The following is a 288,358-nucleotide window of genomic DNA, read 5'->3' on the forward strand; positions in this document are numbered from 1 at the left end:
AAGCAATCCTTCGCAGGAAAAATGAAGCAGGGGGTATTGCAAAACCAGAACTTCAACTACACTACAAAGCAATAGTAACAAAAACGGCATGGTATTGGTACCAAAATGGACAGGTAGATCAATGGTACAGAATAGAGGACACAGACACAAACCCAAATAAATATAATTTTCTCATACTAGACAAAGGTGCCAAAAATATGCAATGGAGAAAAGATAGCCTCTTCAACAAATGGTGCTGGGAAAATTGGAAATCCATATGCAACAGAATGAAACTAAACCCATATCTCTCACCATGCACGAAACTAAACTCAAAATGGATTAAGGACCTCGGAATCAGACCAGAGACCTTGCATCTTATAGAAGAAAAAGTAGGTCCAGAGCTTCAACATGTCGGCTTAGGACCAGACTTCCTCAACAGGACTCCCATAGCATGAGAAATAAAAGCAAGAATCAACAACTGGGATAGATTCAAACTAAAAAGCTTTCTCTCAGCAAAGGAAACTATCAGCAATGTGAAGAGAGAGCCTATAGAGTGGGAGAAAATCTTTGCCAATCATACTTCAGATAGAGCACTAATCTCCAGAATCTATAAAGAACTCAAAAAACTCAACACCAAAACTACAAATAACCCAATCGACAAATAGTCTAAGGAAATGAACAGACACTTCACAGAAGAAGACCTACAAGCAATCAACAAACATATGGAAAAATGTTCAACATCTCTAGTAATAAGAGAAATGCAAATCAAAACCACCCTAAGATTCCATCTCACCCCAATTAGAATGGCGATTATCAAGAATACAAGCAACAACAGGTGTTGGCGAGGATGTGGGGAAATGGTACACTCAAACATTGCTGGTGCAGTTGCAAATTAGTGCAGCCACTCTGGAAGGCAGTATGGAGATTCCTTAGAAAACTTGGAATGGAAGTACCATTTGACCCAGCTATCCCACTCCTTGGCCTATACCCAAAGGACTTAAAATTAGCATACTCCAGAGATACAGCCACATCAATGTTCATTGCTGCTCAATTCACCATAGCCAGATTGTGGAACCAACCTAGATGCCCTTCAGTTGATGAATGGATAAAGAAACTGTGGCATATATATACAATGGAATATTACTCAGCCATAAAGAATGATAAAATCATGGCATTTGCAAGGAAATGGATGAAATTGGAGAATATCATGCTAAGTGAGATAAGCCAATCTCAAAAAACCAAAGGAAGAATGATCTCGATGATAAGTCATGATGATACATAATGGGGCGTGGGAGGGGTTAGTTTTAGGGTTAGGGAGGGGGGCAAGAATGGAGTAAGGAAGGACTGTATATAGGGAAAAGAGGGATGGAAGGGGTGGGGGGAAGGGAAAAATAACAGAATGAATCAACCAACATTACCCTATGTAAATTTATGATTACCCAAATGGTAAGCCTTTACGCCATGTACAAATAGAGAAACAACATGTATCCCATTTGTTTACAATAAAAAAAAAACAAGACCACAGGGTATGTAACCACTGATTTTGTAAATGCATTCTTTTCCATTCTAATTAAAAAGACAGAAATGTAAAAAAAAAAAAAAAAGAAAAAAACAAAAAAAAAACATACCTGAAGACCAGTGCAATAGAACAGAAGACTAAGACAAACCCATATACACTCAATCATCTGATATTTGACAAAAGTAGCAAAAATATACGTTGGAGAAAAGATAGACTTTTAGCAAACGGTGATATATATTCATGTGTAAAAGAAAATGTGTCCCCTATCCTTAACCTGTAAAAAAGTGAGCTAAAAGTTCATGAAAGAGTTAGGATTTAGAGAATAAAATTTGGAAATGCTAGAAGAATATGTAGGGCCAACACTCTGAAACATTGTCACAGGCACCAACTTCTTAATTAGACCCCTAAAACTCAAGAAGTAAAACCAAAAAATCAATACATAGGGTGACATCAAATTAAAAATTCTGCAAAGGAAAGAAAACAATTAATAAAATGTAGATATGACAGAATGGAAGAAGACCTTTTCCAGTTACTCTTCCAAGAGGGTATTAATATCCAGAATATAAAAAGGACTCAAAAAATTTGATGATGAAATAAATAAACCAATCTATAAGTGAGTAAAAGAACTGAACAAACATTTCTCAAAAGAACAGATATAAATAACCACTAAATATATGAAAAATGTTCATTATCCATAGCAATCAACAAAATGCAAGTGAAAACAACATTGAGGGCTGGGGTTGTAGCTCAGTGGCAGAGCCCTTGCCTAGCATGTGTGAGGCACTGGGTTTGATCCTTAGCACCACATAAAAATAAACAAATAAAATAAAGACATACTGTCCACCTACAACAACACAACAACAAAAAGCATTGGTCTCACTTCAGTTAGAATGGCAATCAAGTATACAAATAAAAATAAATGCTGGTGAAGATGTGAAGAAAAATGAGCACTTGCACATTGTGTTGGTGGCTGCATATTAGTACAACTGGTTTGGAAAAGTGCATGGAGATTTCTTAAAAGAGTAGGAATGGAAGTACCACATGATCCAGTTATCCCATTCTTTGTCATTTATCCAAAGGAATTAAATCAGTGTTCTATAATGATACAGGCATACCAATATTTATAGCAGCCCAGGTCACAACAGTCAACTTATGGAACCAGGTGATTGTGAACATATGAATTGAAAATTTGGTGTGTATACACAATGGAGTTTTACTCAGCCATAAAGAAATTATCCATTTGCTGGCAAATGGATGGAAGTGGAGATAACCATGCAAAGGGAGATAAGTCAGACTCAGTAAGTCAAAGGTCAAATGTACTCTCTCATATGTGGAAGCTATAGAGAAATAAAGAAATAAAAAGGGGAATCCCATTAAAATAGGAGAGAGATTGATGGAGTAAAGGAAGGGGATTGAGGAGGAAGAAGGAGGGATGGGTAAAGGCAGGAACTGCTAATAAAATTGACCAAAATATGCTATGTACATATATGAATATACCACAGTGAATTACACATTTATGTATATCTATAAAGCACAAATTTAAAACAAAAATCATACTGCAAATTAGTACAACCACTTTGGAAATCAGTATGGAGATTCCTCAAAAAACTAGGAATGGAATGATCATTTGACCTGGTTATACTACTCCTCATTATATAACCAAAGGACTTAAAATCAGCATACTTCAGTGACACACAGCCACATCAATATTTATAGCAGTTCAACTCACTAGGTGCCCTTCATCAGACAAATGGACAAAGTTAATATGGTATATACACACAATGGAATATTACTCAGTCATATAAAAGAATGACTATGACATATGCCAGTAAATGGATGGATCTGGAGACTATCATGCTAAGTGAAATAAGCCAATCCCAAAAAAACAAAGGTTGAATATTCTCTCTGATATATGGATGATAACAGACAATAAGGTGGTTGGGGAATAGAAATTAAGTGGATTAGCCAAAGGGGAATGAAGGGAATGGAGAGGGATAGGAATAGGAATAGGAAAGACAGTAAATTGAATCAGACATAATGTTTCTATGTTCATATATAAACACACCACCAGTGAAACTGTACATCATACATGACCACAAGAATGGGATCCTAATTAGAATAAGTTATAATCCATGTATGTCAAATATACTTGATTATCATATATATCTAAAAAGACCAAAAATAAATTAATTAATTAATTTAAAAAAAAACTAATGTGACAGTAATCTAGGCAGTGTGATATTGGAAGATATACATTTAGAACAATGGAATATTATTAATAATCTAGAAATAAATCCATATATCTATGGTGAGTTCACTTTTAAGAAGTGTCAGGATCATTTGCTAGGGAAAGAATAAACTTTTCAAAGAATCGTACTCCTAAATATAAGAGCTAAAACTTAAACATTCTTAGAATAAAACATAGTAATATATCTTCAGGACCTTAAGTTAGGCAAGGTTTCTTACGCAGGGAAATAAAAGCACAATTGACAAAAGAAAAATATAGATAAATTGGTCTTGATAAAAATTAAATTTCTTGCTGAAAATGCTGTTATTAAGAAAACAAAATGCATCCCACAGAATGGGAAAGAATATTTGCTAGTCATATGTATGATAAAGGCTTTGTATCTGGAATATATAAAGAACTCTTCCAATTCAATAATAAAATGATAAATAGCCCAATTTTAAAAAGGCAATTATTTTAAAAGACATTGCTCCAAAGAAGATACACAGCTAGATAATAAGCAACATCACTAGTCACTAGGGAAATGCAAAGCCAACTCACAATGAGATACCACTTCACACCAACTAGGCTAGCTATAATCAAAGAAAGACCAAAATTTTGGAGAGAATTTGGGCAAATTGTAGCCCAAAAAGAATGGTGATGAGAATGTAAAATTGTGCAGTTACTTTCAAAATATAGTTTAGTAGTTCCTCAAACTGTAAAACTTAGATTTCCCATACAACCCAGAAATTCCACTCATAGGTATGTACCCAGGAGAAGTGGGAGAAATATTAATTGTAGCATTTTTTTCTTATTCATTTATTTTAAATGGAGTATAACTTCTCATTCTTCTAGTTGTACATGATGTACAGTTACACCTGTCATGTAATCATATACATATATAGAGTAATAATATCTGATTTATTCTACTCTCATTCCTACCCTCATACCCACTTCCCTCCCTTCACTCCCCTTCTGTGTAGTCCAAAATACCTCTATCCACCCCCCTTATTGTGAATTAGCATCTGCATATCAGAGAAAACATTTGGCCTTTAGTTCTTTGGTATTGGCTTATTTTGCTTAGCATGATATTCTCCAGTTCCATGCATTTACCTGCAAATGCCATAATTTCATTCTTCTTTAAGGCTGAGTAATAGTCCATTGTATGTATATATATATATACCACAATTTCTTTATCCATTCATCTGTTGAAGGGCACCTAGGTTGGTTCCATAGTTTAGCTATTGTGAATTAAGCTGCTATAAGCACTGATGTGGCTGCATCACTGTAGTAGGCTGATTTTAAGTCCTTTGGGAGTAAATCAAGGACTTAGGTACTAGAACAGAGACCCTATGCCTAACAGAAGAAAAAATAGACACAAATCTCCACCATGTTATGTTAGCTTAGGAACTGACTTCCTTAACAAGACTCCTAAAGCACAAGAAGTGAAATCTCTGGTCTAGTGCCTAAGTCCTAGATCCATGTTGAGTTGAATTTTGTGACAAGTGAGAAATAGGGGTTTAATTTCATTTTGCTACATGTGGATTTCCAGTTTCCCCAGAATCATTTGTTGAAGAGGCTGTCTTTTCTCTAATGTATGTTTTTGAGGTCTTTGTCTAGTATGTATTTATGTGGGTTTATCTCTGTGTCTTCTATTCTGTACCATTGGTCTATGTATCTGTTTTGGTGCCAATACCATGCTGTTTTTGTTGCTATGACCTATAGTATAATTTAAGGTCTAGTGTTGTTATGCTTCCTAATTGCAGCATCTTTTATAACAGGCAAAATGTGAATGCAAACTAAATGCCCATCAACTAATGAATGGGTACAAATTTAGCAATAAAAGGAGTAAACATACTGATAAATGCTACAATGTGGATGGGAATTTAAAACATCATGCTAAATTATAGAAACCAGTCACAAAAGGTCACATATTATAAGATATTATCCTTTTAAATGTCTAGAACAGGCAGATCTACAGACTGTAATGGTTTTCTAAGGTTTGGGGAGGAAATAAGGAATGAATGAAGACTATTGGTTTGGGGGGATATGATGAAATTTGTAAAGTTAGGTTGTGATGCTAGTTACCCAACATTGAAAATACAATAAAATAGCCAAATTGTGTATATGGATGTATTTATGGTATATGATTATATCTCTATGAAGCTGATGAAAAAATAAACAAATTATTTAAAAATATATCTAAAAATATGCCTTCCTAATTTACTTGTTTCATGCCTACTATGTGTGAAAGAACATAAGCCATTTTTAAAAAAATAATATTCAGAACAGTTTTATATTTACCAAATATTTGCAAATATAGCATAGAGAGTTCTCATACCACACACCTAAACTGGACTGTGATATTCACCCTTTCATGGAAGTCCTCTATTCCTCAAGAAATTAAGTGCAAAATTCCAACAAATATTTCTTCTTTGTTTGCAGCTCATTTTAACAGTTCTGTAATATTTTGCATTAAATTTGTACAGCAAACACATTTTTCAGTTCAAGAATTTCTGAATTTGTTAAGTAGAGGTCATCTTAATGCACTGGATAAAATATGTACACATTACAAAAATACACAGTTTCAGCTTTTATAAATGGTAGTCACAGGCTGGGGTTGTGGCTCAGTGGCAGAGTGTTCACCTAGCATGTGTGAAGCACTGGGTTTGATCCTCAGCACCACATAGAAATAAATTAATCAAATAAAGGTATTATGTCCATCTACAACTAAAAAAATATTAAAAAACATAAGTGGAGTCACTTTTGAAAGAATGGTGTTTATATGTTTCTTGTTAATTTGAGAAATCAGATTGGATTTCTCATTGTAAAACCTACCAACAATAATTTATGATGGAATGTTTTTGATTAATTTGAAATATTTATTACTTCATTTCATTAGGTTTTATAATTTAAGAATCTAAAAATGAATTCTTTTCTTTTGTTAAATATGTTTGTAATGTAGGTGTATTGCTACCATTAGATAAAGACCACGAAAGTTAAAGCTGTAAAGCACAGTAAGCTTTAAACTCCTTGGACTGAGAGACATTTCTTATTCACTCTCATTGTTTTTCATAGAAAGGTTATCTCTATTTAAACAATCAACCATTTATACATTTTTTTCAAAAAATATTTGGTACAAGTTTTAAAATATCAACAAAGCCTAATGTCCTTCATCTTTCATCAACTATAGTTGAACCTGATATTGATATAATACACATCTATCATAATCTAAGAAACATTGATTCATACTGATTTTTTACCCCAATAAATCTCTTGTATACCCAATCCTAACTTGGTGCCAGCTTTTCAGTATATCAGAACTCCACATGAGGCAAATTGTGGTGCCAAGATACTTGATCACACCTTGAAGGAACTAGCAAGTGAATTATTTGGAGGAGAAAGAGAATTTTAAGACAAAGAATTACTAGCATGATTTAAAACATGTATAAATCATATAGCCAAATAGCTGAACTATAAACACATACACATAAATACACACTTACTTCCCAACTTGAATTGCTTTGAAAAGATTTGTGAAATGTTTAATAACAGTATTTCTTTTCTACTTTTTTATTTGTTTAGCATTTCTTTAAGATAGTCAAAGAATAGGGCTCTAATTAGAATAAGTTATACTAGATGCTAGATGTATGTATAATATGTCAAAATACACTCTAGTGTCATGTATATCTAAAAAGAACAAAGAGGGCTGGGGTTGTGTCTCAGTGGTAGAGCACTTGCCTAGCATGAGTGAGGTACTGGGTTCAATTCTCAGCACTGCACATAAATAAATAAAATAAAGGTTCATTGAAATATTAAAAAAAAATAAAAAGAACAAATAAAAATATGCTACAGAAGAAAGATTCCATTTCTTATCTGGTATTAATATATGAGTGGTCATATTGAGTTATGTATTTGTGTGTGTGTTTTCACACTTAAAATATTTGTGTTTTACTTTGTAGTTTTTAAAATGTGTTCTAAAAAAAGACAATCTTATTACTGAAGAATATGAATATCTACATAGTCAAATGGTGAGCAGGTTCTGGTTTGGGTCCTTTCTCTTTCTCTACACACTTACTAAACTATTCAGTTCATCCCAATGTTTTAAATGATCACCTACCATGCTGCCAAATCTAACTTAAAACTTTTTCCTGAATGTCAGATCTGTAGATCAATCTATCTATCTATCATCTTCCATATAGTCAATCTCCAAAACACTGATCTCATCTTTTCCTCTAAGTTGCTTCTGCTTCACTGTTTATTGTCTTAAAACATGACACCACCAATGACCTTGTCATCAAAATCAGAAACTGGGTTTTATGATTGGCATATGCATGTAGTTTACTCTCTTTATTCATAATAGGCTTTGCTTCCTAAATATTTCTTAAAGCCATTCCCCTTCCTTTATGCTCTGTCTCCCGCTGCAGTCATAGGTAACAGTGTTTCTCACTGGACTACCTCAACAATCTTCTGAATGGTCTTTCTGCCTTTAATTTTCCATGGATTTACTTGGTTGTTTCTTTCTCATCCATTATTCAGAGCTCATCTTCAAATATAATGCTTTAGTAAGTGTTTTCTTGATTTGATAGATCTTAGTCATCAATTCCAGTTTTAGTTCATAACACCTAATATTTTGTCATTTATTTGTATAAGTGTTTATTTTTAATGTAAGTTCCACAAGAGTACCGAATTTTTCTATTTTCTCAAGACTTTTTCTCTTGCATACCAGTGTCTGGCATGTATAACATATACAAGTTTTTTTGTTGGTAAAATGCTGATTGACTAACTCTAAGGACATATATGAACTTTATACACCAAATATTGTTTTTGCTGACTGAGTAATTGTACCTCTACACCCACAAGATTTCCTGAGCCACATATCTTTGACTGTGCTTCAATACTTGGGCAAATATACATTTATGTATTAATAGGGATATTCCAGAAGAGATTCGTGTGTTTGATTTGTTTTGTGCATGTTGGGGTTTGGTGGGAAAGCACAGAAAAAAATAACACTTCTCTTTTCCACAGGAGTTCTGAATCAAAAAGACGTAAGAGTCAGTAGATGGTTTCTAAAACACTATCTGTACTATTGATAAAGCTGATATTGTAGCATGTTGAATATCAGTGGATAAGAGAGATTCCTAATTCTCACCCTAGAAATAAAATTAGCAACCCAGTCACCAACGATAATAAAGTAAGGCATATAACCTCCATCATAGGTAGAGTTGCCACCTGTTAATTTTGGAGTGTGAAATCACATGGCAGGGCACTCTTAGGCATTTGCTCTTAAGACATTGGTTTGCAAAATATACCTCTCCACCAGTGAACACAATCATCATCGGCATCACCAGGGAACTTGTTAGAATAATAATTCTCAGGCCCCACTCCAGAACTACTCAATCATAAATTCTGCAACTAGTGTTCAGCAACCTGTTTTAACAGGACCTCCACTAATTCTGATGCACACATAAGTGGAGAATCACTGCTATAGGACTTAGGGAAAGGAATAATTCCTGACAGTCTTTAGAGTTAAGCTTAATTTATGCCAAGACCAGGGCTGGGACTATGTTGAAGTGTGGTGTCTTATCTACAAAATTAAAGAAGTAGTCATTCTGATGTTTGCTCAAATACTCCAGTATTTCTACTTGTTGAATGAGTACATACAATTATCTAACTTACCAAAGTGTAAGTTCATTTTAACTTAATTATTGTCAAATTCTTAAAGGTGATCTTATTGAAATATGATTAAACTGGCACAGAAATGGCAAAAGTCAAACAACTAAAATTGTGATTGGCTTAATCTTTTATATTAAAATCTCATTTACATATGTGGTTTCTCTATAATGAAGTTGGGACTCAAACAGAATTGGATAGTACTTTAGAGATCATCTAATCCAGAGCCAGCATTTAAGACCAAGGGTTGCCAATAAACTGAATAAAATATTGCTTAAGGGGATTTAAGAGATTCTGAGAAGGCTATCCTCAGGAAACTTTATCTATCTTACATTGTCTGATTTTTCATGTTAATTTACAATAGATTCTTGGAGATTCATCTCTGATTTTTCAAAAAAAATTTTTTTAATTCAAATACATCTAGCAGGCTTACAAGAAAATGAACTATTTTTCATTAGTGTGATTTGGTTGATCAGATTATTTTCCTTTTGGCACATAGTTACTACTATAACCACTCTGAGGAAATAAATTCAATATTTACAGTGCACTTTATGACAGATGCTGTGCTGTGAATGGTAATTGCAAAATTAGGCAAGGAAGGACACTCCTACAGAAGATGAGCTAATTTGTAGCAGGAAATGCAGAATTTCAAATACCCAGAGAATAGCAAGCAGACACTGAATGCCTTTTGAGTCAGCAAGAAAAATCAGAAAAGAAGTCCCCAATGATACATTATGAGTGCTCTGAATGAAGTTTAATATCCACATTTGGAGAAAATGGTTAAATGAACTGTGATATATTTATATAATGGAATATCATGCAGCCATGAAAAGCGATGTTGCTCCCAACTGAGATTCAACAATTCCCATGATAGTTTTAAGAAGCAAGTCATTACATTATCTTAGTATTTTTATGAAAATAATTTAAATATGCCCAGAATATGTCAGGAAATATGTTCAAGAAACTTAATTTTGCTGGATATAAAATTCTTGGTTGGCATATTACTCAGCTTTAAAGAATGAAATTATGGCATTTGCTGGTAAATGGATGGAGTTAGAGAATATCATGCTAAAAGAAATAAGCCAAACCCAAAAAACCAAAGGTCGAATGTTTTCTCTGATATGTGGATACTTATTCACAATATATGGGAGGATAGGAAAGGTTAGAGTTACTTTATATTAGGTAGAGGGGAGTGAAGCGAGGGGAGGTGGTATGGGGAAAGGAATAATAGTAGAGTGAAACAGACATTATTACCTCATGTGCATGTATGACTGCATGACGGATGTGATCCTGCAATATGCATAATCAGTAAATGAGAAGTTGCACTCCATTGATGTATGATCTATCAAAATGTATAAATGAATTCTACTGTCATGTACAACTAAGTAGAACAAATAAAAATTTTAAAAAATAAAAAATAAAAAATGTATTCAAGAAATTATTAACAGTTTTCTCTGGAGAGTGAAAGTGGGTGTCTAGATAATAATGTCTTAATTTCACAATATGTTCATTGGTTCATTTTGGATTTTTCCATAATGTACACATTACCTATTTCAAAAATAAATAGAATTTAATTTTTAAAATACACAAATGGTATGCCTTTACTCCATGTACAAACAGAGAAACAACATGTATCCCACTTCTTTACAATAAAAATAAATTTTAAAAAATGTATTTCTGGATGGGCTGTGGCATTTTGAGTGGGAAGAATATATTATTGATTCTCCGTGAGTAGGGTCTGCATTTCAACCATTTTTTTCCATTAGTGACATTGTACTTGAATATGATGAATTTGTCACATTTTTCATCCAATTTATGAGCATGATCAATTTAGAAAACCCATCTCCCTCTGCCCTCTCTTCCCTCAAAGCTGCTTTCCATCAAAGAGGATGACTTTTCCAAAGAGAAGAAATATCAAAGGTATCAATACAGTTGTACTTTTGCGGTAGTACTTTCAAACAAGCCCAAATACTCCATATGAAGTTAGTGTTTATCTTTATTTTAATATAAAGGCAGATAATGTGCAGTCAAAAAGGAGTCAAAATAAAATGCAAGGGAGGACAGAATATAGGATGCAGAGTATATGAATTACAAGGGTGTCATACAAAAGTCACCAAAGTCATCATGTACTGTATGAAAAATAGGAATTTCCCTAGTGATCTGGGGCAATATTGGAGCTCAATAGAAAGCACTTCTTGTTTTTATCTGAGCTACTCCCAGCCTCTCAAATACTATGAAATACCATCCCTAGGATACAGCGGTCCTTCTAAAGATTCTGAAATTACAGGTCTTACAAGAAAGCGCTATTACTATAGAACTAGAGGGAAAAGACAGTTGTGTTTTACGTTTCAATGTAGACTTTTAAATCTCATGGCAGATTCAGATAGTTTAAGAAAAAATAGAATTTGGAGTTTTGGAAGCCTAGAACTCAGGGCATATATTTTATGCCATATATAATAATTTAGAAGTACAACTATTTTAATAGTTGATAGTTCTCATCTCTGAGAAAATCATCCTCTGGCTGAATGCAGCTTTGGGAGCAGCGAGAGCAGAGGGAGATGGGTTTGCTGAATTGATCTTGATTTGCAGGGTCAGACATTGCCTCCAAGATAACCAGGTTTTGGGGAAATAGATCTTGCTCACTATAATACTTGGCTGCCCGGTGGGCGGACGCAGCACCGAAAGTCCGCAGCAGCAGGCACAGCGCTCTGTCTGCTTGAACCCGCAGGGTGTCACTGGCGGAGGCAGGCAACAGGCGGGCGCTAGGTTTGCCCTGCAGTTCAGCCCTCACCTCAGGCCTCAGACTGCCTACAACCAGTGCACCACCATACAATCTCACAAGGCTCCCTCCTGGGTGGGCGCAGGACAGCCTGCGGGGGGGAAAGCAAGGGGGATGACAGCACCCTCATCTGTCAGTCTGCGATCCTAGCCAGTCATTGGTCCACTTGTCAGCCTGTGCTCTGCAGCTATTGGCCTAATCCCTAGCCTGGAATTTTAACTACTCCGTAATTGGCCCGATCATCTTTAGCCAGCGAAATTCAATTACTTATGAGAAGCTCTCCACCATGTGCGCTCTCTCTCTCTCTCTCTCTCTCTCTCTCTCTCTCTCTCTCTCTCTCTCTCTCTCTCTCTCTCTCTCTCTCTCTAATCTCTTGCATGAGTTCCCACATCTGGAGTGGTTTGTCTGGGTGCTTTTCACTTTTCACTCTATTCACAAAAACAGAGATACAAAACAGAATATTGGGTTAGTAATTCACCCTTAAATGAACATGGGCTGTAATACTTCATTTAGTCAGTACATACTATTCTCTATAAGAAACTTTACATGAGAAACCGCATTATAATTAGAAAGTGATCAAATAAATATGGGAATAGAGTAAGGGAGTGCACTGGACTGTTATCATGACTATTGTCATTCAGCTAGAATACTAATCCACCTCTCTCCACTACAGTCATAGAACTATTAAGCAAACATTCTTGCCAGGTCACTGGCACTTTTGTCTTAGATCATACTACTGCAACAACCTTCTCACATTTAGTTTCAAAATTAACCAATCTGTAAAGGTTAAAGTGTTCAACTGTAAAGGTTAAGGGGTGAGCAAATAAAAAGGCAAGCACACAGAATGGCATACAGCAAGAAGTGGCTTCCATGGGAAAATCATTTCAGTTTTATTATCTACTCCAGGGTTATATAAGGTTACATTAGTTCAGTTAGCTTGTGCATGGGCAGATCATATAACTTGCTTGCTTCTCAGAGTCCACTAGCACCAAATGTTTTCATAAGAATAAAATGTCTCCATGGCTCAAGGACAGAGGAGTCACAGAAGTTTCTAAGCCATCAAAACAGAAGGCCTTATTTTCCTGAGGAGTGTGCTCACTCAAGGACTTATGCTCCTCTGTACTTTGGCCTGAACCTCAACACCAATCCCTTTGTGTTATCAGAATCTCTAGACTTGTAAATACTATTGATTTAGCTGAAGTCTCTTCCACATTTTGACCTGGAACACATGCTTTTTTTTTTTTTTTTGTTATATTTGGGTATGTCTAACTCATTCGTCACGTGTTGCCATTGTGAACATAACTCATAGTAAGAAAGGGACCTCACTGAAACTTCTAAAAGCACTTGCATGCACATATATATATATATATATATATATAATATCGTGGGTTATACCTAAGAATATACACAGTTTAAATATATTAGTGTGTTTCAACGAGCACTTCCTTTAGCCTGGCACTGTACTGAGCAGTTTGAATTTCACATATCAACCTATGTGGCAGGCAGTTATTTATTCCAATTATTATAGATGAGGAAATACAAGCACAAAAAGTCAATAAAATTCCCCAAGGTCTCACTACTGGTAAACGTAGGTGCTGGAATTCTAAATTGTGCCTTCTTTACTTCAAACACCACAGTGACACTTCTCTTTTCATTCCCACATATGTATGCACACCCTAAAGTGTTGCATAATATTGATTTAGTAATCTTTCTCTAATAATTGATCTAAGGAACTGTTAAAGATATATAACAATATTTACTTAGATGTTTACCACAATGTCATTTTAATCTTTAAACTTGAAAATAAACTAAAAGTATAACAATGAGATTAAAAAAAAATACTGCTTTCATTCAACTGAGTACAATATCACTTAAAAGTAATAGTGTAGTCCTGTATTTATTAATATGGGAATAACTTCAAAATATTGTTGTGAGAAAATTCAAATTTAAATCAGCATATGAAGTTGGATTTTATTTTTAGTAAAAGACTTCAAAGAAGCTAAAAGACTGTGCATTACAAGACATATAGTGTTAAATCTAGAGCAAGTCTTCTTTATTTTCTATTTCTTTCTTTTTTTTTTTTTTCAGTGCTAGGGATCAACTCCCAGGTCTCATGCATGCTAGACAAGTGCTCTACCCCTGAGCTACAACACCAACCCATATGTCATTTTTATTTTTTGACTTTATGTTTGTTTCAGTGAAAATTTAGTTCTTATGAAATAAGAAAAAAATATTTTATATTTTATAATGAACTCAGATGCATTGCAACTAATTTTAATAAATAAAATACATTTTAGTTTTATTACCATAATAGAACCTTCAATTGCACAGAGCCACCAGCCTTTATCTTTCATAATTCTTGCCTTAATATTTTCTAAACCTTCTCCAGGACATTCTTGCTATATCAATTACATGAATAGAGCCAATCCAAATGAACAAAGAGAAGTGGGCTTAATTTAGCTTCCAGCAATTTGTTTCTTATGCTCTCCTCTTTCTCCTTCAAGATTCTCAGGCTTTTCACACTATTAAAAAGTTTTACTGAAAAAGAAAAGGATAATGATGATGATGGATGCCAGATAATTATATCAACAATCAAAGCAAATTTAACAATTTTATTAAGTAACAATAATGCATTAAGCACTTAACTAGGTAATTGCTTCAGGCCTACGTAGTTCCTTCACATAGGTCTTATTGAGATTTTAAAGTTGAGAAACTAAGTTTCAAAGGCTTACCCAAGGTATTACACAGCTGCTAAGTAGCATACACATGAGTCAATATAATTTTTATATTGCCTTTATTAAACAATTATTATCTAATAAAAAAAAGCAGATATCTCAAACTTTGCAGTACCTTCTCTGCACAACATCAGACCTCCTAAATCAACTGAAAACTTTGAGCTGTCTACATGTTCATTTACCTCAGGTACCACAGTAAATCTAGGTTCCCAGACCACCTTGCAGCCACTTACCACTGGCCTCCATACTACTCCTAATCTGTGCCAGACTCATATACGTTCCCTATCCCAAATTCATTCATCACATCCTCTGATAATTTGCAATCTATAATTACTACATACTTTTAATTAATTTCTTTCTATCCTGAAGGTTTTTTGGTACATATTAATCATACACAATGGTGAGGTTCTTTGTAGTGTATTGGTACATGCATGTAACATATGATCAGTCACTTCCAAATACCTACCCTACCCCTTCCCTCTTTTCTTCCCTTGCTCCCTTTGTTCTACCTTATTTATTTCCTTTATACTTTTATGAAGTCTTTTTAAAATAAACTAGCTTCCACATATGAGAGAAAACATGACTTTCTTGATTTTCTGAGTCTGGCTTATTCTGCTTAATATAATGTTCTCTAGTTCCATCTATATTCCTACAAGTTACATAACTTCATTCTTTTCTACAGCTAAATAAAACTCCATTGTGGACTTCTCACTCTTAAGACAGCCTGCATTCTCCCTTGAATGTGTATCTACCTTCCTAAATAAACTTCTGTCTATGTCTTTGCCTAGATCATGCTGAAATTCTTGTCTGTTGTGTATGCCAAGAATCCTAGAGTTCCTGAGTTGAGTTCCCCTTCTCTTCTGGGACTCCTTGGACCCGTCTTTTGATGTTGCTGAAAGCTCGGACCTTGTCCACGATGCCAATCCCATAACAAGGACTTGGTTTTGAGAAAAAGGGAAATAAATGGTTTATTGCTTTGCTAGAAAAGGAGAAACACAAGGGACTCCTGTCCCAAAGGCTGTGATTCTGACCATCAGCAGGAACAGGGGGCTTTTAAAGAGGTGACTCAAAGGCTACATTCCACATGTTCTTTGGAGTTGTAATTCACTTGTTAATTTAGGAGATGGTCATTTCTGAGATCCTCTGGTACCATCCCCAAAGTCTGGATTACTTCATTCCTATGGTGGGTGTGTTATCAAGGATAGATAACTCTGCCAAGGATGGAGAGGAAAGGTAGTCCTGTTTCCCTTGAGATTATGGAGGGGGAGAGACTAGGGAGGAGCAGTGAGAGAGGAAGAGAGAGAAACATGTCCATTTTAAAAATAAGTTGCAGTGGCAGAGCAGCAAGGGCAATATTCAAAGCATAAAGTCGACCACTGTTACATGGAGACATCTTTTCACCCATGTCATATTTTGGTATCCAAAGTGGGGCTTCAGAGGCATCAACTTTGGTGTTTTAAAATATTTTCTTTCTGTCTTGACAATGTCTTATTCTATTAGCTCCTGTAGCTATAGCCTCTCTCTCTCCCTCTCTCTTTCTCTCCATCTCTCTCTCTCTCCCTCTCTCTCTTTCTCTTGCTTCCTCCACTTTCAAATAAAAGAGAGCATAATCTCAATCTGCCTCATTTGCTATGGCTCCCCTTCTTGGGTGGTTGGGAAATCCCCAGGCCATGTAGATTCAAGTGGCAAGTAGGTTGTGACTTTCCTAAAGATCTGTGGTCCTTTTTAAAGCTCTTGATTTTTCTTATCCTGCATAATAAGAATCATAGGTTTCTCAGCCTCTGTGGGACTTAAACATGTGACGTATTACTCTTTCTCTTCCTCCTCTCCTTGGCCAAAAGCGCTCTTCCCCTTTAGAAGATGAGTGTTTGTTTATAAAAACACTGAAGATATGAGTGTCCCTTAGGCTGACATACCCTGTTCTTGGGTCAGAGGGAACATAAGATGCTCAACTAAATCATGCACATGAGGGATTGGTCTCCCAACTTCTTAAGAACTCCCTCATATTGCCAAGTTTTGTGCTCACTCAAGACACATTGTTGGAGGGACCTGGCCTTGATGTGATGATCAAGGAAGCTACCTCCATTAAGCTTCACATTCAGACCCAATACATTTAGTGGCCAATCTTTCAACTCTAAACTTCTGCTGATCTCTAAACTCTTAAGTTTTAGCTAAAACTGACCTGTCTTGTTCTTGGCCTGGCTGATTAGGGAAGAGCCAAGAGAGAGGAAGAGAAAGAAACATGTCCATTTAAAATTAAGTTGCAGTGGCAGAGCAGCAAGGGCTATATTCAAAGCATAAAGTGGACCTCTGTTACAATTTGGTTATCTGGGTCTCCCATTTCCCTCATACTGTCTTAAAAAGGAGGGGAGGTGCTAAATTATTCAAAGTTGTTATCTTAAACACCTATTCAAAGGCTAACTCACTGGGGATTGAAGCAAAGAGAAAGAGATCTTCCCTTTTAAAAGATTCTAAGAAAACAGAATTAACAGTGATGATGCCTGATCTACCTATGGTTCTATCTCATAGATGGACAAGTTGTAATATAATACAAAGTTGCTCCCCTGCCCTTTACACAGCAGCCATTTCCCCGCCTCCCAACTTCTTGTCAGTCTTTGAACATCCTAGCTAGCTATTGGTTCATCAGTCAGCTTACAAGTATCCTTCTCCGTTATTGGTCCCGTTAGCCCGGGGAATTCGACTGCTTAAGGATAGCTACCCCGCCATTTTCTCTCTTCTTCTCCTCACATTCATGCTTTCTCTCTCCTCCTCGCTTTTCACACTCTCTCTTGCGGGCGCCCTTTCTCTTTTCTTCTCATTTTCTCTCTTACCCTGCAGCAAGATACTCTGTTTGCTTAATAAACCCTCTTATGTGAGTTCCCGTGTCCAAAGTGGTTTCTGGGTTCTTACACAAGTGATCACCTGAATCATTGATTCAGTGTCCAGAAATGATTGATAGACCTTGTCCCAACCATTTTCAACTGTACAGATCTCTCCCTACCCAAGCATTGGATATGTAGGTCCTGACATGCTTCAGTTTCCTTTCTGTGAGAGAAAGTTGATTCATAGGACAGATGGAAGCTTCAGAAAATTAAAGTAAGTTGACAGGCCACTGCTCAGTGCTGCATGAAGTTCTCATGTCCTGAGTCTGACACTGACAGCCTTCATGGATACCAATTGTTAACCACTGTCTGTCTTTTGTTTCTGATTGTGGCCCAATGGTGGAGGGTACCCTTACCAAGTATATTTAGGAACCTGAGGTGAATTCTTAGTCCAATTTGAGGTTTTGGGGTAAAGGTGACTCATTAATCCCTAGCTTGAGCTGAGCAGTCTATCCCTCTTCAGAAATGCTTCTATCCCAAAGCTGTTCCTGGTGTCTATCTTTTAAACGGGGACTCATTATAAGAGATTCCCATGATAGAGCTTCCCCAGCTTTGAATTAGGCAGCCTTTTAGACTCTTGGAAGACATCTTTTCTTCTGTATTCCCCACATCTGGCAGGAAAAAAGACCAAAAGTTCTGTTTTACTTAGAGTAAACTATCCCTTATCTCTCCTAGTTCAGTGAGCCAATTTACTTTCTCTATTGGGGATATCACCCAGAGCACTAAAATGCTTACCTCCCACTTTAAACTGAGAAATATAATATGAAATCATGGTTCTGAGAGTATGAAGACCCAAAAGTGCAAAAAGAACATGTAAGCCAAATTTTAAAGGCACAGCTAGCTGCCAAATGTCCTCCCTTAAATTAAAATAGTCATCAAGATGCTAGTATACTCTATTCTGACTGATGCCCAATTTTCCCCCAAACACCACCAAAGTTTATGATAGGCTTAGCGTAGACAGACTAGGATTCATTACAAGGAAGACATCTAATCTCTTATAATGAGTCCCTGTTTAAAAGATAGACACCAGGAACAGCTTTGGGATAGAAGCATTTCTGAAGAGGGATAGACTGCTCAGCTCAAGCTAGGGATTAATGAGTCACCTTTACCCCAAAACCTCAAATTGGACTAAGAATTCACCTCAGGATCCTAAATATACTTGGTAAGGGTACCCTCCACCATTGGGCCACAATCACAAGTGACCCAGTAAGGATGGATAGACCAGAGGTTTGCACCTTTTTCATGATCACTCATGAAGGAGGAGAGAAGTTATAACCATGCTGGTAAGGCAACAGTTAAGTTCAGAGGTCGTGGAAGGAGAGGCAGGAACTGCGACAGCTAGAGGATCCAGGATCAGGGAGACATCCCCTAGCCAAAGAGACAGTTTCCTTGATTCTGGCACCTGTGTTTTATTCTCATAAGTGATACCAGGTGACAACATAATCATATTTGTGAAAAAGGAGATGCCTGATAATTTTCTATGAACAAATCTGAACTGATTAGCAGATGATGAAATTTTTAAAAAATGGTCTCCAAAGGAAAACATAAACTAAGACCACACCTTAAAAGACTGGTTTTACAAAAGGGATTAAAAAATGTCCAAAAGTGCACTATTTTTTGGTCTAATAGATATGCTTTGCATGCTCCTTTACTAGAGTAATTATGGCCCTGTCATTTTCCCCCAGAACATGTATATATATATATTTTTTTTTTTTTTTTTTTTTTTTTTTTTTTTGCGGTACTGGAGATCAAACTCAGGGCCTTGTGCTTGCAAGGCAAGCACTCTAACCAGCTGAGCTATCTCCCCAGCCCATTGTATATATTTTTGAGTTCATGGTTTTTATGGTGAATTCATGTTTGATCCTGCAATGCCTAAATTTGTTCTGATCAGTCTTATTTTATCTAACTAGAATTTTTTAGCCTTCTGTTTATCCTGATTTATTTATTTATTTGGAGGTAAATTACTTAATGAGAAATTCAAGTCTTTTTTTATTTATCTTTTAATTTTTTACAGACTGCATTTTGATTCACTGTACACAAATGGGGTACATCATTTCATTCCTATGGTTGTACACAATGTAGATTCATACCATTCGTGTAATCATACATGTACATAGGGTAATGATGTCTGTATCATTCCACCATTTTTCATACCCCCCTCCCTCTCATTTCCTTCTACAAAATCTAAAGTTCTCCCATTCTTCTCTCACTCGCCACCCCCATTATATGTCATTCTCCACTTATCAGGGTAAACATTCGACCTTTGGTTTTTTGGGATTGGCTTATCTCATTTAGCATAATATTCTCCAATTCCATCCATTTATTTGCAAACGTCATAATATTATTCTTCTTTATGGCTGAATAATATTCCATTGTGTATATATACCACAGTTTCTTCATCCATTCATCTTTTGAAGGGCATCTGGGTTGGTTCCACAATCTAGCTATTTGAACTGAGCTGCTATAAACATTGATGTGGCTGTGTTACTGTAGCATGCTGATCTTAAGTCCTTTGGGTATAAACCGAGGAGTGGGATAAGTGGGTCAAAATGGGGGTCCATTCCAAATTTTTTGAGGATCCTCCACACTGCTTTCCAGAGTGGCTGCACCAATTTGCAGCTCCACCAGCAATGTAAAAGTGTGCCTTTTCCCCCACATCCATGCCGACAACTATTATTGTTTGTGTTCTTGATAATAACCATTCTAATTGGATTAAGATGAAAACATAGAGTTGCTTTAATTTGCATTTCTCTAATTACTGGAGATGTTGAACACTTTTTAATATATTTATTAATTGCCCATATGTCTTCTTCTGTAAATTATCTGTCCAGTTCCTTGGCCCATTTATTGCTTGGGTTCTTTGTATTTTTGGTGTAAAGTTTTGTAAGGTCTTTATAAATTGTGGAGACAAGTGCTCTATCTGATGTGCATGTGGAAAAGATTTTCTCCCACTCTGTAGGCTCTCTCTTCACATTCTTGATTGTATCCTTTGCTGAGAAAAAACTTTTTAGTTTGAGTTCAACCCATTTATTGATTCTTGCCTTGATTTCTTGTGCTTTGGGAGTCTTGTTGAGGAAGTCTGGTCCTAAGACAACATGAGAAAGATTCAGGAAATTAAAGGGATACAAATAGGAAAAGAAGAACTAAAGCTGTCACTATTTGCTTATGACATGATCCTATATTTAGAAGATCCAAAAAACTCCACTAGAAAACTTCTAGAAGTAATAAATGAATTCAGCAAAGTGCAGGATATAAAATCAATACCCGTAAATCTAATGCATTTCTATTCATAAGTAATGAATCCTCTGAAATAGAAATTAGGAAAATCACTCCATTCACAATAGCCTCAAAAAAATAAAATACTTGGGAATTAATCTAACAAAAGAGGTGAAAAACCTCTACAATGAAAACTATAGAACATTAAAGAAAGTAATTGAGAAAACCTTCGAAGATGGAAAGATCTCCCATGTTCTTGGATAGGCAGAATTAATATTTTCAAAATGGCCATTCTACCAAAGGTGCTATACAGATCCAATGCAATTCCAATTAAAATCTCAGTGATATTCCTCATAGAAATAGAGAAAGCAATCATGAACTTCATGTGGAAGGACAAGAGACCTCAAATAGACTAAACAAACCTGAGTAGAAAAAGTGAAACAGGAGGTATCACAATACCAGAACGTCAACTATACTACAGAGCAATAGTAACAAAAACAGCTTGGTATTGACACCAAAATAGACAGACAGACCAATGGTACAGAATAGAACACACAGAGACAAAACCACATAAATACAGTCACCTCTTACTAGACAAAGGAGCCAAAAACATACAATGGAGAAAAGATAGTCTGTTCAACAAATGGTGCTGGCAAAACTGGAAATCCATATGCAGTAAAACAAAATTAAACCTCTATCTCTCACCCTGCACAAAACTCAACTCAAAATGCATCAAAGACATAGGAATTAGACCAGAGACCCTGCACCTAATATAAGTCAAAAATCTTTTCTGTCAATTTTTATATATATTTTAGTGTACATCTCTGTATTGTATGCTTTGTATACATGTTTTTGCTTTTATATTGTTTACATGGTACCAAAATTGGCATATAGATAAACACTCAAAAATTAAGAAAAACAGAAATGGATCCAAATACCTTTTAGTTCACATGATTTGAACCTTTAAGAAAAGATTTAATTTAAATTAGTTAAACAGATAAGAGTAAAAATGTATTTAAAATTACTAACCCACACAGGTAGTCAGGCATTCAATAGAGTATTGATTTCTATGAAATGTGTAAAGTGTAATGTCCATTGCTTCAAAATTTTTCTTCAGAGGAAAAAGATGGTTTATACCATTAACTATACTTTTCTGATATCTTGGTTTTCATGGGTACCCTAAAGTTAAGAATTTTTAAAAAGGCATAAATTAGATTTAACATAAATAGAATTAATCTTCATAAATGTGTTTGGAGGAGATATATGATTAATTTCCAAAATTTAAATACTAAATTTAAGTACTCTTGACTTCTTGAATTCCACAAGGTAATATATATTGGAGTCTATTAAATGTGTTTTTATAAGAAAAGAGACTTTAAGCTTACTTTATTTCTCTGTCTATACTGAAAGCAAAGTTACTAAGAGTTAATTCTAACAGGTGTAATTCTATATGTGAAAAGTATGAACAGTTTCAGCTATGTTTCAACTAAGCAATGTAAATAGCATAAAGTATTTCATCTTATTAAGTAGAGTAATTGGGGAAAATTCAGAAATTTCATAAGGATTGTTTCAGAATGTAAATTTAAGAAAGAGTCAGCAACCAGGAAAGAGATGAAAGTTCTATGCTTGGAACTAAATGTTTGTTCACACTTTGTCTAAGTGCTATGTAAAAGCTTGTATTAAAAAAATGAGATTCATTTCTACATCAGGAAAGTCTTTCTGATCATGGACACTTTATTAAGCATACAAGATATTTAAATGTATACTTTGATTTTTGTCAGTGTATAGTTCCCCTACACTATGGATTCTAAATTTTTCTTTGAAAGTTAAACTTGGTAAATGTAAGGATATCAGATCAGTGTAATTGTGATGCCATTACTGTCTTCTTTGTGCATTAGATGTATTCATGCCCCCCATGTGTACAAGTCTTTAAAATATAAAGTTTAGGAGAGCACTTTACCAACCTGGTGATTTCCAAATTAAAGTTGTAGCAATAGTCTCTTTCAGAATTTTATAGAAATAACAAATTTAGTTAGGGACTTATTTATATCATTTAATATTTTGTAAATGGACAAAAATAATATACCATTAATAAATTATATATGAAAATTTGTGTTACTTTTTACATTTGGAATGGAAATTTAAATGTACTTTTTGAAGGTAATAAGGATATCCTGATTTGTTTAAAAGGTAACAATGTGAAACATGTAATTGTTTTGCCACATTTCCACAAAAAGGAGTCAGGAACTTTCTTGGCTTGTTTGATTCATATTTCAGATGTAATGTTGTATGCTGTTAATACTCATGTAAAGTCAGGAAACAATATATGAGAACTCTGTAAAAGGATATTTAAGAAAGAGGCAAAAATCAACTTCAGAAATAAAAACACTTTACCTAAGATTTGTCAAGAGCCCTGCCTCACTTGAGTTAAGACTGCCTCTCACCTTACCCCATGTTAGGATGCTTCCAAAGTTTGCTAGACCTAAGTTTATTTAAAGTTGTGTTCAACAGATAGATTTTTAAAGATTACTATGATCTCAAAATAACCAAGGGATATAATACAACACTAAGTAAAGATTCGAGAAAATTATGAAGGATATGGAAGATTGTAAGAGAGTTTTTGTAAAGGGTCTTATGTGATTGAGTTGATAATTTTATGTGTCTGTGGAGGCAAAATAGATACCAAAGACATGAATTAATGTATTATAGAAATTGGTTTTTGGTTAAAATCAATTATATAAACTGGATATGTTTTTGGTCTTATTAATTTCACTTTGTATTTTCCTCACTGACCTTTATAATTTCTGCATGTTTGTTTTGAAGATGTATTGCTTCCAACAGAATAGCCTGAGTTAATTTGAGATAATTAGACTTGACCTATAGGACAGAATAGGATATAAGGCTAACTTTCAGTTCTAATACTAACTCAAGTTAAGTGGAAGGGACAACTATAAAATTATAGAAGTTAAAGTTAGTAGTGAAACTGACCTGCTGGATGTTTAAAACCAAAACTCAGAAACCAAAGGTAAGGAAGTAAAAGGACCATGGTAAATGTAACTAATATTTTGGTCCTCGACCTCTAAGGTCAGAGAAGGATCCAGGGAACAAAGGGGCTGCCTTAAGTGTCCTGCAACTCTTGGTGTAATCTTGACCTCCCAATCAGGGAAATCAAGAGGACTCTAGAGAACTGGAAGTCAACCAGTGCACATTCTGAAACAAGGAAGATCACTGAAGAGGGAAATGTCCCTGATGCTTCCAAGGGAAGCCACATGTGGTCAGCAAGACCCTGACATATCATGGAAAGCAGTACAACTGATAGAGGAAGACAGAAAGAGCCAAGAGGCTTCTCAAAAGCTCACAAAGGTGACTCCCGAGGGGTCTCAGCTGATCCTAACAGTAGATAGAAACAAGGTCAATTTTTGACCATCATAGTCTTAAAAATCTGGCAGGAGAGTATAACTAAAGAACTATCACAAATATATATTTAAAAAGACTTGTCCTTTTAAATGTAACTTGATGTACATTTGTGTCAACCTTACCAAAAGTAAAGAATATAGAAAAGAAGTTGTATGCATGAATGTCTGATAATAACTATCAGAAGAGACTGCTAAAATGATGTTTGCCCTAAGTAAATTTTTCTGATCTGACAAACATGTTTTTAAAAAATTCACTCCTGAGACATGTACAGGCAAATACTATTAACACTAACTTACATAACTTCACTTGGCTGTCCATTGTTAGGGCCTCTGGTAACTATACTTACGCTCAATCTGGGTCTTTAATAAAGCTTGCATCTTCCAGATTACAACAATTCCATGTTAAGAGGATGGCAACACAAGAATATCAATCCAACCCTGCAACTGAGGCCAGTGTCTATCTCCTTTAGAATATTCAGGATGAGTCTTTTGATCCCTAGTTAGGCAGGGTCATAGCCTCTTGCCAACCTGAGAAAGCCATAGAAGATGGAGTTTCACCCCTCACCAACCCTTAAGATGAAGAGATCAAAGTCTGGGGGTGGGGAATGAGATAGGGAATTATTATAAGGAGAGAGAAATACACCCAATCTTAAGGGAAACACTCTCATGCCATTGAAATGCAGAATCAAGCCAGTGAGATGCAGAAAACACAGTTGCAAACTTTGGCCCACGCCCTTAGCCCATGCCTTTGTAAAATGAGGGAAATACACAATACAGGAAAACTGACCCGAAAACCCTGGATCCACCTTCAGTAAAACCCCTGATACAGCACTTCTCATTCTTGTGAAAGTCTGTATTCTCCCTTGAATATGTACCTACCTTCCTAAATAAACCTCTGTCTATGCCTTAAAAAACTCCGGTTGTGTGTATGTGTGTGTGTGTATATATATATATATATATATCACATTTTCTTTACGTATTCATCTGTTGACAGACACCCAGAGGAATTTATAGCTGAATTTCACCAGATCTTTAAAGAAGATATAATGCCAAGGTTAATGCTCCCCAAATTATTCCATGAAATAGAAAATAAGGGAATGCTTCATTCTATGATGCTCTATCCCTGTAATAGCAAAACTGCAAAAGGACACAAAACTAGAGACCAATACCCTTGGTGAATATAGATGCAGATATCCATAGCTACAAGCTAATATATAAAAGGATTGTCTGCCATAGACTTCCATCATTAAATTGAGAAAAACAGAGCACTGATTTTGAGAAATTCATTGAGAAATGGATCAGCCTGAGCCTGCTTTGGAGCTCTTCTCCCAGTTTAATCAAGTCTTTCTTTTCTACCACTGTTTCTGAGGCAAACTTATCACCTGTGCCTGCTTTTCTTCCTTCCTTCTTTCTTTCCTTCTTTCCTTCCTTCCTTCTTTCTTTGCTTCTTTCCTTCCTTTCTTCTTTCCTTCCTTCCTTCCTTTCTTCTTTCCTTCCTTCCTTCCTTCTTTCCTTCCTTCCTTCCTTTCTTCCTTCCTTCCTTTCTTCTTTCCTTCCTTCCTTCCTTCCTTCCTTCCTTCCTTCCTTCCTTCCTTCCTTCCTTCCTTCCTTCCTTCCTTCCTTCCTCTCTGTCACCCCTCCCCAGAGTCCTGTCCAGACACTACAGTTGCAAGTTCAGGATCGATATATTCTTTGCCACTTTCTGTTTCAGAAAGTAGAATTTCTGAGTCTCTTCAAGTCTCTGAAAGTCTAATTTTGTGCCTCAGAGCATTTCTTCTGTCATCCACCTTGATGAGTAGCTGTTCTCTAATTGTTTTGATTCCAAAGTATGCAGAAACTGGGTTCTAATCTGGAGACAGTTTCTACCCTGCCGTCTTGATCCTCCCCCTAATTTTGTAATTTTGCCTTCAAATTTTTAATTTTTATGGTAAAATACACAGAACCCAAAAGATACCATTTTAACCTTTCTTTCTTCTTTCTTTTCTTTTTTTTGTTTTGAACCCAGTTATGCTTTAAGCTGAGCTACATCCCCAGTCCTTTTCTGTATTTCTTCTTGAGATAGGGTCTAGTTAAGTTGCTGAGGCTGGACTTGAATTTTTGATCCTCCTGCTTCTGCCTCCCAAGTGACTGAACTTATACTCAGGTACCACCATTCCAGCCATTTTAAAACCATTTTTAGATATACAGTTCAGCAGCTTTGTGTATATTTCTAATGGTTGGCAATTATCACTGCTATTCATTCCCAGAACTTTTTACCATCCCTAATTGGAATTACATTCCGAATCAGAAAATAATTCCCCTTACTCCCCTCCACTCTTTCCTTGGAAACAACCATTTTATTTCCCGCTCATTCTGGGTACCTCATACAACCAGAATTATACAATATTTTTCCTTTTGGATGTAGCCGATCTCATTTACATAGCTTTCAGGGTTCACTTATGTTAGAGCATTCATGTTCAAGGCTGATTAACACTTCATTTTATATACATTTATCAAATGTTTTTATACATTCATTAGTGATGAACATTCAGGGTATAACCTACATTTAGACTATTGTGAATAATGCTTATAGGAACATTGGTGTACAACTGTCATTCTAGTCCATGCTTTCAAAAATTTGGAATATATACCTAGAAATGGAATTGCTGGATCATATGGTATTTCTTAGTTTAAGTTTTTAAATTAACTGCCTTACTATTTTCCATAGTTGCTGAACCATTTTACATCCTTACCAGCAATGCAAATGGTTCCATTTTCTACACCCTTGAAAACACTTATTTTCTTTTGTTTTCATTGTTTTTCATATAGCCACTCTAATGCTTGTGAGTTAGCAAAACATTGTGGTTTGATTTGTATTTTCCTAGTGATGTGATGTTAGGATTTTTTCATAATATATTGGCCCCTTTTAATGTCTTTTAAAAAATGTTATTCAAATTATTTATCCATTTGTAATTGACTTATTTTACATTTTAGTTGAGTTTTAGGTGCTATTTATATATCCTGTATGTTGGGACTAATGACATGTTAACTAACTCAGGCTGACTCCTTACTCCCTGGCGAGTGAACAAGATCAAGGCTCAAAGGCAATTTCAATAGTTAATGACGATAAATCAGACCACCATCAAGGATTGGTTAACAACAGTTCCGCGAAAGTGATCAGCTCATGCTTGTCATATAGTCCTATGGGACTCTTGCCTGCATGAACCCCCCTGCCTTGCTGACCTTTAAGCTGATTGGTTCCCGCCTAGCCCCCACCCTACTTAAAAGCTGTGTGACTTCCTCAATAAATGAGTTCCTGCTGTGACTGGTCTCCCTGATGCGTCTGATTGTCCTCCACCCGGAGGGCTGGGTGCAGGCAGTCAGTGGGCCCTACCTATCCTGGTCTGACCTTGTTGGGGAGTGTCCCCTTCCCTTGCCACTGGTTGAGAAGAGCAAGGGGGCTTAAGACCCCGACACCTGTATATGAATTTCTTATTAGGTAAATGATTTGCAGTATTTACTCCCATTTTTTGACTTGCCTTTTCATTCTCTTGACATTTACCTTTGCTGCTCAAGGATTTTGAACTTTGTTAAAGTCTAAGTTAATTATTTTAAAATTTTGTTGTTTGTACCTTTGGTGTCATATACAATAAATAATTACTAAATATAATTTCCCCTTTTGTTTTCTTTTAAGGGTTTATAATTTAACTATTTTGTGTAGGTCTTCTACCAATTTTGAGTTAATATTTTATGTGGTGTAAGGTAAACATCCAAGTTCATTCTCTTGCATATAGATATCCAGTTTCCCAGAAAGCATTGTGTACACTATCTTTTTCCCCATTGAGTGGTCTTGGTTCCATTATTAAAAATCATTTATACATATTACAATACCATATTGTTTTGATTACTGTAGATTTAGAATGACTTTTTAAAGTTAAAAACCATGTGAGTCTTCCAACTTTGTTTTTTATTTTTCAAGATTATTTTAGCAACTTGGAATGGAACCATTATTTGACCCAGTTATCCCACTCCTCAGTATATTCCCAAAGGACTTAAAATCAGCATACTATAGTGGCACAGCCACATCAATATTTATAGCAGCTCAACTCACAAGAGTTAAACTATGGAACCAAAGTAGATGCCCGTCAACAGATGGATGGATAAAGAAAATGTGGTATATATACATAATGGAATATTACTCAGTCATAAAGAAGAAAGAAATTATGGCATTCACTGTTAAATGGATGAAACTGGAGACTATCATGCAGAGTGAAATAAGCCAATCCCATAGAATCAAAGGCTGAATATTTTCTGATATGTGGATGCTAACACACAACAAGGAGAAGGGATGAGGGAAGAATAGAAGCTTGTTGGATTAGACAAAAGGGGGTGAAAGGAAGGAATAGGGGACTGGACAGTAAAAATGATTCCAACATAAATTTCCCATGTGCATATATGAATATACCACAGTGAATCTGCACATCATGTACAACCACAAGAATGGGATCTTAATTAGAATAAGTTATACTTCATGCATGCATGATATATCAAAATATACTCTACTGTCATGTATATCTAAAAAGTACTAATAAAAAGTAAAATCGTTTCAGCTATTTTTATTTCCTTAAAATTTCATATGAATTTTAGAATGGAGTTTTTCATTTCTGGAAAGAATGAGATTTTGATAGGGATTGCAATGAATCTAGGTATTCCTTGGAGTACTGTTATCATTATTAATAGTATTTACTTCTTCCAATCCATGAGCACATGATATCTTTATTTATGACTTCTTTAATTTTTCCCAGTAATGTTTCTGAATTTTCCTTGTATAATTCTTTTTTGAGGTTCTCCAGAGAACAACTAATAGGCAATAATAATTGTAATTATAAAATTATTAAAAAAACTGAATTAGGTGATTACAGAGATTAACGAATCCAAAATGTAGTGTGGAGCACCATGCTGGAGACTCAGGAATTCTCAAGGTGCAGTTCCAGTTTGAAGGTCAGCAAATGGAGACTCAAGACACCTAATGGTGCAGATGAATGCTGAAAGCAGTCTTCTAGAGAATTCCATCCTGTTGGAGAGGCTGGTATTTTTATTTATTGCCTTCAACTGATCAGATGAAGCCCACCAATATTACAGAGGACAATTTGCTGACTCAAAGTTCACCAATTAAATGTTAATCTCATTCAAAAACAAACTTTAGGTTGATACATAAAATTAGCCATCACACCACTCCTTGATAAAGTTTATTTCTAGATATTTTATTCTTTTTATGCTAATGTAAGTGGAATTAGTTTCTAATTTCTAATTGTTCATTGTTAGCATATGGTCATATAACTGATTATTTTTCTTTTTTTATGGAACACTTAAATTTATTTTCTTAAGTCAAGAATGGTGGCACACGCCTGTAATCCCAGTGACTTGGGGAGCTGAGGAAGGAGAATTGCAAGTTTGAGACAGTATCAGCAACTTAATGAGGCCCGACAACTTTGAAAGACCCTGTGTCAAAAAAAAAAAAAAAGGTTCTGGGAATATGGCTCAGTGGTTAAGCACCTATGTGTTCAATCCCCAGTACCAATTACCAAAAATATTCACTGTATATATACTGAGAATGTATATGTGTGGGTGTGCGTGTGTGTATAATAAATATACACTGAGAATACCTATATATAATATGTAACATATATATACACTGAGACTATAATACATATATAATATATAATATATACATTATATATATATATATTCTGAGACTATAACACATTGTTATTACCTATAATAATTGTGAATAATACCTCTGGAAATTACTCCTCCTCTATAATTGAAATGTAGTATCCTTTGACCAACATCTCTGATTTTGGTGTGTTGATTTTGTATTTGCAATTTATTTGAATACTAGTTTTTTTTTTGTGTGTGTGTGTGTATGCATGTGTATGTATGAGATATCTTTATCTTGCCATATTTAAGATCATCTTCTAGACCTAATTCTACTCTACCTTCCCAATGTGGATGCTTTTTATTTCTTTATCTTGCCTAAAGCTCTAGCCAGAATTTCTAAAGGTATGTCAAATATAAGTGGAGAAAATATGCAAACTTGTCTTGTTCATGATTAGTTTTTGACCATGATGATTGTACATGATGTTAGCTGTGAGTTTTTCATACACAGTTTTTGTTATTAAAGAAGTTTCTTCTATTCTTAGTTTGTTGAATGTTTTTATCATGACGTGGTGTGGCATGTTTCAATTTTTTTTTCTGCATTAAATGAGATGATTCTATATTTTTCTCTTGTATTTTTTTCTCCTTGTTTGTTGAATGTTTTTATCATGACAGGGTGTTGAATTTTTCATTTTTTTCTACATCAAATGAGATGATTTTATTTTTTCTTTTTCCATATTATATTAATGTTCATGTGATGGACAATGCTTGCATTCCAGGTTTAAGTCCTACTTGGACATTTAGTGTAATTATTTATATGTACTGCTGAATTAAATTTATTTACATTTTCTTGAGGGTTTTTGCATCAATATTCATAAGGGACTTTATAATTTTCTTTTCTCATATTGTCTTTGTCTGCCTTTGATATCAATTTAATGCTGGCCTCAGAATGAGTTAGGAAGTGACCCTTCTTCCATTTTTGGAAGTGCTCAAAAATGACTGGTGTCAATTCTTTAAATGTTTGGTGGAATTCACCATTGAAGCTATTTGATCCAGGGATTTTTTTCATTATGAGATTAGTGATTACTGTTTGTAATCTCCTTACTATTTATAAATCTATTCATATTTTCTATTTATTCATGATTTAATTTTTATAGATTATGTTTCTATAAGTATATTAATTTTATCATTTAACAAATTTGTTGGTTTATAATTGCTTTTAGTACTCTATTTTCCTTTTGATTTCTATAAAATTGACAGTAATATCTCCACTGAATTTCTAATTTTAGTAACTCAATTTTTCCTTTTCCTTAATCTATCCAAAGTTTTGTCAAATTTTTATCTTTTTATTTGTATGATAATTTTTATGTGTTCTTTTTAGATATACATGACAATAGAGTATATTTTGACATATTATACATACATGGAGTATAACTTATTCCAGTTAGGATCCCATTTCTGTGTTTGTACATGATGTGGAGATTCACTGGTGGTGTATTCACATATGAGCATAGTGAAGTTTGTTGATGTTTTTGAAGAAACAATATTTGATTTTCCTGATTTTATGAATTGATTTTTTTCTTCTCAATTTTACTTATTTATTCTCTAACCTTCGTTATTTCCTTCCTTCTGATACCTTTAAGTTTAGTTTATTCTTCTCTCTTATTTCTTTATTTTGTAAAGTTAGATAGTTAATTTGAGATCCTTCTTTTTTAATGAGTTTGCAGATATAAAATTTCCATCTTAGAACTGTTTGCCTGTGTCCCATAACTTTTGGTACATTGCATTTTCACTTCCATTTATCTCAAGGTGATTTCTAATTTCCTTTGTGACTTTTATGGCCTACTGGTTGTCTGATAGTGTGTTATTTAATTGCTATATATTTGTGATTTTCCCAGATTACTTTCTAATATCAATATCTCATTTCACTTCATAGTGATCAGAAAAGTATTTTGTATGATTTCAATGCTTTCAGATTTATTAAGACATTTTTTGGCCTAATGTAGGATCTGTCATGGAGACAGTACTATGTGCACTTGAGAAAAATATGTATTCTGCTGTTTTTGAATGGAATTGTTCTGTGGATGTCTGTTAGATCTAAATGGCTTAAGTCATCTCCTGAATTGATTCAAGTCCTCTCTTTAATTATTGAGCATTGATATGGTTCTTCTATCCATTATTGAAAGTGGGATATTGAAGTGTCCAACTGTTATCGTAGAGTTGGGTGTTTCTCTCTTCACTTACATCAAATTTTGCCTCATATATTTAGGAGTTCTGGTGATTAGTGCATATGTTTAAAATGTTTATATTTTCTTGATTAATTGACCTTTTCATCAATGTATAATGGCATTCTTTGCCATGTGTAACAGGTTTTGACTCAAAGTCTAATTTGCCTGATCTTCATTTAGTCACCCTAGCTCTCCTTTTATTATTTGGTTGGAATATTTTTCACTTTCATTGCACATTCAATCTATCTGTTTCCTTGAACCTAATGTGCATCTCCTGTAGACAGCTGTTGGTGAAACATGTTTTCTTAATTCTGACAATCTATTATTTGATTGGATTGCTAATACACTAATATTTACAGTAATTAATTGAAAGAAGGACTTTCTTCTTCCTTTCTATATGCCTCTTGGCTTTTTCTTATCCTTTCCTCCATTATTACTTTTATTTTATTACTTGTATCATTTTTATTATTGATTTTATATAGTTCATTTTCTATAGTGATATGCTTTTATACCTTTTTCATTTCTTTTTATGTATGTTCTTAGAGATATTTTTAATTACCATGGGAGTTATATAAAATATTCAAGCTATAACATTTTTATTTTGAATTAATATCAACTCTTCCTCATTCACTCAAAAATCTACATACTAGGAAAGGTCTGCTTCTGCACACTTTATGTTATTAATGTCACAAATTATAACTTAATATATTGTGTACCCTTGATAATAACTTTATAACTATTTTTATGCATTTGTCTTTTAGATGCTGTAGAAAATACATGTTCCTCTTCAGTCAAGGGATGAAATTTAGAATTGGAAGGCATTTTATGCTAAATCAAAATTATGCCATGCCAGGGATAAGGTGGTCAAATGTGTGGGAATATGTCACAAAATCTCTTACTATTTTGAATGTGGTTTTTCTTTCTTTTTTAAAAAAGTTTTTATTTGTTCTGTTTAGATATACATGACCCTAGAATGCATTTATGCATTTTGATAAATCATACATAAATGGATGTGTGTTTTTCTTGATTGGCCACTCACTTGGTTGCTGTAGACCTTTATTTTCCAAAGTTGCTGTAAGTTATTTTAGCAAGTTTCTTTTTTTATGTTTCTTTGGGGAAACAATGACCTATAGTTTCCTGATGTGCCATTTTGCTGACATTACTCTTGCCAATGTTTTAAAATTCCTAACTTTCCTTTCTTCTTCTTACTCTAACTTAAAACTAGATATCCAATGAGGATATTATTTTCTCTGCAGTCCTTTCAAGTGGTGATTATTTGCACTTTCGGATCTATGTAACCAAGAGCCTGGAGGCAAAACAGATATCTTTCTTGCTCCTCATTGTTGCTTCAAAACTATATATCTTCCTTATTCCTTTGACAATCTTATGTATTTCATGCTAAAGTTGTGTCATGTAGTGCACCTCCTTGTTCTTGTTAACTACAAAAATACTTTTTGATTCTCCTCATTCATTTCAGTTGTTAGTTCATGGTTCATTGTCTTCTATCATGAATACTATAAACATGAATCCTACGTCCATTTAGATAATCTATACAAGACCCTTGCTAGTCATTATTAGTGTGTTTTTCCCTTGAAGATTTCCTCTTCTCTTCCACCTCAGTCACTCATTCTCATGGTTATATCTACCCATCAACATTCATTATATTGCCTCACAAATCTTGGATTCCAGCATCCTACTCTGCATCCTAATTTCTCTTTTTCTATTTCAATTACATACATATTCATATACCATTAATTCTTCAAGCTAATTAAGGTATCTAGTCTACGTGCCTTATAATTTTTTCACTCTCCATCACTCCCCATGTGTACTTGTTCCTACTAACCTGGCTTAGATTTGTTGACATCTCTATAGTCTCTGCCTTGCAAATATTCTTAACTTACATGTGGCACTGGGATAAAATAGGAAAAGTTTCATACAGCCCAGTATTACATAAAGCATATACTGAGTTTGATTATACTGTTAGTATCAAAGCAACTGGTTTTGTATAAGACTGTAACATTGTCAGTCTTATAAATTAAGACCACTTATGTTTTCTTTTGTTGTCTTAAGTTTTGATTTATAAAGATCACATATGAACTTATCTAAGATATAGGATAGAAATAATGAATGAAAAAATAAGGGAGAAATTCTTAAATTCTTGGGGAAGAGGGAAATGTGGTAAAGAGTCAATGCAACATAGCAAATGATTTAACAGTATTTGTCCCCAAACAAAACCTACTGATGTAATGTGAGAGCAGAGGAACTTTATTAAAAACCTTGTTCAGTTTTGTCAACACATTTCTGTAGTCTTCAAAAAGTGGGGAAAATTGCCCTCTGCTTTCATTTCCTTGATTTCTTCAGTTATTTTTGCCTCATTATACAGTCATTTGTACAATGTTTTGGCAGACATTTACTGTTGCATAAATTAAAGTCATGGAATCTCGTTTTGCCTACAGTTCTTTATGAAAATACCAGCAACATTTTTATTTGAATGTCAAAGTTTGTCAACCATTAAACTGATTGATTTTTCATTATACAATTCAATAGAAGAGGCAATCTTCAGTTTGTATGCAACATTACTCTGAGAAAAAGACTCATCATTGAAAAATCCTTCCTGCTTATACTTTAAAAATGAACTTCCTTTCACAAGAAAGTCTCATGTTTTAAAGCTATCTTTATACATGAATCACTCCATTCATATGCCTGGCGCAGGTATAGCATGGCAATTCACTCTGCTGCAAAGAATGATTTCTCCATTTTGTAGTAGCAATACCAACTTTGTTTTATTTTATTTTATATTTTGCATTCTGTTAGAAAAAAGAAACCTATTGTTCATTCAATGTACATTATGTCTCAAAAATTATCAAATTGACTGTTTTGGAAAGAGCAGAGCCTTACACAGGACTAACAGGTCTCGGCAGCTGTGTTGTGTTCCCTTCACAAATCCTTTAAAATGATTCTGAACTTCTTTTGTAGGCACACCTGTCATGAAAATAGTCTAGGCTAAATTGTAGTACGTTTACCCTTTGGCTATGCCTCTAAAAATGTCAGCAAGGATGCCAATCCGTGCCAACTACTGCTGGAGCAGCTGTTGGATGGTTAGGAATGAGAGAGCAACCTTTATATTGGCTTATTTATTTGGAGCAAACAAAGAAAGATGTAAATTTCCATATTCACATCCTTGGTTCATTAAGGCAGATGTGTATCTGTTGTTTGTATGTCATATAATCCCAAAGCAGTACAAGGAATGAAAATTGTCCTTTGTTTATAAACCTCATCTCAAATGTCAAAAAAAAAAAAAAAAAAGAGAGTTGTCCAGCAGTAGGAAACTTCTTGAGGCAGGAAAACTGCTTTTCCTAAATATTCAAGATATATAGTGTCTAAGAAGATAAAGACATGGTGAATGAAGAAAAAAATGCCTTTATTGAAAAGGGAATCATAAAAGAAAAGTTAAGAGTTCAGTGTGTAGCATCAATATTACAAAGTGAGAAATCACAAAGGAAAGAAAGTAAGAAATTGATGCTCATTCCCCTGCTAGGTGAGTAGCCTTGAATGTCTAAAACTGGCTGTGAAGAGAGCTCAGAGAAACATTGAAATACTTGTAGATCTTGAAAAATCTATCAACCTAATAGACATGGTATATTTTCAGATATTAAGGTTGAAGTTCAATGACAAACTCTAGAGTTAAAATCATGACACATGCAGTGAAATGAACTGACTGAAATGCCCATCCTTAACAGTGGAGTCTGGGCTGAGAATACTCATGTGTTCTTTCAAAAAACACTGGACTTGCTTACAAATGACAAGACACAACCTTTGGCTCATTAATACAGGACCAACGGTCACATAACTAAGAATATGTAAAGAAAGATTATAATAAAAGTACTATAATTTCAATGATCTGTCATGCAGCACAAGCCATATACCATGTGAAAAAAATATTGGTGGTATTTATTTTGAGTGATGACCACCTCTCTGCTTCTCCAAGTTTGCTGTATGACAGACAGATTCTAAGATCTATGATTAGAAATGAATTAGCATAATTATTTCGTTTAATTTACTTTTTCTTTGAGAGGGGATATCCCTATTGCCTAGGCTGGCCTATGAACTCATAGTCCTCCTGACACAGCCTTCCATGTGCCTGACTTAATATTGTTATTTACAAAAAAGAAAATACAAATTTAAAATGTATTTTAAGGTAAGAAAGAGTATATGTTTATAATGCAATAATTTTTAACCCTATGAAAAATCCAAGTAATTCTCCTAGATAAATCTATAGGATAAACAAGTCCTTGTTGTATTCAAGAAAATAATGAGAGCAAAATAATCAATTATTAAAAAGGAGGTATGACATCTACGTAGTGATGTATCAATCATGGGCATAAATTGTTAAAATGTGTTGGTGAATAAATTTATAAGCTCCTTGGCATGAATCATGACATTCTAAGTCATTTTGTAATTACAAAAGAGGAAACTTCTATTTTTCAGGACAAAAATATTCAATGCTTATCTAGACAATATAAAATATGTTCAAATGAGTATTCCTAAGAATTATATTTAAAATATATACTAAAACAATGATTTATATTTTTTTCAAAATTCAAATTTATTTGAAAAAATAATAGAAAACATATCTTTCATATCTTTAATAAAAAAGTTGTTTAAGACAAAAAGTTAATTGACTTGTTTCTCTCACAACCCTACCTCTCACCCTTCCACACTCATAAATAAGCAGACTGATATATTGGAATTTACACTACATTTTAGGATTAAATATTATTACATTATAAGATCATTATTGTATTTGCCAGAGGACCAACAAAAAAGAATAACATAGAATGTCTTCTTTAAAACATTTCTAATGAAATCCAATAAAATTGCTTCTAAAATTATAGTTGCATAAAGATATATAATACTCAGAAAAGAAGCAAGTTCAATCTAAGATGGAAAATAAAAGTTATCACATTTTTAGCTAAAATGGGACACTGATTTATTTTGCTGCTTAGTTGATTAAGTTTATGCTTTTATGGATTTTGTAAATTGAAGCTAACTGTATTCTGTGATATATAAGGAGTTTTTCTTTTACAGAGGTGGCAAAGTGGAGTCCCATAAGCTACCTTCTGACCATAGGTGTGTTGTGTTTGGCCTAGATGGTGTTTTGTGTATTTTAAAATTTGGATATCTAGCAGTTTCTGCAAAGCCAGAGGATCTAGCAACTATGAACCTGCATTCCTGCATGGTAAAAACCATATTGTCTCAAGTGGCAATAGTGTAATAGATGCTGCTTATTTTAGACTAGGCCTGTACTCTCCAGTCTACCCAAGTTTATGACAGACTCTCTTTTCATTATGCCACCTGCCTAGCCTCTGTAGGTTTTATGACATCTGTTTAAGTGAGTCAGTTCTTGTTCGTCAATAACTATATCTCACTGCCATAAAGATTACAGTTGGTTTTGAGTTAAATATATTGTGGTGTTTGAGTAACTAATTTTCTTTTTCAATATAATAAGTGGAAGAACATTGTCACTCTGTTGAGATTACGGTGGCATAGTGGATAGAAATTATACACCCTAATTATTTCCATGTGCTATTATACAGTGATAATAAATTGACTGTTTTATGTGCCAAGAATTGGGTGAAACTAATTTTTTAAACATCGCAACAACCTTATGAAATAGATTCTCTAAGCTTCATTTTCCAGTTGAGGAAAATGAGGTACAGACCAATTATATAACTTACTAGCCAGTGTTGGATCCAGGATTTTAAGCTACATCTGTCTGACTCCCTGGTCCCTAGTACTTAATCAATACAGTGATATACTGTGGATGATTTGATACTATATAAATAGTAAAATCATTTTCACTTACATCCCATTCTTTAGCAACTTGACTCTTAAAATGGAAAGGCACTCTTACTTGGAACATAGAAACATGAATCTTGTTTTTAGCAAAATTCAAATACATGAAGAAAATTTTTGGAATCTAGTTAAAGAAATATTAGCAGAACTAGGCTAGGCTAAACACAAACAGGAAGCTGCCAACAAGTAAATTTTCCTAGAAAGTTTTCAATGCATTTCTTGATACTTTTTGTCACAACAAAATTATTTAAATTATGATCTTAATATTCCCAACAGGTATAAATATTTATATAATTTTTGTCAAAACATAAAAAGGATAATTCCCATTTCCCTTTTCTCATACATTCAAGACTAAAGACTCCATAACTATTTTGAAGTCTTTAACAAATCAAAGAATTTTAAATTTAGTATCTCTCCAAAACTTAACAATAACTGGTCATCTTAGTGCACACCTGTAATTCTAGCTGTTCAAGAGTTTGAGGCATGAGATCAAGTCTAACCTGGGAAACATAACAAGAGCATGTATCATCAAATTAATTTAAATTAACAATAGTAACATAATTGTATTTGGAAGTTAGATGTTGGAATGGTACAAATGAGCTGTAACTTTATTTAGAATCAGAGAAATTCAATAAACAAAACATAATATAGAAGTGTAAATAAGGGGGGATGTTAAAATGGCAGGAGGCAGGGGAAATTTTATGAAAATGGAAGAGAGATCAGTAGAATAGAGGAAGGGAATTGAGGAGAAGGAAGGATAGGGAAAGGGAAAAACAGTGGAATGATCAGACCCAAATCTCCTATGTACATAGGTGAATATACCAAGTGAATCTCAACATCCTATATATTCACAAGACACTAATTTTAAAAAACTATAAATAAATTAGAAGAAAAATCAATAAACTAGAGTGAAGGGAACAGAAAGAGGGGGGAGGGGAGATAAAAAGGAAGTACTGGGTACTAAATTGCAGAAAATTGCATTCCATTATTTTATAATTATGTCAAAATGAACCTCAATATCATTTATAACTCTAATGAACTAATAAAAAATTGTTCATCAACATATACTATGAAGAGTATGAAAAAATAACTACAAAATGGAAGAAAGTATTTGAAAATTATACATCTGATAAAGGGTTAATATCCAGCATATGTAAGAAACAGTTACAACACAACAGCAACAACAAAAGCAATTCAATTCTGAAATAGACAAAGGATTTGAATAGACATACTTCCAAAAAAGATATGTATATGGTCAACAAGCACATGGAAACATGTTCAACATTAGTAAACATTAAGGAAATACAAATAAAAAACATAATACTTTATCCATTAAGATAGTCAGTATGAAAAGAAAATAACAAATGTTCATGAGAAAGTGGGGAAATTGGAGCCCTTGTGCATTGCTGGTGAGAATGTAAAATTAAAGGGTCACTGTGAAAAATGGTTTGGTGATTCCTCAAAAAGTTAAACACAAAATTACCCACCTAGGTATACATCCCAAGAATTGACAGCTAGGATTTAAACAGATACCTGTACACCCATGTTTATCATTCACTATACATAAAAGGCAGTAACAACCAAACATCTATCAACAAAGGAATGTATAAATAAAATGTGGTATATTAATTTAGTTGAATATTTTTCAGTCTCAAAATGGAATGAAATTCTGGTATATTCCTCAACAGGGATGAACCTTGAAGACAGTGTGCTAAGGGAAGTAAAGCCAGACAGAGAAGGACAAATATTGTATGATCTCACTTACAGGAGGTACTTAGCATAGGCAAATGCATAAAGATAGAAAGTAGAATAGAAGTTACCAAGAGATAGGGGGGCTGGAAAATGGAGACTAATTGTTCAATGGGCATAGAATTTCATTTAGAGATTATGAAAAGTCCTAGAAATGGAGAGAGTGATTATCACACAGCATTATGGATATACTTAATGCCACTAAATTTTATATATACCTAAGATAGTTTGAAAGGTAAATTTTATGATGTGAATAATTTGCCACAACCTTAAAAAGTGCAAAAAAAATCTGAAAAGGGAAATGGAATTAGTTAATAGAATTACATACCTTCTTTTTCTCTTAAAAAAATCTTTGATCTTAAAACTATATAATATAAAAGTTAAGACCATAGAAATTATGATTTGTAAGTGAATATAATTCTTCATACCTTGGAATTTGTGGATTTAGTCCCATCGATGAATTGAAAATTAAAAAGAGAAGTAAATAATAAAATGTAAAACATAACAATTCTGAAACTGCTATACATACACAATGTAATTGAACATGTAACTAAATGGATAATGAATGGTAAGAGCCAGATGAGGATATGTGGGAGATTAGTGATCCATGGGATGCTGTATTAAGGATGAGATCTCACTATGAACTGAGATTTAGCTTAATATGTGTGTATTTTTAGATAGCTATGTATATATAGATTAATATATACACATAGATTTTCTTGCTCTGATAGCTAAGAGCACCTAGAAGTAATGACAGGTCAGCAGCAAGGAGCACATTTAATGCCCAGAAGTGTGTTTCTAATACCTTTCTTCATAAAAGGAATCAGCTCTGCCTGAAGAAATAGTTAATTCTTTGATTGGGTTTGAGTAGGAAATATGTCAGATAAGTGCAGAGTATTTTGTAGTGCAGAAAGTAAGAAAGTGCCTCTTTCTCCCTCCTCTCCTCTCCTCTCCTTCCTCCACTTCCTAACACACACACACACACACACACACACACACACACACACTTATACAATGATAAGTATTGGATTATAACTCAAAGTGTAAAACAAATATCTATGATTCCATAGGGATATGAATAAATTATTGAGTAAATAATAAATGGGTAATAGACAAATCTTCCCTGTATAAGAATTCCAGATTTACATAGACACTGCCTTCAAGGAAATGAAGCACACTTCTTCATTCCTACGTGCTTCCAAGCAGTGTAGAATGATAATGGAAAAGAGAAAAAGTAACTTTATAGTGGAGAAATGACAATACTACCTTGGGCAGATGATGGGGCTTGACATCATCATGATAAGTCATATTAATAGCATGTGCTTTTATGTGATATGATGTGATGTGATGAAAATATGATTGTACCTCTGTGGTCACCCTCTCCCAAATCATAAGATCAATCTAACCATGAGAAAAACAGACATCATGTTGTAAGGATTCCCACAGCACAAGAGGGGATCATATGTGAGTATTTAAGCTGAAAGTCCCAGTTGAAGTGCTGACAGCATTATTCACCAGACAGGAGAGTAAGCCTTGAGATGATTCCAGCTCCAGGCTTCTAGTATTTCATCTGATGCTCTAGACATTATGAAGTAGAAGCAAACTATCACCTCTTTGTGTTATATATCCAAACACACTGAATGAGAATAATGAGCTGCACAACCTGCATTTTGTGGTAATTCGATGTGCAATCATCTTAACTGAAATGACCATAAAATGGAATTTCTTTTAACTACCTTATTGAAATATAATTTATATAACATAAAGTTTGTCCCAGTGTTTTCTTCAAATGTTTTAAAATTTTAGCTATTAAATTTAGGTCTATAACACATTTTATGTTAATTGTACGTATGATATGAATTTAGGACATTATCAAGTACCCTCCTGCCTGATTACCACCAGACTTTCTAAGGTTTCCCTGTGCATGCATGAAGTCTCCTGATCACTCAAAAATAGCTCTTCCATTATTGTCTGATATCCAGAATTTTCCTATCAGCTGATTTAAATATCAGCTGATTTGTTGGTTTGCTCTTGATTCAAACCAAGGCTAGCACTGGGGCTAGCATCCCTCATGTTAGCATTGCTGCTGGTTTCCCCTGTTGTTTTGCAGCTTTTACTGAAAATGCCAGTGGAGTAGGGCTTTAATTCTCTATTTCAAATCAAGTTAACTCCTGCCAGTGAAGCTGCTGATTTACACTCCCAGCTTCACTGTGGTAAAACTGCCTCAACTACTAATAAAGTAATAAGTTTGAAAGAGTACCAGTTGAGAACATTACAAATTTTGTTATTTCCTGAAACTCAATTTTTCATAAGTAATACTTTTCTACTTTTTATTTGCCTCTGTTTATGGCTGGAGCCCTAAAATGGTGATGATGGGGCTTTTTTAAAAAACAATATTGTGCCATTTTATGGTTATTAAGGGACAGAGGATTTTTGCTATCCATTTCACTATGCCATATCTAGCAGTCCACACATTTCTTCTTTTGATTTTTATTTTTTGGCAGTACTGGGGGTTGAACCCATGCTAGGAAACTGCTGTACTGCTAAACTACACTCCCGCCCCCAAATTTTTAGTTTTTATTATTGCTAAGTTGCCTTGGCTAGCCTGGAACTTTTGATCCTATTGCCTCAGCTTCCTAAGTAACTCAGATTACAGGCATGCACTACAGTGCCTAGACCACCTTTGTTTTTCAAAATAACTTGTAGCATTGAATTTTTAATTTTTCCTGGGACTCTTACCTAGTTAGTCTTAAAAGCATTATAAAAAGCTTAAAGGCATCTAGTAAATCATGATTAATCAATATACCAATATTTTTGAGCGCCAACTATAGGCTTCACTGGGCCTACATCCTTAATTACAAAGACAAACACAATCACTTCTCCCAGCATTAAATTCAATGTGTCTAAGTAAAAAATGACTAGGGTTCTGGAACTTTAGTGTGTCTAAGAATCATCCAAGGCACTTAATAATATGTGGATTCCTAGCCAATACATCAGATTCTGATTGAAAATTTCTAGTGCAGAGCCCTGGAAACTACATTTTCTAACAAACATCCCCAGATAATTTTGATGTGCTTGGTCCAAAAAAATGTACTGTGGAGAAACAAATGCAGGTAATTATCTGAAAAAAGTCCAACTATATTCATATATAGAACATCCAGATAATTGGAATTGAAGTTATTTATTTTGTGTTTTTCACACTCATAGGTACACTTCTGACATCATCAGTTTGGAAATATTGCTAATAGTTTATTGTGTTAGTCATGGTTTTGTCTGTTCAACATGCTTCCCTCCTCTGATAATTGGAACTTTATTGTCAGCTTGACTCCTTTGTTTGCCCACAAAAGTGGTAAGATGTATTTGGCCTCTACAATAAATGTATCCATCCCATCGTTTTGGCCAAGATGTTTAGTTCAGGAATGAGCAAGTGACATAGCCAGTTAGCAGGGGAAATTCCCAGGACTCTTGTTGGAACTCCAGTAAGAAATTTTTGTATATCTGCAACTAAGTAATATAAAGACAGTGTAAGCCTAGATCTGCTACTGCCATGATAGGAGATTTTTCTAGAGGTTAAAGAATACACAGATGAAATCAGTCAAGGAGATAAAGTAATGGTTTGAAGATGTTGAACCAACTCTGGTTCAAGCTCTGAAATTTCCAATTACACAAACAAGTATCTCTTATTTAAACTAGTTTGAGTTGGACTATCCTTCACTTTAAACTGCAATTAAAATAAAGTATCTTGACTTTGAACTAGCATATCCCTCTGCTCCACTCACATCTCCTGTACCCTGCTCCTAGAGACACATACAAACACACACACACACAGGAACATGACCCTTTTAGCAGTTCTGGGTAGAGTAGTTTCTACACTAAAAGACATACTGAATCTCTATAACTTAGAGCTTAATACAAATTTGCAAAAATACAAATTTCACAATAATAAGATATCATCTGTAGATGATGATGATGTTTCAAAGACCTAAATTACTCACTTTAGCCCAAACCCTAATTTTTTTAATGCTCATTATTTCACCTTTCATAACCAAAAAGTTAAGGAAGACGTGTTTCAGTTTCCCCACCATCCTATGCTCTTATTTTTCTTATAGTTTCAGTAGTTTTTGTCTCCCTCTACCATTTGAAAACCTGAGGATTTATTCCTGTATTCTAGTACACACTCATCTATATTCATGTAATATATTATTCTACAGTACCCTGTTCAGAATGTCCTGACTATGGAAGAGGAGAAAGAAACAAATTATAATTCTTCTCTTTGTATTACTTCCAATTTTAAAAGGTAAGACTCTACCCAAGTGTCCCTAGTCCCAGTAATCTAGAAAGTCTTCCTTCTTCCATCCTTGGGAGCACCTCTTGGTGGTAACTTGCTTCTTTGCAGTTAAACTTTTACATAATACATGTTTCATTTCATTTTCCTTAATTCCTCCTACCCCCTTATAGACACAATGGTCTATATTAAGGATATTTATGTCTATGAACTTAGATCTTTTGTATGTTTCCATTAATAGAAAAATATATTAGATTCAATTGATTTCATTCCCACAAGAATTTTAGTTCATTTTAAAGTGACATAAAAGAATATTTTGGAAAACCTTAAAATGTGTATTTTGTACAATTTTAATATGAGAATAATATTTTTCATCACCTGTTCATAAATAGGAAAGCTTATAGCCCTATCAAGCAAGAATACAATGACATTAGCATTTGGACCAAATTAAGCAAGGAAGCAATTTTTACTCTGCTAGCAAATCTTGTAAAATCTTGTAAAACGTATTTCAATGAAATGTCATTTTGTGTTACACTTTACCTTTGTTGTTTATTAAACCCCAAACAAAGCAATCTTTCTGTGGCTCAGTGAAAGTGACTTAAAAAAATAAGGAAACCATTAGTGATAGAAGTGGTACTTGGTCTGGGAAACATCTGTTGTTCTATCACATATCATTATAGCTATATTTGGTTTTCCATACAGAAAATTGTTCACACCTGTCCTTAGCATTCTTTTTCCAGCACATATTTACAGCATATCATTAATACTCACTGTTTCCTCAGCTAAACAACATTTCATACTATTGAATCAGTGCTGTTATACATGTCAGAAGAACGTGATTTAGCCATTTATCACTGTTCTGGTAACATTTAGATACCTGGACTCAGGTATTCTCCTTAGAAGACATTAGAATGAACTGTTTGCACTGAGTGTTGTCAACCAGTCTGTATAATGAAATCATGCAGAATAAATAATTCGAGTTATATATTGAGATTATACACTTTCAAGGATACATCATTTACATTCTATTGCCACATTATATCCAATTAAATTTAGGGCCATTTGGAAAATATGCTCTTCATAAACTTGTTTTGATATCATCAGTAAGGCTTGAATAGTGCCACTTAGCTCAAATTTCAGTATTTTGCTCACTTCCTTGTATCCTTCAAGAATTGAATAGGGTCATATCTCTTGCATTAGGTGAAGAAGAAAGTCATCTGGCTCTCACCTCCTGGATATAATCCAGTCTCCTTAGCAAACAACTGATTGATCAGTTTTCTTGTTAGGGCCCAGTTTTCATGGGCAAGATGGCCCACTTAAGATGGGACTCATTTAATTTTCTTGAAATATTACACTAGGCATTCATTTATCTGATAGTGTATTATACTCCTCACTTCTCTGTGCTGGTGAAAACTATGCCTATAAACTTTTATTTTCAGTAGTCTACATTATTAGACTGGAAGCTTCTAAATATGAAATATGTTACTTTCTCTTAATGGAGGTCAAATAAGAAAACTCTGCCACAGTGACATTATAGATGTTTATCATGGCATTTCTACTCTAAAGTTATTGGGTAAAAAATTCTACAGAAATTGAGTCTTAAATTTGTCTAGTATGTTGTACATTAAATAACAGAGTCACATCAAAATCAAACATTTGACTGTTGCTGTTTTTAATTTAAGCTCCTAAACTACCACCAAATGAAGGAGGCAACTCAAGGCTGGTTGGAGAAATGGAGAGATTTCGTTTACTATGCATTTAGATTTTTTAATTACTTTTACAAATTCTAAGCAAAACCCATTTTTAACTGTCCTGATTTTTGAAACCAGATTGCTTTGGTTCAAATCTTGGTTTTGGGACTCATTTTCTGATATTGGAAAAGTTATTTAACTTCTCTGTGACTCAGATTCCCCATCTCTAAATTTGGGGACAATAATGGTGCCTGCACCTTTGGTTTAATTATGTATATAAAGCTCCAAAAATAATGCCTGTTAAAGCATATTTGCTGTGTTAGCTATAAACTAATTATTAGTAAATCATGAAATCGAATTAGTGTGATTTTTGAACAACACACACACACACATACTTTCCATTCTAAAAATGTTGCTTTGCTTGCTGTGCTTTTCCTATTGATTTCACTTATTTAATAGTTATACATGACTTCTACCCTACTCTCAGATTGAGATTGTGCAGAAAACTCCCATTTCAGCATGCATAACTTATCTATTGCTAAACATGCTAAAACAGAATGAGAGTAGCATTTGTAACATACTCCCCTTGACCCATTAACCCAATTTAACTTAGGTTCATGTTGAAAGCTTCAATTGAAATTTGGAAGCACTTTTGCAGAAGATCAATTTTAAGAGGCTATCTTTTCCTAAAAGCCTATCAGTCTAAACTGTTTGTCAGAAACAGGAAGCAGAATAAGGAGATATTTCCTAGCTGGAAAATGTATAGAATTCTTCATTTTCCTAAACTGTAATTGTGCATAATAATCATAATTATACCAATGCTAAAATGGTTCCTGATCTGAAAAGGGGATTTTTTTTAATTAGTCATGTAATTCTATGATGATTTAATCAAATAGTGCTAAGCTAGAAGCTGTTTCAAACCCTGTACTAAATGGCCTAAATAAACATTCTATTTCCATTTTTATCTTTTTATTTAACAAAACATCTTTATCTTATTATAATTACTCAATTTTGAACTAAATTCAGAAAGTATAATATATTTAAATTACTACCAAATGTGTTTTGTAAATCAGAAAACTATAGAGTTTTGACACACTTTGGGCAAAGAAAAAAGACAAACTTGGACTCTCTCTAGAGCTTTTCAAGTAATAATAATTTATTGTCCATGAGAAACATCTTCACTTTGTCACAGGTTCATATATAGAGATATTAATTTGGGCTTGTTCTCAAAGATTCTCAAGAATTAAAAGGTTTTGATAATAGGAAATGATAAGGAATAGTGAAGGAGACAAAGAAAGAGAATGATTCTGGGTTTCTGGATCTGGTCAACAAGTTGTCTTCATATGGGTGCCACTCCTCAAGAAATAAAGAATAACAGGAAGAAAATAAAATCTAGGAGTTGAAAGATGTGAGATAATGATTTTGATTTTGAATGAGTTGAGTGCAAGAGGTACTGAGACTGGTATTTAAGTGGAGTTGTTCAATAGATGATGGTATGCACATACATGCATGCACACATAGACATTTGAGTGATATGAGGATAGGAGCTTACAGCAAACAGAAGACAACTGAAGTCTCAGGAGGTGACAAAATTACCTGGGAAAGTATGCAGATTGAGAGAAGTGCCTAAGAATGAATGTGTCATTGTCATCTCCCCAGTTCCTCCTTTTTTGTGGAAAGGACTGATTTATTTATTTTATAATTTAAAACTCTCTCGTAATATTATGTTTGTAAAATGTGACTTTTCAAATACTTGTTTTGGGGTAGGACTTTAACTTACACAATGACTTCACATGTGGGGATTTTGGAAGACTTTCACACATGGTTTTCTATTTTATATTAATAGAGAATGGTTTATGAAATCTTAAAGATATAACTCCACATCAAAGTCCAAATAAAACCTAATTTTAACACATATATTGACCCATTATAATGAAAAATTAATACATGTATTCATAATGACAAATAAGGTCCATATATGTTAAATAACTAAAATATTAACAAATTATATTCATCAATAGGCAAATGCCTTAACAAAGAAGGAAATCACATCATTTGCAACAACATGTATGTACTTGGGGAACGTTATGCTAAATCAAATAAGTCAGATACAGAAAGACAAATACTGTATGATTTTGCTTACATATGGATGTACAAATATTGAACCCATAGGAGAATAGAATAGAATGGTGGTTACCAGGGGAGGTAGCAGGGGGAATGGGGAGATGTTGGTGAAAGAGTACAAATTTCCAGTTAAACAGGAGTAATAAGTTTTTGAGATCTATTGCACAGCATGGAAATTATAGTTACTAATAATGTAAATAATATTTGAAATTGCTGAGAGTAGATTTTAAATGTTGTCCTCACAAAATAATAAGTATGTGAGGTGATGATATAATTATTAGCTTGATTTAAGCCTTGAATAATGTACACACATATTAAAACATAAATTTGTATCCCATAAATATATGTAATTATTGTTTATCAATAAAATTTTTAAAAAGTTAACAAAATAATTGTTGGGGCTCTAACTCAGTTGTGTGTTTAGCATGTACAAAGCCCTAAATTTAATCCCCAGTACCCAAAACAAAACAAAAATGTTAACAAAAAAATCACTCCAAATCACCACCAAGAGTTCACTAATTTAACTTATTTCCTATAAGCCTCATTTCTTCAAGTCTTTTTTTTCTTTGCTTATGTGTCTCAGTATAAAATTAGAGATATAGAGATATATTTTGATTTTGATTTTTTCCATTTAACATTAAAGTATATCCATTGATATATTTTCGTTGGCTTATTTTGGCCCGTTTCCAAGGACTATTATGGAAAATAATACTTATTGACTATAGATTGTTTCCAGGGAAAAGCAAGACAAGGGCTTTTTGCTAATATATTAAACTGAATCTAAAACGTGTTCACTTATCAGCAAAGGAAGCTGTAACTGATTGCAAAGAGTACTAGCATTGACTACTTACATGTCACATGGCCACTCTTATCTGTATGTGAGATAGTTTCTCTAGTAGGCAAAGGGAAGAAGGATTGCGAATGTTTCCTGAGGGTGAAACTTTAGTATCTGTCAAATTAGGCTTTCACTGAAAAATATGTTTGAGTAAGTTTGAAATCCTAGACCATCACATTATTATCTTTACTTATACACTGTAACACTAACATTGTCATTGTTTAGTTTTATAGGTCTCTGTCTAATAAACTCATGAGCTCTTTGAGAGCAGAGATTGTTTCTTAGTTATGCCAGAGTTTCTAAATTATGCTTTTAATGTTTTTGTTTTTTTTCACTTGGGAGAACTTTCAATCAATATTTCCTTTACCTTCAGAATCAGTTACCTTTCAGTGACCACTTTAGTTTATCACTTCTTTTTGAAATTATTTGAGGATAGACTCATGAAATTTGCCTATGGTGAGTGTACTATGAGATCCTAACATCATTTTATAATCACTACATAATTTGTCTTAGCTCTTCTTGTGTAAAGACTTACCACATGATTTGGGGAATTGGTTGAGCATATTTGTCTTATTCGTAAATTTATTTCAGATGCATGCTTTATATAATTCTGCTCTAAAAATCTTTCAAATATGGAAATAAATATACCATTCACTGTGCAAAAAATAAGGAATATAGATAAGGCATTGGTTATTATTATGCATTCAATCAACCAATTCTTATTGTCTAGTAGGTATTGTGCTAGCAGGTATGCTAGGCACTGGCAATACTTTGGGCTTTCAAAGAACCGAGAGGTGGGAGAATCACCAGAAGACATGTAAGGATGTTTTAACATTAAAAAACGTTAACATGGTTCACCATATCAATAGATGAAATAAATGAAAAATGATGGGTGCCTATTCTATAATAGGTGATCAATAAATAAATGCAAAAAAGGCTTTGGTCACGATTCATACCTATTTAAGATGAGCCCTTTCAAAAACTAGAACTAGAATTTAACATCCCTACCCTAATAAAGGATGTCTACAAAAAACAATAAAAATTAAACACATTGGTCAAATGTTTCCATCTTTCCTTTTTACAGTCAGGAAAAATAGAAGTATATCCTCTATCACTGCTTCTTTTCAGCCCTATTGGAAGTAGGTAGTTCAGTAAGACAATAAGAAGGAATAAAAGGTATAGAATTGAAAAGGAAGAAATTCAAATGTCATCACTCATGGATTATATAATCATCTACAGAGAAAACAAGAATTTATGGATACATTTTTAAAAAGAAAGTTTAGGTTGTTAGCTGCAAGATCAATATATAAAACTAATTTTGTTTCTATACATCAGAAGCAAGTTAGTATGTAATAAATAAGACACCCTGGGATAAATGAAATATGGGCAAGACCTTTGAATTATTCAGTATAATTCAAGGTTTTACTATGGTGACACATAAACCCTGGCATCTCCATGTTGTAAAATAACATATAATTATTTTTTACTCCATTTAATGTGTGTAAAGTGGAGCTCTGGCACAATTTTCCTTCAAGACATGACTCGGAATTCCTGAAAACTTCCAGCTTTTGGCATGGCCTTCTGGAATATATATTCAATTAGGTAGTTATGGAAGGGAATGAAAAGAATAAAGGAGACAAACTGGTTCTTAACTTTGCATCCACCTTACCTTATCCTCAATCTTTTCAATGACATAAGATCAGAAAATTTCCCAAAGCTAAAGAATGAAAGGGAAGATCAGTTACAAGAGGCTTACAAGAATCCCAAATGTACAAAATTACAGCAGACTCACACTAAGGTACAATATAATGAGAATGACTTAACATAAGGATAGAATTTGAAAGGCTGTGAAAGAAAAATTCAAATTACATATAGGGGAAAAACAGTTCGGATTTCAGCTGATTTCTCAACCCAGACCCTCAATGCCAGGAGTTCCTGGAATAAAAAATATCGGCTCTGAAAGAAAATGGATGCCAGTCAAGAATTTTGTTTCCAGCAAAATTAAGCTTCAGATTTTTCTTTTTCCAGTGCTGGGGATTGAATCAAGGACCTTGTGCTTGTGAGGGCAAGCACGCTACCAACTGAGGTATATCCCCAGCCCTAAGCTTCAGATTTGAAGATGAAATTAAAAATTTTCATGATAAACAAAAGTTAAAAGAATTCACAATTAGAAAGCCTGCACTGCAGACATTCTCAGCAAATTATTCCATGAGGAGGAAATTTTAAAAACTGGTGAAAACCAGCAAAGGGAAGAACTACACTAAAGGAAAGCTCAATAAAAAGAGGAAATGAGTCAAGTTAAAAACAAAAAAATAAACCAAAATGGCCAGGAATACAAATCATATCTCAATAATAATGCTGAATGTTAACAGCTTAAATCCATCAATCAAAAGACATAGACTGGCAGATTGGATTAAAAAAAAAAGACCCAGCAATATGCTGTCTTCAAGAGACTCATCTCATAGTAAAAGACATTCACAGACTGAAGGTGAAAGGATGGGAAAAAACATATCATGCAAACAGACTCAGTAAGGAAGCAGGGATTTCCATCCTCATATTCAACAAAGTGGACTTCAAGCCGAATTTAGTCAGATGGGATAATGAAGGACATTTCATACTGTTTAAGAGAACCATAAATCAATAAGACATAACAACTGTAAATATTGATGCCCCAAACAATGGAGCATCTATGTACATCAAACAAACCCTTCTCAATTTTGGGAATCAGATAGACCACAACACAATAACACTAGGCGATTTTAACACACCTCTCTCACCACTGGATAGATCTTCCAAACAAGAACTAAACAAAGAAATTTTAGAACTAAATAATACAATCAATGATTTAGACTTAAAGGACATATATAGAATATTTCATCCATCATCAGGTGAATACACTTTCTTCTCAGCAGCATGTGGATCCTTCTCCAAAATAGACCATATGTTATGCCATAAAGCAACTCTCAGCAAATACAAAAAAAAAAAAAAATAGAAATACTACCCTGCATTCTATCAGATTATAACAGAATGAAACTAGAAATCAATGATAAAATAAAAAATAGATGCTACTCCAACACCTGGAGACTAAATAGCATGTTACTGAATGATGAATGAATTAAAGAAGAAATCAAGGAAGAAATAAAAAAATACTTAAAGGTAAATGAGAACACTGATACAACATATCACAATCTCTGGGACACTGAAGGCAGTGCTAAGAGGAAAGTTCATTGCACTGAGGTAATTCATTAAAAGAATAAAAAATCAACAAATAAATGACCTAACATTATTTCTTAAAGTCCTAGAAAAAGAAGAACAAATCAACACCAAAAGAAGTAGAAGACAGGAAACAATTAAAATCAGAGCCTAAATCAATGAAATTGAAACAAAAGAAAAAATTGAAAAAATTGACAACAAAGGTGTTTCTTTGAAAAAATAAAATTGATAAACTCTTAGCTACACTAATGAAGAGAAAGAGAGACAAAACTCAAATTACTAAAATTTGTGATGAAAAAGGAAATATCATGATGGACACTACCAAAACACAGAAGGTAATTAGGAACTATTTTGAAAATTTATGCTCCAATAAAATAGAAAATCTTGAGGATATCAACAAATTTCTAGAGACATACGATCTACCTAAACTGATGCAGGAGGACATACACAATTTAAACAGATCAATTTCAAGCCATGAAATAGAAGTCTCCATCAAAAACCTACCAACCAAGAAAATCCCAGAACCAGACAGATTCTCAGTCAAGTTCTATAAGACCTTCAAAGAATTAACACCAATACTTCTAAAATTATTCCATGAAATATAAAAGGAGGGAGCCCTTCCAAACTCATTCTCTGAGGCTAATCGCTCCCTGATATCAAAACCAGACAACAACACATCAAGGAAAGAAAACTTCAGACCAATATCCTTGATGAACATAGATGCATAAATTCTCAATAAAATTCTGGCAAATCACATACAAAAACATTAAAAAGATAGTGCACCAGGATCAAGTGGGCTTCACCCCAGGGATGCAAGGTTGGTTCAACATGCAGAAATCAATGAACATAATACATCACATCAATAGACTTAAAGACAAGAATCATATGATTATCTCAATAGATGCAGAAAAAGCACTTGACAAAACACAGCACCTCTTCATGTTCAAAACCCTAGAAAAACTAAGGATAGTAGGAACATACCTCAACATTGTAAAGGCTAGCTATGCTAAGCCCAGGGCCAACATCATTCTAAATGGAGAAAAACTGAAAGCAATCCCTCTAAAAATTGGAAATGGTCAATGTAGCACTGAGCATGGACATTGGGTGGACACTGTCAGTCTCTGAGAAAAAATGTTATTGCAAAGCACTATAAAATTTAAATGAAAGGAATTCAGGGATAGGAAAATGGGATATAATTGTATGAAATTCCAATCAAAATCGCAAGGAATTTTGTGCATGTGTGAGTATGGAATTGGGTAATTTGATTCTAAGTGTAATGTGAAAGAGCATAGAGCCAAAAATAACTAAAACAATTAAAGGGAAAAAAATGAGACAAAGAGATTTGACTTTAGCAAGTATCAAAACTTACTACAAAAGGTATAAACTTAAAATAATATAATATTTATATTGGAATAGGTAAAAATAGCAATGACATTGGATAAAGAACCCAGAAATAGATTGTTGCATATATAGGAATTAAATATTTAATAATGGCATTACTTCAGATTAGTGTGGAAAGATGAATTAGGCTATAAATAATATCAAGAAAATGGGGCATGGTGGCACATGCCTGTAATCCTAGTGGCTTGGAAGTCTGAGGCAGGAGGATCATGAGTTCAAGCCAGCCTTGGCAACTTAGTGAGGCTCTAAGTAACTCAGTGAGACCTGGTCTCTAAATAAAATATAAAAAAGGACTGGGGATGGGCTCAGTACTTGAGCGCCCTGCATTCAATCCCTGGTACCAAAAAAAAAAAAAAAAAAAAAGAAAGAAAAAGAAAATTGGATGTTCATATGCAAAAAGTTATGATAGATTTCCCTCTCACATAATTCCCACAAATAAATTTCAGGTAGAGGTAAGGTTAAAAAAAAAAACATATATGAAACAAATATATATATTGGAACCAGGGAAGGGTTTTCTAACCAAGATGCAAAGTTCAGAAGTTATAAAGATAATAATGATTGAACTGACCATATCAAAATTTTAAATTTCTGGATAACAAACAACACTATAAGTGAGGTTAAAAGTCAGAGGGAGAACAGATATTTATAACACATATAAAAACTTATTAATATGCAGAACAAAAAAAAAGCTCTGACAAATCATAATAGTTGCAAGGGTATAAAATAAGAATCTACTGAAGAGGTAATTCAAAATTTCAATAAACATATGTCCTTCTCCATAGGTATCAAAGGAAATATGAAGTATAACATGATAACATTTTTTGCCCAATCATATAGGTAAACAATAAAAGAATATCTACTGTTAATAAGAGTGAGAAAAGATTTTTAAGTGCTATTTGGCAGTCAATCCAAGTTTAAATTATACATGCCCTTTAACCTAGAAATTAAACCTCTAAGAATCTATCAGACATACACGCACACAAATATATATGTACATATATATATATATATATATACACACACACACACAGAGGTATACATATGAAAAGTTTATTGAATCATTGTCTTCAATAGCAATAAAACTGGAAATAACCCAAATATTCATTAATAATTATTGGTTTAATGGATATCAAACTATGAAATACTATGCAGTAATTAAAAAGAGGAGAGGAAATTTTATGTATGGTGTTTTATGATATCTGAGATGCACAAAATAAGTCAGTTATAGAACTGATATGAGCCAATTTATGTTTTTTATTTTGTATTTGTTCTTTATATGTATACATGACAGTACAGCGTATTTAAATGTATTTACATATGGCATATAACTTATTCTAATTAGCATTCTGTTCTTGAAGTTGTACATGATGTTGAATTTCACTGGTTGTGTATTTATATATGAACACAGGAAAGCCATGTTCAATTCATTCTATTGTCTTTCCTATTCCCTTTCCCTCCCTTTCCTGCATTTCCCTTTCTCTAATCCAATGAACTATTTTTACCCCTCCATTGTGTTAGCATCGATATATCACAGGAAACAGTTGGTCTTTGGATTTGGGGGATTGGCTTATTTCATTTAGCATAATAGTCTCCAGATCCATCCATTTACTGGCAAATGTCAGAATTTCATTCTTCCTCCTGGCTGAGTTATATTCCATTCTGTATATACGCCAAATTTTCATTATCCATTCCTCTACTGAAGGGCACTCAGTTTGTTTCCAAAGCTTAGCTATTGTGAATTGGGTTGCTTTAAACATTGATCCAATTTATGCTTAAAAAACAAACACATTTTTAAAACCCTCTCTACTCTTATACTAAGCATGAGAGTGTATGTGTATGCATACATGCATGTGTGTGTACGTGCAGAAAAATATCTAAAGAATCACACCAAGCAACAGTTTCACATCCTGAGAGGAGTGATACTAGAAGTGATGGTGAAAGAAAAGAATATCAATATAGTATAAAAGGAAAAAGGTTATTCATAAAATCCCACAATTTCAAAGTAGTTATATTTATACTTGGGTATCCACATTCATTCACATATGCAGAAATGTCTATAGCTTCCTTTTTACATAAAATGGGAGCCTCCTGTTGTAGTCAGCTTTGTCATTACTGAGACCACAATATTCATAAGAACAAGTTAGAGGAGGGAAAGTACAAGTAGGCTCATAGTTTCAGATTTCTCATTCCATACACTGCTGACTTCATAACTGTGGGCCCAAGGAGAGGCAGCACATCATGGTGGAAGGGTGTGACTCTATGTCACCTTGACCCATGCTGACCAGTTCTAATTGAATTATCAACCATAAATTCTTATAGATTTTGGTTAGGAAGAATTATCCTTGTCTCCCTGAATTCTGGGATCTGTTCTATGAAAAGGGTCACAAAAGTCTAGCACTTCAGGGTAACTTGCATTCCTCTTATCAACATTAATTTGTATTAATGTTGCATTTCTCCTACAGATAACAGGTAGTTTGCTGAGGAATGTAACACATCCTGTCCGTTTAAGCCAGTAAGGCTTCAGGTAAATTGTTTCTTGGAAAAGAAAGCATGTGGGGGTCAACACAGTGGGCCCATTTTATAGAATTATCCCCTTAACCTTGTGTTCCCACCATTTGCATCTTTCTTTCTGTCCCCTATCAGCACTTCCCATTCAAGTTCAGAAAGACCTCCCATGAAAGCAGCCACCCCCATATACTTGAATCTTCTTTGTCAAGTCTTAAGTTCCAATTGTCACAGAAATTTATACTATTTCCCTGAAGTTTCCATTTATGTCTGAATAGCAGCAATCACTATTAGAATAATCACAAAATATTTCAAGTAAACATAGTGATGGGATATATAACAACTGCTTTTTATGAGAACATGAATTTCATATGTCTCCTGAATTTCCTGTGTTTCATGATGAAATTTTATATATATTGAGTGGGCTGGGGGTATAGCTCAGTTGGTAGAGTGCTTGCCTCACAAGCACAAGGCCCTGGGTTCAAATCCCCAGCACCGCAAAAAAAAAAAAAAAAAAAAAAAAAAAGGGAAATTTTATATATATTGAAACAGTGTCTTTGATTAAGTATAATTTGGTGATTATGCCATTCTACATCTTGGGGATTTGAACTTGAATTTGTAAGTTTAATTGTCTCTTTTAATGGAACTTTATCAATGCCATTTTTCAACATGTAGGTTAAAATAACCAAATTACTAAATAATGAGAATGGCTGTGGTCTGATTAAACTGAAAATTACAGGTTCTACTTTACTAAATATTTTCTAACACATCTCCTGTTTCCAGTCCCTGTTGAGAGAACAGTGGACTGAAAATTAAGAAACTTGGGTCCTAAGTTTGGCTCTGTCAGTCATGCAACACTAATACTAACTTATTGAGTGCTTTTCTATGTCAAGAACTTTGCTGAGTGCTTAATTGGGGATTTTCTCGTATTCACTTTTACAAAAATTCAATGCAGTAGGCTCCATCATTATTCCCATCAAACAAACAAGGAAACTGAGAAGTAGAGTGGCTGAAGTAACTTGCCAAAAATTATAGCTTACAAGTAGAGAGATGTAGATTCAATTCCAAATCTCTATAACTCCATGTTACTAAATACTACACTGTAGTTTTAAGACTTTCAGAAAAATTTCATCACTTTAGTCCTCAGTTTCAGTTTCCCCATACACAAAATCAGAATACTAGACTGGAAGTAAATGGACTTAAAATTTACTCCAGCTCTTTAATTTTCTCCATTTTTCTTCTTTTCAAACAATAGGCTTCATCCCATGTCTTCAGCCTTATATGGTAGAGATGCTCAGAAATCTGTTTTCTGAATATGTTAGCAACTGTTTCTATGACATGTTTTTTTTCTATACAAATAATTAATAGAAAGACTATAAATTCCCCTACTGTGACACTATATGGAGCTAAAATGGGGTTATGAGCAGGCTGTGCAGTTGTCCATCTTGATGCTACATTTCCATACTACCAACTACCCAGAAAGTGAAAGAGATGAAGGTAAGGATGCTGCAGGAGCCATAGAAATCACCCCAATATTCCATCAGGAGAGGTTATTCAGGATCCTATATCTAGAACCCATGCCTGGATCCCATACCTGGTTCTACTTAGCCCGCTCAAGTATGTATTGAACACTCATGTTTATTTCACATTTCAAGAAGATATTATTCCCTTTTATGTTTCTGACTTTGGCCTTACTTGGGCATCTTTCCCAGGTGTTACTTATAAATTTTTTAAATGTATCAGGTCTACGTCACATCTTAAAATCCATAATTTTAAAGCTTACTTTATAAATGTAAGAAAAAAAAGGAACTACTCACTATATAATATTTTGGTCAAAAAGATTGCGATCATATAATATTAATAGAAAATATGAAACAAGTGTACAGAGCTATATTTGAATGAAAATTTCACATAGCATTGTTGGGGAAATCTGATGAATAAATGAGATCTACTACAAGGAAGCCACTGTAGTACCCAAGTAATCTTCACTTTAAGTACAACACATTTTATTCCAAAATGTATTCCTGCAAAGTTGTGTTCAAATTGGACTTGGCAATCCACAGATTCCCCTAAAGGGGAATCAATATTTTCAGAATGGCTTTCTTTTCAATTTGATCTTCATTTGATAGTGTTTGAACTATACCACACCTACCCCTCTCCGTCTGGAAGTTAATAGTGTGATAGTGCTAACATACACCACCTGGGAAATCCTAGGAATTGCTTTTAAAAAGTCTGAATTCCTTAGTAAAGAAGAGAACCACTTTGTAATAGGCACAGTCATCCTCCAAGTTATTGTACTTCGTAAATCTAGATCTACTTACAGAATGTGTTCTCTTAAGATATGGTTATACCTAAAATGTTAGTATCTCAAGTATAACAGGCATAAATTGTATTCAAAAGATCTGAAAGACAAATGTTATCCAAGGGTCAGATGACTTGTCACTATAATTTTCAATTTCAGATTTAGAAACTGAATGACACTTCGTATAGGCAATTTTTCCAGTTTTTTTAAAACCTTTATTTTGTTTTTATTTAGTTTTATTTATGTGGTGCTGGGGAACGAACCCATTGCCTCACGTATGCTAGGCAAGCACTCTACCACTGAGCCACAACCCCAGCCCAATTTTTCCATTTTAATAAAGATTAATAGAGAGCTGTTTTAAATTCTGTATAAATATTTTTTGTTGCTGTTGCACAAGCTTAACCAAAGGAAACCACTTTCTGGTACATTGCCCATTTCTGACTTAAGAAACCTAATTTCTTAGGGTACAGAACTTAGGGGATATTTCTGCTTAATACACTTAACTATCTGCAAAACTATTTTAAATGTTTGCATGTTATGCTAATGGCCTCCATACTAACAAAGATGAATTTCTTCAAAACCTTAAATCATATTTGAATCTAAGTGCAAACATTTCGAGAGTCTTATTTCAATATGACCATTATGGAAAGTAGTATGGAGTTTCCTTGCTTTATTCTAGAAACTATTAAACAGAAGGAAGCAATTATTCTCTCTTTCCTTTTGAGACTATTTCAGAATATCCAAATAGCAATCCGTATGGCTGTTTGATGAGGTTCATTTCCAAGTTTGGACTACCATAATGTACTTTTGATATTCGATTGGTCATGTCTGTGACCAATGGGAGCCTCTTCCAGTTGGTTCCTTTGCCCTTTTGACATGATACCATGTAGGCTTTACTAGTTTCCTAGATAGAAATGTACATTTATTGAAATGAGAAACACATTGAATTTATATTGACTGATAGGGTTGCATCTTTTTTAAAAAACATGAGTGAGGTATAATTGACATAATAACTGCACATACTGTGTACAATTTGATGAGCTTGAGTATATGCATACATTAATATTTCTAAAGACCAGTTTTTAATCTTATTATGAATATTGTTCAATAAACATAGCAACATAAACTATTATTGCACCTATCATAATATATTACTACTATTTCCAAGCACACTGATATTTGTGTTCTGTACTTCATCTCTATCCCCTAGGCTACATACTTCATATGCCCTTTAAAATCCTTAATTCTCTTCCATACAGTTATGCCAATAATCCCACATAATGGCCATACTCAGTGATTTCAGTTTAACGTTTTAAGGATTGCTTTTGGTGTCAAAGTCAAAACAAAGGAGATCAAACTTCCATTGCTGTGACCTGCTTCTTTCCTTTTCCAAGGGGTAACCATTTAAAAAATCTTGAGTACATCTTACCTTCTTACCTAAAGTGTAAATATTATATATATATATATATATATATATATATATATATGTTTGTAAACAGAGTTCTAAGTGTCAATTAATATGTCCTGGAGATCTCACTATAGCATTTTTTCTAATTCTGTTTTGCAGCTACATAGTATTCCATTATAATGGAATGTATTATAGTTATCTAACTAAACTGCTAATTATTTTGTCATGAGTGTATTGTACTTATAAGAATATTAACATAATCCAAAGTACATTATTTCTTGAGGTACCACATATCACCTAGAGATTTGGTGTTGCATTATAAAACAAATTAAATTTAAAAAATACAGGAATATTTGCTACTTATGCAAGTTTCTAAAATTAAGAAATTATGTAAAATTCTAAGTACTCTTTTATTCTCTCCCTATTGAACCTCCTCTCTTTTCCCGACATAACTACATATATATTTGTTATGTATACTTCAAAAATATTTCCTATGATATGCATATATGTATGTGATGTACAAAGTTTGAATTTTTATATAAATCAATATTATTCTGACTCGCTTTGTAAATATATGTTGGAGACACACATGTTTATAGATCTAGATCTATGTGCAGTTCACTTTTAGCAGCTGCACAGTATTCTGTACTATTAAATAACATTTATTAACAATTGAAGTCTGTCTCCTTTTAATGAATTTTTCAAAATTCACAACAAACTATGTTATAGTGTGATATCTTATATTTGTGTATATGTACAAAAATATTATTTTAATCAAAGACAAATTATTCTTTAAAAACAAGAAGAAATGTTGATAACACTTAAAAGACCAATAATTTCTAATACTTATTAGAAGTGGGGATAGAACATTAAGATCTAGTTTTTCATTATTTCAAACTCTACAAATTCTCTGCTGAATTGATACATTCTTGCTATTTGTTCCCCACACATGAAAGTGACAAAATAGAATTCACTGATGCTTCTCTATCAGCTAGTGTCCATCTCTAATTAGTGTTTCTTTTGGGGTCAACTGTTTCACTGACAGCAGGAGGATTTACACATGCAAGTCCTATTAACATTAATAGGAGTAACCAGCATAAATCCTCCTGCAGTGATTGGCAAAAAGACTCCACAGTCTACTAGGATCCAAGTTCTAATGATTACCTGTCAAATGGTCCTAAGAGTCATCATCACCAGAAAGAGCAGACGTGGCGACTTATGGCAAGGGCATCTCAAATGCAGCTAAAACTGTGCATTAACGGAAAGTGGCCTTCAAAATGTGACTTGGGATGCTAAGAGTTAAACCACTTAATTGGTGTTTTAAAAGCTATCATTAAAGGAGAATTCAAACATAGCAAAGTACTTATTTTACAAAAGTGTGGATATTGTATGAGCTCCAAGGTGCTTGAAGGATAATATAGTTACTTGTTTAAAAATTCAATTAACCTTATCTTTCTCAAACATGATTTATTAATAATATCAGATAAATTGCCAGTTTTGAAAGAGTCCTGTTATCCTTAGAACTCATCCTATCTAAAGGGCATTATAAACTTCTTGGAATTGACAGAAAATGACTGCTTAATTATTTGATTCAAAAACAAATCATCAATGAATGCTTAAAAAGATCATCAACATTCTCTTGAATATTCCAAGTAAGCTTTTGGTGACTCAAACACTTCAGAGAAAAACATTTCAGGTTCACATCATCAAATAAATATGAGAAACGTTTCAGATTCTCTTCCTCTGAGATATGAAAACAGTTTGTAGACAATCTATGTACTCTATATGTCATAGCCAATGCCTCACAGCCTCTACAGCACTGATTTCAAATGGATTAAAGTACTATCCACCTTTGTTTGATATAGATTTTAATGCTGGCATCTAGAACAGTTTGCTAAGTGAATCAAATCCATGTACTATCCTAGTCTTTCTCACAAACTTAACATTGTTATAGTTTAGGTATGAAGTATCCCCCAAAGCTCCTGTGTGAGACAAAGTGAGAAAGTTTAGAGGAGAAATGATTGGATTATGAGATTCTTACCCTAATCACTGTACTAATCCCCTAACAGGGATTAACTGGGTGGTGACTGTGGACAGGTAGGGTGTGATGGGAGGAGGTGGGTCATTTGGAGCATGCCTTTGGGGTATATTCGTCCCTGGCAAGTGGAGTCTCTGTGCTTCCTGGTGCCATTTCCTGAGCTGCTTTCCCCTGCCACAAATTTCTGTCATGATGCTCTCTCTGCTTCACCTCAGTCTCCGAGGAATGGAGCTGGCTATCTATTACTAGGAGCTCTGAAACCATGAGCCCTCAAAGAAACTTTCCCTTCTCTAATTGTTCTGGTCAGGTTTTTTGGTTATAACAGCAAAAAAGCTGACTAAAACAACACTGTTGGCAGATGCCTGGAAACAAAACCAAAAATAACTGAATATTCAAATAATTGGCTAATTATAAAAAAAAAATCAGGTTCAAGACAATCTTTAATTCATTGATACATATAAAATTTATATGAAAAATAGAACATCACACCTGAAAGGCATTGAAAAGTCTTTATTTCCTCTGAAACCTGCTACAGTATGCTAATTATAAATTTATATATATATATATATATATATATACATGCTTTTTGGAATTTGAGAAAATTTACTGAGAATAAGACAAATTATTCAATACCAGTAGCAGTAAACAACTCATCCAGGGAAGCATGGCCTTGACAGAATAAATAATTATTATCAATAATCAAGTTTAAAATCATGGCTATTATTTTGGACAAAGGACATGCCAATCTAAGAAACTACCATTGTTCTAGAAGTTACCCATTGATGTGGCCATTTCACTATAGAAAATATATAAATTGACCTTCATTGTATATGTTTTCCTGGGCAGGTACAACAACTAGAAATAAAATATAGAAGCATTATAGGATTAGTTATTAATTCTCTTATGAATCAATAACTGAATATTAACATTTTTGGTTAATAAGCATGCATAACTAAATATTTAAATACATAGTCTTTAATAACATTTTCAGAATTTTTAATTAGCTACTGAAATGTCTGTAATTATGTACATAATTTTATTCTTACATCTTCATGTTTAAAGTTTTGCAACAAAATCAAAGGTTTTTTTCTTACTTTGATTTAAAATCTACAAATACAACTATTTTAATTATTAAGATAACTGAAGAGAAAGCTTTTAGAATTAATATCTTACATTCTGAGGCAACTGGAAGTAGAATTCTGTAACAAGGTTCTTAGCAACTGTGTAGTATTGTAATCATCACAAATCATACTCAGGAGCTTTTACATATTTCAACAGTATTTAATAAATGACATGGAAGAGAATGTCTGATATTGTTGAATGGACAAAATAGGGTGCCATGTAGGCGGGGCCATGAGAGTACAAATTAGCGTCTTGTTCTACATATAGACAGCTGCAGTAAGGCTGTCTGAAAATGTTTAGTTATATTAGGCCTACCCTGATTGTCTGTTTACATTAATGTGCATGCTGCATTCAGGAGGCCTTTAACTCTAAAATTATAAAAAAGTGTAATATCTTGATTGGTACAACTTACTGCATTATGTTCATATTTAATACTCTCATAGTGTTACCTTTTATATTGCTGGTATTGAAGGGCAGGACCAATACCTGCTATACTTATGGGTATGTTTCTAGGCATTCAGTGCACTGCCCTAACTGGGCTTCAGGAAACATGATTTCAGTTAAAAAAAGATCTGAATCCTTATAACAAACTAGGTTATAATGTTATTCTACTGTCCCTGATTTGTGTGTGACATTATAAAAGGGGAAGAGAGGGAAAGAGAGGGCTAGTAAGACAGGGGAGGAGCTGTATAATGAGAGGTTGGAAAGTTTTCCTTTCTTCTGGATTCAGCTCTATCTGTGGGGGTTGGAAAAGTGAAACAAGAGCTACATTCCTTGGTTCTTTCCATTTCCCATGAACGTATGACAGTCACAACTAGCTTCAAGACGTTCTCCAGAACCAGGGAAAGTCAGGACCATTTGCAGTTGAAGTATGTAAGAACTATGTGCTTTCCACTGGAGCCACGGCTCCCTGAGAGGCAATAAAAGCCAAACTATGTGACAAGAGGCTTCAAGTCTATTTACATACACTTCTAACTTCAAACTATTGCTCAAAAGAATTGGGAAAATTTAATACAGGCACTGTTGCTATAAGTAGATTTGATACCTATGTGCATGTGTATGTGTGTATATATACATATACCCACACACACACATACATACATACATACATACACACACACTCTCATAGTTTTATTTAGAGTACGTATTAGGGTTTACCAAATGTTACACTCTATTCAGAGACATTAATGGTTTTAGGCCTACCAGTTAGAAAAGGAATATGAGGGCTTTATAGAGTATTTGCCTTAGTAATATTTCAAACCTAGAAATCCATTTGTTACTATGTTTACTGGTCTATAAAGACTACTAAATACTAATTTCAAAGACAAATATTCATTTAAAAAGCTTAATAAAAACATGATCTATTTTTATGACAAATAATTATTTTCTGCACAAGTTTTATGACATTCATTCCCAAGTCAATGAGAAACTCTGAAACAAAATTTTCCTGAAAAAACATTCTAAGGATGGCATTGCTTTCATCTTCATAATCACTGTCACACAGTAGGCAGATTACTGTTTCTTCTTTACATATAGAGAAACAGGCTCAGAACAAACTATTTGACTAACATTAGTAGCACACATATGACTAAATTAGGTCTGTAGACAATTAGGTTAGTATTCCAGTTACTTGATGACAGAATTTCCAAATATCAGGGATCCTATCTAAACCTTTCCTTTCATTCTTTATTACTTACAGAGCTTTTTCCAGTGTGTAATGATTCACATACAAATATTACTACTACTACTTTAAAACACTACTGAGTAAGGGACTTAAGATTTGTCTGTAAAAGTGCCTAAATATCTTAATTATGGCATTTTCTATTCTTATCAACACAAAAAAAACAAAACAAACTTTTATTCCAAACACATACTTTGGCCTGGATCTTGATGCTTTAGTTTTCTCTATTGAATTTACATATTATTTTATCTTTTGTCATATGATCGTATCTGTAATTTTAATAAATAATCAAAGGAAATAAATATGTGAGCTGATTCTGAAGGTGTAACTTTCAAATAAGGATCCAAAGTGGCAAGAAGAAGTTGTTCTAACACCACAGAATTATTAACAATGCATAGGATTACTTTCATATCCATAGCTATATTATCAGGAATCAGTTCATTTATAATTTTATCTGCTAATTTCATAGGTTTGGTATTTAAAATAGGCAGGTAAGTCAATGTGCTTTGTAAGTGCTATGTGTTACTGGAATGTCCTCTTTAAGGAAAATTCCCTTATGGATTTCTTTGACCTGTGTCTTCTTATAATTCTGCATGTCAACTGGCTGCTGACTTCTAAAATTTTTTACATTAAGAAGATTCTGAGGTCCATGGGAATTTCCAAAGTGGGGTATTGAGTTTGGTATATATCCTTTATTCAGAGGACTCCTCTAGGTTTCCCTGGGTTGTGCTTTCAGCAGGAGTCTCTGAGTTGGCTTCTAGAATGGCACTGGGTTCTGAAGACTCTGGTTGTGAACTGTCTCCATCAAGGACAATATCTTCAGGATTTGGTGGTGGTGGACAGAAGTCTTCATTGGGGCATATATTCTGGAAAATTGTTTCAGCCTGGCCAAGAATGGAAAGACAAAATAGTTTACTCATCAGCTTAAAATACATGTGCATTTCGGCACTATGTAAAAAAATTAAGTGCCACCCTTAAATTTTTCTTTCATCTATTTATAGTACTTTACCTGTATAAATAGTATGACCTTCCAAAAGTGGCTTTCTCACAATTCTATGGCTTTCCCCTCTCTTTTTTGGCATTGCTGGGGATTGATCCCAAGGCTTCACACAGGGCAAGCATGCACTATACCACTGAGCTACATCCCCAGCCACTCTCCCTCTATTTTATATATGCATTCCAGTCCACCTTCTGAAGATGGCATCATTTGACCAAGTTCATTATCAGGTGTTCAAAACGTTGAGAATACAACAACATTCATTCTATATATCAACGGAAATACAATTCATTACCTCACTATCAGATAAGGATGCCTGTCATGCTTGGGAGCTTGTACTCTATTCCATTGGTAAAAGGGAGTCATTAAAGGTTCTTAAGATATATGCTGATTTTTAAAACTTCAAGGTTTTTCTGGACTTCACTTTTATTCCTGATGTACATACAAGATGACTGGTTAGACCAAAGAGTTGACAAAATATGGCCCACAAGTCAAATCCAGACTGCTGTTTGGTTTCATAAGTAAAGTTTTATTGGAACATAGTCACATTCATTCATTTATCTATTGTGTATGTCTGCTTTTGCATTAATAATGGCAGAGCTGGGAAGGTATAATATAGACTGTATGTGCTGCAAAATCTAACTTAATTAACATCTGGAATCCTGTATCACATGATTTTTTTATGGATGAGTGGAGGGATAATAAACAAGAGCATTTGAGTTTTGAAGTGGACCTGAAAGAAGGGACAAGGATAGGAAAATTATCTTTCCCTCTTGGATTTGCTTCAAGGGTATATTTCTAGATAAGACATTTACTCTGGATATTTTAAATATTAGTTAACACTGTATATATTCAAGGTATACAGTGTGATTATATATACTGCATGATGATTACCATAATCAAATCAATTAATATAGCTACCATAGTGTGTGGGTGCATGCAATGAGGTTACTTAACATCTGCTCTCTTATCAAATTTCAAATAAAATATCATGTCACTTGAGGCAACATGGATGAACCTGGAGAATATTATGCTAAGTGAAATAAGCCAGGCACCTGAAATACTGCATGGTCTCACTTACACATGAAATCAAAGAAATTACACTCATAAAAACAACATAAAAGGGCTGTTGTCAGGATCTGGGGGTGGGGGAAATGGGGAGATGGTGGTAAAAGGGTACAGATTTTCAGTTACAAATGAGTAAGTTATGGTATCTAATGTCCAGCATGATGATTTTAATTAGTAATACTATACTGTTTACTGTGGATCTTAAAATTAAATATTAGAGACTTGTGTTTTGTTCTCCACCCCCAGGAACTCACCATATGCCTCTGCTGGAGACATTTAGCCCCTACTGCAGAAGGAAGACCTAGGTCAAATTCCTCCTTCACATTTCAGTAAGAACTGATAGCCTTTTTGTCTCATATCCCTATCTTATCTGTCTGTAGATGTTCTCTCTCTCCTTTACTCCCTACATGCAAACCATCACTAATCTGGGCGATTTCATTTTCTATTTCTTGATTCTATATGCTCTTTCTCCACTGAATAATTTAGACATGCACATCTTGCATAGAGAATACAATTCTAACAGTTTCTGAACTGAGCTAGTCTCCTTGCTGCTAGAGTTTTCCCATGTAATCCTATGCCACCCTCAGAAGGGTCTATGGAAAATGAAATTGTTTTTCCATTTTTGACCTTCAATGACTCCCCATTACTAATGGTAAAATACAAGATCCTTAGTATGGCATATAAAACTCTTCAGGCCTACTTTCTCTGGTCTTATCTAACCACTTCTTCCAACCTCTACCTCTCACATGTTTTGCTTTACTTATAACTTAACCTGTACTTCCTCAAACATCTGGGCTGGTGCAGACACTATTCTTTCCACCCAGACTATTTCATATCTGTTTCGTCTTTGATTGTGAGGCAGAATTGCTACACATTTACTGAATACCTCTTTGTTAGGCTCTCATCACTCCTAATACCCACCCCCTCTTAGTAGTACTAGGGATTGAACCTAGGGCCTTATACAAGCTAAGTTAGTGCTCTACCACTGAGTTGCATGCACAGCCCCCTCCTACATACACTTTTAACTTGTGGGTTTAAAACACAGTTCATTTTATATTATCAGTGTATCTTCAAGTCATATGCTGGTAAATAGGAACACAAGGGAGTCATGTCTACATATTCACCTCTATACATTTACAAACTTTTCAACAGCTAAAATAAGCATTTTATTACAAAGAAAAAGGGATAGAGAAAAAAAAAACTGGCAGGGGTTTGTTTTTACATGGGCAAAAACCTAGGTGATGTTCCGAGAATTTTTAGAAATAACATTCTTCATTCAGAAAATAGAAATCACAATTAGTGACTGAGATAAGCATGGGAGATATACTGGAATCAGAAGGCAGTTTATCAGAATAAACAGGCTCATTATCAATATTAGTGATGTTCTTTAAATTAGGCACTATGATATTTCTCTCCAAACTGACATTTGAGTGCAAAAGCTATGTAACAAATTTAAAACTACTTACATTTAATAGCATATAATGATTAGAACCAAAACTGTGTTACAGTATTTTCTAATTTGATAATACTTACCCCCTGAATATTATCTTCTTGGAAAGCAAATTATCTCATAATAAAATTATCACTTAACTATAATCTTGTAGCATGTAATTTAGATCACATTGACATTTTGTTTTTAAAATTAGTTTATAACTTGGTACAGTTGGAGGCCAGAGGCCAGCCTTAGTAATTTAGCAAGACCCTCAGCAACTTACTGAGAACATGTCCTAAAATTAAAAATAAAGTGGGACTGGAGATGTTTTTCAGTGGTTAACTGCCCCTTGTTTCAGTCCCTAGTTAGAAAACAAAAATAAAACAAAGAAACAAACAAAAAACAATGTATCAGGTTCAAATGCAGAGATGGTACTAAATGAGAGAGATGTTTCTCTAGACTCTTCCCTCTTCTCAGAGGGGAAAACAACTCACTCATAAAAAATTGAGAAATAGCAACATCCTTACCTGCTTGACTGCATTATCATTTCCTAAACCACCATCTGGGCCAGAGCAGACATAAACGTTGGATGGCAAATCATTATAAGAGTTCCTGCTGATGTTGGAAGAATCTCTCATATTGAAATAGAGAGCCCATAGAATTCTTGGCTTTTCAACTTCTTCATTTTCTAAATGTAAAAATGAATCTTACTTATATCCTAAAACACACTGTACCTATCAGTTACTACACTATATAACAATTACCAAGAAAGCCATGACTAGACATGGTAGTAAATCAGACTTTTGCATATGAACAATTAGTAAATGTGTACTAACAACTCTAATGTAAGTTCGTATTTCAAGCAATGATGGTTTTTCAACCTAAGGCAAGTTAGATTTTTAAAATTATTTTGATTAGTAAGTTAATTTGATTTAGTTCTGTGCTCCTGTGGATTTCTATTACACCTCCTCATTAACATTAATGTTTATCCCTATAAAGTGAAAATATGATATAAATTGACTTGCTTGTGTTCTAAATAGACAATCTTACCTATATAAATCTAAATATATAATAAATATGTAAATATACATATAAATATATACAAATATAACCTATATAATCTAACTATAAATTATACAGTAACTCAATAGTAAATACATATGAGATATCCAGAATAATAAATCTATAGAAATAGGATTCAGAAGTTATTTAGGCTGCAGGACGTGGGGTAAATGGAGAGCAAATGCTGATGGGTATGGAGTTTCTTTTGGGGACAATACAAATTGTTCTAAAGTTGAAAGTTGATGTTTCAGCAATTTTGTAAATTATTTTTAAAACTTGAATTTTCAACTTTACATGGGTAAATCATATGGCATATATCACAATAAGCTATTATTAACAATGGTATGCACAGGATTAAAATTTTGATAACTCACATTCTAATACTTGCCATATTGGATCACAAAATTAATAACCACAAGTAACAAAAATGAGGTCATGAAACAATATTATTTTGAGCACACATCCTCCAATTTAATATTGAGTGTCTATTATGCATGTTAGGCATTGACACAGGAGCTGGGTATACATAGATGAGGCAGAATTAGTCCTTACCCTCTTCCCCTAACACAGGGCCAGCCCACAACAGACAATAAATAATTTGAATTGATTTTGACCTTGTTTCAAGTATAATTAAAGTATAATGTCCTATTAAAAGTCCAACCTTGTTAACCTCAATTTCTAAAGCCTATTTGTTACTATTTTGATGATCACTTCTCAGCCTTTCTTCTTTAAAAATGTTATAATTAAATTTTCCATGGTGGAGAAAAAATATTATTGTTAATCTATTTATTGACTATAAAGTTTTCTCTAGCCTGAGTCTGAATAAAATTCAAATTCTGTTATGATAATAATAATGGATGTTTATAAAGATTACTCAAGTTTATGAGGCAACTTGTGAATCATAAAGAAAATGCTAAAGGTATAATTACTGCCATTGTTAAAATGGTAATCAATGCAGAGAAATTTTCAGCTAACTGCAGTATTCAATTAACGAGAATGCCCTATTCCCTAATCCAAGATAAGTAGGATTTGATTATATTTAATATATCTGCACTGTAAAAACATTAAATATGTTGTTTTTCTAGTTCATCCTGAATAATCTACAATTATGAGTGTGACAGAATAAATAAGCTGAGAAGTGATCTTAGGTGTCACTTTTAAATGCAAACATCTATAGTCTAAGGTATGACTAACTTCACGTAGGCACACATTAGATGTCAAAAACCTATTTATTGAAAAAACAAAAGAACATAAAGGACTGGTGTTCAGGAGCTAAAGCAGAGCTTTCATAAACTGGTGAGTTTAGTTTCACTAAACCATATGAGAAGATACTTAAATATACTGCTTATGATTTGTGACACAGACTTGGGGAGCATTAGAGAGAAATGGGCTATGGTATTGAAGCTCTTTAATATTGCCCAGTACATTTCTAAGCATATGCTAGGAGAGCTTATCTTGTATTTCATGAAATTTCCAGCTCAGGTCAGGGTTTTCACTGAGTATAAGTAGGGGGAAATGAATAATCCAATAGATTATAGAAAAGAAATTTAACAGGTTAAGGCTTTGAAAAGAAACCATGTGGAAGGTGAAGAGTTGATACAGACCGAAGAAAAATGCTCTAGATACAAGGGAACTATCAATCTTGACCTGAAACCTTCAAAGATAAATATAATTGCTTCATCTTTCTTTGAGATCAGCTGGAAGGCAGAGAGGAAGCTGGAAAATAACATGCAGCTGTGAAGTATACAATTATCAGAAAATATTAAAATAGCTACACTTTGGCTGAGAAATGCATCACAAATTGCCAGTAGTATAACGTTTTTCCTCCAATAGCTCACTTCATTCATTTAAATAGTGTGAAGGACTAAAGAAGTAATAGGAAAGTGAGAATAAGATCTTGGACAAATTAAACTTGAATGAATACTGAATAAAAGCAGGAAGAACAAAGATGACTTGGTAAACTGAATAAAAACAAGAAATGATCTACAGTTGCATGCCTAGTGTAAGGAGTGAGTCAACCTTTTAAGATAAGCTGTTTTCATCACATGGCAGAGTAGCCTTGATTGAGTCTGAATGGAATACATAGAAAAATGGAATTAGGACATTTGCTTTCACAGTCCAACAAGTATTTAATCCTCTTATCAGTCACCAACTTCAAACTACACCTATAAGGGGAATTCATAGGAAGTGCTGCTCTTTGAGATAGAAATGAATGAAATGAAATGGCTAAGTTCATAAGCCATGTATGGTGGAGAGAAAAAAGAGAAAGAAGATGGTACAGTGATGACACTATATTTCAGACATTTCAAAATTTACTACTTAAAGTCTTGCTTCCATGCGTATTGAAAGTATTAATTTTCCTGGTAAAAAATGAAATCTCTCGTGATAGTTTACCAGTGAGACTGGTACATACTGATCACTATCCAATTCTTTCTTAGTTCTTTGCATGAAATTCTAGTATGGAAGAATTAACATATAAGGAATGGTGAGTAATCACCCCCTTTTCTCACTTGCAGTCAGGTTCATCAAGCAAAAAACATCTGGTGTTTCTTTGGACTAAGAATTAGAGAAGGGTGAGTGCCTTTAGAAATATGTAACAGTGTATCCCACTATTATGTACAACTATAATAAACCAATAAAAATATGGAAAAGAAATAAAAAATAAGCAGAAAAGCATTTAGAGATCTCTGATGTAATTATAGAAGGCTGGCAAGTAGAGCTCTTGAAAGTATTAGTAGACTTATTGAGCTAGAGTTTATCTCAAGGGTCCTGGCTTGCAGGTATAAAGTGAAAGGTAAGAAATAGAGGGAAAACTTCAGTACCCTACTGGAATCTTTCAGAAACATTGTCAAAGAAGTCCTCCAGTTGAAAAGAGAATATCATATTTTCCAAGAAATGAGCCTCCCTGCAAGGTGACCAAGCGGACTTTCACAAAGGCTTATGATGCACAGCACCATAAGAATGTAGAACTCAAAGAAAATTAAATGAAAATAAGGCCAAATAATGGTATTCTTTTGGTAGACATTTTAACATAAATATTTACAATACTCTAAAGCATAAGGTTTCACATGATTGCCAAATAATCAAAATATAATAAAAGCTATCAATTTATGAAAAAATGGACTTTTTCTACAGGGAAGAATGTGCTTTAATGTATTAAAAGTTCATATTGCTCATAAAGTTCATTCTTCCTCATTTAGGCAGGAAAATGAATTGAGTTCTCTTCTGCAGGTGACTTTGCCTCTTTGACCTGCCATGGCCCAGTGCTCACCTTATCTGGTGATTCATTTCAATAACTCCAACAGTATTTGTTCTGACATTTTAATTAAAATATGACCACTACCTCATCCTGATGATAAAAAGGGCCATGTGTCAGTGAAAACTAGCTTTTCAGTGCCTCAGTGCACCTGAGGACCCCTCTGCACACATAGTTCTTACTAAAGAATTTCACTCAGCTTCTAAACAATACATCATTTCAAAATGGGATCATGTTAACCATTGAGATTAATGTTCAAAATCGAAATGGCCAGAGAATGCTACATAATGAACAAGTAATGTTCCCCAGCCTGATTTTTCAAAATAAAAAATAAATACATTTAAAAGGAGAAATGATAGAAAAAGATTAAAATTTACTGTTTTATTTGACACTATCACAGAATGAAATTAAAACAAATGAGAAATTTTAAAAATGACAAAGAAAGTCAGGGTTTTTATAAGCAAGGCACAATGTAATTAAAGTTAAAAGATAAAACTTCGATTCCATATTAGGTTTAGGAATATTATGATGTATCATAACTCTAAAATAAAATATTTAAAAATGAACCAAATATTTATATGATACTCTCAAATGAAACATAAATAAGAAAAAATTAAATTCTAAAGTATTAGATGGGAGGAATTTATTCAAGCAGCACACAAATAATTTAATTGTATTGATGCCAGTTCCTGAAAATGGAAAAGTTTGTCTTCTTATGTAAATAAAACACCCCTTGTGTTTTCTGCATTAAGAAAAGCAACATACAAGGAGATAAGCTAAAAGATAGGCTACTTTTGATCACTTACACATGAAATATGCCACATTTCTTCCATTCACACTACAAAAGTTACCCTATTATGTGGAGGAAAATCTTTAAAAATTCTTGGTGGAAAAACATTTTTTCACAATAAATAAGAAGTATGTATACATTTGAGAGCTAATATTCATCACATCACTGGCATACTATGCAGTAAAAGAAATTATTAATTAGGAAGGAACTCTACATGTGCCAATTAATATTTGACTCTTGTCAGTTGAATCAACACTTTATCCTTAAAGAAGGTGACTTTTCCTATAAGAAAAAGGAATATACGCTGTTTAAAAAAACTAATATAAAGAGTCATAAGAAAAATTGCCCAAAAATGCAACAAAATTACTTGAGAAATTTTCTGATAGTCTTTTTATGCATGTGAGAATATATGCATGTAAAGTATACATTGGCACTTAATTATATAATTATGTTTTTATGTAAATGTGTAATGTATATTTTCCATTACTATTAGAGAATATTCCCCCATGTTTAAGCAGGTACTGTTTTCAAACATCTTAGTAAAGCATGTGAAAGTTGTTGCTGAATACATCATATTTCACTTCAGGTTGTAAAAGCCTTCATGAGATATGTAAGAGGAGTATTACAGTTACTTTACCATGAATCATGGTTTATTTTTCTTCCTATCTCCATTTCTGTATATGGAATAAACAATTTCTTCACAACTGCTTCTAAATCTTCTCTTGCTGTTTTGGAAGATGTACAAGTCAAATGAACCAAATCTGTAAAGAAAAACAATACTTTGACATATGCTTATCACACTCTGTTGCACTCATATTTAAGGCACCAAGCTGGTCTCATGGGTAAGAGGTAGTTGAATAAAAGTTATGGCTCCTACCTTCAAAGAGTTTATAATCTAGTGATAAGGAAACATGTAATGCATATTTATGCTACACATATTAAAATAGGTAAAATAGTATTAACTAATAAAGGAAATCACACTAAGATTTAAAGAGAAGTAGAAGTTGAGGTTAATTATGTAAACAGTACAAAAGCTTATGAAATAACTTATTCACAAAAAGTACCTAAATATCCTTATGAAATTACTTTTTTAAAAAGGATAGATAAGGAAAGAAAATAATTGTAAAAGACCAAAAGTGGAATATTATTTACTTAAGAAAACATACTTTCTATCCTTAAGACAAAGGAACCCTTTATATACAGTTTACTGATAATTAAAAACAAACCATGTTTATTACAGTGTTCTCTAAAAACTTTCAGGGGAACACTACTGGCTTTGAATCATATAGACATATATCACAACACACACACACACACACACACACACACACACACACATATTTGTCATACATGAAATGGCATAGATGAAAACAGCATATATTTCAGGAATCCCAAATTACTTTTCTTTTGCATTTACAAATTCATGGAACCTGGACCTTTGTTCAGGTGAGAGAATATCATGTACAAAAAAGGTCCTTCATAGAAACAAAATATTGTAGTTCAATTCAGTTAGGACTTCTAAAGATATATGCACAAACTTGGATAAAATTCCTATACATTGGAAGAAAGGACTGACTAAAGACATCCCTAAATAAGAGACAATCTTACAGTTTTGGAAAGGTTTTGCTTGGGGGTAGGATTAAAAAATGGCAGAAAGAATATATTATAGAAGACAGAATGCTAAGAAATTCCTCCTCCTATTCACCAGTAGAAAGGTATACCCAACTCTTCTCCAATACTATTTCAGACTATTAGAAAATTTTTATTCCTGATAAAGATAGTTCAAATTTTATCATGGAAGCCTTTGTCAGAATAGGAGTCTCATTATCAAAATTCATTTCAACTTAACTATTCTAAATATCTAATAATAAATAGGGGGATTCTTAATAACTGTATGAGCTAAAATACAATTTTGTAATCCCCCTCCCACCCAGCTCATCAAACAAAGTGATATTCCTGCATAGTTGCTGAATTACTTTATGGTTTAATAAAAGATTTACCTTAATTAAGGAATGTTTTCATATGAATTAATAATGATTCTCATAGGTTCTCGAATATTTTAAGAGGTATGATATTTCAAAACAAAATAAACTTCACAAAATTTATTACAAATTATTGGAGCTGAAGAAATAGCTCGTTTTGGAGAGCGCTCGCCTAGCACGCACAAGGCCATGGTTCTAATCCTCGGACCCTCAGATGGAGGGGATCATTTTAAATTTTTGAATGTGGTTTAATGTTGGTGGGTATGGGGCTTAAATTTCATTGATAATCATGGGATTAACAGAGTATGCAATTACAAATATAAGAAATTCCTGATAATATATGAGAATGACTGTTCTGTCCCTCTCATCATAGTCTCACAAAAGATCAATGCTCATGTCAAAGTTCTCATTTTCCCATTCTTTCCTATTCAATTAATATTAACTAGGGAAAAAGCAGATGCTCATGAATACAAACAAGATAATATATTTTGAAAAATAACTTAGTGGCTCAATTATTGGTTCCATTAAACAAGATACAAATTTTAAAGAAGTACAATAATGTTAAGTATATCCTTTTTCCCAACAATGTATAGTTCAAGTAAATGCTAGCAAAAATTTCTAGAACTCAGATTAATATCTTGTACTTAATTAATTTCATAGCAATTCTTAAAAAACAAAGACATTATAACCTGGATTTTAATGTCTTTACTTTGTTTTCTAATTACAATTTTTACTGGGATAACAACTTGGTATACAACAGGACTCTCACCACATCAGCAATATATATGACTTTCCCAAAGAGTTATCTGTTAACCTACTTACAAAGAAAGAAAACGAAGTGAGTAATTATTTACAGTAGCAGCTTGTGTGAAGAAGTTTATGCTGAGTGGTTTTGCAACTCTTTTTTTTTTTTATGTTTTTGTTGTCAATTGACCTTTGTTTTGACTCTACTTAGATGCTACATTACCAGTTGATCCATAACATTTAAGGTATGAACAACTATATTTTTCTCAATATACTTTCTGCTTTTCCTATTACTTGTGTCATGTCCTTACATAGGTTGCTCTGAATCCATTTTGGTTTTTTCAAATCACATACTGTAGATTGTGTTACTTTTAAAATTCAGATTATTTTCAAAATTGGATTATTAATCTTCGTAAATCCTTTTTGGGGGCAAGCTATAAGGACCAATTTTCTTTTTCTGAAATACAACTTCTATTTATAGTGCGTGTTCAGTAAGTGTTTGGTGCTAATGATAATTTGGTTCCTTCTCATGAAACATTATGTACTCACATGCTTAAACAGACATGCATGCACACATAAATCATCTATGCCTATACACGTATGAGGAAAAATCTGACTACTTTCTTACATGAAATACAGAAAATTATCTACCAGGATAGACACAAAAAGTACCAAGAGATCAATCACAAATTAATATTCCTGAGAAATATTCATAGATTAATAAGAAATATAAAATGCTCAAAAGAATTTAAAAGAATTGACTACATAGCTAACAGATGTGTTTAATTATTCTATACTATTTAAGCATGTTTATAAGTATGATTTCATTTCACCTAAGCACAGCATTATCATTATTCTATAGGTGAGAAAACAGATGGAAAATGAGGTGAAGGAGATTTCCCAAAGACATGAAATTAATAAAAGGAAGAGCTGGGAGTAAGAGATGGATTCCAGCCCAGGTGTCAGTTTGCGGAGTGCCTGTCCTTGAACACTAAAAGACCTTTTGTGATTGTCATAATTGCCTACAGAAGGCAAGAGAGTCATTTAAGTCAATGGTCTTCAAACTGGCCTGTACACAAGAATACACAGAGACTTTTGCAAGGTATAATAACTACATGGGAACCATTTTCCAGATGTTGAACTTTATCTCTTTTCAATTCATTAAGAAGTACATCTGAACAAATTTTACTTTTGGTGTTTAATATTATAAAAATGTAATACCTTAGATATGATTATTTTTGCAAATAATAAGTATTTGATCTAATTTTTAATATTTAAAAGCTTACTGTACCACGAAGATTCTAAAAATCCTACTCTCATTCTTTTTTGAAAATGGATTATGTTGGGTATCAAATCCCGCTACTCAGATTCCATGAATACATTTAAAAGAACATTATTATTACTATAGTTTTACTACTACAATTTATAATGTGAGAATTTATACTCTGCAATTACTTGAGCCTTCTGAAAAAAAACTGTATTCAAGGAAACTGTATATGTGAACTTAGAAGTATTCAAGAGGTACATGAGCAAAAATTCTGAAGACTTTAGGCCCAAGGTAAACTCAAAACTAAACCCACAGAACCTTTTATAAACTATGTTCCTTTTACTTCATTTAGAAACTGCTTAAAGGCTTACTGATTAAAATATAGCACAATACATTCTCTGTCACAATTCCTGCATTGGTAATGCACTCAGATTTGTATAGGCATTCAATTAACATTAGTTCAAAATAAGCATATTCCCCAAACGTAAGGGTAATCCTTGAAAAACTCTAATGAATGGAGTGTCAATTATAATCAGCCTCATAGGGAAAAAAGCATCTGAAATTGAGAAGTCAGAAATCACTTGACACAAGCTAGAAATAATAACCTACTTTCAAGATCTCCAAATCTAGTTTGGAATACTGACCTATCTCTTAGGTTATTGTTTTGTAACATCTGATGAATGAGATTTCTACTCAGAATCATACGATGAGCATATTTTAAAAATTTTGAGGTACACAAGATATAGAGTGCATTTTGACATATTATACATACATGGAAATACATTCTAAATAGGATTCCATTCTTGCAGTTGTACATGATGTGGAGTTACTGGTCATGTATTCAATATGAACTATAAAAGTTATATCCTATTCACTCTACTGTCTTTTCTATTCCCATCCCCCTCCCTTTCCTACATTCCCCTTTGTCTAATATGATTAGTTGAGCATATTTAAAACTAACAAGCCTAATGACAGTAGCAGAGTCACATACTATAGTGGTTATGTGGGTCTGGTTTTACTTCTGCTCTCTATAAACACTTGTTAAGTAAGTTTATCTCTCTCACCTCAGTGTCCTTATGACTAAATAAAAAGTATGGAATCAAAGACCTCTAATAGTCTAAAATTTTATGAAGTCAACTTCTTATTATACCCATGATTCTTTCAGTGATGACAATTTTGACCAAAACTAATGGTGTAACCAATGGCTATAAAACTGAAATAAATGATCACTGAGGAAGGTAAGAAATCTGTTCCTTAAGCTTCTGTATCACAAACAGCAGTCATTCCCTCTTTACAATAGGCAAAATTGTTCCAAATGCTTTTAAAGAATCTTGATGTACAGGTAGTTAACAAGTGTGTTTATATACATAAACATAATTTATGCATATTGGTGTGGCTCATAAGTTACCTTTTATATGCAAAAAGCAAAATATAAGTCATGTAATAAAGCACAAGTAAGAATATGATAGAATCAACAAATAGAAAAGATCAGAAACACATTTTCTTTAAGGTATCAAATGAGAAACTGAATGGCATATGACATATAATTTGTTTTTCTCATCTAGCCATGGAAAAATTCCAGAGACAAGTTGTACTTCAAGCAGAATTTAAGAAAAATTATCTCTAGAATACCAACTTAAGATCATGAGAAAAAATCAGTCTTCTTATAAAAATAAAATCTATAACTCATGATAATACTAAAAAAAATTAAAATACATTTTAAACACCAAGTAAAAGAAAAAAAGGCACAGAAATTACTTGAAATCATTATCTTTAATCAATTTTACAGCAGTAAAAGCTGAAGAGTATATAAATCAGTCCCCCAAGAATTCTATAATATTCACTATTTTACATATAATATTCATATTATATATTAAAATATAATCATACCACATAACTTCCTCTCACATAAGATTGAAATTAAATAAAACAGCTGTTCTTCCTGATTATGTACTAAAATATTCCAAAATGTCTAGAATATGAAGTATAAAGTATACCAACTTGAATGTCAAGTACAAGGACTACAGAGATGTTTTGTTTATGTGCAAATGATTTTAAAAGAAAATAACCCTTAGGCAAACTAACCAAAACAAAGAAAAAAGAAACTCAAATTAACAAACTTTGAGATGAAAAACAGTATCACCAGTGACAATACTGCAATCTGGAGAATCATCAGAAAGTATTTTGAAAATTACAATCTGGTAAGCTAGAAAATATTCAACACATGATATTCACTGGGCATGGTGGTACATGCCTGTAATCCCAGCAGCTTGGAGGCTGAGGCAGGAGGATCTTGAGTTCAGAACCATCCTCAGCATCTTAGCAAGGGCCTAGGCAACTCAAGGAGACCCTGTCTCTAAATAAAAATATCAAAAAGGGCTGGGGATGTGGTTCAGTGGTAAAGTGCCTCTGGGTTCAATCCCTGATTAAAAAACATGGAGAAATTCTTAAAGACATCTGACCTATAAAAATTGAACTATGAAGATACAAAAAACTTAAACAGATCAATATTATATAATGATATTGAAGCATCTATCAACAGTCTTCCAATAAATAAAGCCCAGGACTGCTTGTATTCTCATTTGAGTTCTACCAGACATTTAAAGAAGAACTAATACCAATCCCTTCTCAAATTATTCCATGAAACTGGAAAGGAAGGAACTCTACCAAACTCATTCTATAAAGCCAGTACCATACCAAAGCAAACCAGATAAAGACACATCAAGAAAACTTCAGACCAATACCCCTGATGAACATAGATACAAAAATTCTTAATGAAATACAGGAAAACTACATACAAAATACATTAAAAAGATAGTGTGCCATGATCAAGTGGATTTCATCCCAGGGGCAAGGTTGGTTCAACATATGCAAATTAATAATGTGCTGGGTACAGTGGTACTTGCCTGTAACCCCAGTGGCTCTCGCTTTGTAATCCCAGTAGATCAGGAAGCTGAGACCCTAATCAACTCAGAATGACCCTGTCTCCAAATAAAATATTAAAAAAGGCCTGGGGATGTGGCTCAGTGGTTAAGAACTCCTGGGTTCAATCCCTGGTTTTTTTAAAAAAAGTAGACTTAAGTACAAGAATCACATGATTATCTCAACAGATGCAGAAGGATCATTTGACAAAGTCCAGCATCCATTCATGATTAGAAAAAAATAGAGATAGAAGGAATTCACCTCAAAATTGTAAAGGCATATATGACAAACCCAAGACCAATATTACTGAATGGAAGGAAAACCTGAAAGTATTTTCTCTAAAACAGGACCAAGACAAGGATGCTCACTTTTACAACTCCTATTCAATATAGAACTCTATGAGAGCAATTAGGGAAGAGAAGAAAATTAAAGGGGTATGAATAGGAAAAGGAGAACTCTATTATTTACTTAATGATGACATGATCCTATATTTAGAAGACTCAAAAAACTCCACGAGAAGATTTCTAGAGCTCATAAATGAATTCAGCAAAGTAGTAGGATACAAATCAACACTCATATATCAACCATGTCCCTATACTCTAATGGTGAATCTGCCGAAAAAGAAATTAGGAAAACTATCTCATTCACAATATCCTCAAAAAATTTGGGAATCAATATAAGAAAAGAGGTAAAGGACCTACAGAACACTAAATAATAAATGAAGATGACCTTAGAAGACAGAAAGACCTACCATGTTCTTGGACAGGAAAAATTAGTATTGTCAAAATGGCCATTCTACCAAAAGCACTATATAGATTCAATGCAATTCCCGTCAAAATTCCAATGACATTATTCTCAGAACTAGGAAAAGCAGTTATAAAATTCATTTAGAAAAAATAGGAGACCCAAAATAGTCAGAGCAATCCTTAGCCAGAAAAACAAAGCAGGAGCCATCATACGACCCAAAATTATACCACAGAGCTATGTAACAAAAACAGCATAGTAATGTCACTAAAACAGGCCTAAAGATGAAGGAATAGAAGACAGAGACAAAATCATATAAATACAGTTATTTTAGCCAAAGGTGCCGAAAACATGTTGGAGAAAAGATAGCTCTTTAACAAATGGTGCTGGGAAAACTGGAAATCCATACACAGCAGAATGAAATTTAATCCCTCTCACCCTGCACAGAGGTCAACTCCAAGTAGATCAAAGGCCTACGAATTAGACTAGAAACCTGTAACTGCTAGAAAAAACTGTAGGCCCAACACTCCACATGTCAGCACAGGAACTGACTTCCTTAACAAGACTTATAAAGCACAAGAAATAAAATAAAATCAATAATTGGGATGGAGTCAAATTTCAAAGCTTCTGCACAGTAAAGGAAAAAAAGAATGTGAATAGAGGGCTTTGAGAATGGGAGGCAATCTTTGCCACCTGCTTATAAGACAGAACATTGATATCCAGAATAAACAAAACTCAAGAAACTTAACACCAAAAAAAAAAAAAAAAAATCCAATGAGCAAATGGGCCAATGAATTAAACAGGTACTTCTCAAAGAAGAAATACAAATTGTCAACAATATATGAAAAAATATTCACACTAGCAATTAGAGAAATGTAAATTAAACTACATTGAGCTATCATCTCACTCCAGTCAGAATGGCAATTATCAAGAATACAAATTACAATAAATGTTGGTAAGGATGTGGGGAAAAAGATGCACTCATACATTGTTGGTGGGACTGCAAATTAGTGAAGCCACCCGCGAAAGCAGTATGGATTTCCTCAAAAATCTAGGAAAAGAAACACCATATTACCCAGATGTCCATACTTTTGTATATACCCAAAAGACTTTAAAGTCAGCATACTACAGTATGCAGTCACGTCAATGTTTACAGCTGCACATTCACAATAGCCAAGCTATGGAACAAACCTAAGTGCCCTTCAATTCAATGAATGGATAAAGAAAATGTGGTATATACACAATGGAGTATTATTGAGGCAAAAAGAAAGATGAAATGATGGCATTTGCCAGTAAATGGTTGGAACTGGAGACTATCATGTTAAGTGAAATATGCCAGTACCACAAAGCCGAAGTTCAAATGTTTTCTTGAATATTCCCAATATAAGGGTGGGAAGGGCAAAAAAAAAAAAAAGAAAGAAAGAGAAGGAAAAAGAGCGAGATGGAATTTCATGAATAGAGAAAAGATCAGTAGAGTAAACAAAGGTGATTGAGGGAGAAGAGCTGGAAAAAGGATGAAAAGTGGAATGAATATGACCAACTTTTAAAGGTACATGCATGGATGTTGCATGGTGGGTTCCAGCATCAGGTGTATCCCAAAGATACTAATTAAAAAAGAAAGAAAAGTAAAGTGTACATGGATTGAAAAGGGAACAGCAGAGTGTGTGGGGTGGCATGGGGCAAGTGGCAAGGACTGAATCAGAGAAGGTTGGGGTCCATGTTTTTATGATTATGTTGAGGTGTATCCTGGTGCCATAACTAGAAAGAATTAAACAATAAGCCACATATTAAATTCACTCAGGATGTAAATGAGTATAACAACTTACGTAAAATATGTCCTAAAAGATAAACTATGAAAAACATATGACTTGGTTAGCTTTGGGAAACACAACAAATAATTTTAAATAATTACAGTAACATCTCATTTATTCAGATATTTTTCTGCACACAGCTAAAACCCAGGAAGTGCACCTTCCCTTACATATAGTTTGTTAAATTAAAAGCATTTTAGTAAGTTCAGTTATCTTGTTTTCTAGGCCCTCTGTAGATTATGAGTGGCAAATAAAGGGGAAGGGAGGTCAGCAGAATGTGCTGCTAGAAAGAGCATCCTGCCAGATGGAGGAAATAGTCTGAAAGAGGAAAGGAGGAAAATATATAAATTTTAGATGAAAAAAATGACAAAGACTCAATAAAGGGACATTTAGCATAGTAGAAAATAAGTCTAAACACCTCAATATTCCTTAAGGATATCAGTGGAGTATAATGGACTAAAATAAATAATATTCATGATATCTCTAAATTATAAGAATGTGGGATGCCAAGGAAATGTGTGATATATACCAGATAGGTAATTTTTAAAAATTGTTAAAATAAAATTTTAGTTTTAAAAGTATTCATTTCAGCTATTTGAATAATATCTGGGGAGATTATAGCACATTAAAGTGTGCTAAACAATTGATGTGCAATTGAATGGTGTTTATACCAAATAAGAAATTCTAAACAGCTTTCAAACCTTTCCAAACTTCATTTCCACTATAATGAAAATTGATTTAACAAAATAAACAAACATTTTTATTTTCAACAAAAGGTATCTCTGGTTCCCTTTGGAGGTTTCTCTGTTACAGAATTCTTTTAAAAATAATTTAAATTGCATATATTTATGGGTTACAATGTGATGATTTTATACATGTATACAATGTGTAATGATGCAATCAGGATATTTAACAGTTACATATTATTAAATATTTATTAATGTACAATAATTAAACATATTTATGAGGTACGGTGTGCTATTTCAATACATGTAATATAGTAATGACCAGGTCAGGGTTTCTATTTCTTTATGCTTACTTTATTTTGGTGTTATTTTTTTTATTCTTTCCTCCCCTTTTGCAGTATTTGAATTAAGACCAGGTGCATATTACCACTTGGTATTTTCCCATTCCTTTCTATTTTATTTTGACACAGGTTTTCATTAACTTGCGGGCTGGCCTCAAATTTGTGATTCTTGTAACTCAGTCTCCCAATTAGCTGGGATTATAGGTGTATACCATTGTGTTTGGCTTATGTTTGAGTCTCTGAGCTCCTGTCTTCTTAGTCACTTATAAAATATATAATAATACTGTGAACTATAGTCATCCCACAGTGTAATAGAATACTAGAACTTAATACTTTTAATACCTGTATTTTGGTACTCCCTATCCAAACTCCCTCTATATCCCCTCTTGTTCAATCCTTCCCATCCTCTAGCAATCACTATTCTAGTTTCAGATCAACTTTTTCTTTTAGCTCCACTTATGAAACATGCAGTATTTGTCTTTCTGTGTCTAACTTATTGCACTTAATATATTGTTTTCAAGTTCCATCCATTTTCTGCAAATTATACGATATCATTCTTTTTAAGGCTGAAAATATTCCTTTATGTATGAGTAGTACAATGTCTTTATCCTTCATCCACTGATGGATGTCTAGGTATATCTCATATCTTAGATACTGTGAATAGTGCAGCAATAAATGGAGTTGTATAGGTTATATCTCTGATATATAATTTCATTTTTATATACCTAGAAGTAGAATAGTGAATCATACAGATCTACTGTTAGTTTTCTGAGAAACCTTCATATTTTCTCTATAATGACTAGACTAATTTACAGTTCCAGCAACACTAAATAACAGATCCCATTTTTCTACATGCTCGAAAGCATTTGGTATTTCTTGTCTTTTTGTAACAGTCATTCAAACGGGGAAGATGTATCTTATTGTGGTTTTGATGTGCATTTCCATGATGGCTAATGATGTTGAACAATTTGTCTTAAATTTTTTGATCATGTCAATTTCTTCTTTTGGGAGCTAAGAGGATAGCTCAGTGGTAGAGTGTTAGCCAAGCATGACTGAGCCTCTGGTTTGATCTCTAGCACTACAATCAAAAACAAAAACAAAACCCAAAACCAACCCAAAATGTGAATTTCTTCTTTTGAGAAGTACCTTTTCATATTGATTGCCCATTTTATTTTTTATTTTTATTATTTATTTATTTATTTTGCGGTGCTGGGGATCGAACCTAGGGCCTTGTGCTTACAAGGCAAGCACTCTACTTGAGCTATCTCCCCAGCCCTGATTGCCCATTTTTAAACTGAATTTTTAGTGGGTTTTTAATTCCTTAATATTTTAGATATTAATTTCTGCTAGAGGCACTCATTACAGGTCTGAAGTCTGCTTTTAGAATATTATTTTTTAAATAATGAGGACATTTCACTCAGCGCACTAAGACATGTCTCTAGAGGCTTCCACCCATTTGCTACAACACACTCCTATGACTCTTACAATTCTAACTCCACATTTAGTTTTAATGTAAAAATCAACATTTAATAACTACTTGTAAAGTGCCATAACCTGTTTATATTAATTTGACCCTGATAGCAATCCTGAGGTAAATACTATCATAATCCCTATTATATACATAGGGATGCTGAGGCATAAAGAGAATAAGTAACTTGCATAAGGTCAGTCAAGTAGTAAGTAAAGCTGGAATTTGAAACTGGCCTGTTCACCACTAAAATAGCATATCAATACATATTTCCCTTGTTAACAACTATTTATTTGCCTTTCAAGTTCCTTTCATATACACATTCCCTTATTATATGAGGGTAGGCTTTCCTTGCATACTTAGAGTTTTGAAAATTATAAATCAAGCTAAAGTTAAAACAATGTAACATCAGTGAAAAACTGTCAGAGACCAAACAGTGAAAGTGAATTACAAGGTATTTTTATAACTTAAGTATATTCTTGGTCACACACTTAACACTATGTAGCAGCATTTGCATAGCGTGGAATAAAGAATAAAAAACTATAGAAAGGACCCAATGACTTGGAGGATGAGGCAAGAGGACTGCAAATTCAAAGTTAACCTCAGAAACTTGGCATGGCCTAAGCACCTTAGTGAAACCTCTCTCAAAAAAAAAAAAAAAAAAAAAAAACACAAAAAGTGCCGAGGATGTGGCTTAGTGGGTAAACGTCTCTGGGTTTAATCCCTGGTACCTCCTATTTTGGTTTGGATGTGAGATGTCCCCCAAAACTCACATGTGAGACAATGCAAGAAGGTTCAGAGGAAAAATGATTGGGTTGTGAGTCTTAACCCAATCAGTGAATTAATCCCCTGATGGGATTAACTGAGTGGTTACTGAAGTGGTAGGGTATGGCTAGAAGAGTTGGAACTGGCAAGTAGCTTGGGGTATATGTATTTCTATCTGGCAAATGAAGAAACCCTCTCTCTGCTTCCTGATCTTGATGTGAGCTGCTTCCCTTGGACATACTCTTCCACTGTGATGTTCTGCCTCACCTTGAACCTCAAGGAAAGCAGCCGGCCTTATATAGACTAAGACGTCTGAAACCTTGAGCCCTCTAATAAATCTTTTCTCTTCTACAATTGTTTTGGTCAGACCCTTTACTCACAACATCAAAAAAGTTGATTAAAATGCCCCCAAAAATGTATATAAGGGGTGATTTGTAAAAAGAAAATTACAATTTTTGAAAAGTAGGAAATACCAAGAGAATGACACATTCCATCTTATTGCATGATGCCTAACATATAAGATCCTCTTTCACAAAGACTATAAAATAAATTTATAAAATAAATTTTTTATTTATATTTATAAAATAAATAATGAATGTGATACAGTCAGTGAGTCATTTAATATAAAGTACCACAGTACAGGTGAACCCTGAATTTTACTGTAAAAGGTCTTAAATTTCTACTCTGTTCTCAATGGGAAGACAATAAAAGATTATGCTGATTCAAGAATGTGCTAATTTGATAAACACTGACCAGAGATGAAGTCAAATTGAGTGTCAGAATTAGTCAACATGTGAGTTCTTAGTATGTGCTCATAAATAACACATAAAACTCTTGACTAAGAGCAGAAGACCTGTAAAGTTAAATGTCCTCATCTTTCATATTTAAGTGGAAAAATAAATTTATAAAGGAAATTACATCTTTATAGACAGATTGGTATGTTAATTATGGGAAGCCATCCTTATTTAGAAGAATCAGACTAGGTTGAGACATGTGACACAGAGGCCTGGCTTCTAGGAACTGCCAGGAAGTATGTGGAACCCTTGTGGGAGTGGTTCCCTGTCTCCTTCTAGAATTTTCCTCCTAGGAGGATGGCTTCCCTAACTCCACCCTATCTTGTCCATCACAGAAGAGGCTCCTCCCGGTCCTTGCCCCCTTTACCTGTATATTATAAAGGAGAGTTGGGCAACTCTGTTAGCTGGTGTGGCTGGACCCGACACAGCCCCTCTCGCATAAAAAGGAGTATTGGCTCTCGTGTGTTTACTGAGTAGATATTATTTGGGTAATAGAAAAACCCAACATCCTCCTCCTCCACGAGGGATGTGGCAGAGTGGACCCGGACATTTGGCGCCTGAAACGGGACTATTCAAGAGGATTAAAGAAAGAAGGAAAAAGAGGGTAAGGATTTTGGCCCCTTTCCAGTGAGAAGTGCACGCATGTGAATAAGTTTAATAGTAAGATAGGAAAGGGAATTTAATCATGTGACGTTAAGCCTGGGGAATTTGCTCTGCACAGAGAAATAAAATAAATCCCTTCAGCTATATTCAGTACTTAGCCAGAGTGAAAATTCAGTGGAAAGAATGCAACTCCTACAGTCCTTGAAATGTAAATGGAGACCTGGTCATTTTGAATGCTGCAGACTTGGTCAGGCTGGTCTGCCTGCATCTCTGACTATAGAGACTGAGAACTAACTTGGCTGAGAAAGGCACAAAAGTTTAGAATACTGGGAAGAAAAGATCCTAATCAAGAAATCTGAGAAAATTTCTAACTTGGAAGGGGAAATTCCTCGGCAAGTTTCCTCGTTTAAATATGTGTGTTCCCGCCACAGCTTCTACCCTCCAGAAACAGCATGATTTCTGCTCCCTGAGGGAAGGATGGAAGCCTACAGAACATGGCTGTTCCCTGCTCAGGTAGAGCCTCTTAGGGCCAAGCCTCTTGTTGAGAGGAGAGTTAGCATGGAATTGAAAGCACAATGGCAGACTATGGAAATTTAGTTTGGACTGTATTAGAATTTACTTTTATTTGGACCAAGATATTGATTCGTGGTTTTTGGAAGATTTGAGCACGAGTCTTAGAAATGCTGTTAAGCGCTTCAGATCTAAGAGTCAGAAATGCTAGTCCTCTAGGACTCTTTGTCTTCTGGGAATTGTTGGTTGATAAAAAAGGAAGATTCAGAAACCAGCTCCAAGCCTGTTTCTATGGAAAGAGTCACCTGTTAGTCTGGGTGAAGTTTCAATTCAGAGAACTGGAAGTCATTCAGATGTAGAGGAAGTTGAGTTGACTTGGGACTTGTGTAATTTACATTTAAAAGGTCCTTCTCCAGTGTCTGGTCCTATCCCTGGAGAAGTCAGGAGACTAAGAATTCCAACTGCTGTTAACAAAGCAAAAAAGGAATTAACAACATTCAGGTTATACCCTATTTTTGAGCAAAATGATTTTCAAAGTTCTAAAGGGACAAAAAGAACTCATGTGCCTATTCCTTTTACAACATTTAGGGAGTTAAAAATCTGCATGGTCTACGTATGGAGTGAACAGGTCATTCTTAGTAAGTCTCTTGCAATCGATATGTAATGAGGCTTTGCCACCTAAGGATTGGCTCTTATCAGCTCCCTCCTGCCTTTCTGAAGGCAATTTAACATGGAAATGCAACTGGATAGAGCACTGTTCAGATCAGGCAGAAATTAATAAAATGAATAGAGTTCAAATTACTTTGGAAATGTTTACTGGCTCAGGACAATTTGCTGATTTGGGCAAAAACTAACTTATTACTTGCAAACTTATGTTCAAATCAGGGCATATGTACAAAATGGAGACAATTACCTGCCCAGAGAGAAAACTCTAAAGCCCAGCCAAGTTTGGCAGGGCCAGAGGAAAATTTTTCAGACTTTGTAACGGCTAACCTGGACAGTATTACCTCAAGAATTTGAAGATGGTCCTCACCTATTCAGACAAACCATAGCTAAGGAATTAACAAAATTCAGAAATAAAACGTTTGTAATTATTCTTCAATATGTAAAGGACATCCTTTATGTGTCTCCACCCAGGAGGATATCAAAAGGCCATTACAGAGCTCCTAAACGTTTTAGCTGATAGGGATTATAAGATCTCAAAAAGAATGCTAGCAGCTGTCTCAAGGAAAGGTTTTTAAAATAATAAAAAGGGGCCTTACTACTTCAAGCCCCTGTTATCAACTTACCTAAGGAACAAGATTTAACCTGTTTGTCACTGAGAGAAAAATAACCCTAAAATATTCACCCAAAACTACTGGATAGACAGCCACGGACATATCGGGTCAATCGCCAATGGCATATCTCAGTAAGGAGCTTAGCATAGTAGCTTCATTCTCATAAGTAATGGAAAATAAGGTCTCATAATGTTCTCTGACATCCAAACCTGTCCTAAAAATAAGAAATGGTTAAAATGTCCTCAGCATCAAGTTTTCACTGGGACTACTAATCTTTTGTCCTTACAGGTCTCAATGAAGATAGGTTGAAATGTAAATAGAGAAGTCAGCATGCTGACTAAGCTACTGCTCAGACCCAAGGGAAAGAAAAGATTTTTTTTTTCTGAAGTTGATGGAAAATGTTCTAATTGTGCTTTTTTGCTGGATGAATCTTTTGCTTTTTAGGGATGATTTTAAATGTAAATAACAATCATCAGGACAAAAGCCGGCAACCTGAATTATTCTGAAGTTTTTCTTTTTATATCTTAAATTCTTAGACAAATTAAATCAATATTTAATGCATGTTTGTTCATTGTTGTGGGGCTTCACTTACAATAAGTTAAAAAATTTCCCTTTTTGACTGATCTATAAATGTGTGCACACAATGACTATTGACTAGTGATTTCAAAACTTACAGTTCAAGGAGCATGTTCACATTTTAAAATTAAATAAAGATGGATCCATATAATCTTAATTCATGTGAATTAATGACTTTTAATATATTGGGTAAACAACTAAAAATAAAAAAGGCTTCTTTATACCTATTAACTCATATTTTTCCAGGTAAAAAGGCTTCTTAATTAATTCACATTTTTCTAGGTGGTCAAATAATAATAAATTGCTAAATTCTATAATATTTAAGATCTATCTCTTTGTCTCTAATGATTTTTTAACAGGAAAGAAATTATTAATATATTTACATTTGTTTGATATCTTGATATTTACAATTAAGAATAAATTTAAGTAAGGTAAATAAAATTAATTAAGCTTTATTACAGGAGATACTTAATTGATTTATAAGGATGGGATGCTAAAAGATCATGACTGGAACATCATCTACTAAATATGAAAACATCAGATACTCTTAACTAAAATATATTTAAACATTAAACATATTTGTAGTTTGGTTAATATAATAAACCTTTATTCCTTTATTCCTTATTCTCTGTGTTCTCATTGAGAACCAAGATAATTTATCAGGTGTGATATATAAGTATCTAAAAAAATTTTTTTTCACCTAATAAATGGAAGACTATAACATGTTGAATAGATTAAAACAAAATTTGTACACAATTTTCAAAAGATTTATATAGAATTACATTGTCTATATATAATTGGCTATGTATATTAATTAAATTGGCTATATATAATTACCACAATCAGCTAAGGTTATTAAAAGTTTTTTTATTCTTTAAATTCTATTAAGTTTCTATTATAAAGACTGTTTGCAAATAGAGATGAGATCTTTTCAGAAACCCCTATTAGTTGGACCTTCTAACTAAAGGACAGAAGAAAAAAAATATGTACTTAAAGCATTAATTTCTCATTCTAATAAATAATTTCATATGCCTGTTAAATTTCTATTATTTAAAAAAGGCTAATTTCAAAAACATTATGGTTTCTACAATTTGGTTAAATAAGAGCTGTTATTTTAAAAGGCCACCTTGCATTCCAAATTTTAAATTTCTCTTTAAAAGCCAAATTTGATTAAAAACATCAATGGCTATATTTTAATTAACGATGGTAATTAGTACTTATATGTTAATTATATTCTTGTTTTCCAGATAGAAGTCTTTAAACATTAGATTTACAGATACATGTTATTAAGCTGATGCTCCCCAAACTAAAGCTTTTTCAATAATGGTCTCTTGCAAAATATAATAACAAATTAATTAATAATTAATTATATTATTTAATATTTCAAAATTAAATAATGTAAGTTATACACTTCTAATACTACTTTCTATACTAAGAAGTAAACTTAGCTATATTTTAGAGGATATTCAAGAGATACTGGCTTATTTAAAGTCTAACATATGAGATACAGGAGTATTTTGACATCTTCCCCTAAGAGGGATGAAAGCTCTTGGCTTGTCTGTATCATGTTTCAGATGTGATATTAGATTATGCTGATTAATTTATATTAATCCAAAGAATTATATAATAAAGAGATAAAGAGCTGAAGATGGTTTCAAGATTAAGGTACTTTCCCTAGATTTTGTCAAGAGACCTACTTAAGAAAAATTAAGTATACATAAAAAAATTATTTTTTGAGGATTCTAACAACTATTATTAACATTTACTATATCTTCTAAACTGCTTTTCATACATAAGCTCAGAGATACACATTTTGTACATACAGAATTATTGTTCATTTAAAGCTCATAACATTGTTTTAGATTACACATAATTAGTATTCTTTTACAACATTATTTTTAATGCCAGCTTTTTGTCATATAGTTCATTTATCCAAAACTGATGTTGGACATTTGGATTAGTTTTTTTTAGGTTATTAAAGATATTCATACAAACATATCTTTATACATAGATTGTCTTTCCATAAGAGCCTTAAATACAATTGTTAAATCAATGACATAAATTTTAAGATTTTAAATAGTTTGTTGAATCGTCTATCCTGACAGATAGTACCAATTCTAATATAATAGTTTAAATTAATTTAGAATAATAAGGTCATTACCTATAACACAGGTCATGAGACTAATTTCAATTTCTGTACTGACTGCATTTATAGCTTGTCACTCAGCCCACTATGACAAAATCAAATCCTATATTTGGTAGAAAATGGACCTTTTTTCTTTTATTGTTATGCCCTTTTCAACCTAATAACACTGACTTTAACAACAGGTAACTTTTATTAATCTTCCTGGCCGAATAGAAATATTTATTAAGTCCCTGCTTATGGTTTAAATATATGTACAATTCTAGGCCATTGTCTACAATTCAAGATTAATAATACTCCAGTTTATAGCAATCTTTTTCTTCAAAAAAAAATTAAAAGGGAAAACAGATTCCTATGTAAATCCACTTAATTTCTAAAAATATTAGAATCCACTTAATGTCTAAAAACTATGACATTAGGATTTCACCACTGCAGAGTGACACATGGAGCCATAGAAATGCACCATATTTTACAATAAGGAGATCTTAAATCTCCAATCATAATATTTCTATGCTAGCTCTATTGAGCTCTCAGGTAAGTAAATATATGGGAAATCTGTTGGGCCCATTTCCCATATCCACCTTTAATACATTCAACGCTGTGGACTGGAGAATCAATCCCAATGTTTGCTGATGATATTCATATGATGAGAGGTTTTGCAGATAGTTGCATTACACCCATCCACGTGACTGGATTTGACTATACTGGCTGCAATGGTAACTTATCTGTACGCTGGTCCCTTGATAGACTCTGGCTGTCTAGATGTAACCTGTGAGAAAAGATAACATAAGGAATACCTAGGCCAGTGAATTATTCTGGCCCTTGGAACTTAGTCATGTTCAATTATTAGAATGAGACTTTCTCATATAAAGCTAGTTATTTCTATGAAATATCCACCAATATCTTACTGCCTTAATTGCTTTGTGATAGAATTCGACACTTTCCTAATGGATAAAATATACAAAATGATCTTGCCAATGCTACATATTATCTCTAAAGGTGGTGGATATGTTTTGGATTGACCTAAAAAAATTGATAGAAGACAGTTGTATCAAATATTTTCCTCCAGAAGATTCAAAGTCAGCAAGGCCTAACGTGGCAACATTGCCACTAACGTTTCACTTTTACCTGCTTGAAAAGAATTTACAAGCAACCATGTTTAATCTAAATCTTGAATGTTAAGAAAGATCTAAGGAACTAGGTAAATAATAGAGTTGTTTAAAACTATTTTCAGAATATAACAATCAGATCAGATATAAACAGTTATTTCTTTGATGATAATTTAGTTCATATATATTTTAATGTATTCTTTAGATTTCTATTTGTTCACACGTTCATTATATCTAGGAGCACGATTCCTTCTGTTAAGATGCTAATAGCCCCTGAAAGTTAAGTATTAATAGAATGATTGAGATTAAATTAAATGCTTTAATAAGTACTATTTCAATATCAGTGATGAGCCTTTGCTCTCAGATTTAAACAAAGGCTAAATGACATAATGACTATAAGCATGTATATTGTTAACAACTAAACATCATACTTCCCAATGGGACTAAGAGATAATTAAGTATCGTCTAATGGACATTTGACATGGCAGTAATAATAGCCTGAATTTTGTAAAATCATATCACTACATCCAGGATATTCATAAAATAGAATTGATCTCATGGACTTTGTATTCCTGGTTGATCAGGTATTTCCTAAATTGAATGGTATTGGAATAATATGTTTGCTACTAATTCTTTTTGTGTCATGATAATAGGTTACCACACCTTCAGAACCAACAGCCAGGATCTTGGAGCAAACCTCCCAACCAACCGCTGGGACCTCGGAGCTGCTCTCAGAACCAAGATCCAGAGCCTCAACATAACCGCCCATCATTTGCATCTTAAAATATTAAATGGGGGGAGATGTGAAAAGCCATCCTTATTTAACAGAATCAGACTAGGTTGAGCCATGTGACGCAGAGGCCTGGCTTCTAGGAACTGCCAGGAAGTATGTGGCACCTTTGTGGAGTGGTTCCCTGTCTCCTTCTGGAATTTTCCCCCTCAGGAAGCTGGCTTCCCTAACTCCACCCTATCCTGTCCATCACAGAAGAAGCTACTCCCTGGTCCTTGCCCCCTTTTACCTGCATATTATAAAGGAGAGTTGGGCAACTCTGTTGTAAAGAGGCCAGAGCTGGTATGGCTGACCAGTCACAATCCCTCTCATAAAAGAGTATTGGCTCTTGTGTGTTTACTGAGTAGATACGTTTTTTGGGTAATAGTTAGAAAAATCACCAACATCCTACTCTGGCAGTCAACCCTTTGCTCCACCACACGGGACGTGGCAGAGATGACCCCAACAATTAATAAAAATGGGCAATGCTAAATTTAGACATGAATGAAATCCAGTATGATCAGCAATCCAACTTTTGGATATATATCCAAAATAACTGAAATCACTCTGTGAAAGGGATACCTTTACCCTGTTAACTGTGACACTATTCACAATAGCCAATATATGGAATTAACTTAAGCATTTATCAGTGAATGAATGGATAAAGAAAATATGGTCAGGTTTGGGGTGTAGCTCTTGAGAGAGAATAATTACCTAGATGTTTGAGGCCCTGGGTTCATTTCCTAACACTTCAAAAGAACAACAAAGATTGGTGGTCTAGGAGAACATGTGTACAGATAACACACAAATACAATCCAGCCTTAAAAAGACGGACATTTTGTCATTCACAAAAGTATGGATAGAACTGGAACATATTAGGCTAAATGAAATAGTCCAGGTACAAAAAGACATACTGAATAATCTCACTTATATGTGGAATATAAAACACATTTAATCTAGGCTGTGGTTGTAGCTCAGTGGTAGAGTGCTTGCCTAGCAGTGTGAAGCACTGAGTTTGAGCTTCAGCACCACATAAAAATAAAGTATAAAGAGTACAATAACATTATTTTAAAAATTAAAAGAAATCTTATAGGAACAATAGAAAATTCATTACTAGAGGCTGGTAAGGTAGAGGAGGTAAGGCTAGGAAAATTGGGAAGGCAATAAAGGATATGGAAAATGACAACCCCCCAAAATGGTCTGGCCTGGAGGAAGGCAATCATTACTCCTCTCCCAGTAAATCCTTCCCAGTAACAATGGGCTCCAAGTGAAAAAAAAAAAAAAAAAAGCAAACTTTCATCCCTTCCTGGGTTCGATACCCTGAATCTCCAACAAAAGTAAATATTCATCCCTTCCCAACAACCATGGGTCCTGTAGGGAGGAGGTGGATACTGAATGCTGGGTCCTACACTTTTACCCTTTCCCAGAGGAGTCCTGGAAGGAGAAAAGCAAATAGTGAAACTCTGGGTAACAATGGATCCAAGAGGAAGAAGCCAGTGAACTCTGGCTGACTTCTGAGCTTCCATCCCATCCCAGTAACAGTAAGTTTCAGTCTTTTTACAACTTTTTTCCCGACTGCCCAAACTGACACATTCTACTTCAGTCTCCAATGATTGATTCACTATTATAACCTATAAAACTCAGAGCCCCTCTGTAACTGGTGGCCATTTTCTACCCAGAAAATTAGCCTCTCCAGTACCTGACTGACTGAATCTGTGAATAAATACATGCCATTGCTGAATCTGTTGAGATCTGCTTCCATCTCGGTTATTTGTGATTCCCTAATGGTGCCCAACCCATTTTGGTTGTTTTTGCTTACAGGTCGAAAGATCAAGAAAAAGGATTTGTTGATTAAAAGGAAAATGTCTCAGACAGAAGGGATACTTTTTATAATTATTTTTGTCATTGAAGATGGAGAGTATGCCTTTATTTATTTTTTTATTTTTATTTTTTGTGGTGCTGGGGATTGAACTCAGGGCCTTATGCATATGACGCAAGCACCGTACCAACTGAGCTATATCTGAAGCCCCTATTTGTTTATTTTATGTGGTGCTAAGGATCAAAAACAGTCCCTCATACATGCTAGGCAAGATCTCTGCCACTGAGCTACAGCCCTAGCCCAAGGAATACGTTTTAAACCGCATTGTAGGGTAATAATAACATATACTTTAGAACTGCTAAAAGACTAGTATTTATAATGTCCTTACCCACAAAAAAATTGATAAAGTGATGGAAATGTTAATTAAGTTTGATTGATTGAACTTTTCTATAATGTAGTACTTAGGGTTGGAACATTACAGTGTACCCCGTAAGTATAAATGGGTATTATTTGCCAATTTAAAAAAACAATAACTCAAAGGACTAGGGTTGATTGCTTGCTTTGCGCAATAAGAGGCACTGCGTTCAATCCTCAGCACCACATAAAAATAAATAAATCAAAAAACCAAAGGTCTTGTGTCCATCTACAACTAAAAAAAAATTTTAAAAATAACATTAAGATTATCAAAAAATGTACAAAAAGACATAAGTGTTTACTCAAGGATTCTCTTCTTTTCTCTAAATGCCATACTTTTATAATAAGTACATCTTATACAAAATAGCATTATGGTCATGAATGTACTTTAAAATACATTTCTTTGTTAAATAACTGAAATTTAAATCACTAAGGCTCATACTATTTGCTTTCTATAAATTTAATTTTATTACTTATGTGGAATGGGTACAAGTCACACAGTCTCATGGGTATATATTTTGATTATGTTGATTTACTCAGGTATACCTGCATTATTTACAGTGGTTGACAACATTTGTCAAGTGATTCTTCTAACAAGAAGAATGATGAGTTTAGCTCATGATTTTATCATTATAGCCTCAATTTTAGGACAAGTAAACACGCTTGGTTCCACTTAGCTAAGCAAACTGATTATATCCCTATCATGTGTACAATGGGAACAAAGTCTAAATATATTTGTCTACAAATCTTAATTAGTCACAGAGAAAATAAGCCAGAATAAAACTCATTTAGTTACTAATCTAAAAACATAAACTTGTACAACACTGAGATTATATTCTTCCTAAATACTATTTTATTTTTTGATTTTTACAAATCATGAGCAAATGGATGATCATTCACAGTTTAACATCATAATTATATAAATATGGGAAATTCATAAGGCAGGATTCAAAAGGTGGGATCCTATACCACTAGTAATCATATTCAGAATTTTCAACTTTTGGTGCTTGACCTTAAAGTAATGCAAATGTGTTTCTAATTACTGTAAAGTAACAATTATGTAAATTCTAAAAACATGCTCTCTTAAGTTTAGAATGTGCTTTATTTGAAAAGGTTTTGGAGGAAAACAAAACCCTTACAAGAAATTTAGATGTAGTCTGCAAAAAGGATGATTGAATAACATTCTAAAGTAAGTGATTTGTCTGTAATCGGGGAGTTTCAAAAGAGGAAAAAAAATGAGCTGGGAACAGGTTTGAATATATAAAATAATCACAGTAACTTCTAAATCTTTTTTCTGACTAAAAAAAAAATCAAGAGAAAGGGAAAGGTAGGTTAAAGCCTCTGTGATATTATCAGAATCATTTTGTTTAGAAAACAGACCAAGAACAGAACAACTTGGAACTAGTTGTGACATCAATGATGCTCAATTAGGGCAGCAGTAGGAAAATAAACCATTAAAGACCTTTGATGTCCAAGTTACAAATTGTTCCTGAATGTCTGTGAACAGGCCCAGAACACTAGTAAAAGAGGACAAAAAGAAGCCAAACATTAATTAAGTTATAAAAGCAACTGAATGATAAAAATGTCAGTTTCTATCTCAGTGTCTTTCTTAAATCTTGCTATATATTACAATCAAACACTAACCCTATTATAATTATTAGCTAGTTTAAAATAACACATTATTATAGAATGAATGCATAAAAGACTTAAAATGATTATGAACTTCTCTTTTCTCTGGAACAAGGCAAAATATAACTAATGAGTTCAAATTTATCTCTTCCAGTCAATCTTCTTGGTATAAGCCCAGTGAAATTTAAAAATAACAAAAACAAAAACAAAACAAAACAAACAAAAACAAAGCCAGTCTATTTGTCTATACTACTGGTTTATATTAATAAATTCATTAGGCTATAATAAGATCATGGAAACAATTTAATCACAGAAGAGGCAAGTGAGAAAGTTGTAGTAGAATAAGGCTTTAGAAGAAAAAGTATCGTCGTTATTTTGCTTACAATATTGTCATACACTACCAAACGTGTATGCAAGACTGGTGACTTTCTCCACACATGGAAAATGTGTACCACTGAGGGTTTTCAACCATTATTGGACCTTTCAAAACAATTTAGGCTAATAGCTAATGAAGAATTAGAAATTTCTAATAAGAAACCAAGAGACAATAAATTAAAAACTTATTGAAAGTTAAATACCTAATGAGGTAATTCTGTAGACTTATGTGTAGGTATAATACCCATATTCTTGTTTTTATAATTACTTTATTTTATTATTTATTATTTATTTTTATGTGATGCTAAGGATCGAGATGTAAGTGCCTCACATTTGCTATGCAAGAGCTCTGCCACTGAGCTACAGCCCCAGCCACCCCCCCCATAGTCTCATTAATTTACTACAATGTCAAGCGAGAACTGATTACCAAAAAATTAGGTATGGGAATTAAAAAAAATAATTATTCTTTTCATTTTTATGACATACAAAGAAAGTGTGTTTAAAATTCTTTGTTTTGCATTGATAGTGGACAGGTTTCCCAGAAACTTCAGTCTCTAACATTAAAGTTATAAAATGTTACTTTAAAAACAAGATGTGTGTTTATAGTGGGAATGATTAAATCAAGCTAATTAACAAATCCACTGCCACAGACACTTACCACTGTTTCTTTGTAAAAACTTTTGAAAACTGTTCTTGTAACAGTTTTGAGGTAAACATAAATCAAATATCAATATTTCCTATAAATACATACAACTATTATTTGCCAATTAAAAATAAGTAAAACTTAATCCTCATGAAGGAAAAAAGAAGAAACAAGACTTTGAGTGTGGTTTGTTTTCTTTTACACAATGATGCTAAAAAAGTACTTGCTTAAGTTCTAGGAATAGAAATGGTAAGCCATGTTCTAAATACTTCTGGACTAGAAATGCAAAGATAATCATGTTGTGATTGCTCTGAGAAGCAGTAGAGTATGAGTACAAGTGGAGGTTTTAGGACCTGATTGCCTGCACTCAAATTCTGTGTCTCTCATCCATAACCCCTGGAGAAATTATTTACCTTCTCTGTGCCTCAGTTTCCTAATTTGAATAACAGAAAAGAAAATGGACCTACCTCAGAGTTGTGAAGAAAAAACTGAATTGACCATGTGCATGCTCAGAGTAAGTACTTAATGTCTGGTATATATCATTATTTTTAAGATGGAATAAATGTTAACCTAGAAGAAATTGCAGGGTTCCATCTAAACAAAGAAGCAAAAGTCTAAAAACTGTATGAATGATTCAGGGAGTGGCTTGGAAAGGTGGTAACATGTGAATTAGGATCTAAAGGATAAACAAGCATTTAACTGGTTGGGCAAGATCACTCTTGGGTAAAGGAACAATATGTGCAAAAACCCGAAGGCAAGGAAAAACATGGTAATATTAAAATGAATAATATTTTGCTATATTTAATATCTGTAACCCAGTATGTTAGTAGTACATTTTTACTATTCTTCCTGTTATAAATAGAAGCTGCCATTTATTATACGCTTACTCTTTGCCAGACATTGTAAATTGCTTTATAACACTGAATCTTTGCAATCATTCTAATTCATTTATAAGTACTGGCACAATATTTAGTGGAAGTTCAAAAAATATTTGCTGAATGACTATCATCACAGAATGTCAGAATATTTTCTTTATTGTTAGACAAGAAGAATCTTATAATTCTAGTGTTGGCACAAAGTTTATGATTTATGACTAAAAAAATTTAAAGCTGGGAAACACTATTACTTTTAAAAATTTCAGCACTAGCATAGTGGTGGTCTGTGTGGGCCCTGAATCAGAAGTAATTGTTTGAATCTCAGATATGCCACTTACTAAGGTGTGTGATCATAGACAATGTAATTAAACTCTCTGAGCTTCAGCTTGATAAATCTGTCAATATGGAACTAATAGTGCCTACTTCATAGGATTAAGAATCATATAAAATAATTAGTGGCCACCAGAAAATTCTCAATAATAGCTATTATTATATATATTTCAAAGATACATATCACCCTATGAACTTCAGTAAAGGATCTTGCTACCTCTTTCAGTTTTATTTGAATCTGGCCTAAAGATGACCTAAAGAGTAGTTTTAGGTTCCACTTACCCAGCTGAATGAGTTTGTCTCATCACGAATTGCTTTAACAGATGTGGCCAAGGAATACACTTCAAAGTGGTGATCTCCTATATTTGGACAGGGCAGAAATACTCTTCCACCATTTCTTGTCACAAATTGCACCCTGAAGAATTTAATGATATGATGGAAGTTCTTTGACCACTTTATAGTGATTCCATGAATAAATATAACTCACATGAGAAAGTCACTAAGATAAATACATAAATGTCAATTAGAGACCATATGGAAATTAAACAATTTACAAGGGATGTTTAAAATATTACAATAATGCTTAGAAAATGTGAAGGTAACATATATGCTACATATAACTTTGGAACAGAAGAGGGTACGGTTTGTTCTTTTCAACCAGTAGCAAGACTTTTCTTAAATCTTTCTAAATTCACTGAGTGGAAGAAAATGTTTGGGGTGGGAGAATTTAGAAATACACGTAAGTAAATAAATTAAGCAGGAACAGAATACAAATGACAAACAAGGAAGGGGTCGAGGAAGGACTGACTTAAGATGGTTTATCAGTTAGTATGTTACAGGCAATTCTGAAAATGTTTTAAATTTCAGGAAGTATTTAATAAGGTGGGAAGATTTGATAGAAATTAAGTAAAAAGAGCAAAATGGTTAAATTTAATTACCACTTGAGATATTTATATATTGTAGAAGACAGAAATAAACAAACAAAATGGTCGATTAGATTATACATAATCAATATGAAAATAGTAAGAAATTTAGGGTACATCAAATTTTGATCACACAATAACAAATTTTGCTGATATGACTCCTTATACTTATGGCATAAATGTCTGTTTCATATTCTATTGTAGGAGTTTTATTCAACCATAAAGAAAAACAAATTCTGTCATTTCGAGGGAAATGGATAGGACTTGATTATGCTTAGTGAAATAAGCAAAACACAGAAGGTCAATTTTCTCTCATATGTGAAACATAGAGAGGAAAAAGGAAAAGAAAGGTAGGGGTGATCACATGAAAAGCAAAGGGAGATCAGCAGAATAGAGGAAAGGGACCAGGGGGTGGGAAGATGGAAGGGAGCAGGAAAGATTAGGGGAGGGACAGTGGCCAAATTACATTGTTTAATTTTGCACGTGAACAACAAATCCCAATATTATGTACAATTATAATGCACCAATTAAAAAAGGTGAGGAAAATTCCTATTGTAGAGAAATCAGAATATTAAGGGCAATAAAATAAAATCCTACAATTTGGTTGCATGTATTGCAACTATTTGGATAGAACTACTGCTGTTACTACTCTGGTATAATCTCTTTGGAATTCATTTCCTATGAACTGACGTTCAGTAAATGCACATATTTGTGCATGTGTGTATGTATGTACACGCGCACGCACACACACACACACACACACACACACACGAAAACCAACATATTAATTGCTCACGATACAAAATTAGTTAAAAATTTTTACCCATGAAGGAATTCTTCCAAATGCATTCATTATGGCCAGCATTACTATGATAACAAAACTAGCTAAGGTCAACAAAGAAGGAAAGAAAACCACAGGCCAATATGTTCGATGAACATAGAAGCAAAATTTCTCCAAAAAATATTAGCAAACTGAATCTAAAAGTACATTAAAAATATTTTTATACACCATGATCAAGTGGGATTAATTTCACAGATACAAGGATAGTTTTATACACACATTAACAGAATGAAGGATAAAAATTACATGATCATCTCAATAATGCAGAAAAGGCATCTGATAAAATTTAACATCCCATCCTGATAAATACACAGCACAAGTGAAGTTTAAAAACAACACACCTCAACATAAAAAAGGATATTCATACTAAGCCAATGTCATTATATTAAAAGAGGAAAAGCTGAAAGCTTCCTCCCTAAGATATGGAATAAGGTAAGGATATCAACTTTTGCTACTTTCATTCAACATATTTCTGCAAGGCCTTGCCAGAGAAATCGGGCGGAGAAAAAAGTAAAGGTACCTAAATTGGAAAAGAAGTCAAACTGTCACTTTTTGCAGATGACACAATCATTCATATATATATACATATATGTATATATATGTATATACATATATATGTATATATACGTATATATTTCCCCCAAACTCTATCAACAAACTATCAGAAGTAATACTAAATTCATCAGAGTTGCAGGATACATATCAGTAGTGAAGTTACATGTCAATAGCCAGTTATCAGACATAGAAATCAAGAAAGCAATCCCATTTGCAATAGCTACAAAAGTTAAAATACCTAGGAATGAATTTAACAAAGAGTTGAAATATGTGTACAACAAAAATGATAGAACCTTGATGAAAGAAAATGAAGAGGAAGAGGACACTAAAGAATGGATGATATTTTGTGTTCATGAATTGAAATAATATTGATAAAATGCTCATACAACGCAAAGCAATCTACAGATTCAAAGCAGACTCTATTGAATTATCAAAGTCATTCTTTAGAGACCCAGAAATTGATTAATATGGAACCACGAAAAATCCGAAAGAGACAAAGCCATTTGAGCCAACAAACAAACAAACAACAACAAACAAACAAAGCAGGAGCACCATTTTACCTTACCTGACTTCAAAATATACTACAAAGCTGTAGTCATCAAAGCAACATGGTATTGGCATAAAAGATGGACACATAGACTAATGCAACAGAATAAAGATCCAAGAAGTAAACCAAAATATTTACAGCCAACTGGATTTTAGACAATAGTGCTAAGAACACACACTGCAGAAGGCAGTCTTTCAATAACTGGTGCTGGGAAAATTGAATATAAAGATGCAGAAGAGCCAGGCACAGTGGCACATGAATGTAATCCCAGAAGCTTGGGAGGTTGAGGCAGGAAGGTCACAAATTTCAGGTTAGCCTCAGCAATTTAGTGAGCCTATCTTAAAATAAAAAAATAACAACAACAACAAAGTGCTGGGGATATTGTGGTTAAATGCACCTGGGTTCAATCTGAAGTACAAAAAAAATGTAGAGGAATGGAACTGGAGCTCTCTTAGCAGTTATAAGAAACAACTCAAAAGGGATTAAAAATGTAAAGACCTGAAAGTACAAATTATTGGAATAAAATATATGGGATACACTTCCAGACACTGGAATTCACATGGATTTTTTGGCTAAGACAACAAATGCACAGGCAACAAAAATAAAATGAGACAAATAGGATTATGTCAAACTAAAATGTTTTACACAGCAAAAGAATCAATCAACAGAATGAAGAGACAATCTACAAAAAAAGGAGAAAATCTTTGCAAATTATTCATCTAACAAGGGGTTGAGATCAGAAAATGTCAGGAATTCCAAAAACTCAATTTCAAAACCAACAAACAAAAATACAGATTAAATAGTGGACAAATAACCTGAATAAATTTTTTCTCAAGAGAATACAAATGGACAACAAGTACATGAAAAAAATCACTAGCCATCACAGAAATAACAGTCACAACACATGAAATATCAACTCTGTCCACTCAAAATGGCTATTATCAAAGAAGAATTTACAAAAACAAAAACTCTAGCAAATGCTGGCAATGATGTAGAGAAAGGGTAACTCTTAAACATTGTTGGTGTAAAGGTAAATTAGTACAATCACTATGGAAAACAGTATGAAGATTACTGAAAAAAATTAAAAATAGAACTGTCATATGATCCAGCAATCTCACTACTGGTTACGTAGCCAAAGGAAATGAAATAGTATGCTGAAAAGACATGTGCACTCCCATGCTGATTGCAGCACTAATCACAATAGCCAAGAAATGGAAACAACCTACGTGTATATCAACTGATGAACAGATTTTAAAAAGTGGTACAAATACACACTGGAATACTATTCATCCATAAAGAGAATGAAATTCTGTCATCTGTAACAACATGGAAAGAACCAGAGATTATTATGTTAAGTGAAATAAGCCATGCACAGAAAGATGCATACCATGTGACCTCACTCATGTGCAATCTAAAAATGTTGATCTCATAGAAATTGAGAGTAGAATGGTGGTTACCAGATACTGGGAAAATAGCAGGGAGGAAGGCATGAAGAAAGGTTGATCAATGGGTACCATGTTATAACTAGACAGGAACAAGAAGTTCTTCTATGTGAATACATAATAGGGTGACTATAAAAAACGATACTGTATTATACATTTTAGATCCTAGAAAAAATTATTTTGAAAGTTTTCACCAACAAGGAATGGTAAATGTTTTAAGAAGTAGATATTAACTTGATTTAAAAATCATAGAATATATATTTCATGGGTATGTTCAATAGTTGCATTTATGTATCATATAAAATAAATCTGACAAGTAATAAAACTTTTTAAAAGGGGTCCAAAGGTTCTCCTAGGCCCCTTCTATCATTTGAGAACACACAAAGGTGCCACCTGTGAGAAACAGGCCCTTACCAGACACACTGTTGCTGGTATAAATTACCCTGTCTAAGGTATTTTGTTACAGAAGCCTGAAGAGCTAAAGCAGGAAGTAAAGAAGAAACCAAGCAGCCCAGAAAACAAATTTTGTGAAAGTATTCAACAGGCTTAAGAAAAATTACAGAAGGAATTGTAAAGTCACAGAAATCCCTTCTCTGGAGAACTAGACAATTATGCCTGAGAAGATTTAGTCATTGAAATGTTTTGAGACAAGAGTAAGGTATGAAATGCCTTACTGTATGACTTTATATTATGTGAATAAGTATTGTGAATAAAAAAGGAAGAAAATCTCCAGAAATAAAATCAGGCAACTGCAACAGTGCCTACTGCCCTTACTCCTTAAACAAACATGAAACACAAATAACCCAACTAATATGCTTACAGGTGCCTTTCATGCATGTCATCGTTGAAGAACATAACTCAATGACCCGAACAGCAAAACTTCCTGGTTCCTCTGCTGGAACTATCAAAATGGAAATCTGAAGAGCAAAAAGAAAATATCAGAAACAGCTCTTATACCTCATTTGCATTTTTCTATCATTAGAGTGCTGACTTCCAAACTTCTAAACATCCCTTGATATTTAAAAAAATTTTCTTGTAAGGATTTAATTTTCAAATAGAATTTGAAATGTGTATTATTTGTCTGGATATTTAATTTCTGCATTATTTATACTTTATCGTATGTTGTGTTCATATAATTTTGAACAATTGTTCAAATCTTTAATATTTATTAAATTCTTCAACTGTTATTTTCAAGGATGCAATTGTAACTTTTACTTTTTTTTTTTGGTGCTGGGGATTGAACCCAGGGCCTTGTGCTTTCGAGACAAGCACTCTACCAACTGAGCTATATCCCCAGCCAGTAACTTTTACTTTTGAAATATATGCACTTTGGTGTTTGAAGACAGAACATGTCACTTGATTTTGATTATTAATAATGGCTTCAAATAGGAGTTACAGAGCACTAATAATTAAATATATTACTAGTCCCAAGGACAATGAAATATGGAAACTAAAAATATAAGAAAATGTTTCAAATGAATGATTTCAAATTAATTGTAGGACTTCATTAATAAAACCAGAAATTCAGAATCAAAAATAAAATGTGAAATTATTAAGAACTGGTTACTGATATGTAGTATGCTGTCTAGGCACTAGGGATATGTTATATGGTTTTATATTTAAAAGACTTTAAAGGACCATTGGATCAATGTTTCTTTGTAAAGCTGAAAATTCAATGTTAATTCTCACTCTAAGGAAATTATATCCCCCCATGTAGGAAATGCTTGCCAGAAGGGAAAGCCCCATTTGTACTTTTCCATAAAAGTTTTATGCTCATATTATGACTGGAAATGTCATATTGATAACCCACTGAGAAAACAATTACAATGAATTCTAATTCTAGAAATTATTTCAATAATCATGTCCATTTTACTTGATGTGCATTTGGGGCTCAAGATATCTCTATGTTCCTTTTCACTCCCTTTGCTACTATCCATGATAGAATGAATAGACTGGAGTCAACATACATTTTATGGAAGTGGTATTAAAAAGTTGAGGGAGTTCTCTTAAAATGGCTTTTATAATCTCTATGAGGTTTGAAAGACTCAAGTTCTCAGAGTTCAGTAAGTTTACTGATTGTATCTCAGGAAAACATATGATAGTTACAGGAACTAAAAGTTGTTCTTACATCTTGGTGGAGTCCTAAAGATACTTTTCCAATTATGGTCATGTTTTTGTCATCATTTAGTTATTCCACAGTGTTTGATGTCTCACTGCTTAATGGGAGATACAGTCAAGCAACCAGCAGTGAAAGTCCACTGTGGTAAGTGATATAATAGCTGCTGATACCATTCTTTGTATATACTTTTGCTCACACTTGTCACACCAAACTGTACTTGCTACTTACTTGTCTGTATCTGTATCCGCCAAACTGTATGCTATTTGAGGGGAGAGATGCTATCAGGTGACCACTATCTCCTCAGAACCCAGCACACTGGCTGACAGGTAAAAGGTACTTGTTGTTTGCTGAATGATTAAATAAAAGTAGTATTTATGCTTATATGTATAACATATTTGATGTCTGTTCATATAATGTTCATTTTATTAGCAATAACAACTGGGGCCATTAATTGACTTCTCTACTCAAGCACTGTTTTATATAATAGGATGCTTCCAACTTAAGGAGCTTTAGGAGCCTATTTTTAGCAGTAGCATTAGATCTGACAGTAATACCTTCTGAATAAACTGATTTTATGTCACCATAAAATATGGTTAGAGGGAAAAGGGGATATGCCCCTTGAATTTAAGTAATCAGACTGTCAAAAAATGACAGGCAGAAAGATGTTCCTACAGAGTCAAGGATATGAAGTAAAGAGGTACTGAATTGAACACTAGTGGTGAGGAAATATTGTAACCGAGAATGGGTACTGAAATTAAATCATATGAAATCCAATGATGGGCTTTCCATTATTACTACAGGGTTGTCTACTGTAAAGTCTTTTTTGCTAAGGTTTTTAAATGTATTCTCCAAGGGTTTTCTTTTTCTTCCTCTTAACAATACATTTTCAATTTCATAGAAAGTTGTAAAAATGAAGACCATGTTGAATTTTCCTAGAATAACTCTGTTATACAGGAAGAAATTATTTATTCTGGTAGAATAACTTAAGAAATCAAGGTTATTACATTATTGTTATTATATATTTTAAAAATATATTAAAATATTATACATGGCTTGATATATTTTTACCAATATTGATATATACATATTGCCATGTAGATTAAATTACAAAATGTTATAAAAAAGTACTAGACTGTGAGATAACACCTCAAACTTGTTAGGAAGGCTGTATAGAAGAGACAATAGGTATCAAGTGTTGATGAGAATATGGACTAAAGGGAATGCTTTTACACTGCTGGTGGAAATGTAAGTTAATATAGCCATTATGGAAAATAGTATGGAGGTTCCACAAAAAGTTATGAAACAATTTGTATGATCCAGCAATCCTGCCTCTGGGTATATATGTAAAGAAATGAAATCAGCATCTTAAAGAGATATCTGCACTCCCATGTTCATTCCAGTATTATTCCTAGCAGGCAATATATGGAAATGACCTCAGTGTATGTCAATGAATAACTAAAATACAGAGTACAGAAGTATATATATTATATAAAATATTATATGTTATATAAGTATATGTAATATGCTTATATAATTATAATCTTATATAATATATATTCATATAATCCATTTATTCCATATATTCTCTCTTTAGAACAGAAATCCTGTTGTATACTACAACATGGATGAATCACCAGGACATTAAGGTAAGTGAAATAAACCAGGCACAGATGCTATATTATCTCATATGTGGAATCTAAAAAAGTCAAATTCATAAAAGCAGACAGTAGAATGGTAGTTGCTAGAGGCTGGGGGGTAGGTGGTATGGGAGACTTGGTTGAAGGAGAGAAGACTTTCTATCAAGCAGGAAGAAGTTTGAGAGATCTAATGTACACAATAGGAGCTATAGTTAATAATACTACACTGTACACTTAAAATATGCTAAGAGTAGATCTTAAATGTTCTCACTACAAAAGAGGAAACTTTGTGAAGAAGTGGATATTCATTAGTTTGACTATAGCAAGAATTCACCATGTATATCAAAGAATTATGTTTTCCATATTAACATATACAACTTTTATTTTGAAAATATAGAACTGAATTTACCTGTTGATCTGAATCTGATTTTAGTACAGATCTATCTGTAATCAGAACTGCCCTGGAGATCTGCCTGTAATGCAAAAAGAGTAAGCAGTGATTCAGATTTCATGAAAAAGTAACATTCATAGTTCTATAAACACCAGAAGGTTTGTTTCAAAGATTCAAGTCAGGATAAAAGTGTTGCCTCCCAAAACCAAGTCAAGTTCTGCTTTAATCTTTTCTTGGCTCATGAAATAAAAGTATATGACCTACAGACAAACCCCAGCTGAAATGAAGAGTTGAACTTATGCTGAGATCACCCAAACCAGACTCTATAAGAGAAGAAAGGTAAGATACTGAATATAACTTAGCTTTGCTACACCTTGCATGTTACCTGAAGGATGGAATCCTAGAGAAATGTCAACGTAATTACACAGCATTAAGTTTCACCTTCCCTTTTCTTGTGGGTAGAGGGGTGCCTTACCTGTATTGCACACGTGAACATGTGTTCTCAGAAAAGTAACTGTCCTCCACGAGGAAATGCTTAGAGATTATTCTCTGACCAAACTGATCTATAATTGCTTTACATCTATAAAGAAAATAAGCATACCAAAAATGTTTACATTAATCATTTAGTTATTAAGAAAATGAAAAAAATCATCTACTGGTTTTGAATATAAAACCTTGTGAAGATTACATAATTGCCTATAATTCTACATTTTCTGATACAAAACTGACAATGAATTATAGAATATGTATTTTTGTGGCTATTTTGACATCTTTTATAAGATATACATGGAATACAACTTAAATATATATTTTAATTATCATCAGTAAACAAGTTAGAAAAACCATTAGTGTGTAATTATAAGATTTCTATATGTTAGGAAGCTTTTTCTTTGTTTAGAAAATGGGCCTTTCCCCCCTTTAACAGTTCTAAGAAAAGAAGAAGAGAAATGTTGATTAAATATCTTGTTATATAACTCACAGTCTGTAAAAGCCACTAAAGGCTTTTATTTTTCTGTTAAGTGATGCTTTCTCTTTTGTTCAAGAATAGCTATCTGGTCATGCATTTGATAATGTTTTAAAACAGAAAAAAGGGTGATATAGCTTCTTTTAATACTGTTTCCACTTTACTTCAAAGGATGATCATAGAAAGATTTCTTTCAAGTGCTGTTTCCAAATAAGGAAAACACTTATGCATGGACATTATCAGGTCTCTGTCATCTGGTATGTGTTGGGACAATGAATCATATAGAACCCTCCATTGACCTTCTTTCAATGTGTCTAGATAAAAGGATGAAAATTAGAATCCATCTCCTTGCAGTGCCACAAGTTATAAATGTACTTTATAGGGCTCATTATCCAAACTAATGGACTAAGGGTGACATCCTTGAAATGGACTTACCAGCACTGACAAAGCCAGTATGCAATATTTCAGGAACTATATGCAAATGACTATGTGTTTGCTATATCTTTTTTTATGGAAATATCAATTTACTTTTGTCATAGCTTTTCCTTTTGGGGCCAGAACTATTTTATTTGAAATATATGATATTCCTCATAAAAGGCAAGAAAACAATTTCAAAATCATACCATATTTTAAATATACTGGTGAATATAAAAATATACTCAACTGTTCTAAAATAGGCAAAATGAGTGATATTTACCTGGCATAAAGGCATTAAAATTAAAATGATGAACACTCAAGATTAATAGTGAGAGAAATTTTGTTTGTATTTCCCAAAGGCAGATTACGCTTTGCTGGCATAATGCTTTTGTCAGGATAGGCTATGATGTCTAGTAATGTTTTATTTGCATAATATATATGTTTTAAACAAGTACATATTAAATATCATTTGTTTTATTATATTAATACTTAAAATGATTTTCCCATCTTGTCTCCAATTCCTTTTTCTTTCCCTCTTCTGGCTGCATCCATACTTCCTCACATTTCATTAAACTAGTATTACAAAATAAATAGATACAAGACATTATACTTAGATATTTTCCAAAATAATTGTTTAAAAACTGAAAAGATAAGTTTATCATTTGGTCTCCTGTTCTGAAACATTCATAAGGGATTTGAAAAACAAAGTACTTCAGGCAATGGAGAAGAGAAATCTAATAAGTCATTACATGTAGTGATCTCTATTTGTCCTATAAGCACTGACAAAATTTTTTCTTGCTTTTCACTCAGAGACCACAGAAATTCAAAAGGACATAATGTGAGCAGAAACAAAGAGGGTCTAAATTGTTAAATTTTTATAGGGATTTGGGTTATACAGATTTAATATTTGTTAAAACTCAGGTAATGAACACTTAAGATTTGGACATTTCACTGTAAATGTTACATCAAAAGAAAAACACTAGAAAAAAAATACTACTGTATGATAACCATAGTGAAGTGTTAAGGGAGAATTTTATTGATACCTGCAATTTACTATGAAATGCATAAAGATGATGAATTAACAGATGAATAAAGGGAAGAGTATTTGAGGAGTTGTGTGAACGAGCAAGCATTTCAAAATGTTAATTATAGAAACTGGATGGTAGACATCCAGGTCTTCACTTTAAATTCATCATAAAATGCTGGAATTAAACTGAGAGGGGCGTGATGTTAACATAAATCCTAGGTTTGCTTTTGCAAAGGGCTCCTATTTAAAAAAATAAAAAATACAACTAAACCTCACCCTCAAGCTTGTGTAAACCTCCTTATTTTGTAGATTTCCAAACACTAAGAGGGCTGGTCTGGTGATAGTTACACCACTGGTGACGTGCAGGCATTGGTTTCAGAAGCTATGGTATTCAAAAGAATCAAGGGGACAACTCAAAGGGGAAATATGGGAATTAGGGAGTCCAACTTTGCAAGGAAAAGACACTAATAAATGTGCCAATTAATGCTGAAACTTCTAATGAAACAGTGACTCTCAAGGAGGAGGAGGAAAAGGAAGCAAATCAGAATCACACCTGGGGGACTTTTTTGAATTATAAGTACCCCTGGAGATTCTGATAAGCTCCCAAATCCCTGGAAAGAATCACAGCCAAGCTCGCCTCTGTTACTGTTGCATCTTTATGATGCACTAGGTGGAAAAAAGTAAACAGCTACTGGTACAGAGAAAATATCTATTTCTGTAGAAATTGAAGTGATGGTCATATAAGCCCAGTCTCATTCTGGTAGATGATAATAACATGACTCACCTGTTAGTCTCGTTCTTACTCTGAAGGACTAAGGCTCTAGGCCTAAGCAATGCTGTTCAAACCAAGACATGTTTAAGCAAGTGGTAAGATTTGTTTTCCCCTCAGATACTTTACTTACTGTCATATATTCTGTCCAATCAGGAGAACAATGAAGAAAGGAATATTGATTTGGCACCTATGCTTAATCTTCATGTTATAAAGATTAATACAAAAATTAGATGACATTCAAGTAATGGGAAACTGCAAAGTGAAACAGTGCTGCCAGAGACATTAAAATACCCTCCTGTCCTATCTTCCCACATAAACCTGAGGAAGCCATTAAAGATTAACAGCATTTAGGATTTAGAGGAAGGCTTGCTAAGCCTCATAAATAGTAAATTGAGGAGGAACATGATAGGAGTTCCCAGTTATAGGGACACAATGACCAAGCTGATCATAAGAATCACTGAAGCCAGACAGAACATTTCTAGGGATAAGCTTTCTTAATCAACAAATCACAACAATTATTCTGTTCTTGGTTCAATGATATGAGGACAGAAATAGCAAAATGATAATAAGGAAGAAAACAGTAAGATAAAAACTCAATATCTGGAATCTGGCCCAGAAGAGAAAATATTAAAATAGGTGCCCAATCCCTCTGATCTTCAGGATTAATATTCTGACTAATTATATAATGAATAAAGCAGAAATCACATGTGAAATAATTGAAATTTTAGAGAAAGTAGGAGATTCCCAAGTACTGAAGAGAAAATATAAATCTCCTTACTCAACAGTCACTTGTGAGCTTTCTGAAATGCTTTTGTTTAAAGGCCCCCTCATTCATGAAACCATCCTCTAGGCTTCACACTCGTTTTTCTTGAGGGAAAATTTATTGCAATAGTTTCAAACCATTTAACAGGTAGATAACTCCCAATCTACGGTTTTCTATTCTGACTTCTCACAAGCTCTATATTCATATTTTAACTATTATTTCTTTCTTTCCTCACAGACTTTAGTCCTCCTTTAAAAATATCTAATGGTAAATAAAAATTTCATAGTATTTTTCAAGGAATACAATGTGATGGCATGTAATAGGTATAGACTGTGTAATGATTAACACAAATTAATTAAGACATCCAATCACCACCCAAAATTAGCATTTGTGTGTGTGTGTTTGTGTGTGAGAGAGACAGAGCGAGAGAGAGGACCCTTATAATCTGCTTTTATCAAATTTCACATAAATAATATAGTATTATTAACCATGTCTTTTTTTTTAAAACTAGCACACCCTAACCTGAGTTTATCATGGCTCCTCACCTACTTTCCTTCCTTGGAGTGGTCCCTCTATCAGATAATGGCACAATCAGCAAATACAAATTTCCTCAACTCAAATCTTTCTTACATCTAATCTGCTACTAAATTTGGATTCTACCTCATAAATATTTCTTGCAGTTAGTGTCTTCTCTCCATCCCTACTGATACTGCTTCAGATTCTTATTATATGTAATAAGGCAATGGACTGCTAGCAAGTTGGTACCTCATTTGTTCAACATAAATATATAGTATAACAACCATGTACCAAATATCATTCTAAGTAAGAAAAAAAAAGTGTTGCCCTAAAGGAGTTCCCAATACAATGAAGATTTAGACATAGGCTATTTTAACAAAATAGCAAAGTCCATTGATAAAATGAGGACAGTACATCACAGAGTACTAAGGAGAGCTATCTAACTCAGCTTAGAATGGAGGGATAGAGTAGTAGAGAATACTCTACAGTTAAACAAACAAATTAGGTCAAGAATACCTCAGGCAAAGGGCAACACTTGCAGGGGTACAGAGTCATGTAGTGAAGAACAAGTACAGAGACATATCACTGGTTCAGTATTATTTGACAATAAAATGGGAAGCAAGGAAGGTAGAGAGATGAGCCTAGAGAAGCAGGCAGGGGCCAGAGCTCAGTCTCTGATGTTGTGTAAAAAGATGTTAGACTTTATTTTCAGGTAATATAAAACTATCAAGGCTCTTTAAATAGGGAAGGAAAATCAGATCTGCAGACTGAACAGATCCCAATGTGTAATTACCTTCTTTTATTAATTTTGCATGTCCCCCAGTAAGCTCCATGAGAACAGAGACCCTGATTGTCTTATTGTATGCTAAGTCCCCAGTGCCTGAGACACAGAAAACAACCAATACTTGTTGCATAGATGGTGAAAGGATGGGTGATGGAAATATTCTACACACATGAACAGTATAGACATAAAAAGTCCATACAGAATCTCTTATTTAGGAGGTAAAAAAAATCTTTCCATCACGGTGCTTCTTCTAAATCACTACCAACATTGCTAACTTAATAGCAGCAAACTAAGTCTTGCTTAAAAATAAATAGATTGTACTCCGAACTCCTTAGCATAGCATAGAAGGATCTTCAAAACAGTCTTCCTCTGTAGGATGCCAAGGTCTCCATTAACATTAATAATTGCTACTAATATATGTTGGTTATATGTGTAAAAATGATTTTATAAGCTTCACCGATTCAGTTAATATTCATAGCAACCTTATCAGGTAGGGTATTGCCAATTACTCCTCTTTCTAAATAATAAAACTGGGGTTCAGGGAAGTTAAACACCTTTTGAAGATTACAGAGCCAGAAAGTAGCAAAGTCAGGATCAAATTCTGGTCTGACTTTAAATCCTGCACTCTTGACTGCAGTCTCTGCATACTCACTTGTTTATCCTTTGCTCACATGTTTATCCTTGTAGCAACTACCATGGGGTTTGTTAAGGTTAAATATCTAGAATACAATCACTACCACTTTGCTAATGCAACACACTTGAAATCACAGCTTCAGAGATGATCCACATTATGTTCAGTCTAACATACTATTATTACTAACTTCCAAGCATCCAGGTTAGGCAAAGTTGTTCCTGACATCAGAAAAAGTTATGTTAAAAAAAAAAAAGCCACAGCAGAAAAGCTAGTAAGTGAGAAAGCTGAAGTACACATGGAACACTAGTTGGAAGTCTTAAGATGAGGAACACTGATTATAAACATATCTGGTCCAAGGTCTTACCTAGTCTACCCAAATGTCAAGTATTGTACTCCAAATTGGCAAAATGCAATTTACAGGAGTTTTACCTAGTCAGCATAGCTGTAAAGGGAAGTGGGGGGAGGAAGTTATTCCATGAGAACATTCATTGTTTCCAAAAACAGCCAGCAGAGGGTACAGTATTGGAATTTAGAAAAGAACAACTAATACATACTTATATCCATTCAAATCACAACAGTCACACTAATGGATATTATGGTGTGGATAACACAGTCAATATGCATCTCAGGAAAAGCAAATTAAACACAACTCAAAACAGATCCAGATGAAAATAAGTATGCATTTTATGCATTTGGTTATATATTCCACATACTATTATTTCCTGTGCCTCCTTAATGCCCTATTTCATCTCTCAAAGTTTGTATAGTACTTTGTGTAATTACCTCATTAAACTCAATGCTATTATCATTTATGTTTCTGCCAGGTTTCCTAAATGGAAGGTGAAAAGTACAAAAAAGGCTATAATCAGTCTTTAATCTTCATTCACTCATTTAATTCAAAGTTACTGAGTATAATGGATACTAGGAACCTGCCTAAATTATAGAACTACAATAGTGAGATACTGCCTTTTAGTACAAATAACTTATCAAATAATCATAAGGGCACCTGACTGGTGGGTAACATAGGATTCTGACCTCATCTGTGAGATCAGGAAATGAACTTAGAACTTTGACCTGAAGCACGAGTAGCTCTTACACATTAAAGTGTAAGGGAAATATCAAGTGTTCCACACAGAAAAATAGGGAAAGAGCCAGGTGTGGTGGTGTACACCTATAATCTCAATGACGGGGGTGAGGGATGAGAAAAGAGAATCACAAGTTCAAGGCCACTATCAGCAATACAGCAAGACCCTCAGCAACTTGTCGCAAAATTTAAAAAATGGGCTGGGGATGTAGCTCAATAGTAAAGCACCCCTGGGTTCAATCTCCAGTACCCCCATCCCTATCAAATAAAAAAATAGCAAAGAGCAGCAAACTAAAACTATAAGGGAACAAATGCTAAATTTCGTAATTCCTTACTTACTATTATAATTATACTCAGAAAAACAATTAAGGAATCAACCAAGATTCTGTTAAAAGAAACATATGCTGGATATACTGAACTATAAGATTAAGGGTTTTCCCTTAACTATTAATTCTTCACATTATATTTAATTTCTTACAAAATATCTCCTTTTACTGGTATTTCTCTCAAATATTTGATTTTGTATGAGGAAGTAGTGTTTGGGAAAGATATATTAGCCTGAACCAATTTGAATCAATGCCAACTTTAGGTATTTATAGAGACTATTTGACTTGATAGATATTTTTAAAGAAAAAAATTAATAGAAATTGGTAATTATTACTCGAGGTATAAATTTATAATTTTCAAATATTGTTTCTTAAGCAAAACCTTTACAGATTACTTAAGCAGTTCATATCTTGAGAATATGGCAGATATTAGGAATATTTTAAATGCAAGCCAAATTTAAAACCTCTCCTATTACTATAGAAATAAATAGTTATTGCATGAAGTAAATTTTCCATTAAAAGAGTCACATGCAATATCCAAAATCTTTGTATCATAATAAGCAAGAGAGGTAAGAAAATGATATTCATTGGCAAACTGGGGTTATAGCAATACAATAGTACAATACACAGCACAAAGTTGAAGTTGTATTTCATTTATATGCATAAAAGCAGATACATAAGTTGTTCATTTTTTTTTCTTTTTATGTTGCCACTGGGGCATGTATAAGAATGGCTTGCATTTGGGCATATAAAATATTTTAAGGCCATTATTTCTAAATGTTAAGGAAAACTAAGTTCTTTCTAAGAACTTTAAACGACTCAACTAAAGCACGTCAGATCTGGAAGGAAAATAAGAAAATTACCACAGTTTCTAAGTTATCTTACAGATAAAAGGAATTGGCCCAGAGAAAAGGATTGCCCACAGCCATTCACGACAGAAGAATTCCAAGTCTTCTCTCATTCCAGGGCTGAGAGACCTTTACACATGTCTCAGGAATTATTAAACAACAAATGTTATATTTCAGATTTTTCTATGAAGATATAAAACGTTAAATTACAAACATCTTATCTACTATCTAAAGTTCACATTTGATTGCCAGTATATCTGGCAGGTTTCTCTTGAAAAGGTCTTGGAACAAATTAAGACCTAGAGCCCCCAGGCCATCATAGATCACAGTATGCTTGGCTAAATCTTCAACTTTACCTTATACAGATAATTGTTTCTCAGTGTCATCTAAGGATCAGTTATATTATATTCACTTGGGATATTCCATAAAACTGTAAATTCCCTGCTTCTACCCTAAGTATATCACCCAAATTCATTCTCTGAGGGTGAATCACAAGAAATACTGTCTTCTTTTTTACAAGCATACCTGGTGATTCTTAGGCACATTACACTTTGAAAACTACCATCTGGCGGTTCTTTTGGTCTCCAGACCTTTAGACCTCAGCTACTGGTTTCAAGTGTAATCTCTGCAGATCATAAAAAAAAGAGTTCTTTTGTTCACAGTACATCATAAAAACTAAGTCAAAGGTAAGGTAAATGTAGCCTTTAGTTCAACAAAAAAATGAGCCATGCAAATACTTCATGTCACTGAGAATAACTCATGGGACTGGAGGGGCCCCAAAAGGGTAAAACAATCTAAGCAAATAAGCCCAAAACAAGCAATTCATTATCTGACTTTCTTTCACAGGAATACACTCTTGAGTCAAAATGAACTCATAAGGAGAAATGTCTATGGAAGTCATAAAGACAACCATTCCTTCATGAATTTCTACAGAGCTCTTCAGGAGCTCTTCAGAGCTCTTCTTGGGCCTTTGTGGATAAATTTTTCATTTGAGATTATTTCATTTATGTAATACCTTTGTGTTCAAGTGCTAAAGGTAATTTACAAGCCTTTTAAATCATGCATCAATTTTATCTTACATTACAAACTGCAAATTCACTACGCATTGAACTTTTTAAGAGTTTTTTTTCTTTGACATACATCAAAGTATGTCAAAGTACTAGCTATTACACAATAAGTAACCTATGAGAAGTTAGTAGCCATTTTATGCCACTTAGACTATACAAAATTATTGTAAAATGAATGAAACAGCTTAAAATTTATACTGTGTAAGTTTCCAGATCAAAATATTATGACATTTAGGATACCAACAATACTATTTCTATAAATAAATACTATAAAAATCACCAACACACTAAAGTACTAAAAACAGTCATCCAAAAGTATAGGTGAGTAGATGCTTAAGAACATGTAACAAATAAGAAAAGCATACATCAATTTCAACAGCTTTAAAAACTTGACCCAGTTGACCTATTTTAGGTTCAATGTGAAACACAGAAATTGTAGAATACTATTTCATTTAATGTAATTCAGACAAGTACGTATCTTAGTAACTAAAAATAAATCCTAAGAAACAATTCAAATACACACAGGTATATAGGTGGTATAGGTGGTGCTCAGCTTTTTTTTTAAACACAGATAAATTCTTATTTCAATCCTAAGCTAGCTACTGTTGTAAAAAAAAATTATCCTCAGATAACAGGGCAGCATAGTTTATGACAACAATCTACCTAAAACCTCATTAAAGCCTTTTCTCTTGGAGTGACATGCATTATCAGCAGAGATTAATCTGATGAGTCTTTAGGTGAGCTCCATTTTTAAAAATGCAATAACAGAGGGCTTTGTTGTCATCTGATGAAAATCAATTAGAGGAGGTAAGGCCACAAGGAAAACTAACATCACTCATCACCCACCCCCGGCAGCTGAAATGATTTGTCTTCCAAGCTTGGATGATCAGGTGCTATAGTCATATTGCACGGAAATTAATTTAGTTTCTATATTCTGAACTCACTTTCCTTGTTCTGGAGGACCTAAACACAAATTACTTTTAATCAAGGTTGATATGTTATTAATACCAAGGAGAATCTTTCAAGAATCTTTTTTTTTAAATCGACTTCAGCATTTTTCACCTGTGTTTGGGGTATAAATACATGAAGGTTACTTATATCATCCTTACTTTCTGGATTCTTTGTCCACTACAAGGCACTGTACAGAATGGCGAAGACAATAGATCCCACCAAACACAGCACACATCCTAGAAAGAAAATAGAAAAATAAGAACTAGGATATTTGAGTTGAAAATTAAGGTAAGAATGTTTTATGTATCTTATGTTTAATAACTGATATTACAGAAAAAGACATGATCATTTATAATTTTCTCCATCTTGCTTTTAAATATCTATCAGAAGTAAGATTAGCAATATCTTGATGAAGCAGAGGCGTTACTGCCAATAATACAATATTGACACCTGGAATTGTGACCAAGCCAGAAGGGTCCCCAAGGAGGTTATGATTACCCCCTAAAAATCAGCTCCTGCATACTTAAGGTGCATAAACCATAAATATCCTGATGAGGTGATATATAAGACACCCAGTGGAAATCACCATAGAGAAATGTTAAGGACAGATCAGGAAGGGAAGTCGTTGAGAGATCCCTAGAGACTTTACTTACAACAAAAGTATGGAAAATGACCAAGAGCCAAAATTAAACTGGGAATTAAAAACTAGAATATCAAGTATATGAGTTATTGCAGCAGAAACTCTAAGGAGCTTACCTAGCTCAGTAACCTAAGTTTTTGGCTTTTAATGTCCACATAAGGAGATGCCTTAAGATCAAAACAAGGCAGGGAGTAGAAAAATAATCTCTCATAACATCTGGATAATTAGGGGCCTGCATCTCAATTAAAGGGTGATCTCAGAAAGAAATCCATGTACTAACAGGGAAAATGAATCATTGTTTTGCCTTAAGCCTGGGTAGAGGAAGATTATACCTCTGTATTTACAGCAAGTGATCTACTCTAACATAGGCTGGGGGTTTGTAATTACACCACATATACAATCCAAGACACCAAGTATAACCAAATTAAATATCATGAAAAGTGGCTGTGGAAAGGTGATAACCCTGGAAACCTGGTGGAAGCAATTGCTAAAGTTTTCTGGCAAGATATGACTTCAAACAAGGTCATATGAGAATGTCAAAGATAAGATAACCCTGATGATTAATTTATAGTCTAAAATAACATATGAAGAAATGTGTCAAACCCTAAGTGAGAATCAGCATTCATAGTAAAGAGCAGAACTGAACTTCTTAAAACTTTATTCAGATAGAACCATCAGATTATTAGTGTGACCAAAACATATGAATCAGAAATAAAAGATTCAGGAAATGTCCAGAAGGAAGGCTGCAGTATGCTGAATGTGCCCACCCCCAACATCTGCCCCAAGATATCCACATTGCAGTCCCTGGGAATGTGAATATGTAACCTTACATGGAAAGAAGGACTTTCTAGGTATGATTATATTAAGGAACTTGAGATGGGAATATTATCATGGTGGGTACAATATAACTACCAATTTCCTTAAAAGAAGGGGTAGGAAAATCAGAGAAGATGTGAAGATGGGAGCAGAGATCAGAGTGATGCCATTGCTTGAAGGGGGACACATGCCAAAAAATGCAGAGACAGCCTTTTTAAGCTGATAAAAAGGCAAGGAACAGTCTTCCCTAGTGCCCCAAGAAGGAATGTAGCCCTGCTGATCACTTTTAGACTTCTGACCTCCAGAATGTAAGATAATAAACTTGTGTTGTTTTAAGTTATTAAGCTTGTTGTGGTGGCAATAGGAAATTAATAGAAAGAACTATGCATATTCAGAAATGATTATGACAGAGTAGCATTACAAACAACTGGGGAAAGAATGGACCATTAAAGTGGCTTGGAGACAACAGGCTCTCTATATGAGTAAAATAATTATATCCTTGTTTTATACCATATTAAAAATCAATCCCAGGTAGATGGAAGGCCTACATGTAAAAAGTAATACTTTTAAAATAAAATATAGAAGAACATGTTTTTTAAATCAGGAAGTGATTTCTTCAAAATGACTCAAAAATCATAAAGAAAAAGAATGGAAATGGAATATTTTAAACATTTAAACATCTGAACAAAAGAAGTAAAGACAAACCACAGACTGGCAGAGAGGTATATTTTATATTACTAACTGTTTAAACTAATGGCTTAAAAATTTTGTATAACATTCTGGCAAATCTAGGAAAGTTCAAGCTCTGTAGTTCATAAATCTACAGAGTAGTAATCCTACTGCCAGATATAAGGCTTTTATAAACCCTCATACAATTATAGATATATGTGCACAGTGTAAGGTTAAGAAGAATAATTTTGACTACCTAAGTTCACATGCCAACTATGCCACCTACTAGTTGTGTAACCTTGAATGAGACATTTAGCCTATCTATCCCAGTTTTCTCATGTTTAGAATAACAGCACTTATTTATATAGTGTTCTTTTGGGCAATAAAGGAATTAACATTTGTGAAGAAGTTAGTACATGTCTTACAGAATTATGTGTGTTCATTAATAAATAAAACAGGTAGTATTTTCTATGAATCATAGACAACCCAAATATCCAGCAAGTGGAGAATGAACAAAAGAAAATATATATTCATATGTTGTAGTAAAGAATTTCACCTCATACTTGTCACATATCATACGTAAAGAGTAACACTGCTCGGACTCCACAGTCAGAGGACAACTGAAAACTCCACATTTGGAACCCTTTTGTGCTCTGTCCCATACACCTCTTTACTTGACAGACTTCAATCTACATGTATTCCCTCTAATAAACCAAAACAATAACAGCTTTTAAGGAGCCCTGTCAAATCCATCTATCAAATGATCAAACCTGAGAGTAATTCAGAACCCACAAACGAGCAGCTGGTATTATAAGTGTGAGTGGTCATGTGGAGACTACTTCCTCTAACTGTACGGTTATCTAACCTGCACATCATACAATGGAATACTTTATAATTAAAATGAATTAACTTCAGCCCCATTTACAAACATGGATAAATTTCAAAAACTTACAACTGATGGATAGTAGCAAGTTAGGGAAGAATTCTTTCAGTGATATCTTTTACAAAGATTTTAACAACTTTATATGCAAAATAATGCTATATCCCCCTTAAGGGTATATAGATAGGTGGGTAGGTGGATGGATGGATGGATGGATGGATAGATAGACAGATGACATATGCAAAATTTAAAAGAATTATAAACATCAAATTCAGCACAGTACTTCTTGGAAGGGAAGGAATAAAAGTTAAACTGAAGATTTCAATTGCTCAAATTCTTCAAAAATGAATTAAAGCAAATATGGCCAAATTTTATTTTTTGACAAAACTAGGAATACATGGGTTTTCTTTATGTTATTCTTTGTACTATCTTATGCATTCTGAAAATATTTTATAATCTACAAGGATTTTAAGTATAAAAGGTAGAAATAAGTGACATTCTCTATTGTCTCTATTGTCTTTCTAAATTTAATCACTTTAATGTTCATGACAAAGATAGTTATGGCAGGTTCAAGGTTAGGTAATAATTCCTTATGATATAAATAATAAATGATACAAAGAAATTAGTTTTTTTCCAATAAGAAATTTAGAAAAATATAACAAAGGGCACATTAGAGTCAGAAAGTAAAAATCCCTGTGCTTGAGAAGATCTGTGAAGACTATAAATTTTGCCAAGGACACCAGCTATAAGATGCTTTCCTTCTTTATTAAGTACTATTCACCAATCACATATAAAGTTATACAACAATATTTATCAATAATGCTGGTATATACCTGGTATTATTTGAGACATTACACACTATCAGATTCTAAAGAAGGTTAGAAAAAATAAATCTTTTGGTTGAACTATTTTACCAGGTGATATTCTGTTTTCTGTTGTTGATAGGGGAATATTGGTACAGAGAAAGTTGATGTGAACTGGCCCTGTTTTTAATGTCAATTTCCTGTTTATACTGAAAAAGCCCATATGAATATGAACTATTACTGGCTAATTCCACACCAATAGACTGAATTAGATTAAGGTCCCAAAATGAACAAATTAGAACTATGGACCACACCAATGTTCTCATTTTCCCAGGGATATCTTTAGGTCATATGAGTTGTAAGCACCATGTTTCCAAGTTCCGCATAAGTAGCTTCAGATAAGCTGTTACAAATGCATCTACTGTATTTTTCATTTCAGTCAGATTGGTCCAAGTTTATACATACATGCAAACATAAACAGAGCATTAGAGAACACTTAATCTTGTTGTGTTAATTCCCCATTGAAGAAAAGCTATTTTTAAATGTCTTTGTAGATTCCATGAGAAACAAATCAAATTCAGAACCAATCAGAATTTATATAAGGTAAAAATTATAAAACATTATGGCATAGACTATAATCATATTATTAAAAGACTGAGAAATACATTTAACTAAAATTTATGTAATTTTCTATGAAGACCAATTTTCATTATGTATTACATTATTTATGAAACATATTGTTACTTTAGTTATTTCATCAAGTATCCTGAATTTTTTTTTTGTTTTTTGAGCTAAATGGGACCTCTGAAAATATTAATATAAAATATGTGATATCTGTAACTATTTTTATCATCTATCAAAATTACCTGTTTTTCAACAATATGATCTATTAACAGTTGATATGCACCACATGGAAGAAACACAAGAAGGTAATAAGGCTCCACTTGATATGCTTTCAGTGTCACAAATGGCAGCCTAGCAACCCAAGGGTTAATGAGTTTTACCAATGAAAAATTAAGCTATCCAAAATAGCAAACACCTCAGAGATGGTCATTCCTCCATTTTGGTTCAGTTTATAGCAGTCGTCCTGGGACCTAACAGAATGCCTGACCAGGCAGCTCTGTACACCTATCTTCTCTAGGGTAGTACAAGACCTAGAGGCAAATAAGTATGTATTATGAGACTTATCTTACAAAAAGAAATCTGCAAGTGTTCTAAATCGAGTAGCTAGTACTGCCCCCAAAAAAGTCACTACAAAAATACATCTGAACACTTTGTCAAATGTCATTAAAAACAAACCAAACAAAAAAAGGGTGTTATAGAGGAAAACAAAAAAAAAACGAAACTGAGTGACCAATGATCATCATCACTGTGCTTTAGGGACATCCCAGTTTATACTGTAAACCAATAAAGCAGCAGTTCCATTCAACTGTAAGATACGTCTAAGTGTTCTGAAATACAATAAGGTCTCAGTGATTGCAACTAAAGTTCAACTGTGTTACTTTTAACTACATTCATGCATATATATTCATCATAGCACTATATTTAAAACAACACATTGAGTTTTCTATCACATTCATTCAGTGCCTGCTGGTCTGAAAATGTGCGTTTATGTGTGTTTATTTTATTTAAAAAAAATTTTTTTTAGTTGTACATGGACAACATGCCCTTATTTTATTTATTTATTTTTATGTGGTGCTAAGGATCGAACCCAATGCCTCACACATGCCAGGCAAGAGCTCTGCCACTGAGCTCCAGCTCCAGCCACCTTGTTTGTTTATTTTTATATATAAGTGCACATACGCATGGTGGAGGGGTCTTAGTGCTTTTAACACATACACATGCTATGAATACAGTCTTACTATACATCATATGGCATGTTTATAGGTTATATAATACACTGCATATTTATATAAATATATTATGTTTACTGGTCACATGTTTTTATTACATAGCAGAACGTTTAATTATACTTCCATCCTTAATTCTCCTTCTTTGTATTTGGTATCTTTCTTTGAACAGTAAGTAGAGGGAAGAGGAGTATTTGTATGGTGGGTATCAGAAGTGAATGCTAAAATTTTCGCTGTAATGGGTCTGCCTGCTGGGAAGGCAAAAGTGGACAGAATATAAGTCACAATAGCATCATCTCTCCCCAAGATCCATACTAAGACTTAAGGCATTATTTGATTCAGCTTAGACTTCCTATTAGTTCAGAACTAAACACATTTCCAAGAGATAAATAAGAGACCACAGTTTGTGCAGCTGCAGAAAACAGTGTTGTGATCATAGCAATCCCATGTCAGGTCTCACACCCTGCTATAAGCTCTTGGAATTCATTACCCAGTAAAATGGAGATGAGGCTTGACTCTGTTCAGCAGGACCATCAATCAATCAATCAATCAATCAATCCCTCCACTGAGTGCTCCACTACAACATGGCCTCATTCACAGTGATTGCATACAGTAAAATAGTTAGCCACACCTTATAACAGTCTTGGTGACATAAACTGAGGGGAGCTTGTCTGGTAAGCAGTGATCACTCAAATCAAAACTCCCAGGTCATCAGAAGTCAGACTCACATTCTTGGTTTATGATGTGGAAACTGCAGAGATCAGTTCTTGGAAATGGTTATGACAATAACATGGACATCACAACTCTGGATCAGACCCCTAGATTCCTTTTGTGATTATCCCACTTACTAACTGTATGATTGTTTTTTAGTTCTTAAGACCATAAAATGGAAATAATAATACTACATAGGGCTGCCCATGGATTGAGTTAATGAATGCGAAGTCCTTACAGTGTACCTGGCACACCATTAATATTCAAGGCATTGTAGCTTTGGTTAGAGCTATCACCTTCTACAGCAAAGAGGACAAGGTGTACAGAATATTCAACAACCATGTGTGGTTTGTAGTCTATATTGCTCTGCGCAAGAATCTGCCTCCACAGTATGGAGATTCCTTAGAAAACTTGGAATGGAACTACCATTTGACCCAGCCATCCCACTCCTTGGCCTATACCCAAAGGACTTAAAATCAGCATACTACAGAGATACAGCCACATCAATGTTCATTGCTGCTCAATTCACCATAGCCAGATTGTGGAACCAACCTAGATGCCCTTCAGTTGATGAATGGATAAAGAAACTGTGGCATATATATACAATGGAATATTACTCATCCATAAAGAATGATAAAATTATGGCATTTGCAAGCAAATGGACGAAACTGGAGAATATCATGCTAAGTGAGATAAGCCAATCTCAAAAAACCAAAGGAAGAATGATCTCGCTGATAAGTGGATGATGATACATAATGGGGTGTGGGAGGGGTTAGTTTTAGGGTTAGAGTGAGGGTTAGGGAGGGGGGCAAGAATGGGGGAAGGAAGGACTGTATAGAGGGAAAAGAGGGATGGGAGGGGTGGGGGGAAGGGAAAAAATAACAGAATGAATCAACCAACATCACCCTATGTAAATGTATGATTACACAAATGGTATGCCTTTACTCTATGTACAAACAGAGAAAGAACATGTATCCCATTTGTTCACAATAAAAAAAAAAAAAAGGAAAAAACAAACAAACAAAAAAAAAGAATCTGCCTCCAGATGTTCAAGGTCTATTCTTGCAATAGACTTTAAGAAACTTAAGCAGAGGGTCAATTCAAAGACCTTCCACAGAGAGATCTTGACAGTTCTAGGAGCACTGTTCATACTGATAGCAAAAAACATTGAGATTTACTCTTTCCTTCTTAAACATTTATGGAATTAAGGCTACTGTGAACCAGATGTACGCTGGAGACACAATAGTAAAAAACACAAATGCTGTCCTTGCTGTCATACAACTTATCTTGTGTGAGAGAGACAATAAAGAAGAAATAAGATAAGTGCAGATAGTGGGAAGTTTCTGAAAACAAAAGAAAAGAAAACAGTACAATGGGAGGGTAACATGGGGGATGGAATGTTAGGCAAGCTAATCAGAGACTTCTTTTTTCAGAAACTAATGTTTGAGCTAAGACCTAAGTAATCCAAGAAACTAACCACTTGAAGATTTGAAGGAACAGCATTTTAAGCAGAATGAACAGTGAATTTCCAAACTTGAAGTATAAACTAGCTTAGTATGTTTGAGGAAGAGATTGGAACACAGGGAGTAGGGAGAAATACAGTATAAAATGACATTACAGAGAAAGTCAGGGGCCTGATCAGACAAGGCTTTGAAGGTCATGATGAGGAACTTGAATTTTATTCTAAGTACAATAAGAAACCACCAGAAGGTTTGAGAAGGGCAGTGATATGACAAGATTCATATTTTTAAAAAGATGGGCCTGACTGTTCTGTGAACTGTCAGTGGGTAAGAGTGGAAAAATCTGCCATAGACCAAATGAGAGATGAGGGCAAACTGAATCAAGGTAGTGACAATGCAGACAACAAAATGGAGATTGGATACACATTTAAGACATAAAGTTGATAAGTATTACTGATGGACAGAATGTAGAAGGGAAATATCCTCCTGAAAACAAGTTTAAGGTAATTTCCATAATCACAGGCACAGTCTTCCCGTTGTAATATATAAAAATCAAATGCAACTTCACAAGACTGATTATCTTCCTGTACAGGTGTTGCTTTGAAGGGGTGCCCTGGAAGCATTCATATTTCTCCTGGAAGGTAATTACAGACAGCTAATTGATACCAACCTCAACATCCACTATCTCTTGAACTTTAATCAAGATTAGTACTTAATATTCTGGGTACTAATTTGTACATAGGAGGACACTCTGAACAGATTAGTTTCTGTGCTTCCAAGGTGCTACCATGAACTTGGAAGAACAGCACTATTGACAATTCAACAAATTATTTGGTACAGGTATCTGAGTCCAGTGGAGCTTTTGATGCAGACTTCACACTCAAGGAAAATGTTGTGGGCAGATGGATTGACTTTTAGGCACTGTTGTCACTCTGAGAAGGCACAATCTCCATGCTGAACTCAGAAAAAGCTGTCAAAAAGCAACACATAGCCTTTGGAAAACTTCTCCCAGAAACTGCCTTTATTTTACAGATCTTAGCCATATATCTAGCTTCCTCTGTTCTTGGTGACATTCTGTAGATGATATATTCATTTTCCCCCCAGCATTTCCAGCTGTCCTTAAATTTAACCTTCTATAGGAAAGTCACAATAAAACTTATGTATTGGATGACAGAAACAGATCTGTATTAATAAGTGCACCAGGGGTCCAGAATAAGTTAACATAAATTATAGAATACAAGTCATCATTCAGTCTTTAAAAAATAAGGTCTTTCAAAATACTGGGGGTCAATTTACATGCTTGGGTCAAAACCTAGGCTCCATATCTACAGTCTACAGTTCACATGTACAATGGATGCCTGGTTTGTACAAGGGCCACAAACACCACACAAAATCAATAAATATCTCAGTATGGTTATCACAATGACACTGAGAGGACTTTTGATGTAAAGCACTAACTCATGTCTCCTGCTATTCTTTAAAAATATTTTAATTTCAACTAAGTTCTTAATGCTGAATTTTTCAGTCTGAACATTCAAGATAACAGACCCATCTTTAGTATCTGTCACATATCTGCCTAAGTAAATTCATATAAAAGGAGCTCTTTCAAATTCAAAAGGAATCCCTTGGCTTAAACTTTTGGGATATAGAAAACAAGTCCATAGTAAACCTAATTAAACTCTGAGATTTCCTTAAATCAATCTCCTTATTCAGCCTCTTTCTCTGGCCTTAGTCTGTCCATGATATTCCTGGTTTGAATAATCCTTATTTAAATCCCCATTCAATGTTGATGTGTACTCTTGAAAACCCAAACTGCATAAATAATAAAGAGGTACCAAGATTGAATCCAGATAATATGCTCCTCTCTTTCATTTCTAATGCCCTTCATGGCTATGTCTAATATTATGTGGGTATTTCTCAATGTAGAAACCAGAATAACCAAATAAAACATCATCAGAAAGTCCTAAGTAATGAGTCTTATAACCATTTAATGGTTGAAAAATATGTACAAAGACCATTATCTTAGAGACAGAGCCACTCAAGCTATTTTCCTACTTTTTTTCACCTGGCCCTTATGAAACAATCCATGAGCTAATACTCTTCAGCTTAGAAATTTACTACCTATATAAGCTCTCAGTTGTCAACCACAAACTGGAAAACAGGTTAGTTACAGGGTGGGAAGTTACTATACTGACTCTATAATCATTTATAAATAGGTAAACAAAAAAACAAAAAAACCCTAAAACCTACATATTGATCCTTGGGAGAGTCTACTGTAAAAATCTCATGCAAGTAAGAGTTCATTTAAACACCACCCTCCCTCCTTCCCTCCCTCTCTCTCTTCCTCCCTTCCTTCCAGCTAGATCTCTATGCGTGACTAAACATTATCTCCAATGCCATGGCGAGAGACCATTTATTTTTTAAAGTAGTCTTCAGTATAAAATCTTATCAAAGTCTTTTTAAAAATCCAAATGTCCACTGGTTCCCCCTTGTTCACACCTATTTACCCTTCTCAAAGAACTCTGTTAGATTGCTGAAGTATAATTACCTCACAAAAAACCAGGCTGTTTCCTCCCATGGGTTCTATGTTCGAGAATTTCACCCATTAGCTGTTTAAAATACAGAATTGACTGTCATGTCAAAGTAACAGTTGGCCATACTGCTCTGTGGTCTCCAAGTTGTGTGGTGAAACTATATACCACCTATACTTCTTCAACTCCTCAGATCAACTCATTTCCTTTAACTGACCCTTCCCAAACTGAAACCCTTTTTAAGACCAACTGTTACATTTTAAACTGAGATGGTTTACATGAAAACTGGCCCTGGTTTCTATGATCATAAAGAGGATATGGTATTTTCAATTTTTTTCCTTTGTTGGCATGTGACAACTTACATAATCAAATAAAAACAGGATATTCAGTTGTGTTAGCAAATTCTAGGAAAGACCTGCAAGTCTTCTTAATTCAAAATCATGACCGTCAGTCATGATTCAGCTAGAGTTGTGTATAAGACTGAAATCAAATCAACCAAATCTTCATTTATTAAGGGTGCTCCACTGAATTAGTTTTACAGTAGGTGCAAAAGTGCAAGTTTTGGATTTAGGCCTCTGTTAAACATGAGACAAATGATGTAAGTGTAACAAAGAGAAAACGTAAAGACTAAACTAGGTAGTAGAAGTACAATAGTAGAATTGAGATAGTAAAGATGTCAGCGTGCATTAGAGGAGAAGTTCAGAATTAAAGGAAACCTTTAAAATAATCTTATGAAATATCAGATATTAAACTAATGGTCTAAAAATATACCACTTCTAATAGAAAGAGGAAGTAGATCTCATAACTGTACTAAATCAAGACTTGAAGAGGATTGGGTTAGATTGTTTTGGAGGGAGGACAGGTTTTAGAAAGCATGGAAATATGAGAAAGGGCAGGAAGGTGTGAATATGCATGGATACCTGAATGAATGGTTGGATGGATATACAAATTGGTGAATAACAGGAAGTAGTTGAATGATGGAATAATATGGAAGGGGGTTAAATAGTGGATAGAGTTATTTTTTCCCTTGATAGGGAAGATGAAGGAGGTAGGAGGGCAGCTGAGGGCTAAAGAAGGTATCTGGGAGTATTAAGTCCTAAACAATGAAGAAGAGTGGAAACTGAGGAAAGTCTAACACCAAGACATTAAGAAGAAATGACACAGTAAGTAGGAAAGAGGCAAAGTCAACTCTGTAGATTTTAGGCTATCAACTAGTAAGACAAAAAGCATTACTGGAATGCCTGTGGCTTCCTTAAGGGGTACTCATTTTATATACAGCAAGTCAAAATCCAAAACTAGATTTTTGAGGTAGTTTGCTAATGGTATAAATTTACTACCTACCATAGTTGCTAACTATGAGTTTGATGTGGTAAATATGTATTTTAGAATAGGCATAATAAATTTCTTTTAAAAACTGTGTTTGGCCAGGTGTGGTGGTGCATGCCTATAATCCCAGTGACTAGGGAGGCTGTGGCAGAAGGACTGCAAGTCTGAGACCAGACTCAGCAACTTGGCAAGGCCCTAAGCAACTTACTAGAACCCTGTCTCAAAATTAAAAAAAAATTAAAAGGACTAGGGTTGTCGCTCAGTGGTAAAGTATCTCTTCTTTCAACACCAGTACCAAACAAACAAAAACATAAACAACAACAACAAAAAAACAGTTTGCTGAAAGACCCCATCTTCCTAACTATACAAATAAAAATAGCTATTTACCTGTAACAAGAAATTCCCCATGACATTATAGAGGACAAATTCAGCCCATAAGTATTATTCCACCTCACTGATTTAAAAACAAAACAAAACAAAAAGCTGGATCTCTAGCTTTTTTTTTTTTTATTTTAGGAAAAGGAAAATCTAGCTCTGGGAACACTGGAACTGGAACTATATTCAAGACCTGTAGTTGCATAGTAGCTGCTTCCTGTGATAGGCCACATGCTCTATAAAGTTCACTGTGGCCTTCTCCACTACCTTACTGTTTTCTTCCAGCTTACTTCAACTTCCTTTATATGACCTGCCTTGCTTATGTAGCCATTTGTATATGCCTCCTAAGTCCACTAAGTTTTATTTTGTTATTTTTTATTTACCTTGTCATGAATGTTCCATGTCGGATAATATGTAGGATATTGTGCTTTAAAATTTAAAATATGGCTCTTCCAAAATAAGGAATCAGCCAAAGCCAGCAAAATAGCAGAGTTGATAGAATTCTGAGAATGTACATTCACATACACTAGCTTTAGAAGACAGAGAAAGAGAAAAAGGTGTTTGATGCTGAGATGGGCACAGATTATTTTTCTGAAAACCAGCAGGGTGTTTCCATTTCTAATCTACTATAACAAGTAATAAAGGTATTTTGGGGGCTGGTGATATAGCTCAGTTGGTAGAGTGCTGGCCCTGCAAGCACAAGGCTCTTGGTTCAATCCCCAGCACCACACACATAAAAAGGTATCTTGGGAAAGCCTGTGAATTTAAGCTTATCTCAGCTTCTGTTTAGATTAAAAAATCTAATTAAGAGATAAAAGTTAGAGGTAAATGAAAGTTTAAACCATATTCTAAATTCATCTTAATTAGAATGGTCGTGCATTTTATATTTGTTACACCATTTAATACAGAAATAATCCTCATATTTTTTCAGATGATTTGGAGAATTCTGGAATTAAGATGAAGGAAATACAAATTTTATTAAGAAAAACAATGGTCATCTGACATTAATATCTAGATCTGACTAAGGGTTTAGATAATTTTTTTAAATTTGTGGGCATGTACTTCTTTTGTCAAAATTAAGAGCTGAAAATCAAAATATAACTTTAAAGCATACACAATAAAATAATTATACTTCACATTAACTTTGAAAATGAAAACTTGTTTTCTAACATTATAAAATTTTGGACTTTTTTCAAAACTAAATTCACTTTAATAGACTCTGACAGATGTAATGCTTGATTGCATAAAGCTGTGGCTAGAACTTGTTTTTAAGTACCCTAAACTATATAACAGGAATGGCTAATACCTAACATTCCCATAACATGCAACTGTAAAAAACATAAGGCTCAGCAACAAGGAATTTCCCACTTGTCGTATTTTAATTAAAGTTAAAAAGAACATGGGAATCCATGTAGATAGTTTGTGAGAAATATGAAGTACTGGGTCTAATGAGACATATTTTTCTGTTTGTTTCACTTATTAAACTGCCACTTCAAATATATGTTAATAATAAGCTCAAGGAAAATTCACAAAAACAACATAACATTCACACAATATATTAGTCAAATAGTTGTGTATATCCGCAGTATAACCTAAATCTTTGATGATATTAATGCCAAACAACAGACATTTAAACCCATATAACTCTAATTGAGTACTGCTTCCAACAATGAGGTAGATTTTACTGAAAGAGTGCATACCAACACTGTACTGAATTTCAACTTTGCCCTGGTGACATCAAATTGTATTACAGATAAATTAAGAGTTGTGAAAATTTTTGGCTGGTATCCCCAATCCTACACATCCTTTATAAAAGCAATTTCAGTTCCTATCAAGGTAGGAATCAGTAGTTGTATTTTTTAATACAGCTACAAAACAATAGGACCCATTAAGAGCTGAACTTTTGACAGCAGTATTCAAGATGATTTATGAGTTTGTATATAATTTGATTATTCTATTAATTCTGCTGATTACTGCTCCAGCTAATAAAGTGAAGGTCACTTCCAAAATAAATCTTCATTACATTTCACAGAAAGTAACTGCCTCCAAGTAGTTGTTTTCTTTAATTAAAAACTAATGTAACAAGAAAGAAGATAGGCTTCAGGGTTACAGCATCTGTTGATACAAGAGAAGTGTACTGTGTGGATGTAAAGTATCCAAGACAAATTCAACTGAAAACAAAGTGTCTCTTTATCAAATACTTTCAATTTCAAAATAGAATAACTTCTTTATACATAGTCATTTGCACCAATTTTAACTTTACAAAAATAAAAATTAGATGCTATTAATGGTTTAGAAGTAAAAAGCAAAGAAAAGCATAAATGAAAATATTCTCCAAATGTATGCACATAAAATGTAAAATCAATGTTTTCATTTCTAAAATTATATATGTGGAATTGTGTATATGAAAAAGGAACACTAGGTCTTTGCCTTAACCAGAGTTTTTCATAAAGGTGGCAAGAGACCATCTTTGTCCCATAAGATAAATACTGGGCACAAGGCCCTGAAAGTTTGGAGGGAGATCAGAGAAAAAATGGCAAGCAGTCACATTAACATATTATTCTCATTTAATTTATTTTTACACACAGAACATTTTGTGTCCTGGATTAATGCTTTGTTTTATTACTATTTTAAAGTTTCCCAGCCCTTCAGCTTGAGGTCCTATCATCAAAGCTGATGAATCATACAACTACATCAAACCAATAAAGTAGATTAAATATGATACATATTTTAAATGGAAACAAAAAATAATCCTCAAACTCAGAAAATCATATTTCAAAAGACAAAGTCTGAATATAAGAAATTACAGATTTACAACAATGCTACAAAGCAGCAGGTGGCAATAATTTCTACAGTACCAATGGCCTTAATTGGGGCATTGTCACAAATTACACTCCTGACTACTTCAGGCTGCTTTGGGTTACCTTAACCTTTCTATGTTAAGAGTTCTGACATTCATAGTTCTTGCTGCCTAGAAAGTCCCCCCATTACATCTTTAAAAACTCCTGCCTGGTCATCATATTCTGGCCCTCCACACTCAAATGCCACCCTCCTGAGTGCTTATTTTCCCATTACCCCCTTTAAAAAAGCATCCCCTTCTACCCCTGCCAACAACAACTCCCTGCCCTATCATCCTATTTTCTTCACAGCATATTAACTCTCTTAAAATGTATTTGTCATCTTTCTCTCTGTACAATAACCTTCAACATCTTCCTCAACAAGAGACTTCATGAAACTCTTTTCAACAGTGTATTTTACCATCTACCAAAGAGTTAGAGAAGATTCAGTATGTACTTATTTATTGAATTCTAATTTTTCTTCTAAATTTGCATATGACAAAATGAAAAGCCTGAGTTTATCGTCAGTTGCTCTCCCTTTTGTGTAATAAAACACCAAGTTGAGGTCTTTGTTGGAAAAAAACAAAAAAAAAAAAGCAAAGCTCTGCAACTGTTATCCCTCATGCCTGAAAAGAGTGTGTGCTTGGATAAACAAAAGTCATATGAATACCAAAAAATGTTAGAAATTTGCAAATTTATTGGTTATAACCCAAAATGAACTATCCTCAGTCTTACCAGGCCCTCCTCCTGACCTTAGTACATATTTGCAAGACAGGATTAGGGGCTCAATCTATGACTAGGGAAGAGATATAATTCAAAAGGGATATGATCAATGTGTAGAAGAATGTGAGATCTGAACCAGTACTACTCTCCAAGCTAAGTTCCTTCTTGTATTTCTTTTACAGATTTGTTTTTAAAAACATCAAATGTAGAAAAGATTGATTTTGGCAAAATGTCTAGTTTCTAATGAATAGTCACAATCACTAATATTCTTTACCTTGTAAAAAGCAACACATAAAAATATAAACATTGGTTTTCTATTCTTACATTATAGGGAAAATGTTTCAATTTTGATGGTATGATTTCTGAAATCTACTTTGCTATTCCCCAGTCCTCACTGGAACCTAAGAGGGGGAAGGTGAGGTAAGAAAGGGACAGTGTATAACCATCCTTTCCCATGATTTGAATTTCCCCACAAACAGCCTTTAGTTGATTACCTCTGTATAAGTCTTCCTCTTACACAAAATTCAAATTATTATGAAGTTATCTGTAGAAGGATCAGAGTTTCTGTATCTATGTAAATATTAAAAATGCAAAATATACTTACAACACTGGAAGCCACTGTAAGGGGAAAAAGTTTTAGAATTTCAATCTTATACACTAAAAAAGTTGATTATAAAATGGTACTACCATATTGTCTTTCTTAAGGAATTGTTTGCATTTTCAAGCATTAGATTGGTGTTGCACTATGTATAAATAAGGCTGGAATAGTAAGTAGAGATGATGCAAAGATGAAAGATTCTTATGCAAGCCACATTAAAAACAAAACGAATCAAGGTAATTCTGATAAAAATAATTTTCAATCTTATGCTCCTCATACATGTTGTACTATAAAAATTCCTTATCATAAGCATGTATTATTTTTATAAGGAAAAAATGTTCTTTTTGGAGGAAATGTAAAAGTCAACTTGCTTCAAGTCACAAATGAGAAATTTTGCAGCAGCAAGTTAGGAAAGAAAATAACAAAAGAGTAACTAAAATATTATTCTCACCTAAAATATTCATGGCCAAAACTGTATCTTCTATTTCCCTTTGAGAACTAAAAATAAGTAAAAATACAGAACCACAGAACTATAGTTTATGTATCATAGACAGTATATTTTTCTTCCTAAGAAAGCATCTAAAATTATATTTTTGTCTTTCCTTAGGATGCAAGGAAACATACATACTGGCTGTTAATAAACCAACTTCTATCTAGTAAGATCAATAAAAGCCATCACCCTAGATGACTTACAGATCTATTATAAATTTCATGCTTAACTTAATAATATAGTAGTTCTCAACTTTGATGGTCTGAGAGACAGTGGACCTCAAGCTTACGTAAGGGAAAAAAACAGTGGCATTTCAGTAGGACCTGTGCAGAGCCCACAGCTTCTCTATGCTAAAGCCTATAAAAACCCTGGGTATTTCTCTAGGAATGAGTCAGATACAAATACATCCAACACAAGTGTTAGAATAAAAAGAGGTAGAGAATTACTTGTTTACATATTCGATTTATAGCAAAAACTGGTATTCTGCTAGACAGAGAACCTCAGTAGGTTTTATGCTTTTATCTTCATGTCCTTCTTTTTGCTAGCTTGATTTCTGAAATGTAAGATGCTTTTTGCATGTCATTTCAACACATAAACTATCTGTTCCAAACTGACATTATGTAATTAAACTCACATAAATTTGCAAACTTAATTTTGTACCACTAGAGAAAATATCCCTACTTAGAGAACCCGTGGTACCTTTGATAACTTCCAGGGAGAACAAACTGCATAAAAGTTCAAATATAACCTGTAAGATTGACAGATTAATATATCTTAATCTCACTGATTATGGATATTTAAAAATATTTTCTGACTGCAATGGTCAGATCAATTTTATTAGTACATTTTATCAGTACAATGTTTTAAGACCATCTCCATAAAGAAAGGCTAAATTGAGTTTCAGAAAAACTGGGTGTGTTCAATTGGCTGTAAATATCGATAAGCATCAGTGTGTTTATTGAAGCCTCAAAAATACAGTTCTGAAGTATACATGTTTGAGGAAAATTATTTTCTACCCCAGTAATTATTTAGACATAAATATTTCCTTTCTACATAAGTTCTGACATTTTAAGATCTTTATTTTAAAGAAGATGCTGCATTAGAGATAAGTAATACATTCTCATTTTGGCCAAAATATTAAAAATAAGAAGTCAAGATGAAATGTTTCTGACTAACACTTTGTTTATCTGTAACTAAAGGACTGCCTTTGTTTGCTGGTTTTAAAAAGACTAAAGCATTCATGTTCAAATAGACATTAAATAGTGGTTTTATTTATACTTTTGGTGTACAAAGAAAACTAATACTTGTTTTTATTTGTATCTGCTTGGGAATGAAGCAGATACAATGAAGGAAAATAGTGGGGTCTAACCTCACAATAAAGGATAGGCAAGAAAGTTAATTCCAGGCATGTAGTAGGTGTTGACAGCAGCAGTTCTGATCTTGATACATCCACCTCTGTCATAGGACCACTATAGTCTTAGAGTTAAGTATTGGTTTTGAAAACATCACAGAAGGTGGCCACACTTCAATCAGAAGTTTGGCCCCCAGTTCATTAGGCCTTAGAGATCATCCTATCTTACCTAAGAATCTGAATTCACACTTTCAAAACTTAACATAGTTACCCAATTATTTTAATTAGCAATGGCTCATACAGTGTCTACTAAGTGCCAGGTACTGTTCTAAGAACTTTGCAAATATCAATTCACTTAAACTTCATAACAAACCTATGAACTATGTAGTTAAAATATGAAGTTAGGGTCAAACGTAATAATTCATTAAATAAATGTGATTATTCTACACTATTTAAAGAGGTTATTTGAGAGTTAATTTCCTCTTGAATGCACCAGAAAAATGTGGGTCTATGAATATAGGACCAATATTTAAGATTGAGGATTTAGGAAAGAATATTTTCAGATTTTAATAGTGCATGAGATAAAAATTAAGAAAAAAACAGCTGCACTGAGAGTTAAATTTTTCTTTTAAAAACTACAGCTGGGAATGCAACAAGTTTGAAAGATAAGGCTATTTACAAAGATATATGCACCTGTTTGGCAAAATCTTATTTATATGAAATAACCAAAAAGTATTAGTCTAAGTATGTATCATAAAATGCACATTTATAACTTTCAAGGGTTGCGGCATATACATTCATTAATTTAATATTATAGGAGTCACTTTAAAAACTAGTTGAAACTAGTTTGGTTTCTTGAGTTGGTATAAAAAGATAATATGCCTTCCTGCTCATGCTGTTCATTTGTTTATTAGCAAGCTAATTACATACAGAGCACAATGTCAAAGCATTTAAATTATTAGGAATTCCAAATTAGTAAGACTAAAATCAAATTGTCAACATAGAATAATGTTATTTGGCAAAAGGTTTATTCTATTTCATTATATCAGGCAAATGCAAGTCTACTGCCTAATTTAGGGAGAAGGGAGAGGACATGGCTTAAAGGAATGGATAAATGAGGAAGAGGAATGGTAAAAAGCTACATGAATTATTTTAGTCCCTACAGAACTCCCTTTTATAATTTATTCTGTATTTTAAAACATAATACTATAATTTCTCTCCTAGTATTTAATTATATCCCATGGCTATTCCTAATTCAATTTAAATAATTTCATTATGTATCTACAGTTTGATGGTCAATGTTCTAAGCCATTAACTGTATATGAGTAAACTATATAGAATTTAATAACAAAAAAAACTTATGAGGCAACTATTTTGTAGATGGTTATGCACTAGGTATAACAGAGAGACAAAGGGGACTAAATTTTATACAGCAAGTATATGAATCAATGGACAAATTATTATGTAATTTAATTACATAATTAGATCTTAATGCAAGATCAAGTTAATACAATCTGAATGAATTGTCTATAATGTATACATTAATGTTTCAGAAATCACCAAAACATTCATTCTAAATACCATCACTGTGAAATCATGTAACTTTTATATAATAATACTTGATCCTGGTGTTGGACACTTTCCCTACTTCATCGAATTAAGAGTCCTAAAATATCCCAAGGTGGGAGGCAAGATTAAATGATTATACTTTCCATAATAAAAATAAGATCAGTAAGGCTGTAATGATTTAAATGACATATTCAAGTCCATGAAAATAATAACATAAAATCCAGAATTAGAGCCTAATTCTGAGACTCCTACTTTTTTAATACAAAAACACTTTCTAAAGTTCATAAAACATAGCAGATTTCATAAAGATTTACTTGTCTTTCCTTTCCAAAATAGAATGCAAACTGAGGAAGAATTACAAATAAATAGCTTTGTTACAATTATATGAGTTGAGAACAAAACCAAATGTAAACAGAGGAATACTAAAGAACACATGGAAAACCAACTGTCTAACACAGCCTTAAACTGCTGGAAAGTAAAGCCTTGGATCTTTGTTATCTGCCTGACTTTGTTTTTTGATTTGTTTTTTGTGGTTTTTTTAATGACAATATTCAATTTAGCTCAAAAATAAACACATTTCACATATTATTTCTCTTAAAGCTACACAATAACATATTGTTTCCAAAGATAATGGGCAAAAATTGTTCTGAATGATCAGTAAAAAGTTAGTCTGTGTAATAATATAGTATAACCTTTCAGTCTAATAAAACTTAAATTTCAGACCCAAACAGTGGCAGTATTTCAAATATCAGCCTTGCTCCATAAGGAGCCAGTTATCCTGCATTCTAATACAAATTATTAGAAATATTTTAAGATATGGAGTAGTGTATATACATAACATGGGAGGAAAACTGGACTAGGGGAGTTTTCTTACTTACCTATCAGAATATCCTAATACCTGAATTAGCAATGAAGGCGGCTATTGCTAAAATTGAAACTGCAACTCTATAATTTGTGCAGCCAATGTAATTCTCATATACCCTTAAGAGTCACAATAAATCCTCAACACCATACACTTTAAATGTAAGTTTTAATAAAAGGTTATTCCCAAATTAAAAGTCTTTTCCTGTCAAAACCTGAATAATAATGCAGGCAAGGACACAAAAGCATTCCACTGCTTTATTAACGACAATGCTCACTGATCTGTGAATAACCTGGAAAAAATTGAAGATTATTGAGTTACTTTACCAATCTATCCATCCATCACCACAGAACAGGTTTCAAAATGATGGATTGTCTCACCACCCTGCTGTTTATCCCACACAACACTCTTTCCTCAAGGGAAAACAAACAAATGATCATATAAACATAATCATGCTTACCCTCTATATTTTATGTATCATCTCTAAGCCAATATCAACTATTAGAGAGAAGATTCTTTAAAATCATATACAAATTATTCAGAAAATGAGATATGCTGCAGTCCTTATTTTATATTCCAGAATTCTACAGTTCATACAAATTCTATTCAAATAATAACCCGCAGCTTTTGGGACACAAGCTTTTCATTAATCTACTTCACATTACTCTTCTAACTTAATAAGTACAGTTTTCAATTGAGATAGTACATCTTAGTGCTTCCCCCCTTTTTTTTTTGCTGTGAGTGTGGGCAGTGGGGGTCACTGAGCTATTTGAGATACTGAAACTATGAACCCCAATAAAAATGTAACTCTATATTATTCACACAAAATTTGGCATGCAATTTCAAGGCATTTACCCCCAAATTCCTGAAATCCAAGTGACTGACTATAGACCCTGAATATCAGGTTTAGAAGTTTGAATTTTAAGCACTCCTCTTAACATACACAGCTTTCTACTCCTGTTTTATTTTAAGCTAAGATGTATTTGTTAAATGATGGCTATAAAATGGACCTGGTATCAGACACCTGTAATCCAAGCATCTTGGGAGCCTGAGGAAGATCCCAGTTTAAAGCAAAGCCTGGGCAACATAGTGAGACCCTGTCTCAAAATAAAAAACAAAAAGGGCCAGGGTTGGAGCTCAGTGGTAGACTGCTTCTGGGTTCAATCCCCAGTACCTGAAAAAATGGCTTATAAATCTGCTTATGTTATATTTCATGGTGGTCAAGTATGAAAACAATTAAGAGGATTATAATTATACATATACATACATATGTGCATATATATGGGCATATACATAAGATTTGTATTAAAAAAAGGTAGAAGAAAATATATCAAAATGTTCAATATATTAATAAGTAATGGAATTTAAGCTAATTCTTATAATAACAAAATAACTGTTTTCTAAAAATGCTGCATGTGAACTTATATGTCTTTCATAATAAAGGCAATTTTAATTTTAAATCTTGAACCAATATAGGAAAATGGTTAAATTATGGTATGTACAAGTATATATATCTATATGCTAGACTGGCCATTTACATTTTTAAAGCATGTTCAAGTATATATGTGTATTCATAGATGTCTTCTGTATATACATAGAAAAGAAGTGAAGATATGCCAAAGAAACTTAACAACAGTTAACAACAGTTCACAACAGTGTTGTTAACTTTCACTTAACAACAGTTAAGTGAAATTGAAGGTTGGGGAATGAGGCTTATATTTCATTATAAAACTGGGTGGGAAATATTTTTTCTCAGTATTTTATTTTTTATCCTTAAGTATTAACATAATATGTTACCCAGTAATTTGCTTTTTAATGGCTATTTAGCATCTGCTACATACCAGGGACTTGGCTAAATGACCTTCATGAATTATTCCATGGACTAAAATGCTAAGGTATTTCAGATTGATCAGACCCTTAAACGAATTTTTAGATTGCTCCAGATTCCAGAATCAAAAACAGAGTAGCACTATCCCTAGGCAATATGCTATGCCCATGGTCAATATCATTCTAAATGGTAAAAAACTGAAAGCATTCGCCCTAAAAACTGGAACACGGCAGGGATATCCTCTCTCACCACTTCTATTCAACACTGTCCTTGAAACTCTAGTCAGAGCAATTAGACATACCAAAGAAATTAAAGGGATACGAATAGGAAAATAAGAACTCAAACTATCCCTATTTGCTGATGCCATGATTCTATATTTGGAGGAGTTGAAAAATTCCACCAGAAAACTTCTAGAATTCTAAAATAAATGAATTCAGTAAAGTAACAGGATATAAAATCAAGGCTCATAAATCTAATGCACTTTTATTCATAAGTGATAATCCTCTGAAAGAGAAATTAGGAAAACTACCCCATTCACAATAGCCTCGGAAAAAATAAAATACTTGGGAATCAATCTAACAAAAGAGGTGAAAGACCTCTACAATGAGAACTACAGAACACTAAAGAAAGAAATTCAAGAAAACCTTAGAAGATGGAAAGATCTCCCATGTTCTTGGATAGGCAGAATTAATATTGTCAAAATGGCCGTCCTACCTAAAGTGCTATACAGATTCAATGCAATTCCAATTAAAATTCCAATGATGTACTTACAGAAAAAGAGCAAGCAATCATGAAATTCATCTGGAAGAATAAAAAACCCAGAATAGCTAAAGCAATCCTTAGCAGGAAGAGTGAAGCAAGGGGTAATGCAATACCAGAACTTCAACTATACTACAAAGCAATAGTAACAAAAATGGCATGGTATTGGTACCAAAATAGACAGGTAGATCAATGGTACAGAATAAAGGACATGGACACAAACCCAAATAAATACAATTTTCTCATACTAGACAAAGGTGCCAAAAACATGCAATGGAGAAAAGATAGCCTCTTCAACAAATGGTGCTGGGAGAATTGGAAATCCATATGCAGAATGAAACTAAACCCCTATCTCTCATCCTGCACAAAACTCAACTCAAAATGGATCAAAGACCTCAGAATCAGACCGGAGACCCTGCACCTTAGAAAAGAAAAAGCAGGTCCAAATCTTCAACATGTCGGCTTAGGATCAGACTTCCTTAACAGGACTACCATAGTACAAGAAATAAAAGCAAGAATCAATAATTGGGACAGATTCAAACTTAAAAGCCTTCTCTCAGCAAAGGAAACTATCAGCAATGTGAAGAGAGAGCCTACAGAGTGGGAGAAAAATCTTTGCCACTCATACTTCAGATAGAGCACTAATTTCCAGAATCTATAAAGAACTCAAAAAACTCTACACCAAGAATACAAAGGGCTGGGGATATAGCTCAGTTGGTAGAGTGCTTGCTTTGAAAGCATAAGGCCCTGGGTTCAATCGCCAGCACTGCAAACAAACAAACAAGCAAAAAAAGAATACAAAAAAAGAGTAGCAAAAAAAAAAAAAAAAAGTGAAAATATTGTAAGAAAGGACTGAAAAAAATTTTACTCTCCCTGCCTTTCAACATTTAACTTGTTTGGGAGCTTTAGATAAGGAGAAAAATAACCCATGTTTGTTACACTACTGTAGAGACTATAAGGATCCAATATACTAAGTTGGACTAAATCAATACTTCTTAAGAAGGGATGGTTTTACCTCAACAGGACATCCGACAGCATCTGGAGACATCTTTGTCAAAAGTGGGTGGGTGAAGGTAGTGGTATGTAGTGGGTCAATGATACTGCTAAACATTTTTAAAGCACAAGATAGCCCTTCTCTGAACACAGAAAGAATTATTCTGCCAAAAATGTCAATAACAATGAGATGGAGAATCTCTGGCCTAAACCAAGGTGGTGGTACAGGTCTGTAATCCCAGCAACTAGGACGGCTAAGGCAGAAGGACCACAAGTTCAAGGAAAGCCTGGAAAACTTAGCAAGACCCTGTCTCAAAATAATTAATATTAGTAATAATAATAATGATGATGATGATGATGATAATAGAACTGGGGATGTAGTTCAGTGCATGAAGCCCTTAGTCCAATCCCCAGCATCACCAAAACAAAAAACCACACATACACACACAGACACACAGACACACACACACACACAGGAAAAAAAACCACTAGAACAACTGTGCACCTCACATAAATACGTCATGCTGAATGACATGCAGGGACAAATCACTGATGGCTATCAGCTCAGAGTACAGCCCAAACTGTTGGTTCTTTTCTGAAAAATGGATGTGTTAACACCAATATGGGATTCCTACAACTTCATCAAGATGTAGTTATCTACTTAGGTTGAATTAACTTCATGTTATGTCTGCTTGGGGTCTTACAAATCATTGCTGAGTACTGGTGACATTCATACCATCATTACATTTTTTGAATCTGATGAAGTATTCTTATTCTCTTCATGTTTCTTTCATCAACTAAATTAAACACTTCATGATGATGGCAGCAAACTCTACATTGTTTTTCATATACATAAACTTAGAAGAATTTAGACAGAAAATAGACTTTTTAAAAAATATCTGTTGAATTAAATGAAAAGAAACGAAAAAATCATATTTATACCAACACAGATGCTTATGCATAAGTTTTTGGTCATTTTAACTTAATCTGTTTTTTCTTGTTACTTAGAATTGGGCTTAGCAATTCCCCTGGCTGCTTTATCTATAGCAGTGTTTCCTAGATCAGCAACACATGGGCACTTGTTAGAAATGCAAATTTTCATGCCCCACTCCAGATCTACAAGTGTAAAATTCTGAGGAGAGAGTTCAGCAATTTATGTGTTAATTTCTGACACCCATGAGTGTTTGAGAGACTTTGCTCTACCATTTCTTTAACACGCGATTTTTAGTTACACATAATCAACCTGCTACTCATTGATTTACCCATCAAATACATAGTAAATGATTAATATATACTAGATATTGCATTGAGACATTGCTGTATAATCTCCTAATATTTTATTTTATTTTTTAGTTATACGTTCAGGAAAAAAAAAGTTCAACCAATGGAACCAGGGTCATACAACTTGCCATTTAGTTTTTTAAACAGAGTATTTTGGAATAAAGTCACATATTACATATTATCTATGGATACAAAGAGATTCAAGGGTGACTATACAGCCTATAAAGCCTAAATTACTTATTATCTGGCCCTTTATGGAAAAAAATATTGACTCCTAAATTGGATAATCTAGTTGTCTCTCACTCAGTCTCATATTTGATCTAGTGGCATTCTATAAAAGCAGTAACAGTGACAATTGAAATAAATACAGTAACATAAATAATAATAATAACAGCTGACACTTATGTAGTACTTGTAAGGCAAGCACTATTATAGGCTCTTTTGAAATATAAATTCATTTTAATTCTCACAGCCTTTGAGGTAGGTATTATTATTGTCATCATGAAAAATGGGAAGTGGAGAGCGGTTAAATAATTTGCCAAGGATACAGAGTCAATAAACATCAGATCCACAATTTGACCCCATGGGTCTGGTTCGAAAGTATATCTTCTTATTCACTATAGTATATTTATTAGTATTCTCCCTATGACTTGGGCATAGATGGGCATAGATATCTACTTATATTCTATTTGAAGAGGTGCCTACAAATTATAGTTTCAATGGCAACGGTATTATCCACCCATCCCAGAACTTTAGATCCCAAAAGCACTCTTATATTCATTCTTTTGGAGCTCTCCTTTTTATAACGTCTTAAGAAGCAGTTTTTTTAAATAATAGAAATTCATAATAGTAACTTTAGACTGTTATTCTTAAGTCATGGATGCCTGTGAAAATCTGGACTCTTTTTTATAAAGTCACATATAACATTTTACATATAAATTCCAAGGACCAGTGGACCCTAGATTAAAAACCTTTGGCATATTTCAATGCAACTCTCAACTGCAGTGATACAAAACAACCTTGTTGCGATTTAATAATCAAGCTTTAAAAACACTCAGGTTTGGACTATCTGGATCTACCAATTAGATACGGGGTCAGTTTCTGCATCTACTTCCAGTTATATCATGTGGTTTTATGACACTATGGGAGAAAATCAGTGGACTTGGAGTCAAGAAACAGATCAATATACATTAGTCTTCATCGTCTATAAAATCTAACTGCTCATGAACTCATCAGTACTGATGCTTATTAAATTCAAAAATTCAAGCTATAGTGGTGAGGAGATTGATTTGTTCATGGACTGTTTTTCCTTTCACCCTTATTAACTAAATAAAATGTAGAAAGTTAAAAAAATTTCATTATTTATCTAAACTGATATTTCTTATCAGGTAGAGTTTGAACATGTTGCTAAAACACGGTAGGAATAACCCTTATTCTTTCCAATTTTTTTAGAGTAAATATGTATCAATGTCGAGAAAAGAAATCATAGCAAATTATAAATTCTTAAAAGCTGGCAAATATCATAAATATAATAAAATACAGAACAATAACAATATTTTTGTTAATTATCTCCCTTAATTTTTTCAGATAAAGTTTTTAAAACATTGTTTAGTGAGTTTTGAAGAATGCATATCAGGAAGTCTGATTTCTAGCCTTAGCCTCTTTTTATTTTGACTTCATCTGTAAAATTAGACAAGTCAAAAAACATAAAAGGGTTCTTCCAACTTCTTTTATTTGTATTACTATCAGAATAGTAGGTTGATTTTTGCAAGAAAAGAGATTAAGGAGAAAGCCGTTGGTGGGCAAAAAAAGAAATCTAACTAACTTGTTGATGTAGATGGTCAAGGACATTGGGACAGATACCAAAAATCCATCAATTTTGCTTTCCAACTTCACATACAATTAAACACATAAACTTTAAATTTTTTCAACAAGGTGTTAAACCTCCCTTGATTTTCTAATTGGTTGATTCAGGTTAACAAATGCCTCTTAGGTTTCTGAAAAATCCCTGGAGGAAAAAATACTGGTTATCAAATAATCAGATTACTTTGGTCCAAAAGATGTTTTCTACTATGATTTCTCCAAATGGAATTACAAAACATTCAGTAAAATGTACTGGTTTTCTGAACTGAAGAAGGTGATTTTAAAAAGCAGAGGAAAAGAACACAATATAAAATATCTTAACCTATTTTTAAAATAAAAAGACCCACAAATCCCATCATAACTAATCAGAGTAGCATCTATATATACCAGTTTGGGCATAGCTCTTTCTATCATCACTGACAGAATGCATCAAATGGAAGATTCCTTGTCATTTCATCCTATTTGAGAGCATCCTATTGCTGCTCTTATAATCTTGAGTAAGCTATTTAAATACACATAAACCCATTTATGTATTTTGGACTGTTTGTCTCTTTTCCTTCTTTGGTGAAATGCTTTGAGTTAGAGATCAGCTTGTGTTTCATATCTTCCTGAGGTATTGGGAAATTTTCTTTAGGTACTCTTATTGAAACTATTTAATTTTCCACATATATTAAGCAGGGAAATGTAATTTGAGCCTAAACAACTGGTAAAAGTTGTTTGGTGGTGATTATGTATGAGTGCATGTGTATATAAAATTTATGCTACATGCTAAAATTCCCTTCTTTCATCTTTTAACAACCTTAAACATTAACATAACAGAACAACATTAAAGAAAATAACAGATCAAATTTAGGCTATGAAAGAATGAATTTCACAGTCAATAGTGGAATGACCTCTTTTTCACACAAGTAAAAACCTCTGAGCAGTCCAGGTCTTCTTTTTTTTTTTTTTTTTAAAAAAAGGTACAGTTTGTGTGCTTCCACTGCTACTCCTCCATTTTTCCCATTATAAAACCACAACACAATATATAAAATCTATTCTGAACCAAAAGTTAGCTCTAAAGGGCCCTATGTTACCAACCACACAGATAACAGAAATAAATTAGACAGGTCAGGGCTCAAAAAGGACTTTTCTTTGGAAGAGAGTTTAAAAACCTATATATTACATACATATCCTTTCCAGTGTGCCAGAAAAAATATTAACTAGCTAATGTTGAGTAAGGAAAATTCTAAGACTCCCTAGACTAGAAAAACTCACAGGTTTTGATGACTTTTCTTCCAGTATGGTCCAATTTATATATCCTGACATATTAATGGGTACTAGGTAATGCAATAAATAAGCTTCATTTTCTTTGCTTAAAAAAACTACCTATTTAAAATGATAAAAGCCTCAAAAGGCGTTTATTCATGAAAGTTATCTCTAGTAGTTAAAATGTTATACTGCTTAAGAAGAATTCATTTAGAATGCAAGGATATGACTTACAAATGTCTTTGAATCCTTCACATAAATATGCATGCATGCCATTTATAACAGTAGCCTTGATGAGAACACACTGTAACTGGCTGTGAGAAATGCTTAAGAAGCTTATATTAAAACAGAATATAGAATGGTGGTTAGAAATCACAGAACAGCTGACACCTTATTCTGATAACCTGGTGATAAAAAGTGTAGGCTATGATGTATAGATAGTGGTAGTGTTACCACTTCAGGATATAAACAGAACAATATTCATAAGGAATGATAAAGCATTATGTAGGGATTCCATTATAAAATTAAAAATTAATATGTTAGGTCAAATAAATGCATTTTATTATAATTCACACATAGTCTTATGTACATAACATGTAAGAAGAAATCTGTTACCTTAATTAACAACACTTAAAAGTTTAACATAATACTTCAAACATAGCAGAAAAAGTGTCTTTGTTGTTTTTACTATATACACATTTAATTACATTGTTTTCCTTGAAAATAAAGTTCAAATGGATAGTATGAGGTCTAATTTTTATAACAAACTTTAAATCTGAGCCACATGCACAACACAGACCTAGGTGCTACAAAGCATAGAAAGATATGAAAGTTCTGATAAAATACCAGTTTTAATAATGCTAAAACCATCTTTGGGGAAAAATGTTTTTGTCTAGCATCTAATTCTGAAATTTTATAACAGTATAGGATAAATGAAATATTTAAATGTTTTTTTCTAAGATAAACAAAACCCAAACACATATTTATAAACTGTATTAGTAGGAAAGAAATACATGGATTTAATGGAAAAAGAGGAATGAGTTTAAATACAGATTAAGTATACCTTTTCTGAAATACCTGGGATCAGAAATGTTTCAGATTTCAGATTTTTTCCTACTATAGAATATTTGCAAAGTATAATAAGATATCTTAGGGATTAGGCCCAAATTAAAACACAAAACTCATGAACCTAATATACACAGCCTGAATGTAATTTTATACAGTATTTTTAGTGTAAGTGTACTTTGCAATTTGTAACATGAATTCAGGTGTGGAACTTTCCACTTGTGACATCATGAGATGATCAAAAAGTTTCAGATTTTGGCACATTTAGGATTTCAAATTTTTAGATTAAGGATGCTTAACCTGTATTCCATTTTCATAAAGTACTGAGAAAGCTACTGAACTTCAGGTCAATTCCCAGTGATCTATTCATTCTGTCCCTGTTCCTTACCATTAAGTTCTGTAGGAACTTAATGGCAACATAAAAGAAAACAGTGTAGTTTCTTTGAATCAGGCAATGACAAAGGAAGAGGGAAAGAGTGATTAAGAAAACCATAGAACTCTCTTCTTAGTTTCAATTGATAGAAGGACCTCTGGTCCTGGGGGACATGACACTCTCTTCATCCCTACTTTGACCTGAAATAGGGGGAGGAAGAGTTTGTTTGGAAATACCCAAGTCATATTCTGAAATTAGTTACTTTCAAATTTACAACACTCTCACTTCCATTCATAAAGATCACATATTTAGGAAACATAAATTTGAGAATACCTAATCCCAATGGTATGATAAAATGGGTACTGTGATGAAACTTCCTGTTAATACCAAAAAAACTACCACATGAATGTAATTTTCATTATACTGATGAGATTGAAGGAAAATCGACACCATGGTAAACACCCCATCACTAAATATACCCATATGCCTGTAATACAAACCCTGAACTGAAATCAATGTTTTGAGCAATAAACACTAGAATAAAAATTAAGTTTAAAAAAACCCTGGACAAGGATCACCAGGTGGCAGCTATATTATTAAGGGAGAACCTCCTGAAAAGAGTTAAAATGCTCCCATGTTTATAGTGCCTTGGGAATGAGCAAACACAAATAATTCCAGAAGAAAAGCATTCTTAATTTGAGATTCAAACTAGTATGAATCAGATATAAACTCTCAAGCACTGCAAAAGTAAGTAAACATTAATATGAATCAGCAATAATAAAAAATGGCAATATCAGAACATTATGAATATAAAACGAACATACAAAAGGAAATATCAAAAATTATAAGGAAGGGCTAGGGAGAATAGCTCAGTGATACAGCATTTGGAGAGCATGCACAAGGACCTGGGTTAAATCCTAAGCACTGAAAAAAAAATAGGGAGCAGAATTCCTAAAATGAAAGATAAATATGAAATCAAAGCATGAATGGATCAATATGCAGATTAGTCACAGGTGAAAAGAATTAATAAACTGAAACTTAGATCTTAACAAATAACCCAGAATACAACCACAAGACAAGGAGATAGGAAATATGAAGACAGATTAGAAGATATGGAAAGAAAATGCCAAATTCTATTTATTTGGTTTCCAAAAGGTGAGAGGAAAGACAATATAAAGATACCAGTAAAGACATTGGTTGACAATTTACCAAAATGTTAAATGACATAAATTTACACATAGAGGAAATACAATTGATTTAGTTGACCCACCTGGAAGTTAGGTTAAAAATGTTGAATATTGTTAAATTAATATGGCTATACCTATATTAAGCCAAATAAATAAAAAGAAACCAACACCCAAGGTTCAGTGTAGTAAAAATGCAGAAGATCAAAGACAAACTATCTTAAAAACAGCCTGAAAGAAAAGAAATATAACTAATAAAGAAATGACAAATTAGGCTGACTTCAAATCTTTCAACAAAAAAACAAAAAAGTTAATAATGGAATAAAACTTTAAAATACAGAAAAGCTTTAAAATAGTGAAAAGATCTATCACCTTAGACCTATTTACCTAGTAAAATTTCATTCAAGATAAAATAAAAAAGTTATTTTCTATTTATTATTGTTATTATCACTTTTTTAATGGTGCATTAGTTGTACATAATGATGGGATTTGTTGTTACATATTCATACATGCACACAATATAATTTAGCCAATATCACTCCCCAGTTATTAATTGGTGCTCTATAGGTATGCATGAAAGTGAAATTCACTGTGATAAAGTCATACCTGTAAATAACATAGATGGAAGACCAGTGGAGTGGAGGAAGAGGTACAGAGGGAGGGAGAAGGGGAGGGAAAGTGAAAGTGTTAGGGATTGAAATGGAACAAATTATATAACAAGTCATGTATGACTACATCAAAATGAACTCCACTATTATATATAATTAATGTACTAATAAAACATTTTGAAGTTATTTTAATATACATACAAAGTAAAGAATTTACTGCAAACAGATGTAAACTAAAGGAACTTTTAAAATTATGCATTTCAGAAAGAAGAAACACACACCAGTTAACAGCAATCATCCTGCTCAATAAAAGACAAGAGACTGTCAGATGGGATTAAATACATGCAAGACTATGATAACTAGAGCACTAAATATAGACTCCAAAAACTTGGAACTTAAAAAGATGGAGAAACTTATAAGGAATACTAAAAAGTTGGAATGATTATATGAATATCCAGCAAAAGTAGATTTTAAGAAAAAAAAAAGCATTATCAGGGATGAAGAAAGACACTTACATTGTTATGTAAATATCAAATTCATGGGGAAGGTTAAAATATAAATTCCTATTAACCTTAATAAATAACCCCAAAATAAAGATAAATTACAAATTGACAGGCTTGTAGGAAGAAACTGACAAATTCAATATCATAAAGACAAATGTGAAACATTTAAAATGTATTTCTCCGTAAAAGCTAGATTAAGAGAAAAATTCAATTAAAATAAAGTTTGAAAATTACAACTTGAAGTTTGATTTGTTGGACTCTGAGACCAATAATTAGAGACTCATGTACCCACCAACTGCATAAAAATATTCTTGAGCACATATGAAAAAATTATAAAATTGATGATATACTAGACCATGAAATAAATGCCAACAAAGCTCCAAGATTAAGTAGCATAAATGCCTATTTTTCTAGCCATAATGTAATTAAATTCAATGCTAAGGACAGAAGAATTAACCAAGATATTCTCAAATACTTTATAACTCATGGGTCAATGAAGAAATCATAACAGAAAAAAACTCATTGAATAGCCACGGATGGTGCCTATAATCCCAGCAACTCAGGAGGCTAAGGCAGGATGATCACAAGTTTGAGGTCAGCCTCAGCAACTTAGCAAGAACCTGTCTCAAAATAAAAACATATAAAGGGATGGGGATGTAGCTCAGTGTTAAAATGCTCTTGAGTTGAATTCTGACGACAACAACATCAACAAAATATCACTTAGAATAAAATTTAATGAAAACAATACATAAGAAAATGGTAAGAGGCAGAACAATACGTAGAATGAACTTTAAAATTTTAAATGCTTATTACTGGAAAGTAAAAAAGATTGATACAGCTAATTCTTGAATAATATGGGTTTGACCTGCATGAGTCTACTTAAATGCAGATTTTTTTTGAGATTTGCAAATATTTGACAAAAGTTACAGATGAACCACACAGTCAAAAAATTATGAAAAAGTTAAATGTGTCCAGAATTCATAAGACATATATACATGATATATTAGCTTATTCTATCATTTACTACTTTAAAATATTTATAAATCTATATTATATATTTAAAAATCTATAAGATAATAAAATGTTAATATCTACCAACTTTGAGCACACAGAAACCATACATGGCACTATTCACAGTGCAGAGCAATAGTAATAAATGTATCAAAACTGCATAAAATTAATTCTAGAACATACAGTATTAGTAATAATTTCATAGCCACATCCTGTTTCTACTGTGGTGAAATCTAATGCTTCCAGTATACATCCAATTAAAACACTGTGTGACACTAATCATCTCCACGTGAGCAGTTCTCTCTCCAGTGAATTGTGTACTGCAATAAAATGTGATCTTTCATAGTTCTTGCATACTTTTCATCATACATAATACATATAATTAAAAAATATGAGTTAATCAACAGTTTATGTTATTGGTTAAGATTTTGGGTCAACTGCAGACTACTAGCAGTTAAGTTTGGGTGGTGTTCAAAGATTTTCAACTGCATAGGAAGGTCAGTACCCTTAACCTCTGCATTATTCAAGGGTAAACTCTTGACTTTCAGCCTGAGAACTGACAAGCGTAGAGGAAGGGAGGGATGAGCTAAATAAATAATAGTAATAATTTTAAAAAGCAGAATAAGGGATGAACCAGGACATAAAGCTATAACAGAAAGAAGCAAAAACCCAAAGTTGATTCCTTGAAAACATAATACACTACAGAACTTTCCCAAGATTACATGGCTAATAAACAGAAAAGCCATGATTTAAATCCAGGCAGTCTATCCCCATAGTTCAGATTCTTAATTACTATGCTCTACTCTCCCCTCAGAAGATAAGGATAAAAGGAAACCTTGCATATTTAATTATATTAATCTTAGTGACATCTATGTATCATAAATACAGTAACATAAAATACATTCAACACATATGACTGAGAAAAGATCAGTATTCAGAAAATACTTAAAATCTCCTACAGATCAATAGGAAAATGACAACTACCCAATAAATCATGGGTAAAATACAAAACCAAGTATTTCCCAGAGAAGAAACACAAATAGCCAATAAACGAATGAGAAGATTTTCATTCATATGGGTAAATGGGGAACCACAAGATTAAAATACAATGCAATGATATTTTATTTGACTCGGTCAAAATTTTTAAATGTCGACAAACATGTAGTTATGGAAACTCTTACATACTACTAGTAGAAAGTAACTGGTACAACTCTCTAAGAAAACAATTGGGTTCTAGGTCATAAAACGTTAAACATTCATATATTCCATAACTCAGGAATTCTGCTCCTACATATGTATCCTAGAGAAACTCTTGAACACCCATATCCTAAAACATATATGAGAATGTTAACGACAAAACATGGAAACATCCTGTGTCCACTGGCAGAAAAATGCAAACAGATGAGGGTACATCCACGATGAAATTCTAAAGCACAATAAAAATCATGATTATATATAAGTATGATGCTTTGAAACATAACACTAGGTGAAAAAAGATCAGTATTTTTAAAGCTCAAAGAAAAGTAGTCCAAATGGCCTGTTATCATTTAGGTAGATAGGTAATCAAGTAAATAGACTTCAAAAAAGCAGAATAACGTATACGTTTTCATCTAATAAATCTCGAATAAATCTCATTTTTGTTGTAATTTTTGTGATATTCATGCATCACCTTTAGAAGAGACCAGAAAATCAGTGTCAAACTTACCTGCAGAAACACTGAGGCAGTTCTCCTTGGCCATATAAAGGAAACAAAAACGGAGTGTTGCCATACCGCCCAAGACAGTGAAGAAAGTTTTTGGTAGCTTTGAGACCATCTATGGTATTGCTGGTTGTTTCTGATGTCATTGCAATTGAATGCAAGACAAAATATTGGAGGTTGGGAGTTAATTTTTGAGTTTTTAAATACTCAGAAAATGTAATGTCTTCATAGGCTATGAAAAGAAAGATGAAAATTTACCAATTAAAATCAGAACTACATTTCTATTTAAAGTCACCCCACATAAATGTGATCAAGTCTCTTTAAAAGACTTCATACAGGATACAACATTTTGGACTGTGACTGTTGAGCTAAAGAAAAAAAGGAACACTCTTACTATCCTAATTGGACTGATAGTAAAATCTGTTTAGTGTTTTATGGATTTAAAAAACCAGAAAAACAGTAAATAAGAATGGGTTGCTCTCCAGAATCTATAAAGAACTCAAAAAACTCTACACCAAGAATGCAAATAATCCAATTGACAAATGGGCTAAGGAAATGAATAGACACTTCACAGAAGAAGATCTACAAGCAATCAACAAACATATGGAAAAATGTTCAACATCTCTAGTAATAAGAGAAATGCAAATCAAAACCACCCTAAGATTCCATCTCACCCCAATTAGAATGGCGATTATCAAGAATACAAGCAACAACAGGTGTTGGCAAGGATGTGGGGAGAAAGGTACACTCTTACATTGCTGGTGGGGCTGCAAATTAGTGCAACCACTCTGGAAAGCAGTATGGAGACTCCTTAGAAAACTTGGAATGGAACCACCATTTGACCCAGCTATCCCACTCCTTGGCCTATACCCAAGGACTTAAAATCAGCATATTACAGAGATACAGCCACATCAATGTTCATAGCTGCTCAGTTCACAATATCCAGATTGTGGAACCAACCTAGATGTCCTTCAATTGATGAATGGATAAAGAAAATGTAGTATATATATACAATGGAATATTACTCAGCCATAAAGAATGATAAAATTATGGCATTTGCAGGCAAATGGATGAAACTGGAGAATATCATGCTAAGTGAGATAAGCCAATCTCAAAAAACCAATGGACGAATGATATCGCTAATAAGTGGATGATGACACATAATGGGGGGTGGGAGGGGTTAGTGTTAGGGTTAGAGTTAGGGTTAGGGAGGGGGGCAAGAATGGAGGAAGGAAGGACTGTATAGAGGGAAAAGAGGGGTGGGAGGGGTGGGAGGGGTGGGGGGGAAGGGGAAAAAAAATAACAGAATGAATCAAACAACATTACCCTATGTAAATTTATGATTACACAAATGGTATACCTTTACGCCATGTACAAACAGAGAAACAACATGTATCCCATTTGTTTACAATAATAAAAACAAAAACAAAAACAAACAAAAAAAAAAGAATGGGTTGCTGTTGTTGGCATAGTCTTACCTTATTAAAACTTCAACTGAACAATGATGGCAATAATAACATTTGAAAATATTAAATATGAAAAAAATGGAAATCTATTGATTAAAATAACAGTAACATGAAACTTTTGTTAAGTAATGAACTGTGACGATAAAGCAACAAAGCTACTTTCTGTTTGGCTGACTATAATTAGTCACACTTTCATACAATCATGTATCTAAACATAAGGGATGCCTAAAAAATACTTTTTTAGACCAAGAGCAGAAAACATTTTAATTGAACAATTAATAGCACAAATACAATCCCATGACCAAAGACAAACTCTATGAAAATATTTTAAATAAATAAAAATTATAAAAATTTACTGAGTGGATGTAAGTTTATACAGCCACTGGGGAGAACAATCTGTCAGTACCTAGGGGACTTGAAGTATAAAAAGCAAAACCAAGCTTTTATTATTCCATTAAAAAAATGCTGCACTTCTTGGAAATTTATAATGAATAAAAAAGAAGTCCTGAAAAATGACAAGAATACAGTTTATTATTTTATTGGTGATGAGAAAAAAGAATGGAGTAACAAAAGGAGAGTATCATCTATAAGAACCAGTCAACAAGCAGAACTTAATTAACAAGAATAAAAATTAAAATCTAGGCTGGGTATGGTTCTGCATGCCTCTAATACCAGAGACTTAAAAGGCAGAAACAGGGAGATCACAAGTTTGAGGCCAGTCTTAGCAACGTAGCAAGGCCCTAAGCAACTTGATGAGAACCTGTCTCAAAACAGATAGATATATACATACATACATATATACATACATAAATAGGGCTGGGAATGTGTCTCAGTGATTAAGCACCTCTGGGTTCAAATCCCCAATACCTCCCCAGCAAATAAACCTAAAATCTAGCATAGCATTTCTAATATGTTCAAACTATCTGCACATATGGCTACTGGCAACCTGAAATATGACTAGTGAAACTAACGAACTGAATATTTAATTTTATCAAATTTTAAATAGATATATGTCAATAATGGCTCACCTATTTGATACTGCATAAATGAAATACATTTTAAAACAATAAGTACAGTAATAAGTTGCAGTAATAAGTAACAATAAGTCACTCACCAAGTATATTAAAAAGCCCAAAGTGGAAAACATGATTGAATGAAAAAATAATACCTTTATATTCATCAGGATGCTCCTCATATTCCATACAAAAGGTAAGAAATTTCATTAGCATTCGCTTTTCTACCATAGTAAGTTGTTTGCTATTAAAGACATCAGCTCTGGAACAAGGGACCTGAAGAATATTATGATTTTAAAATTAAGAAACTGCTTTGTAATGGTACAAATATTCCAAATTACACTTTTTTCCCTTTAATTATAATAGCAGTAGTATTTCCATTCTACTATGGCTGTTTCATCTTACCTTATATCAGTTCTAACAGCATCTCTATTAACTTCAGAGCTATTTCAATTGTGAGCTTTCTTACTTCATTCCACCAACCTATTCTTAATGCCACTAAATGTCTAAAGACAAATCACCCTTAATGGGGAACAAATGACAGTTCAAATCTAGCAGTACTGCCTAAAACTAATACTTCCTCAACATCAAAATCAAGCTGCAGAATAACTCATCAGAAATTAACACTAGAAAACTTAATTGAACAAATCTTACCATTTATATTTGTAAATCCTGATGCAAGAGGAATTCACTGCCTTAACAGGAAAGACAGCAACCTTATTTGCTTATCCTTCCAAAATGAACCACAATAACTTAAGCACATATTCAGTTACAATACTTGATCAGCGTAGTACCTGTTCCACTCTTCCTTCACGAAAAGCAAGAATCCTGGTGATATTTTTAAACTCTGCGTATCGACTAACATTAGATTTGATTAGAAGATCAATTAGCATTCCCCGAGAATACAGGAGCTGTACACAGAAAATATTTTAGAGTATAAAAGGCAAAATTATGGAAACATGATAAACACTAAATATACATTTTTTTAGATTTTTAATTCATACAAAGTCTATAAATATTACATATAACATAATTTACTAGTTTCACAATTCATTATCTGAAATTCAAAATTCAAAAGCCTCCACTACCCAAAAAAGTATTTTCATAATTCATTTGGCAGCAAAACCTTACCCAAACTGATATAAGGCTGTTCTGTGTAGCAATATATTTGAATATGTACACATACCACTGTAGAAATGTTAATGTATTTAGTTAGAGTATCTTCTTAGACCTAAGAATGTTACACTTTATATATAATATACTTATATTATCCCCTTACATATATATATATTTTCTGTAATTCAAGTATATATATATATACTTGAATTCAAGTATATATATATATACTTGAATTACAGAAAATACCAGAAACCAAGGTTTGGATAAAGAATTACACACCTATATTCGAACATGTGGTTACATGAAGATATGAGCTAGGTGTTCCTGCTCTCTTCACCAAAAAAAAGACAGAAAGAAAGAAAGAAAAAGATTTGTGAGCATTCCACTGAAGGAGTGAAATTATAAGGGCCCTCTGTAATTCTAGCAGTCTAGGTTTACATGAAATACATATTCCTCAAGAAGCAAGAATTGCTAATTGCCAGCATGTACATGACAGGTGGATGTAATCTTTCAATCTTTCAAAATGTTTCATAACTAATATCAGAAAGACAAAAAGACTGACGGTATTATCCAGCATGTTTTAAATTGAAACATATGGTTAAAAGCAAGAGATGTGACTACTTCCTCTAATCATGCTACCTTTAAATAATGTCTACAACTCAATAAACACTACAAATGTAAATGACGCATCCATACAAAATGAGGATAATAAAATAAAATTTTCTTTATCATACAAAGGAAAAGGAAATCTCAAAATCAATCTGAAGTCTGAGCATCCAATTTTATGAACTATTATAATAGTTCAGCATTATACAGAACAAAATTGTCAACGCATTTAAAACACTAATCTAATTACCCCAAATATGACAGGTTATTTCATTACCTTCTTCCTAACACACCTCAAAACTAAGATACGGAATGTGATTATAAAACTATCTTTTTTAAATGTTTTATTGATTCATTATAATTATACACAATAGTAGGATACATTCTTTAGATACTTGTACTTTTGTAGAATAAGCACAAAAAATGATTATTGGTTATTTTTAGATATATTAATTGTATAATAATAAATGGGTACTTGAAAAACAGTATTTGTTTAAAAACATTAGAGATTCAAATATTCTTCAATAGCCATATATACAGTCACAAATATTAAAATATTAATATATAAAACATAGACATGTGCTTTCATTTAATAAGACCTCTATAATGAAAACTACAGAACTCTAAAGAAAGAAATTAAAGATCTTAGAAACTGGAAAAATCTCCCATGCTCTTGGATAGGCAGAATTAATAGTGCCAAAATGGCCATACTATAAAAAGCAATTCCTATTAAAATCCCAATGACATTCTTCATAGAAATAGAAAAAGCAATCATGAAATTCATCTGGAAAAATGAGAGATCCAGGATAGCCAAGGCAATTCTTAGCAAGAAGAGTTAAACAGGAGGTATCACAACACTAGACCTTATATTATACTACAGAGCAATAGTAGTCACAAAACAGCATGGTATTGGCACCAAAATAGTCATGTAGACCAATGGTACAAAATAGAAGACACAGAGACAAACCCACATAAATACAGTTATCTCATACTAGACAAAAGTGCCAAAAACATACATTGGAGAAAAGATAGCCTCTTTAACAAATAGTGCTGGGAAAACTGGAAATCCATACACAGCAAAATGAAATTACACCCCTATCGCTCACCCTGCATAAAACTCAACTCAAAATGAATCAAGAACCTAGGAATTAGACCAGATACCCTGCACCAAATAGAAGAAAAAGTAGACCCAAATCTTCATCATGTTCGTTTAGGACTAGACTTCCTCAACAAGACTCCCAAAGCACAAGAAATAAAAGCAGGAATTAATAAATGGGATGAATGCAAACTAAAAAGCTTTTTCTTAGCAAAGGAAGCAAAGAACAATGTGAAGAGAGAGCCTACAGAATGGGAGAAAAAAAATCATTACCACAAACACTTCAGATAGAGCATTAATCTCCAGAATTCACAAAGAACTCAAAAAACTTAACACCAAAAATACAAACAACCCAATCAATAAATGGTCTAAGGAAATGAGCAGACACTTTGCAGAAGAAGATATATAAGCAATCAACAGATACATGAAAAAATGTTCAACATCTCTAGTAATAAGAGAAATGAAAATCCAAACTACCCTAAGATTTCATCTCACCCCAATTAGAATGGCTATTATCAAGAATACAAGCAACATAGGTGTTGACAAGGATGTAGGGAAATGGGTAAACTCATACATTGCTGGTGGGATTGCAAATTGATGTAGCCACTTGGGAAACAGTATGAAGATTCCTTATAAAACTTGGAATGGAACCACCATTTGATCCAGCTATCCCCATTTCTAGGCCTATACCCAAAGGACTTAAATCAGCACAGTACAGTGACATAGCCACATCAATGTTTGTAGCAGCTGAATTCACAACAGCTAGATTGTGGAACCAATCTAGATGCCCTTCAATAGATGAATGGAGAAAGAAATTGTGGTATACATACACAATGGAATATTACTCAGTCATGAAGAATAATAAAATTATGGCATTTTCAGATTAACAGATGGAGTTGGAAAATATCATGCTAAGTGAATAAATCAATCCCAAAAAACCAAAGGCCGAATGTTTTCTCTGATAAGTGAATGATGATACATAATGGGAGAGGGTAAGAAAATAATTCAGGAACACTGGATTGTATAGAGGGAAATAAGGGGCGGGGAAGTGGCGAGGGGAAGGAAGATAATGGAATGAGACAAACATCAGTACCCTATGTACATGTATGACAACAAAAATGTTGTGATTCTATATTGTGTACAACCAGAAAAATGAAAAGTTGTACCCCGTTTGTTTACAATGAATCAAAAAATAAATAAAATTAAATAAGATAAAAAATAAGATCTAATAAAGCTTTTTTAATTTTTCCACCAGGGGTTGAACCCAGGGGCTCTTGAACACTGTGCCACATCTCAATCTCTCTCCATCCCTTTTTATTTTTTAGTTTGAGACAGGGTCTGATTTGCTTAGGGCCTCTATAAGTTGCTGAACTTGTGATCAGCTTGCCTCAGCCTCCTGAGTCCCTGGGATTGGTACAGGCATGTACTACTGTGCCTGGCTAAAGCTTACTATTTAACGCCGGCTTTAAAAGGAAGGCATTTAAGATACCATTGAAGAGTGAAAATCAATTTCAATTAAAATTGGGATAGACTTTTGTTTCTGAAACTCATAATCAACAAATGTGTATCATATTTTCACATAATCTCTTTGTCACGACTTTTTAAGTCATCTACCACAGCAATTTCACAGTCATGAGAGACTAAAGAATACTTAATGAAAACGGGAAGTACCTTGAATAATATTTTTGCTGTACTTGGCATGTTGTCTCTATAATTAGTTATGAACTTACTCAAAAATGAGTCATAAGAATTCTATTTTTGATTTCTCTAATAGTTTGAACAGTATAAAACTGTATGTATTTAAATTAATTAACTTACCCTGAGATGACTTTTAAATGATTATATAGTTAGGTATGTTTTATAAACAATAAAGTCAACTGTATTTCTTAATAATACCATGATGATTTTGAGATATGCATAGAAACATCAAGTATTTTGCAATTATCAAATGACTTTAAGAAAGAGATAGGATAAAGGTAGATAGAAAGCAGTTATTCTAAACTTGGTGGTAACAACTGCAATTATTAGAACAGATTAAATTTCCAAGGAGTGTTTCATTGCCCCAATAACATGGATTTTGATTTTCAATTCAGTGGGCACTGAATAAATGCTTGTAAATGACTATCATTTTAAAAAATGTCTATAATCTTCCTGTATTGTTATGCTTACATGTTCTCTAGATACTTCTACTTTCGTAGAATAAGTACAAGAAATGATTACTAATTATTTTTATATGAAAATCCCATGAAAAGGGCTGGAGCTGGAGCTCAATGACAGGTTTCATGCCTAGAATGTGTAAGGCAATGTGTTCAATCCTTAGTACCACATAAAAATAAACAAAGGCATTCTATCCATACACAACTACGAAAAATTAAAAAAAAAAACATGAAAACTATGCAAGGCAAAGTACAACTGCTTAGTCTAATGACTCTGGATACATCTGTCTTTCATTATCCAGAGAAGTAGTATTACTAACCACTCAAACCAGTGAAAACACTCAGAAATCTCCTTCAGTGTCTCCTCAGTTGTCTCAGTTTCTAGGTAAACTTATTCCTATAACTAACATTTATTTTCTCATTCAAATTATTTTCTACAAAAATCCTTACATTTGAAACAGCACAATCTTCTCCCATTTTCCTTTGCAAGATACATACTGTATTTCAGCTAACATAAGGGATAGAGTCATTTTTCTTTTTAAGATAGGATCTTGCTATGTTGCCCATTATGATTTTCAATGACTGAGTTCAAGGAATCCTCCTATATCAGTTTCCTGAGTAGCTAGAACTGCAAACATACAACACAGCGCCTGGCTTTAGTCTTGATTCTTGATCACTTTCATATCATTGTTTCTTTAGTAAGATAATCGAAATTTCAAGGAAGTAATTCAAAGTGCAATTTTGAGAACAAGGTCAACATTTTCTTAGACTACCTTAGTTTTTGTTTTCTTTTTTAACTGATTTCAAGAATATTATTCATAAAAACAGGAAGATTTAGTGAGGTAGGATGAATTTTCCATCCAGAGATAAACAACCAAGGTAACAGGAAAAGAATGTTAGTCTATGTGCATGGTAGGGTCAAAGTTGATGGAGAAGGTGGAATACATGATACAGAAATATGAAGTAGGTAGTAGCCAACACAGATTGTGACAGAATCAGACACAGAGTGCTTTGTGATAGAAAGAAAAAACAGTAAATACACATACACATTTCTAAGCATCAATTTCAAAAGTAACAGGAGTATGAGAATATATGTTTATATCAGTAAACTGTGAGGGCCATGTGTTGTTCCCTCCCTCTTCCCTATCACTTGGAACCCAAAGAAAGTAAAATAAATTGAAAAAGTTTAGTTTTGAGGTAATCTGATGTAATTTACTACTCTTTCTATTTCTTTTCAATATTTCATTGTGTACTCTCAACTTACAGGATTTGGTTGCTGTTTTTTCACTACTTTCACCAAACCCTTTAAGGTCATGATCCTTTATCCTACTGGTTTTCTATTATTTTACACTAAACTAAAATAGTCTTTCTTACTATGAACCCAATAGAATATTGAACCCTACCATGATACAGGGACCTTTTCTGAAATCACACTGAACTAACGTTAAGAGTTAAAAATGGAAAGAGGAAGTACTGGAGAATGAAATGGAGAAAACTATGTCATACATATTTATGAAAATGTCAAGATGTACCCCGCTATTATGTGTAACTATAAGGCACTAGTAAAAAAAATCAAAGCCAATAAATGAAATTGAATGAAAAATAAACTGAAAAAAAAAGAGTTATGGATGGAAACACAACTAAAGACAAAAGCATTCTTCCCAGCTTCCCTATCACTATCACTATTAAATTATCCTCCAAATTCCTTGTTCCTGCACATGACTTTCAAAAATGCATTGATTTATTCACAATATTCACTGTCACAAAGATGTTAAAATAATACAATATATATAAAAGCTAAAAAAGTTGATGTAAACTGTAAGAACATAGGTTTGTAAGCAGTTTCATTAGAATTCTTCATAGATTCATACTGTTCGTGCATTAGGAGAGTATCAGGATGAATTATGTGTCCTAGTACAAAGTCATTCTTCAAGTACAAAAGTATTATTTAAGTAAAAATTAAAAACACATTAAAGTATCTTTATGTGAGCATTTTAGTATGTTTCTAACCTGTAGTTAAAGAGTAGTTTACCTGAATTATAAACTTTTGGCTAGTCTTTTTATAAAACAAATGATGTACATCTCAGAGACTAAAATTAGGCAAAGTAGATGTATGGGCCCATATGCTATTTTTAACCATTTAGTGCTAGTTTGTTCTATAAGAAAATGGGTAAATGGTACATACCTTTGATACTAAGTCAATATTAAATCTCCTGCCTTCTTTAACAATCTGTGAGTAAGTGATCCGATTTTTCTTTGGTTGTTCTGCAGTGTCCTCTGCTGTAGGCACATTTTCATTTGGTTTTTCTTCTGAAGTTTTACAATCACTATGGTTTTCTTTCTCCCCTGTCTCTTCAGCATCATTCACTTCTAGGGCACTCTCAGGATCACTGCTTGGAGTTTGCTCTTCGGGCATTTCACAGTTCTCAGTGCTTAATGGCTCATCTTCTGTAGGCAGGCAGGCAGAATGTGCAGCTTCTGAGGAGTTCACAGGTGTAACAGAAGCATGATTTTTCTGCAGTGCACCAGCTTCTTCAACATATTCATGCAAATCCTGACTGATAAGAAATTATAAAAATAATCAGTATCATGATTTTGATAATTCTAACCAGCCTCATTATTATGATACTTGAACTTCTCATGGTATCTTTTACTCTTTTATTATAGAGTTCAGTGTGTATTTGGACATAAATGAGCCAGACATTATACATTCATTAGTTAAATTTTCAATACAATACAAAGCAGAATTAAGAATCTTAAAACACACATAACAATTTCAGGGTTAAGGAGGCCATGACACAAATTTTTGAGAATTTAAGGCAGATATAAGAATTGTATTTTAAAAGCAAATCAACACAGCATAGTCTTCAGAATTAACGATTTTGAGTTTGAACCCTGGTTCTATGGTAAGTTTTAACTGTGTAATTATTTATTATCTCTAAACTATTTATTTATAACATGGGGATAATACCACATACCTTCAAGGTTGTTTTGAAGATTAAATAAGATAGGGCATGCAAAAAACTTAGCACAGTGCTGGTATATATTAAATGCTCAATAGTGGTAATTATCAAATATGGTCATTACTGAGAAATTCTTGATCTGATGAATTGATAAGAGAGTAAAATGGGGAAAAAGTCCGTCATGGAAAGTTTAAGTTGGCTTATCACAATGCAAAATCTAAAAGGACCTTTCTGTATTCTTTCCTGTCATATACTGTTTTAGCAGTAATGTCTATTACACTATTAGAATTTCCATTTTCAAAATTATTACTAAAGTTAATATTCTCAGTCCATCATCGTCTTGATGGCTACAACAGGTTCCCAATCAAGTCTGGTTGCATCAGGAACTCCTCCACAAGTAATACTCTTTTCATTAAGTTGCCTTACTACTCAATTATCTACCCCAATGCCTTATATTTGATGGGTCCTGGCAAGTAAACATCTGCTAATTAACTGTTCAAGGACTAAATGTAGCCCTTCCTTCTATCAAATGTAAACCCCACCTCCCAAATAGCTTCTTTCTGTCTCTAAACCAAATTCCCTTCTTTACTATTCTTCTGTTTTTAATCTCTATTATTTTCTAACGTGGCATTTCTAACACCCATTTGTCAACTCCAATCTTGTGGGCTATTATTCCCACTCCATAATATAACAAATCCCCCATTGTCAAACATAGTTTAACGATTTATTGATTCTAAGAAAGAGTTTAAATCTCAGATTTAAGAAGTCTTCCTTAATGCAACCACATTCATCAACTCTATTACTCTATGTACCCATAATACATACATGCAGTTTTTGCATTTATTTCTTGATTCCTGTTTACTAGTCCTTCAACACAGGTTGAACATCTCTAATCTGAAAATCCAAACTCTTAAGTGTTCCAAAGTACAAAACTTTCTGAGCATCGTGTCAGTGCTCAAAAGGCTTTGAATTTTGGAGTATGTTGGATTTCAGGTGTGCAGATTAAGAACATTCTATAAAGTCCATACAAATACTCCAAAATTAAAAAGAAAAATCAGAAACACTTCTGGTCCAAGCATCTCAAATAAAGGATACTACCCCTGTACATGCTTTCTCTTCTGAATTAGATTTTAAATTCTGGTGTGAGGACACTATGAAAACTTTTCTTGGGTGCTCTGTACACTACCTACTGTGCTACTGATATCATTATCTAATAAAGGCTTGATGAAAAACTAGGCTGTGTATGGAAAATACATTTCTAAAAATGTGAAGCAAACATATTTGTAGAAAGCACAAAAATTAGACCAATATAAAACTATTATAAATTCAAAAGTCTGTGTGCACTTAAAATTCAAGTCCCTATTAAAACTAACACAATAAACAGTACAACAAAAGGGGAAGAGTGAAGGAATAAAATAACACTCAAACGTCAAGAAATAAACATTGTCACAATCTAGCAATTTTAATGAACTCTAATGAAAAATTAATTGAAATCACTTTTAGAGCAATACTTTTCAAATCTATAGTGAAGAACCCAAGTTCTAGTCCTAGATACATTATATTTAGAAGATAAAAGACAAGTCAACTGTCAGATTCCCCCACATAAAAAAATGGGCCCATCTTCCTTAGCTTTCATTAGAGTTGGAAGATAAATAAGCCATCTCACATGTAAAATATTTTATAAACTCTGAAGGTTATTCAAATATAAAATACTAATAAGATTTAGGATATTGTTAAACTCCCTCAGTTCAAACACAAAACACGTGTACTTAGGTTTTCTGTGATCACATGATGGAAGCTCTTTGACCAAATAAACATACAAGAGCACCATTGCCATTAACAATTTTAAAAATCAAGAGTGATTCTATGAAATGTGATTTGTGTATTTTCTACAAAATAGTTCATGCTCTGTATTCACTTTTAGTACTTTGAAAACCAATAAAACTTAAGTGGTTCCATGAGGGATCTAAGGTGACAACTTTCAGCAAAAGTTCCACATTTAAAGATTAAACTAAGAAATAACAGGATAATTAATCACACTTTAAAGATAAGGCAGAATATAGCAAGTTCCCTTATTACAAACCACGATGATGACACCACGGAAATTGAGCATAGTCAGTGGCTCTATTACATTACATGAAACAGGGTTTTACAGAGTAAATTAAATTCATTAACCAGTGCTAGACAATCTGAAAGACAAAGTCGAAATAATTAAAGGTGCAAGTGTAAACAAAGATATTCTTTCAGAATATTTTACATTCACCAAATTTTACGTTTTACTCATCTCAACATTATAATTTGGTAAAATTCTTAGCACTGCAAAAAATACAAGCATTAGAAATGCAATATAGTCCTCACCTTTGATTAAAAACAACCAACAGTATTTTTGGAGTTCTGCCAAGACTGAGATCAGTATCTACCAAGAAGTTATAAAGACACCAAAATCTCTTAAAAGCACACACAATTCTGCACTAAGCAAAATTCTGTTCATCAAAAGGAATGTCTTCTAAATTTAAAACCTTATATTGTAGTAAAAAACGTTTTCTCAAAAAGACATTTCACCTTCAAAGAAAACTTCATAAAATACTTCAATTTTAGTAATTCAAATATATTTGAAAACCATAAAAACACATTTGCCAATTATAAAATGGTGTTAGTGGACTGTAAGTCTTAAAAGAATCCTTTAGTTCTAGAATATTATAATGATCTTAAAAGATAAAACAATCTGTATCATTAGGTCTTGTTGCGACCAGTACGACCAAACTCTCAGGTCCGGTGAGGGGTGAAGGGGGTTTGGAAAATAAAGATTCACAGACATAATTCTTGAAGATTAAGCTGGGATCAGGTGGAGCTCTGCTCTCTGATGGAGATGCAGATCTAAAGAGTTATGCCAGCAATCTTTTTTTATATATGTCTCATTATCAGGTTAATGATTATGCAACCATTATTTGTATTCAGAAAAATTACAGAAACTGGGACACCCTATGTAGCTTTTCCATAGTTGCAATTCATAGTTGCAAAGTGCAATGTTAGGAGCTTTGGGTAGCTCTCAAAAAGGTCCACTGTTAAAAGTTGCTATAAGGTGGGCAGGAACCAGAGAAGTGGAGCTGATGAAACACTGTGATTGTCTAGCGTAAGAATTCCTTTCTTACCAGGAGCTATGTGCCTGAGATCAAGGTTATACCTGATAGGTTTCTTGCACAGAGCCTCCTCATGCAGGGCATTGCTACAGTAGCTAGGCATTCTGTGCCCTTGCACAGAAACCTTCCCAGGAACCAGGCATGCCACAGCCAGGAGGGCATCAGAGACCCCTGATCTCAGTAACTACTCTCCGATTCTCTGTCACTGCTCTCAACAAGCTCTTATAAAATTTTTCACTAACAAACTAGATTTCACAAATTAAATGTCATTTATAATGCTAATTTGAATTCCAGAGGCCATTTATAAAATGCAGTACAATGATATTTTTGAGATAATTTTCCTAACTACAATTGCTGAATACCATTTGTGTCAAGTAATTTTTTAATAAATTTCCAAAATCTATATATAACTGTGAATTTGGATATAAAATCAGATATTATCTGTACTTCTAATCAATTAATGGTACTAACAAAGAAACATCTCCAAGTGAAAATGTCTTATTAATACCTTGTAAGTCACCCTTTTAGATGAGTCAAATGGAAGTCTACCAACAAGCTGGTTAATTTATTCAGAACAGTTGCTATTTATTTTTTTAACAATTTGCAACATTTTCCCCAATGTAGCTTGTTACAGAAATTGTATTCTTTTGCTCTGATGTATGCACTTTGTCCTAAGGCCATTCATTTTTTTATTTGCACAGTATATGTTATACTGTTACCCAGCTGTTGATTGCTAAAATAAATGGTTAATGGTTACTCATAAGAATTACAAAATCATACTACACAAAAAAATATTGTTCTAGAAAGAAACATCAATCCATCTTAGATTGCTGAAATATCATATATTGGTATACATATACCACTATGTGTTCCCTACTTAAAAATAAGAATACAGTTGATGGTCTGGGGTTGTAGCTCAGTGGTAGAGTGCTTGCCTGGTACATGTAAGGCACTAGGTTTCATCCTCAGTACCACATACAAGTAAATAAATAAAATAAAGGTATTGTGTCCATCTACAACTAAAGTAATATTTTAAAAAAGAATGTAGTTGAAAATATCAACCTTTTGGTACATTTCTCCAAGAACAAAATGTCATCAGGTGTTATACAGCAGATACAATAGTAGCCTACTCAATAACTATTACCCCCTTTCTCCTTGCTATGAGAGCTCCAATTTTGTTCCAGTATAAGGCAGAAGGTACAGTCCTAGATGAAACATGCAGGATCGAATCCAGTTATGATAACTTTACAAGCCTCCACTAGTGATAAGATTTAGGAGTAAGCCTAATCCAGTTTTAGCTGACAAGTTAACAGAGTCTGCTGGGAAACTCTTGGTAAAAATTTTCTAGTATAATAAAATGAAGCATGCATGAATTAGGAAAAAAATCTCCCTTCCTTTCATGGTTAAAGATTTCTGTTGTGTGAGAAACTGGAATTGTGGCAAGCACCTTGTAATCCAGAATGGAAAGCTAAGAGAAGGAGTTAAGCATTTTACTTTCCCATTACAGATATAATGGCTTTATAATGCCATATACCATTCTAGCAAATGAAAGAAGTGAGTACATTTTCTTAGGATCTCATATTCAAAAAGGAAACAACTTTATTCACTTGGTGGGATGGCTCCTTCAATGTGCAATCATGTGTTCATCTGCTGACTAAAATACAACGTGTTATATTCAACAGGTAAGGTGGTCCATGGCTATAGTCCCAGCTGCTCCAAAGGCTGAGGTGGGAGGGAAGCTGAGGTGGAAAGATCACTTGAGCTGACAAGTTTGAGGCCAGCCTGGGCAACATAGCAAACTCAATCTCAAATTAAACACACACACACACACACACATACACACACACACACACACCTGGACATGTTGGTACAGGCCTTTAATCCCAGCTACTCTTGAGCCTGAGGCAGGAGGATGGCCAAATTCAAGGCAAGGCCAGTCAGGGCAACTTAACAAGAGTCTGACTCAAAATAACAAGAGCTGGGAATATAACTCAGTGGTAGAGAAACCTGGGTTCAATGCCCAGTATCAAAAAAATAAATTAATTAATACTAACATGATCCTGTGGAAACAGGACAGCCTTTTGAGTTAGATAAGTATGGGTTCAAATCCTGGTTCTGGTATTGCTGGTTATCCCAGCAATTCAGTTTATTTACCAGTAAGATATACCAATTAATTCGTGTACATGACTACTGCACAGAATGAAATTAAATGTAATAAAATATGTAAAGTGCTAGGTTACAACAGTTGCTATAAAGATAATATATAATAAGTGCTGGCACTTTTTCACTTCCCTTTCATAAGTCAATCATGTAATCACAAAAGATCATTTCAGCCAGGCCCAGAGGAGCATACCTATATTTCTAACCACTCAGTAGGCCAATGCAGGAGGATTTCAAGTTCAAGCCTACCCTGAGCACCTAATCAGAACTCTGTCTCAAAATATAAAGAGTGTTTTGGCAGTATCTCAGTGGTAGAGTACCCCTGGGTTCAATTCCCAGTACTGCCAAAAAAAGGTGAGGTCATGTCAGTGAAAAACAATTTTCATATCAGAAAAATATTTACAGGTTCAAACTAGAAATTAAGTCTACTTATTTGAAGCAGCGCTCAGGATAACACAACTCTAAAAATACAACATGGATAGTCAGGATTTATGGCACTTCAACTTAACCTATGATAATAATCACAATTTACAATTTAGTGCTTAGATCAATTGTGCAATAACCCAAACCAATGAATTTAATGTTCAAATTATTACTAAAACCAATGACCTGAACATTTCAAAATATTTTTTGAAAATAAGTCAAAAGCAATTAAAATTTTATGTTATATACGTACATGAATATACAATTTTATTGACTTTCAAAATATTTTTTGAAAATAAGTCAAAAGCAATTAAAATTTTTATGTTATATACGTACATGAATATACAATTTTATTGACTTATACTTTGAGGCATTTTCCAAAACCAGTAGGAATGGGTTTGCACTAGTTCATTTGCATTCTTGCCCTGTCCCCCATGCAACCAAATATAAAACTAGAGGGGCTTATAGTATGACTACAATATTATTTATGGCCAAGAAACATATACTTTATTCTTCCTTGATATTAAATAACTAAGTGGCCTATATGTGAATCAAACTATAGATTTTGGTTTAATGAACACCAATTCTAGAAATAATCTAAATCATCTGATCTAGACAGCAAAGAAAAGTCACAGTATTTCAGTCTTTTTATCATTATAAATTTGCCTTTAGATAACATTTTGGAAATTTTAAAAAATATTTAAAGTAATATTCCATATTTATAGTGCAATAAGAATTCAAGTTTGACTTCTCTCTATAAGTTGAATATCCCTTATCTGAAATGCTTGAGACAATAAGTCTTTCTGATTTGGTTTTTTTTCCTATAAATGCACAAAGTCCCCAAGAAGTGAAAATAACTGCCTTCTGGGGAAAAAAAAAGCTCATTGAGTGAGCTTGAGTGTTAAGTAGGAAAAAAATTAACCTGTAGTATGTGGTTATAGATAGAAAATACATGACTCTCAACAGAAAACAGATGCTTGGGGAAAAAAAACCAAAATAATTATCTAGTAAGTACATTCAGCAAAATCTGAGGATACATTCTAGATCAATATATGAAGATCAACTGCATTTCTAGGTACTAACAACAATGATCAGGTAAAAACCAAAATTAAAATGTTAATACTATTTACAATTGTTCCAAAGAAAACTAAATACTTAAGTATACAATTACCAAAACATGTCCAAGATCAGTAGGCTGAAAATTAGAATGTTTTGTTGGAAGAAAAAAAATGGCCACCAGGGACTAGGGTTGTAGCTCAGTAGTAGAGCGCTCGGTTAGCATGTGCAAGGCACTGGGTTTGATCCTCAGCACCATATTAAAAAAAATAAAGGTATCATGTCCACCTACAACTAAAACTATATTTTACAAAATGAATACCACTGTTCACAGAATGGAAGTCTCACAATAATAAAGATATCAATTATCCCTAATGTGATCTGTGCACTTAATGCAATTTCTACCAAATTTCTAGGAATGACTTTTAAGACATAGACAAAACATTAATATGGAAAGGCATAAACTGTAGTTCAACCAATCTTTTCAAAGAAAAATAAATTGGGAGGAATCACTCTATCCAGTATTAAGGTCTATTACATAGCTGCAGTAATGACTGACAGTGTGATATTAGTAGGGGAAGACATACAGATCCCAGAAATACATACATTCAAGTAGTCTAATTTTTGACAGGTAAAAATAATTCAATGGTTAAAGTACAGTCATTCGACAAATATAGATGAAGCAACTGAATGTCCTTAGGTTAGGAGGGGAAAAAACCTCAACCTAAACATGACACATTATACAAAATTAACTTGAAGGGAATCGTGGATTTAAATACACAATATAAAACTATAAACCTTTCTTTTATAAATAGGAAAAACCTTCTAGATTTACAGACTTTACACAAAAAAGCATAATCCACAAAAAACAACCTGTAAGTTGAACCCCTTCAAAATTAAAAATATTTGCTCTGCAATCTATACTATTTCAAGAGCATAAAAAGACAAGCTACAGACTGGGGCAGGGGTGTTAAATATATCTGACAAAAGGATACATATCTAGAGTAAATAACTTTGAACACAAAAGCAAAAGAAAAGTCCAATTTTTAAAAAAAGCAAAATACATGAATAGACATTTCACAAAAAGAAACAATGGCAAATAGCATAAGAAAAACTATTCAAAATTAGTCATAAGAGAAATGCATATTAAAACCACAAACAGGTATCTCTGCACATCAATCAGAATGGTTAAAATAAGAAAGAAAGAACAATAAATTCAGGCAAAGATGTGGAGAAACTGGAATTTTCATACATTTCTCATGGGAACATAAAATGTTACAATTCTTCTGAAAAACAGTTTGGCAACATTGTTTTAAAACTAAACATGCAATTATAGTAAGACCCAGCAATTGTACAGTTGGATATTTGTAACAGAGAAATGAAAACTTTGAACTCAAGGAAACATTTATGTGAGAGAAAATTCCTGTATATGAAATTGTATTGCAGTTCTTTTTTTTAACAGTCAAAACCTGCAAACACCTCAGATGTTTTTCAATGGGTGAATCATTAAACAACTTACATCCATAACTCCATACCATGGAATACGATCCACAAAAAAAAACTGAACAAATGATTTATGTACACAATAATCTGGAAGAATCTCCAGAGTATTATGCTGAGTAAACAAAGCCAAGGCCAAAAAGTTATATACCATTCAGTTACATTTATATAGCATTCTCAAAATGACAAGATTATAGATTTAGAAAACAGATTAGTGAATATCATGGGTTAGGGATTTGGTGAGGGCAGTAAGGAGGAAAAGATGAGGTATGCTTAAAAAAAAGCAATAGGAAGAATCCTTTGGGTAATGGAACCAATTCTATTCTGTAGTGGCTGTGGTGGTGGCTACATGACTACAGGTGACAAAATAGTGCAGAACTAAATACACACAAACCCTGTTCGTTACATATTGATGAACATCAATATAACAGATGTGTAAAAGAGCAACAAAAACAGGAATTTGTGCAATACTTTTCACTGTTTATAAAATGGTATTCATAAAGATTTTATGATGTGTCCCTCAAAAATGTCAAAGATCTACTACTTATTGATACTTGCTAAAGGGGAAATAAGAAAATTTTCTAGATAACTATAGTATGTCCCATAAAAAGATAATTTTTTTCTAAGCATTTTTAATACTCTTTCTAAAAAATACTTCAAATTTGCATGCTTTTACAAGTGGCAGACCGAGAATATCCTCTTTAACTTTTTCCTGAAGACACTGGGATAGAATTATGATCATGGATTGTTACATTGTGTTATAATATAGTGATGGCCTTTAAGGGATCTTCTGGTATGAAAATCCATTTATCCCTATACAAAATGGCCCAAAGTCTGCTCTCAGATTGATGATGTCATCTTCTCTTATGTTAGTCTATCACCTATCACCTGAAACAGCAGCAAGTTAGAGTTCAAAGATATTTTTGAGATCACTTTTTCCAAATCCTTCCTGGTTTAGACCCAAAGTGGAAGAATTTCTTGCTCAGTATCACATAAAAAGTTGAATGCGAAAGATAGGACTATATCCCTGGTCTCAGTGTGCTTGCCTCTAGCAGACAGTCTTTCTCCTCTTAGAATATTTAAATTACTATAGTAGAGGAAAAAAAGAGAAAACAAGGTTGTCAGAAATATATATTAAATAAAGGTTTAGATATAAGTCAATGGTTCAGAGGTGATAACTTCTCATATAAAATAAATCTTTCTGACAGTTGTTTTGACCCTATCCCCTTTCACCTAGAAGTTTGGGGCTGAGTAAGGCACTTTAATTCCTATTTGCTCATGTCATTAGCACTTATATAAATACAACTGGATTTTCTGTATAGTCCTCCAATGCCTTGGCTGTCTCAAGGCTCTTCCTGCTCCAAGTGACTGAAGACATGGAACATCATTCATGTTTTGTCTTACTCTGTACTTTAATTGGTAATCAGAGGAGCACAAAACAGAGTACTACTGGCTATGCTATAACAAATTCTCTACCCCTAATCTTCTATTTCTCACTTTGAGAAGTTCTGAAAATAAAATTGAACATATCAGGAACAGAAAATGAGATGATTTCCTCTGTGCTCAAAATGTAACTTTTCAGTCATTAAAAACTATTAACCTCAACTGTCAGGAAGAGTAGAGAAATCGAAGACCTTGAAGTATGTAAAAGTACCTTTCAGATGGCTATAGTGTGATTCTAAGTAATACTCAAGTAATATTCATGGGCATACAATATCACACAATAAAATTACCAAATATTTACTCCTGGTTCTTGTAAGTATATAATCTTTCTGTTGAAATCACCTTCCACTATAAATCTTCCTATACTGGTTTTGAACAAAGTCCATAAGCTGTACCTTTTAATACTAAATGACATTTAAGCTTATGTAATTATAATCTGTATCTGATATTCCAAAGGAAGATCTTCTGCAGAAAATCATAGAATGCTAACTGTGTATTTGAGGAAATGTCTAATTACCTGAAAGACATGAAAATAGGGTAAAAAAATTAAGCACCAGTTCCCAGGCTCAAATACTACTCTGGCATAAAAAGAATGAGCAACATGACAATGCATATCCTGAAAAATCTCTAGTGAAATGGATTATAAATTTAAATTACTATTAAAGTGCCTGACAGCTGATGCTCTAAACCTTTCAACTTGTTGACCACATATCATTTGAAAAAATAAGCTGGGTAGTACACAATGTAAGGCCAGGGACTCAGAAGGCTGAGGCAGGAGGATTACAAGTTTGAGAGCAGCCTCAGCAACTTAGCAAGGCCCTATGTAACTTAGTAAGATCCTGTCTCAAAATAAAAATAAGTAAGTAAAAAGGGCTGAGGATGTAGATTAGTGGTAAAGCTCCACTGGGTTCAATCCCCAGTACCAAAAGAAAAAGAAAAGAAAAAAGAATCTATTCTAACTGTTTTAAAACAATGAATCTTTCACTTGAAGGGAGACACTTAGAACATTTATAATTCTGTTTTACTGTAATTTACAAAAATATGTATCCAAATGCTATGACCACTCAATTTAACTAATTCAAAATTATAATCTTCCAATTTTGCTATACAAAATATTATCCTAGAAGAATGGACAAACAATGGAGCAGTTTAATCTTACGCTCTATCAACTCTCTAGTTTAGGTGTGTGGCTCTGCCATTTGCCAAGCCATATGACCTGTTGGCAAGTTACCTAATCACTAAGTTCCTTTGAGGATTCTCTTTTAAAATGGAACTAATACTATCTGCCCTACTCTACTGCAAGACTGCTGTAAAGATCCAAGGAGGAATATATTTAAAAGAGTTTAGTAAATTTTAATCCAATACAGAAAGATGGTATTAGTATCTAAATAAAGAAAACTAACAATTACACTTAAGAATGGGCAAAACCAACACATGAACTTGACCTGTAGCAACCAATGTCATCTAAAACTTTATTGTTGGCTTTATATGAAAAAGTTTGAAAAAGAAGTCATTATACTTAGTTATTTGAAATAAATATTTCCCATACCTGGCATAACAAAAAACTTCCACATGTTGAATAGTTTTGTCCTTCCTGATGAGTGCAATGGCTTCTTCATTTTCAAGGATCTGCTCTTGCCACAGTGAACTATCAATCACAATGTCATTGTTTTCCTAAACAAAACACATGAGAAGTTTTAATTAAATTGAGAAATTGGAACCTGTAGTTTTCTGAAAAAAATGTATATCTTTTCCAAATTCATACTTTCCCTTTCATCACATTGAAACTCCAAGGATATCATCACTTCAGAATAATTGAAATGACTCCAAAAAACTGTGCCAAATTCAAAGGAAGGAGAAGAAAACACCATGTAAAAGTTATACTACCAAAAACTAGCTTTGGTACATAGTTTCTATCAGAGTATATAACATTTTGGTACTCATTTGGAAATGGCTGTTTTGATATTGCTTAAGAATTAGAACAAGTAACCTACCTGCTGAGAATCAAACATATGCTGTTCGAATTACTTGTTAATAGTAATGGGTTTTTTGTCTGCTTGTTTTATGTTTAGCTATCAAAACACCAGGGTCAGAATGACTTCCTTACTCTATTTACTTTCAGATCTTTGAAGACTGCCCACTAGTACTTTCAATTTTGATTGTATGTAAAGTACCTCTGAAAGATGCTCAGCAAAATATAACTAAAAGCTTTACAATATCTAATCCCTTAGTATTTTACATTCAGAATATATTATATTATAAAAGCATGTAAACTACTAAGGACTAAAAGTGGTCCTTCAAGATTTTCAACAATTCCTAATTGTATTTAGTGAAGAAATTTTATGAAATTTATCTGATTTTTCCCAATATTTGTATACAGGGTACTTGGGAAAATGTCAGCATATACTTTTTCCAAATATAAAGGTTCAACTATTACTCAATTTAAATTTTTAAACTATTTGATACCTTTCACAGAGAAAACTTTTTGAAGGAGTTATGAAGGAGTTAGCTGTGAAATAAAATCTTATTTGTATTAAGTAAATTCTTCTCAGAAAATTTCTAAACTTAAAATTCTATAAAGTTGGGCAATGATTCTTTTTAAAAGGTTTCACTGTCTTGAATTTCACACCATAAACTGAAGGAAAATAATAGCATATGGACTTTCTTTTCAAAAATAATATTAGATAGTAGGAAACATTCTGACAGAAGCATAAGAGGAGATGAAATCGAAAAATGTTAACTAGTTGACCTGAGATTACCAACCTAAGAAAAGTGGAATAAGAAGAAACAGTAAAGGGGTAAAGGACAGGCTGACAGTAAAGATCCTGGAGTAAAAAGCATGAAAGTAAAAGGTACTTCTACAAAAATATTTCTATTTCACTAAATCTAACCAATTTTAAAATTTACTTTTTAAAAATTACTTCTTCCAACATTATGGTTTGGATATATGTTCCCCCAAAAGCTCCTGTTAATGCAGAAATATTCATAGTGAAATAATTAGACAATGAGAGTTATAACCTAATCAGTCCATTCTAGTTTGAAATAGCTGGGTGGTAACTGTAGGCCAAGTGGGGTATAGCTGGAAGAAGTAGTTCACTAGGGATGTGCCCTTAGGAATTATATCTTGTTTCATTGGCTTCTCCTTTTCTCCCTCTCTCTTTTTGCTTTCTGATTACCATGAGATGAGCAGCTTGCCTGCTCCATGCCGTTCCCCATGATATTCTGCTCCACCTTTGGCTGAAGGCAATGGAGTCAGCTGACCATACTAAACGTCTGAAACCATGAGCCCACATAAACTTTTCCTCCTAGAAGTTATTCTTGTTAGGTATTTTGGTCAGTGTCAAAACCCAACACCCAAGAAAGATTTTCCAGACAACTGGGATATTTTGCTGTTGTTCTGAGAATCAAAACTAATTCTTACCATGGAAACACTGAATACACCTAATATAAGGTGCTTCAAATACATGTCCCAAAGGTAAGGTTCAAAACTGGGTTTCTGATCAATTTAAACATACAAATATTTTAGGCACATAGTATTTATAAAACAGATAAATACTACTTCTAATATTTATTATCTTGACTAATGGTTTGAATTATTATATTAAATACTGCTTTACAAATATGTTTGTTTCTCCACTTATTTCATGAAATGATATTCAAACTGTATCTTGCATCTTTAACATTAATGTCTTTGTTATCATGAGAGACATTCTTTGAGTCATGTATACCATTAAATCAATAGATACAACTACAGTGCTTAGTATGGTGGCTAGCACGTAAGTGATTTTTTTGTTATTCTTAGCTAACTGAATACCATTTTCTGGAATATATCATTCTCCTTTCCCAACAATCTAAACTCTTTTGATATGTAGCAGTTAATGATTCCATATGTAAGATGTTCTCAGCAGGAATTTTATAAGTTTTTAAAGTCTATTATATAAATTGGTAAACTGTACAACATTAACTAATTCCATATTATGCTGTAAATAATCTCTAAGTGATTTATTTATAATGACACTCATTTAACAGGTGTAGTGGTAAATCCTACCCTCAATAAAAATTTATTTATTTATATAAACTCTTTTTCCTCACATTTTTCTTTTTATTGGTTGTCAGGTGACATATGAAAATACAAAACCACAACTGACAAAGATTATTTCAAATCAATGTATCTTCCCTAATTAGTTATGTTTTATTTGTTTGTTTTCTGTTTTAAATGTATTAACTAAAAGAGCAACTAGTAATATGTGAAAAGTTATAAGGACTGGAATATTTTTGTGAACGAATTTTTTGGCAAAATATCTTGCTTTATATTTGGTCATAGAGAGTAAACAGGAAATAGTATTAAGAGTATATGATTTACTCTTCAAGCAACACAATTTTTGACAAATAAGTAAATAATAATAAAGAATCAATTATATATTACAGATGACATCTAGGGCTGGATGTGGCACAAAATATAGTCTAGCAAATAAAAAAAAATCAAATAAGAATTTTACCTGATATTCCTTTAGCCAGGACAACAGCCCTGAAAAGCTGAAACTGGCCCAGTTTCCTCCATAGTAGCTTCTTCTGTAGAAATAAGAAAAGTAAAGAAAGGGGTCAAAAATCAAGTCACTGATCTTCATCAACCAAACTTCCTGATCCTTAAACTTAATTCATTTTTTAATATTGCTGCCTCAAGAAATCAAAAGCATTTGTATCAGGATGTTGCGATAAGAAGAAGTAATAGGCTGAAATAAATTTGGAGCACTCAGATACCAAAAGAAACTTCCTATTATATAAGAAATAAAAATATATATTTGACCTCCATAGAGTTTTCTTCCCTGATCACTTAAACACTGTGACATGGAAATTAAGCAGGTAAGATATATGTATATGACTCCCAGCTTAACAAATGGCTAGGAAGGAAACCTGGATAGATTTCCAAGAAAGCCACAGAAAAACTGCTAAGTTTTCTGTGAGCAATTATCTCTCTGCCACCACCAACAACCCTATCTCCTACACCAAACAGAGAGAGAGAGAAATGAGAGAGATAAAATGAGAGAGGAAATGTATAAAGCAGATGAAGTGGTTACTTTATTATTTTCTTCCCTTTTTGGGGGGGTAGTACTAGGGATGGAACCCAGGAGCACTTTACCACTGAGCTATATCCCTAGCCCTTTTTTTATTTTGAGACAGGATCTTACTAAGTTGCTGAGACTGTCCTCAAACTTTAGATCCTTCTGCCTTAGCCTCCAGAGTTGCTGGGATTAGAAGCAAGCACTTTAGATAAAATAAAAGTAGATCCTGAAACACAGTTATTCACACCAAGATGTGTGACAAATTAAACAGAAACAAAATTTCCACAGAGATCTGGGTGAGTTATTATTCTTTAGGTCAAACTCCTATGAAGGGATCACTGGTTTAGAGAACACAAAGGTCTCCTAAGACCAGGTAAATTTTGTACACAATGAATGTAAGTAGAGATTTTTAGCAACCACACCTCTAATTCTGCACTGAATAATGAATGGTCTTGCAGTCCTTGCAAAGCTATTCACATTTAGTCACTCTGTATGATGAACTACAAAGTACACTAAATCCAACCTACAATAAGCATTCCAGTTCTGGGTGGGAGGGATTCTTGCCTTTGTTTCCAATTACATATTTGTTCCTCTGTATCTTTCTCTAATAAAATAAAAATCTATAAAAGCTGTATTGAAAATTAAACTATTAAAAAATTAAACCAGGGGCTGGGAAGATAGCTCAGTTGGTAGAGTGCTTGCCTTGCAAACACAAAGCCCTGGGTTCGATCCCCAGCACCACAAAAAAAAAAAAAAAAAAATTAAACCAGTAATATTATATACAAAATTAATCTTCCACAAGGCTACTGAATGTTATCTCAAAATTCTGATATATTCTCCTTGATCAACTGTTAACATGGGCCTGAAGAATATTTTAACAAATAATCACTGCTTTGCTCTAACAGAGGGTTAAATCAAATACTTGTGAAAGAAATTCTATTAATATAGATCATCATTTTAGTCATATCATATGGTTCTCGCAGGTATGTAAATTCATACCTTACCCAGAATCTCCAATAGACTTTAGATAGGATTTCAACTATACAAACAATTCTAAATGACCAAACCTTGTTAAAATATTGGAGTGAGGAAACTGCACGGAGAAGAGAAAGGAAGAGAGAGTAATGTTAGCGATGTCTTCCCATACCAATTCATACCCTTTTCTCCCTTACCTGAGAAGAATACATTTCTGCTACCTCTTTCTATCCTCCAAATGTAACATTCAACAAAATCACAAAAGATCCTAGGTCCACTGCCATTTTATTTCTTGTTGAAATATATTTAGACTTCCTTTGAACTACCTATAAGGTCATATAAGTTTCACTTTTTATCTAATGGGCGCAAGTTTCAAGACTGTTGTAAATTTAATGATATATTAACTTAAAAATGGGCAAAGAGTTTGAACAAACATTTCACAAAGAAAGTGATTACTGAGTATATGAAAAATTGCTCAGTATCTTTAGGTATGTACACATTAAAATGAACATAATGAGAGCCAGGTGCAGTAGCACACACTTATAGTCCCAGTTACTCTCAGCTACTTCAGGAGCCTGAGGCAAGATGACTACTTAAGCTCAGGAATTCAAGGCCAGCTTGGGCAACACAAAAATATCCACTCTCCCAAGAAAAGGGAGGGTGGCACATATAATAAGATCCAGTACACATCCACCAGAACAAGATTCATAATATTGGGCATTGGTGGGATGCTCAGGATGGATTCTTGGGATTTTTTTTTTTTTTGGTGGAAGGATAAAATGGTATAAACACTTTAAGAAAATACCTGGCAGTTTCTTACAAAACTAAACGTACATCTATCCTATGATCAGTAATGATCAGAAATTCTATTTCTAGGATTACACAAAAGAAAAGTATATGTGCACAAAAATACTTAACAGAAGTCTTTTCACAACAGCTCTATTCTTTAATAGTCCATGGTAATAATAATCCAAGTATCTATCAGCAGAATGGATAAACAACCTGCAGCATATATTTATAGGATAGTTACTATTCACCAACATAAAGAAATAAACTACTTATATAGACAATAACATAGATGAATATCAAAATTGTTGAGAAAGCCTTGGCCAAAAGAGAATACATACTGTATGTTTCCATCTATATGAAGTTCCAGAACAAGCTAAATTAATTAATCTATGATGAAAATATCATGAGAATGGTAACCTCTAAGTGTGGGAATGAGGGCAGGACTAGAGTATGAAGAGGCAGAAAGAAACTTTGCAGAATGACAGTAATATTCTTTATCTAGTTAAGATTTTAATTAATTAACTGAATTAATAAGGTTTTTAAGTATATGTAATTGTCAAACTTATTAAATGGTACACTATCTAAATTTAACCTAAAAAAACCATAAACAAATATTGAACCATTGTTGATATATATGTTGAAGTATTCAGAACTAAAATTACTGGTGTGTACAACTTACTTTGAAATGCGTAAAATAATAAGATGGAGAGCTGGATGGACAATAGAAAGAATACACGGATAATTACGTAGTGAAGCAAATACCCCAAAGTGTTAATTGTACAACCTAGGTAGTAGATACACAGGTGTTCACAATAGAATTTTTCAACTTTTCTCTGTTTGAAAATTAGCATGAAATATTAGAAAAACAAAAGTAAGTTAATATGAGTTTTCAAGCACTGAATATGATGTATCAATTTCCAAGGTATTTTCACTTATTATCAAAAGGCTAATAAAACTCTAAGAAGGGCCATCTTGCTGTTTCTTTCCATGATTAAGTTACCTGAGGTCAGTTCATGGTCAAAATCTATTTTTCTCTCCTATGCTTGGTCATATGGTTTTTGACAAAGCTAATTGGTTCTGGTATTTTTCCATGCAGCTCCCATTTTCAACTTTTCCTATTGATGTGCTCTTAACATCAGCATCTGGTGATCTCATCCAATTATGTATATAAAAGGTGAAACATGGTTTTCATTACTATGGTCTTTCTGACAAAAATGGTAACATAATTATTAGTAAACTCACTATAACGCCAGCACAGATTTTGACGAAATTCATTTTAATATTTGTATAGTTCTAAATATGGTTTAAAACATCCCTTCAAGACAAAGACAAAGACTTGACATATCAAAATCAATATGATGAAAAGAAAAAGGAAAAATCAATATGACATTTTAATATGCTCTCTGGAGCAATACTACAACAGAAATAATAAAAATTAAAGCCCAGGAAACATTTTTCTCAATTTTATCTATAAAGATATGACTTTTGAACTCTAACATTTAAATTCGATTTATAAAATATTATTTCTACTGTCTTTAAAAGTGCATCTGTAAAGAGAAATAAGGATAGGTTGTTGGTTTTGTTTTTCAAATCTCAAAGATATGATTTATTTTAAAGACAAAATGAGAACTTCCTGAATGAGAAAAAATAAGAAAAAATATTTGGCATGTTTTCTGTCAATTTTGTGTCACAACTGCCTCTGTATATCAAGTAAAGGAATAAGTACTTTTTGATAAAGGTTGAAAAAGACTTCCTCAAAACTACTCTCTTTGTAGAACTAGAAAACAAGAATTCACAGTATTTAAAGAGCAAACACGAAACTAACATCTAAAGCCCCCTAATGTATTAGAATGGGAACGTGACCTAAAATTTCAGCTAAAATACTAAAAATCAAGAATGTAGTATTTATATTTTAAATACAGACTTAATAATTATAATACCAAGGTACAGTTCTCCATTATGTGAAATGTTGACCTTATAACTGTAGAAAACAGAATTTTAATCTTTCTAAGTTTTCCTTCCCATAACTTACTCACAGTACCACTAAGTTTTTCTGGGCACAATAAGGAAATGTGTTACCCAACTGTCTCCATTAACACCACTTAATAAAACAACAGAAAATACTGTAACGAAAGAGTTATTAAAGATATTTCTCATCCTTTACATAGTGTTTGTTCTTAAAGCAAAATCACTGTGCTTAATGTTTCCTACCAGAAAAGAAATATACCACAGGTAGGCACAAAAATTTGAACTGTATGAGAAGGTTGAACATTAAATCCATTCACTAGAGTCTATTAATTAAACCTTAACAATATTATTTTCATTGTACATCATAATTTCAATTCATTACTAAATATTCAGCAGTAGGCACAGTTAAATGATTCTAAAATTAAATACTGGATTGCAAAATGGCTTCTGTAAGCAAGTCTAAGAACATTGACAAAAGGTGGAGTTATTGACATTCAGGCACATTCATCTGGGAATCATTTTAATTATTAAGAAACTCAAGAATTGAAAATGTTTTCAGGCAAGTAGTCAATGGGGTCCAAGCTTGCTCACTGAGAAAGGGAAGCAGCACAGCTCATTATCTAGATGGCCATATTTTACATTCACTGCTCCTACAATTCCTTTAGCTAGAGTAGAAGCAAAGACCACATTCCACTAATGATATTTTTAATCTTTGAAGTTGTTTGCAAAAATATTTTCTCATGGATTTTTCCAGAAATTAGGTGGGGTAGATAGAAAGAATGCAATTTTATAAGTGAGGACACTGAGACTTGCCCACATAGACACAAGATAATAGTAGCTGTGGTTCAATGAAGTCAAACACTCCGATGTTGAATAGAACCTGGCCCTGATAAACTAAATTCCCCTTTTTCAAAATGCATTCCCCATCAATAACAGGGACTGTTATTGTGTTCAAAGAATAAAAATAAAATAAAGCACAATGACAAAATAGATTTGGGAAACCCTAAGTTAAATAACAACAACAAAAAAATGGTTTATTTGTGACTTGGCTTCTTCTCAGCACCCGTAAATACAGTAATATTTGTTGTAGCTCTTCAAGAGGGAATACAGCAGTATGTACCATTTCAAAAATTCAGTGGACAAATGAGCACTTTTTATTTAAAACAATTTTGAAGCATTAGCTCTTAATGGAACATATTTTGTGAAATGCTGGCTTAATTCATGTAAAGGGGAAGGAAAAATAAATATATATATATATTAAATATACATATATAAAATATATACTAAATTTCTATATATAAATATATATAAATACATATAAATATATATCTATATATTTATATATATATATATATATATTTCTCTATATATTTATATATATATATATATATACACACACACACACACATGCACACACTAAGTTTTACATTTTACATTCACTATTTAACTTAGGCTTCATGCAGATCCTCAAAGACAGGTGCTATAATTATCCCCATTACACAAGAGGGGAAAAAAAAAACTGAAGTTGAGTATCATGTCTAATTCACTCAGATAGGAAATGGCAAAAAGCTCAGGGCATATCAGTCTCCAAAGTCTATACTCTTCCCACAATACAATATTATATACTATACCCCATATGGTTAGAATATTAAATTATAAACATACACAAACCCTTGAATCTAAATTACTGTAAGTAAAGGCAGTAGAATCTGTTTATAAATACTACATATTTATATAAAGTTTAAGTTTTGATTTGCTGACCCAATTCATTTGTATAATGGGATAATAATTTCATGACTATGTGTACTGCAATGTCTTAGCTGGGAGGACTATTCATGTCTAAAACCTAGAATACAACCAATATTACTGCATGTCTCATATTCAATGTGTAAAATATCTTTATGCATATGGTAGAATGAGAAAACAGAAGTCAGGCATATCTACTAATATTGGTTTGCTGGCTGTTTTTCAGTAGTATATACTGTGCATATTTAAAAAGGCTCTATTCCATTTAAATTTTGTTGCAATACCATGAGTCATGAATAGCCACTACTTCCTGTTGACAAATAGGACAGGTTACAAAAATTTTCAGACTTGGCCCTACATAAATTTTCATTTAGTAAAGGCTCCACATACCTGATACAAAAGAAAACTAAGCTCCTTTTACCATTCCCTCACTCCAAAACAAAGGAAGGTGTGTCTCCATAATAGAGAATATAGATGTAATTCTAATGTCGAAGACAATGACCAGGCTCTTGGTGGGCATTTTTATTAGCCAATAAAAACTGTACATATTTATCATGTGTAACATGTTGTTTTAAAATGTTACCTGGCCTTAATAGAAGCTATAGGAATTTGAGTTGGCAATTAGACCAGTTCACTGGTGAGAAATACCAAGCTATATTTCCACTCATTAGGCCTGGAAAGAGATGTTCCTTTGTTTGGAGTTGTCAGTCATTCCACACAAATCCACTCATTCAAATTCATTTAAGACAACCAAGGCAGGCAGATGAGTAGTAACACAGAAAAGCTACCCTTGATTCTTGTTTCTCTTTATGATCTATTTACACTGATTTAATTTTCACTTCTTTGCTGGTGACTCACTAACTGGTATCTCTGATCTGGACCCTTCCGGTTAGCTCCAGATTCAGATCAAGATCTAGCAGGCTGAAAATGCAGATGATGAGTCATCAGTTTATTAGACATCTCCCTTCACTAAATGTTCCAGAAACAATTCAATCTCTACATATCCAAAGGACAATATTATTACCTGTCCACAACCCCCAACCTGGTCTTTCTCTTGGTCTCCAAAATGGCAACACTATGCTTATAGCTACCTATGAAAAAAATGAACTCCCTCATTTTTTCTTCAAGCATACTTACAGTTAAATTCTCAAACTTCTCCCATCCTGCCATCCTTACTAATGTTGCCATATTTCAGATACTATCTAGTAGTTTGTCTACTACATTAGATTTACCAAAGGTTTTCCTGCCATTAAGTTTTACCCCTTCAACTTCCATGCTAACTCAGAACACAATATGCCATTACCTGGCTTAAAGGTATCTAATCACTCATCAATACTTCTAGAATCAGCCAGGCACTGGGGCACATACCTGTAATCCCAGTGACTCAGGAGGCTGAGGCAGGAGGACTGCAAGTTTGAGGCCAGCCTCAGAAACTTAGCAAGAACCTATCTCAAAATGAAAAAATAAAGGAGCTGGCAACATAGCTTACTTTGATGTCATTGTATTCAAAAAAATTCTAGAATCAAGTTCAACATCCTTAGCATCATTGTAAAAACCTGAAAAATTTAGTTCCAACACAACCCTTCAGCCTTATTCTAGACACTTACCTTCACTACCATGCATCAGTCACAACCACACACTCTACAATGCCTGAGTGAATAATTTGTGTTATCTGTTTTTATTAGTGACACTGCCTATGCCCCAAATGTTATTTCATCACAAAACTAATGAATAAACTAGACAAACCAGTCAGAATCCTTAAGTCCAGGATAATCTTCTCTGTGAAGCCATAAATTCTCTAATGTGTAACCTAAAGAACTGTGGTTCCATAGCTTTGCACATACATCTACAAGAGTTCTGTCACAATATCTAGTCACTGGATTGTATGAATGCTTCCTCTGACTAAACCAAGAGCAGCTTAAGGGTAAGGACAGTAATTTGATCATCTTTAAATCCTTAATGAATGATAATTAATAAATGTTAACTGAGGGAATTATTCCCACTAGTGCACTGCTATTAGTCAAGGCTTTGGAGCCTGACAGAGCTGGGTTCAAATAGCAGCTGTGCCTCTTATGAGTTGCATGACCTCAGTCAATCACCTTAGAGAGGTTACTCTTTAAAACCTTAATTTCCACATCTGTAAAATACAAAAGCACTTACAGTACATGTTAAATTATCAGCATCATCATCACTAACTTTTCTCCTTGCAAAGTGTGGGCACAGGAGAACATACTCACAGGTGTCTCCAGTGCACTTTTGCTGGCAATTAATACAGTCCAGTGCCAGCCATGCATTGTTAGGTTCACTGACAACCCTAGGAAGAAAGAAGAGAAACAAACAACAATAGGAACACAGCTCAGAGCACAGAGCTGACAGATTAAAGGATTGAGTACCACTGATTTCCTCTCCCTGATTATTTACTTCAGAGTCTTCAAGGCTCCACCAATTAACCCTTCCTTATAATGGAAAGGCAAACTAAAGTCATTTTCATTTAGGAGGGAAAAAGAGAAATTAGATCAACAAGAAAAAGTTTAAAGCTTACTGCTGTGGATCACTCTGCTTTCAGCTATGATGCTCATTAATATTCCACAAACTCACAAGAAGCTGATAGAGATATTTATCATTTCAAAGTAAAAGAAAATCAACAAAACAAAAATAAGGAACAAGAAAAATTAAGAAAAACATTCTCTTTGTTTTCAAAAGAGGATGATCCTTTTAAAAAGTTCAAGGAGAAGAAGATGGAAAAGGAAAAATGCATATGAACATTCAAATATCTTTACTTGCAGTTTTCTGGTTTATGTGAAAGGAGGATTCAAACACACTGAATAAAGCAAGTCAAAATTAAGAATATTTAGCCAGGCCTGATGGCTAAGGACTAAAACCCCAGTGATCGAGGAGGCTACAACAGGAAAATCACAAATTCAAAGCAAACATGGGCAACTTAGCAAGACCCTATCTCAACATAAAAAATTAAAAAAAGGGCTGGGAAAAGGAAGGAACTGCAGAAATGAAATTGACCAAATTATGCTGTGTACATACATAAATATACCACAGTGAACTTCACCTTTATGTGAATCTATAAAGAACCAATTTTAAAAAGCATAAATAGAAAGAAAATCAGTAAAGTACAAGAGGAGTAATAGGAGAGGGAGAAAGGGAGGGAAAGAGGAAGTAGTAAGCACTGAAGTGGAACAAATTATATTTCATGCATCTATGATTAGGTTAAAATGAATCCCAAAATTATATGTAATTATAATGTACTAATACAAACATTTTTAAAAAGAGTTATGGATGTAGCTCATTGGTAGAAAACCCCTGGATTCAATGGCCAGTAACACAAAAAAATTTTTAAAGTTAGTAATATCTACAGAAAAAGTGATAATTCATAATTTCTGCAAAGAGTTATTATCTCAATCTAGCTCCTGTTTGGGCTCTACAGGGGAAAAATCCTGCTTACGCAAGAAAGGTCATTTGCAAATGAAGCTCCTGCCCTACAAATTTTCATGTACAAAAGATAAAATGACATTTCTCTTTGGAGAACATACAAATTCATAGATTGTTTCCAAGTATTTTTCCTTGCTCCATTCTCCAAATTGAAAGCTGAACATGTTCCTTATTATTCCATAAAAAAAAGTTTTTGATGAACCTTCCACATTTTGTTGTAAAACCTTGCTGGTCCCTCACAGGAGACAGGTACTTAGTAGGTTGTATACTAGGTTCATTTTACAGTCAAGGAAAACAACATTAGTCACTTTAAGTAATCAATAACAGAGTTCTGACTTGTACCAAGTCTCTTGACCATCAAACCCAATAACTGACTTTTTCCCAACACTACAGATTATCTTAGTGAAAAGAGCAGAAGCTTTGTTAAAAAAAAAAGAATCTCAGTTTAAAACCTCTTTCCCTTAATAGCTATGACATTGGACAAGTTATTTTAATTATCTGAGTTTGCTTCCTCATCTGCCGAAGGTGGGAAATTATATTTTAGTGTAGAAATTAAACAGCTTACCATTTATAAAGTACCTAGCACAGAACCAAGAAAATAGCTAATGGTAGTTATTATTACATCACATTGCTTCTAAAAATATATAACATCTTGAACATTAGATTAGCATAAACTATTGAAAATCAACTTCATTCACAAAATAGTTTGACAGACATTATGAAATCCAGTTTCAAAATGGGAACATAACACCATAAAAAATAATTTTCTTCTACATGAGATTTTCTTTATTTCCCAATCCCTTTATGGTAGTCTTCAATCTTTAAAATGCTTTAAAAGTATTTCTGAGCTATCTAAGTTACATACACATGTGAATATTCTGATAGAAGAGGAAAAAGATTGTTCCTTCATTTTTGCCTTATAAAAACCAAACAAGAAAACCTCAATTTCCACAAACTAAAAGTCACTAAAAAGAAACTTCAATCAATACTGGTTTCTTTGTGTAAGAGCTAATAATCATTGGACAGAGTATTTCTGATCTTTGGTTACATAATCAGGACATCAGAAATAAAATTTTCACTTCATTCTACATATGTACAGTTAATTTACAGGGCAGCAAATACCTTAAAATTAATTTGATGTACAATTGCATATGTTATTTCTGAGGTGATTCAATGAGTTAAAGCTTTATTAAGCCACAAAAATCTGCCTATATCAAGAAATCAATTGATTTTCTGTAAAAGGATTAAGGGAAGAAATGATGCTAGCTCTCAAAGAGTTTTATAGACTCTCATATCCAAGGTGAGAAGTAAATAGGAATTATCATGACCACTCCCACTCACTCCACTCCTACCACCAACTCTAAATGACACTCCTTTTATTCTCTTATGTTACTCCCTATTTTCTTCATAATACAATTTATAATTTAAATTTAAGCATCTTTAATGTCTATAGCCAGGATTAGGGTCCAAGGCCCATCATGAGGACAGGGGTCAGAGTCTGTTTAGTTGTTAACCTATGGATACCCAGGAACAAGCAAACCACATCATTTAGTTTTAAAACTAGTTTCTAATTATAATGAAATAATTTCTTGAAAGATGACAATTCCAGACAAATTTTAGGGTCTCTTGTCTTAGTTCCAGAATATAATAAAAAATGAGATCGAAAAAATGGGAAGTTAATACAATGTCAACTCCATGATGGAGAAACAGGGAGCACAAAAGCTCTCCCACCTACCACTACTACTCATTCTACCCTACCCTAGATAAAAATACAAGGGGTAGGGAATGTAGTTCAGTGGGAAGGCACCCCTGGGTTCAATCCCCAGTATAATTAAAACCAAAAAGATTCCAAATACTGAGTATACTCTAAGACTCTACAAAAAAACTGAATTTAAATAAATTCATGGAGGTAACATCATTGTTTTCAACTGATTTTCTTTCTTTTCTCTAACATGCTATACAGTAAAAGAATGACAGAAAACAAAATAAAACTAACCAATAATATATATGACCAAAAAAAAACCTGGCCAGGCAATGTACATTAACAATTATTGGTAGAGGTAGATTTTGTTCAAGTATAAATTCAGGTCTTTTTGCATCTCCCTTTAGCAACTTTGAGTTTAAAGTAAATGCCAAACTCTATATTTTGAATTGCAAATTGCTCCTCTAAATCTCAACATCTATTCTTGAACTTTCACATGTCAACAGCTCATTAATACCTACAGTAAATGTAGCTCTCTGAAAAGAACCAGATTTTACAATTTTGAGACTTCACACATAAAAATAGAGCTCTTTCAATCTCAATTTGGCAGAAGTCTAGTTTAAAATCTGCAGAAATTTATGGCAATATAACAATTAAGCGACTATTTTGAATAAGATTGGCTACTGTTGATAATGACACTTGGACAGTATTTATAAATCAATATAAGCTATAACTAATATGTTATAACAGGCCACTTCAGAACCATCAACCATCACCACTTGAATGAAATAAAATGCCAACCATGGCAGAAGACTAAAAGTACTAAGTTGATCCTCAGGAAGTCATAAATGTAATACATACACACAAAAAAGTCAGAGTGCATTTCTGCTTGCTGTTATAGCTTTTGTCTTGTTTAATGTTCAGTTTTACAAATTAAAAAATACTATCAAACTGGGCACAGTTGCCCAGCAACTCAGGAGGGAGAGACAGGAGAATAGCAAATTCAAGGTTCTCTCTGCAACTTAATTAGACCCTGTCTCAAAATAAAAATAAATAAACGGCTGGGGGTGTAGCTCAGTGTAGAGTGGCCCTGGTTTCAACCCCCAGTCCCCCAAAAATAATAATAATAATTGAATAAATAAAATACAAAACACTTTATTCAAATTAAGAAAAACAATACTACTCAGCAGTTCATCAAAATGAAATTACATTTTGTCAGTTCAGGCTACTATTCTACTGGTTACCTAAATAAATTTTCCTGTAAAAAACATATATTTCACTTAATTCATAACCATCATATTGAATTTTACTGAGGTACTAGAGTTTTTTGTACAAGCCCAAAATGTCAAACTGACTGTATGACACCTGTTTAGAGTAAAAGAAAAAAGATCATATAACTATTTTACAAATATGATAAAAATATAGAACAATGCCTTCTTTCAAAATATTACAAATTTATGAGTAGAAACCATGTGCACAGATGTTCCCATTTTTTATACTAGAAAAATTCTAAATAGCTTAATACACAACAATAGAGAACATGTTAAATGAATCACAGCATTTGCAACATAAAAAATACTATAGAGTCCATTATAATTAATTGAAAAATCCTTTGTCTAGTATGAGAAAACTGTACTTATTAGGGTTTGTGTCTGTGTCCTGTATTCTATACCATTGATCTACCTGTCTATTTTGGTGCCAATACCATGCTGTTTTTGTTACCATTGCTTTGTAGTATAGTTGAAGTTCTGGTATTGCAATACCCCCTGCTTCACTCTTTCTACTAAGGATTGCTTTAGCTAGACAAAGGTGCCAAAAACATGCAATGGAGAAAAGATAGCCTCTTCAACAAATGGTGCGGGGAAAACTGGAAATCCATATGCAGCAGAATGAAACTAAACCCCTATCTCTCACCTTGCACAAAAATCAACTCAAAATGGATCAAAGACCTCAGAATCAGACCGGAGACTCTGCATCTTATAGAAGAAAAAGTAGGTCCAAATATTCAACATGTCAGCTTAGGATCAGCCTTCCTTAACAGGACTCCCATAGCACAAGAAATAAAAGCAAGAATCAATAACTGGGATAGATTCAAACTAAAAAGCTTTCTCTCGGCAAAGGAAACTATCAACAATGTGAAGAGAGAGTTCACAGAGTGGGAGAAAATCTTTGCCACTCATACTTCAGATAGAGCACTAATTTCCAGAATATATAAAGAACTCAAAATACTCTACACCAAGAATACAAATAACCCAATCGACAAATGGGCGAAGGAAATGAACAGACAATTCACAAAAGAAGATTAACAAGCAATCAACAGATATATGAAAAAATGTTCAACATCTCTAGTAATAAGAGAAATGCAAATCAGAACTACCCTAAGATTCCATCTCACCCCAACTAGAATGGTGATTAAGAAGAATACAAGCAACAACAGGTGTTGGTGAGGATGTGGGGAGAAAGGTACACTCATACATTGCTGGTGGGGCTGCAAATTACTGCAGCCACTCTGGAAAGCAGTGTGGAGATTCCTTAGAAAACTTGGAATGGAACCACCATTCGACCCAGCTATCCCACTCTTTGGCCTATACCCACAGGACTTAAAATCAGCATATTACAGAGATACAGCCACATCAATGTTCATAGCTACTCATTTCACAATAGTCAGACTGTGGAACCAACCTAGATGCCCTTCAATTGATGAATGAATAAAGAAACTGTGGTACATATAGACAATGGAATATTACTCAGCCATAAAGAATAATAAAATTATGGCATTTGCAGGCAAATGTATGAAATTGGAGAATATCATGCTAAGTGAGATAAGCCAATCTCAAAAAACCAAAGGACGAATGATCTCGCTGATAAGCGGATGATGATACATTACACAAATGGTATGCCTCTACTTCATATACAGAGAAACAAGTTGCACCCCATTTATTCACAATAAAAACATTAATAAAAAAAGAAAAATCCTATTTTTGATGTGTTAAAATGTTGTTTACAAAAAGTACATCTTTTGCAAAAAATGGTATGGACCTAGAGAATGCCGAGTCTACTACCTATCTAGTAAAATCTCTCTTTCCTCCTCCCACAGGAAGGCCACAAGATAGAAATTTGTTTTATCCCTCTATACAACTATTATGTGAATAAATAAAGTTTTGTCTAGGGAATTGCCGCTTGCCACTGACCAGTGGGACAACCGACATATACACTTCAGAAGTTCATGAAGCAGCTTCCGCTTTATTTGGATAACACCCTCAATATATAAGTGGTCTCATGCATAAGCAATTGTAATCAGATATGTCCATCCAATCCTATTAAAGGTCAAGCAATCACGAGCTCAAGCATACATGTAAGATATATCTGTCCACGCGCTAGGCGGCTGAACTAATTATCATACAGCCAATGGTAAACGCTTCCTGTTTTTCTCAAGGCGCATTCAGCACGCCCTTTGGCTCTCTGCCAGTCGCCATCTTGGATGCATGTGGCCTAACCCTGGGCCCCGGGTCTCTCCCGCCACAGGGAATATAAGAGGAAATAAAATATTTCACTCTGGGACCAGGTCTTAAAAGAACAAAGGTATGTCCACATGTTTATCTCCTCCTTGTAAGTTGGAATGTAGGCTAACCTGTGACCCAGTTTAGACTGTGCAAAGCAAACCCTAGGAAATGCTATAGAACCAAAATTGAAGGAATTTGAGGGCTTAAGGAACAGAGCTATTCCCTGTTTAGCCCTAAAGTCTTGAGCTTGTTTGAATCACAAAATATTTTTAGTAACTGTTCTTCAAGACACTGTGTTTTGGATCTTTTTATTAAATCCCCTCATTCTTTCACTCTAATATTTTATGGCATAGGAAAATGCCAGAATTAATGATCATAACATCTCTGTATTTATAAAAATTGATAACAGTATGCCTTTTTATTTTTACTTTCATGATTTAGCATATATTACTTAGCAATAAAGAAAACTTAATCAGAATTTTCATACATTTTAAATATAAAGCATTATTTAATTCTCTGATCTACCCTTTGCTATCTTATACAAGACAACTATTGTACAGAGTTAAAGATGTGTGTGTGTGTGTGTGTGTGTGTGTATATATATATATATATATATAAAATTATTCTCTAGAGCAGAAATTAGCACACATTTCCTGTAAAACATCAGACAGTAAATAGTTTAGGTTTTGTAGTTAGCACAGTCTCTCATGCAACAACACAATGATGTCATTATATACCAAAAACAGGCACAGATGATGCAAAAATGAACAGGCTTATATGTGTTCCAATGTACTCACAAAAACAGGTATCTGGCCCATGGACCATAGTTTGGCTACCTAGAATATCATCTTAACTGTCGCATGTTACAGAATTTAGAGTTTAAGACATTCAAGAAAATAGTAGTGTTCATTCTCCATGACTGGAAAAATCTGAAACATATTAAAAATCTTAAAGTTGAAAAGCAAACCACATGTGTTCTAGAGACTTTATCACCTAAACTTTCAAGAAACTAAAAATAAGCTCTAAGCCCTACACTATCACCAAATGGCATTTATGAGTACTTATGCCTTTATCTAATGTCCGATATGGTAAATGATATACACCTGACAAGATAGCTAAATTTACAAATTCTGACCATGATCATAGAACCATGTAAATTCCTGGCCCCTCCACATTCTTATACTTCCATACTGAGTCATATATCCAAAAACTATTTACTGAGCATCTACTATGTGCCAAGCATCTTGGAGCAAATAAAGTATATACTAATACAAGACTTCTCAGCATTTCCTTCAAAGCTGCTCTCATGCTTTAAGAGATTAGGAAAAAACAGGAAACAGTTTACAGTAGTCCTACATAAACACAAAATATTGTTGAATTTTCAAGGGTCATCTTAAAATGGGTAAATTTTGGAACTTATTTGATTATATACTCATTTTTAAATAATATTTTAAATGTATAAAATTTAAAGTAACAGCATGGATATATGGTTTTTAAAACACACACATGTATACATACAGATACAGAAATATAGATGTATATGTGTCAACAGATCAATATACATAAATATATTAATCAGCCCTGAGAGTCTAGAAGTAATAACAGCCCAGATGAAATGAGCTCATGTAGTGCTCAGATTTTGGTTTTTAAATGCATAGAGGTAGGACTCCTAGATAAGTGGCTGACTCTAGACCTAGAGGAAGGAAAATACAAGATGAGCCCGAGGTGCTTGTGGGGTCACAAAGAAAGTACTCAAATAAAAATGGAGCATTTCAAAAGCATATTGGACTGAACTGGCAGGAACTCACAGTGGCCAAAGCTGGACAATATGATCAACCAAATATTCAATGGTAATACTGGATTATAACCCAGAGAAAAAATAAATATCCATGAGCCCATACTGAGGTAAATGATTGAATAAATAAAAAAATAGGAGGGAACAGACAGCTTTTATTTACAGAAGAATTACAACAAATATGTGAAGACAGGTAAAGGAAAAGAGAAAATCACCATTAGGCAAATAACACAATGTATCATGGGGGAGAAAATTTAAGATTGTTAACATGTAAAGGTAATATGGAATCCTGGACTGGATCCTGGAATAAAATATAACACTTTTGGAAAAACTGGTGGAATTAAAACAAGGTCTACAGTTTAATTAATAGTATTTCACCAATATAAATTTCTGAGTTTTAATAATTTTCTATGGATCAAAGTCAGTTTTCTGTCACTGTCATAGAATACCTAAGATGAACAACTTGAAACATTTACTATGGCTCAGAGATTCAGATGTTTCAGTCCATAGTCACAGTCACTTTGGACCTATGGTATGGCAGAACATTACAGTGGGGAGTACATGGTGCAGCAAATCTACTTACCTTATGTTGGTCAGGAAACAAAGAGAGGGTAGAAAGGGTTGAGTTTCCAATCTGCCCTTCAAGGGCATGCCCCCAATGACATAATTTCCTTCCACTAGACACCCCCTCCTAATGTTGTACCACCTCCCAATAGCACTACAGGCTAGTGGCCAAACCTTTAACAAATGAGACACTAGGGAATGCTTTCAATCAAACTATAATACACACTTAAAATATTAACATTAGGGGATGCTCAATGAAGTATATATAGGAAACTATTGACTTTGCAACGTTTCCAAGAGTCTAACATTACTTCAAAGATAGTCTTCATATTTTAACATAATAAAATTTATACACCAGTGCTAATATGTCCCAGTATTTATCCTATACCTTCAAAATCAACCACCACCACTCCACCATGTGTCAGAACACCAACAGAATTTGAGAAACATGTATCTAACCCATGTAACAGCAGAAATTTATTAAGGAATAACCAAAAATAGAAGGTACTGATTTTATTCTATGTCTAAAATTAGAGTAACACAAATCACGGTCAACAGAAAAGTTAGTGCCATTTATTTCAAAGAATGCTGGAAAAGAATAAGAAGACCTCAGTGTTGGCCCCAGTCCTATCATTATTTGTTTGCTTGACCTGGGACACATTCACGTTCTCATCAACAGATGACTCTCTTCTAAGCTACCATGAATTTATAAATTCACAGATTATCAACATGGGATCAAGGCTTCATTGAGCATGTTAGGCAACTGTAAATTCCCATCAAGAGCGTAGTGGCTTGGAACATATAAATATTATTAAACTTTATTTATTATCAAATGTTTATCAAGAAACTATTATATTCCATGTACTCTTTGGCAATGGTGATATATATACAGATGAATAAATCATGCCCGTGCAGATCTATAAACACTAATACAATGTGAAAAATATTATATTACAAACTGTACATAATACCTGAAATTACAAATAGAAAAACTGATATTACTTGGATTATCAAGGAAGGCTCCATTAAGAAGCAATGTGTCCAGAAATAGTAAAAATTATTCACATGGAACAGAGATCAGCATGAAAAAAGGCATAAAGACATAAGAGAATATTGTATGTTCAAAGAGAATGCATAATGGGGATACTGCTGAAGCATGACTGTAGGCAGAGGGAGAATTTTTTTTTCTGAGAATGTGTAACTGCAATTTTGTACCACAGGTGAACATAGTGTTCCTATAAACCAGGAACACCCAAGTCTGGAAATTAACATAAAAATTGCTTTGACTAATGTAGTTCACAGAACAATAGCTCACCAAAGATGTTCAAGTTCTAATCCCCAGAAACTGTAATGTGTTATTTTAGGTGGCAAAGTGACTTTGCTAATGAGATTAAGAATCCTGAGATGCAAAGATTATCCTGGATTATCCATGCCCACCCCAGTGTAATCACAAAGTTCCTTCTTTAAAAGGAAGGCAAGTCAAAGGCAGAAGGCGGAGATGGGATGACTGAAGCAGAGGTTGATGTAATGTATTCTAAGGTGGAGGAAGGGGATGCAAAAGACCTCTAGAAGCAGAGGTGGGGGTGGAGGGGTAGGGACACAGATATAAGGAAACAGATTTTCTCCAGGAACCTCCAAAAGGAATACAGTATTACTTTCATTTTTACTCCAGCCCCATAAGACTCACTTCATACTTATAACCTATAAGAACTGTAAAAGAATAAATGTTTTAAAATACTATATTTGTGATATTGGGTTATGTCAGTGACTGGAAACCAATATCACCAGTAATAGCACTGGGTGACAGGGCAAAAGGAAATGCAAAAACATTCACCAGAAACAAAGGATCCCTACAGATAACATCTCACCTTAGAAAATCCAAAATTAAACATTTCAGGTGGAAAAAAGAAGGAAGAATACTGACCCTGAAACAGGAAAGACAATAACAAACAGTATTAAAGCCTTCAACAACTTCACATAATTGTTTGCTTTTAAAAAATTAATGAAGCACGGGGAAAGAACATGACAGCTTTTAAAATCAGGACAAATAGAACTTCTCCAAGTGAAAGTCATTGAAGTAAAAACTAGATTAATCTAGAAAGCTAGATTAATCTAGAAAGCTAGATTAAATAGAAAATCAAACACCTCTGAAGAGAATTAATGAACTTGAAAGGAGGTCTGTAAACTTTTTTCTAAAGAGCTAGTGAGTATTTTGGCCTTTGCAGGCCACACACTGTTGCAGCTACTTAACTTGGCCTTCATAGTATGAAAGCAGCCATGGTGAGTATGTAAATATGTGTTTTATGTATATGTCACAAGCATGGCCATGGTACAATAAGAATTTATAAAAACAAGTGGTTTGCCTGTAGACTAGAATTTGCAACCATAAAACTACAAGATAAAGCTGAAGACATTTCACAGAATGCAGTATCAAAAGAAAAATGACAAGAAATGAGAAAGAGGTGTTAAGAGGACAATGAGCCTGCACACATATCTAGGTCACAAAGTGGCCCCAGTACTTTGATCTCTGTAAATGGGCTTGTTGCACCCCATCACCCATTGCCACAAAGGTTTCCACAAGCTGCAGGCAAGATCATGGCAGCTACCCCCTCCAGGAGCTCAATCATGGACACACAAGTACTATAAGCTTACCTGTTTTTTTTTTTTTTTTTTACTTCCAGTAACTCCTACATAAGTGTCAAGTCCTACGGGCAAGCTGTCTCTACCAGCTGAATCTCCAAAAGGCCCACCAGGAACAATGGTAGACAAATTTCTTTCTGGGGAAATCCACTTTTCCCTCATATCCACAGTGTTCAAATTCCCCATCTTGACCTGAGTGGTTATCACCATTCTCAGGCTTCTAGAAGTCCTAGGCCCTCTCCATCCCACCCTGTAAACCAGGCAGTTTGAAAATATAAGGGAAAATATTAAGGATTTTCTAATCTAGGATAGAAATTTCATATACTAACTCCAAATCTATGTGCAGGGAGAACAAAGGGTATAAGAATTCTTCTGTATACTCAAAAAAAAAAAAAAAGAAAGAAAGAAAAAAGGCCAAAAGGAAAGGGAAGAAAAGCAATGCAAAGAGGCTAAAGATAAAGCAGAAAATAAGAGGGGTGAAATATATACAAATATTGGTGAATAGCAATAAATACAAACAATTAAATTCAGTTAAAAGCAAATTGCCAGATAGAATTAAAATAACAAAATTCAGGTTTGGATGTATAGCTCAGTGGCAGAGCACTTGTCTAGCAATCACAAAGCCCTGGGTTTGATCCCTAGCACCATGGGGAAAAAAAGGGGGAACAATAATGTTCACATATATGCTCTTTCCAAGTGGTAGACCTATAAAATGAAAATATAGAAAGACTAGAAATAAAAGGGCAGAAAAGTTATCAGGGAGAAAACAAGGAAACCTAATATTGTGTTAATGTCATTAAAAATCATCTTTAAAGCAAAAAAGCATTATTGGAGAAAGAGTGTAACCACACAAGGATATTACAATTCCAAACTTATATGTCCTTATTAATAAACACTCAGAATATATGAAGTGAAAATTAGAAATGGAAAGAAAATAAGAATTCAATAATCGGGATAAAAGAGATTTTAATTAACCCCTCTATGATTAAGAGATCAATTGAATAACATTAGTTTTGTATAATAAAATTACAAGATTGATCAACTAAACATATAGAACACCATATCCAAGAATTAGAGGAAAAAAACTTTCTTACTAAGACACAGTGGACCATATTGCTCCAAACCATTAAGTAATTTCCAAAAATACCAAACAATTAATATCATGCAGAGTTCATTCTGTGACAATAATGTAATTAAATTAGAAACCATTTACCAAAAATATAAAGTTAAATATATTTGGTTAGAATATATAAAGAACTCTAAAAATTCAACAGTAAAATAATCCAATTAGAAAATGGGTGAAAAACATGAATACATTTTATGGAAGAGGATATACAGATGGCAAATAAGCACATGAAAAAATGACCTACATCAATAGTCACTAACAAAATGCAAATTAAAACTAAAACGAGAGATCACTGCACACCTGTAAAAAAATTATCAGAAAAAATACTGGCAATACTAAATTCTATGCAGAGAAACTGGATCTCTCATATAATACTAGTGCAAATAAAAATGGTGTAGGCACAGTGGGAAATAATTAGGCAATTTCCTAAGAAGCTAAACACACTCATAACTGTTTGACTCAGTCATTGGACTCCTGGGAATTTATCCCAGACTAATAAAAACTTATATTCACTCACACACACACACACACACACACACACACACATATACACATACAACCTATATATGAACGTTCATACAACAATTTTATTTGTAATAGACAAAAACTGAAATCAGCTCAGATGCTCTTCAATAGCTGAATGTTTAAACAAAAGTGTGCTATGTAAGTGATATGGAATATTACTCAGCAGTAAAAACCAACACAACTAATGATACATGCAACAACTTGGATGAATCTCCAGATAATCATACACTGCGTGACAAAAAAAAACAATGCCAAAAGTTTACATAATGTACAGTTCCACACTTGAAATGATAAAATTACATCAATTATGAACAGATTAGTAGTGTTCACCAGAATCAGAAACAATGATATGGGCACAACAAAGGAGGTGGATGTGGTTATAAAAAGGCAAAATAAGGGATCCTTGGGGTTAAACTGTTCTATATCTTATAAATTGTCCTACACTGAATCTAATACACACATTATAAATACTTACACATTTTTCCGCAACTTACATATCTGAATAGTATATTATGGAATATATAAAAAGTATAGTTAATGCTTCTCTAAGGTGGACTGGGGGTAAAGAGCGTAGGGTACAGATTGGAAGAAAGAAGGCACATTAGAACTATTACTTTCTCTATTTTGTATCATTTGTACATTTTGTCATGTTTGTTGAAAGTAAAATCTCAATAAAGATGTGAAAAAAGATTTTGAGAACTTAAAAACATACTTCTTAAAAAATTATAGCAAAAACTCAAAGTCCTGATGGTTATTAGAAAATATTTAGAATTTATGGAAGATAGTTATTGTGGTCCTGAGAGGGTTCCGTATGGTTGTAAATGATTACAAAAAATGAAAAAAAATGCTTAAAAATCAAGTGTTAAGAATTTAATTCAAGAAGTTAGAAAAAGAACAAGAGTGATTCAAAGCCAAAGAAAGTATATGGAAGGAAATAATAAAGATAAATTAGACAGAAAACCAAGACACTACTGACGGAGTTAGCAAAGCAAAAGCTGGTTCTCTGATAAGACTAAAAAAATTACAAATCTCTGGCAAGAAAGACAAAGGACAAAAAAACCCAAAAGGTACAAACAATATTATAAATAATAAACAACCATATATAATGATAAGTATAGTAGAGTACAGTGAACAAGGAAGACAGTCATATGTGATGAACTTAGGAAGCAGGGAAAGGTCAATTACTGGGGGCCATAGTGGAAACAGGACAATAAGGAGATTATTTGAGTAGCCCAATGGTAAATGATGGTGGAATGAACTGGAAGGAAGAGTAAAGAAGGCGTAAAAGAGTTAGATTTGGGTTGTCTTAGAAGTTGAGCTGACAGGATATGCTGAAGGACTAAATAGGGGTTTGAGGGAAAGACAAAGACATTAAAGACAATTCTTAATAAAGCACTCGCACAACATGCATGAGATACTGGGCTCAATCCCCAAAGATGCAAACAAAAATAATAAATGTCCATACTTCCTACCTTAGTAAACAAATTTTTCACTATGCAGCTCCAGTCAAATTCTAATTTTGAGGTAGAAGAAATAAAAGATAGGTAGAAAGGAAATAAAAAGAAGGACAAGGAAACATAATTTTAATCCAAAAATATCTTTCTAGGACTGTAACTCCCCAGGTTAGTTCTTCTTCCAGGTCCATCAATCAAAAATTTCTGGAAAATTGGTAAATCTTAGAATTACCAAAAACTCACTCACCTATGAAAATTACTTTGTACACTATTAATTAGTCCAGGCAACTAATAGAGAAGCAAAGACCGATATGGTATTTTCAGAAACCTATAATTAAGGTGACTTTCCAGCAATATTTATTGATCAGATAATGGAGATCATATCAACCTAAGATCCTGAGAATGACCAGACCACAATATAACATCAGACCTCCTCTTCTACATTATGTATAGATATTAAGGCTTTCTAGGAGTAAATTTACCAGCTTTATAAAATTTCCCACCCTCCTGCTTTCCTCCTAAATCTCTGAGTGTTTCCTCTCAATCTTCTTTGATAGGCTCTCTTCATTTGCCCATGCCTTAAGAGTTGCCCTTGCCAGGTTTCTATTCTTATCTGTTTTGTGTTACATTACATACATATTCAGGGTGATTATATTTACTTCTTTGGTCCAAACTACTACCTGTTTACAGGTAGTGCCCAAATATCTTATCTCCAGCTCTAGATCTCTGACTCAGGTTCCTAACATATCTGACAGAATCTCCTCACTTAGATATGGTATTGGCACTTCAAACTCAACACTTCGAATTTTGAACACATTTACCTTACCTTCCCCAGCTTGATCCCTAAGCCTAAATTCTTAACATTAGTAAACGAATTGGCAATTTGGTGACATCACCATCCACCAAATGCCCCATCTTAATTTTTCCCATTTCCTCACCTACTATATGTGATTGACTACCAAAATTCTTGATATAAACTCAAATATTTTTACCTTTTATCCATCTTAGTTCAGGTAATTATCTCTCAACTATATCACTGCAAACAGCCACCTAGCTAATCTCTGCCTCAACTTCTCTAACCCACTCTCCACTGTGTAGTCCTAAAACATACATCTGATGATTTCATTTCTATGCTTAAGGCCATTCAATAGTTCCCTAATGCCTATAAGATGAAGTAATTCCTTGACTTGCACACTTTGCAGCCTCATCTTTATAATTCACTCCCAGTCCATCCACTCAGTCATATAGTCTCTGTGCCATTCATAATCAACTACCTGTACTGTTCCAAACAAACCATGTTCTCTTTTATCTAAATTTTTGCACTTGTTGCTCCACTTGTGTAAAATACCCTTCCCAGCTCCAATCCAAACCATTTCATCCTATGCAACTTGTCTGTCTAGACTTAGCTATGGTACTGACTCTAATGGGAAGCCCTCTCCATGAGCCAGGTGTCCTCCATAGCTATATTATGTACACATACACACACATGCACACACATATATAATATATACATACACATATATACATATACATGCACAGGTACACACATATATAATTTACACAGCACACATCATTGTCTGCATACTTGTTCATTTCCCTTAAAAGACTCACAGTCTTTTGAGTAATAGAATTCACCTCTGCATCCTTAACATTTAGCACAAGTCCTTGAACAAAGTAAATACTCAATAAAAACACATGACTAGAGATAATATAAAAGCCAGATAAGAATAAAGGCCAAGATTATTAACTGTATCCTCTAAATTTTATCCATGAATTATATCTCTTAACAACAGCCATTTGTCCAAAATTTCTGTGTAATTGATAAAAGTTATTCATAACCAAACTTACCATTACCAGAAAAAAATTTACACATACAATTATAAATACTAATATTTATCCATCCATTCATCAAGTATCTAATTGTAGAGCAGTAACAAAGCTAAGTGCTGAAGATACAAAAATGAGTAAATTCTATGATTTAGAAGCATTTAGGCTCCAGGAGAAAGGGAAGTGAATGATTAAGAATGTGATAAGTGCTATCATACTCATATAATGTTATGAAAACCCACACATATCTGTGACACATATCAAGGGCCCTTTAAGGAAGGAGGACTTCCCTAAGGAGGAGGCATGTTAGCTGAATGGTAAAAAACAAATAGAAGTTAGCCAGGCTAAGAAGTAGAGAAGAGCAATCCAGGCAGAGATAAGCTTACATGAACCTCAGATAGAAAGCAGGAACATGGAAAGGACTATGACATGCTTGGTTATTGCAAATTTCAGAATCACTGGTGTGTACAGTTGAAGGGAGAAAGGGCTCTTGCCAGATCATAGAGGGTACGGTATGACATACCAAAAATTTAGACTTTCTTCTTTAAGCCAGTTATGTCTAAACTGACCCAGACAAATTCATCTCAACTACAGTAGCTCTGCTTTCATCTATTCCAGTTTCTTATATTTCCATATAAGACTTTTATGTTGGAAAAATCACTAAAATAGCAGAGAGACACTGACAGATTTCATACAGCAGAAAGATATGACTGGCTAAACATGGTAAATGACAGTGGAGGGCTGGATATTAGGAGGTTTTAAGCTTAGCTAGTGGAGAAATGACAAGGGAGGGACTGAACTAAGGAAGTGACAGAGAAGAAGAGAAGTGCATATGGTAGAAAGATACTAAATTTAAGGGAAGTCAGTGAAATTTTGTTTTCAAACTATAGAGCACAGTGTCTGGGATAGCTCAATAAATGTTAGCTATCATCATCATCATCATCATCATCATCATCTATAGAACCTGGTGGCTGAATAAATGTGGAGGGTAAAGAAGAGAAAATCAACAGAAGTTCCCAAGTGTCTGGTAGATAATATTGCCATCCAAAAGATTAGGAACAGAATGCTCTTTTGGTGGGTACTGTGCATTTTGAGGCAAGGATGAGAAACATAAAATCAGTATTAACCATGGTAAGTTTAAGGTGCAGTGGAACAGCTAGATGAAGATGTAAGACAGCAGGATGTATGGACCTGGAGCTGAGGAAAAATTCAGATCAGGAGATATCAATAATGTAGAAAGCAATCATTAACCTCAAATAATGGTGCCCATTTGGGCAACTCAATCTAAACTTTGCTCTAAGAGAATCATAGACCCCCTATGTCCCACTAGTTACAAAACTCAACCAAAATGGTTTAAATACTTACATGTAATATATAAAACTATGAAACTACTAGAAGAAAATATAGGGGAAACCCTTTAGGACATCAGAATATGCAATAATTTTCTGGGTAAGACTCCAAAAGCACGGGAAACAAAAGCAAATATAGACGAAATGGATTAGAACAAATGAAAGGTTTCTGCATAGCAAAGAAAACAATCAACGGAGTGCAAAGCAACTCTACTGGATAGGAGAAAATAATTGCAAACAATACATATGAAAAGGGGTTAATATCTAGAATATATATGGAACTCCTAAAGCTCACTAACAAAAAATAAATAAAAATAAACCGATTAAGAATGGGCAATTGACCTAAATAGACATGTCTCAAAAGAAGACATAAATGGCCAACAGGTATATGAAAAAATAAGTTTAACATCACCAATGCTCAGGAAAAATAAAAATTGAAACCATAATGAGGTATCCCTTCACTCTAGTAAGAATGGCTTTTTTCAAAAAGATTAAAGATAAATGAATGCTGACAAGGATGTAAAGAAAAGAGAATCTTGTATATTCTTAGTGTGAATGTAAACGGGTAAAGAAATAATGGAAAACAATCTAGAGATTCCTCAAATTTTTGAAAATAGAACTGCCATGTGATCTACCACTCCTGCTACAGAGTGTATATCCAATGGAAATCAGGATGTCAAAGGGATAGCTGCACTTCCATGTTCATTGCAGCCAAGAAATGAAAACAACCTGTGGTCAACTAATGAATGGATGAATAAAATGTGATACACAGAAACAATAAAGTATTTTTTGGCAATAAACATAATGAAATCCCCATTTGCAACAACATGGATGGAAGTGAAGATCAATTATGTTAAGTGAAATAAGCCAGACACAGAAAGAAAACTACTATATGATCTCCTTCATGTGGAATTAAAAAAAAAAATGAAGTGGAGAATAAAATGGTAGCTCTGAGACCTGGGAGAGTTGATGGAAGGAAGAGAAGTTGACCACAGGATACTTAAATGGCAGCTAAAAAATTCTGATGTGGTAACAGAAAATAATAATTATGCTTTATTAATTATTATAATAGTAAATATGGTATGATTCAAAAAGCTAGAAGAAAGGATTAGTGTTTTTAACATAAAGAAATGATGAATGTTTGAGAAGACAGATATGTTTAACCTGATTAAAATATTAATCAATGTACACATGTATCAAAACATCAGATGGAGGGCTGGTGTAGAGCTCAGTGGAAGATCACCTGTCACATGTGTGAGGCCCTGAATTCCATCTCTAGCACCCCAAAACACATGATCACATGGTATCCCACAGAAGTGTGTAATTTTTGTGTTTTATGTATCAGTTAAAATAAATATAATTTAAATTTTAAAATGTTAAATAAAAGAAAAGATCTAGGAGAATCGTATTTACATGTATCTAAACTCCTAAAAATCAACAAACTTGAGGATTTACAAGAGAAGAAAAAAAGAGTTTTGTCAGTTTGAAATTTTATTTTTATTAAGTTCTAAGGTTTTAAGCCAACCACAGTATGGAGCTTTTTTAATTGAGTCACTGTTTCTCACAGTAAAAGATCTAGTTTCTTATACCCCAAATCGAACTCTATTTTTAGAATATGAATAAACCCAATGTGTTTTCCAAAATATTTTTCATTCAGAGAAAACTTCAGGTTTTGAAAAAAAGAAAACAAAATAAATTTAAAACTAAAGTTAAACACATACTTTCTTGGTAAAATTCAACAAATTACTTCACCTATTCTTGCCTCATATTTCCCACTTTTTAAATTTGGATAATACCATCTACTTTCACTTGATGATGATGGGAATTAAATTACATATGTAAAGAAATTAATACAGTAACTGGCATATAATGAGCTTAACAATTAATAACTTTTACTACCTCTCTTATCTTCAAGAAATTAACAGGAACCATTTTATTTTGAATTTTAAAATAACTAAGGTTCTCAAAATAGATTTGTGTATATATGTGTGTATGTACGTGTGTATACACACACATTCGTGTGCATATGTATGTGTGTATACACACACATTTGTGTGCATATGTGTGTGTGTGTGTGTGTGTGTGTGTGTATGTTAATTTAAAGCATACTGGCCATGTACCTGAGCTTTTAAGATGGCAGATATTTTGGTATGTGAATTCATAATAATTTTAAAAAGACTCAAATGAAAGGTTAACACAATCAGTTGTGCATACAATAATGAGAAGAGAATTTCAAAGGCAGGCATCATATGAAAACTGAATTTAAAAAAACGAAGAAGAAAAGTGAATGCAATTTAGAAATTCCACCCAATAACCAAGATGTTACTATGCTTTCAAAATAAACTTAGAATGGGTTAAATGTAAATTAACTAATGCGCCCTTTTGGATTTCTAGATATTTTACAATGGGATAATATATGGGAAGTCAGTATACAAATCTATTCATACTTTGTTTTCTGGAATTCTGGAAAATAATGCAATTAATATCCAAGAGAAAATACACTTCAATTTCTTTCTGTTCTATTTCTAGTCAATGAATAATTAAAGTGTCAAGATACATAGTCAAAACACAATGTAGACAAGTAGAAGATTAGGGGTTTGCTGTAGGGGAATGTATGAATACAGAGATTTAAACAATGCTTTATCTTAAACCTCAGTTTTTCATTAATACCCTTTTTATCATCACATTTAAAGGAAAACATAATTCGAAACATTTTTTCTTTTTCTTTTTAACTGAGGATTGAATCCAGGGGCATTTAATCACTGAGTTACACCACCAACCCTTTTCCCTTAAATTTTGAGACAGAGTCTTGCTAAGTTGCTTAAGGCCTACCTGCATTGCTGACACTGGCTTCAAACTTGCAATCCTCTTGCCTCAGCCTTCTGAAATACTAAGACTTCAGAATTGTGTGCCATGACACTCAGCTTAGACATTTTTTCCTGGTTAAGATTTCTCTAAGTTTAAATTTTGATGAAGAAAACCACATACTCAAATCTCTTGGCCAAACTCTAGAGCAATCAATTATGAAGCATAAACACAAGTGTACAGAGCCACATGTGGTGGCTTACACCTGTAATCCCAGCAGATCAGGAGACTGAGACAAGAGGATTTTGAGTTCAAAGCAAGCCTCAGTAATTTAATGAGGCCCTAAGCAAATTAGCAAGACCCTGTCTCAAAATTTAAAAAAGAAAAAGGGCTGGGGATGTAGCTCAGTGTTTAAATGCCCTTGGGTTCAATCCCTGGTACCAAGAAAAAAAATAATAAATATACGGGTTGTATGCACCCATGCACACATATATATATATGGAAAAGGACAGATGTGGGGTTTACAAGCCTCTTGGAGAATTATTTATTATTTAAAAAACAAAATCACATTTAAAGAAAATAAAATGATACATTAGACTTGCTCTCAAAAACAAAAGATCCCTATTTTAAAGAATATAATCATGCTAAATTTTACATTAAATTTATATTAAAAGTTAAAGACATAATATACACTTAATATATATTAATATTATATTAATGTGCTTTATATTTTACATATTATTAGTAAAAATTAACTAATTCTGACCCATTTTCTAACTTTTAAGAAATTCACACATTACATAAATACACACACACACATCTACAGGCATATATAAGTGTGTGTGTCTTACTGAATTTCAATCTTGTATAGAGAAATTTAGGAAGTATTAAATGCTACCATTGATAAAACTTACGAATCAACATGCAGAACCCTCTGGCCACTCCTTGAACATGCAGCCGCAATGATGGATTCAGGCAAACCTATAAAAACACATACCTATATCATTTAGAATGTAGAAATATATATATATTTTACATAAAACGTTCAATTCATGCTGTCATTATACAGAACAGTTTAACAAGAGGCCCATCCTTACACTTGAAATTGTAAAATCTGTATCAATTACACTGCTTGATATTTCTTAAACAGATATGATTAATAATGAAATTATTATGTGGAAGAAATATTCTATAAAAAGAAGAACTTAAATTCTTTTTACCTGAAAATTATCATAATGAGCAACTAGAAGCATACTGTTCATATAGAGCTTTGTTATTTAGAAACCATGTCAACACACTAATTAATCTGATACAACTGCACTGAAAGATAAGAATCTGATGCAGTCTAGAAAGGAAAAAGAACCTGGGATTCAAATATGTTAACTTTGTTACAGCTTAAAAATAAAAGATTCTAGAGTTGAAATCTGAACTTAGACCTAAATCCAAAGCCACAATGCTTCTGATGCAGTATGGCCCACAATTTTTAGTTACAGAAATATGCTGGTTTTTAAAGAGGTCACTTAAAATATGTATTATTTTCCTGTTTGGTCAGGACATCAGTTTGAAAAGAAAGCATTACTGTTCTGGAGTCAAATGTATTCATGACATAAAGCTAATTAACATACAATGAAATATATATTAGTACTACCAGTATGAACAAAAAATTTAAAAACTACCAAAGTTAATGCTTTTCCAATAAAAGAAATTCAGATTTTCTGCTACATTAGATAGTTAATGTTCTATGCTACAAGACCCTTCCATAACTTTTTATCATAAGATCTGAATTTAATAGAGGCTGTTAAATCCTTTATATCAGTCATACAAATACAGCACGTTTTTAAAGTTTAGTGCAACTCTATAGAGCTACCACTACCATGATGCATCCTCTCTTGCAATTTTACGTAGTAGAAAAGACACCATCATTCTTTTGGCTTGAGTATAAACTACATACTAAGGGTCAAGGATTTTAGGAAAAGGAAAGGCTATCTTCTTTATGTAAAAAGTAATAGGCACATGGAAGGAATTGCCACAATCTCTACTTAGAAACCACATTAAACAAAAAGTCATTCTATCTTCCAGAACTAGTTTCCCAGTGTTGAACACTTTGTGGGCATATAATATTTAGTTCAAAAAAAGAAGTTCTGACCAAATGTACTGAATATGACCATTAAATATAAATTATCAGAAAAACCATCATAAAGTTCCAACAGTAACTTTTGATATAATTTTTATTAAAAACTGAGAATTCTGAGCAGAAATAAATGAGAGAGAGGAAGTTTAATCAGCTAAAACTAATATATTTCATGTTAAGCTATCTGAACTTTTCATTCCGCTTAAAGAAATAACTTTCCTTGTTAATGAAATGTAATCACTATGAACCTTTAAAAGCCAATATATGGTTTAGTTAAAGGGACAAAAGCAAAAAAATACTTAGGAAGAATTAGCAAGTTAAAGATCAAAATTTTTACATGTAATAATAGCATTAACAAATCTACTTAACATTATAGGGTTTTACTCTTCACATCACATTTTAGTGTATATCAGCTCATGTATTTCTCATTATAATCATTTGAGGCAGGAAGTAATAGCCATGTGAGGAAATCGGCTTGGGCATGTTGCCAAATACCAACTAATTCAGTATTGCCAATTCAAAAACCATGTTAATTTACTATCTCAGACTTGGAAAGAAGTTTGAGACTAAGTATATAAGGGCAGTACTGGCAACACAATAAAATGGGCCTGGTCTCAATCTGACAGACCTTGCTTTGAATCTTAGATTTGTTAATCAACATGCTATGCAACCTTGGACAAGTCACTTGACTTGTCTGAGTCACTGTTTCATCAACGGGAATATCCCTTATAGTACTGTTTAGTTGTTGGCAATGGTAGTTGCAAAATGAATACCATCTACTCTTATTCTTCAGAAAATATTTGGAAGTGCTACTTTCATCTAACATTACTCCAAACATACACATTTTCATGAGATGCCAGCTCCAGTGTCAGACAATAATATTACATTACTCTTCTCTATTTGGCCCAAAATACCTATGACTTTGGGTAGGCAGATATGTATGTGATTATATTCATGCCTATAATCAACACTGTCAGGTCAAGTATCTGCTGATGAAGCAATGCCAAAAATGGACTTCAATTCTGAATATGATTTGAGTCCAGATTATATAAAACCAAAACAACTATCATTTGTTTTTTTTCTATAATACTTCCATCTAGACATTCCCACAAGTTTGTCAAATCAATAAACAGTCCCAATGTTAAATGGCAAGGGTATATTATCTCCATGCTAAGAATAATTAAAATAAGAACTAAGAATACAGATAGCAAGGTCTTTCTAGCCAAATTCTCATATATCTTCCCACCCATTCAACAAACAAAGTTACTTGAACACAGGAAGAAGGCATGCAGTAGATTCTCTTCAGCTACTTGCAAAAGAAAAGGAAAAAAAGAAAATTGGGGAAAGGGAAAGGACAGGAAGGCTAGAGCAGACTCATAGGTGGTGAAGGAAAAAAAAACTTTAATTCCTAACCTGGAAAAGCTCTGAGTCTGAAGACCAATAATTTAAGAGATTAAAATATTGCGTCTATTTCAAACTGTTACAGAAACACAATGGAAGGAAACATTCCCACTGTTGAGGGGAGCAAAGGAAAGCTCCAAAGAACAGATAGATACTAGCTGCATCTTTCAGGATCTGTAACCACCTAAATTGAAGGGTGTAGAAGGAAAAAGGTAAGTGCAAAGGAGAATTCTTGGCAAAGAGTAAAGGAAGGAAGAACCAAAAGGTGATGCTTAAAAAAAGAAAAGAAGAGTGGTTGGACTGGTCTGTTTCACCTAGCACAATGTTTTCAAGGGTCATCTATGTTGGAGTTTCTGTATTTTTTAATTAATGAGTATTATTCCATTATATGGCTACATCACGTTCACTTTATCAATTCTTCCAATGTTGAACATTTGCATCATTCTTACTTCTTAGTTATTGAGAACATTACTACAGCAAATATAAAGTGAGTCAAAGAAGGACAAATAATGCTTGAGTCTACCTATATGAGGTATCTAAAACAGCAAATTTATAGAATCAAAGAATAGAATGGGAGTTGCCATGGGAGAAGGAAATGGGGAGCTGTTAATAAATGGGTATAAAAAGTTACAGTTACCCATGAGGTATAAGTTCTAGTGATCTGTTGTACAACATTGTACTTATAGTTAACGGCATACTATACACTTAAAATTTTAAGACTGTAGAGATCATGTTAAATGTTCTTACTACATTAAAATATTTTTAAATTTTTTTTAAAGTGGCTGAAATCACTTGATCCTCTAAGCACATGACCGTCTTGAAAAGGATTTTAACCAGAATGGCATAGTCAAATCAATATATCAGGGGAAAAACAAAACTCTATTCACAGTATGGAGAATAACATGCACAAAATTGGAGCTTTAAGTTTAAAATAAATTTTTATTTAGGAAAAAGTAACACAAACCTTTGGTTGTATCATTAATTTGGCAAAATAAGTAAGTGACTGCATGTTTTATTTAAATATTTGTAAGCTTAAATAGCACTTAAACCCCTGATTGATTTAAAAATAAAACAACTTTTAATGCTTAAAAAGTAAACAATGTCTGAATCACTACTCAAATTCACACAAAGTCCTTGTGAGGAACTTATATAGAACATATATAGGCTTATAATGAATTATACAGTCTCTCCCACAAAGAAAGGTCAAACATGAGTATAAACAAATAACTCAGATCAGAATGAAATCACAGCATTCCACTGGAAACACTCCATAAAATATGAGAGTACAAATATACAAGTGCAATGTTTTCAACTGTAAAATGGGAGGAATAGGTCCAAAATTATATGAAATGTCTTACACAGTACTTCTTGGCATGTTGCTAAAATTTAATAAATGTGGAGTCTCTTTCCTCTTCCTCCTAATCCTTCAGGAAGAGTAATTATTTGAAGAAGAAAAAAGGTTATCACTTGCTTATCATTTACTTATCTTCAAAAATCTAACAACTTATTCTTTTAAAGCTCTAACATACACTGTACAAAATAATCAAACATGTTATCATTTAAATATTTCGTATTATTAAGTACATTGGCAAAGCTGTACCAAAGAACTTGGTCTTGCAACAGGATCAAAGAAAACACACATAATTCTGATATAATACCAATGACTTGGATAAGTCATTTTATTAAGCACATGTAAATACAAGATATGAAAAAAGCATTTCATAAGAATTGCATTGGAGGAAATTGAGATTTGTTTTATCACATCCTGCTCAGATGAGGTTCTATTTTAAAGTTGGCAGCTAGCAAAATATACATATTTGAAGTTTATGGAATGTTGAATGACCATATACCATCATGTGTGGTCTTAATTTTCTGCCATTTTCTAAAACTTATCTAGATAAATTAAAGATATTTCAATATCAAATAAAGGACTAGGTTAAAATCAATGCCAAAAAGAAATGAAATTAACACTGTCAAGAATCTTACCTAAAAATTTTTCTAGGAATAAGAACGTTGTCCAGTCATTTTACAAAATTCCCCTTTAATCCACATCCTTAATGTTGTATGTCATCATTTGCAGCTATAATATTCAGATTAATTCTCCATGATATACTATTAAAATTGTATTAGTATTTGGAATTGACTTTTCCTAACACTATATTACATAAGATAAACATAAAATAAAGTACTTATACCACTCCCATCACATCCAACAATAAATAATAGATTCCCCTGACAGGACTTTGATGACCTGGCAAAGCCCAAGTGCTTTCAGCCCAAATCATATGAAACCATAAATCACTCTTTATTTTATAGAACATTTCAAAATGGATTCTTGCTTTCTACCTTGAAAGTCATTTCATGTGTTATTTATAACTAGTGAAGAACAGAATGGAAAGAAAATTACATAGAACTAGAAAATTTACTGTGACTGCTTTTATAAAGAATAACTTCGTTTTTTTAGGGGAAAAAACCTCAGAATTACCAGTAAGGAAAAACTTGTGAATACAAAAAGCTTTTAGTGAACCACGTCCTTTATTTTACTACTGAACCCTAGGTAAAGATCCTCTGCACTATTGTAAACAAAATATAAACAACATTAGAGACAGAAATGACTAGAGAGCAATTGCAAATGTAAGACTGCATACTTCACTCATGTTGAAGGACACTGAAAAAATATGACATCACAAAATAAGGCAAAAAATGAGTTTCAAGTCAGGTTCAATAGTTTTGCTGATTCCCATCCTGAATTTTAAATTCAAAGCTTATATCTTAAGTCTACATCTTAGTAGCTGCCTTATTAAAAAGAAAAATAAAATTGCCAGGAAAGTAAACTTGGGAACCACCAAGAATAAAGAAAAGCATTGTTTTTATTTTTTTTCTTTTTTTTTTTTTTATTATTGTACACAAATGGGATACATGTTGTTTCTCTGTTTGTACATGGCGTAAAGGCATACCATTTGTGTAATCATAAATTTACATAGGGTAATGTTTGATTCATTCTGTTATTTTTTTCCCTTCCCCCCACCCCTCCCACCCCAAAGCATTGTTTTTAAATTAACAATCATTTCAATTCACTTTGACACCTCACAAAATATCAAACATATTAATAAATGTAGTAACTTTAAAATTCATGAATTTTTTAGTTTTAGAAAAATGTACTATCAATAAATATTAATATTAATGTAGAATTTGTTACTTTTTAAAAATTCAATATAACATAAGCTCTTAGGAATAAGAATATTGTTTCAGTATTCTAAGTACTAAGTCAGGAGGACTGGCTTCTCGTTTTCAGGTTTATACTAAATAGCTGTGACATCAGGAAAGTAACATACTGTGTTAGTCAGATTTGTGCTGCTCTGACCAAAACAGGTGATAAGAATAACTTAGAGGAGGGAAAATTTATTGTAGCTTGAGGTTCTACTAGTTCAGTCAAAGGTCAGCTGGCCAAGTCCATTTATTTGGGCCCAAGGTAAAGTACAACAACATGGCGGGAGTATGTGGTGGAGGAGTGCTACTCCATCATGGCAGCCAAGAAATGGGATAGGTGGAAGGGACTACAGGCAAGACAAACCCTTTCAGGGCATGCTCCCAGTGACCCATGTCCTCCAGCTACACCACACCTGTCCACTGAGTCCATTCAATTAAGATGGACTGATTAAGTTCCAACTCTCACAACCTAATCATTTTACTTCCAAATACTCCTGCATTAACATAGGAGCTTTTGGGGGATGCCTCATATACAAATCATAATACTTATCCTCTCTGGAATTCAGCTTCTTTATAGATATACTTATAAGATAAAATGAGGGACTTGGCGTAAGTAACCCAAAAGATTATTATAGGTTCTGAAAGGTGAATATTAATATTGCATCAACAACAAATTGACCTCTATTTTTGGGCAAATGACACTAACTAAAAAATAAAATCAGGATTCTAGGAATAAAGAGTTGCTGAATCTCCCTCAAGGTCCCTCATTCTCTCATATGTGGAAAGTAGAGAGAAAAAAAGGAATTAATAAAGAACCTGGAAAATAGAAGGGAGATCAGTAGAATAGAGGCAGGGGGCCAAGGGAGAAGGACGAAGGAAGGGGAAGGGGAAGAACTGGGGGATGAAGTTACCAAATTATGCTATATGCACATATGAATATAATACAATGCATCCCACTATTACATATAACTATAACCTATCAATTAAAAATAAATAAATAAATAAATAAATAGAAGGAAGTTGAACAGAGTAGAGGAAGGGGATCACAGGAAAAAAGGAGAGGAGGGAAAGAGAAAGTGCTGGGGATAGAAATGGAGAAAAGTATGTTATATGCATTTATGAATATATCAATATGAACTCTACTATTATGTATAAGACACAAATAAAAACACTTTAAATTATTTTTATTGGTTCTTTTTAGTTATACATGATGATAGGGTTCATTCTGACACAATTATAAAAGCATGGAATACAGTTTGTTCTAATTTAGTCCTCAGTCCTTTGCCTTTTCCTCCCCTCCTACCTCCCCCAGTCATCTTCCCTCTAATTTCTGGTATGTACTTATATTTTTTATTAGTATAGTCTGGATATACATGAAAAACACTTTTGAAAAGCAAACAGTGCAACCAGAATACCAAATCCACACACCTAAGGACCACATCTACAACACAACTAGGTGATAAAATATCATAATGAACCCCAAAATACAAACCACCAATAACTATAAGGCCCACATTGTATCAGAAAGCGAGCAAAAGGAAATGAAGACAAATTTTTGATAGCCTTGAGAGCCAGAAAATCTCCAAAATTGTTATCAGGTACTCACTGGAATGTTAAAAGACTGCATGAGCCAGGCCTGGTGGCAAATACCTGTAATCCCAGCAGCTAGGAAGGCTGAGGCAGGAGGATGGTGATTTCAAAGCCAGCCTCAGCAAAAGCAAGGCACTAAGCAACTCAGTGAGGCCCTGTCTCTAAATAAAATACAAAATAGGGCTGGGGATGTGGCTCGGTGGTCAAATGCCCCTGAGTTCAATTTCCAGTACCAAAAAAAAAAAAAAAAAGCATAGGGAAAGCTCATTTCACTTAAAAATAAGCAACACAAAAAGATTTTGCTCAAATTCCATTCAAGGTACTATAAGAGAAAAGGGAATACAGAGCAAGATAACATTCCACAGACAATGAAAGAATGCCAGAAAGATATCCTCACAAATTGGATGAAAACTTTTAATGTAATTGTGGTAATATGAACTAAAAGAAATTAAGAAAATGGCAGCAGCTCTGACAGAACATCATAAATCACAATTAGAAAAGCTCAAAAGTGAGGTGATTAGAGACCATCCATTTGAAAAAGAATGAAATGGGTTAAGAAATTGCTTTTATAAAATGAATTCAGTAATGAAAACTAAGCTACAGACTCCAAAAGAGCAAAGAAACAATAAAAAAATGGACATGAATGAAGGGCAGGTGATGGAGGTACTGTGATTATGCTTAAAACAGAGAGACTTTATCTTCTGGATAGATGTTGAAATATTTACAGACAGGATGACAACTGGAATTCTTCAAAATAATCCAGGGTGGGAAATGAGAGAGAAGGTAAAGAATATACAGAAGAGTAGCTATAAACTGATAACTGCTGAAAATACAAGATTGGTGCATGGGAGATTATCTTACTATATTTTTTTATGTTTGAAATTTTCCATAATAAGAACCACTCTGGAAAGTAGCATGGAGATTCCTCAAAAAACTAGATATGGGGGCTGGGTTGTAGCTCAATGGTAGAGCACCTACCTAGCATGTAATGAAGCAGTATGTTCGAGCCTCAGTATCATATAAAAATAAACAAATGAAATAAAGGTATTGTGGCAAAAAAATATTAAAACAAAAAACCAGAAATGGAACAACCATTTGACCCAGTTATCCCACTCCTCAGTATATATATCCAAAGGATTTAAAATAAGCATATTACACTGACACAGTCATATCAATATTTATAGCAGCACAATTCACAATAGCTTAGCTATGGAGCCAACCTAGGGGTCCTTCAACACATGAATGGATAAGGAATGGAATGTTACTCAGCCATAAAGAATAATGACTTTCTGGCATTTGCCAGTAAATGGATGGAACAGGGTACTATCATGCTAAGTAAAATAAGCCAATCCCAATAAACCAAAGGCCCAATCTTTTCTCTCTTTTCTCTGATAAGTGGATGCTGATATATAATGGGGGGCAAGGAGGTAAGGGAAGATTGGAGGAACTTCGGATTGGGCACAGGGAATGAAGAGAGGGGAGGAGGCAGGGGAGTGGGAAAGATGGTGGAATGAGATGGACATCATCACCCTTTATACATGTATGATTGCACAAATGGTGTGATTCTACATCCTGTACAACCACGGAAGCTGAAAGTTGTACTCCATTTGTGTACAATGAATCAAAATGCATTCTGCTGCCATGTATAACTAAATAGAACAAATTTTTTAAAAAGTTTATACTCATGAGTTAAAATACCCACATCTGAACCTACTCAGCCTTTTCTTATTAAATTTAAAGAACATATTTTAGAAGTACATTTTCATGTTTTCAAAACCTTAAAATCAATAAAATAAAAATAAACAAGAAAGTCTAACTTCAATGGGAACCTATCTTATGAAGTAGATCAATGAAGATTCTAGCTAAGCTCCTAAGAAAAGCAGAACTGTCAACCTGACAGGGGTCTGATTTCAAAAGGGTGTTTATATATTTATTTATATTGAAAAGGAATCAAATGCTGTGGTTTCACCTTTTAGCTTTTCCAAATATGATTTTTATTCACCTTAATAAAGATATACTTCAAAAGTTAAAAAAAAATACTGATACAAGGGTTAGCAATTAATGTTAAAATAATTATATGAATGGCTGGCATCAAATTGAACATTTGTACAGTAACAAATTTACAATTTACAGATTATTTTCAATACTGGGGGGGGAGATATCCATACCATAGAAGTACTAGACTGTCACCATTCCATTCTAGGGTCAATCTTAACAACACTCATGGTGGATCAACAAGATGTACATTTCTTCTGGTACGCTCCAACATGATATTCATACCCCCTGAGATACAGTCTAACCAAAAGTGTTAACCTTTAGATATAACTTCCAGTTTAGAGGGAAAACACAAGACAGAGGAATAAGGTAAATGATACTACAAGGAAGACAGCATCCAAGTACCAAATATAGGACACTCTGTAAGACCACTGACCTGCTATTCTTAAACATTTATCACGTTTAAAAGAAAGGATGGACAACCTTAGACTAAAACATTTTACAGGACAATAATTAAGAAGCAATGCAAAATGCTGAATTGAACTCCATTGTATATACCATTTAAAAAGGGTATGAGGGTGGTGCTGAAGAAAATTAAACATGGTCTCTGTGATAGATGAGAAAAAATTGTACTGGAATGAACCATAAGACAAGGATTATTAACTGAATAACTTGCATAGTTGCATGCATGGTATTCTCTTATTTAAGCAGAAATATGTATGTTCCTGACAATATATATTTCCTGTGAGAGAAGCTTAAAAAACTGAGAAATAACAGGCAAACAAATACATAAACTTTGGTAAACCAGCATAACCTAGTGAAGCTGAAGATTTGCAAGCCTAGAATACTGTATGATAACAGTGTGATCTACAGATATACATATCTAAATGTTTCCACAGAAATTTTGAAAGTACACTTCATGTGTTATTAGTCCTTTGTTATAAACTTCAGATAATTTCACTCTGACCTCATTTTACTTTTAGTTTGCTATTTTTAGAGTACATGCTATAATGTTTTACACATTCAGATGTTTCCTTTTTTAAAATTTCTGTAGCTTCAAAGAGGGAAACTTACCATTTCCCAACAGATCTGATGACCTACTCTACTCTTCCTTCTTCATACTTCCCACTTTAATACACACAACACTGAAAAAGACACCTAGATTAGTGACAAAGAGAAAGTTCAAACGTGGATCATATAGGACAAAATAAGGTAGCTATTTCAATTTGGTGGTATAAGAATAGATTATTAGCTTAATGATGCTGGAACTGTTTGCTAATTTTTTTTAGTTGTTGATGGACCTTTATTTTTATTTTATTTTCATGTGGTGCTGAGAATCGAATCCAGTGCCTCACACATGCTAGGTGTGTGTTCTACCACTGAGCTACAACCCCAACCCTAAATTCGCTAATGTTTTATGGGGAAAAAACTCATACTCTACAATAAAATGAATCAGATGAATTAATGTTTAAATCTGAAAATTGAAATACTGAGCATGTGTGAGGCTCTGGATATGATCCCCAGTACAGGGGGAAAAAAGAAGAAAAGAACTATTGAAAAAAGAAAATAAGTTATAATATATACTTCACCTCCATCTTGGAGGGAAAGGCTTTCCATGCATATCTCCAAATGCAGAAACCATTTAAAAATCCTTAATACACTTAACAATATAAAAATTACAAGTTTTCATACTAGAAAGTATCATAGAATCAGAAAGAAAATTTGATTTTATATATATATATGCATATATATATTTGACAATAAGGACAAAAACAAAAGAGAAAACTACAATTCAACAATTGAATATACTTGATGTACATAAATTCAAAAGTCTGCAAAAACATACTAGAAACCAAATTCAACAGCACATTAAAAAGAACATTCACCACAATCAAGTAGGATTTATTCCAGAAATACAAGAATGGTTCAATATACAAAAATCAATAAATGCAATATGCCAAATTAAAAGAATAAAGCACAAAAATCATATGATCATTTCAATATATGCAGAAAAAGCATCTGATAAAAATAACATCCCTTCATGATAGAAGCTCAACAAATTAGTTATAGAAGGAATGTACCTCAAAACAATAAAAGTGATATATGACAAAAATCACAGTTAGTAGAATACTGAACAGGGAAAAATGGAAAGCTGTTCCACTAGTATTTTGAAAAGATAACTATGTCCACTTTCAACACTTCTATTTAATATATTACTGGAAGTGTCAGCTAGAGCAAATGCTCGAGGGAAAAAAATAAAGGCATCAAAATTGGAAAGGAAGAAGACAAACTGTCCTTGTGTGAAGACCATATGCTCTTATATATAACAAAACCTTTAGGCCTCCACCAAAAATCTGTTGGAAATAATAAAGGAATTCAGCAAAGTTACAAGACACAAAATCAAGACAAAAAAATCAGCAATATTTCATTATGCTAATAGTGAACTATCTGGAAAACAAATTAGGAAAAAAATTCCATTTACAACAACAACAAATCCTCAGAATAAATTTACCAAGGAGGTAAAATCTTTTTAAAAAAACTACAAAACATCAACAAAAGAAACTACATATAACAAAGAACTGAAGTCTTTAGTGTGTAACAAAGTATTATACATTGATAAGAAAAAATTAATGATCGAATGGAATATGGGTTAAAGCAATTTAAAAAGGAATGATAGGTGACCAAGACACACATTAAATATTCAGCCTCACTTATTACATTAAAATTAAATTCAAACAAGAAAATAACATTGTTTGTCTATCAAGATGACAAAATTAAAAATACAACAATCATACCCAATATTGAAAGACTATGGAAACAAGCATTCTAGTACTCAGCTAGTGAGATAATAGATTGAGGAACTTTTAAGGCAACTCATCAATATAAATCAGAAGCATTACTTAACCACCTTCAAATCTCAATCCAAAAATTGTGACTACTGATACGTTTCCTAAGGAAATAATATGTACAAAACAATAGATACATCAGTAGTTTGCACAAGTGATAAAATGCAAAGCTTAAATTTCCAACAAAAGTTGATCATTCAAATAAATGACATTATATCCATAAAAAGAATATTTAATAAGCAACTATTTTAGATGGTATTAGTAAGATTTTTGAAATGGCATAATTCCACAGAAGAAAAACGGATAAGAATTTGTCAAGGATTAGGGATAAACTAAGGAAGAAGAAGTCCATAGGTAAAAAAGTGTACCATTAAAGATCATTTTGCAGGCTGGGTTTGTGGCTCAGTAGTAGAGCACTTGCCTAGCATGTGTGAGGCACTGGGTTCAATCCTCAGCACCACATAAAATAAATAAATAAATAAATAAAATGCAGTTATTTTGTCCATCTACAACTAAAAAAATAATTTTTAAAGAACCTTTTGCATTCTGTATCTGGACTGTGGTGATAATCACATTAAATCTACACATTTGATAAAAACGCAAAGAACCAAATACATACAGGAGTACATGTAAAACTGATAAAATCTTAATAAGATCAGTGTACAAGAATTTCCTTGTTGTGACACAGTTACACAAAAATCTTACCATTGGAGAGAAACATTATATAGGGTCTTTCTACATTATTTCTTACAAATGTATGTGACTTGACCATTATTTCCAAATGGAAAGGCTCTTTTGCTTTTTGTTTTGGGAGGGTAAGTATCAAGGATTGAGCTTAGGGGCACTCAACCACTGAGCCACATGCTGAGACCTTTTTATATTTTTATTTTGTGACACTAAAATTGCTGAGGCTGGCTTTGAACTTATGATCCTCCTGTCTCAGATTCCTGAGCCACTCAGATTACAAGTGTGCCCCAACTCAGATTACAAGCCATGCCTGGCTCCAAATGAAAAGTTTTTTAAATGAGCACTGTGGAAGAACATTTGGTTGATCTGGAATGATGTTCATGACATACTGTGAAGAAAAAACAGGTTTAAAAATAGACTCTACAATAACGTATATTTTTATTTTAAAAAGTACACAAACATAAAGAAAAGGTCTGAAAGTTGATGCATATAAGTGTCAGTTATTACTCTTTAATTTTTTTAAGGACAGGGCCGTTGGAGGAAAACAGATATTACCATATATGTGCTGTCAATTAAAACATAAGTACCCATTATAAATGCTAACAGCTATTGGAAACTGTAAGAACCAAAGAACAATAAAAGAAAGTCAGGGCTGGGGATCTTGCTCTGTGGTAGAGTGCTTGCATAGCATGTGCAAGGGCTGGATTTGATCCCAAACAGATCAAATTTAAAAAAAAAAAAGAAAAAGAAAAAAACTTCCAGCAAGGTGTACAGGAACATGCCTGTAATCTCAGCAACTCAACAGGCTGAGGCAGGACCGCAGGTTAGAGGTAGCCTCAGCAATTCTGAGAGGCTCTAAACAACTTAGTGAGACCCTGTCTCAAAAAACCAAACATAAAGGGCTGGGGATGTAGTTCAGCGGTATAGTGGCCCAGGCTTCAATTCCCAGTACAAAGAAAAAGAAACTTCTTTAAAAAATGAACAATGAATTCCATACTTGACCTTAAAAACTGAATTTGCAAGTGCAGATCTCCAAAACAAACAAAAAAATGGCAAACCCTAGCATGTTCACAAAGTATTTCAGTGGGAGATTATATACCTTGGAATCAATGAAGAATTCTTACAAATTATATCTTAAAATGTTAATGTAGTCTCTGATCCCATGTATTTTCATTGATTTAGTGGCTGATTTTTTTTTCCGTTTTAAGGGTTAAACACAACCTGGGAATTCTGTTCATTTTCATTAAAAGATTTGAAAGCTGACACAGATGTTAAAATGTTTTCAAAAAAGGGTTGACATGAGGCTATTGTTCTGTCATGATTTTAATTACAACAATCTTAACACTCCAAAACGAAACGAGCAACCATAAACCTAGGGGAAACTATTCTGATCTTGATAGTGTTTTTTTTTTTTTTTTTTCAGTTAGAAGAATCCAACAAGCTCAATCTAATATCTCAGCTTTAGTCAAAGCAACTTAAGTCTTAACTGTTTTGATACAGGCCACATTTAGCTAGGCCTCAGACTCCATATTTGTAACAAGGAGATAATATAGCATTAACCACCAACAGAATTACTGTGAGACTCAAAAGGGACAATGCAAAGTATATGAGAACACTATTAAGAAAATAAGTATGTTAGTACCTTTCTAAACGTGATAAAACCCAAATAAGTCAGTAGTACAACATTTCCAACTTAAAGCTCTTGGTAAAACCTAATACAAGATAAAACACATTAAGCATTACACTGGCCATGATCCCTTGGTCACTTCTATTTGAAAACTTTTTTTTAACAGCCTCAGTATGATAATATGCTAACCTCCATAATCATGCTCTGATTAATCAACATCTGTGATGAGTTATTGTCTTCTTTTTACACTTCCCTTTAAAGAAATTATTAGAAAAGCACATAGACCATAAAGCAACCTTTCAATAAGTATCTCTAACTTCTTGGTAACAACTAAATGTTTCCAAATTATCTCCCATCTCTCTACACAATATATCATAAACTGGGCACTGAGTGATTTTTAGTCTACTTTACATTTAAATCCATTTGCATATATAACAGGCACAGGCTAACTTTTCAGTTCAAGGTCTTCACACTAAAATGGAGTAACAGATGATTTAGCATGAGTAACAGGTCAATTATATGGAATTATAATTGTTTCTGTGCATTGGGATTTTATGTAAAACATGAGAATCTGAGGGTGAGCAGCCACATTTGATTTTAATTGCTGCAGCCTGAGTTATCCAAAACATCATGAGAACACAGGAGAAAATGAGAAAATGACAAGAGGCATGGGAGATGAAAATGATGCTGCTGAGGGAACTGGTAACAGATGTGGCTCTCTCTAAAGAACTGCCTCAAATTTATGATTCACAGAGAAGTGTAATCTGTACTGAGAGAGTCTTCTCCAGAGTTAGATAACTCCCTTTACTTTTCTAGGTATTGAGAGCAGAAAAGATATACTCTTCCATCAATAAATGCCTGGAGAAATGCTAAGCATTTTTCAGAACAGCAAAATCTGTAGGCTTTCTTTAGCTCCTTCAACATTTCTTACACCAAAAAGGAAGTGTTTCATACTATGTCCCAAATAAAATGAACACTAGTCTGTTCAAAGCAAATGATAAGTAAAAAATATAAATAAAAAAATAAGTAATGCAAGGAGATGAGTAAAAAAGAAAGGAAAGAAAATCTATGAAATACCAGGTAAGAAATCTGACTGAAATAGTGGTAATGAATACAGAAAGTTCTTTTCCACCAAGCAGCCAATGGGAAGACGAAGAAGATGAATCAGACACTTGAATACTTTCACTACTGTCCATCAAAATAATAAGTCCTTCCTGAAAAGCATCCAGGCAATAGTAATGGTACTAAAAGCACCTCGGTATGGCTTAAGGGGCAATAAAGATCAACTACATTTTCTGAGCACTAAGCATTTTATATGAATTATTTCATTCAATCCTTAACACTGCTCCGTAAAATGTATTGTATTGAAGAATAAGATAAAGCTGAAAGAGGTACATGTCTAAAATGGTACAGGATACATAGCTAGGATTCAAACTTAGTTTGTATGATTCCAGAGCCACACTGTAAGTTGCTACATTATACTGCTCATGAGATTATATGCATGCCAAAGCAAGTAAAATGTATGGTATAACATTTGTAAAACTAAATGACTTCTGATATACTATTCTCCCTCATACCATCTGTTATTCTGATATTCTATAGTCTTTGAAGTTTTTGCCCTAGTGCCCTACAAAAAAACTGTATATGAATTAAAAATCATCCTTATTATAAGTATGCTGATATTACATGCCTTTTTTGAAGCTGTAATCCATTTCATGACCAACAAGTAGGTGGGATCTTAGAATTTAAAAAAACAAAACCCTGCTCTAGACAACAGGGATACAGATATTTGGAAATATATGAGGAAGAGCATATACATCATGGGATGTTAGAACCACATACAGGCATCCTGAGAGAGGATTAAATGAGATACAAATATGGGAAATCACATATGTTAAATCTAGCACAAATTGATATTTGGCAAATATCAGTTTTCAAAGCACTTAGTACAACATTACTACTTCCCAAGGTTTAGAGAAATAAAGCTACTCAAATACCATTAAAACCATTATGGTTGTCTTAGCTTTTTCACTTCTCTAACTAAAAGATCTGACGAGAACAAATTTAGAGGAGGAAAAGTTTATTTGGGGTCTCACAGTTTCAGAGGTCTCAGTCCACAGACACCTGGCTCCATTCCTCCAGGTTTGAGTGAAACAGGACATCATGGTGGAAGAGTGTGGTGGAGGGAAGTGGCTCAAGAAGTCATATCAGGAAGCAAAGAGAAGGAGACTTCACTTGTCAGATACAAAATACATATTCCAAAGGCACTCCCCCAATGCCCATCTACTCCAGCAACACCCTACCTGCTCTCAGAAACCAATCATTGAATTCCTATCAGGGGATTAATTCACTGGTTGGGTTAAGGCTCTCATAACCAATCATTTCACCTCTAATATCTCACATATGAGCTTTTGGGGGACACCTAATATCTAAACCATAACAATGGTCAATGAATGAGCTGCCAGTCAAGGTTAACTAGTTTAACATTTCAATTGAAAAACATCAAGGAATGGAACTGCATTACATACATGAACTCTCCTGAGAAAACAGCTTATCATATCAAGAAAATGGTTTTTGATGGAAAAATTTCTTAGGTATATTAAATACTGACTTGACTTTTTTTTTTTTTTTTGCAGCGCTGGGGATTGAACTCAGGACCTTATACTTGCAAGGCAAGCACTCTACCAACTGAGTTATCTCCCCAGCCCCCTGACTTGACTTCTTAAAAGGTCTATACAGAACAGAATTTAGCTTTTCTCAAGGACACAGGGTTATGAATAAGCACATACAATGGTAACTCAAATTTCTCACTTTACAGATGAGCAAACAGATGCCCAAGGTTATGCAATTTCCCCAAAGTCATACAGCACGAAGTCATAGGATAGGAAGGTCATGTGATTACCACGTGCCAGGTTGCCACATCTATTATTGTACTATTCTGAACACTATCTTGCATGAAAATCAGGATTCAGGGGCACAGTTTCCATTGTAATTTCCCTTATGTTTGTTATTTTTGTTATGCCTTCTCTTTTTCCATAAGCTTTAGCAAAAAAGTTCTTTAAACGTACCTATATTTTTATATTCTGCAAGACAATGATAAGCCAGCTCACGCCACACACCATCTTAGAGGAAAAACTCTGTAAGATAATGTGGTATACTTTAAAAAAAAGTGATGCAGGGCTGGGGATATAACTCAGTTGGTAGAGTGCTTGCCTTGCATGCACAAGGCTTGGGTTTGAATCCCAGCACCACAAAAAAAAAAAAAAAAAAAGAAAGTGATGCAGACTAAACCTCTGTAAGGTCTTCAGAAAGGAATGATAAAATGAAAAGCCCATGTTGTCTTAAGAATGGAGGATGTGACTGTCTAGAATCTAAAAAGCTTCTAAGAAAAGTCAATAGATAAACTTCACAAGGGCAAGGCGTCAATAAATACGGGTTGAACACCCTAAACAATGAGTGCTTGTTGCTACACTAAATGAGGAAAAACCATTGTGCTATTTTGTGTAGGTCTGCATCTGCCCTTTTCTATACAGATAACAACTGTCACTTACACATCTAATAATACCCCCAAAACAGTTTTTGCAGAAATTGATAACACTATGTCTTCAAAGAGGATAGTTCTAAGATGCTGAGCATACTAGAAGTATTTCTAAAATAAGAATAAGTTCTTATTTTATAAGAATAAGTTCTTATTTTATAGGATTTCCCTATATGTGAAGCATGTCAATATTATCACATAGCTCTTATAACTTAGATCCTGACTACTCTTCAGTTTTGCTCTCTGCTAGATTAAACGGGCTCTCTCCTAGATTATACAGATAAATCACCTCCAATGAGATGTTAATATAATAAGGAGTATTTTTAATCTCCTTCTTTATTCTGTTTTTTCTATTTTATCACAGTTCAGATAATTTATCTTATTCTTCTGTCTTTGGATACTCCAGAGATATTTTCTGATTAGAAGGAAATGGGCTTAACTAAGAAAGTACATACAACATTTGATTTTTCCCATGATCTCTTAAAAATGTGATCTTAAGGAAAACTTTCACCTTGTCTTAAAGAAAATAAGAATACAAATTAGTCAAGGTTAAAGGGATTTTTAAAAATATCCTCAGATAATTCTACTCGAAGGAATTTTCTCTTGACAGTATTTTAACTAGAAGTTTAAATAGAAAAATTATCTCAGCCTACTTCTTCTTGTTTCTGATACATGTATGGTATATTTTCCTTTGTTAATAGAACTGAAATAACAATACACTACTTTCCTATGATTTACACTAATAGTACATTTAATAAAGCAAACAAAAAGCAACAAGGTTACTTTAGGAAACTATTTTAGAAAAGAAACCGTCTAAATGCATTACAAATAATTCCCATTAAAAGTAACGATAGGTGGGCTATATGGCCTACCCTGAAAGTAATGATAGGAATTATTGAAATCGTTTTACTTGGGAAATGACTTTTATCCAGTATTTCTATTTTGATGTACCTAAAAACAAAGTTTTGTACCATAGGTTTTTTTTTTTTTTCAGGTGTTGGGGATGCATCAGGGATTGAACCCAGGGGCACTCTCCCACTGAGTCATATCCGAAGTCCTTTTTTATTTTGAGGCAGGGTCTCCCTAAGTTACTTGGCCTCATTAAATTGCTGAGGCTGACTTTGAACTTTTGATCCTCTTGCCTCAGCCTCTGGAGCTTCTTGGAATACAGGGATGCACCACCATGCCTGTCCCATATCATAAATTTAAGCAATATGCTTGGGAAAAAAACAGATATGAGTTCATTACTGGGTGATATGAAAAACTTAACTTTAAAGGTTAGTTTCCCTTAAGTTGTTCTTGTACACTGAGAATTAATATTATACTCAGTAGAATGAGCCAAAATAAATCTTTTTTTCCAAATACAAAAGAAGCCGCTTGATGCAGTTTCTTGGATCACTCATAGTATCTTCCTCTCTCTACCAGAACAGACTCCAAAAGGATAGGCACGTTCCATATTTTTTCACTGTACCAGAAGGCAAAAATTTGTCAGAATTAACAGCATTTAACAATACAAATTAGCATTCAGCAATCAGAATTTGCAGCAAGAAAAAATTATCTTGATTTGAAATTTAAAAAACACCCATATTTCTAGGTAACAAAAAGCAAGAATATAGAGCTCAAGTACAGTTTTTAAAAGAACTACTGTAGAATAGATGTTGTTTTTAGTTTTATGGCAGACTAGAAAAAAAAATGAATAATCTATTGGATCTTTCCAGCCCTTATCCAACACTTCTTTATAGCAGATACAGCCAGGTGATCTGGAGCCACGTAGTTATTTTTTGGCTGGAAATAAACATGCCTTTGCTGTTCTGAGAACAGTTACCCAAGTACAAGTAGCATAAGAGAATTACTGGTTGGGCAACACCTTAAAAGCTACCTAATGTGTCCTCCCTACTTGCAAAAGGAGGAAGACACAGCTCTGAGAAATTAAGTGTCTGGCCCTTCCAATTCACATAGCTAATGGACAAGCAAGATCTAGAACCAAGTTTTCCCAATTATTTCTACTAATATAGGTAAACTCAGAGTCAGAATAACTGCTTCTTTTTATAGGAAAGAAAGGGCCTTTGAAAATTTACCAGTTGTGTGATCAAGTTGTATTTCCAAGCCCCTTTTTTTCCACTGTGCAAAATGTAGAGAATACTTATTCTAGTAAGACTCTTGTGAGGATTACATCTGACTTGCAATGTGTTTAGTCCAGTTATTAGGAAATATTAAGCATTTGAAAACATCTGGCTATGATTTTCACTCTGTCCTGGAAACATGGCTACTCTTACTGTTTTGGAGAACAAATTGAATTCACTAACACAATGGACAGATTTCCATCCACCAGAGGTTCTCCACATTCAGGCCTACCACATTATACTTACAGTAGAAAACCCCACCCAACAATTTCATCCCAACCAAAATTTATCCCTTATGCTATTAAGAAAAAAACACTAATTGTGAAAAATGTCTTCTGCTACATGTCTGTCTGTTTAATTTGTCAACTAGAAATTGGGGGGGGGGGGATAATGGCTCCACCCAAAACATGGAGAACAAATGATGGAAAAATAAGGGGAAAATAAGGTCACACAACTCTGGAGCTTGTTCTCAGCACATTTTAGTTGTTGGTGGATAGGTGAGTAGTAGAAAGCAAGATGCTTTCTTCCAGCATCATAAAGCACGAATAATGGCTACTTAAACAAAATATAATTCTCTAGGCTTCTCAACAAAAATATAGAAAAGAATCCGTTTCCTTTCCCTTAGTAAATATGCACACAGGTCACAACTGATCATCGTTCTTGTAAAACTGCAGATTAAGTTGTATTTGAGCTGCTCTGTACCACAGGATCATACGAATTTATGAAAACGTCTTATGAAATGGCGAGACAAAATGATGAGGAAGATCACCTTGAAATCGACAAGGAAGGAACCATGTCATGCATGAGGCATCTCCATTGATAAAATCCCGACCGTCTGTTCTCATGAAACTGCAAACCCACCTCCCTCTAAAGAAATGAACAGGAATCACCACAGCAACCAACCTCAGCAATCGGCATCGACCAGATCGACCCCTACTCAAATGGCGTTAAACACCGCGGGTCCAAGCCCCTCCCTGGAGCTTCCAAGTCCCGCGCTGATTCCAGACTACCTCACTTCCTTTTCGTCCTCCCTCTCATCCGCGACCCCCGGCATTTCTCGCCAACCCCTGTCACTGACAGAGAAGGTAGAAACAAGACAGACTTCGTACACTTTGTCTGGGGAGTACCATGGCCACACATACCCGTCCCTATTACGATCACATCAAACTCCGAAGGGAGGCTATCCGCCATCTTGACAGGAAACGTGTCATGTGACTATTGCTTGTGGAAATGAGATCAAGTTAGGTATTCCCTCGGTAGGAGGCGGAAGGGAAAGTAGTGCCTTCTGGGTATTGTAGTTCTTGGATGTAGGCTCCATGTAGACAACTACTGCATTCTATTTGAAGTGTTTACGCGAATGTTAAAAGCTCCATTCATTTTCCAGGCTGAGTGCAGTAGCTCATTTAACATGAAGGTTTGAGTTATAAATGTAGAATTTTTACTGACTGACTAGGATGAGTGTGGGAATATTTGGGTACTTCTCGACAAAGATAACAACAAGAATCATTAGGAGACACGGATGGCGGGTTGAACATGCTTTGTTAACATGCTCTGTAACAAAGGAGATTTACATTCCAACCCAAAATACTTTCCCCAGCGTGTCCGTACTTTTCATTCGGACCCCTGAGTTATGGTTTTTCACATCAATAACTTTCTAACTACAGTCAGTGTCTTTTTCATCTTTGTCTCTCCAATGAAAACCCACAAAACACCTTGCCCTAGTTTAGCCAGGATGGAACTCTAAAGGTGCCCATGTGTTCTAGTTAATACAAGCAGGTGCTCTAGCAATATATATTTGCAAAATTAGTCTTGCTATACAAGAGTGGAGGCAAGACATGTGAAAGCATAGTAGATGCTTGTTAAGCATTTAATAGAATCTGATTTTCCGCCCAAATAAGACAAGTCCATGCAAGGTTCTCCCACTAAACTACTGCAAAAACGATAAAGGTAAAATTACCTTTATATTAAAAGGATTGTATTTGATGAGGGGCGTTAGGTTTTCTATACCAAGCAGTTAAGATGGCTTTCTTGAGTATTCTCAAGTTCTCTCACTTCCTACTCACCATTGTTTAAATTCCTTTCCTATCTGACAAACCCCAAAGCAAAAAAAAAAAAAAAAAAAAAAAAAAAAAAAAAAAAAATCGTGGGAGGGTGCATTGAAGTGAGGGGGATTACTTCTGAAATTATTTTAGACAACTTTCAAAATAAACCCACGAGATTTTCAGTAGTGGGACCTTCCCCTACATCACCTGTTCTCTGAGCTGTTAGTAGTACCCCCAAGTCACATTGTTTACTTGCAGGTCTTTGTGATCAAGTTCAAACGACTGTTCCTTTAGCACAGAATAGTTGAGAACATCTATCCTTAAGATGATGGAGGAGATATATTTACCCTGATTGAACGTAACACAATGTATACAATCTCAAAAGACCACATCATGCCCCATAAATACGTTCAATTTTTGTCAGTTAAAAATAATAAAGTTTTAAAAAAGCAAAGAAGATTATTGGAAAACAACAAAATTTGGGGGGATAATTTTTTTTTAAAGTTTGACACAGTTTCTGACTCCTCCTCCTTTCATCTCCACCCTATACTGGGCCCAGTTTCCTTACATGTGCTACTATTTTTCATAACCTACCATATTAAGCTGAAATTATTTTCATTTAGATTCCTATGAGGTATACACATCCCCATATATACAAATTCACAAACCCTGACATGTGACATTTTAAAGTACAATCCCCTGTATTTATACTAGGAATTTAAATAATGTTGGCTGAACTGAACTTAGCTATCATAACAAATGATAAACCCAATGAGAACATGGACTTAGCCATCTTCTCCTTTACACCTGCTCAACACAATTGTCTTGTATTTTTAAGATGCTCCAAACATTTGTTAATTTTGAAATGTTCCATGAAAACCCTTTAAAATATTTTTTCTGTGGGTTTCTTTGGCTGCATTTCTGTCACATTTTCCCAGAATCATTAGCAATATTGTAGAAGTTTATTAATTTCCTTTATAGATTATCCTATTATGTTAATTCTCTTGCAATATGGTCATCTGATGAATATTTCATGAAAAAAATAGATTACCCAGAGGAGTATAATGTATTGTTCAGTAAATCACTGTGCTATCTGCCTTGGAATGAAAAGAAAATTTTGAGTATCATCAGATATGAAACATCTTATCTGTGAGACTCTTGATATACCAATGGAAAGGAAAATTAATGCATTTCCTAGAGTAAACACAGAAAAATTCCCAAAATCATCTCTAAAACTGAGAAGCCATGACTAGGACTGTAAGTCAATGGTTGAGCGCTTGCCTTACATGTGTGAGGCTCTGAGTTAGATCCCTAGTACCAGGGGAAAAAGTGAGATGCCACAAATGGATGGTTAAAAACATGACAAATGAAAATATTTTTATCTTACTTTGGAGATTTATGTATATAAATCCATGTATATGTAATATGTACCATACATATCCTTTTCAATATAGGTATCTAACCTAATTTACATAAATTTTTCTAACAATTACACAATAAACATAGAACTCACTGTAATTTATACCTCAAATATTCATTAAGCACCTACTTTGTACAAAACACTAGTTTAGAAGTTGGAACTATAACAATGAACAACAATAGAGTTAAACTCCTGTCTTCATGAAGTTTGCATCTAGTGGAGTAAAATAAAATAAATAAATAATTATTCTGTGGAGCTAACTTTCCATTATGGCCTGCCCCAGATTTGAAAACCATTTTTCCCCAATGCTAGAAAGTTCACTCCTCAGAAAGATGATATTACCAACCCAAATTTAGATATCCTTTCTCAAAAGTTATATGACTCATTCACACCCTCACTGGGCATATAAACAATTATCACATTAAAAAAATTTAAACCTTCTGCATGGGAAAAAAGTCCAAAATACTTTTTTTTAAGTATACTTTCTTAGATGAAAATAGGAGTTGATACTGTCAGTAAGAAAGACATGAAACAAAACAACTGAATTATTTTCTATTACTCTAAGAACTTCTATTTTTTTTTTCAAAACGAACCATAGGATTTATTTTTAAAAGATTACATACTATGTGAGTCCATTTATATCAAATGTAGAAAGGCAAAATTATAGGAAGAAAAATACAATGTTTGCAAGCATGGTGGGCAGAGGTAGGGGCTTAACAGAAAGAGCAGTATGAAGGATTTTTTGAGTTCGAGCTTCTCTATATCTTTTTTTTTCTTTATTTTTTTTATTATTGTACACAAATGGAATACATGTCGTTTCTCTGTTTGTACATGGCGTAAAGGCATATCATTTGTGTAATCATAAACTTACATGGGGTAATGTTTGATTCATTATGTTATTTTTTCCCTTCCCCCCGACCCCTCCCACGCCTCTTTTCCCTCTATACAGTCCTTCCTTCCTCCATTCTTGCCTCCCTCCCTAAACCTAACTCTAACCCTAACACTAACTCTTCCCACCCCCCATTATGTGTCCTCATCCACTTCATAGCGATATCATTCTTCCTTTGGTTTTTTGAGATTGGGTTATCTCACTTAGCATGATATTCTCCAGTTTCATCCATTTGCCTGCAAATGCCATAATTTTATCAATCTTTATGGCAGAGTAATATTCCATTGTATATATATATACCACAGTTTCTTTATCCATTCATCAATTGAAGGACATCTAGGTTGGTTCCACAATCTGGATATTGTGAACTGAGCAGCTATGAACATTGATGTGACTGTATCTCTGCAATATGCTGATTTTAAATCCTTTGGGTATAGGCAAAGGAGTGGGATAGCTGGGTCAAATGGTGGTTCCATTCCAAGTTTTCTAAGGAGTCTCCACACTGCTTTCCAGAGTGGCTGCAGTAATTTGCAGCCCCACCAGCAATGTATGAGTGTACCTTTCTCCCCACATCCTCGCCAACACCTGTTGTTGCTTGTATTCTTGATAATCGCCATTCTAATTGGGGTTAGATGGAATCTTAGGGTGGTTTTGATTTGCATTTCTCTTATTACTAGAGATGTTGAACATTTTTCCATATGTTTGTTGATTGCTTGTAGATCTTCTTCTGTGAAGTGTCTATTCATTTCCTTAGCCCATTTGTTAATTGGATTACTTGCATTCTTGGTGTAGAGTTTTTTGAGTTCTTTATAGATTCTGGAGATTAGTGCTCTATCTGAAGTATGATTGGCAAAGATTTTCTCCCACTCTCTAGGCTCTTTCTTCGCATTGCTGATAGTTTCCTTTGATGAGAGAAAGCTTTTTAGTTTGAATCTATCCCAGTTATTGATTCTTGCTTTTATTTCTTGTGCTATGGGAGTCCTGTTGAGGAAGTCTGGTCCTAAGCCGACATGTTGAAGCTCTGGACCTACTTTTTCTTCTATAAGATACAAGGTCTCTGGTCTGATTCCGAGGTCCTTAATCCATTTTGAGTTTAGTTTCGTGCATGGTGAGAGATATGGGTTTAGTTTCATTCTGTTGCATATGGATTTCCAATTCTCCCAGCACCATTTGTTGAAGAGGCTATCTTTTCTCCATTGCATATTTTTGGCCCCTTTGTCTGGTATGAGAAAATTGTATTTATTTGGGTTTGTGTCCATGTCCTCTATTCTGTACCATTGATCCACCTTTCTATTTTGGTACCAATACCATGCCGTTTTTGTTACTATTGCTTTGTAGTAGAGTTGAAGATCTGGTATTGCGATACCCCCTGCTTCACTCTTTCTTCCAAGGATTGCTTTAGCTATTCTGGGTTTTTTATTCTTCCAGATGAATTTCATAATTGCTTGCTCTATTTCTGTAAGGTACATCATTGGGATTTTAATTGGAATTGCATTGAATCTCTATAGCACTTTTGGTAGTATGGCCATTTTGACAGTATTAATTCTTCCTATCCAAGAACATGGGAGATCTTTCCATCTTCTAAGGTTTTCTTTAATTTCTTTCTTTAGTGTTCTGTAGTTCTCATTGTAGAGGTCTTTCACCTCTTTTGTGAGATTGATTCCCAAGTATTTTATTTTTTTCAAAGCTATTGTAAATGGGGTAGTTTTCCTAATTTCTCTTTCTGAAAATTCATCGCTTATGTATAGAAATGCCTTAGATTTATGTGCATTGATCTTATATCCCGCTACTTTACTGAATTCACTTATGAGATCTAACAGTTTTCTGGTGGAATTTCCTGGTTCCTCTAAGTATACAATCATATCATCAGCAAATAGGGATAGTTTGAGTTCTTCTTTTCCTATGCGTATCCCTTTAATTTCTTTGGTCTGTCTAATTGCTCTGGCTTGAGTTTCAAGGACGATATTGAAAAGAAGTGGTGAAAGAGGGCATCCCTGCCTTCTTCCAGTTTTTAGGGGGAATGCTTTCAGTTTTTCACCATTTAGAATGATATTAGCCATGGGTTTAGCGTAGATGGCCTTTAAAATGTTAAGGAATGTTCCCACTATCCCTATTTTTTCTAGTGTTTTGAGCATGAAGGTGTGCTGTATTTTATCAAATGTTTTTCTGCATCTATTGAAATAATCATGTGATTCTTGACTTTAAGTCTATTGATATGGTGAATTACATTTATTGATTTCCTGATGTTGAACCAACCTTGCATCCCTGGGATGAAACCCACTTGATCATGGTGCACTATCTTTTTAATATGTTTTTGTATGCGATTTGCTAAAATTTTGTTGAGAATTTTTGCGTCGATGTTCATTAAGGATATTGGTCTGAAATTTTCTTTCCTCGATGTGTCTCTGTCTGGTTTAGGTATCAGGGTAATATTGGCTTCATAGAATGAGTTTGGGAGGGTTCCCTCCTCTTCTATTTTATGGAATACTTTGAGAAGTATTGGAATGAGCTCTTCTTTAAAAGTTTTGTAGAACTCGGCTGAGAACCCATCTGGTCCTGGAGTTTTCTTTGTTGGTAGGCTTTTGATGACTTCTTCTATTTCATTACTTGAAATTGGTCTATTTAAATTGTGTATGTCCTCCTCGTTCAGTTTAGGCAATTCATGTGTCTCTAGAAACCTGTTGATGTCTTCGAGGTTTTCTGTTTTGTTGGAGTATAGATTTTCAAAATAGCTTCTAATTATGTTTTGTATTTCAGTCGTGTCTGTTGTGATATTTCCTTGTTCATTCCGAATTTTAGTGATTTGGATTTTCTCTCGTCTTCTCTTTGTTAGTGTGGTTTATCAATTTTGTTTATTTTTTCGAAGAACCAACTATTTATTTTGTCAATTTTTTGTATTGTTTCTTTTGTTTCAATTTCGTTGATTTCAGCTCTGAGTTTGACTCTTTCCTCTCTTCTACTACTTTTGGTGTTGATCTGTTCTTCTTTTTCTAGGGCTTTGAGCTGTAGTGTTAGGTCGTTTATTTGTTGAGTTTTACTTCTTTTATTAAATGCGCTCCATGAAATAAATCTTCCTCTAAGTACTGCTTTCATAGTGTCCCAGAGATTTTGATATGATGTTTCTTTGTTCTCGTTTACCTCTAAGAATTTTTTAATTTCCTTCCTAATATCTTCTGTTATCCATTCATCATGTAATAGCATATTGTTTAATCTCCAGGTGTTGGAGTAGTTTCTGTTTTTTACTCTCATTTATTTCTAACTTCAATCAATTATGATCTGATAGAATACAAGGTAGTGTCTCTATCTTCTTGTATTTGCTAACATTAGCTTTGTGGCATAATATATGATCTATTTTAGATAAGGATCCATGTGCTGCTGAGAAGAAAGTGTATTTGCTCTTGGTTGGATGGTATATTTGATAAATGTCTGTTAAGTCTAAATTATTGATTGTGTTATTGAGATTTATGGTTTCTTTGTTCAATTTTTGTTTGGAAGATCTGTCCAGTGGTGAGAGAGGCGTGTTAAAATCACCTAGTATTATTGTGTTATGGTCTATTTGGTTTCTAAAATTGAGAAGGATTTGTTTAACATACATGGATGAGCCACTGTTTGGGGCATAGATGTTTATGATTGTTATATCTTGCTGATTTATGCTTCCCTTAAGCAGTATGAAATGTCTGTCCTTCCTTATCCCTTCTGACTAACATTGGCTTGAAGTCCACATTATCTGAAATGAGGATGGATAATCCAGCTTTTTTGCTGAGTCCATGTGCATGGTATGTTTTTCCCCATCCTTTCACCTTTAGTCTATGGGTATCTCTTTCTATGAGGTGAGTCTCTTGCAGGCAACATATTGTTGGATCTTTCTTTTTAGTCCAATCCGCCAGTTTATGTCTTTTGATTGATGAATTCAGGCCATTAACATTCAGGGTTATTATTGAGATATGATTTGTATTCCCAGTCATTTGGTTCATTTTTAAAATTTTATTTATTTATTTATTTATTTATTTTTTGACACAACTTGGTTCCTCCTTTATTTGACAGTTCCTTTAGGATAATTCCTCCCTTTGCTGATTTGCTTCTTTGTTTTTTATTTCTTCCTCATGAAATATTTTGCTGAGAATGTTCTGTAATGCTGGCTTTCTTTTTGTAAATTCTTTTACCTTTTGTTTATCATGGAAAGATTTTATTTCATCGTCAAATTTGAAGGTAAGCTTTGCTGGGTATAAGATTCTTGGTTGGCATCCATTTTCTTTCAGAGCTTGAAAAATGTTTTTCCAGGCCCTTCTAGCTTTTAGGGTCTGGATTGAAAAATCTGCTGATATCTGTATTGGTTTCCTCCTGAATGTAATTTGGTTCTTTTCTCTCACATCCTTTAAAATTCTGTCTTTATTTTGTATGTTAGGTATTTTCATTATAATGTGCCTTGATGTGGGTCTATTGTAATTTTGTGTATTTGGAGTCCTATAAGCCTCTTGAACTTGATTTTCCATTTCATTCTTCAGATTTGGGAAATTTTCTGATATTATTTCATTGAATGGATTGTTCATTTCTTTGATTTGTTTCTCTAAGCATTCCTCAATCCCAATAATTCTCAAGTTTGGCCTTTTCATGATATCTCATAGTTCTTGGAGATTCTGTTCATGATTTCTTACCATCTTCTCTGTTTGTTCAACTTTGTTTTCGAGGTTAAATATTTTGTCTTCAATATCTGAAGTTCTGTCTTCCAGGTGTTCTATCCTATTGGTTATGCTTTCTATGGAGTTCTTAATTTGGTTTATTGTTTCCTTCATTTCAAGGATTTCTGTTTGGTTTTTTTCAATATCTCTAACTCTTTATTGAAATGATCTTTTGCTTCCTGAATTTGCTCTGTTAACTGTCCATTGGTGCGATCATTCAATGCCTGCATTTGCTCTTTCATCTCATCATTCAAGGCCTGCATTTGCTCTTTCATCTCATCGTTTGCTTCCCTAGTCATTTTAATTATGTACATTCTGAACTCCCTTTCTGTCATTTCTTCTGCCATGCTGTCGTTGGATTCTATTGATGTAACATCTAGATTTGTTTGGGGCATTTTCTTCCCTTGTTTTCTCATATTGTTCAGGAATCAGTGGGTCATTAAGATATTGCAGATTTCCTCTATCGACTTATAATGTCCCTGAAAATTGCTAGTATATCCCCTCTTATCCTTCAGTAGCCTGAAGTCTTGGAGGAAGTTGATAATGCGGAGCTCCACGAAGAAGCTGCCTCTCTAGGGTGGTGACCCTCAGGTGGCGTATATTCCCTGCTAGTGGTCAGAGGTGTCTCCACTTGTTGACCAATGGTCATCCAACGGGGAACTAGGCTGCGGGCTGAGGCAAGTCCTGTTTGTGCCTGTGTCTCTGGTTTTACCGTCCCTGTGGGAAAACCTCTCCCGGTAGGGAAGACTCACTCGGTGGGAACGTCTCGTTGGTCAGTTCCCCTCCTAGAGGTTCCCCTCAATCTACAACTACCGCCTGGGCTGGGCTGTCTTCCTATGCAACGTTCCCAGGGGCCTGGACCTACGTCCTGGGCCTGGGAGCCTCACCCTTCGCAGATGAGTCTCCTTAGGCTGCCTCTCCCAGATAATCTGCCCGCAGTCCTGGAAACTTCGCTCCGCCCGTAGGCGTGTCTCTGTGCGGCTCTTCCAGCAAGAAGCCACCTAGCTCCTGGGACCCTGCTCTGCACCTAATCGCCTGGCTATGCGGCCCCTCCTCTGAGCCGCCACCTGGAGCCCCATACAATAGCTCTGATACCCAGAGACCTGCCACACACCTCCTCCACTGGACAGCAGCCTGGTTTCTGACGCAGTCACTAGGAGTCCAAGCAACTCACTTCGCGTCTCCTCCTCCCACCAACTTCCCGTAGCCCTAGGCAGTCACTCCAAGCCCAAGTGACCCGCCCTGTTCTTCCTCCTCCTCCTCGGGTAGCCCCCCGGGTGTTCAGGGGCGGTGGCTCCGAGACCAAGTGACCCACTGCGCTCCTCCTCCAGGCAGGCCACCGATGTTCAGGAGCGGTCGCTTTTAGTCCATCAACTCACCACTCGCCTCCTCCTCTGGCAACAGCCTGTGGCTCTGATGCAGTCACTCCTAGACCAAGCGACCCACCTCGCTTCTCCTCTTCCTCCGGGCAACCCCTCGGGTGTTCAGAAGCGGTTGTTCTGAGTCCAAACAGCTCGCCACACAGCTCCTCCTCTGGCAACCGCCTGTGGCTCTGATGCAGTCACTCCTAGACCAAGCGACCTGTGGCGCTTCTCCTCTTCCTCCGGTCAACCCCCGGTGTTCAGAAGCGATTACTCTGAGTCTAAACAGCTCGCCACGCAGCTCCTCCTCAGGCAGCCGCCCGGAGCCCCAGTGGTTGCTCCGAGTCCAAGCGCTGTGCTGAGCCGCCTCCTCTACGATGCTCCCAGTTGTCCGTGTTTACCGCTCCAGTGAGGGGAGGGGCGTCTCACCGAGCAACTCCACTTCACAAATTCCCTGCGTTCCGGGGCTACCACCGCATCCAGGACGTCTCCCCAACGGGAGAGACTCACCCAGCGGCTTTGAGTTGGTCCCAAGTCTCTCACTATCTCCTCTTTTGAATCCTGTGTCCTGGAGCAACGTGAAATGCAGCCGCCCTCTAGGCCGCCATCTTGAAACTCCCCAGAACTTCTATTTTTGAGAGCTGAAATACTTTATTTGGATAAGTCACAGTACAATAATATAATAGAAAACCAAAAACATGACCACCCTATTAAATCACGGTAACACTAATTTTGTACTTCATGTTTTCCTGAGTTGAAATAATAACATTCCCTGAACATTTATTTTATATTCAGAAGTTTACTCAATATCATTTTACTGCAAATGGATTTCCAGTTTTGCCAGCACCATTTGTTGAACAGACTATCTTTTCTCCATTGTATGTTTTTGTCTCCTTTGTCTAGTCTGAGGTGACTGTATTTATGTGGTTTTGTCTCTGTGTCTTCTATTCTGTACCATTGGTCTGCCTGTCTGTTTTGGTGCCAATACCATGCTGTTTTTGTTACTAATGTTCTTTAATATAGTTTAATGTCTGGTATTGTGATACCTCCTGTTTTACTTTTTCTATTCAGGATTGTTTTGGCTATTCGAGGTCTCTTATTCTTCCAGATGAAGTTCATGATTGCTTTTTCTATTTCTATGAGGAATGTCATTGGGATTTTAATTGGAATTGCATTGAATCTGTATAGCACTTTTGGTAGTATGGCTATTTTGACAATATTAATTCTGCCTATCCAAGAACATGGAAGATCTTTCCATTTTTGAAGGTTTTCTTCGATATCTTCCTTTAATGTTCTGTAGTTTTCATTGTAGAGGTCTTTCACCTCTTTTGTTAGATTAATTCCCAAATATTTTTTTGAGGCTACTGTGAATGGAGTGGTTTTCCTAATTTCTCTTTCAGAGGATTCATCACTTATTAATAGAAATGCATTGGATTTACATATATTGATTTTATATCCTGCTACTTTGCTGAATTCATTTATTACTTCTAGAAGTTTTCTAGTGGAGTTTTTTGGATCTTCTAAATATAGGATCATGTCATCAGCAAACAGTGACAGCTTTAGTTGTTCTTTTCCTATTTGTTTGTAGCAGCTAAGTTCACAATAGCTAGATTGTGCAACCAACCTAGACGCCCTTCAACAGATGAATGGGTAAAGAAACTCTGATATATATACACAATGGAATACTATTCAGCCATAAAGAAGAATAATATTATGGCATTTGCAAATAAATGGATGGAATTGAAGAATATCATGCTAAGTGAAATAAGCCAAGCCCAGAAAACCAAAGGCTGAATAGATTTCTCTGATAAGTGGAGAATGATATATAGTGGGGGTGGGGGTGGGGAATGAGAGAATAATGGGGGAACTTTAGATTAAGTAGAAGGAAATGAGAGGGAGGGTGTATGAAAAATGATGGAGACAGACATCATTACCCTATGTACATGTATGATTACACGAATGGTATGAATCTACATTGAGTACAACCATAGAAACGAAATTATGTACCCCATTTGTGTACAATGAATCAAAATGCAGTCTGTAAAAAATTAAAAGCTAAATAAAAATAATAATAATAATAATAAAGTAGTTTACTTAACTGTGAGATGACTAGTCTTTTGTTTACAACCAGTAAATTAAGTGGTCTCTATCCCTGGGGCCTTTCTATTGAGCTCCAGAACCAACTATCTAACCCCTTACTCAACAACTCTTCTATGAATATTCAATATTGAACTCTTGAACATTTCAATCCCATTCCCAATCTTTCTCTTTATCCAGTGCTCTCTGCCTTAGAAATGGTAACACTTTGTACTATCTGAAGTTTAAAAAAAAAAGCCCAAGTACTCCTTGATAAATCATTTGCTTTCACTCAGCAACTCATGCCAGATTTGACTGAAAAAGAATTGTAAATACATCCCGCTTCTCTCAATTTAGACGGCCCCATAGTATCTTTGCAGGACTACTACAGTAGGTCTTAGCTGGATCTCTCATTCATGCTTGCTTGTCTCCAGTCCACTCTCCACACTCCAAGTGGAGTAAATGTCTTAAAATTAAAATCTGATCATGTACTTTGCTACCCTTAAACCCTTTGTAACTTCCCATTGCTCCTAATATACTTTCCAAAAATCTTAAACATGATCTAAAAGACCCTGCTTAACTGTCCAGTTTCATCCCATATCTCTTCCCCTTCACTCTGTAAACTCCACCATATTAACTCTTCATTTCTTCTAAAAGCCTGTGCTTCTTCCTGCTTTAAGACTTTCCCACATTCCCTTACATGTGCCTGAAGTGCACCTTTATCCTTCTCCACCCCTTTCTCCTAGTTTAATCCTGCTCATCCTTTACTGTTACTTTTAAATGTCATGTACAGTGAGAGTCTTTGTTGAGTCCCCATTCTAGTTTAATTATCCTATCACCTTATATATCTCCTTTGTTGAACCTCCCATTGGAAACATCCAATTACTTATGTAATCATTTGTTTCATTGTGCTAGAAGGTATACTCTACATAGAAAAAGACAGTGCCTGTATTGTTCATCATTATATTCCCAGGACATAATTCAGTACCTGTTACAGAGTGGCATTCCAAAATGTCTGCTGAATGAATAGATGAATGTTAAATTATATGAATTCTCGAGGAAAAAACACGAGTTATAATAGTCAATAATGCTATAATGGTAATAATATGAGTCGTTTGCCCAGGACATTTATTTCATCCTCTGGTCTTTTGTTCATAATTGAATGAATACTACACATGTAGTTAATACAAAATCAAGCCAGCAAAAAACAACAAGACTAGTAAGACTAATAAGTCTCCATATCCTTCCTGACCCCTAATTTTTCTCCCTAGAGAAACATTATTTACTACCAGTTTATTGTGACCTGCTAGAGATAATATAATGTAGACCACTTAAATGTGCTACGAATGGTAGTATGCTATAACTATTATTTTCCTTATACCTTTTTAATCCCATTTTATCTTGAAAATCATAGTACATATAAGGATGCCTCCTTCTTTTTAATATCTTCCTGTAATTCCATTATATGGATACACCATGATTTATTTCATACTCCTCTACTGTGGATATTGAGTATTTTTCAGTGTTTTTAAAGTGATACTGCAATGAACATCCTTCTTTTGGAGAGGCAGTATAAGATAATGGTTCTGAGTTCAGGTTCTTGTACAGATTTTCTAGGTTTGAGTCCCAGTTCTATCATTTAGCAACTGAATGGCCACTAGCAAGTCATTTAACCTTCATGAATCTCATTTTTCTCAACTGTAAAATGGTTACAATCTTACTATTTATCCGCAAGGTAGATATAAGTTAAATAAGGTACTTAGAACTATATTTGGTGTAAGCACCTAATAATGTTGTAATAATTGTGTTTAGTAATAGTAATTAAAGCCTGTGGGATATATCAATTTTTACCAATCAGATAGGCAAAAATAAAAATATTTGATAACACACAGTATTGGTAAAGGTATGGGGAAGCAGGCACACTTATACAGTGTTAATTGAACTATAAATTGGTAGAGTTTCTTTGAATGGCAATTTGGCAATATTCATCAACATTTCAAATGTATGTACTTAGTGATTTAGCACTTCCTTATTTGGAATTTATCATATAGGCCAGTGAACTTGGTTTGGAAGCATTTGCAAGGATGTAATACTATACAACACTTCAATATTTTGTTGCCTTTAGGTTTTAAATACATATAACCAAGAAATAATTTTTCAAGGTTAATAATTATTTCTTCATGTAATACCATAATATGGATAATATTTCTTAAATAAAATATAAATTCTTTTCTCCCAAGGTGACCTGTAAATTAAGCATATAAACATATTTAAGAAAACCTTATATTAATTCGAGGATCATGAAAGTTAGCAGTAGGAAGGCAGAAATATTTGTTTACTGAACTAGAATTTGTTTACTGAACTAAATTATTTGTTTACTGAACAAGAATATAAAAGAGTGACTATAATAGAAAATAAACTTAATAAGTATTTCTAAACATCAAATGTTTAGAGATTCATAATATGCCCCTATGAATCCTTTTTTAAATACTGTGGTCACTTTTTCCCCCAGAGACATTTTCCCAAAACATGTTCTGAGGAAAAGAAATTCTGCAAGACATTAACAGGAACTTCATGACCAAATATTTGTAAGAAGCAATCAAACTTATATGGTTTATTTATTTTAATATTCCTCAAGTGTTTTATAATTAATATACATGTGAACTATGAGGATTTCATAATAACTTTTAAAACATAGAACACATACTGAGAAACACCAGGATAGAATTTTGGTATGGTTCAGAATATTTCTTATGTTTACATACATGATATTATTGTCCTAACAATGTAGGACATACATAGCAAAATGTTTTCTGGGAGTGGTAATGAGCCAGATGAACCAGAATTATTACATGTTCTCCTCAGATGTCAATGTTGGTGATGCAGCTTATGATCCTAAATTCACATAAGTTTGCACACACACACACACACACATATACACACACACAAAACTTGATGTACTACCAAGAATCTCATTGTCACCATGTTGTAAACAACCAAATTAACCAAGCACTGATTTTGTAGCATAAACAAAAGCTAAAGCATAAGAAGAGCCATTGACAACCTGAGTTCTTAAAGTTTAAGGAAGCTTCTTAGAAAACAGTTATGCCTGTAGGAATATGTATCCCTTAATGCCGTGAAATACAATCAATATCAGTTCAGGAAGTAGCTTATTCAAACCTTATTACAAGTTCCAGACTTGTAGAGTAAGTTGTTCTTTTAAGTGTAGAACTAGTATCAGAGCTTTCTTTGAATTAAAGTTTCTCTGTCTTAAAGTCTGTGATTGCAGTGGTGCTAACAATTCATGAGCACAAATACTCTGGGCATTAAAACATATCAAAAAATGGACAAAGTCTAGTCTACTGGAGAATAACCTCAAATTACATGACGTAGTACTTTGGTGAGCATACAAACTCCTTGAGGAATTTACAGTATACTCAGATGAAGTCAACTTAAAGTTTTCCATTTCAAATTTGTGCAAAAACTATGCCATTATGCATTTTCTATTTAAGGAATTCCAGTTCTTTGAGTTCATTATTATTGTCATCTTTAAAAGATAATCAATGACATGACAGAAATAATTTCCACTATTTCCAAAATTTTTAAGTGCTACTCTTAGTAGCAAATGATCATTTGTACTAACTATTGTATTTGTCAACTTGTTCAATACAGAAATATTCAGAACACATTTGCATTTTTCATAGTCCTTACAAAGCAAAACAAAAACAAGAAAAACTATGAATAATTTTGTGGGAATTTTATGAACCTTTACAGAAAGTCTTGCTGTTCTTCTTTTATCTGTTTAATTGTAATGTCATAGTAACAGAAAGCAGCATACCCAATTCTGCATGGATGAATAAGCACATTCAATAAGGAAGATTTAACAAAGTAAATCAAACACTGGATTAAACATTTTCTGCATAACAGACCACAAAATGGGCATTCATTTTACCAATGGATCCTTGGCATTAGAAGCAAATAGAAGTGCACACCAACATAATTAAACTGAATATTCAGTGGCCTGATTGCAAAGTTTCCCAATATTTTATCGAACTAACATCCATTTAATTAGAATTGCCTAAATATATTCAAGCACACGCCTTGAAAAGATTAAGTATAAACACTATTCATTTGCATTTCATCATTCAATATATTAATTTGTTTTCTTCTCTTTCATTATCCCCAAAGTTTGAACCAAGGAAATTTTCTGTGTGGTTGCACAAAGTAAAAAGTTCAAATACATGAAATCTGTAATATGAGGTGGTTTCACATTTAAGTGCATTTGATTTTTCATTTTCAACGTGATGCATTCTTATTTAAAGATAGATTTTAATCCCCAAACAGTGAACTATTCACCCAAAAATTTGCTGACAAAACCTCAAGACAGTTTTACATGGCTATTCAGATTAAAATTTTAAAATAATCTGCTAGTTTTATATAGTCTCTTCCATTATTTGTGTTTCATTTATTCTATTAGTTTTTATTAGAATATATTCATGTTTTATTTCAATGGAAAATTTTAATTAGTCGTTATCAGGAAATGACTAAATAAAGCAAGATACAGAGCTTTATATTCTCTCTAGTCCATGATAATGTTTTATTAAGTCTATGTGTGACTTAACCCATTAATAATAGAAACTATCACTTCACATTCAGACTAACACTAATAAATCTGAATATAATGAGGTAACTTGAACCATGTTTGATACTATGCAGAAGTAAAAAAGGAGTTTGGAAAGAAATGAAAGATCTACTAAACAGCAAATAATGTCTTTGTAATATCAGTGTCTACTATTGTCAAATCAACTTCTCATGGAAGCTACCCTACCCGGAGACCCAACAAACATCATCAAGTATTTTTTCAATATCACATGACTATAAGTTTGTAACCACAGCTGATTGGAGGACAGAGAATGAAGCCACCTCAAGAACCACAGTTTTCAAAAATTTATGCCTCAACTTTTGGCCTGTTTTCAAAAAGTAACCTTTGTTAAGATTTTTTTTGCAGGAAATTCTAAATAAATGACTAAGCTAGAAGGTAGAGTACAACAATATTTGTTTGTATGATGTATTTTTTAGTTTTTCTAGTGCTGTGTATTGAACCCAGGGCCTCAAATATACTAAGCCTGTATTGCACCACTGAGCTACACCCCAAGCCACTCTATAATTTTTTGGTTTTTTCCCTCTAATTTATTTTTAACAGTTCTTTTTACTTATAGATGACAATAGAATTCATTTTAACATAATTATACAAGCATGGAATATATTTTATTTTAATTAGGACACCATTCTATTGAATGTACAAGATGGTGGGATTCACTGTGGTCTACTCATATATATACATAGGAAATTTATGTCAGATTCATTTCACTGTCTTTCCTTTTCCTATTCCCCTCCCTTCCCTTCATTTCACTTTGTCTTATCTATTGAACTTCTACTCCTCTCTCCCCCACTTATTGTGCATTAGCTTTCACACACTAGAGAAAACAGTCAACCTTTGTCTTTTTGGGATTGATTTATTTCCCTTAGCATGATAATCTCCAGATTCATTCATTTCCTGGTACATGTCATAAAGTCATTCTTCTTAATGGCTGAGTAATACAACTTCATTTGTATATGTACCACAATTTCTTTATCTATTTATCTGTTGAAAGCCACTAAGTTCCATAGCTTAGCTATTGTGAATTGAGCTGTTTGAAAAATTTATATGACAACACCACTATATTATACTGATTTTAAAACCTTTGGATATTTCCTGAGGAGTGGGATAGTAGGGTCAAATGAAGGTTCCATTCCTATTGTTTTGAGGAAACTCTATATTGCCTTCCTGAGTGGTTCTACCAAATTGTACTACCACAGCAATGTATGAATGTACTTTTTTACCCACATCCTTATCAATATTTATTGTTATTTATATTCTTCACAATTGCCATTATGACTGGAGTAACACGAAATCTCAGGGTAGTTTTAATTTGCATCTCTATTATTGCTAGAGATGTTGAACATTTTTTCATACATTTGTTGACCATTTGTATTTCTTCTTTTGATAAGTGTCTGTTCAGTTCTTTTGCCCATTTATAGATTGGGTTATTTAATTTTTTTGCTGTTGTTGTTTTCTTTCTTTTTTTTTTGTTCTTTATATATCCTAAAAATTAGCTCCCTAACTGAGGTGCAGGTGGCAAAGATTTTCTCCCATTCTTTAGGCACTCTCTTCACACTCTTGATTGTTTCCTTTGCTGGGAAGAAGCTTTTCATTTTGATGCCATCCCTTTTGTTGATTCTTGATTTTACTTCCTGCACTTTAGGAGTCTTCTTAAGGAAGTTGGTTCCTAAGTTGACATGGTGGTGTGTTGGGCCTACATTTTTTCAAGTATGTTCAGGGTTTCTGGTCTAATTTCTAGGTCTTTGATCAACTTTGAATTGATTTTTGTGCAGGATGAGAGAAAGGGATTAAATTTCATTCCACTACATATGGATTTCCAGTTTTCCCAGAACCATTTATTGAGGAGGTTATTTTTTCTCCAATGTATATTTTTAGCATCTTTGTCTAGTATGAGATAACTGTATTTATGTGGGTTTGTCTCTGTGTCTTCCATTCTGTTCCATTGGTCTTCTTGCTTGCGTTGGTGTCAGTGCCATGCTGTTTTTGTTGCAATAGCTTTGTAGCATAATTTAAGGTCCTTTATAATTTTCTTTTTATTTTAAGTTTGGAGTTTGAAGTGATGTATTAGTTAGTATCACATCATGAAATGACTGAAAATAAAGCAACTAAAGCCAATTTTCCATACCATTATGAACCCTCCATGCAATGCTCTGAATGTAAGCATGATATCATAAAGGATCAACTAAGGGAGAATCATGTGCTCCCTTAGCTTTGAAAAGAAGAAAAGAAAGTGCTACTGTGAGAAATGTTATAGAACTATTATTAAAACACATGTAATATTATAGAACCTTTAAAAATATGAAAACACTAAGTACATTCATGTTGAAACTTCAGTTGCAGTCTTAATTGCCTTATAGCAGTGTACAAATTACAAACTTTCAACAAGATAGAAAAGCAGAAATTATGGTCCTCATGGTCCCACATCTTGGCATTCATGTCCACATATAGTTCTTTCCCACATCAAACAAACTGACCAATGTACAAATAGGATTTTGTGGAAATGATGGAGTGTCACTTTAGGAGACAGTCATTCAAGGCATTGTAGTTTCTACCTTACTATTTCTGGTATTGTTTGCGCTGTAAAAAGCCAGCTGCCAGTTTATGGGAACACTTAGGGAACTCTATGCAGTGGTCTATGAGACCAGATCTTCCACCTAATTTAGCATGCAACTAAGGCTTTCTTCCAATAGTCATTTGTGTGATCCATCTTGGAAGATAGTCTAGCCCCAGTTAAACTTTCAGAAGATCACAGTCTCATCTGACATCTGGACTCAAAAACTCACGAAATACCCTATGTTACTCCAGAACTCCTAACCCACAGAGACTGTGAGATAATAAATGTTTATTGTTTTAAGACACTAAATTTTAGGGTGATATCTTATTTAGCAATAGATAATTTGTAACAAAAAATAAAACACTATCTTAAGATGACATTTCAATTATACTGTCTTATGGAGAGAATGAAATCTATGCCTCAACCTATCCTAAGTGTTTTAAGTCAAGTTGAGGCCTAATTTCACATACTCCCCTATTTATACCATATGGTCGAGTAAAACTGGTCTATTCACTATACCCTGAATGTTTGAATTTTTCTCCATGTTTTTGCTCAGATTGTTTCCTCTGACTAAAAAGATTTTTTTTCCTATCTTGGCTGTAAAAATCACAAACTTCCTTCAAAATCTCCTTAGCTGACACTTAATTCATGCAATACTTACTAATCTTCCAAAGTGAAAGTTTTCTCTTCTTCATTTTAAACTTTGTATTAGTCAGGACTATTTTAGTTGTTGTAAATTGTAGAATCCAAACTTAAAGTATCTTAAGCAAAAAAAGTAACATAACTTCGCATAACTAGGAGAGGCAGGGATATAGATGACTTAAACATGACTGGATCATGATGCACAATGTCATCAATGTGCTTTCTTGCACTTACTGTCTCTGTCTGTTGCATCTCATGCTCCTGCTTCCTTGTGAAGACACTGGCTTCATTCCTATACCGTCCCTCTAATTTATATGGAAAATAGCTCTTGAAAACATACATTGAAATCCTTACAGGTTGTTATTCAAAACCTAGAAAACTTCTCTTTCTCCAATTCCATACACCAGGGAAGACTCTGATTGCTCTTTCCATCAGAGTTCATGCAAAAATTGAAGACACACACAACCAGGGAGTTTTTTGGCCGGATTTAGGGAAACCAACGAAGAATTGTGTAGCCATAACAACAACAGCAACAACAAAAAAGAGTTTTTATCATTTCTAGGCCAGAAAGGATAAGAGGTATAAACAGTTATCTTAACCCAGAGAGGGTAATTGTATGGAGAAGGCCACTGATAGGGTTTGTAACTTCAGTAGACAGAATTAACTAATTCACAACAAACTCAAAAAATCAAAAGGAAAGATCCAGAGGAATAAATATACTGGCCTCATTTCCTTCCCTTCTTTGTTTCCATGGTACCTCATTTGCTGAATCTAAAAAGAAGACAGAGGGAAAAGAAACTCATGGGTATATTTCATGTCAGCCTCCCAGGCCTAGAGATGTGGCTCAGTGGCAGAGGGTTTGCCTGGCATTCCATAAGGCCCTAGGTTCTATTCCCAATACCCCAAGGTCAGGCTCTCAGAGATCAGAACAGAGTCAAAGGGGTAAATGGTAGATTTGGAAGGACAAAGTAAAATATCCAGGACATTCTACTCAGGTAATGTGCTCACATATGACCAATCACTGTGGCATAGGACAGGAGAGTCTGATTTGCCAAGTCAGGTCACATGGTCACTCAGGGGTAGGGTTGAAGTGAGGGTCATGTGACATAATTAAAAGAACTTTCAGAACAATAAACTGGCTTAAGGTATTACTCCAAAGGAAGTAATGTTGCATAAAAGAGTATGCCCCTATCATCACAATGCATTTTTAGACCATTTTGAGAACACTTACTGAATGCAGTCTTAAATTATAGTTGGTTCTGACTTCACTTATGCCACTTCCCAGACTGACAACTGCTAGAGAAGACAACTAATATTTTTTTTCTCATTGATTACCCTGCATCACCTATCAAAATTCCTGGAATATGACAGTTCTTAAATAAAATTCAATAGAAATATTTTTATGGTTTGAGACCAGTCAATGAAGATATAAAGAAAAATCTTTATTTTTATCTTATTTTGAGACATTTTATATGTTCTAGGTTAGTTCAGAGATGACTTTTTTATATCCCGGAAAAGAGAGTTTGTTTGTTTTTCCTTTTACAATAACTTACATGCTGGGCACAGAAGCCCTTATCTTAGAGTGACATGAGGTAGGGATTAACAATCTGTCAGATTTTCTCAGTTGGAAATTCTTCCCCAACAAAGTACATTTCCCACACATACATGGATGCTTAGCTCCATTATATTTATGCCCGGCTGCTTCTAGGCATTCTGACCTACTAAATAGTTGGTTTGAGTTTTGCCATTGATGTTAAATAGTGATGAAATTGAGAGAGATGAAATGTCCTACATACCAAGTAATATATCTTCTAAAAGAACCTAAAATACTTAAATTACATAATTTTATGTAGAAAAGTGTTAGTTAACTGGAAAAATAATCACTTTACTTAATCTGAAAGTAGACTTTATTTCAATAAAATGACAGATCTTAGCAGATTTTAGATTGGTGGCATTGGTTGACTTGCTGAAATGTAATGCTGACAGAAATTTAAATATAGCATAATGAAAATTAGTTTAAAATCACCAAGGGAGGGCATTCACTGAAAATAAAATTGTAAGTTGTTCATTATTTTTTCTTGTAAACTGTCTGGCTCCATTAGACTAGAACAAGAAATAATGTTATGTTAGTTGAGGCCTGAATAATGTAGGAAATATTGGTGATCAAAATCTTGCATATTATAGTTGACAGAAGTACAAACACAGATATAGAATGATCCTAACTTTGCATTTGCCACAACAAGGATAAAGAAAGTAACAGTATTTAGTTTAGAAATTCAGTTGTTCTTTATGTATTCCCAATTTCACACATGCATATATGCCTCTATTATATTTTTTGTTTTAAGCCTTTTTTCTGTTTGAAAAACTGTGATGGTTGACCATATATGTTAACTTGACTGGTTGTGTGATGCCTTGATATCTGATGAAACATTTTTTCTAGGTTTAACTGTACCCAACTTTTGAATGACACCACCAACTTCTAAGGTCCCTAGCTTATGAACAGCAGATAGTGGGATTTACTCTGCTTAATTGTATAATCCAATACCATATTATAAGAAATTAATATTAAGAAATCTCTTTTCAGTTCAGTTTTTATGCAGACTATAATACAGAACCTTAAACAGTTTTTACAAATATTCTATGTGATCCTTCAATTATCAGTCATATTTTTCCTGTGATACAAATTAGAAAAGCTAATTTCTGGCAGCTTCTCTTTCAATACACTTTAACACATTTTGTAGTGTTTTTATACAGCCCTTTCTTTCTTCTGCTTCTCATCTTAACTTTTGTCATCTCATGTGCTATGTATCTTTCTCCTATCTTTCATTGAACATTTTCAAGAACCCATTATATGCAAAGGAGAATAAAAGATGAGGAATGATGATGAAAAGATGGAAACCTGCCCAGGGATATTTAATAATGCCATCCATAAAATGATCTACTCACTCTGCCAAGAGTAAGAAGAAGGCATCTAGGAGATGAAGGCATTTGGGTTTGGCTAAAAGGAAAGGGTAGAATTTAAACAGATAGAGATTAATAGAAAGGGCATTATAAACAAGAGGGGAAATTTGATCCAATTTATTGAAGCATAAAAGTGTGTTGGTGGGTTTGAGGAATAGAGAGTAGACCAATGTAGTTGTAATACAAAACAGGGCAAAATTACTCAAAAGATGAGCTTCGCAAAGTAGGTTACTGGGAGATAATGAGGGATCTTGGATGATAGTCTAAGAATTTTGGACTTAAAAGCACGTGGAAGCACTGAGAGGTTTTTGTACAGGGAAAGACATAATCGTACCTGTAGAAGAAAATTCTATTGGCATTTAAAGGATGTAATAGAGAAGAAGTGACAAGAAGACATATCAATTGGGAGGCTAATACAATAATTTATGGAGAAAGTAAGTGATGAATGTAAGTAAGTGCAGTAGGAATGGAATGAGAATAAATATAAGAGACTCATCAACAGAAGTATCAAACCAATCAGTATATTGGGGAGCGGATGGGAGGATAAGTGAGCAGTCGAATCATCCTAAATAATTAGAAAATGGCAATAACAGCAAAGCAGTTCTGATCAAGATTACCACATTGCCTTGCTGTATGATGCACTATTCACATAGTCTGTGTAAATGCTATCACCTGGAGTTGTGCAGTGCATAGGTTATAGAGCCTACACAACCAAAAGTAAGGATACTGACTTCTGATTCTTTACTGAAATAAGAGTACCAATTTCCTATTGCTCACCAATAGAATTTCACTATGACTGATTTCTGAGATGACTAGCAACTCATCTACTAAAGAAAAAATAAGAGAATGAAATTTAGGTACCAACAAGTAGACAAGTAAATTTGAATAACAAATCCAACAAAGTAAAAAGGAATGCTATTTAAATTTTACCTACACATTACTTTATCATGCTATTTAATTTGTATTAATATAAGAATCAGCAGTTGTTTAGGAATAATAGCAGGCATTCAATCTAATGTCCCTAGCGCTTAGGATAAAGCAGAATTTGTTTTACTAGCTTTATTGAGATATAGCTCACATATCATTCAACTCCCCACTTAAGAGTACAATTCATGGTTTTTAATACATTCCAATTTGTGCATATTTAAAATTTTTCACCCCTAAAAGAGGCATCATTCCCTTTGTTATCACCTCATTTCCCCTCTCAGTGCCCTCCAGCAGTCCCTGGTAACCACTAGTCTATTTTCTGTCTCTATAGATTCCCCTATTCTGGAAATTTCATATAAATAGAATCATAGACATGTGGTTTTTGCTACTGGCAAAATTTATATATATTAATGGTTTATAATACCAATACATTAGGTGATAAATGTCATTTCAAAGGAATAAACACATTGTCATTTACATGCAGAGGAAGGAACTCTTCCTTCTGCTGTGTGACCTGGGAGAAGTCTTAAGAGATTAAATAAGAAAAGTCAGGGTATGTTTGAAGAACAGGGAAGAGATGTTTGCAGCTATATCTATACAAACACAAGTCTGAATTTATTTCTTCCTTAAAGATATTTTATGTAATAAATATATATTCTGGATATCTTTATAATTGTTAGGCAATAAAATTAGTCCTCCCCAATGTAGGTAATATGTGAATTATCATGCGATTTCACTAAAAATTTACAGACAGAATAAGAATTAAGACACAAAGTTAGATTTAACAAACTCCTTTATAACATATAGGTTAAATATAAAGTTTTCAAATGGTAGAAAAATGTCCAATTTTGAATATGTGTTTTTTTTAATTTATCTTTTAATATTTGCAGACTGGCATTTTGATTCATTGTACACAATGGGGTACATCATTCATTTCAATGGTTGTACATGATGTAGATTCATACCATTCATGTAATCATACTGTACAGAGGGTAAGGAGTCTGTCTCATTCACTATTTTTTCATACACCCTCCCTCTCACTTCCTTCTACATAATCTAAGTTCCCCCATTCTTCTCTCACGTCTCCACTCTCCACCCCCAGTATATATCAGTCTCCACTAATCAGGGAAAACATTTGGCCTTTGGTTTTTGGGATTGGCTTATTTCACTTAGCATGATATTCTCCATTCCTCCATTTATTTTTCAAATACCATAATATTAATCTTCTTTATGGCTGAATAATATTCCATGTGTATATATACCACAGTTTCTCATCCATTCATCTGTTGAAGAGGCATCTAGGTTGGTTCCACAATCAAGTTATTGGAACTGAGCTGCTATAAATATTGATGTGGCTGTGTTACTGTAGTATGCTGACTTAAGTCCTTTGGGGTATAAACCAAGGGAATGGGAGAACTGGGTCAAAAGGTGGGTCCATTCCAACGTTTCTGAGGATTCTCCATACTGCCTTCCAGAGTGGCTGCACCAAATTTGCAACTCCACCAGCAATGTAAAAGTGTACGTTTTCCCACATTCATGCCAACATCTATTACTGGTTTGTGTTCTTGATAATAGCCATTCTAATTGAGTAAGATGAAATCTTAGAGTTGTTTTAATTTGAATTTCTCTAATTACTAGAGATATCAAACACTTTTTCATATATTTATTAATTGCCCTGTATGTCTTCTGCTGTAAAGTGTCTGTCCAGTTCCTTGGCCCATTTATTGATTGGGTTCTTTGTATTTTTGGTGTAAAGTTTTGCAAGTCTTTATAAACTTTGGAGATAAGTGCTCTATCTGAAGTGCATGTGGTAAAGATTTTCTCCCACTCTGTAGGCTTTCTCTTCACATTCTTGATTGTAATCCTTTGCTGAGAAAAAGCTTTTTAGGTTAGTGCATTCTTTACTGATCCTTGCTCTGATTTTTTGTGCTTTGGAGTCTTGTTGAGGAAGTCTGATCCTAAGCCAACATGATGAAGATTTGGGCCTACTTTGTCTTCTAGTAGGTGCAGGGTCTCTAGTCTAATTCATATGTCCTTGATCCAGTCGAGGTTGAGTTTTGTGCAGGGTGAGAGATAAAGGTTTAATTTCATTTTACTACATATGGATTTCCAGTTTTGCCAGCACCATTTGTTGAACAGACTATCTTTTCTCCATTGTGTGTTTTTGGTTCCTTTGTCTACTATGAGGTGACTGTATTTATGTGGTTTTATCTCTGTGTCTTCTATTCTGGACCATTGGTCTGCCTGTTCCTGTTTTGGTGCCATACTAGTGCTGTTTTTGTTAAATAGTGCTCTGTAGTATAGTTTATGGTCTGGTATTGTGATGCCTCCTGTTTCACTTTTTCTACTCAGGATTGTTTTGGCTATTCAAGGTCTCTTATTCTTCCAGATGAAGTTCATGATTGCTTTGTCTATTTCTATGAGGAATGTCACTGGGATTTGAATTGGAATTGCATTGAATCTGTATAGTGCCTTTGGTAGTATGGCCATTTGACAATGTTAATTCTGCCTATCCAAGAACATGGAAGATCTTCCATCTTCAAAGATTTTCGTCAATTTCTTTCTTTAAATGTTCTGTAGTTTTCACTGTAGAGGTATTTCACTCTTTTGTTAGATTAATTCCCAAATATTTTACTTCTTGAGGCTATTGTGAATGGAGTGGTTTTCCTAATTTCTGTCAGGGGATTCATCACTTATGAATTGAAATGCATTAGATTTATGCGTAGTTATTTTATATCCTGCTACTTTGCTGAATTCATTTATTAGTTCTAGAATTTTTCTAGTGGAGTTTCTGGATCTTCTAAATATAGGATCATGTCATCAGCAAATAGTGACAGCTTTAGTTTGTCCTTTTCCTATTGTATTCCTTTAATTTTTTAGTCTGTCTAATTGCTCTGGTAAGTGTTTTAAGTACAGATGTTGAATAGAATTGGTGAAGAGGGCATCCCTGTCTTGTTCCAGTTTTTAAAAAGAATGGTTTCAGTTTTTTCTCCATTAAGAATGATGTTGGCCATGGGCTAGCATAGATAGCCTTTACAATGTTGAGGGTATGTTCCCTACTATTCCTATTTTTTCTAGTGTTTTAAGCATGAAGGGGTGCTTTATTTTATCAATGCTTCTCAGTATCTATTGAAATAATCATGTGATTCTTAACTTTAAGTCTATTGATGTGATGAATTATATTTATTGATTTCTGGTGTTGAACCAACCTTGCATTCCTGAGATAAACCCCACTTGATCAGGTTCACTATCTTTTTAAATATATTTTTGTATGTGAGTTGCCAGTATTTGTTAAGTATTTTGCATCTATATTCATCAGGGATATTGGTCTAAAGTTTTCTTCCTTGATGCATCTTTGTCTAGTTTTGGTATCAGAGTGATACTAGCCTCATAAAAATGAATTTGGAGAGAGTTCCTTCCTTTTCTATTTCCTGGACTACTTTGAGGAGTATTGGTATCAGGTCTTCTTTAAAGGTCTTGTAGAATTTGGCTGAGAATCCATCTGGTTCTGGGCTTTTCTTGGTTGGTATGCTTTTGATGATCTTCTCTATTTCAGTGCTTGAAATTGAGTTGTTTAGATTGTGTATGTATTCCTGATTCAGTTTGGGAGGATCATATGTCTCTAAAATTTGTCAATGTCTTCGAGATTTTCTATTTTGTTGGAGTATAGTTTTTTCAAAGTAGCTTCTAATTATGTTATATATTTCAATGGTGTCCTGTCATGATCTTTCCTTTTCATCATGAATTCTAGTATGAGTTTCTCTCTCCTCTATGATTGCCCACCGCCCGCGGGGACACTCACAATGCGTACGCTCTTCTTGATCACAGGAACCAAAAGGGCTTTATTCCACAAGTCTCAGACTTATATGAGAACATCAGCCTATCAGAGAGTAGACTACCAGGAAAGTCAGCCTATCAAGGAACAATCTCCAGGCAGATACCAGGATTGCCTCATGTACAACAGCCAACCAGAGTTACTTCCTAAAACTTGTATATGAGTGCAGCTATGGTCGGGCAAGCTGCCAGGCGCCATCTTAGAGATCAGGCACGGTGCGGCTCTGGGGCCCTCAGAGCCCGCCCCTGACTCTCCTCTTCATTAGTGTGGCTAGGGGTTTATCAATTTTGTTTACTTTTTCAAAGAACCAACATTTTGTTTGTCAATTTTTTGAATTGTTTCTCTTGTTTCAATTTCATTGATTTCAGCTCTGATTTTAATTATTTCCTGTCTTCTACTATTTTTGGTGTTGATCTGTTCGTTTTCTAGGGATTTGAGATGTAATGTTAGGTCATTTAGTTGTTGACTTTTTATTTTTTTAATGTATGAGCTTAATGCAATCAACTTTCCTCTTAGTAGTGCTTTCAGAGTGTCCCAGAGATTTTGATATGTTGTGTCATTGTTCTCATTTACCTCTAAGAAATTTTTTATTTCTTCCCTTATGTCTTCTGTTATCATTGCATTATTCAATAGCATGTTATTTAGTCTCCGGGTGTATGAGTAGTTTTGTTTGTTATTTTATCATCATTTCGAATTGCATTCCATTATGGTCTGATAGGATACAGGGTAGGATCTCTATTTTTTTTGTATTTACTAATGGCTTCTTTGTGGCATAGCATATGGTCTATTTTGGAGAAGGATCCATGAGCTGCTGAGAAGAAAGTGTATTTGCTCAATGATGAATGAAATACTCTGTAATATCCATTAAGTCTATATCATTGATTGTATTATTTAGTTCTATAGTTTCTTTTTAGCTTTTGTTTGGAGGATCTATCCATGGTGAGAGCGGTGTGTTAACGTCCCCTACTATTAACGTGTTTTGGTCTATTTGATTCTTAAAATTGAGAAGGGTTTGTTTGATATACATAGATGTTTCATCTTTTGGGCATAATATTTAAAATTGTTATATCTTGCTGTTTTATGCTTCCCTTAAGCAGTATGAAATGTCCTTTTTTATGCCTTCTGACTAACTTATGTTTGAAGTCCACTTTATCTGATATGAGGATGGAAACCCCTTCTTTTATACTGAGCTTGTGCATGGTATATTTTTCCCCATCCTTTCACCTTTAGTCTGTGGATGCCTTTTACTATGAAATGAGTCTCTCAAAGGCAGCATATTGTTGGGTCTTTTCTTCTTATCCAATGTGCCAGTCCTATGTCATTGATCATTGAATTTAGGCCATTGACATTCAGGTTATAATTGTGATATGACTTGTATTCCTGGTCATTTAGGCTTATTTTTGGTTTTTTACTTGACTTGGTTTCTCCTTTGATTGGCTTTTCCTTTAGGGTAGTTCCTCCCTATGCTGACTTGTATTGTTGTTTTTCACTTCCTCCTCACTAAATATTTTGCTGAGAATGTTCTGTAGGGTAGGCTTTCCATTTGTAAATTCTTTTAACTTTTGTTTAGCATGGAAATTTTATTTCATCGTCAAATCTGAAGGTTAGTTTTACTGGATATAGGATTCTTGGTTGGCATCCATATTCTTTCAGAGTTTGAAATATATTGTTCTAGGCCCTTCTTGCTTTTAGAGTCTGGGCTGAGAAATCTGCTGATGTCCATATTGGTTTCCCCTTATATGTAATCTGACGCTTTTCTCTCACAACCTTTAAAATCCTATCTTTATTTTGTATTGTATGTGAGTTATTTTCATTATAATGTGACTTGGTGTGGATCTGTTGTAATTCTGTGCCCCTGGTGTTCTGTAAGCCTCTTGTGTTTGATTTTCCATTTTATTTTTCAGGTTTGGGAAATTTTCTGATATTATTTCATTGAACAGGTTGTTCATGACTTTGGTTTGTATCTCCAATAATTTTTAAATTCAGTATTTTCATGATAACCCATAATTTTTGGAGGTTCTGTTCATGACTTCTTAACATCTTTTCAGTTTGTTCAACTTTATTTTCAAGATTAAATATTTTGTCTTCATTATCTGAGATTCTGTCTTCCATGATCTATTTGGTTGGTGATGCTTTCTATTGAGTTTTTAATTTGGTTTATCATTTCTTTCATTTCAAGTATTTCTGTTTGTTTGTTTTTTTCAGAATCTATCTCTTTATTGGAAGTGTTCCTTTGCTTCCTGCATTTGCTCTTTTAACTGTCTACTGGAATGGTCATGCATTGTCTGCATTTACTCTCTTATTTCATCTTTTGCTTCATGGATCATTTTAATTATGCCAATTCTAAACTCTTTTTCTGTCATTTCTACTGCCATGCTGTCATTGGATTCTATCACAATAGCATCTTGGTTTGTTAACACTTTCTTCCCCTGTTTTTTCATATTGTTTCTATATATTCTCCTCTAGCAGTGAAGATCAGAGATACTGAAGTTCCTGCCCTGCAGGCTTATTATGACTCTGTAGTTTTCCACTACCTCTCCTTTGAAGGGGAGAGCAATACCAGTAGAAAATGCAGGCCTGAACCAGATAGTCCCTATAAAGACTTTAATATTATTAAAATAAACAGGATCAGTTCAATTACTGTTTACAGTATCTATTTTGAACAAGAGGATTGGGAAGGGTGTAGGATGTACGTGGGTAAATAGAGGTACCTGTCAAAGGGCCTCCAGTCTCCTGTAGGTCTTAGGAAGGGAGTCGCTCTCCCAGTGATGATGACCACACCCTCAGGAATAATTCAAAATGCCTGCACCAGCCTCCAAAGAAGCCAGGGAGACCCAGTCCCAGCATGGAGGCAAGCACAGTGTCCCTCAGCAGTAGGGGGCAGGCGGGCAGGCTCAGCTACTGGCCTCCATCCTCAGTGTGGGGGCAGGATGGGGCGTGGGGGCATTTGACCTCGGGCTCAGCGCCAGTGGCTGACCTCAGTGGGGGGACAGGCGAGCAGAATATGTATTGTTTTTAAAACTAAAGGCAGTGAAATTTTAAAAATATTATTGTAATAGCCACCACTTCTCTCTCCTTTTTTTTTTTTTCATGGTGCTGGGGATGGAACCTAAAGCTATACACATGCTAAGGACATGCTCTACCACTTAGCTACATCCCTTGCCCACTTTGTCACTATTTTTAAAGGGTTACTGTGCTAGACATTGTTAGCTATGCTAAATATATATCTCTAATCATTTAAGCAACTCTACACGTTAAATACCTTCATCTTCATTTTACAGATAAGATATATGGGATTCAGAGAAGTACAAAACCATTTGAGGCACAATTTCTAAATTGAATTTTGTCACACATAACTTTTAAAAGCTCCCCTATTGGCTGTATAGGACATTTGTGCAGAGTGACTGTATTTGGTCTCCCATAAACCTAAGCATATAATTTAACACCTTGACTGGCTTTCAAAAGAATTTCAATTACATGAGACATATCATTGTTGTTTGTTTTTATTTACCTTTTTGTTTTGAGTTTTACTGAGAATTAAGAAATTAGGAAGGTTCACATTGCACATTACATAGCATTTAATGAGAAAAAAAAATCCCCAGTGGATATATGTCTTCTTCCAAGATTTCCTGATTTCAAAATCAATATATGCCCACATGAAAGAAAGGGGAATCATAGGAGTCAAGAAGATTCCTTTAAATCTAAATGTGTTTAGTGCATAATTCAATTTTATATCATCTTCCTTTTATCTTTAAATCTGATTCCATCAGCATTTTCCCAACCCCCTTTTGAGAGCTCTGAAAAACTTAACTGCTTTCATGACCATTTTTGAGCTAGGCATAGGGACTGCAGGCTGCACTGAACACCTCCCACCACCATTGCTAATTTACTACCAGAGTCCATCCCTATGAGACTTAGTTTCCAGGATAGTACATCTAAGGAAACTACATAATAGTATCATATTCTCCTCTTCCTTCCCCACTCCCCCGTCAGAAAAGGTCACTTCATGTCATATGAACGAAACTTATACACTTACCTTTGACTGTTTCTCTAATATATATATTGTGCATTTATATTTTGTACTTAACCTCTGTAGTATAAATTTATGATCAACTCTTAAACCCATTAATTCATTTCATTCATACATACACCCATTTAATAAACTTATTTTGAGATATCTATTCTTCAACAGAATAAACAAATAGTTCCTCATCATATGTTCATTTTATCAAATTTCATCTTTATTAATTTGAAAACTCAAAGTATAAAATTTGTTTCCCAAAAGTAAAAATAAGATTCCCATATAAGGTTTTAAAAATCCACACAAGAATCTCCATTATTTAACAATAGGACTTCTTAATCATTTTAAATATTCTCAAGTGGCTTAACTTTCAGAAGTCTTCAAATAAGCAGAGAACAGGTTGTCCACTTACTCCCCCTAACGATTTCCTCAGAAGTCATTCATCACCTGCCCCCAGTTTTTTTCAGCTCCTTAATCTGTCAGCTCATTTGTTCAGCTTGTTCCGTTGAGGCATCTTACTTTGTTCTACATACTTTATTGAGTGCCCTTGAAGTTTCCTGGGACTTTTCCTTTAGCACATTACAATTAGTAGGGTAAAAATGTAAGCTCACAACTAACTATTCCTCATAGACTTCATGATGATGCATTTCTATCAGACAGAAAATCAAACAAACTCTTTAAAGACTAAAAGAGAATATATTGACTGGTTTAAGCTGAAAATGAGGAAGTATGGCCCAAACCAATATCTAGTATGCTAAACTCTACTCCATTTTATTCAATTCTACTCCCTTTTTTAAAGCTCTATTTCTTCTGTGTACTCTTCTTATTCAGAATGTGGTAGACCTCAGTGATGCTAGGCTCTTCTCTTTTCACTAGCAGAATGGTTGCAACAGATTGAGAAATCTTAATTCCTCAGGTAAACAAACTTGCAGTAGGAAAGCTCACTAACTTTTCTTCTAATCAACCCATTTAATGTCTCTCTAGCACCAGCTCGGCTGGCTACATACCAAATCTGAACGCATCTCACAATGGTCATGGAAATGTGAAGTTCTGATGGATTAAGTGACATCAGTGTATTCCCCTGGAGCTTCAAATAGATTCAACTTCACCCTAAGCACATAATCAGAGAACAGAATAGGAAACACTTTTCCCCAAGAAAAGTTATAGTACTTTGTCATAAACCTAGTGGTGAATAATTTCTCATAACAAAAGTAATAGATGTCCACTATGGAATTTTTAGTGGAAAAATATTTGGGGCTACATTTTCTATTTTTATGATATTTTAAACTTCTGTGTAGTCCATTTTCTTAAGACCCTCATAACTTCTTTCACTTTTCAGAACTTAAGAATTACAGATTTACATTATCTGTGGGGTTTCTAATGATTTAAAATATACCTTACTCTGGAAAGCAGTATGGAGATTCCTCAGAAACTTGGAATGGACCCACCATTTGACCTAACTATCCCACTCCTTGGTTTATAATCAAAGAACTTAAAATCAGCATACTACAGTGATGCAGCCACATCAATATTTATAAACAGTTAAATTTACAACAGTTAGATTGTGGAACCAACCTTGATGCCCTTCAATAGATGATGGAGAAAGAAACTGTATAGATACACAATGGACTATTACTCAGTCATAAAGAAGAATAATTGCCATTTGCAGGGAAATGAGTGGCGCTGGAAAATATTATGCTAAGTGAAATAAGCCAATCCCAAAAACCAAAGGTCGAATGTTCTCTCTGATAAGTGATGCTGATACATAACAGGGGTGGGTTAAGAGAAGAATGGATTCTACGCATTTGATTGTGTAGAGGGAAATGAGGGAAGGCGAGGGATAAAGGGAAGAAAAGATGGTGGATAGAATAATCATTACATGTGTGATTACACACACAGTGTGACTCTATATCATGTACAACCAGAGAAATGAAAAATTGTACTCCATTTGTGTACAATGAATCAAAAATGCAGTCTGCTCTCATGTATAACTAAATAGAACAAAAAATTTAAAAAGAAAATATAACTTTTACTTTTGATTTGCTTGATACTTTATATTCATATATTCTATTAGCATATATCCTATATAACTATTGTAGAATTGGACAGAATAAAGAAAGGAGTCCTTGGGGAGTGCCTATCCCTGGAAGAAAGTCCAGGATTTAGTGCTTAGAAAACATGACAACTAAGAAAATCATCAGTGGAGATATGGCATCTCATATTTCAACCATTTCCACAACTGCCTTAAGGTACATATTTTAAGCATACATTTTGTTTTGGAGGCTTTCAAAACAAAAATCATATATAAATCACCTTTTTTTTTTAATTCTCAAGAGAAGAGATGGACATTAAGAAAAATACTATCATGCTTGTTACTTAAGTTTTTCAGGTCTTTGAGCCTACAGCCAAAATTGTTGGGGTCTAGGAAAGATAGACAACCAGAGGGCCACCATGAAAAGCATACCAAGTGGGCTAAGAAGACTAACATTGCTGTCCTTAGTATGGCTTACCGGTTTAATCTCAGCTTACATCTGTATCTAATTTTCAAAGTTGTGGTTTAGTCTAAGGCACTAGTCCATTCAGACAAGTGGAATAAGATTCAGTAAAGACAAAAGAATCTAAGTCAAATAGACTGAAATTACAGGTAGATGTAAGAGGGAAAGACTGTAGTTAGTAAAAAAAAAAAAATACAAAAAAAATCAGGTACCTGTAGAGTTTGCCACAGGTTTAATGGCCTTTAGTTTAGGGAAAGGGTTCTCAAGTTTCAGCATCATGATCATTTTGTAAATCTGTTAAAAGTCCTCTGTGAATTTCTGCAGTTCCCAATTTTATGAATTTTTTCATAGGCACTGAGAATTTGCCTGGATTTTTAAAAAGTTCCCAGGTAATGCTGATGCTTCTGTCCTTTGGCATTTACTTTGAGAGCTATATCATGGCAACACAACTAATTGCAGACTCCCATCTTCTGGTGGAAAATAGAGCTCCTGGAAAAAATGCCAGGCCTGCTCATCATTGTTTTGGGAGAGAAGATACAAAATCTATATTGAAGGTTTCCATATCTAAAGTTTGATATGGCAGAGTAAGAAGGGACAAAGATCTGAACATAGTGCACTGGAATCTTCTCCTACCAGCTCCCAAGAGTCAATGTTCACATTTGTTCCAAGTTCCAAGTTCAGGGATGTCAAGTTGGGGTGCTTCAAAGTGGCCTTGGTGAGAGAATTACATCACACAAATTCACCAGTACACTAGTGCCTCTAACATGAGATTGAATGATGATATATTTATAAGTTTACCTGCTCTATAGATGCTAAATCCCACACACTCCATCTTTTAAGAACCTACATTCCAGGGGCTGGGGATATAGCTCAGTTGGTAGAGTGCTTGCCTTGCAAGCACAAGACCCTGGGTTCAATCCCCAGCACTGCAAAAAAAAAAAAAAAAAAAAAAGAACCTACATTCCATATATGATTATTAATTATCCTATAAAAATTGTTTTATATTATTTATTCAGCAATACTGAGCATATTGAGTAGTTGCCACATGTCATGATCTCTGGCCAATGCTGGGGATACAGCTATCAACCGGAAAAAACACAGTCCTTACCTTTTTGGAGATTACATAATTGTGAAAAAAGAAATAATTGAAATGTGAGTGATCCTGTAAGTGAATTAGCAGCAAAAAGCATGAACTCTTTTTAAAACTCAAAATAGTGAAGAAAATTCCTAATAATTATCTTATAAGAACTAGAATTCAGTGAAATACTATAATTATGAAAATTATTTATATCTGTTCATATTTGCTATATATTTAATATGTGAGCCACAAGTGTTAAGGTAGATATAATTATTGTCAATCTCATTCTCTCTAATACCATATATGTTCAAATTTGGAAAGAGTGTGGACATTTACAGGATTCTTAGGTAAATGTTCTCTCATTTCTAGACATGGTTCATTGGTTTCAACCCTCTGTATATCTTTTTAAAGAAGAAAAACCTTTGCCTTCTGGGAGGAAAAAGAGTTAAAGGAAAGATGCTATAGTTAAAGTATTTCATTTTCTCATAATGAGTCAATGCATGTTAATTTTAAGGAAGTTTTTTAGGATGGTTTAGGTTTAGCTTGTTTTCTTTATGAATAGTAACTTGTTTTGTACTGGGAATTGAACCTGGGGCACTTTACAACTAAACTACATGCCCAGGCTCCCTGCACCCCACCCCACCCCCGGTTCTCCTTTTTTCTTAATTTTGAGACAGGCTCTTCTTAAGTTGCTGAGTATCTCACTACGTTGCTGAGGTTGGCCTCCAACTGGGGTGCTCCTTACTCAGCCTCCCAAATTGCTAGATTACAGGCATGTACCATTATGCCTGGTCAAAATAAAAAAAATTTAGGAAGCAACTATTAATCTATTAATCATCTTTAGATAGTGTGAGGAAATTCCTAAAAACAGGAAATATAGATGAGGATAAGTAGAATTTTAATGAGGCCTTGACATGAACAATAGTGTTGACTCTTGGGTAAACCTAAGGCATCTCTCTACATTTCCTTCCCATTTTTTGCCATAACTTTGCAAGGTTACAGCAAGGATGTGGAACCTGTGCTTTGTTGGTGGATGAAGAGTACATGGAAAAAAATTACTTTTTATACCCTTCTTAGGATATTAATGACCAATTTTTCAACTTCTAAAGTCTTAATATTATATTTTAAGTCTACTCAATTGAGGTTCTTTGAGCATTTCTAGTCCTCTGGTTTTACTGGTCTGGAGTGAGATAGATAATAGAAATTGATAGTAGACATTTAGAAACTTAGTAGCAATTTAATAGAATAATTTTATGTATTTTGAATATAATAATAAAAAACTGGAGCTTAACACAAATCTCCCCATTTCCTTCACCACCACCCACAAACTCTGGCAACCATCATTCTACTTTGTACTTCAATGAGTTCTACTACTTTATATTATACATAAATGAGGTTATAAATGTTTATATTTTTTCCAGGTTTTTTTCATGTAGCATAATGTCTTTCAGGTTCATCCATGTTGTTGCAGATCATAAGATAGTCTTTTTAAGGTTGAAAACTACCCCATTGTGTTTCTGTATTTCTGTGTGTATGCCACATTTTCTTCATTCCTTTGTTGACTGAAATTTAGGTCGTTTCCATCTTTACCCAAAGTGAATAATGCTGCAATGAACATAGGGAATGCAGATAATCTCTTTGAGACAATGATTTCATTTCCCAGGTTCAGTTATGCAAAATGAATGCATTCTGGAGATCTAATATAAAACATGGTGTCTATAGCTTACATACTGTATAGTATACTTAAAATTTGCTAAGAAGTAGATCCTAACTGCTCTCACCAAAACAAAGAAAACAACACTCAAAGTGGTAGATTGTGAGGTGATGATTATGTTAATTATCCTGATTTGTGGGATCATTTTAAAATGAATATAGATATCAAAACATCATGTCATACAACTTAAATATATAATATATATATATATATAAATCTTTGTTGGTCAATTATACATTAATAAAGCCAATAAAAATAAACAAACAAAAATCCTGGAGTTTGAATTATATGCCTTTTTTCAATTTATTTTCCAGCAATCATTCTTAATTGTATTTTACAAATTGATTGCAATTTTTAAAACATTTAGTTCACATCTGGGAATGTAGTTCAGTGGTAGAGTACTTGCCTAACATCTCTGAGGTCCTAGGTTCAATTCCCAGTACTGAAAAACAAAAAAAAACAAAACAAAACTTTGCCTCAAAAGATATGACACAGGACTGGGGATCTAGCTCAGCTGGTAGAGTGCTTGCCTTTCAGCACAAGGCCCTGGGTTCAATCCCCAGTACTGCAAAAAAAAAAAAAAAATATGACACAATAGAGGCACCCAATACTAATCTTCTCTGTGTGATAGAAACAAATCAACATGTATGTAACCACTTTAGAGATGAGTGGCCATCGGTGACTGCTGGAAATTGGCAGCATAAAAACAAAACTTGATAAAAATCTGGGAGAAATAATAAAGAACAAGAAGTGAAATACCCAGGGCCTTTGGCTGAGTAGCTCAGTCAGGGGAAGGGGACTCTTCCCTCTAAGGGGGTAAAGGTGAAAAGGAAAGGGTGCAGAAGAATTTACCCAGTAGAAACAAAGCTTAAATAAATAAGTGATCATGACTCTGCAGAATAAGTCATCTTTAGCAAAGAGGTTTCACTGTATCTCTCATCAAATTCTCTGAGTACTGTGACTAGGAGCCTTCTTGAATAGGGTCGTATTGTCTGGGACTACACTGCTCTGGGTATCAAAAAATCTGGCATAAGCATATCTCAGGGTCCCCTTGGCAACATGTTTGCATTGAATGGGCAGATAGCAACTACAAGAGACATTTAGCTTGGGAGAGTGTTTCTGACACAAATCTTCTGAGAGGTGTAAGATGCAGGACGCAGAGGACATTGCCCTCTGAATCAGTGTTTTCAGTGAACTAGCCCTAAGTGACTGGAAAGAACATAATCATGTGTACTTTTGTTCAGGATCCTGTCTGAAGATGCTAGGATCAAGTGTAGCAGATTGCAACCTTCCCTCCATACAGAACTGGGTGGTTCAATTGCTCTCTGCACCCTAAAGGTTTAACACTTGCTGCACCTCTAGATCCACAGAATTAAATTACACTATAGATCAAATTGACTTAACAGACCTCTATAGAATATGCCACCCAACAGCTACAAATATAAATTATTTTCATGAGCACATGGAACTTACCCCTATATACCACAAAGCATGCCTTAACAAATTAAAAAAATTGAAATAATTTCTTCCATCTTATCATATCACAATGGTATGAAACTAGAAATCAATAGCAAGAGAAACAGAATTTATACAAACCCATGGAAATTAATCAACATACTACTCAATGATCAATAAGTCACCAAAAAAGTCAGAGGAAAAAAAATTACAACTACTTAATCAAATGAAGATGGAAACACAATGAACCAAAACCTGTGGAATATAGCAAATGTGGTTCTTCTTTTCTTTTTTTTTCCTCCTCCCCTTCTCCTCTTCCTCCTCCTCCTCCTCGTCCTCCTCCCCTCCTTCTTCTTTTGTTGTTTTTTTTTTTAATTGAAGATTGAAACCAAACTCAGGAACACTTTACTGCTGAGTTACATCCCCAATCCTTTTTTTTTTTAAACTTTTGATTTGGAACAGGGTCTTGCTATGTAACTGAGGGATCCACTAAGTTGCTAAGGCTGGCCTCAAACTTGCAATTGTCCTGCTTCAGCCTCCACAGTCACTGGAATTAAAGGTGTGTGCCACTGCACCAGGTCAGTGAAAGCAGTTCTAAAATTTTATAACCTGAGTATCTACATCAAAAAATAGTGAGATCTTAAAGAAATAACATAATGATGCACATCAAGTTCTTAGAAAAACAAACCCAAATTAGGAGAAGAAAAGAAATGATAAAGATCAGAGTAGAAACAATTTGAATGTATGATGAATTAAATGATAGAAAAATCCAAAAAAAAAAAAGAAAGAAAGAAGTGAAATAGAAGCTAAAGTAAAATACAATGGATCAATGAAACTCTTGGTTCTTTGAAAATATAAATAAAATGAATAACCTTTAGCTAGCCTCATTGAAAAGAAGTTTTTGAGGAGAAAAAGGATATATTACAAAAGATACCACAGATATTCAAAGGGCCATTAGGGACTATTTTTAAAAAACTATATGCCAATAAATTGGAAAATATAAAGAAATGAGGAAATATCTAGAAATATAACTTACTAAAATTTAACCAAATGGAAAAAATTTTTAATCAATAACAGGTAATGAGTTGAAGCAGAAGAAAAAACTCCCCAAAAAAGAAAAGTCCAGGACTTAATGGTTGCATTGCTGAATTTTACTGCTGAATTTTTAAAAAAGAACAAGTACCAATGCTTCTCAAACTATTCCATAAATAAAAGGGAAGGAAAACCCTTCCAAATCCATTCTATAAAACCAGCATTACTCTGCTGCCAAATTCTGACAACAAATAAAAACTAGATCCCTGGATGAACCTATATGCAAAAATCCTCAGCATATATATAAAGATCTTAATTCAATAGCACAACTAAAAAATCATGTGCCACAATCAAGTGGGTTTACTCTAATGGTGCAAGAAAGATGCAACATATGGAGATTTAAAAATGTAATACAGCACCCAAATAGAGTAATGAATAAAAAGCAAATAAGCATTCCAATGGATGCAGAAAATGCCTTTTATGAAATTCAAGATTTCTTCATGATTAAAGTCCTGAATGAATTAAGTGAAAAGGATAATACATCACATAATAAAAGCTATGTATGATAAACCCATAGACAATATCATAATTAATGGGAAAAAATGAAAGCATTTTCTCTAAGATCAGGAACAAGAAAATGGTTGCACACTCTCACCACTCTTATTCAAATATAGTACAAGAAATTTTAGCCAGAGCAATCAGGCAAGAAAAAGAAATTAAAGGCAGACAAATAAGAAAGAAAATCAATTATTCATGTTTTCAGATGATAGTTTCTATGCATAGAAAATCCTAAAGACTCCACCCAAATACTGTTGTTTTCAGTAATGGGGATTAAACCCATGGGTAATCTATCACCAAGTTAAAATCCCAGACATTTTAGTGTTGTTGTTGTTTATTTTTATGTGCATTTTTTGGTTTGTTTGTTTGTTTTGAGACAGGTAATCACTATGTTGCCAAGGCTGGCCTTGAACTTGCACAATCTTCCTGCTCACCTATTCAGTCTCTGGGATTACAGACGTGCCAACAACCTGGTTCTTCTAAGAGATTTTTTTAAAACTGAAAAACAAATTCAGAAAAGTAGCAGGTTACAATTGAACAAACACACAAAATTGGTAGATTTTATGTACACCAATAATGAATTATCTGAGAAAGAAATCAGGAACGCAATCCCATTCTCAATAGCTGTATCAGAAAAAAATACCTCAAAATAACCTTAACTAATGATTTGAAAGTGATTTGAAAGACCCCTACAATTTAAAATAGCAAAGAAAGAAAATGAAGAAGATATTAGAACGTGGAAAAACTGTTAGGGGCCATGGTATACGCCTGTATTCCCAGCATTCTGGCAGGCTGAGGCGGGAAGATTGTAATTTCAAAGCCAGCCTCAGCAATTTAGGGAAATAAAAAATAAAGGCTGGGGATGTGGCTCAGTGGTTAAGTTCAGTTCAATCCCTGGTACCAAATTAATTAATTAATGAAATAAAAATTAAAAGAGCTGGAGATGGAGCTTAGAGGTAATACATCCCTGGGTTCAACCCCAGGACCCAAATAATGAGGATAAATTTTAAAAGAGGTTGAAGATTTAGCTCAGTGGTAAAGCACTTGCTAGTGTGCATTAGTCCCTGGGTTCAGTCCCTAGCACTGCCAAAAAAATTTTTTAAAGGGGAAAAATCTCCCATGTTTCAAGAACTTGGAGAACTAATATTGTTAAAATGGCCATACTACCCAAAGTTGGTCTACAAACGCAATGTAATCCTCAAAAAAACAACCACTGATGCTCCCCATAGGACTAAAATAAAAATTATCATAAAATTCATGTGGAAGCACAAAAGACCCCACATAGTTTAAGCAATGCTGAGCAAAAATAGCAACAAAACACCACAATACTGGATTTCAAAACATACAATAGAGCCATAGTAACAAAAACAATGTGGAATTGGAATAAAAACAGACCTTAGATGAATGGAACAGAACAGAGTACCAAGACATACATAAATGCATCTTTGGCCAACTGAATTACATATATTGGAGAAAGGACAGTCTCTTCAATAAATGGTGCTAAGATTAAAAATGCAGGAGATTAAAAATAGAACCTTGTCTCTGATTCTATGCAATAACTAACTCAAAATAGATCAAAGACATGAATCTGAGACCTAAAGACTTGAAACTACTAGAAGAAAACATAGGGGAAATACTTCAACATAGTGGCACACTCTAAAGCCCAGGAAACAAAATCAACATTTTACAAATGGAACTACATCAAATCAGAAAGCTTCTGCACGACAAAAGAAAGAATCAGCAGATTGAAGAGACAACCTATGAAATGGGAGAAAATCTTTGCCAGTTCTTCACCTGGCAGAGGATTAATATCCAGAATATACAAAGAACTCAAAATAAACTAACAATAAAGAACAAGTAATTCAACCAAAAATGGGCAATCTGGACACTTTTCAAAGAAGAAATACAAATGGAGAATACATATATAAAAAATGCCCTTAGAAAATTCCTTAGAAAACTTGGAATGGAACCACCATTTGACCCAGCTATCCCACTCCTTGGCCTATACCCAGAGGACTTAAATCAGCATACTACAGTGGGGTAGCCACATCAATGTTCATAGCTGCTCAATTCACAATAGCTGAGCTATGAAATCAACCTATGTGCCCTTAGACAGATAAGTAGATAAAGAAAATGTCGTATATATACACAATGGATTATTACTGAGCTATAAAGAAGAATGGATTTATGGCATTTGCCAGTAAACGGGTAGAACTGTAGACTATCATGCTAAATGCCTTAAGCCAATCCCAAAACACAAAGGCCAAAATTTCTCTCTGATATGGGGATGCTAACACACAACAGGGGGATGGAGAATAGAAGTTCATTGGATTAGACAAAGGGAAATGAAGGGAAGGAGGGGGTAATGGAAATAGGAAAGAGTAGAATGAATCCAGATGAATACATGACCAGTCTAACTCCACATCATGTACAATCACAAGAATGGGAAATTATACTCCATATATGTGTGGTATATCAAAATGCATCCTACTGTCATGTATAACTAAAAAGAACAAATGAAGAAAACATTTTCAAAGGAACATCTCAAGCATGGATTACTAATGACATCTTTTAAGATGGCTTCTAGAGCTGGGGATATAGCTCAGTTGGTAGAGTGCTTGCCTTGCAAGCACAAGGCCCTGGGTTCAATCCCCAGCACCACAAAAAACAAAAACACAACAACAAAAAGATGGCTTCTACAGTATGAACAAAAATCACAAAAGGTGTTCAATGAAGGAAGGATCATTTTGTACTGAAATGTCAGATATGACATAATAGGGAACCTGGGGATCCTTGAAAAGTTGGGTCTTGGGTGGAAAAAGTTGGATGGTATTGATAAGTATATAAATTCAGAAAGAACTTCAAGAGAAAAGGCATTAAGCCAGGAAAGTATGAGCATAGTTATGGAGAGAACAGTAAGGTCTGATCTAGTTTGAAGAAACGTTCATACTGGTAACTAAAGACTATTACATTAGCTACAGTAAAGTTTATGACCTTAGATCAGTCTTCAGACTGAATATTCTCAGTTGTGCTAAAGGTCGAGTTGCTTTTAAACTTTTTTGCAGCAACCCAGAGTAAGAAATAAATTTTAAATAATAATATAGCACACGCATTATGTATTATGTGTACATTTCATGAGATGTGCTTGTAATTCTTTTAGCAATTTTTGGGCATGATTCAGTGAATACTTTGGAGGTCATCAGAAGCGGGTAGAGTTGTATTCCACATCACATTCTGCCATTTACTTTTTATTGTGTATCATAATTAGTGAATATTTGTGGGGTCCATTTTGACATATTTATAAATAAATATAACAAATTTTGTTCCATTTCAATTCCCAATATGTCCCCTTTCCTTCCCATCCTCCCTCCCCCATCCTCTTCCTCTACTCTATTGTTCTTTCTTGTATTTATTTTTAATTAGTTAATTACAACTATATATACAATTGAAATGTATTGTGATATATTTATACATTCACATAGCATGATTTGGTCAACTTCATTCCTCAGTTCTTCCCCTTTCCCTCCCCACCTCTCTCTCTCTTAGTCCCCTGCTATTACTCTACTGATCTCCCTTCTATTTTCACAAGATCTTTTTCATTTATTTTTTCTATCTTACTCTTATTACAATAGTCTAAGGGGTCTGGTATTTTCTATCCAATTTTATTTTATTAAAAATGTACTAAAAATATACTGTTTAGTCAATCTTGGTGGCACACACCTTTAATTCCAGTGGCATGAGAGGTTGAGGCAGGAGGGCCACAAGTTCAATAGTAATAATACTGTTCAATACCCATTAAATTGATATCAGTACCCAGTACCCACTAGTGGGTGTAAACCACAGTAGAGTACCGTCTGAGGAAGTGGTTCTCAAGAAAGATGAGTTTACCCTCCGGTAGACATTTGGCAATGTCTGGATACATTTTTGGTTGTCACCATTGGGGGAGGGAGAACTGCTGGTTGTATAATGGGCAGAAACTGTGGATGCTATTAAACCTCCTATAATGCACTAAGCAATTCATGTCCTCCTCCTAGCAAAACAGTGTCCAGTCCCAACTATCAATAGTCCCAGGTTCAGAAACTGTTATAGAGAACCCATTAATGGAACAAGTAAGTTTGCTTTAGATATTGCATTTCCATTTCCTTAGCAACTGAGACTCAGGTGGTTTTTTTAAGTGTTCTCCTGTAACTTCCAATGAACAGAGCTGGACGAGGATTTGCTATCCATATTTCTCTTGCTATGTGTCCTTAGTTCACTCCTATAACACAAAAATGTACAAAAACAGGAGATCAAAATTCCTGAGTCAATAATTTAAATACTCTTTTCTTTATTAATCTTAGAAATACATTCTACAATGGTTAAGTTGTCACGATCCAAACTTCAAATGTATGAACTGACTATAGAAAGGTTAGCTAGGAGTTTACAGTCTTTTATTTCACATTGGTGTTCTAGTTAGATGGCTTTGCATATGCCAGAATGATGTTCATGGACCCAGGAGTGACACTAAATAGGTTAAGTCTGCTATAAATTTTGTGACACTACAGTACCATGAATTTAATGCTAAATTTACAACAAGGGGGGATATAATAAAGAAAATGCATGGTTTCTTCTACTGAGTATTTTAAAATACACAAAGAAATTTATGAATTCAGAAGTCATTCAAATGAAAGAATTTATTCACAGAACAACATAAGAAGATGTGTTCATTGAATGCCTCTCTCTCCCTCTCTCTCACTCTCCTTACTCTTCAGAAAACAATACAATGTGAATACCTCTATAGAGAGATGCATGTAGCAAAGGAACTAATGTTCCTAAAAACCAATAAACAGTGAGAACCTAAGTCCTACCAATAGCCACAGCAATGAAGTTAGTAAATATATTTTCTGAAGCCAGTCAACAACAATGTGCATGAACTTAGAAGTAAATTCTCCCCCAACAAAGTGTTGAGATGGCTGTTTTGAGGTAATTTGTTATGCAGCAACAAGTAGCTAGTAAAGAGTATTAAATTATCCTACTAAAATTGTGGAACTATGTTGATATTTATTTTGTATTTACTTAAATTTTAAGAATTACTTATTATTTTCTGATAAATGCTTTACTATAATTCATTGCATTCTATTTTTAATTGTTTCCCTAGGGTTTATATTATTAATCCATAATTTCTACAGACCATGAAAAGTTAATAATATTTTCTTTGACATGTTGTTATATCTATATTCTTTAGAATCACAAGATATTATTTTTCAATTAACCTTCACATGTATCTATAAAACACCAATTAAAAACAATAAATAAATAGAAGGAAACTCAGTATCTCAGTAAATGAAGGGGGACAAAGGAAGAGAGAAGGGCCAGGAAAGAGGAATTACTGGGGACTGAAATGGAGCAAATTATATTCCATGCTTCTGTAATTATGTCAAAATGAACCCCAATATTATTTATAACTACAATGCACTAATAGAAACATTTAAAAATCAGTTTTGTGGTTCCTAAAGCAATTAAGAAGAAAAAAGGAAAATTTTGAAAATAGTCCTCACATTTACCAAGCTATTTACCATTTCAGAGGCCCTTTAGTACTTTCTAATGATCCAAGTTTCCGTTATGAAGTCCCTTCAACCTGAAGAACTTCCTTTTACATTTCTTTTTTTTATTGTAAACAAATGGGATACATGTTGTTTCTCTGTTTGTACATGGCATAAAGGCATACCATTTGTGTAATCATAAGTTTACATAGGGTAATGTTGTTTGAATCATTCTGTTATTTTCCCTTCCCCTCCACCCCTCCCATGCCTCTTTTCCCTCTATACAGTCCTTCCTTCCTCCATTCTTGCCCCCGTCCCTAACCCTAACTCTAACCCTAACACTAACCCCTCCCACCCCCCATTATGTGTCATCATCCACTTATTAGCGATATCATTCGTCCTTTGGTTTTTTGAGATTGGCTTATCTCACTTAGCATGATATTCTCCAATTTCATCCATTTGCCTGCAAATGCCATAATTTTATCATTCTTTATGGCTGAGTAATATTCCATTGTATATATATACCACCAGTTTCTTTATCCATTCATCAATTGAAGGACATCTAGGTTGGTTCCACAATCTGGATATTGTGAACTGAGCAGCTATGAACATTGATGTGGCTGTATCTCTGTAATATGCTGATTTAAATCCTTTGGGTATAGGCAAAGGAGTGGGATAGCTGGGTCAAATGGTGGTTCCATTCCAAGTTTTCTAAGGAGTCTCCACACTGCTTTCCAGAGTGGCTGCACTAATTTGCAGCCCCACCAGCAATGTATGAGTGTACTTTTCTCCCCACATCCTCGCCAACACCTGTTGTTGCTTGTGTTCTTGATAATCGCCATTCTAATTGGGTGAGATGGAATCTTAGGGTGGTTTGATTTGCATTTCTCTTATTACTAGAGATGTTGAACATTTTTCCATATGTTTGTTGATTGCTTGTAGATCTTCTTCTGTGAAGTGTCTATTCATTTCCTTAGCCCATTTGTCGATTGGATTATTTGCATTCTTGGTGTAGAGCTTTTTGAGTTCTTTATAGATTCTGGAGATTAGTGCTCTATCTGAAGTATGATTTGCAAAGATTTTCTCCCACTCTGTAGGCTCTTTCTTCGCATTGCTGATAGTTTCCTTTGCTGAGAGAAAGCTTTTTAGTTTGAATCTATCCCAGTTATTGATTCTTGCTTTTATTTCTTGTGCTATGGGAGTCCTGTTGAGGAAGTCTGGTCCTAAGCCGACATGTTGAAGCTCTGGACCTACTTTTTCTTCTATAAGATGCAAGGTCTCTGGTCTGATTCCGAGGTCCTTAATCCATTTTGAGTTTAGTTTCGTGCATGGTGAGAGATATGGGTTTAGTTTCATTCTGTTGCTTATGGATTTCCAATTCTCCCAGCACCATTTGTTGAAGAGGCTATCTTTTCTCCATTGCATATTTTTGGCCCCTTTGTCTGGTATGAGAAAATTGTATTTATTTGGGTTTGTGTCCATCTCCTCTATTCTGTACCATTGATCCATCTTTCTATTTTGGTACCAATACCATGCCGTTTTTGTTACTATTGCTTTGTAGTAGAGTTGAAGATCTCGTATTGCGATACCCCCTGCTTCACGCTTTCTGCCAAGGATTGCTTTAGCTATTCTGGGTTTTTTATTCTTCCAGATGAATTTCATAATTGCTTGCTCTATTTCTGTAAGGTACATCATTGGGATTTTAATTGGAATTGCATTGAATTTGTAGAGCACTTTTGGTAGTATGGCCATTTTGACAATATTAATTCTTCCTATCCAAGAACATGGGAGATCTTTCCATCTTCTAAGGTTTTCTTTAATTTCTTTCTTTAGTGTTCTGTAGTTCTCATTGTAGAGGTCTTTCACCCCTTTTGTGAGATTGATTCCCAAGTATTTTATTTTTTTCGATGCTATTGTGAATGGGGTAGTTTTCCTAATTTCTCTTTCTGAAGATTCATCACTTATGTATAAAAATGCCTTAGATTTATGTGCATTGATCTTATATCCCGCTACTTTACTGAATTCACTTATGAGATCTAAAAGTTTTATGGTGGAATTTCCTGGTTCCTCTAAGTATACAATCATATTATCAGCAAATAGGGATAGTTTGAGTTCTTCTTTTCCTATGCGTATCCCTTTAATTTCTTTGGTCTGTCTAATTGCTCTGGCTTGAGTTTCAAGGACGATATTGAAAAGAAGTGGTGAAAGAGGGCATCCCTGCCTTGTTCCAGTTTTTAGGGGGAATGCTTTCAGTTTTTCACCATTTAGAATGATATTAGCCAAAAAATGGCAGAATGAATCAAACAACATTACCCTATGTAAATTTATGATTACACAAATGGTATGCGTTTACGCCATGTACAGACAGAGAAACAACATGTATCCCATTTGTTTACAATAAAAAAAAGAATGATATTAGCCATGGGCTTAGCATAGATGGCCTTTAAAATGTTAAGGAATGTTCCCACTATCCCTATTTTTTCTAGTGTTTTGAGCATGAAGGTGTGCTGTATTTTATCAAATGTTTTTCTGCATCTATTGAAATAATCATGTGATTCTTGACTTTAAGTCTATTGATATGGTGAATTACATTTATTGATTTCCTGATGTTGAACCAACCTTGCATCCCTGGGATGAAACCCACTTGATCATGGTGCACTATCTTTTTAATATGTTTTTGTATGCGATTTGCTAAAATTTTGTTGAGAATTTTTGCGTCGATGTTCATTAAGGATATTGGTCTGAAATTTTCTTTCCTCGATGTGTCTCTGTCTGGTTTAGGTATCGGGGTAATATTGGCTTCATAGAATGAGTTTGGGAGGGTTCCCTCCTCTTCTATTTCATGGAATACTTTGAGAAGTATTGGAATGAGCTCTTCTTTAAAGGTTTTGTAGAACTCGGTTGAGAACCCATCTGGTCCTGGACTTCTCTTTGTTGGTAGGCTTTTGATGACTTCTATTTCATTGCTTGAAATTGGTCTATTTAAATTGTGTATGTCCTCCTCATTCAGTTTAGGCAATTCATATGTCTCTAGAAACCTGTTGATGTCTTCGAAATTTTCTATTTTGTTGGAGTATGGCTTTTCAAAATAGCTTCTAATTATGTTTTGTATTTCAATTGTGTCTGTTGTGATATTTCCTTGTTCATTCCGAATTTTAGTGATTTGGATTTTCTCTCGTCTTCTCTTTGTTAGTGTGGCTAAAGGTTTATCAATTTTGTTTATTTTTTTGAAGAACCAACTATTTAGTTTGTCAATTTTTTTTTTTTTAATTTATTTATTTTTTTTACGTTTACATAGGGTAATGATGTTTATTATATTTTTCCCCTCCCCCCCCCCCCCCACCCCTCCCACCCCTCCCACCCCTCTTTTCCCTCTACACAGTCCTTCTTTCCTTCATTCTTACTGCTCTCCTTAGCCTAACTCTAAACCTAACCCTAAACCTAATGCTAGCCCCTCCCACCCCCCATTATATGTCCTCATCCGCTTATCAGCGAGATCATTTGTCCTTTAGTTTTTTGAGATTGGCTTATCTCACTTAGCATGATATTCTCCAATTTCGACCATTTGCCTACAAATGCCATAATTTTATCATTCTTCATTGCGGAGTAATATTCCATTGTATAAATATGCCACAGTTTCTTTATCCATTCATCAACTGAAGGGCATCTAGGTTGGTTCCACAATCTGGCTATGGTGAATTGAGCAGCAATGAACATTGATGTGGCTGTATCTCTGTAGTATGCTGATTTTAAGTCCTTTGGGTATAGGCCAAGGAGTGGGATAGCTGGGTCAAATGGTGTTTCCATTCCAAGCTTTCTGAGGAATCTCCACACTGCTTTCCAGAGTGGTTGCACTAATTTGCAACCCCACCAGCAATGTATGAGTGTTCCTTTTTCACCACATCCTCGCCAACACCTATTGTTGCTTGTATTCTTGATAATCGCCATTCTAATTGGGGTGAGATGAAATCTTAGGGTGGTTTTGATTTGCATTTCCCTTATTACTAGGGATGTTGAACATTTTTTCATATATCTGGTGATTACTTGTACATCTTCTTCTGTGAAGTGTCTGTTCATTTCCTTAGCCCATTTGTTGATTGGATTATTTGTATTCTTCGTGTAGAGTTTTTTGAGTTCTTTATAGATTCTGGAAATTAGCGCTCTATCTGAGGTATGGTTGGCAAAGATATTCTCCCACTCTGTAGGCTCTCTCTTCACATTTCTGATAGTTTCCTTTGCTGAGAGAAAGCTTTTTAGTTTGAATCTATCCCAGTTGTTTATTCTTGCTTTTATTTCTTGTGCTATGGGAGTCCTGTTAAGGAAATCTGATCCTGAGCCAACAAGTTGAAGATTTGGACCTACTTTTTCTTCTATAAGATGCAGGGTCTCTGGTCTGATTCCGAGGTCCTTGATCCATTTTGAGTTGAGTTTTGTGTAGGGTGAGAGATAGGGGTTTAGTTTCATTCTATTGCATATAGTTTTCCAGTTTTCCCAGCACCATTTGTTGAAGAGGCTATCTTTTCTCCATTGCATATTGTTGGAACCTTTGTCTAGTATGAGAAAATTGTATTTATTTGGGTTTGTGTCCATGTCCTCTATTCTGTACCATTGATCTACCTGTCTATTTTGGTACCAATACCATGCCGTTTTTGTTACTATTGCTTTGTAGTAGAGTTGAAGATCTGGTATTGCAATACCCCCTGCTTCACTCTTGCTACTGAGGATTGCTTTAGCTATTCTAGGTTTTTTATTCTTCCAGATGAATTTCATAATTGCTTGCTCTATTTCTGCGAGGTACATCATTGGGATTTTAATTGGAATTGCATTGAATCTGTATAGAACTTTAGGTAGTATAGCCATTTTGACGATATTAATTCTGCCTATCCAGGAACATGGGAGATCTTTCCATCTTCTAAGGTTTTCTTGAATTTCTTTCTTTAGTGTTCTGTAGTTCTCATTGTAGAGGTCTTTCACCTCTTTTGTGAGATTGATTCCCAAGTATTTTATTTTTTCGATGCTATTGTGAATGGAGTAGTTTTCCTAATTTCTCTTTCTGAAGATTCATCACTTATGTATAAAAATGCATTGGATTTATGAGCATTGATCTTGTAACCTGCTACTTTACTGAATTCACTTATGAGTTCTAAAAGTTTTCTGGTGGAATTTCCAGGTTCCTCTAAATATATAATCATGTCATCAGCGAACAGGGATAGTTTGAGTTCTTCTTTTCCTATTCGTATCCCTTTAATTTCTTTGGTTTGTCTGATTGCTCTGGCTAGAGTCTCAAGGACGATGTTGAATAGAAGCGGTGAAAGAGGGCATCCCTGCCTTGTTCCAGTTTTTAGGGGGAACGCTTTCAGTTTTTCACCATTTAGAATGATATTAGCCATGGGCTTAGCGTAGATGGCCTTTATAATGTTTAGGAATGTTCCCATTACCCCAATTTTTTCTAGTGTTTTGAGCATGAAGGGATGCTGTATTTTATCAAATGCTTTTTCTGCATCTATTGAAATAATCATGTGATTCTTGAACTTTAAGTCTGTTGATATGGTGAATGACATTTATTGATTTCCGAATGTTGAACCAACCTTGCATCCCTGGGATAAAACCCACTTGATCGTGGTGCACTATCTTTTTAATATATATTTGTATGCGATTTGCTAAAATTTTGTTGAGAATTTTTGCATCGATGTTCATTAAGGATATTGGTCTGAAATTTTCTTTCCTTGATGTGTCTCTGTCTGGTTTAGGTATCAGGGTGATATTGGCTTCATAGAACGAGTTTGGTAGGGTTCCCTCCTCTTCTATTTCATGGAATAGTTTGAGGAGTATTGGAATGAGCTCTTCTTTAAAGGTTTTATAGAACTCGGCTGAGAACCCATCTGGTCCTGGACTTTTCTTTGTTGGTAGGCTTTTGATGACCTCTTCTATTTCATTGCTTGAAATTGGTTTATTTAAGTTGTGTATGTCCTCCTCGTTCAGTTTAGGTAGTTCATATGTCTCTAGAAATTTGTTGATGTCTTCAAGGTTTTCTGTTTTGTTGGAGTATAGATTTTCGAAATAGCTTCTAATTATGTTTTGTATTTCACTCGTGTCTGTTGTGATGTTTCCTTGTTCATTCCGAATTTTAGTAATTTGAGTTTTCTCCCTCTTTCTCTTTGTTAGTGTGGCTAAGGGTTTATCAATTTTATTTATTTTTTCAAAGAACCAACTATTTATTTTATTAATTTTTCCGATTGTTTCTTTTGTTTCGATTTCGTTGATTTCGGCTCTGATTTTAACTATTTCCTGTCTTCTACTACTTTTGGTATTGGTCTGCTCTTCTTTTTCTAGTGCTTTGAGCTGTAGTGTTAACTCGTTTATTTGTTGATTTCTACTTCTTTTTTTGAATGCACCCCATGAAATAAATCTTCCTCTAAGTACTGCTTTCATAGTGTCCCAGAGATTTTGATATGATGTGTCTTTGTTCTCGTTTACTTCTAAGAATTTTTTTATTTCCCTCCTGATGTCTTCTGTTATCCATTCATCATATAATAGTGTATTATTTAGTCTCCAGGTATTGGAGAAGTTTCTGTTTTTTATTCTGTCATTTATTTCTAATTTCAATCCATTATGATCTGATAGAGTACAAGGTAGTATCTCTATCTTCTTGTATTTACTAACAGTAGCTTTGTGGCATAAAATATGGTCTATTTTAGAGAAGGATCCATGTGCTGCTGAGAAGAAAGTGTATTCATTCTTTGTTGGATGGTATATTCTATATATGTCCGTTAAGTCTAAATTGCTGATTGTGTTGTTGAGATCTATAGTTTCTTTATTCAATTTTTGTTTGGACGATCTATCCAGTGGTGAGAGAGGTGTGTTAAAATCGCCTAGTATTATTGTGTTGTGGTCTATTTGATTTCTGGAATTGAGAAGGATTTGTTTGACGTACGTGGATGAGCCAATGTTCGGGGCATAGATATTTATGATTGTTATGTCTTGCTGATTTATGCTTCCCTTAAGCAGCATGTAATGTCCTTCTTTATCCCTTCTGACTAGTTTTGGTTTGAAGTCCACATTATCTGAGATGAGGATGGATACTCCAGCTTTTTTGCTGTGTCCGTGTGCATGGTATGTTTTTCCCCATCCTTTCACCTTTAGTCTATGGGTGTCTCTTTCTATGAGATGTGTCTCTTGCAGGCAGCATATTGTTGGATTTTTCTTTTTAATCCAATCTGCCAGTCTGTGTCTTTTGATTGATGAATTCAGGCCATTAACATTCAGGGTTATTATTGTGATATGATTTGTATTCCCAGTCAATTGACTCATATTTGTTTTTGACATGATTTGGTTTCTCCTTTATTTGGCTATTCCTTTAGGCTAGCGCCTCCTGTTGCTGATTTGCATCGTTGTTTTTCATCTCTTCCTCATGGAATATTTTGCTGAGAATGTTCTGTAATGCTGGCTTTCTTTTTGTAAATTCCTTTAGCTTTTGTTTATCATGGAAGGATCTTATTTCATCGTCAAATTTGAAGGTAAGTTTTGCTGGGTATAAGATTCTTGGTTGGCATCCATTTTCTTTCAGGGCTTGGTATATGTTGTTCCAGGCCCTTCTAGCTTTTAGGGTCTGGATTGAAAAATCTGCTGATATTCTTATTGGTTTCCCTCTGAATGTAATTTGATTCTTTTCTCTCGCGGCCGTTAAAATTCTGTCTTTATTTTGTATGTTAGGTATTTTCATAATAATGTGCCTTGGTGTGGGTCTGTTGTAATTTTGTATGTTTGGAGTTCTATAAGCCTCTTGTACTTGGTTTTCCATTTCGTTCTTCAGATTTGGGAAATTTTCTGTTATTATTTCATTGAATAGATTGTTCATTCCTTTGGTTTGTTTCTCTAAGCCTTCCTCAATCCCAATAATTCTCAAATTTGGCCTTTTCATGATATCCCATAGTTCTTGGAGATTCTGTTCATGATTTCTTACCATCTTCTCTGTTTGTTCCACTTTGTTTTCAAGGTTAAATATTTTGTCTTCAATGTCTGAGGTTCTGTCTTCCAGGTGTTCTATCCTATTGGTTATGCTTTCTATGGAGTTTTTAACTTGGTTTATTGTTTCCTTCATTTCAAGGATTTCAGTTTGGTTTTTTTTCAGTATCTCTAACTCTTTATTGAAATGATCTCTTGCTTCCCGTATTTGGTCTTTTAACTGTTGATTGGTGCGATCATTTAATGCCTGCATTTGCTCTTTCATCTCCTCCTTCAATGCCTGCATTTGCTCTTTCATCTCCTCATTAGCTTCCCTGATCGTTTTAATTACGTACATTCTGAACTCCCTTTCTGACATTTCTTCTGCTCTGCTGTCATTGGGTTTTATTGATGTAGTATCTAGGTTTGTTTGGGACATTTTCTTCCCTTGTTTTCTCATAATGGTCAGTTGTCAGTGGGACCCTGAGATATTGCAGTTTTCCACTATTGGCTTATAGTGTCCCAGTAGATTTCCAGTGTATCACCTCCCAGCCTTCAGTAGCCTGATGTCTTGGAGGAATCTAATAAAGCAGCTCATTCGAAGAATACTGCCCCTAGCCCCCTACTGGTTCCACGTTTTGGAACTGGCTCTGTGCGGAAATGCTCTCACTGTGGGCCTGCACCGTGCAGCTGGCCGTGTGGGAAGAGCCCACTGCCGGAGTGTGGAAGACTACCTTGGGAAGACTCAAGCTGCCCTGCCCGGCTCGCATAAGCCACCTCTATCTGGGCCTGCCACCCGGGCTGAGCTTTACCCAGTGGGCAGACTCACCCGTGGCTCCACTTCAGACCGAGTCTCTCAATGCCTCCCCTTCTTAACTCCTGGGTTCTGGAGCGACCGGGGGTGCAGTCTCCCTCTAGGCCGCCATCTTGGATCGCCCCGTGAAGAGAGCCCGCAGCCGGAGTGGGCAGAGCCGCCTGAAGAGGTCTCCTGCTGCCCTGCACTTATCCCTGAGGCTGACTGCAGATCGAGGCTCTCCGCTGGTTCTTTGCAGGAGTACACTGCACTGCAGGGGCTCCGGGACTCGGAGCGTGCTCTGTTCAGACAGGCTCTCACTAGTGGGCCAGTTCCGTTCCGAGAACCTGGAGAAGCTGGCTGTGTGGGCGGGGCCCACCGCCGGAGTGCGCAGGACTGCCTGTGGATGACTCTAGCTGCCCTGCCCGGCTCCGATAAGCCACCTCTATCTGGGCCTGCCCCCCGGGCCGAGCTTTACCCAGTGGGCAGACTCACCCGTGGCTCCACTTCAGTCCGAGTCTCTCAATGCCTCCCCTTCTTAACTCCTGGGTTCTGGAGCGACCGGGGGTGCAGTCTCCCTCTAGGCCGCCATCTTGGATCGCCCCGTGAAGAGAGCCCGCAGCCGGAGTGGGCAGAGCCGCCTGAAGAGGTCTCCTGCTGCCCTGCACTTATCCCTGAGGCTGACTGCAGATCGAGGCTCTCCGCTGGTTCTTTGCAGGAGTACACTGCACTGCAGGGGCTCCGGGACTCGGAGCGTGCTCTGTTCAGACAGGCTCTCACTAGCAGGCCAGTTCCGTTCCGAGAACCTGGAGAAGCTGGCTGTGTGGGCGGGGCCCACTGCCGGAGTGCGCAGGACTGCCTGTGGATGACTCTAGCTGCCCTGCCCGGCTCCGATAAGCCACCTCTATCTGGGCCTGCCCCCCGGGCCGAGCTTTACCCAGTGGGCAGACTCCCCCGTGGCTCCACTTCAGTCCAAGTCTCTCAGTGCCTCCCCTTCTTAACTCCTGGGTTCTGGAGCGACCGGGGGTGCAGTCTCCCTCTAGGCCGCCATCTTGGATCGCCCCGTGAAGAGAGCCCGCAGCCGGAGTGGGCAGAGCCGCCTGAAGAGGTCTCCTGCTGCCCTGACCTTATCCCTGAGGCTGACTGCAGATCGAGGCTCTCCGCTGGTTCTTTGCAGGAGTACACTGCACTGCAGGGGCTCCGGGACTCGGAGCGTGCTCTGTTCAGACAGGCTCTCACTAGCGGAGTTTGTCAATTTTTTGTATTGTTTCTTTTGTTTCAATTTCGTTGATTTCAGCTCTGAGTTTAACTATTTCCTGTCTTCTACTACTTTTGGTGTTGGTCTGTTCTTCTTTTTCTAGGGCTTTGAGCTGTAGTGTTAGGTCGTTTATTTGTTGAGTTTTACTTCTTTTATTAAATGCGCTCCATGAAATAAATTTTCCTCTAAGTACTGCTTTCATAGTGTCCCAGAGATTTTGATATGATGTTTCTTTGTTCTCGTTTACCTCTAAGAATTTTTTAATTTCCTTCCTAATATCTTCTGTTATCCATTCATCATATAATAGCACATTGTTTAATCTCCAGGTGTTGGAGTAGTTTCTGTTTTTTACTCTTTCATTTATTTCTAACTTCAATCCATTATGATCTGATAGAATACAAGGTAGTGTCTCTATCTTCTTGTATTTGCTAACATTAGCTTTGTGGCATAATATATGGTCTATTTTAGAGAAGGATCCATGTGCTGCTGAGAAGAAAGTGTATTCAATCTTGGTTGGATTGTATATTGTGTAAATGTCTGTTAAGTCTAAATTATTGATTGTGTTATTGAGATTTATGGTTTCTTTGTTCAATTTTTGTTTGGAAGATCTGTCCAGTGGTGAGAGAGGCGTGTTAAAATCACCTAGTATTATTGTGTTATGGTCTATTTGGTTTCTAAAATTGAGAAGGATTTGTTTGACATACATGGATGAGCCACCGTTTGGGGCATAGATGTTTATGATTGTTATATCTTGCTGATTTATGCTTCCCTTAAGCAGTATGAAATGTCCTTCTTTATCCCTTCTGACTAACTTTGGCTTGAAGTCCACATTATCTGAAATGAGGATGGATACTCCAGCTTTTTTGCTGAGTCCATGTGCATGGTATGTTTTTCCCCATACTTTCACAAAAAATATGGAACGCTTCATGAATTTGCGTGTCATCCTTACGCAGGGGCCATGCTAATATTCTCTGTATTGTTCCAATTTTAGTATATGTGCTGCCGAAGCGAGCACCCTTTTACATTTCTTATACAACAAATTTGTTAGTGATGGAATTATCTTCATTCTCTTTTGTCTAAAAATATCTTCCTCTGTGTGTTTTGTCAAGTGCTAATTATATGTATCCCAATTATACATCCTGGGGCTGGGGCAATAACCATAGGATATTTGGGGGCCCACTGGACCCATTGTGAGTCAGACATTGGCCCAAACTACTTTGATATCCTGACCTCCATAAGCCCCTACTTTTAGTGGAGGATCACAATAACGTTTTGGATCTCCAGGAATCAATGTCAATACAGAGTGTGACTAGTAGTCTTCAAAAGTTCTGATCATTGTCTTTTTCCTAATGCACAGTTGCCCTGGTAAAAGGCCTCAGGTCCCCTTGGGGAAGGATGGGAGAAATATTAACAATAAAGCTTTTTAGTACTGTACCAGAGTCCTTCCTCAAGGGGATCTGGCCTGTTCTGCACCTGTAAAATGGCTCAAATCTGGGAATTTGTTGAGGGGCTGTGATTCTCTGCTGTTATGATCAAAGGCAAACTTTTGTATATTTACCCTGAAATTTTTCAAGTTATATAAGTCAAGTAAGAATTTGGTGGGTTTCTCATGGAATTCTAGAAACTCCATAATTAATTAGCCAATGCCAGAGAGCTACACAAATCAGAACATTTTGCTCATTTCTTCTCCTATGGTGTTCATTATGATAATTACAACCATCCTATCCTTGGTGATTGAGTGCTGTCACTTGACCCCTTCCTTCTCACAATCCAATTAGTCTCATAGTGTTTAAGCCTCCCAAGTGATTGATCACAGCTCCCACAGAAAGGTCTGGCATACAAAGAATAATGGCAGAGCTCTTCAAGGATGCAGGTTCTCCCCTCACAAATTTGTACCTTAGAGTTTTGGTGAAGGGGACATCTTCTGGACCCTCCTTGTATGGAGGAGAAAGGCATAAATGATAGAGCCACTCCAGCATTTCAATCTCTCTTAGTCTTTGAATTTCTTCATTAGCAGTAACAAAGAATGTTAGGCATTTCCATCTCACTCATAGTAGGCCATTTTTCGACTCCTACTTCAGCCAACCATCCAAACAATTTTTTAACACTGTGAGCTTGTTGCTGAAAGATCACTCCTTGTCCCTGATGCCAATACAATAACAAGAACATGGTTTTGAGAAAAAGGAAAAAGAAAGTTTCTTGCTTTGCTAGTAAAGGAGAAACACAGGGGACTCCTGTCCCAAAGACTGTGATTCTGCCCATCAGGAAAAGGGAGCTTTTAAAGAGGTGATTCAAAAGCTACATTCCATGTGTTCTCTGTTGGAGTTGTCATTCACTTGTTAATTTGGGAGATAGTCATTTCTGAGATCTTCTGGTACCATCCCCAAAATCTGTATTACTTCAGACCTTGGGTGTGTACTCAAGGATGGATAAATCTGTCTAAGATGGGGGAAGAAAGGTAGTCCTCTTTCCCCTGAGATTAGGGAGGGTAGGAAGAGAGGAAAAGAAAGAAACATGTCCATTTAAAAATAAGTTGCAGTGTCAGAGCAGCAAAGGTCATATTCAAAGCATAAAGTAGACCACTGTTACATTCCCTCACTGTTGATTTCTACATTCCATTTCTATGAAAAAAAAATGGGCAACAACATCTCCAAGTTGCTTCTTGCTGAAAGAGGGAAAAGTTGGGGAAAGTAACCCAAAGTCCTTATTCTCTATCAGGTGGGGTATAGACAGTTAAGGGTATTCAGCATAAGAGCAGTCCAGTGGTCCACTGTGGCAGATGGCAGGTGACTGGACAAGGCACACATAGGACAGGGATCATGTTAAACCAACAATAAACAAGATAGCAGAGCATTACTTTTTTGTAAGCAATTAACACAAAAGCATTTAATATTTCAGCCAGTCTCTGAAAACCACGAAGACAATAACTCATAATCGTATCAGTGAAAAATAGATCAAGTTTATCAATGTAGGAGGTTAGAAAGATTTGTAGGTCTATGAGATCAAACTCAAATTAAATTAGGACAAATTTGTGACTCTTGAGTCTCTTGTGATCATTGTCATTAGGCACTCTCACACAAGAAACCTTCCTTTGTAGCCTCCAGCTTTACTTACTTTTGGTAGGGCTGACACAAGTGTACATCTTATGTTTCATTTAAAAAAACATTGTTTTTCCTTCTTTATGTCCATGCAGGACTTTTAGGCTATACTCTCCTGCCAAGTGTTTAAGACCAAGTTGGTCAAAACTAAACTTGTTCCTATCTACTCTTAAGAGTCAGCTGAGATTCCTCAGAGATCACTCTTTTGGATGTGTGCAAAGCCTCCTGGCTCCTTTAGATTTTCTCTAACAATGATGCCATCTGCCAGAATGGGTCAAGGTCCTGCTGACCATAAGCGACTTCTCTTAGAGGTGACAGGGACATTTCCCTCTTCAATGACCCTTCTCTTGCAAAATGTGTGCCAGTTGGCTTCCTGTTCTCTAGGGTCCTCTCAATCTCACCGATCAAGAGATTAGCAGACTTTCCACAGTTGCAGGGCCCAGAGAGAGGTCCCATTGTTCTCTGGGTCCTGGCTGGACTTAGAGGGCAAGGGTCAAGATGTTGTCTGCTTTTTCCTTGGTTCTTTTACTTCCTCGAATTTGGAATGTTCTCCATGTTTTTGGTTTCAATCATCCAACAGGCCAGTTTCACCAGTCTTAAAGTGGGAATAACAGGTTATAACCTCAACATCTATAATTTTACAGTGACCCCTTTCATTTAATTGGGGTCAGTATTAGTACCAGAAGTCACCATTACATACTATCTGCACTGTAGGTGATGGCTTATTATCTCAAATTAACCCAGGTTGTTTCATGTAAAGCAGTACATCTGCCAAACAACAGGTGATCGTTACAAAATTTACAAGGAAAATACAAAATGAAATTAACCAGGCAAAAACATATTCAGGGACTGGGGATATAGCTTGGTTAGTAGAGTGCTTGCCTTGCAAGTACGAGGCCCTGGGTTCAATCCCCAGCAACACACACACACACACAAATTCAGTTTGTGTAACAGCTATGAACCAAGTAAAATGATTTTTATGATCTTAAATCTTTACTTAGTTATGTGTTATATCCCCTGTTTGGGATCACAGTAATCTTTACAACAAAATTTGATCTTTGGAATACAACTCAAAATGAGTTCAAATCTAGTTATTTTGGAGCCATTCTAATATGGAGTAAGGTGGGAAGCAGAGCCTTATCTCAGGTAAAGTGGGGTTCTTGACAAATAACAACATATAACCATTACATCTAAAACATGAATCAAACAAAAGTCAGAAGAGCTTTCAACTTTCTTTTTTGTGGAAAAGGTGGCAAAATACCTCCATGTTTTACAATGTTACCTTTAAACACATCAGGCTCTACTTATTACCTTCCAAAATACATTTAAATTCCTGTTTCAGTGTGAAAAATAACATAAAATTGTAAATATAACAATGACATCAGGTTACTTTATGTAGGTATAAAGCATCAAAAGACATGAATAAATACTAACTGAATTTGTTATTTCTATACAAATTCAAGACTATTGCTACAGATAAGTTTAGTTTGAAAAACACCAACTTTGTAAGGTGCTCTCCCTTAAGTTTTACATTTAACTATGTTTAACTTATAAAGCACAAGTT

General features: G+C 34.1%; 1 protein-coding gene and 1 non-coding gene across 3 annotated transcripts; both read right to left on the bottom strand.

The window, feature by feature from the left end:
- Positions 1-62,279: 62,279 nt before the first annotated feature.
- Positions 62,280-228,982, bottom strand: Chm (CHM Rab escort protein). Of its 2 annotated transcripts, none has more exons than XM_047536712.1 (15): positions 228,920-228,982; positions 207,544-207,610; positions 177,854-177,926; positions 174,904-175,028; positions 162,855-163,227; positions 156,487-156,603; positions 155,848-155,968; positions 153,220-153,445; positions 118,466-118,543; positions 108,630-108,734; positions 108,173-108,236; positions 104,828-104,924; positions 73,766-73,864; positions 68,523-68,683; positions 62,280-65,382 (listed from the first exon to the last, which is right to left on the bottom strand). In XM_047536712.1, the coding sequence occupies exons 1-15, from the start codon at positions 228,966-228,968 to the stop codon at positions 65,191-65,193; spliced, it is 1,947 nt and encodes a 648-aa protein (XP_047392668.1). In that variant the 5' UTR covers positions 228,969-228,982; the 3' UTR covers positions 62,280-65,190. The 2 variants fall into 2 exon arrangements, with proteins under 2 accessions (XP_047392668.1, XP_047392667.1); XM_047536711.1 differs by lacking the exon at positions 228,920-228,982 and adding an exon at positions 228,547-228,592.
- Positions 228,983-284,604: 55,622 nt separating this feature from the next.
- LOC124972780 (U6 spliceosomal RNA) lies at positions 284,605-284,711 on the bottom strand. The gene has a single exon (XR_007106555.1). It is a non-coding gene; the product is annotated as a U6 spliceosomal RNA (small nuclear RNA).
- Positions 284,712-288,358: the final 3,647 nt, after the last annotated feature.

This window comes from Sciurus carolinensis, chromosome X, assembly GCF_902686445.1.
Source record: "Sciurus carolinensis chromosome X, mSciCar1.2, whole genome shotgun sequence".
Classification (NCBI taxonomy): domain Eukaryota; kingdom Metazoa; phylum Chordata; class Mammalia; order Rodentia; family Sciuridae; genus Sciurus; species Sciurus carolinensis.

What these genes read in the sequence shown, in the direction of transcription:
- Chm (XM_047536712.1), bottom strand. Translation starts at nt 228,968, where the DNA reads ATGGCGGATAGCCTCCCTTCGGAGTTTGATGTGATCGTAATAGGGACG. An exon ending in TGTGATCGTAATAGGGACGG is followed by an intron (nt 207,611 to 228,919) that starts GTATGTGTGGCC and finishes GTGTTTTTATAG; the next exon opens with GTTTGCCTGAATCCATCATT. An exon ending in GTGGACAAAGAATCCAGAAA is followed by an intron (nt 108,735 to 118,465) that starts GTAAGGATGATA and finishes TTTTCTTTATAG; the next exon opens with ATGTAAAGCAATTATAGATC.